General features: G+C 48.5%; 11 protein-coding genes across 20 annotated transcripts; 4 read left to right on the plus strand and 7 right to left on the minus strand.

The window, feature by feature from the left end:
* Window positions 1-3,827: 3,827 nt before the first annotated feature.
* On the minus strand, window positions 3,828-9,415 carry MRPL1 (mitochondrial ribosomal protein L1). Its single transcript, XM_083861690.1, has 9 exons — window positions 9,367-9,415; window positions 9,109-9,214; window positions 8,265-8,523; window positions 7,418-7,501; window positions 7,102-7,173; window positions 6,799-6,910; window positions 6,256-6,356; window positions 4,812-4,893; window positions 3,828-4,101 (listed from the first exon to the last, which is right to left on the minus strand). Exons 1-9 carry the CDS (start codon window positions 9,398-9,400, stop codon window positions 3,938-3,940), a joined length of 1,014 nt encoding a protein of 337 aa, XP_083717816.1. The 5' UTR covers window positions 9,401-9,415; the 3' UTR covers window positions 3,828-3,937.
* A 2,060-nt stretch (window positions 9,416-11,475) lies between these two features.
* CNOT6L (CCR4-NOT transcription complex subunit 6 like) lies at window positions 11,476-31,948 on the plus strand. The gene is made up of 12 exons (XM_083861300.1): window positions 11,476-11,575; window positions 24,624-24,745; window positions 24,858-25,044; window positions 25,438-25,523; window positions 25,862-25,951; window positions 26,721-26,789; window positions 27,058-27,215; window positions 27,585-27,739; window positions 27,995-28,146; window positions 28,871-29,095; window positions 29,557-29,759; window positions 29,898-31,948. The coding sequence occupies exons 2-12, from the start codon at window positions 24,634-24,636 to the stop codon at window positions 30,108-30,110; spliced, it is 1,650 nt and encodes a 549-aa protein (XP_083717426.1). The 5' UTR covers window positions 11,476-11,575; window positions 24,624-24,633; the 3' UTR covers window positions 30,111-31,948.
* A 2,359-nt stretch (window positions 31,949-34,307) lies between these two features.
* On the minus strand, window positions 34,308-35,992 carry LOC310910065 (C-X-C motif chemokine 2-like). Its single transcript, XM_083862511.1, has 4 exons — window positions 35,751-35,992; window positions 35,144-35,279; window positions 34,774-34,857; window positions 34,308-34,663 (listed from the first exon to the last, which is right to left on the minus strand). The coding sequence occupies exons 1-4, from the start codon at window positions 35,812-35,814 to the stop codon at window positions 34,504-34,506; spliced, it is 444 nt and encodes a 147-aa protein (XP_083718637.1). The 5' UTR covers window positions 35,815-35,992; the 3' UTR covers window positions 34,308-34,503.
* Window positions 35,993-36,153: 161 nt separating this feature from the next.
* LOC310909167 (C-X-C motif chemokine 13-like) lies at window positions 36,154-37,155 on the minus strand. The gene is made up of 4 exons (XM_083860728.1): window positions 37,073-37,155; window positions 36,782-36,911; window positions 36,541-36,624; window positions 36,154-36,456 (listed from the first exon to the last, which is right to left on the minus strand). Exons 1-4 carry the CDS (start codon window positions 37,134-37,136, stop codon window positions 36,432-36,434), a joined length of 303 nt encoding a protein of 100 aa, XP_083716854.1. The 5' UTR covers window positions 37,137-37,155; the 3' UTR covers window positions 36,154-36,431.
* Window positions 36,606-40,396, minus strand: LOC310909168 (interleukin-8-like). 3 transcript variants are annotated; one of them, XR_014590023.1, is made up of 5 exons: window positions 39,943-40,396; window positions 39,493-39,622; window positions 38,884-38,967; window positions 38,343-38,415; window positions 36,606-36,624 (listed from the first exon to the last, which is right to left on the minus strand). XR_014590023.1 is itself a non-coding variant. In XM_083860729.1 (4 exons), the coding sequence occupies exons 1-4, from the start codon at window positions 40,004-40,006 to the stop codon at window positions 38,403-38,405; spliced, it is 291 nt and encodes a 96-aa protein (XP_083716855.1). In that variant the 5' UTR covers window positions 40,007-40,395; the 3' UTR covers window positions 37,937-38,402. The 3 variants fall into 3 exon arrangements, 1 of the variants encoding a protein (XP_083716855.1); XR_014590024.1 differs by lacking the exon at window positions 36,606-36,624 and adding an exon at window positions 36,810-36,911 and having other exon boundaries at window positions 39,943-40,395; XM_083860729.1 differs by lacking the exon at window positions 36,606-36,624 and having other exon boundaries at window positions 37,937-38,415; window positions 39,943-40,395.
* A 14,483-nt stretch (window positions 40,397-54,879) lies between these two features.
* Window positions 54,880-61,449, minus strand: CCNG2 (cyclin G2). Its single transcript, XM_083861059.1, has 7 exons — window positions 61,095-61,449; window positions 60,027-60,164; window positions 58,962-59,212; window positions 58,736-58,814; window positions 58,556-58,654; window positions 57,271-57,476; window positions 54,880-56,769 (listed from the first exon to the last, which is right to left on the minus strand). Exons 1-7 carry the CDS (start codon window positions 61,203-61,205, stop codon window positions 56,637-56,639), a joined length of 1,017 nt encoding a protein of 338 aa, XP_083717185.1. The 5' UTR covers window positions 61,206-61,449; the 3' UTR covers window positions 54,880-56,636.
* Window positions 61,450-63,246: 1,797 nt separating this feature from the next.
* SEPTIN11 (septin 11) lies at window positions 63,247-143,988 on the minus strand. Of its 5 annotated transcripts, none has more exons than XM_083862123.1 (10): window positions 142,666-142,889; window positions 118,961-119,075; window positions 116,723-116,918; window positions 115,483-115,669; window positions 113,633-113,794; window positions 111,907-112,003; window positions 110,895-111,063; window positions 107,514-107,646; window positions 106,881-107,068; window positions 63,247-63,314 (listed from the first exon to the last, which is right to left on the minus strand). In XM_083862123.1, exons 1-10 carry the CDS (start codon window positions 142,852-142,854, stop codon window positions 63,311-63,313), a joined length of 1,440 nt encoding a protein of 479 aa, XP_083718249.1. In that variant the 5' UTR covers window positions 142,855-142,889; the 3' UTR covers window positions 63,247-63,310. The 5 variants fall into 5 exon arrangements, with proteins under 5 accessions (XP_083718249.1, XP_083718248.1, XP_083718251.1 ...); XM_083862122.1 differs by lacking the exon at window positions 63,247-63,314 and adding an exon at window positions 99,577-99,796 and having other exon boundaries at window positions 142,666-142,890; XM_083862125.1 differs by lacking the exons at window positions 63,247-63,314; window positions 142,666-142,889 and adding exons at window positions 100,258-103,689; window positions 143,971-143,988.
* Window positions 70,691-94,318, plus strand: CCNI (cyclin I). 2 transcript variants are annotated; one of them, XM_083862127.1, is made up of 7 exons: window positions 70,691-71,272; window positions 82,815-82,971; window positions 88,254-88,388; window positions 90,720-90,794; window positions 90,963-91,103; window positions 91,888-92,118; window positions 92,716-94,318. In XM_083862127.1, exons 2-7 carry the CDS (start codon window positions 82,858-82,860, stop codon window positions 93,175-93,177), a joined length of 1,158 nt encoding a protein of 385 aa, XP_083718253.1. In that variant the 5' UTR covers window positions 70,691-71,272; window positions 82,815-82,857; the 3' UTR covers window positions 93,178-94,318. The 2 variants fall into 2 exon arrangements, with proteins under 2 accessions (XP_083718253.1, XP_083718254.1); XM_083862128.1 differs by having other exon boundaries at window positions 70,693-71,272; window positions 92,008-92,118.
* A 2,515-nt stretch (window positions 143,989-146,503) lies between the features above and the next one.
* SOWAHB (sosondowah ankyrin repeat domain family member B) lies at window positions 146,504-148,688 on the plus strand (the record flags this gene model as incomplete). Its single annotated transcript, XM_083861098.1, has 1 exon — window positions 146,504-148,688. One exon carries the CDS (start codon window positions 146,504-146,506, stop codon window positions 148,649-148,651), a length of 2,148 nt encoding a protein of 715 aa, XP_083717224.1. The 3' UTR covers window positions 148,652-148,688.
* Window positions 148,689-162,024: 13,336 nt separating this feature from the next.
* Window positions 162,025-164,816, plus strand: LOC310910094 (16 kDa beta-galactoside-binding lectin). The gene is made up of 4 exons (XM_083862545.1): window positions 162,025-162,130; window positions 163,767-163,846; window positions 163,977-164,148; window positions 164,605-164,816. Exons 1-4 carry the CDS (start codon window positions 162,122-162,124, stop codon window positions 164,746-164,748), a joined length of 405 nt encoding a protein of 134 aa, XP_083718671.1. The 5' UTR covers window positions 162,025-162,121; the 3' UTR covers window positions 164,749-164,816.
* A 13,475-nt stretch (window positions 164,817-178,291) lies between these two features.
* SHROOM3 (shroom family member 3) lies at window positions 178,292-218,378 on the minus strand. 3 transcript variants are annotated; one of them, XM_083862492.1, is made up of 11 exons: window positions 218,375-218,378; window positions 209,428-209,482; window positions 204,510-204,638; window positions 196,802-196,933; window positions 191,470-194,683; window positions 189,230-189,306; window positions 185,512-186,405; window positions 184,015-184,509; window positions 183,097-183,247; window positions 179,753-180,025; window positions 178,292-179,238 (listed from the first exon to the last, which is right to left on the minus strand). In XM_083862492.1, exons 4-11 carry the CDS (start codon window positions 196,858-196,860, stop codon window positions 178,879-178,881), a joined length of 5,523 nt encoding a protein of 1,840 aa, XP_083718618.1. In that variant the 5' UTR covers window positions 196,861-196,933; window positions 204,510-204,638; window positions 209,428-209,482; window positions 218,375-218,378; the 3' UTR covers window positions 178,292-178,878. The 3 variants fall into 3 exon arrangements, with proteins under 3 accessions (XP_083718618.1, XP_083718617.1, XP_083718619.1); XM_083862491.1 differs by lacking the exons at window positions 209,428-209,482; window positions 218,375-218,378 and having other exon boundaries at window positions 184,015-184,506; window positions 204,510-204,611; XM_083862493.1 differs by lacking the exons at window positions 185,512-186,405; window positions 209,428-209,482; window positions 218,375-218,378 and having other exon boundaries at window positions 184,015-184,506; window positions 204,510-204,611.
* Between the last annotated feature and the right edge of the window lie 63,267 nt (window positions 218,379-281,645).

Here is a 281,645-nt window from a genome sequence, read left to right on the forward strand (position 1 = left end):
AATGAAATTAGTTTTTTTTTCCTGCTAATTTCAGCATTCCTGCTTCATAGCAGTATCCCAGTTCCCATATAGCAGTTGGTTGCACAGGGCTGGGCTGCTGCTGCCTTCATCTCCTGCTTGCTTGATTAAATGCAACACTGGCAGCTCAATTTGATAATAATTCCCTGTGGTAATTCCATCTGTTCACTTTTGATTCACTTCCTAATGAACACTACCATTTTGAACTCTGAGTTGGAGGTCAGATTTTTTTTTTCTTCTTCCCAGGACTGTATGCCTTTAATCACTGTGCTGGAATTCCCACAACAAACGTGAGAAGAGAAATGTACAGCCTGGCACTGCTCTAAGATCCAAACAATGATCTGCACAACGAGTTTCTCTGGGATCTACCCAGTTAATATTCACCAGCCATCAGCAGAGGGTCGTTTTTTATAAAAACAGGAGCAGGGAGACACAACAAACTCCCTCTGCACACACCAGCACTGAGCAAAGAGATATTTCATGTCTCTTTCAAATACGGTGGAAATGACAAAAGGAAGAAATACACAAGGCCCAGTTCCCTTCTAACTCCTCCAGGTGGAACTCTGGACAACTTGACCAAGCTCAAAGCAGCACCAGCAAGAAAAAACAGGTGGAAATAATAAAAGCCAAGCACACAGAGGCTTCACTAACTTCATATAAATGTGTCAAGTTCATCTTTTAATCGTTTGTGTTGTTCATCTTCCTGCTACTGTTCTTTAGGCTTTTACAACTTGTTTCCCCAGTCCAGCTACAGCCTCCTCCTCCTCCCTATTTCTCCTACCTTCCTTCCTGCTGTTCTGAGAACACTGCTCCAAAGACACTGTTAAAAGTCAAAAGAACTCAAGACCCATAGCTTTCATGATTTTCACCCATTCCACAAAACAAAGGGGGAGTTTTTCCCTCTAGAAAATACTCATTTCCATAATTTCTCAAGTTTTTGCACTTGGCCCAAAAGACTTCAAATTTTCTGAAATTCAAAGTGAGGTAAAATTTTGTCCTTCACATCCTATTTAACACAGAAGCAGCATTTCTGTTTTGAGTCTATTTACAGATTAGCAGTGAATAAAATCATAAAATAAGCTTCAGACTCTCTCAGGAGAAATATGAGATAGTTCTACATCTCAAAGCTCGAAGTTTGCAACTTGCCAAGCAATGACCCAGCTGTTAGCTGCTGCCACAGATCTCAGAAATACCAGCACAAGAAGTCACTGGGGTTGTAGAAATAAACCACTTTCAGCCTCCCTTTTATCAAACCTCTAGGCAGAGGTCAGTTTTCTGCAAGATGATGTGAAAGATCCATTTCTCCACTTGGCAAATCCCTGGCTGAAAGAGATGGGAGCCAGACATACCTTGTGTTCCCAGAGAGCTGGGCATGTGCTGGCACAGGCTGCCACAGAACAGCTGGAGAAACATGGCTCTGAGAAGGATCCATCTCTGGCAGTGAATGAGCCTTTATGCAAATTCCCCACTTCCAAAATGCCTGAGAGTTAAATATTTTCCCAGGTTTTAACTGGGCTTTTTACAATTTTTAAAATAAGTCTTTTTAAAATCAGTGAGATTAGTCCATGAAAACAATATGGCATTGCAGAGTCACCATATGTGAACTTAACCCAGTATCAGCACCTGGCAATTTGAGAAGACTGGCATTTTCCTCTTGTTTTCCAAGTAGTCTTGGAGGTGACACACTGACAATTCTCCCTTCATGTCCTTGTGGGATGAAGCCTCTAGTCACCTGCAAGCTGAAGTAGTGACAGAAATAACTGCTCGCAGAAGAATTATGTTTATCCCTGACAGTGTTTTTAGTCAGCCTCAAGAGCTTTTTTTCCCCACTCTGTCCTATTTCAGTCAATCCAAGTTTTCCCACATGGACAGATTTTTTAGCTAAGCCTGGTGAAATTAGCCTCTCCCAGAGACTGGAGGCTGCCAAGACCAGTGGTATGGCAGAACATGGGTAATATATTGAATCATTCACAACACCCATCTCTGCACTAAAAGCCTGTCACCCCTGGCAGCAGTTGTAACATCCCTTCCCTGCTTCCTGTAACCGTGGCAGAGCTCACAGCCTCAGCCTCGTGAACTCAGTTTGACCCACATGGATTCCAGGTTCTTTGGAGTGCCACAAGCTCCCCCACAAGCCCAGGTTGAGGCTGAGCGTCAGCCTAAACCCTGCATTCCCCACAAATGCACACAGCCTCCTAGGACAACTTCTTCCTTGTTTGGGCAAATGTTTCTGTGTGCACTAAGCTTGAATCCTGGCCCTTCTCCTTAGTTAAACAAACAGCAGGTTCAGATAAAACAAATCCAAAAGCCATCATACATCATCTGCATTGCTAAAGGTGCTGCAGCACTCCCTCTCTTCCACAGAGATTTCCTGAAGGTAGCAATGCCATTGCAGTCATGCTTAGTGTGACAATTAAAGTGATTACTAAGGCACATTGGCCCAAAAACCCCCTCCACACAAGTCCCATGCCGCACCTTTAGGGACTAAGCTTATTGAAGAGGAATCATCTCATGTTGTCTCACTCCCTTTCATCTCTCCCCCTCCCCATGCCAATCAAGCATCCCAGGATAAAAAGTAGTCACAATGCACTCAGCAGTTTGTACAGCACTGTTTCAGCACGGCACAAACCAGGGGCATTATTCCTTTAGCAACTCATAGCACAGTAAGGCAAGTTCAGAACCACACCTGGAAACCTGTTGAGCCCCTTCTCTTGCTCCCCTGACCCTCCAGAGGTCCAGATTTAATGTGTCCCCACAGTACTTGGATTTTCCAAGTACAGATTCTTGCAGGAAGGTTTATTTATTCTAAGCTTTTATTCCCCAAGAGCGCACTCAGCAGTCTGAGAGATTCTGATTTAAGCTCACCTGTACATTTATGCTTAAGCATCACTTTTTGTTTTTTTTTCAATCCACCCATCAAAGAGGGCAGGCCTATCTTTTTCCAAAATGGATAGTGAACTCTTGGAAATAAGCCAAGAGAACAGAGAGAAGGCAAAGAAATCTATGCAGATGATACCACAGGCTTTGCTTTTCTACACCAACAGGTAACTCACCTTTAAATTGCTCTTTTTGGGTCACAAATAACACACAACCATTAGAATGCCTCATAATATTCCTTATATGTGTAATGCCTTAGAAATAAATACATTCAAATGCACTGGAATTGCTTTTCCCACTCACAACATGGAAAATCTATATTGTGTGAAAGCTTGCTATACACACCTCAAGGGGATTTTTTGATCAAACTCTGAGCAAAGCAGCCCACACAACCAAAAATAATCAGTGTGGCCTGACAGGAATTGGTCACCCTGACTGACAGCAGCCAAATGCTTCAGATGGGAGCTAAAAGAATTTCCATGCAGACAGATCCCAGTAACCTCTTGGAAAAACGAAGCCTACCTCCAATAACAGGAATTATTTTAAGCCACAAACTTTTCCAGATTTGGACCAGCCCACCCCTGTTGTAAGCAGCCAATCCTTTCTGGGAGCATCTTACATTTCGGGGTGCAGCTTTATGTGAACACGTGTTTAGCAACAAACCCCGCCAAAATAAATCCACCCGAGGAGAAATTCCAACACCTACACGGGAGGGAAAGGCGGGAGCGCCACCGCCTGGAAAAAAAGCGGAAAACACCAGGAAATGGAGCCGGGTCTCCTGGTCCTATTGCAAAGAACCAGGTGAGGAAAAACACATCAGAGCAAAGTGCATGTTCACGTCCCCCCCAACAAAACACATCGAGTTCTTCCTTAGAAAAACCATCTGCTTGGTTCTAACAAGAGGCTCCCGTTTGTGATAAGGTTACACCGAATTTATACATGAAATCCACAAGTTCTGTTTATTTTCTGTTTTCACAGAGCATGATTTGAATGACACCATTTGCTTCCCGAGCTCAACCATCAGATCTACAAGGAAAAGACATCAGCTCCTAACAGATTCTTGGACAGCTTTCTGTTGATCCTCATCAGCTGCATTTTCTTCTTCTTTTTCTTCCACTTTCTCCAACTGAGGTAGGATTCCATCGAGGTTCAGCTGCAAACCTTCACTGGTGGAAGATCTGATAACCAACCTCTGCACAATGGGATCTAGGGAAACAAAGGGCAGCACCAAACTGGTCACTCCACCCCTTCCCACATCTCCAGCCTGACTGCTCTCAGCAAATATTTTTAATCTAGCCAGTAAAAGGAGATCACAAGAATCAAGCTTGAACACTCCAAATCAATAGAAAAGCTACTCAGACCAGAAAATATAATCCTTACTAAATTGATTTAAATTCATTAAAAACAAACAAACAAACAAACAACCAAAACACTCCCTTCTACATCTACTTGTTGTATTTCAAATCAGGCAACCTCTTATAGTTTTTACTTGGGCTTTTCAAGGCATGTCTACTTGGCTTTTTATGGTCTGCTTTCTGCAGCTACTATGAGCAGCATCACTGGGAGAGAGGTACGATCATTCTTCTGGCAGACATTAGGCAAGTATTAGCATAAAAGAATGAGGCTTCAGCTTACACAAAGCTCCTTCCCTAAAATTATTTCATGAATCACCATTTCCTCTCCAGCTAAGCAGATGCCCTTGGCTTAAAGCTGACTTCATTATTCCTTTTGCTAAGGAATTAAAAAAACAAAATAAAACAAAAAAACCCCCACAACTTTTCCCTTGGAGGAACAGGAATTTCAGAGATACCTTGAGAACAGAGAGGTAATTTAATGACAATCCAGTAAAGAACACCCACTTCCCACTTTTTGTTCGCTGCAACCTGAACAGCCACGTTAGAATGACGACTCCTTACCGAAATTTGATGGCTTGAAGGTGCAGATATCGTGAATAATTGTCTTTAGATTGGCAATTATGTGCTCAGTAGGCATATCCAGCTGCAAAAGGATAATGCCAAGTTAGTGGTGGAGCCCAGATGAGTAAATCTGAAAGCACTGGTGTTTATGTTTATCCTACATTTGGATAGATTTCCTTTGTCTGTGGTCCCTGTGAAGGAGTGACAAATCCCATTAACAGCCACATCCAAATGACTCAGGGAAAATAAGTATTTTATACATGTTGATATGCTCACTATTCTCCATACTTCTGCTCAGGACACAAAATTCCCAGGGCTCTGTAACATGTAGCCTTAAGGGGTGAAAAGACTTTAAAAAATCAATATATAGAGAGAAATGCTTTTGCAAAAACCTTATTAAAATGAAGGACTTGGGGGAAGAAGCTTCGAGAGCAGCTGCCAAAGACCACAAAACACATCAACTCCAAAACCATCAACACCTAAAACTGAAGGCATTAAGAGCCTCAACAGCATGAAATCAGTCAAAAGAATCAACTCATCAGCTCCATAATTAAGACAGGTAATGCTCAGAAGGCTCCAAGCACTTCAAAATAGTTCCCACATCCAAGTGAACATCCCAGCTTCCAAACCAGCTTCCCACAGTAAACCCTTGTGGATGCACACCCACCTTGCTCAAGTTTGGAGCACTTCTCCCCAGAGCAGCACAAGGTGCCGTAAAAAGGTTCAGCTAAGTAATTTGTTCCTGTTTTATTTCTTAAACAAGTTTGACTCCTTCAACAGCAAGATCCAGAATTCCAACTATACGCAAAAGCACAGACAAGGAAGCCCTTGGAATGCCTGTGCATAGCTCAGAGCAGCTAATTAGAATTTAATAAACTCATTAGTCCCCAACACTGCCAGGGGCAAAGCTTCAGGTATTTCCTACCCTTCCTTCCAGTCCTTCCTTCCCCTCAGTTGGGGGAAAACTAAACAAGAGGCAGGATTACAAAGACACAAACGAGAAGGAAAACAAAAAACCACAGCTTAGGGCAGAGAAAATAAATAAATAAGCCAAAATAAACGTTTTAACACAAACACTTAATGTTTGTGTACCACAAACACTTCTTACTTTCGACTCCACTCCACAACTATAGTTACCAAAATTAGAAGTCTTCAATTATTTGGTTAAGGCAAAGACTTTTTGACTCTCCTGTGCATATTGACCATGGACTTACAAACCCAGAGTTCATTTACTTACCAAAAAAAAAAAAAAAAAATCCAAAAAAGAAGTTTAAAACCAGCTGAAGATGCCACACAACAAACAATTCTATTTCTTCACAGGTTAGTTCAGGAAAATGGTCAAAAGTTTTGAGAAACAGATTGAAAACATGGTTTTTTCCCCCCCTCTTTGAATACTACATTTCTGCTCAGGAGAGAAAATTTAAGAACTCTCTACACAACTTACTCTGGCTATTCTTGTCTTGATTTTATTCTCGTCCTCTACCGTGTACTCGTGGCATTCTTTGAAGAACTCCACCATTTTGGGAATGTCACTGCCCAGGGAGTCTATTTAAAAAAAAAAAAAAAAAAAAAAAAAAAAAAAAAAAAAAAAGTTGTCTGAGTAACTTATTAGCACAGATAGCACAGATACGTGCGGCATCAGTAAAGAGATAATTCAATCTGTTAATTAAAAATGCAGGTTCACAGACAAGACAATGCTGTGCTCACTGAGATTATAAAAACAGTTTCCATGTTCCCTCTTCCCCATTCATCAGGATTAAAAAGCAGAAGGGCAGCCAGCAGGCAAATTTATCTGGATTCTAATCCCAAATTTGCCTGCTGTAGGAAAAAATGGATTCCTAAAGTTACCTAGGAGAAGTGGTGCAGTCACCTACAGCCTAACACTGGATGAACTGCACATCTTCATCAAAAACCATTCCAGGGGCACCCCTGGGACTCCATCCCCTTCAGGAACCTGTAACAGTTGTAACAAAGAACCGCTCCTTACTTCTCCGGGTGCTGGGGTACTTCCTCTTCAGCTTGTTCCTCAGGGGAATTAACTTGGGTATTATGGCAGGGACAGCCACATAGAAATCAGCCTGGATCTCATCCTCCAGGATCTGCAGCAAACACAATTCAACAGATCTGATTTCAGCTGGTCTATGAAAGTGTCCAAGCACAGAAACATCTCTCAGCTCTTCACACTGGCTGCTGCCTCCCTGCTAAGAGTTCAAAGAACATCAGGCTTCTCCCCCTCCCCAGTCCTGTTTAAATTAGGATATTTATGTAATTCTTTAAGAGAAATCTATACCCATTTCATTAATTCAACTCCTCCCACGATGGCAGCTCCGTGCTCCCGAGCCACTTCAGCTTCTTGTGTGTTCTGTTGAAAGGAAAAAAAGCCATGACAAACAGCTGGACAGCAAACCAGGCTGCTGGTTCTGCTGCCACCTGAGCTCAGAGACAGAATTCCAAGCAGTTATGTCCAAAGAGCAATGAAATAAACCCAGGGCAGCTCCCTGGGATTATCTCACACAGGTGAAATGATTGACTGGCCAAGGAGAACTGCAGGAGTGTGCTGGGCACATAAACCCCATGGAAAGAGAAAGGAATCCTGGCTCACCCACCTCTGTGAACACCAAAACCTTGTTCACTTCATCTGTAAAGCGATGGGGAAGAGTGACACTGCTGGAGAAAGGATCCACTCTTTTCTGGCAAAGAAATTAAAATAAACAGAATGAAATTATGGCTTGAGGGTAAATCACACTGTCACAGAGAGTTAGTCTCCTAAATACAAAGAAAAGAAACAGCAAATGAGGTGAGGGACTGCAGCCTGTCCCTTGTTCTGAACAGAGCCAAAAGCTTTCCTGTTATAAATGCACATTATAAAGTTTGCTTTCTGCAAATATTAGAATGAACACCACACATACAATTGTACTGTGTTGTGTTTTGTTAACAGAGTTTAGAAAGGTGATAAATGTGTATTTTCTGATTGTACCAGTGGGTTAACAGTAAAAAGAACAGGCTTATTTCTCTTTGTAACATCTAAACTCCTTGTAACCCTGCATAAAGGCTGCTGACTTTCTCATTTTTTATCCAAATAAAAACAACCAAAAACCTCAAGAGAAAGATTTACGAGACCCATGCTACCAGACAGAGTGGAGCCACCCACAAATAAATCCACCAGATAAGATGATTGGGGATGCTTGAAACAGGTGAAAACTTGAAAAGAATGTTTGAATCATGTATTAAGGTCTACTGAATATGTCACACAGCAATCCTTAGAAATAGAACTCTGAAAGGGTGAAGGAGTGCTGCTGGCTGACTTTATGCCAGGCATCCTCAGCCAAGAAACTTTTGCTTTTCAGTCTCCCAACTGTCTATTTTTATTTTTTATTAAACTCATAAGTTTTTCTAAGAGCATGAAACTCATTTTTCCCACTCCAGAATTACCACACACTCTCTCCAGCCCACCTTCTTCTGCAGGGCCATATCCAGGAACACGGTGATGTACACGAACTGCTTGGGGTGGGTGAAATCCAGCTCCTGGAATCTCTTGAGCATGCCCACGGCCTGCTCCAGCTGGTAGGAGGGTCTCCTGTAGAGCCACGTCAGGTACACGTCGTCCACGGGCCTGGTCATCAGCGCCCGCCTCCGAGGGGCAGGAGGAGGGGCTTTCTCCTTCTCCTTCCCCTTCTCCTGCCTGCTCCTCTTGGCATCTTTTTTGGCGGCTCTAAACACCAGAAAAACCCAGACATGGTGTGAGGTCGCCAGCTGAAGAGTTTTGGCAGATCTCGTTATTGCAAGTGGGGAAAGAAAAGTTTTCTCCTCCCTTCGCCGTGGCATTTTGCCTTCAGTTAAACACACGATTCTCATTCCCCTCCCTGTTTTCAGAGGGTCTCCAGCTGAGGAAAAGGATATTAAAATACTAACTGGACACACCGTTCCTCTATAAGCAGGGCAAAAGAGCCTGCAACACCTGAGAACACTTTGTTCTCCTGTACACAGAGGTGGCTTCTGTGTTATTACGGAGATGTCAAATTAAATAGCAAAAAGGCAGCTGAAGGATGGGAAGGGTTTGACACCGGTTCCACAACCTCACCAGGGGTTTCGTGCTGACATGTAACCCCGCTAATAGCTCTCAAAACCACAGCGTCAAGCTTTCCCCGTGCCATTATCACAGAAAACGCTCCCCGCCAGTCCAGGCTGTTCTCCCCAGAGTTAGAGGGCTGTTGGACCAGCGCTGTGGACACCAAACCCCGCACACACCCCCCCGCACGGCCAAGGCAGCCCTCTGGGCTGCCGGACTCGCACTCACTTGGCTGCCGCCGCGTAGGGCCGGGCGGCCGCGGGGCTCAGCACGGCGGGGACGGCGAGGCGCTGCTCCGGCCTGAGGAGGACCCACCCGCACCGCGGGGCCAGGGCTGCGGGGAGAGAGCAAACAAAACGCCTCAGACAAGCGTCGCGGCCTCCCCCACCCCCGACTCGCCCGGACGGACCCCTCCTCGTCTCTCAGGGGAGGCGGAGAGGCGGCGGCGGGCGCGGTACCCGCGGGTCCCCAGTGCGGCCCCCTCACCTCGCCACAGGCAGCGGGCACTGGGCGCCGCCATTTTGCCGAGCCGCCTCGGTGCACCGCCGGAAGCGCTCCCCGTGGCACTCGCTCCCCCAGAAGAAGCGTTCCGGCGGGCCCGGGAGCTTCGGCGGTGCGCCACCGACCGCCGTCCCCCCCGCCCGCCGCGCCCGGGCCCGCCGTTCCCGGGATGCGTGGGTTCCGGGGCCCGCTCGCTGCCCCGGGAGAGGTGACTCTTTGCCGGGGGCTGGTTAAAAGCCTCCAGCTCGCTCCTTCACCGCCCTGAAGACGGGCCTTAGGGCAAAGCTGGGGTGGTCTCGTAGCGCTGCAGCCCAAACTGGTCCCCCTTCCTCGAACCAACATGGCGGCAGCTCCTGAGGGCAGCCAAGGCCGAGGCCTCAGACATGGGGGCGTTTACACCTGTCCAGCCACGTCTGCTTGGCACAACATTGCCCCTCTAATGCTCAGTATTGTCTGCTGCAAGCCACGTGTAATTTCAAAAAGGGGTTTTCTGGCTGCCACCTCACCCCTATTCCCTTGCGGGTTGGGTGAGAAGAGATGCCTAAATCACTCTCCTGGAGCAGCATCTGCTTACAAAGACTTTTTAAAACTGTCTCCTGAACTCTTCAGATTCATACCACAAACTATAATGGTTAAAGGGGGCCTTTATTCCACACTGAGGTGCTTTTGACAAAAACCATTCTAATCCCACAGTCTTCTCCAACCAGCAAGTGTCCCAAGAATCTTTAAATTAAGGATATGTGGCCATGCAAACTTCCACAATCAAATCATGTCCAAGAGTTTTGAAATCACATATGGGTGGCTGTGCAAAACAGGTTGTAACAAAAGTGTGTCCATCCAATTCAACTCCTGGCTCAGTGTCCTGGGAAGGGATGGAGATGGGGAAGTGTAGGGGCGGTGGGAGGCAAAGGAACGCTCCTGGGTTAAAAAGCCTCATTCAAGGAGGGACAAACATTTGTTTCAAACTCAAGGGAGAGGATGAAATTATTTTGGATGGGCACTTGGCACTGTGGCTCCTGTGGGGAGGCGGTGGGTGTGAGAGGAGACCTGTGGCCAGGTGACCTTCACCCTGAGAGCCTCTGGCTTTTGACACTCGATGTCTCTGCTCGCGTGGAGCTCGGATTTTGGGACAAACACGGACTCACAGCTCATGTGCAGCCATCCCAAACACCTCACCCGCTGCAAGGCCTGTTTCCTTTCCCCCTGCTCCATCGCTGAGCCACTCTCTGCTCTCCGGCCATCAATGAACCTTTCGGGTCCAGCACGAGCTCAGGCAGCTGCAGTAGAAAGCGAATTCCAACTAAAAGCCCTAAAGCTTGATGTCTTGTCCCTCCCTGCGCCCCCCTGACCACTTGTTGTTTCCTCAGATACTTCCTACGTCTCCCTGGTGCTTTTTTTTTTTTTTTTTTTTTTTTTTTTTTAATATATATATATATATATATATATTTTTTTTTTTTTTTTTTTTTTCCCCTCCAGCACTGTTTTCCCTCTCGGGCACGGACGGAGCCGCCTCGCTCCCCGCTCCCGGCTGCTGCTGGTGTTTTATCTTTCAGTCCACCTTTCCCTGACGTCCGTTCCAGTGTGTCCGGGAGGCGATGGGCTTTAGCACCGGAGCCGCATTTACCTGCGCCTCCCCGCTCCGCCTGCCCACGAGATCCGTGCCACCGAAACCTCGCTGCCTGGAGGAGGAGGAGAAACAAAGGTGTCAGACCCCGAGGAGAAGCCCGCACGCAGCAATCCCCGCTGAGCGCGGCGCGCCCCGGATTCCCGGGTGGACTCTTCCTTCTCCCTCCGCAGCGCGATGACAGCCGGCTGTAAAACCGAGGCGGGGGAAAGGAAGGGGAAAGCCGCGGGGGTAAAACGGGGCGGGGAAGCTCTTCGGAGCCCCCGCCGGTGCTGCGGGCGCAGGTCCGTGAGCGCCGACACGGCCTCGGCGGGGCCCGCGCTCCCCCCGCCGCGGCCCCGGCACCGCCCGCCCGCCGCCGCCTCCCCGCACCCGCCCCCGGCTCTCCTCCGCCCTGCGCGCCCCGGCCGCCGCTCCTCCTCCTCTTCTTCTTCCTCCTCCTCCTCGCCGCCGCCGCCGCCCGGGCCCCGCGGCTCCGTCCCCGCCGCCCGCGGGCTGCCGCCCGCATGTCGTGTGCGTCCGCCCCGCCGCGCCGCCGCCGGCCCCGCCGCCCCGCCGCGCCGCATGCAGGTGAGAGCGGGCGGGAGCGGCCCCGCCGCCATGTCGGGCCCCGCCGGGCCGCGTGTGCGGGGGGTGCGGGACAGGGACAGCGGCACCGCGGGGCCGCGCCGGAGGCCGCGGAGGCGCCGCGGCCGCAGCCGGAGCTGCCCCAGGGGATGCCGCGCTCGCCTCGGGGCCGCGGGTGGCGGCCGTGGGGCGAGCCGGGCTCGGGGGCCGATGCCGGGCACGGGGGGAAGATCGGCCGCGGGACGAGTCCCGGCCGTGAACCGGGGTGAACCGTGGCCGTGGGGTGAAGCGGGGCCCCGGGGTGAACCCCGGCCGTGAGGTGAATCCCAGCCGTGAGACACATCCCAGCCGTGGGACGACCCCCGGTCGAGGGATAAATCCCTGTGGTGGGGCAGATCCCGGCCACGGGGTGAACCCCAGCTGTGAGGTGAGTGCTGGCCGTGGGGTAAATCCCGGCCATGGGGCAAAGCCCAGCCGTGAGGTGAACCCCAGCCGCGGGACTGATCCCAGCCGTGAGGTGAACCACAGCCGTGGGGTGACACTTGGCCGTGGGGCGAATCCTGGGCTCCAGTTCCCTTCATGTGCCGTGATGGGACCTTGACCTGGCGCTGTGGGTGATCCCTGGTGTGTTGGTGAGGGGGTGCTTGGGGCGAGGGTACTTTTGGGATCAGGATGTTTTGGTCTCACCACCTTTTCCCAGTGGTTTCTCAATGGTCCGCAGCAGTTCCGTAGGAGGAAGATGACAGGAGTGTCACCTGCAATAAAACCTGGACTGCCAGCCCAGGCGGTGCTACTTGCAGATGAAAGCACACGCTGAAACAGTTGAGTTTTGTTACAGTCTGGGGCTGGCTTGTTAAACTGAAGTGCCTCTGGTAAATGCGCCGCTGCTCGCAGCCACGCCACATTTTATCTGACCTTCTGGAAATCTTCCGACCAGTGGCCCTTTATTGGGCCCTCCTGGAAACTTTGAGTATTTGTTTTGGGGAGGTACAACTTCTCCTGAGCTGCTGTGCTGATAACGATTTTACACGGCCTTGGTTAAGCAGGGAATATTTTACAATTAAATCCGTATCGGTGCCCTCCCCCCTCTCTGTGATGCTCCCCCACGACTCAGAGTTAACCTCGAGGGGCAAACACCTACCCAGAAGTTGTTGTGTGTTGTGTGTAGACATGGCTGGTAATGAAAGCCATGGCAATGTGTTTATTTTTAAAAAGAAAAAAAAATAGCACATTATTCCTGACAACAACGTGACACAACCCAGGGAATTCCTAGAAGCTGTATCCTAGTCTGAAGGGCCAGAGAGCTCTCACGAAGGCGGAGCACGGCCTTTACAAAGACTGCCAGTGATTTTATTTCTGTGTTCTCCCTGTGGAAAGGAGGGAAAGCAGTCCTGCCACGTCCTGTCCTGGCAGGCAGCAGCATCCACAGGCACAGCCACGTGCTGGAGGTGCCTCCCAGGAGATCCAGGCTGGTGGGATGCGGAGCTTTGCTTTGCTTTGCTCCGCCTGACCTAATGTCCTGGATGGAGCACTTCTCCCTCCTCACATCCCTGCCCACCGAGGGAGGCATTTCCAGCCGGATTTTAGAGTGGACAGCGGGCACTGCTGACACCTCACTGCTCTGGAATAATGATCCACATCACCAGGCTGCAGGATGGTGTCGGTTCACCCTGACAGAACTTGTGTCTGAGCTCCAGCCTGGGCCCGGTTAAATCTCCTCCAGAGGTGACTGAGGATGCAAAAGCCCCATTGCAGTGTCCCTGTTGGGTTTTATGGAACAGTGGAAATTCTGCAGTGCTCTGCTGTCTGCTAAACAAATCCTGTTAAACACTTTCAGTTTTGTTCCCTTTTTACTACTAAAAGCGGGGGCTGCTCCAAGTGCTGAAGCATAGCACAATTTAATTTATTCCCTTTTATTTCTTCCTACAGGGGTTCTTTCTCATTTAGTGTGTGCATTTAATTGAAGGATAAAACTCAGTGTAAACGGCCCATAGGTGTGTTCCTGTGCAAAGTTTAGTTTTCTCCCATCCTTGGAAGGGCAGACCCTAATGTGTCAGGAATGAGACTCCCCATCTGCTGGACAGACGTCCCCCCCTCAGCTGCAGTGTGGAAAGGGCAGAACTTTGTGTGTGTGGAGTTTCCCAGCAGGTCTGCACGGGGATCTCGTGCTGGCACAGCCCTGTCTGTGCACGGTGACGGAGCGTGACCCGTGACTTCTGACAGAGCTGTGCCAGCAGAAGCCCCGGCTGCAGGAGCAGTTTATCTGCAGGAGTGCACTTTCACTGATAGAGCTTGTTTGCCTTCCCTAAAGGGTGTTTTCCCCTGTCCCTGGTAGCAGCACCAAGGATGCAGCCTGCTCAGGCAGTTGTCTGCCTGCCAGGGAAGGGAAGGGAAGGGAAGGGAAGGGAAGGGAAGGGAAGGGAAGGGAAGGGAAGGGAAGGGAAGGGAAGGGAAGGGAAGGGAAGGGAAGGGAAGGGAAGGGAAGGGAACGGACAGCTGCTCTGGGTGTATTGGCCATGTGTGGCTCTCCCCTTCCCATCTCCTCATCTGTAGGAGCTCCATGACATTTGCAGTGGGAATTCTCTTTGTGGAAGGAAGTGATGTTACGGCTCTTTTCTTTTCCATGGGAAGATGTTGGTAAAACTTCCATTTCATGGATTATTTTGTTGTTTTCCATGAACAGCCATGGTTTTGCAAAAAGCCAGGCAGGCTTTTGACCAAGTCTAGCTTTCACACCAGTCCTAGGAGAAATAAGCCAGGAAGTGATCGCAAGGTGTGCGTGTGGACTCTATTAGGAGAATGAAAAAGCACCAGTGGAGAAAAATTAATTAATTTCCACACTGGGTAAGTCTCTACTTAATTTAAATCTAAACCACCAAGAATTAAAACTTAGAGTTAGGTATATCCCAGCAGCCACTGGCCTTTTTTGTTTGAGTTAATGTGCACAAATGGAGGGATGTGTTTCTTTTTTCCTATTCAAACCTTCCCCAAGGTTTTAAGTGATAAAATTGTGCATCAGTGACATGCACAATTTCCAGGCAAACTTTCTTGAACCAACCCCAAGAAGTTCTGCTTCTGTCAGCTGTAATCTGCTGGACACTTTTGGGTTACTTGGGTTTAAAAGGGGAGATAAATCCAAAATAAGTGCTTACTTTTTACTTGCTTACAGTTTATTGGAAAGAGGTTTTGGGAGTGCCAAAAGGGCACTCGAGGCACGGGATGCAGCCTGATTTACAGACTACTGAGAAAGCAGAAATAACAGTGGAGCTCAGTTTTTTGGGAGCATAAGATGGCATTTGTGGAAATTAAAAAAAAAAAAAAAAGTTAAAATATGTCTTAGGCATATTTAGATTCAGGAGGATTTGCTGTGGATTTAGTGCTTTAGAGCATTAAATGCTAAGCCTCTTGTAATATATATATATATATTTTTGTCCAGATTCTGTGGTTCTCTTGATGTCAGGCCTGTAATCAAGGCTTGGGTGCTTGTTACAGTGACAGCGTGGTATAACTTCACCTTCTGATTAATTCTTTGGGTTCCAGTGATTTGTCTGTGCAGCTTCTCCATCTCACTTGTAATGATTTAAAAGGAAAAAAAAAAAAAAAATGAGGTTTCTTTATCAAGATCCCTGGGTGGTGACAATATTTAAATTTCCTGCTGCAAGACCACCCCAAAAAGATGAGCTTAGAGTAAACTGAAGTGTTTGGCAGAAAATGGCAAAAAGAACTGAACGTGCACAGGATTTGCTGGATCCATTTGTGCCTTGGGATCTTGGAGCTGGACACAGAGAGCATCATGGAAGGCCTTTAGCTGGACTTGCTAACTGGCTCTGTTGGCAGCTTAGTAAATTCACAAAAGGGAATTTATGTGATTCTTGCCTCCAGTGGCAAGGTACTGGGCCTGACTTGGGTCAGGCTATGTGGGAGAGAATTCCTCTCTCAGAGCTGAAAATGAGAAAATAAAATCCACACTCCCTCCAAAACAAAAACAAACACCAAACTGAAGTTACTCTAGACAAAAGACAGCACTGGAAGAAAATATTTCTGGAATCCTTTTTACAAGAACAACTTTTGCAGTCTCTTGGGCATCTCCCTCCAGAGATGTAACTTTAGGAGTGTTCAGCCACCACCAGGAAGTGATTTAACAGGTGGTCATGGTGGTGATGAAAAATAAAATTAAACTTAGGCAGAAATGCACTATGTGCTGTTCTACAAGAAACACATTTTATCCCTTTGAGGGGAAGAAGATAAAGCAGCACTTAGAAAAACGCTCTGGGATGAACAAAAAGCAGCTCCAAGCCATTGTAGCTACAAGTCACATGCAGTCAGCGAGCACAGGGATTTTGGGAGCTGCCCCCAGAGCAGGGAAGCGAAGAGAAGCCCAGTGAGCTGCTGGGTGTCTTGCCCAGGAGTAATTGTAACCTGCGTGTGCAGACACAGAGCTGTTAGGTGGCCTGTGCTCGCCCCTGCTCTAGCATTTCCTCATGGCAATCATTAGTGGTGTTTATGACTGCACAGCACCATTTATGCTCAGCATTCACCCACGTGTGCGGTATTGTCTCCCCACTCTGCCTGCCTGGGGAGGAGCTCGGTGTTTTTTCTGAGAAAGACAGAAAAAATAGGAATAAAAGGGTTGTGGGATTCCAAATGCAGATGTGCAGGATATGAAGGCTGGGGTGTAAGCGCATGTTCTAAATTAAAATTATCTCTTCAGCAGGAGTTCAGTTTTGGGTTCCCCACTTGCAGCTGGAAGGTTGGGAAATTTCAGACATGAAGAGACAAATCCTTTAGAACACCTTGCCACCATCCCTGTCGATGTGAATCTGGATTATTCCTCACCCTAAACAAAGCATAAAGGGAAACCTCTTGTGCCCTCAGCCAGGAGCAGCAGGAATTTTTATGGCTGGGAAACTACCAGAGGCAGCTCTTGTCCTGTGGGGCTTTCCCCTTCCCAAGTTATGCACCCACCTGTACTCTCCAGAGGCTGTGTTGGGAACAGGGATGCAAAGCAAAGCTGCCACTAAGTGTCCTTTATCCTGGCCACCAGTCCTTCCACAATTACCCCTGCAAGTCAACAGCTCCCCACAGTGCTGCTTCCAATGGCCTGGAAGGGGAGATACCAGTTAAACATCTTAGGTGCTTTTTTTTAAAGCCAAAAAAAGTTCCTAGGCTGAGGCAGCTCGGCAGGCTGCAGGAGAGGGAGGAATGTTTAGCCTTGTGTCACTGCAGAGGGACCCTCCCTCCTTGCTTTGGTGTCAAACACATCCTTTTAAGTTCATCAGATTCCAGGAGTACAAAGGAAAGTACAAAACCCATAAACTTCTGGTCAAGCTGTTAATAATAATCAGGATTTGTGGATGGTGTTCAAGTTTGCTGTTTACCCTTTAGGGCAGCTGAATGAATTGGTCAGGTAGTTTTCCCCTCGCTTTTCAGGAATGCTTCCATCTCAGTGAACATCTTTGTGCCTTCTAATCACAAATTAGTTTTGCTTTTTTTTTCCCCTTCCTAAGAAATCAATCTAAAGGCCCTTTCAAAAGGCTCTGGATTTGAGCACCATCTAAAGAGAGTGCTGAAGCCCTCCTTCTGCAGATTTGTAGCTTTTTTTTTTCCATAGATACTCCCAGGAAAACTGATAAAGGGGGAAAGCAGAAAACATACTTTGTATGCTTTGCTGGATATCACCATCCTGTGTGAGATCACAACGGGGGGTGTATGTCGCAAAAAAAAAAAAATGTCCTTTATCCTGAGTCAGCCTTGACATGTGAGGAATATCCTTTGCTCTTCCCTCTTCCCCTATAGCTTAAAATTCAATTTCTACTTACTGTATTCCATTACTCTTCACAGCTGGCTGTGGCAGTGGGAAAGAACTAGCACAGGATGAACGACTGCCCAGGCAAAATTTCCACTTGTGAACGCCTTTCCTTTCATCCCTTTTTGTTCTGGAAGGTTAAGAAAGCAAAAGGAAAGCAGGGCCAGATGATTTCTCACATACCAGAACAGTCCCAGGTGCCAGGAAGAGCTGGGCTCAGGCTTTTTTTCCTCCATCCAAGTCACATCTTGCCACTGGGAGCAGGTCAATCTCCAGGGACATGTTTGTACCTGTGCAGTGAGCCTCCCCCTCCTCCTCCTCCTTAGTCTGGAGCAAAAGACTGGGAAGGAGTGGAGGGCATCAGAGGAATTGGCAATGTTTGGGGTGGATGAGAGCCGCACATCTATTCAGTATTTTGAGACCTGTGGATAGAGCAGGAGGTTGGAGACTAGGCCTGTGCTGAGCTCCAAGGTGGTTTTCTGCCTGTTTCCTGTGCAGGTAAAGAGGAAATAATTTACTTTTAAGTCATTGGTCATTTGTTTCATGGCAGCTGCAGGTCTGAACAGAACAACCCTGGACGTGGGGAGATGAGTATAACTCACAAGTATTTTCTGCTTGGAAAATGACGTGGTTGAAAACCTCAGGCTGTCTCAACAAGGCTTCAGCATTCCTGAATCCATACCTGCCTCTTGCACCCTCCCACTGTGTCTCTGCTCTTCCTTTACTCTCAGTTTCTGCACAGCAGGGCAGGTACCACTGGGGCTTTGGACTGCATTTGTCTCCTTTAACTTTTTTTCTGAGAGTTCTATAATTAATCTCTCACCTGCCAGTATGTTAAGAAATACCAGAAAACCAGCCTGTTTGAAAAACCACAGCAAAACTTGCCAAAGGTATTCCCTGGCTGGAGGTGAAATCCCTTCACGTGGCTGAACAGAGGAACCCACGCGAGTTCAGCTTCTCTTCTGGCACAGGTTACCTAGAGCAGCTGGGGAACTTAAAGCAGCAGTGCCTGTCCCTGTATCCCTGGAAGTGTCCAAGACCAGGTGGACAAGGCTTGGAGCAGCCTGGGATAGTGGAAGGTGTCCCTGCCCATGGCAGGGAGGTGGATCTGGGTGGGCTTAAAGGTCCCTTCCAACCCAAACCAGTCTGGGGTTCTGTTTGGAAGCTTAAGTGTGGTGTAAATGCTCATGAGAAAGACTGGGATAATCAGATACAGGAGCAGCTGAACTATCTTCTAATATTCAAATAATATGCTTTGCTCAGGCTATTAGGCAAACTTTTCTTCTTCTGTGATTAAAATGCAAAGTACATTTAAACACACCCTCTGGAGGACAGGGTTTATTCCTATAAACTGCAGGGTTTTTAATAGATCCCTGCTCTCTTCTCCTGAGCATACAAGCTCAGTTGCACTACTTTGAGCACTAGTGCAGCATCCTGTGGCCTGTTCAAAATGAAAAGGCTCATTTATTGTGCCAGTGATTGCAAAACAGCTTCCACTATCAGTATGTGGCTTCCTTTGGCTTTATTTTTCTTTTTCTCCTCCTTTCTTATTTAAAATCTTGAGCTTTGACTCATCCAAACCTACCTGTGGTTGAACAAGGCAAGCCTTGTAACTCTAAAGCTACTTGGATTAAGTTTTACAGTGGCAGATTTCTTTGGATTGTAGAGGGAGAGTAACTGAAGTGCTATTGAGCTTTGCTTGCTTTGTGGAAGGGCTGGGAGTCTCCCACTGAAAAGAGAAGATGACACCGTGGCAATAATCCCATTTCTTTTGTCCTAGCACAAACTTTGCTTTGAAGGATGAAAGGGTATTGATGGTTCCAACTGTATCTCAAGGTTGGTTCATTGAGAAGACCTCTCCCGAGTTCCTGCAGTGTGCATGGATTCATAATTCCCCTGTAGTTTTGCTCCAAAAACGGGTCAATAGCTGACTTCTCTCCAGGTATTGATCCCAAGGAGCTGAATGAGGCACGGTGTTGGCTCAGAGCACAGCCTGAGCAGGGTCTTTATCATTTCTGAGGAGTGACTGAATGGGTGTCAGATCAGCCCTGTCAGTAGAGCAGCTCTTCCCCTCGTGACTTGGAGGGACACTGGCACACCACGGCACTGCCAGCTTGCTCTGCTCAGGCCGTTGGGAGTTTTATGTCTCCCCAGTCCTAGGAAAACCTCCTGCTTTAAGTTTCAGCCATACATGGCTGCTTCTTTTCCATGCCCACGGCCCAGGGGGGTGTTTTGTCTTGATCCAGCGCTGGCTTCTTCTTTCCCCAGACTCCCGGTGACTTCAGCTCCTAATCCTTTAAGCCACTCAGTCCTGGATCTCATTAGAAGCCCAGCACTCTTCAGGGGATGGAGCAGCATTGCAAATGGGTCATTTCTCTGAAACAGTGCAAGATACTTGTGTAAATGAATAAGTACACTGTTTAAACCAGCCCTTTGGGGGCTTCTGATGACATTTATTTACAGGCTGGCTTCTGGAAACACTCCCTGCCCTACAGTAGCCCCTTGCATGCATTTCTGGTAAGCAGAGGAGTATTTTGGGGAGCAGCCTGCCCTGTGTTTGCCTCTGAAGCAGCCTCAAGAGCTGCTCTGGAGGCATCAAGTGTAAAAGGCACCTCAGACAAAGGCAGGTGTCACTCAGTGACCTGATGTGGATGTTCAGCATGGTCATGCACACACTGAGAGACACCAGGCTGCTTCCAGCAGGGCAGGAACTGTTCCTTTGGAATGAGGACTGACTCTTAACCAAGCACAGCAATAAAAAGCAGCTGTGTAATGCTGTGTAGGATTTCCATGCAGTAAATAGTTTAGCTGGTCCTGTAAGTAGGGGTGTGACATGGAGGAAATGGAAGGGTGGAAACCTGGATGTTCTTGTGTTACCTGTGATTTAAGAAAAGACTGCTTCATTTAGAGGAGATGAGGGAATGAGGGGAATAACTAGTGGGTCTATGTCAGTGGGACAATTAGCATTTCCATCAAGTGAGTGCCAGTTGGCTCTGGAATTAATCAAACACAGCTCGTTCCCTCCCTTCCCACTCCTCCCCTTGGCTTTTGCTGTTTGCTTCTATGACTTGTCTGTGCTTCTCTGGGTTCAGAGAGATAGTGTGGAGCCCCCTGGGATCCCAGCACCACTGAATTTACTGCCAGCTGCAGGTTCATGGTTACCTCTTACCTTTCCCTATTCCCAGCTTGAATTTCCTTGTGCTCTATGTCCGACTTTCCTAGCAGGGATTCTTTCAAATCTCCTCAAACATTGCTTTTGAATTCTTTGGGGGTTTTTTAATTAAAAAAAAAAAAAAAAAAAAAAAAAAACCAACAAAAAAAAAAAACATGATGAGGCATTTATATATGATTCCCTGCTAATCTCTCTTCCCAGTCAGGGTACTGGGAATAAGAAGCTGGAAAGACACAGCACCTGGGCTGGCAGACTTGGGGTTCTCACTGAATTCTTGGGAAAGGCGGTGTACACAGGTGGTTGGACATATTCCTGCAGGAAAGCACCATGAAAAAATGCTTAGATCCGTACAAAAGACCATAATTGGAGAATTCCCCATTCTCCAGTATTTTCTTGCTGATTTATACACACTAAATCCTGTATGTAGGGATATAGCAAATAGTTTACCTTAAGATAACACATCTATACATACCCTAGTCTTGGCACGTTTCTTTAAATCCCCTTAACATACCCTTGAACAATCACCAGATTTTCCTCCCCCCCAGAGTAACTCCAAGCCAGTTTTTGTATTTGTGGGTGTTGGCTGTGCTTCTTTTCTCCTTGGGGAGGCCAAAATGCAGAGACTTTTGTCACACTCTCCTAAAAGCAGAGCAGTGCAGGGAGCAGCCTTCCCCTCTGCAGCCACTCAGGCCTGATTACAAAACACATAAATAGGCATTTAGATGAACAGATAAAAATGGTGCTGTTTTCCCAGCATCCAGCCCAACTTCCCAACGAGAGACAACGTGTGTGTACACACGTGCACGCCCCATCAGCCAACAGGATCAGTAATTCCTGGGAGGGATCACCATATGGAAGGGGATGGACAGTCAGCTGTGCTCAGAGGAAGGAGGAGCCACTCAGGGCTGGCTGCTGGATTGTTTCCAAAACACTTTGGCAGTTTGACTCATCCATATACAGAGGCTTTGGGAAAAAAAAATAAAAAAATAAAAAGAATCACAAAGAATGTCACTGGGCTGAAGGTGAGGGTTTGGAGCTGTGCCAAATATCCATGAACACGGGGCTGCAGCAGGATGCAGGCACAGCTCTTCTCATTTGACAACTCATTTATGCACTGAGGTGTGAAAGAACTTAAACAAAACATCTTATGGTCACTGTGATTTAAGAAATGCATCTTCTGCACTCTCTGGGGAAGGGACTGTGTGTTTGAAATCCAGGAGTTCCTGTTGTTTGTTGCCCAAAAAAACATTTCTTCATATTAAAAGCCTCTGCTGCAACCTAATAGCTCAACTTTTTCTCTCTGACACTCTTCACACCTTCAGTAGCATTTCATTATTCTTTTTTTTTTTTCTCCAGGTGTTAAATTATAGTGAGCATGCCTCATACACAAAAAGAGCCCCAGCAAATAAAACAGCAAATAAAACCCCAAAAGTCCAAGGAAAAGACAGGCCCAAACCTACTGGTGGAAACCCAGTACCTGCCCCTGGCCCTCTTTATATCCACCTCAGAGAGCTGCTTAGGAACCACTACCTGAGTAATCCTGCTCTGCCAGTCATCTCTGGGTTTTTGGAGATAGACTTGGACCTAAAGAGTTACTTTAGGAACCCGCAGAGCTTAAATATTGTTCTTATTAACACACTGATGTCCTCCTCTCCAGGTTTTCTTTAATTTACACAAAATCAGGGTCATGCTGTTTAAGTTTACAGGGTTGGATCTGTAGCAGAAAGCAAGTTTTATTAACTTCAGAAGTTTTCCAAGGGGAGCCTTGAGGAGAAAAGCCTGCCAGAATTTTCACTGATGCATGTCGGATTTTGGGGTTAATAGATTCAGGGAACTCGGTATAACTCCCTGAATCCTGAAGAAAACAGGTTGGGATTTCTGGATATTGTTTTAGTTCCAGGACAAGGAGAGTGGGAGGCAGGAATGGCACAAGTTGGGAACCCAGGCAAAATTCATTTTTTTGCCTGAGAAAAAAATTATACGTGGTGACTTTCAAGTCTTGTTCAATGTTGCTGTGATGCAGAAGGACGAAAAAAAGTGCATTTGATTTAGGTTTGTTTTCCCCTTTCTGGTAACTGTGGCAATGACACTGCTGCCTGTTTGACTCACCACTATTTCAAAGCAATATTGAAGTGACTAACAGCTGAGAAATGTGCGTGTCCTTCGCCTCCCAGCTCAGGGCTCCCTTCTCTGGAAGGCCCCTGATGGCCACACATCACTCTACACTCTGCTAATGAGCCATATTTCAACATCATTTAATTGGGTGCCCTGCTGAGGAGCAATCCTGGGGCTTTCAGATGGTGTCAGCAGGTCAGTGGTCATCCATCTGTGGGCTGGCATGGATGGGCAGGCAGTGGCTCAGGTGGTCTCAGCACCGTGGCTTTAAGGACTTCATCACAGAGCACTCACCCAAATCCTGGGTTCAGGACAGCAAAGTTTGCCGTGTCTTGGGTCCAGATGTGGCAGAGGTACAGATCAGTTTAAGATCTGACAGATTAAACAGCAAGGGCAGGTGGAATGGGGCTCTTATGGCCTGGCAGGGGCTGTGAGGAGTCTGGTCAAGAGCTCCCCACGTTCACACAGCCCATGTTCTTTCACTTGAAGAGCAAAGATAAATCCAGCAAAATCCAAGCACTGGAGATTAGGCACTCCCAAAGTGTGCTCGTGTGTAGGGAAAGGCCGTTCTGATTTTGGGGTTCTGGAAGGGAGGTGGAAGGCTTTCAGGTCTAATCCCTTGTCCTCAAGTAACTGGTTCCCTTCATGGCCCCATGCCAGGCAGTGTGAGCGCAAAATCCTCTTATCCCGTAGCTGTGCTCGCCATGTGACTTCACCTGGAAATAACAGGGGACTATAATTAGACCTGGGGCTGGCATTTGCCCCTGCAGTTTCCTTGGGTGGTGGTCAGGGAAGGAAGGAAGCAGCAGCCCTGTAACTGAGACCCTTGGCAGGGCACAGCCCTGTCAGCTCCTGCTCCTCCACCGTGCTGGAACGCTGGGCTGGCTGTCGGCATCAGCTGGAAAACACTGCAGGACTTGACCCTCATAAAGGGAGAGTGGGATCTTTGGTTAGTTGTACTCACTGAACACCCTCACCCTCAGCTTGTTACCTGGAATTCAAGTGAGGGCTGTTTGAAGAGCTGCACAGCTACTGCAGCTGGCTGTAGGAGAGATGTCTGTATCAGGGAAGAGCTGCATCCTCTGGAGCAGCTGCTCTGGATCTGTATGAAATCCAGGCTTGTGGAGTTTATGTGTCTGAGGAGGAAAAGACCAGTCAACAACAAACTTGGTTAACCTTGTGTTTTTAAGTCACACACAGTCCTGTTCAGCACAACAGCCTAGGGAGGCATGGAATAAAATCCCTCCCTATGTCCCCTGCCGAGTGGATGGCTTTTGAATGGGACTTCTGAGCTCCCTTCTGACAGTCAGGACAACTGGATGAAATTGGTGTGCACAGGCTCGTCCTGAGGTTTCTAATATTCACATTTTGCACTGGGCTGAAGCCCTTTGTGCCCCAGAACAGCTAAATAGGAACTTTACCGGATCTCTTTTTATGGCTGCTGGGCCATTAGGAATGCAAAGGTCTTGACTGATCTCGAGCATGAAAAAACACAAAACACAAAAGCTGGACAGTTTATAGGAAAACGGAGCTAGTTCCCCCTCAGACTGCAATTTCAAGCCTTGTAGAAATGCAGTGGGGAAGTGGGACTTAGCATGGTGAAATGAAGAGCCTTGCCTTCAATCCTTGGTTCTTTGTGCAAGCTGCAGCAGGAGGGAGCAGTCCGGGACCAGCAGAAAGCTATGGTCTTGTCTGCAGGTTTTGCACACAGCAAACAGCTCCATGGGTTATGGGGGATAAACTGGGAAGCACAGCAGGTGACTGCGGAAACCCCAACTTCCTAGGAAAAAATGCTCTTTTCCATGCCAGAATTCTGCCCAGGTGTGAGCACCCACTTGGCAGCCCAGTATTTACTGTGCATCATCTCTGGGGCGTGTTGTTTCCAGGTATCCCTAGGAAACGTCAGCTCATGGCGGGATAGAAACAAAAGTGGAGTAACAGTTATGATGGTCTTTCAGACTAACAGGGATGCCAAAGGAAAAATATGATCCTCCAGATCCTCGCAGAATTTACACCATCATGTCAGCGGAAGAGGTGGCCAATGGGAAGAAGTCGCATTGGGCTGAATTAGAGATCTCGGGTGAGTTGCTTGGGGTTTAAACTCCCATAGTTGGTGCCTCAGACCACTCCAGATCCAGTTTGTGTCCCGTGATTCCAGAGTGAAGAGGTGGTTCCTTGCTTTCTTCTTTCAGGGAGAGTGCGGACCTTAAGCACGTCGCTGTGGTCACTGACACACCTGACTGCTCTGCACCTCAATGACAACAACCTTACTCGCATTCCACCTGATATTGCCAAGCTTCACAATCTGGTTTACCTGGATCTATCATCCAACAAACTCAGAAGTTTACCAGCAGAACTAGGAAACATGGTGTCTCTCAGGTGAGGGGAGTTACTCTGGTTAACTTCCCAAAAAACCTCTGTCGTGGGATTGGGACTGAGAGTTTCAGTTTTTCTCCGGTGCTTGTATTTCAAATAATCCTGAAAAACTCCCAGTTGGTGCAGAGCTTTGGCTCTAATAATTACTTTTGTGTTCACTGGGCTTTTTTTCTGATTGTTGATATATCACTGTTTTCATCTCTGGTTTCATCTTGGGTTTGTGGCTTTTTTTCCCCCTAATGAATGTATTTCAGTCGTGCTTTGACATAGGAAGATTGGCATCTCTTTCTAAAATTCAGGGTGAAAAGTGTTCTCTTTGAGGATGAGCAGTGTACAGCACCTTAGGAGCTGCTTCTGCAGTAATACTCACCCAGAGTGTTTTTGCATTTGCTGCAGGGAATTGCTTTTAAATAACAATCTGTTACGGGTTTTGCCTTATGAACTTGGACGGCTCTTCCAGCTGCAAACCCTGGGTTTGAAAGGTGAGCTCTTTCCACTTCCATATTCCTACGAGTTCTCAGGAATCCTGAGGAGGGCTGTGCTCAAAACCTTCCTCTATTACCTCAAGGTTTTCTTACAGGTTATTTTAAGCATTAAGTTGGTAGCAAAATGGACCAGGCAGTTGGGAAAACAATGCTCATCTTTCTTAATGCTGCTAAACTTCCTTAGGAGCTCGTTTCAAATCGGCAGCCAGGGAAATAAACCATTTAACCTGCTGAGTTAATTTGTCTGTTCTCATTCTGGGCGATTTTCTTTGGGTGGAAAGCCTCAAGAAAGGCAAGGCAGCTGATCCCCTGCTGTTGTTTTGTGCTGTTGGCAGGCAATCCTTTATCCCAAGATATTCTCAGCCTCTACCAGGATCCAGATGGAACCCGAAAGCTACTGAACTACATGCTTGACAATCTAGCAGGTACACCCCTATGGATCTGGTGGGCAGAAAGGCTTTAAAAGTAGGATTTGCTGCCAAAACAGGACTCTGAACCACTGGAGGGATGGTATTTCCTCACTGCTTTAGTGTTTTTGTCAGGTGGCTACAGTCATATCCCAGAACACACCCTCAGACATAGTGGAAGAGGCTGATGTGTACTGTCTGAGGTTCTCCCGTGTTACAGCCAAATGTTCTCTCTGTTCTGTTTGAAACCCTTCAATTACCAACCAAGGGAAAAGTCTGCCTTGCTGAAGCCATCTTGGTTCTCCCCACCAGAAATAATCATTTGAACACAAGCAGAATGTCAAATTTAGCTCGAGAAACACCATTAAGAACATCAGTACCTGACTTCAGTCCTGCTTTGTGGTTCTGTAACTGAGCCTTCTGCTTTGCCACTTGCTGTCTCCTAAGTTAAGGCACTGCAGGAATAATGGATGCAGTGTGAGGTTCTTGGAGAAGGGATAGCTGAACCATGCCAGGATTTACCCCTCCTTCTTCAGAAGATTATTCAACATGCAGGAGTATTTTGGTGGTGCTTCTAAATTTGAAAACAAGAGAGAAGAATAGTCATGAATCTTACAAATGACAATTTTTCTCTTACTAGAGCTACTCATTTAAATGATTTTTGGCTCACCTGAAGACTCAGGGACTTTGGGATGCAAAACATTATTGTTCAGCCATCACTTTGACTTAGAAATTGCAATTTACAAATAGAAACTCTGAATTAATCACTGGTTTAATTTTTTTGTAGTCCATCCAGAGCAGCTGCCTCCAAGGCCATGGATTACTTTAAAAGAACGAGACCAAATTCTGCCCTCAGGTAAATCTGTGTTGACAAGGTGACACACTGGGAAACTTGTCTTGGGCTTCATTTTCCTGGATTAGAGTGAAAACAGCCATTTGTTCATTTGTACTAGAAAAATTAACCCATGGCTGTGCTGTAAGTACCATTTTTGTCATTTGAACGAGATGCTGGGCATTTCCTTTCCATGTTGGGCTTTGTCTCAGCTCTTCCAGCCACTCTTGTCCAAGCAAAAGAGACAATCTCCAGAGGCTGACAGCCTGTCCCTTTCTCTCTCTCCTTGCAGCTTCATTTACAGTTATGTGTTACAATGTGTTGTGTGATAAATACGCCACCCGGCAGCTCTATGGCTACTGCCCATCCTGGGCACTCAACTGGGAGTACAGGAAAAAGGGAATCATGGAAGAAATTGTCAACTGTGATGCAGATATCATTAGTCTTCAGGTAATAAAAAATAACTGCATTTTGCATCAGAAACAGAAAACATGAACCTCCACCATTAGGATTAAATGTTCCTTTGGGAACACCATAAGTCACCTGCTCGATAGCAAATTCAGGTCTTCCCAATGCAAGTTGTGTATCTGTATTACAGTGTCAAACATACCAGGTGTGGGCTACTGTTGTTCCAAATACACCTGTCCCTTTGCCTTTCGGGGGGATTCCAGGAAATCCAGGAATGCACATCAGTTCCCAGCAGGCCATTAGTGTAGGAAGGGACATGGATTGTGCAGCTTTTCTGACTGCAAGTCAGGGCAGGCACAAGGAAGGGCTTCCTTCACTTCTTCAGCCTGAGGTGTTTGTGTACAATTCCAGGAAGTGGAAACGGAGCAATACTTCACCCTTTTCCTGCCAGCCTTGAAAGAACGGGGATACGACGGATTCTTCTCTCCAAAGTCACGTGCCAAAATCATGTCGGAGCAGGAGAAGAAGCATGTGGACGGCTGCGCCATATTCTTCAAAATGGAAAAGTGAGGGGCAGCAGCAGCTTGGAAAACTCACACTAAAACCTCAGAACAGCTTCCAGTAATTAGGATGGAAGTTTCCCAAAGCCTGAGCTGCCTCACAAAATTTTCACTGTTTCCCAAAAAAAAAGAAAAATGCAGCTCTTGGGTCATGTCTAGAGCCGGCTGGAGTGGTTTGGAAGAGAGGGAGCGTGTGGGATGGGGACACTGCCGTGGGGCTGTGGTGACAGCTGCTCACCATGGTTCTCTCCCGTTGCCCAGGTTCACGCTGGTGCAGAAGCACACAGTGGAGTTCAACCAGGTGGCCATGGCCAACTCGGAGGGCTCAGAAGCCATGCTGAACAGAGTGATGACCAAGGACAACATCGGAGTTGCCGTGGTGTTGGAGGTGCACAAGGAGTTATTTGGAGCAAGTGAGTGTGGCTGTGGTGTCCTCACTGATACGCAGCTCTGTTGACAGGCAGGAGTTATTCCTAGGTAATCCACGCTGTTCCTGTGGGTGGTGCAGCCAAATGCAGCCCATCAATGGCTCAGGAGGCACAGATGACATGGTCTGGTTGCGCTCACAGCATGATGCCCAGCATCTGCTTTTCTCCTTTCAAGCTTTTATCCCTGCTTACTCACTCTGTTACATTCTGCTTGAGCAGCTCAGCTTTCCCAAGGTCACTGTGTTTACACACATTTACTCCTAACAGTAGTTGTCAACAATGTTCAACTTCTATTTTCAACTCTTTTCCACCCCTGGATTGACTCCTTCCACCCTCTTGCCCAGTGATTAGATGTCAGTGCTAATGTACTGATGTGGAAGAAAGGAGATTATCAGGTATCTTCTCCTGCCTCTTGATGGACTGATTGTCACATTTGCATTAAGTTTGGTCAGGTGCTGCAGACAATTCTGACAGGGGTGAAACTGCTACCCTGCTCTGTCTGCATGGCTGGGGTTTTCATGGCTTCAGAGGAGGAGACCTTCCAGGGCTGGAAGGAGCTTTCTGGGCTATTTGCAGGCATTTCAGCAGGTTTAAGCAATGAAAAGACACCCCATCTGCTGGTGTGTCTGACCCTGAGTCCTGAGGAGCTACACCCTGAGAGTGAACAAGCGGGAACCTGCTGCATTCACAGCTAAAATTCTTTATCCAGGTATGAAATCGCTTCACGTGGACAAGCAGCTGCTCATCGTGGCCAATGCCCACATGCACTGGGACCCGGAGTACTCAGATGTGAAACTCATCCAGACAATGATGTTCGTCTCAGAGCTGAAAAACATCCTGGAGAAAGCCTCGAGCAGGCCCAGTAGCCCGACAGCAGATCCTAACTCTATCCCTCTGGTGCTGTGTGCAGATCTCAACTCACTGCCTGATTCAGGTAAGGCTGGTTTTTTGGCCTGATTTTTAACTTACCTTCTTACCTTCGAGTCCATTTTTTCCTTGAAGCGATGGGGTTGTTTTGTACTCCCCAGGGAAGGTATGGATGAAAGCTTTCCTAGGAACAGCTGTCTTTGGAAATCTGGCTGAAGAGACTGCGAGTCCTCCGGCTGAGTCACCTGCTTTTCATGCTCAGCTGGACACTCCAGGAGAGTTGGCTGCACTTACAAAAGTGTGGAAAAGCACAGTTAGATCTTAAATAACTCATTAAATAAACACCCGTGCCTGAAGCAGCAATAAGAAGTAGGAAAGATGTAAGTTCCTGATTAAGACTTTCTAAGGAGAGGGGTTTGCTCTGCTAACTCTGATCTCACGGTGCCTTGGTGGCATTCTGGTTTTTAACATCCCCAGGCCAAAGCTGTCTTTCAAAGCAGCTCCCTAAACACTTCCCCTTGCCCACAGGTGTGGTGGAATACCTGAGCAATGGCATTGTAGCTGACAACCACAAGGACTTCAAGGAGCTGCGCTACAACGAGTGTCTCATGAACTTCAGTGGCAATGGGAAGAATGGAGCCTCGGAGGGCAGGATCACGCACGGCTTCCAGCTCAAGAGCGCCTACGAGAACAACCTGATGCCTTACACCAATTACACTTTTGACTTCAAAGTAAGCACCCATCTTCAGGAGCCCAATTCCCTGGCCTCGGGGAAACCCCAGGCTAATTAGTCCCTGGGTTAATGAGGATGGCTGCAGGGAGCACCCCAGCGCAGTGCCCTCACTGCACTCTCTCCCCTCTCTCTGCAGGGTGTGATTGACTACATTTTCTACTCCAACACTCACATGAATGTGCTGGGAGTCCTGGGGCCTTTGGACCCTCAGTGGCTGGTGGACAACAACATCACAGGGTGCCCGCACCCGCACATCCCCTCCGACCACTTCTCGCTGCTGACGCAGCTGGAGCTGCACCCGCCGCTGCTGCCGCTGGTGAACGGAGTGCACCTGCCCTCCCGCAGGTAGTGCTTCCCCGCCCGGACCTGCCCCACGGACCTGTACACTTGTAAATCCCACCGTATAGGAGTGAAGTATGGCCAACCTTCAGCTGCTTCTTCGAGCTCCTTTCCTTATGTGTTTGATATGAGATTTTTGCACATTTTGGTGCAGATTGGTATCATTTGGCACTAGGGCTGGAACCAAAGTATTATTCCCCTTTCCAGGTTTTTAATTTAATTTTTGTGGTTTTTTGGGTTTTTTTTTATTTTACTTTAAACTGGCTTTTTCTTTTCAGTAGGAAGCTGCACTTCTAAATGGACAAAAGAGATTTAAAAACTTGCATTTAACATATTTCAAAATAATGCTTTTTTCCAGAATGTGGCAAAGCGTTGAGCCAACCTTTTAGGAGAAAGAAAAACAAAACCAGAGATGCTTGTTTTGTAGGAAGAATATTAGAAATACTGTTGTTTGAATCCAAAATGGAGTCTCAACTCTGCATCCAACATAAATTTTGCACATTAGCAAAGCACTTAATACCTGACTATAAATGATTGGCAGCTTGACCCTGCCCCTCATCTCAATACTATCAGAAAACCAAAGATAGCCAAGGATCTGTGATCAAATTCGAGCTCTAAATCCTCTTGATTCCAATTTGTTTGGGAGCTGTTGTCAGTCAGGGCTGAAGTAAAAAGCTGCTGGTTCCTTCCCAAATGTTAATGCTCTTTGGATGTGTTGGAAATCCTTGTTTTCTTTCCTTTTAATGCTCTGGGTGGCCAGTTCAAAACCTTGTGCCTCGAGAGGCATTAAACATGATGCAATTTTCTAAAAAAAAAAAAAGAAAACAAAAAACCACCTGTTTGGCTGCTTAATGTTTAAAAAAAAAGGCACAGTGATAGGAAAAGGTCGTGTCTGTGTTTTTAAGTTTTTCTTTATTCTGCTTTTTTGCTGCTATAAGATTTTCTTGAATTTCTATTTGAAACTTTTCATGCACTTTACTGTTTCTAGTCTCCAAATGTGATATTTTTAATAAATGAAAAACATTTTCCATGATGTGAATGAAATTTTTAAGCAGATTGATAAGCCTATATTTATGTCTCATTCATATACTTCAAAAAAAGTCCAATTTGGATTGTGAAATTAGTTTTAAACACTAAAGAGCCATCTTATGTCTTGCAAAACTGCCTAGTCAGGCTGTTCCTCTTTAATTAAACATTTCCTTTGACATTTTATACACAGGAAATTTTCCATAGGGGAGAAAAAAAATCAATTGGACTTAGAGGAGAAACTATTCCCTGACTCTGACTGGGGGCCAGGGAGGGGGTGGAGTGGGCCAGAACACAAAAATGGGTTCAGCAAAGTGACAACTCCCTTGGAAAAGTGCCTAAAAAATGGGGGTGTCATCTATGGGATCAATTGGAAGCGATGGGAGCTGGGGAAATTCCTGCACAGCACTTGCTTTGTGCAAAAACAAAACAAAACAAACCATAAAAAGGGGGGAAAAAGAAAGCCCTTTCCCAGAGATGTATTTTCCTCTGGGTGCAGGCATCTCTGTTGGAATATACCTCAGCTTTCCCTACCTGGCCATGGCACACAGATTGGAGAGCACTGGAAAGTAGAATAGCATGAAAAACTTAATTTTGTGGACATTACCTTTCTGCTGTGTGTTTTTTGGGGAGGGGGGGATGCTCCACTCTGGGGGCATGCTCTGACCTGCTCCTCCTGTCCCTCCACGCATGGTGATCCCAGCGTGTGAGCAGTGTTTCCTTAACCATACTTCACTCCCAATATTTTTTGAGCTGTTTGTATAAAAATGGAATTTCCAATTCGCCCTTGATTGTCTATGAACTGCAGAGAAGCCCATTTAGTAATAAAAATCAAAACCCAGCACCAATGTTTTGTAATAATGAGGGTGAGAGAGGACAGGGATGGGAAAAGCCAAACCTTGGCAAACGTTGTAAGCTGCTCCAATTGGTTTTCCTTTGGTTTCTAGTGATGGAAGTGTTCTGTTGCGGGAAGGTGTTCCGTTGGATTTTCTCTGCTGCACTCCCAACGCTCATCACACCGTGTGGTTTTTAACACAAAACTGTTACTTTAACAGACCTTGTGTTACTCCAGCCTTTTAGAGGGGCAACACGTTGTGACGTGGGAGTGGACCTTGACAGAGGACAGCAGGCAGCAGCTTGGTGAATCATGGAAAGCTTTTTATTATCTGACTCCAATAGGCTTATATACATTTTGTACAGAGGGCCAAGATTGGCCCAAGGAGGTTACAACCTCCTGACTCCATTGGTCAATATGACCATCAGTCAAGTTCTCTTTCAGAGAACAAGAATGCAAAACATAGAGATAATTTCTAAGAATACATATTGTTTACATGAAGCAGCGTGAGAAGCTGCTGCAAAGACTCAAACACTTTGAAACCAAGAAATGCAGGGACGACAACCTTGCACAAAAGAAAACAAGTCTTGTTTATGTTTCAGGCAATGCACATGTTCACCTGCCTCTCCTGTGCGGCTCCCTCCTGTTTTCCTCCTGGTTTGCCCTCCCCAGCAGGAGCAGTGAAGGGATGGTGCTTTTTTCCCCCAGCCTCGGTTCCCAGCATGTCGCAGGCAATACCTGGAAAAAAGGCTCCAAGCCCTTCCCTGCTCCTCACTGCCTCCGTTTGCTTCCCAAAACACGGTGCCTGGTGTCCACTGCCTAAAGCCAGCAGAGAAAACAAAATCCAACACCCTTCTACAAGCAACTTTTTAAAACTCCATCTAGTGAATCTGTCCGATACGGGGTTTTGTGTGTGTGTATATATATACACACACACACACATATATATATATATAAAAGAGAATTTTGTACAATGTAGCTGAATATTTTTGGTTCCTTCTTTCACTGTAAGAAGACAGAACTTTAACACAAGTTTGGTCATGCATACTCCTTCCCCCCTCCCCCTTTGGTGTTCCAAGATGACACAGATCCCAAGAGAATCTGCTGGGAACTGCTCACACCTTAATCCTCTCTGCCAAGCATCAGCCAAGAACTCACTTTAATTAGAAATAATTTTAGGTGGAGATCATAAACCCCTAGATCCAGGTATGGCACAACCCCTCCCTGTGGGAATGGTGAAGGTGAGAGTGATCCTTGTGCTGGGAGGTTCATCTATCCCCATTGGACGCTCCCACACCACCTGGTAGTGGTTACTTTGAGAGTTCAGGATTTTTTTAAGTCAGATTTCTTTCCTGTGTGTTGCCTTTGCAGCCGGGAGGTCCCACCCCTGAAAAGATGGAAGTGCACGTGGAGCAGGGGCAGCTGCAGTGTCACTCCAGGCCATGCTTACACCTCAGTTTTAGGGGGATTTACGCCCTGCTTCATGGGAACAGCAGTTTTGCTTTAAATTTGAGACCGTGCCAGGCTCTGGCATGAGGAAACACTGCTTGCCCTGGACCTTTGAGAAGCTGGGGAAAGGGAGGTCATCAAACCCCTGAACTGCTACATTTTTCTTCCCTTGAAAAATTACTCTTTTTTTCCTCATTTGCTCAGTGTGGACATGGGATATTGCTCACCCACGATGGATAGGGCTAAACATCCTGTGTACTTCCATGTCCTTCTGGAGTCAACAAACAGCCCTTTTGCAACCATTCTTATCCTTGCTGTGGGTCCTGAGGAGCACAGGGCAGGAAGGAGGGGATTACGGAGACTGGGTGGGCATTTTCCAACTTGCTACTGCCCAGGGACACATTTTTGGCATCCAGTGGGGGTGGGTGGGCTACACAAATTTGATTCCTACAGAGCTTAAACACGTCCTCCCAGAATGGCCAAGCCAGGTTGCAAAAAGGGATAATCCTGCACAGGGTCACAAGTCACACCTGTGTTCACCTCAGTCTCTGTGGCCAAGGCACGTTCCTGTGCCAGGCTGGAGTCCTCATCCCAGGAAAATGGGACTCCACAGAAACCCTCAGCCAGTCACTAGGAAATTTCCCACTTGTGTGTTTCCACAGCCAGGAGCCAGCAGAAAACCCTCTCCAACTCCTGCAATTACCTGCTCCTGCCAGAAGCTGTCAGGAAAAGGCACCGAATCCTGCGGCAGATAAATGGCCCATTCGGAAGCGTCCTCGGCAAAGCAGCCAAAGGCTTCACAGTGCCACAGCCCAGCCTAACTTCCCACCCCCAAAATGCCAATTTTTACACAAACCCAGGCAGAAAGAACTGCCACAGCCGAGGGGGAAAGCACAATCATCCTTTTTATTGGTGGCACCGGGGATGGGCTGCGGTTGCATGCGGGAACAGCGCGGGCACCCGAGGCAGAGGGAAACTGCGGGTGCCTGAGGGGAAAGCTCTGGCTGAGGGGAAGCAGGGAAAGGCTCCTGCCCCTCCCAAAACCCAGGGAGCAAAGGAAGCTCCAGCGCTGAGCCACTGAACCCAGCGTGTCTCAGGGCAGGGGGGTTGTGCCACTGCTCTCCCACGAGGAACTCATAACCGTGGATTCCTCGGATCTGGACAGCGACAGGGACGGGGTGGAGGGTCTCCAAGGGGTCCGGCAGCACGGTGCCTCCCGCCGCGGCCGCAGCAACGCCTTTTTGGTGCCGTTCCTGCAGATTTGGTGGGAGGAAAGAAAGGAAGCCGGGGGATCGGGAGCAGGGATGGTCCTGCCAAGGCGCTGGGGATGCCCGGTGATTTCCAGTCGCTGGGCATCACATACCTCTGCATCAGCTTGTGGATGAGCAGCTGGATCCAGGGAGCCTCGGGGGTCACGCACACCCGCCTGTTCTTCTTCAGGGTAAGGCTGCAAGGCCATGAGGCCTCTCAGCCCCATGCGCGTCGCTCCCGCAAAGCTTTTCCAACCCACAGAGAAAACCCCTCTGCTCCCCTCAGCATGGATACATCCCCTGAGCAACAGAGACATGGAATTCTGGGGCCTTGACCTTAGCACCCTGAGCCACACAGGGAGGAATCCCCTTGAAATTGGGAAGCAAGTCACCCCAACATTCGTGGGCTTCCCCTCCATGTACTTTTGCACCGGTGCACAAAGGAACAGTTTGGAGAGATTGGTTTCCAGGCTTTGCACTTACATGACCTCCTTCCTCCTGCAGTGAATGCCTGGCGGGGTAACGTCGATGGTGAGGATCAGCCCCAGGTTGATGACGTGGGTGGTGGATTTGATGCACTTGCACCTCATGTTGGTCAGCAGGCTCTCCAGTGACAGACCTGTGCCCCAGGGCAGCCCACACCAGGTCTCGGCCCCCCATGGGGGAGGCACGTGGGGACACCCCCTCCCCACTATCCCATCCCTGACACCCACAGGCTGCTCTAATGGGGTTTGCAGCAGGGCTAATCCCTCCCAGCTCAGCCTTAAAGCTTCTGTATATGGAAGGGGTTGGAAAACTTAACCAACATTTTATGAATTAAACCCATTGCCCACTCACCAAGCACTTGAGTTTTGTGGGGGTCTGAAAGAGAAGCAGCTTCAACCCACGAGGCAAAGCCCCCCCCGCCCTCCACCCCCAGTGCCCCCCTCCAGGTTAGCCACAGGGTTTAAAAGACAAACTCAAAGATAGGCAAGAAACAAATGTGAAAGCTTAGTAGACAAAACCCACGCTCAGCCCCATGTGGGACACCCAATGCCACTGTCCAGGTTTTGGGGGGGACAGGGATGGACAGACACCCAAAGGCACTCACCCCCCCCCGGCACCGAGCTGCTCAGCAGCAGGAGCAGGGCGAGCACCGCCGGCAGCAGCTGCATCCTCGCCGCCCGCTCCGAGCCGGGCCGGGGCTGTTTTATAGCCGGCCCCTCGCCCGGGGGAGATTTCACAACCCCCCTCCGGGTCTGGGAAGCGCCAGAGGGGAGGGAAAAGGGGCAGCCCCTCGCCTCAACTTCCCCACCGTCGCTTCCCCCCGCTGCACGTGGCCCGTGCTGCCTCCCCGCCAAAAAAAAAAACCAACAAAACAACACGCACACACACACACCCCCCCCCAAAAAAAAAAAAAAAAAAAAGAAGAAGCGGAAAATGCCGTGGCCACCTCTTCAAACCTCCCGTGGTTTTGGCCAAAGGTTGGTGCCCGCCACGCCTCCCACCCCAAGGCCCTGCCATGCCATATGAAGGAAAGCAAGGAACAGTGACAGAGGGCTGCCACCTTTATTGGGCCTGCTGGGTCCTGCCCAAAAGGGACGCCCAGCGCATGGCTATGGGCCGGGAGAGGCTGCAAGCAGAGATGGGCATTTTTAAGGGTTTAAAGGCATAAAAAGGGGCTCAGGCAGCAGCACGCTCCCCTCTGGACTGGGGTAAGGCAACAGCAGGACGGAGAAGGGAGGCAGTTTTGGGCTCAGCACATCTGGCCGTGCCTCTGGTGGCAGCTTCCTCAGCGGGGAGCCTTTTTCTTCCTCCTGCCAAAAGCAGAAGGGGGAGGAACGTGTGAAGACAGGTTCCCACGGGATGCCGCTCGTGCTCAGGGGGAAAGGGGAGCTTACAGGTGACGGAGGTCCTGCAAGAGTTGCTTCACCCAAGTGGTGTCAGGATCCACGCAGACTTTCTTCAGGCTCTTTAGTTTAATCCTAGAAAACACGCAGCCTTTCAGCAACGTCACTTCCCCTCCTGCAGACAGCTCCGGCTGAACCTTCCACCCTTCCCACAAGCAAAACGAGCACAGAACTGCAGTAATTCAGGGCAGACGGGCGGAGCGGAGGGCGCGCAGCCCCGGGAGCCACTTACACCACCTCGAGGCGCCGGCAGCTGCTGCCCACGGGCCGCACCTCGACACTGCTGTACTTCTCCGGCGGGATGAAGGATCGGGTGCTCTTGAGGCAGCGGCAGCTCAGGTTGCTGTTGGCTTCCAGGATTGCTGGAGGGGCACACGGCCATGGCTCACGCAGCCCCCCAAAACCCGCTGCCATCCCCAAAACCCTCCCTGGGCAATGCGTCTCCCGCCACGTCCCGCCAGGATCACCCACCCCAAAGCCCCCACAACCCCCGAGCCCACCCGCGGGGGCAGGGCAGCCTCACCCGTGTCCCCAGGGTGATGGGACACCAGCAGCAGCCCCAGCAGCAGGGCCACCCGCACAGCCATGCCGGCCACAGCCCCGGCCCCCGCAGCATCCCTCTATTTGAGCAGGGAAATAGGAGAAGTTACATGGGAGGCCCCGGGGTCGCGGTGGTTTTGCCCGACCCCTCTCCCTGCTGACGGCGCTCTTTGAGTTTGCAAGACTGCCGATAAAATGCGGCTTGGGGCTTGGCGGGGGCCTGGCTTCTCGAAACCAGCTCTGCTTTCCCCTTCCTTTCTTTGTCATTTCCTCCAAGTTCATTCTTACTGTACACAGCCCCACGAGCACGGAGATTTTCTGGGGTGCTTTTCTGTCCTGCATGATCAGGTTTTATTCATTTCTCCTACAACCACGTAAGACACAGCCCAGCAGCGCCCTGGTGACATTTACTTTTGATTTTTTTTTTCCCCCAAAACTCTGCCAAGTGTCCTCATGCCCATTCTCGACGTATTTCCTTATTGGCCTGAACTGTTTTTTAAAGCCTTACAGCCACCTGTAAATCCCAGTTCCATCACTTGGATGTGGGGTACTTTGGCTGGATTGCCCCATCTCCTTTCCACCAATATTGTGCCCTCAAATCACCACCAGGGGAGATAACAGGTTATGATGGGAAGGACAAGAAGGAATGGCTTCATAATGCCAGAGGGCAGGGTTAGATGGGATAGTAGGGGAAAATCATTCCCTGTGAGGGTGGTGAGGCCCTGGCAGAGGTTGCCCAGAGGTGTGGCTGCCCCTGGCTCCCTGGAGGTGTCCAACACCATGTTAGATAGAGCTTGAAACAACCTGGGATAATGGAAGGTTGTCCCTGCATGTCATACATAGCTTCAAAGCTAGGAGATACAGGGAAAGTACAACAGAAAGAAAAATCCTGAATTTTATTGGACTTGAGCTTTCAGAACAGGACATGCCATGCTGTGCCACACAACCCTCAGATATACACTCTGTCGCTGAGCACTTCACATGGAAAAAGCACCAAGTCATTCCTAAAGTAACAGAAGCAGCCCCTGACAGGGAACAGCTTTGCAGTCCACAGGCAACTAAATAAATGAGGGATTCATATTCACAATGACCCAGAGACCAAGAGCAGGGGAGAACCCCCCCACAAACCTGCCATGGGGCTGGGGCCAGCAGTGATCCACCCTCCCCACAGCCACTGCCACCAGAGCCAGACATGGGGCTTTCAGGAAGGGAAGGAAGCGAGGGTAAAGTGAGGAGCAGTCAAGTCTGCACACCTGGGCATCATCCGCCAGCCTGCCTCGGGGCTCTGGGCACCAACTTCCTTAGCAGGAAACTTATTTTTTCTTCCTGCAAAAGCAGAAGAAGGAGAAACATGTGAACACAGAGAAAAGTGGGTCCAGGAGAGGAAGCTCCTGCCTCAGCCAAGGGAAGTCGTTGCTGTTTCCCCACGGCGAGCATCACTCGCTGGCATGGCCACAAACCCAGCACAAGGCACCACCCAGAAGGGCAGCTTTCCCAGCATCAACACCCTAGTGCACCTGCCATGAGCAAACCCTGCTCCCCTCATATTTTTTTCCCCAAACTGTTTTGGAAGTGCACCTCTCTGCATAAGCCGGGGGCAACGAGACCCACAGATGGCTTTTGTTGGGCTGAACACTGCTTTGCATAGCAAAGTGTTGCCCCTCGTTGCTTTGGAAGTGGGTCCTTTGGACAGCAGCAGGCTCTCTGAGAGCCCATGAGAGCTTTCCAGAACCATGGATGTGCTGGGATGTCCAGGGACACCCGAGCCAAATGAGTTTCCATCCAACAACTTACGTGCTGGCAATGCGCTTCAGCAGCTTCTTTACCCAGGGGGCTTCGGGATTCACACACACCTTCCCTGAGGTTTTTAATTTAATTCTGAAATGCAAAGAGAGTTCCTGAGCATTCCTGTCCCCTCCAAGGGCAAGGATTTAAGCAGCCAGAGCTGATGGGGAAGACTCAGCTTTTGCTCACAGCACCTGCAATTGTAGAAAGCTGCCAGAGACAGAGGAAGCCACAGTGTGGCTGGGAACAAGCAAGACTCAACACATTCCTAGGTGGGCAGAGACTTGAAGCCCAGCACATTGCTCAAAGACAAGTTTTTCTGGAGATTTACAAATGTATCATCACCAAGCAGCTACAAAAATCTGGGAAAATATGTTATGGCTTATGCTACCTCAGGGTCTGAGGAAGTGCTTCCTCCAGGCTGCAAACACCCCACACTCCAGCTCGAGGAAATCACACTTTCCCCTGCTGGAGAGATTTCTTTAGGCTCTGGGGACCCTCGTTTCTGCAGCTGATGTTTTCCAGCAAGTAAGCTGGTGGCATTTTTGGAAAGGTTTAGTTTCCAGCAAGGTGGCAGAGGAGCAGGATGGTGGCAGCAGCAGAGCCCACGGCACTTACATGATCTCCGTGCGCCTGCAGCTGCTGCCCACAGGCCTTATCTCAATGCTCTCGTATTTCTTGGGACTGATGTATTCCGAGGTTGTCTTGGCACACCTACAGCTCAGGTTCCCGTTCACCTCCAGGATGGCTGAGAGAGAGAGAAGGTGGCAACTTACAGGCACAGACAGCACTGATAGGGATGCAACAACTCCAGGAGCCCAAGGAAGTTCCCCTTCCCGTGTTTTCACTGACAGCACTGCAGGGACCACAGTGAGAAGCTGCCACCTGTGCCTCTACCTCGGTTCCTGCTCCCACACCACTCCTGAAAACTGAACCAGACCCCTGCAAAGGATGGTCATGCTTTTTCCTGGCAACAAGGCAAGCCTTCAGCTAAACAGGCAGGAGGATCCCAAGCTCCTCAGTCGCCCTGGGCACGGGATGATGCCAGCAAAGCCACCCGGAGCTCACCTGCCTGGGCAGAGTGGGACATCACCAGCAGCAGCAGCAGCCATGGGAGCAGGGAGGCTCCCATCCTCAGGGAAGGCTCAGCCCCGCAGATGCTCTGCGGGACCGGGCGCACAAACGCCCCTATTTATCGGGGAGGGTCACGCTCTGACACAGAGTTCACACCTCAGCAGTCACACCCAGCCGGCAGAGCACGGAGAGAGGTGATGTCATTTCTCAAATGCACCCTACAGCCAGCCCATGGTCAATATTATTAATCAAAACCAGCCACTGGGACGGAGTGCAAGGTTTGGATTCCCCACACATCTCCCCCACGCCTTGTTTCTGTTGGGTTTGTACCCACATCACCCTTCATTCCCTTGAGCATTTACCCCTCAGTCACAAAAAAAAGCCCAGAATGAAAGTGGAGCACAAGCTCCTGACCAAGCAGGGGGGTTTTTAGACATTTACATATTTCTTTCTTGAGGCTATATTTTCCCCACACTATTTTTGCTGCCTCACTCATCAGTGAAAATGCCTCACGCTGTGCCACGGAAAAACAATCATAATCTCCCTGCTCTGTGTTTCCACTCAGATCTTTCAAATTTCACACTTGGCTGGGCAAGTAACTCAGCCAAGATGGCCACAGGAGCAACCCGTGCCCTCATGTGTTGATGGAATGGGGGCTTTGCCCTGAATAAAGTTGGCAAAGTCACCAGTCGGGAAGCAAAAGCAGAAGGGGATATGTGGCGAGGCGAGGAGGAAGGAAGAGGGCAGAAGAAAAGAGATGTGGCTGTGTGATAATGTTGTAATTTGGAGCTTTCAAATCACATCAGCATTTTATTTAGCAGCAAAACAGTAAATTTTTTAAAAAAAGTCTTCCACTCAAATTCAAGCTATGCATCTCTCTTCGAAAATCTTGTCTTTTCCTCTGAGACAGGTCCAAAAGTCTTGTGAAGTGCTTGTCCAAGAGATGAATGGGGAGTTTAACTCCCTGTACACCAGAGAGGCCAGGGACAATTTCCATGAGCTATTCCCAAAGTCCTACGGAAAGAATGGGTGCCTTGCTGTCACAGCAGTGGAAGAGGAGATGGCCTTAAAACTGGGTTTTGTCTAATCCTTCCAGGGTTTTCAATTTCCTTGCAGAGAGTTATTAGAAGGAAAACAACCAAGGACTGGTTTTACTGGGTTGGGGCAGGAGTCTCTGGGAAAAAATGGTGGGAAAGGCAGCAATTTGTCTGAGAGATGACTGGTCAACTATGCAAACTGCTATGGAGGCATAAAAGACACCTGAAAAATCTTTCTGAAGTTTCTGACTACAAAATGATCCTGCTTTTTAGAGTTCGGAAAAAACAAGAGAAGCAAAAGCAATTTTCCCCAGGACTGCACAATGAAAAAGACGGAGCTGGAGCATTCAGCTGCTACTACTCCAGGACTGGAATAATCCAACAGCACTCCTGACAGCGCTTAATGAAATTGGTACAAGAATTATCCCTGGGCACATGCAATGGACAGACCAGGATGAGGCAGATCATGTCCCTGATTTGTGCCCAGAGGGCAGGTGTCCACCTCCTGCCTGCCCTGGAAAGAAAAGGGAGCTACAGAAGCATCAGCTGGATGGATTTTGAGAGGGTCTGTGAATGGGATTGGCAGCAGCCACAGTGCTGGGAGGGATGAGTAACATGCCATTGATGAACACTGGGGTGGTTCCTCAGAAGGAAAAGCCGCGGTCGTGGTGGTGGCTGATATTTCTGCACAATGAGGGGTAATTCTGCAAAGGGAGAAGCAGGGTGAGGATGTGACCTTTGACTGTATTTAAGCTGCTTCCTGGATGCCAGGAATTAGGAAGAGTGGCCCTCACGTAGGGAGGTGTGTCCTCATCCAGGCCAGCATCAACTGAAACACGTACAAAGCATCCTCACAGCTTCTCTGTTTCCTGCAGCAGCCGCCCCTGTGCAGGCAAGACTTTGATTTTATTAATTCTCAAATCTAATTTTTATTGGATTTTTGTAATATTTTTTACACCTGTAATATTTTTTAATCCTTCCCATGCTACCTAAATCAAAGACCTCCAAAAAAAGTGGTGCAAACAGCACCTAAAGGCCACATGGAAAACCTTTTCCATGTTTAATAGGATGGGCAGAAACCCAACCCTGTTGGGTTTGTCGATGCCAAGGAGATGCAGCTCTCCAGCCCTTCAGGAAGTATTCACAAGAGGCAGCATCACAAATATCTGCAGCAAGCAAACCTCTCAGATATGCTGAAAACATTAACTTTCCTTATGCTGAGAGAAAGTGATTTTTCAGCTTACTCCTCCTTTGCCCACAACTCACTCAGGGCTCTTTGCAGGAGAAGAAGAAAAAAAACAAAAACAACAAAAAAACAAACCCCAACTGTAGGGTGTTTTTTTTTTTATTATCCCCCAAAAACCCCAACTGCAGTGAATCTTCACCAGTGTGGTTTGTGGTCCATCACCTGCTTCAAAGATAAAGATACCTCCTGCTGAAACCCGAGAAACCTGAAACCCACACATATTTCAACATGAGATCACCAGAATTAGCCAAAGCCTAACGAAATCAGTCCAAAATTAGACTGGGTGAACAACACATCAAGCTCACTGTTACTTGCTGTCTTCAAGTGAAGATGCATGACTTGCTGGTGATGCAAGGGGACAAAATTGTGCGTTTGACCCATTTTTGGAGACAGCAGAGTGGTGTCATGACACCTCTGCAAGCAGATGAGAAACCTGCCCTGGCATCTTTAGAAGTATTTGGTGTGCTGAGGGTTCAAGAAGGGAATACGGTAAGAGGGAGCTTCAAAAGGGATTGGAAAAGGAAGATGGAGAAAGGCTGGGAGCAAGAACAGGAGAAATTAAAGAAGACTGTTAAGAAATGTAAATCCAACATTCCTGCCTCCTCAGTCCATCTTGAGCCGTAGGACCTCTGTGGAGCAGCTCTCTGCTGAAGGGACAGCAATGGCAGACGTTGCCTCCGCAAGGCCCCACAGGGGGGACAGTCTCTGGGAAGTCCTGGCCATCCGAGATGCAAATGGCACCGAGCAAGCGCAGGAGAAAACCCCCAGAGTGCTGTCCCAGCCTGTCCTTGCTGCTAGAAAAGTCCCGTGGAGAACACCCTGGCATCCCCTCGCTGCTCCAGAGCTCTCCACTCGTTTCCAGTCCGAGTTACTTCGGAATGAACCCAATGCCAAGTGGAGAAACAGCGTCATTCCTCAGCGGCATTTCTGCCTGGCCATGGAAGACGTGAAGCAGGAAAAGGAGCCAAGGACTTTCCCAGAAAGTGTCACCGGGGCCGTGTGTCCTGGCCCCCTCCCCACACATTTGCATGTGGGCACAGGAACCGGTCTAGACGCTGCAGGTGCCACCAAGCCTGTGGGCGCCGTTGGCCATTTGCATCAGGCCGCAGTGTGACAGTGACAGCTCGACCCTGGCCCTGGAGCAAGGGGATAAGGAGGGAAACCTTCATCCCGAGGCAGGAGGGAGCCAAGGAACAGTGGCTGGGGGTGCCATAAGTGAGCTATGCCGGGTGACTCGGCCTTGCTGCCCTCATTTCAACCTGATGCTCTACACATCCCTGCCGGCTGGGAGAAAGGTCTCTGGCTTTGAGCACTTCCTTCTGGGGCTAGTGAAGGAGCACTCCAGGTCTATTCACAAAACCAAAACATGCTCCTGGAAACTCCTCCAGCTACATCCAGTCCATGCTTCATGAGCTGGGAAGTTTCTGCTGAACTCAAAGGCTGTGACTGCTGGAGCTGAGTTATTCCGATTTGGGCAGCACATTCAGGCAAACACTTGGCAACAGTCCTGCCACCAACTTATCCAGGAGTGTTATGGCAAAGTCTCCTCCCCTTCCCCTTGAAGTCTGACATCTTGATAAATGCAGCCACAAGTTTGGTAAGAGTCTGGTTAAGCATTTTATATTTTTCCAATTATTCGTGGTTTCCATTTTAGTTGAGCCCATAATTTAGTTGTCTCCACATTACTTGCAGAATAACCCATAACTATTATTTCTGGTAGAGCTTAACATGGCCTTGACCTATTTTCTACTGGTTAAGTCAGAAGACAGTAAGTCATCCACGGAAAACAATGCTTCTCCTCAACCACACACAAGGGTAAAAACACAACAGGAATGGACTCAAACTCGACCATGCATCTTGGCCTTACACCCAGAGTCGTTATTTTCATTAATGTCCACTTAATGTTTTGAGGCCCCTCCTCTTCTTGCCAAGTGTCTCCCCACTTTTTTCCCTTAGGGAAGAAGCTTTCCCCACATTTCACCCACAAGCCACCATAAGAGCAGAGATTTTTATATTAGAAAAAAAAGCCAAACAAGCCAAGAGCAACTGTTCTCCAGCATCAAGTAGAAGTGCACATGGCAAGGAGGGGAAATCCAGGTCTTCACTGAGAAGGAAGCTGCAATACTAATGAAATGAGCAGCCCTCCCTTTGGAAAGCCCCTTGTCAACTTTTCTCTTGGAACCAGCACTTTTCTCTTGAATCAGCACTGACACTGGGATATGCTCCCAGAAGAGACAGAGAAACTCTAGCCCAACTTCTGCAAAGGATGTGAATCTCAGCAGCAGAAAGAATCGATACTGAAGGGAGTTTTCTTGGGCTAAAATAATCCAGCATTGCTCAGATTTGGGGGGAGCGGGGGTTGAAAGAAAGGTGGGCTGAGCACACAAGTCATGCCACAAGGCTGGGAGGTCACCAAGCTCCATCCTGCCAGGTGGAAACAAGAAGGGAGATGAAAGGCAGCACACAGGGAGAGAAGAAAGGCTCTGGGAGACACATGAAAGTGAAACCAAGAAGCACAAACCCATAAAACCCATGAAACCTGCTTTGATCTTTCCTCAGCTTTATTCTTGCCTGTCACTTACGACACACACCCTGAAAACCAGTAAGGCCTAAAGACTCAAATCTGTCACAGGGCACAGCCTTGGGTCAGATACAGAACATTGCTGAAGCTGAGGGTATCTCCTCTCCCTTCCATACCCCACATTCCCGTGGTGTTTGGGGCAGCCGGGAGTGAGCGTTTCACCTGGCAGTTCTGGCCATGTGGAGCACAAGGAAGGCACTTGGAAAGATGTTTTCCAACATAAGCTAAGCACAACAAAATGAAGGACTTTCCTCTTGCCTCCAGGTTGGGGCTGGGGAAACGTGGGCAGCTTAAATGTTGGCATCGTGGAGGTACAAGGTTTAGACTTGCCGTGGGAGGAGGATGCTGTGTAAAAGTAAATTTAAAACATGTATATATATAAAAAAGCACCACCTAGGTTCTCGTTTTGCAGTGCATGCAGGCTCAGAGCTGGGACCACTAGAGAGCAGCAGACACCACTGCCACGGAGAGCAGACGAGCAAGGAAAAACCGGATTTGCTCAAGCGTCCAGATCCCAGGCAGAGGATCACAATCCAAGCTAATTGACTGTACAGAAAAAAAAGAAATTAACATCTTTGTAGGTGCTACACGTGTCTGCTCTCATCACAGAGGGGCTTTTTTCCCCTGAAAGGCAGCTTTCAGAAGCATTTCTGAACCACCAGAACTCAAACCAGGGGAAGGACAGAGGAGGCAAGAGCTGAAATTAAAGAAGGGTTCCTCCTCTCTCAAAACACAGAGGTTGGTTCTCTTTGCTCAATTCCCAGGCAAGAGCAGTAGCAGAACTGGCTTGTCTTGAAGTTCTGCAGCAAAGTAGAGTTTAGGGAAGGTTTCTGCGTGGGGAGAGAGACATGGAGGCATCCTGGAAATCCAGAAATGCAGGTTGGACCCCTCAGACCCTGCAGCAATGTAAAGGGACGTTCAGGAAGATTGCTTCACAGATCACCCTCAACGTTCAGGAGGATAGAGAGCTGCTTTCTCTCTCTTGCATGGCTGGAGGACTGGATGAAATCGACATCACTCCCGGTTTCCCAATGCCAGAGACGTGTTGTTAGCATACCTAGAGTTTTGCCAGAGGCACCAAGATGCAGGCTAATGCACCATGCCTTTCCAGCATGTATGCCCTGGCCCTATTCCCAGCTGGAAAGCTGGGAGGTTAAGCAATCTTAGGCTGAGACAGGAGCCTGAGACTGTTCATCTGCGCACCTGGAAGCTGTTAAGTGTCCCACGAGTCCAGGGGCTTCCCACTGGGAGCAGCTGGACAAGCAGAGCACAGGCTGCCCTCTTCTATCACTCGAGTGTGGGATCCCACCCTGCTTGTGGTTAAATCCTGCCAGAGCACACAGTTGGGATCTCTTTACTGAATCTCAAAGACGAGCAACAGTGGGATTCCAAGTTTAGGGGAGCGCAGGGCAAACATCTTTGCTAATTTCTCCTGGGGGTTTGCTTGTAAGGGAGTTTTGGATCCCACAGACATGACCTCCAGAGAGAAAGGATGAAGAGCCTGTTGAAAGGGGTAGCATTACTCCCCAAGGTTCATGCAAGCTGCCTCCCAGGAAACATCCAGCCCTGGAAACTGGCAGATATGTCACCCTGTCTGACAGTTATGTCCGAGCCACCATGAGCCTGGCTTTTCCTGTCTGGTATGACTGGTTACCATTCCAGCTGGAGGGGAGTGATATGGGAAAGCCATCCCATGGGACTGGAGGGCATTCAGTTGCTCCCCAGAGAGCAAAGAGCTTTCCAGGGAGTGTGGATAAAATGCATTTCCAAGCCAAACATCTTCAAAAGCTGGGAATTTTAATATTTGGGAAATTACAGCCAATGTAAACCAATGCTTTACGTCTATCCCACTCCTTCAACACTCAGCCTTTGGAGGCAACTGCAACGGGCCCTCCCCAGTTGAACTCTGTCACGCTAAAGGAAATGATGTTTATCTGTCCCAAATTCACATGCCTGGGAGTGTGAGACCAACAGTAACACAAGAGTGTGATTCACAGCACATTTCCATCGAGCCCTGCCTCACCCAAAGTGTGGTCTGTGCCGTTGGATCAGCCTGTGGAAGCGTTTAAAGGTCACGGTGCTAAATGCCATCAAGATATTTTTGCTACTCCAGCTGTATCAGCCCCAGGACTGTGTCCTGCACTGCTCCAGGCAAGGAGAGGAAGGCTGCTGCATCCAGCCTTGATGCCACAGACACGCGATGATGTTCAGGAGGTCACACAGTGCCCATCCCAGCTGTCACAGCTCCAAGGTGACACACCTGTGCTCCGAGGGGAGGCACATGTCTTGCCCATCACTGCATTGCTTCCTCTATGCCAGGCTCCTCCTGACACATCCTCTCAGCCCTGCCCACCTCTTCTCCCTCCTCCTCCTCTCATTCAGACCAGGGCAATGCAGGTGAAGGTGCACGTCCAATCACACCTCTGTGTCAGCTCCTGAGCCATCACACTCCCGCCTCCTCACAGGTAGCGCCACAGCGATTTGCCCTGCCCAACTGCTGTTTCCTGGTGATATTTCCTCAGTTTCTATTCTCTTTTCTGAAGTGCTCGAGCTATCAGGATGTTTGCATAAATAGCAGCACACTCACACCTCCCCTCCCCAGCCTCTCCTAAGGTTAGTCACTCTCCTGCCCAGCCTCAACCCCACGTCTCTGCCACACCTACAGGAAAAAAACCTTCTTTTGAGGTGCATGTAACCAGAGTAAATTCTTGTGCTTCAGGTCACAAGAGAGGCTCACTACAGCTGCTTGCACATGGAATCACAGACTGGTTTGTGTTGGAAGGGGCTTAAACATCATCCAGTTCCACCCTCCTGCCATGGGCAGGGACACCTTCCACTAGACAGGTTGCACCAGGCCCCATCCAGACTGGCTTTGGACACTATCTAGGGATGAGGTAGCCATAGCAAGTTACAAGTACTTAAAATGGACATAAACACGCTGTCCTAACCCTAAACCTCAGTTCTGTAGATGCTGCTTCACTGAGAAAGACAGGCTGGTTCAAAAACACAATGGGAAAGTTTGCATGGAAAAAACCCAGAATCCTGGCTCTGCTCCTTCCTCCACTCATTCTCTCATTATCCTTCTACTTCCAGCATGACAAGACTGGTCAGGCACACAAAATCTTAAACCTCTCCCCAGAAAGAACAAACCAGAAGAAACAAGACACAAGAAACCCACGAGGCTGTTGTTGTAAGTTCACAACAGACTAACAACTGCTCTCCACATTGCAACTTCATTAGAGAAAACAAACTCTTCCCTTAAGACCATCTTTTCAACCAGTTAGAAAACTGTGGTTGGCACAGAACTCTAACAAGGAGTAAATTTCAACTCCACTGCTTCCATGACAAGTTTCACTAATACCAACAAGCCTATGTTCTTCAAAGTACTGCCTGACAACACCTGGCCACCAGAAACACTGTGCAGAGACTTCTCCTTACTCCTGAAACAAGGTGAGGCCAAGGCGTATTTCTGTGAATAAACAAGTTCCTGTTGCAATTCACTAAGAGCCACCAGGTAACCACAGCGAAACAATTAGAAAAACTGTGTGTATTTACACAGGGAAGTGTGACCACATCAGCAGCTGTGAGAGGAGCAGTGCAGCAGGAGGCCTGTCACCTCTGGAGCCAGACTGTGCTTCCCAGGCTGCTCTGCTGAGAAAGGTGGTCCTGCTCCCTGACTCTCCCACAAGCAGCAGGAAGCTCACTGCAACGGCAGCCTCTCTGCCCCTGGGCTCAGCCTGGAACAGCCATGCTGCCCAATTCCTTGCAAAGCATTCCCAGCTGAGCAGGTGAGCAAGAGGGGGAAGCTCCTTTCCCTGCCTTCCTCAGCTACCTAGTGATGGGAGGCAGGTGGAAATGAGTTGAGCTAATTAGAAGACAAGTTACTGACATTTTACCCTCAGAGTCCTTTCTGAGAGGCTTCTGCCATGCCTTCTCAAATGTTTTAGTAAAATCACTAAATCACAGCTGCTTTCAGAGGCACAGGAGTACCCTTTAATTTATGCCTTGCTGCTCTCTCCCCTCTTTGTAGCAAAGCTTTTAACACGTCCCAATCCCTGAAGTCAGAAAGTAGCTTAACATTAAATTTGTGCCCAAGGAGCCAAAAACCCCAGGATTAACAGGCTTTCCTTTCCTTTCATTCTGCTCACACACTTCCAGTGACCCATTTTACACAGCCTTGAGGGCTGAAGGGGCTCTGCAAACAGACTTTTCCAAGCTGTTCGTATTTCCACCCAGATGCAGCTCTGAGCTTGCTTTTCTCTATAACCATGATAAAGAGGATACACACTGCAAAAGAGGTGTTTTCTCACTATTCCAGCCACTTTGGGACAGGCTACCTGGGACAGATGCAGCCAGAAAGAGAGTTCAGAAAAGTCATTACAACCCTCAGTAGGCACTGAAAAATATTCAAAGTGCCCTTATTCAGACCTAAAGAAAGCTGTAGCAAGTTCTTGCTAGGAAAAGCCCTCCCACAGGATTAGTCCCATTCCCAGTCCCTCTCTCCATCAAGGGGCTGCCAGGCCTGAGTGACTTCAGGGTGACTGTCTCCTTTCCCCACAGTGCAATAAATAGCCCAGATAAACACAATGCCTTGGTTTAAAAGAAATCCCCTGACAGGCTGCATGTAGAGGCTTGTCAAGCCTCCAGTGCCCTGCAGGCTGCACTTGAAAACCTCTGTCCTGGATGAGTTATCTGTCAGGGAGGTTCCTTTTCCCCAGGAGGGCATGGAAATGCTATCACGAGGTTCAAATAAGCCATCACACTCAGGTACCTTTCCAAATGTGTTTAGAAGAGTTCATTTTCAGGCCTTTAGTGATAAAATCTTATACCCAGAGAATCTATCTTTCTCTGGCTTTGCTAAGGCATAGGAAATAGCTTTCCTAAACCCCATTCCCTGGAAATCATGCTCCAGCCTAGATCCTCTTCCCTGCACGTACAACCAGCACTGCCAGTCTGCTCTAAAAATGCCTGTGACTTGAGATAAAATGGTCGAACAGAGATTCTCCATCTCACACTTTGTGATCTTTCCTTCTATCTGTCTGCTCAAAACTTTCTGTTAAGACACAAGGTCTGGCCAATTACTCCTGGCTCAATCTACAGCAGGGTATTTCCACTTCTGAAATGGAAATCAAGACTCTGGCCCAAGTGCAGATTTGAATTTCAGACTTCCTGAAGTTTGGGAGCGTTCTGACTTAATTTTCATTTAGCCCACAGGGAGGCAGGACACCTTTGCTTGCTTGTTTCAAAAAACCTTTTACTAAAGAGAAGAACTTGCTCAAGCTAACATTTGCAAAACCCAGGTGCTGATTAGGTATTTTATATCCAAAGTCTTCCCTTTGGGATAACCCTAAGATGTACAAGACATGAATTTTGGAGCTCATAAATCTCTTCAGAAAGCAGAGCTAGATGAAGGCATGCAGTGACTGGAAAAATCACCCTCTCTGCACATAGGAGGAAAAATGCTGTTCTTGTCGGGCAATCCCAACAGCCTCCCTAAATCCCCTCTTCTGGGAACTTGATCAGTCCTACTTGAGCAGTACTTTCCAAGGAATTCCATACCTATATGCATCTTATTGAAGGAGCAATCCCTGCTCCAACAGCAAACTGTACAATTGGAGTCCAATCTGGATTACTGGTGGGGGTGACAGGTGACCTGCCAGCCTGGATGAGGTGCTTCCAGGATCCCATGAGGTGGACTGGCAGCTGGAGCACAGACTGGATGTGGTCCAGACTAAAGATTTATTGCACATGTGTTGAAAGATCTGTGGCAAAAGCCTGCCTCTGTAGCTCCCTACCTCAGCTTTTCCAGAAAAAGTGAATCCTGGTATCCCTGGGTGACACCACAACAGAAGGACTAATCCAGCCCTTTCACTGTTCTGTAGCCAAGAGTGACACCAGAAGACTCAGCCTGACAAATGACCACGCCCAGCCTGGCACACAGATGTCAGGGGCTTTCCAAGCTGGTGGGAAAGCAGCTTTACTGAGCTGGGTAAATTGTCATGGCACAGACACACTTCTCCAAACATAGCCTCTTGAGGTTGGGTTTGAGGCAGGGACAAGAGGAAGGACACAGAAGTCTGTGCTGATGTCAGCCACTTGAAAAAGGACTTTGCTCTCCAGGGTTGAGGACCCAACACCTCCGAGGAGCAAGACAAAGCATTTTATTTGCCTTTTATGTAACAAGGCACACAGGGCGTCAGTTGAGTGAAGGATGACAGAGCACTGTCACCTGCTACTGCTTATTAAAATAAGTTATTCCCTGCAGCCAGCTCGAGAAATTATACCAAAAGATATAAACTCTTCCCACAGCAGCAATGGCCAGTGCACACTGAAATGCCCCACACGCTGCAGCATCTGAAAGATGGGCCTGAAAGGATCTGAAGGAAGAGTAACATGAAAGCTTAGACCCCGGTGACGCAGAAAAATGATTTATGACCAGAGCCAGCAGGGCTTTCACCCTCTGAGGATGCAAAGCTATATAGGAAGAGTGCAGCCCTGTGACTCCAGGTGGACCTTTTGTTCAGGGATGAATCCCAAGGGCATGCCGAAGGCAAGGCTTCCATGGCAACTGTGGGCAAGGCCCGTTAAACAGAGAAGGACAGTCAGTGAATTCTCCACTGCACAAAGTCTCTCTCCAACAAGTGCGGCAGTACTGTGAATTTCCAGATAAACACCATTAAAATGTACATCAATACAGCCTAAATAGGATTTTATTTGACCGCCAAGCAAGCCTTCAGCTGCTTCCCACAGAAATCCAAAGCATCCCAATCTTTCATATTGAAAATCAAGCACAAGAGCACAAGTTACAGCTGCAACAGCTGTCCAGCACTCAGCTAACTATGGAGAAGCACTCGACATGTATGATTCTGCCTTCCCTACTGCCTGGCACAATAAATCCTGCACAGGATTTTCCCACTGGAGCATAGAAATCCATGTTTTCACAGGCACTAGGAGCCACACAGTGTCCCTGCACATGGATCAGAGGAGAAAACATCATCGCCTGCTCCGTGTTCAAGAAAACACCCTGAAAACTAACAGGGAATCAGAGTGACTCCCCAACCTCAGCCTGTAAGAATGTTCCAACAGCTGCTCCAGTGGCAGTTGGAGGCTGTGGAGGTAACCAATCCAAGTGCCCATTCTGAGACGAGAATAAACCCAAATTCCTTCAAGGGAGCCCTGTTTTATTTCTCAGCTGACACACACAGCTCACGCTGCATTTATAGCACTGGCTGTGGGCCTTTTCCCAAATGCCCATGCAGGATAAAGGTGGCAAGATAACACTGAATGGAACAATAAAAGCTGAGGAAGCACAAGGCACTACACAGATAACCTGTGGATACACTGTGCCAATATCTTGGGCCAAGAGCTGGCACAGACACCACACCCAGCCTCAGATCACCCGTGGCACAAACCCTCAGACCACTGGCCTTGGCTTCTGTCATCCTGCCAGGAGAAAGCCAGGGATCACCTCCAGTGCTTTTGTTCCCTACCAGAGTTAATAATTGAGCTCTGGGTACCAAAGGCTTCCTAAATCCCTGACTCAGGCGCTGTACATGACAAGACCGCTATTTGGACAGCAGACATGTTTTCCAAAGTTCCCTGGAGACTCTGGATTATAAACTGCACTCTGACCTTTGAAAGATTTGACCCTCAGCCACACAAAATCCTTGCAGAGCAAGCCCACAGGCCCTTGCAAAGCCAACAGTCTGCAAACCCTCCTTCCCTAGGGGCCCTCAAACATCCCACCTATCCACAACAGCTCTGCCCATTCCCTGGTTTGAGCTGATTTATCCTTGACAACCGAGCACTACAGCAAGGAGCTATTCCTGGCTTTGTTCTACAAGAGGAACAAAGGAAGCAAGAGGGTCAGGAATGTACAGAAGGTCACGAAGGAAGTGTGTAGCAGAGGAAGGATCTGCCTTTGCCTTCCTAGGCCCAGGACAAAATTACCCTAGACCACAGCCTACTCTTCTTCTCGACTTCACTGTGTGGAAATAAAGCCAGTGCCGAGCGCTCTGGAAATCCCATCACAAACATTTCCTCCATTTAGAAGTTTAACACTGTTCACGTCTCTGATGAGGAACCTACTTGCCACAGCCAAAAAAAACCCCACCAGCACTCTTTGAAGGAGAAATTAAATGCTTCATTAATTCAAAAATGGTTAAGATTGCAAATCAGAACCAGAACGTACAGGTCTAGAGGCAAGATCACAAAAAATTCATGAGCAAAATGCTATGTTTATGCAACACTGAGGATGAGATTTTAATTACTTATTACTCTAATTGATTTCATTCAGTTGTTATGGCAACTTTCTGCTTTCAGTAGATGTACTACACCAGCCACAGGCTTACACCACAAAGCACAGCCATGTGACACTCCACAGCTGCAACATGTATTTTAAGATAAATAATACTATATATGTGCCGAGTATTTACTAATTCCCATTTTGCTGAGCTTCAAAGCCCTGACAACCAAGTGGGATCACAAGAATAACTCATTCACCTGTTTGTCCAAGCAAAGAGATGGTCCAAGACCATTCAGTTTTCCTCTCTCCTTTAGTGTGTTTGCTCTAAGTGCACAGAGTGCTCTAAGCTCTGACTGACAGGAATATTCTTCTTATCACATCAGGAAAAAAAGGGGGAGCTGTTAAACACCGGGGCCTGAACACACTGATGTACTCTGGAACGCTTTATGCTTTATTGCTGCGCGTCACTTGTCATATGTAATTGAGTGGTGGGGAAGTCAAGTTTCCTGTTTAAAAGGCCATTATTATAATTATTTAATTATGGAATGACAACTCACCAGGAACAGAAGTGCTTCCACTACAGATCCCTTGTGGCCCAGTCCAGCCACAGGAGAGCAGTAGGATGACATCTCAAGATGCTCTCAGAAACCTGTGTGAACTTTCATGCTTCCAATAGGTTCAGCAGCACAGGAAATAACATCCCAGAAACTGGACACAGCTAGGAGTTGTTTCAGGGGATGGCCTCCCCACAAAAACATTGCCTTTCAGCCTCCTCAGCCCCCACCCAAGCCAGTCTTACTGACAGAGCAGTTATGAAAATGAGCACGCATTCAAACTCCTGTGACCGCAAGCCTTCCAAGCTCCACCACTGGGTACAGGCAAGCCCCAAACAGCACTTAAAAGCCATGCACACCTCTGCTATTGCAAACAAGCCAACCACCAAAATCCCCACTCTTTGGGGGAAGCCAGGCAAACTCCCTTGGGGGGATCCACATCTACCTGACCTGGCAAAATCAAAGTTGAGCCTACAACGTTCCAATCACAGAAGTGAAACCTACAGCCTTCTCCCAAGCCGACTTATTTCTGTGGAACCAACTTGAAAGGGGCTGAATGGCACACCTCAAGCCTCATTAAGTCTCCCAAGCTGTGCAATCCCAGGACACAGCCTGTGGCTTCACACCTTCCCCCGGAGCCCATCCACAGTGCAGGTGCCTCTGGCCGACTCCCCAGCCATGAGGGTGAGGCAACCCAAGCAGGCACCTTGGAAAGGGCAGCTGGAGGTGTGTCTTGTGCTCCAAGCACTGGCAGCAGACAGCAGCAGCCTCTGCTCCGCCAGCCCCAAGCCAAGCCCCGGCAGGAGCAGCCGCAGCCCCCCATGGGCTCTCAGAGGTAGGTGTGAGCTACCAGCCAGAAGGGATTTCCATGCAGGACACGAGCTTGATTGGGCCTCTGATGAGCTCCTGCAAGTGCTCTGGACTGAGAAGATGCAGACACAGCCCAAGACCAGGTTTCACTGTAAAGAACACCAGTAAGGACAATTCCTGCAGAACCAAGAAGAATCCAGCTGGAACAACCCTTAACCCTTAGTAGGAGCTCTGGATGTGCAAATGTGCCAAGCACAACACTCATGATAAGCACAGGCTACCTCATCCCAGCAGGAGCAAAGCTGAGGTGAGATTTCCATCTGGAACTGTGCAGTCTCCCCTTTTTCTTGCCACAACCCCTGGGAAAGCTGGAACTCAGCTGTGGGGTCGCACACCCTGCACAGCATAAAAAAAAGGAAGCCAAAAGCTTCAAGAAACTGACCGCCACTCACAGCAGGTAACAAATACAGCACTTGGTTTATTTTTGTTCTCAACTGAAACAAGACTCAGTAGGCTCCTTACCCAAGCACTCCTGAAGTGAGCAGAGACTTGCAGCAAGAAGTCTTCAGAGGTACAGTATTTGTATCATACAGAGTACACAATAAATTACTATCTACATGCCACAGACCTACAAAAAGTTACATACGATGTAAAAAAATACAGTATTTTCTGCCTTTTTTAAAATTTTTTCTGTACATTTTCTGTTTTTAATTTACATTTTCATATACACTTTTTGTAAACTCTTGTGTTTTTAGAAAACTGAAACCACATAACAGTTATGGACTTACAGCATCACTCTTACCTTTCTAAAGCAATGCTTGCACCTACGAAACAGCTTTTAGCTTGTTTGCTCCTTCATTTCTACTTTGGCACCACCACAACTCACACCGTTACTCTGAGCTACTTTAGTCTGCTTTAGCCATGTCCTCACCAGGGAGAAACACAATGAGACTGGAAATTGTGCTTTGATAACAAAGTTCAGAAGAAAAACCATTACATTAACTACTTCACCATCACATTTACCTGATTATTTTACTGCATAATTTCAACTTCTCCCACACTAACTGCTTTACATCAGCATGCAAACAAGTCTGATTATGACTCAATCAATAACATGAATATACTGAAAAACAACTACAAGGGTTAAATATTCAAAGGAATGTAGACTTAGCAAGGTTTACCAAGTTAAGAAGTCTAAGCTAATAGCATGGATTGATATGTTAAGATCTGAAACACACTGAAGTATACAATGTGAATTTCAGTGTAAAAATATCTGTACTAAAGAAAACATGGAATTACTCCTGGCCACACAATTTATACTACCTCAAAGTGAAAACTATATTGACTAGAAACCTCCTGCTTACCACACATACTCCTGGTGTGAAATACGGATCCCTGAAGTTTATAAAAGCCAAGCTTCAAAAATTGCTACTTGGAGTACACAAGTCAAGACCCTGCTGAAAAGGAAAAGCAGTTTCAGTGTTCAGCCTATTGGAGAGTGAATCATTCCAGCCTGGCACTATGTCCACACACTGTTCCGTGTAACCCACTCAGCCACTTGGATCTAATCCCAGAATACCAAGGGGTGGAGGTGACCTGGAGAGGGACTGCAGTCCAATCTCCTGCTCGATGCAGGGTCAACACTGAAATCAAGCCAAGCTTGGGATTCTATCATGTTGGCTCCTGAGAACATCCCAGCACAACTGCACAGCTCCTCTTGGGCCTCTCCCTTGATTGACTGACTCCATGGAGCAAATTTCTTCCATTAACCAAGAGCCTCCGGTTTAAATCTCACGAAAGCTTCTCACTCTTGCTCCATGCTTCTCAGGTAAGACCCTGAAATCAACTGAGGTGTTGAGCTGCTGAGGGTTTTGGACCACCAGGTACAGAACTACATTCATGGCTGTTGACAACAGAACTGTACAACTTTTTTTTGTTGTTGTTGTATGGTTTTTTTTTTGTTGTTTTTTTTTTTGCTGATCTGGGGACCTGAAAGAGTGGGGTTTTTTTGGGTTTTTTTTTTTTTTTTTTTTTTTTTTTTTTTTTAATTTCTTAAAATTACAACAACAGAAAAATCAAGGCAGGCATTCGAAGCATTGATATACCACAGCAAGTTTTGCCTTAATACAGTTTACAGATTACCACCTCATTTATTATTGCCAAAAGACTCTAGGGTGCATTCAGAACTTCAAGCTAATACAATCCATACTCAGTGCTAAGACCGACAGCTGAGAGTTTGCCACTTGGGTTTAGGTTTGAGTTCAAAGAAGAAGGTGCCTTCCAGATCACTCGGAGGAGAACTGCTAAGGCTTTCTTCCCCGCTGCTCATGTCTTCACAGGAGTCTTCACTAGAAGGAACAGGGGGAAAGGTAATTTTAACAAAGCACAACCCCTTCAAAGTGGCAAAGTACTCTTCAATCCTTGGGCTGCTCACACACTTTTGTTCCTAGTGGCAACATCCCACATTAAATGCTCCTCAGCCTAAAGCTCCTTAAGGCTCCTAAAGCTGAAATCCTAACAAGGCACAACTCTCCTGATGCCAACATCATCCTACCGATCAAGAAGCCAGTGTTCCAGACACCAAACATGAATTCCTTCAGCAGACTGAAAACTTTTGCAAGCCTTCCTACCTTAAAGCTAACAGTGCCTCCCCCCCACCCAACACCAAAAAGGCAGTTCACCCTTCTTTCCATCTGCTGAAGACATATTCCAAGCCCATCAATATTCTCGGAGCTAGCAGGTTTTCTTTCCCCAAGCAGCAGTGATTAAGCCATACTTATACAGAGTTGCCATGACCACTACAGGAAAAGGAGAATTCCCAACAAATGAAGCAGCCAAGTGTTACCAACCTCTCGCTTCCATTGAAACATCCACCCTCTGGGATCGTTGGCAACTCAGGAACACTGTAGTAACTGTTTTGCAGGTTTTGGGCTGTACGTCTGGAAACAATCCAAACTAATTTTTTGTGATCAGGCTTGCAGCATTCAGGAGAAGAATAATCTGCCAGGCATTTAGAGACCAGTTCCCTCCAGTAAAGTAAGTCACTATCACTTATCTGAAAAAACACCCAAGAAACAAAACACCAAAAAACCCTAGAAGTTAGTTAGTCCGTAACACACAGGCTCCAAGAATAACTCCTCCCTCCATTTTATCTTCTTGGAAAACACCTGGAAAAAACTTCAGTCAAGATAGAAATGAGTCATAATTGTGATACCTTTGTCAAAGTTGCTTTTGAAGGTGAACTACCAACTCCTACACACCTTCCAGACAAGTCCCTGTTCAAGGTGGAGTTAGGTTGACAGTTTGCCTGTCAGCCCTTGTTATCATTTTCATTATCACTTCCAAAGGAGGAATGAAACAAAGGTCATTCTATTTTAAAATGAAATGATTTTTTTTAAATTCCATTCTCAAATGGAAGCAAAATTTTTTTGAACTACTTTAAAATGAAAGAAAAAATTTAAGTCACCATTTTAAAATCAAGCAATATTGTATTTTAAGGAACTACTTCCGTCCCTTAAGAAACTGGGGTTGTTCAATCTGACTGCAAAAATCTGCTTCTAGACCATCAAGAGGCAGCATGCAGCTCAAGGCCATGAATCCTATTTTAGTTCATAGGATATCCTGAGCTGGAAGGGACCCACAAGCATCCAAAAATCATGGAGTTCAACTCCTGGCCCTGCACAGGACAACCTCACCAATTCCATCCTGTGCCCATTCCCTGGGAAGCCTGTTCAGTGCCTGACCTCCATCTGGGGGAAGAACCTTTTCCTGATCCCCAGCTTAACCCTCCCCTGACACAGCTCCAGCCATTTTCTCAGGTCTAACTATTCAGGCTAAAGGAATAACCAGCCCAGCAGTCACAGAACAGACTGGAAGTTTCTCCAGAACATACAGCCAGAGCTGTACGAGGTCAATCAGCTGCCTGTTAAAGTGTACATTGTATACACATTGGGTCAGCAGTTCCTCTGATTTTATACATTTAAGCTTGGTTTTTAACTGCTTCTTCCAGCCTAACAGAATTTGTCAGAACACATTTAGGGACCCATTTAAGGGGGTCCCCTAAATGTAACATCACCCATCATTTAACAGTGTCAGTCCAAACAACTGGGAAAACAATCCACTGAAAATACTCACCTTTGAATGCTTCTGGACACGCAGAAGGATCTCCAATAGCTCAACAGATTTCAGCGTCTGAACTTCCAGAGTGAGAAGGCACAAGGCCAGGACAGATGGCTAAAAGGACCAGAAAACAGCATTCAGCACCAGAGCCATCACAAACCTTCTCAGAAGCTACAAACAACTGCTCCTACTCACTTTTGCTTTAGAGAAGACTAGACGGCAGTTGCAAGCTTTTAGCTGTGCTTCCAACTTGTCCAGATTCAATACTTCTTTCCTGTGAGACATCCAAGAGAAGAAGGGGCTGGATCAACAAGCGTTCCCTTGCCAGGAAGCAAAAACTGAGGAGCTGCCTCCTCTACTGCCAAGGCTGCAATCATTTCAGAGGGAATTCAAAAGGGCTCAGCAAACACCACCAACTCACCTTTCTGAGGTATGACAGAGTACAATAGTATGGTACAAGTGCAAGAAGGTTAAGGCAGTAGTAGCTTTAAATTCAAAGTGCAATTTTTCTGAAATTATCTTTTCCATCCGTTTCAGGTCGGACACAGTGCATTTACATTGGCTGATCCGGATGATCTCGTGAGCAGATGGGATGTTGCATTCCTCCTCCACCACATGGGCGGCCAGCTGGATGCAGCAGACTCCAATGCAAGACAAATGCTTCGGTTTCACCTAAAAACCACAGCAAGCACCATGAATACATCATCCCCCCATCAACTGTGGTAAACAGCACCTGTGCTTGGAATACCCACAGTTCTACAGCCCCAGACTTGCTGATCTCCACTGAACCTGGTGTGGGCCAGCTCCTACACCCCTCCAGCCATAACCGGTTCCATCACTTCAGCTGGAGCAAGCACCGATCTGCTGGGGCTGAGGAAGTGAAGTCTGACAGCTGAGCAGCCTCTCCTCAGGTTGTTCCCCAGCACTACACAAATAAATCGCGGTGGGAAGTGCAGTTCCCTGCTCCTCCAAGCGGCAGTGCTCACCCACCCTCGGTCACAGCCCACACAAATCCAGTCTGAGCCTGTTCCGGGCAGCCCCAGCCCTCCACAGCTTGTTCCTGCCCCTGCTCTTCTCTCCCCTCCACCACTGTAACATTTTGTGCCACCTCAAGGACGGCCAGACCAGAGAACTGACGCAACTTCGCTTTTTCTGCTGATCTAATAATGAGGAACTGGTTGAGGTCCAAGCTTTGTGCCTTAAAGCAGCACAAACACGACAAAAACAACCAGGAAATGATCACTCGGTGTCTGTCCCAAGGCTAAGCTAAGCTTAGAAACAGCTTCTAACACTTACTGGTTTGTTTCCCTTAATTCTGCCTTTCTCAGATATCTACACGGTGATGGTTACAGATTTATTAGAGGAAGCAAATCAAGCTGCTGCTTGTCTTTAGAGGTAAAAGGAACTGCACTCAACTCCAGGCTGACAAAGGAGACCTCAGAGCTGCTGCTGAATGCACAGAATGAATCAACAGCCACACTTATACCTTCATAAGAGCCAAGAATCTGTCCAGAAAGTTGACAGCCAAAACAAACGTTTCAGTTGCAAATCCAAAGAAGTTGGTCAGGCTCCAAAGATCTTCCACCTTGGCATTCCTTTGTCTTGAACACAGAGTGTTTTCATTCTATGGCAAGAGAGGCAAAGTCAGAATTATTCTGTGGCAGCAGCAATCGCCGTGCCTCACTCCCAAAATCGTCTTTTATTTGGATCAAACACAAGTAATCTTTTTCCTTAAATACTTTATTTTACTTAACTTGAAAAGAAGATAAATTTAGACACTTAGGACTCAAACCACACCCACGGTTCAGAGATTACAGCCAGTCCTGAGTCTCACTGGTGCAACAGCCAGCACAACCACATTTCCTATTCTCCACTTGCTTATTTTAAGACACATTTAAAACTTATTTAAGTCACCCAGAGCAGGCATACACAGTGACTCCTGACCTTAGAAATAACCACACAGTTCTCTCTGCCTTGCACGTCAATATTTAAGCAACAGCTCTGCTTTCACAACAAACAAGCAGACTTAGGGATATTTTTTTTTTTTGGTTAAATATTAAGGTCGTTCCTAGACAACTCACAAGCACCCGAAGGCACATAATAAGCCTGCCCTGAACTCAGTAAGGAATTTTAGTCGTTAACGTGGAGACGCTTATGGTCTATTTACGTTCTGCTGCTCAGTACTGAGCGGTTTCTGGGTTCATTTCCCCAGACATCGCCTGTGAAAAGCCGGTGGTTCCCGTTTATTACATGCAGGAAGCTGCAATGACGGAAACAATACAGAGCCCCTCGCTCCTGTCCTCACTTTAAGTTTAAACAATAAATGCTAAACGCCTAAATATGTTGCTTGCCCTGCAGGTCGCAGCGCTTGGATAATGTAACGTTAATACCTACAAACAAAGATAGAACTAGAACAAAAGCCAAGCGGCGCACACAGAGAAAAGAATTAACTTTCCGCAGTTAACGCACTTTAAATTCTATTAGCCGGAATTTTCTCTGAAATTCCTGAAATTCGCCTTCTGCCCTGAGGAGCCCCCCCGACGCCCTCACCCACCTCGGCGGCGCCCTCGATGAGGCTCAGTCCCTTCTCTCGGGGCTGGAACCGCCCCTCCAGCTCCAGATGGAGGTTCAGCTGCTTGAAAAGCCACAGCGCCTCGCTGCTCATCTTCCCTTTCCCTTCGCCTCCTTCCCCTCCGCAGCAGGGAAACAAAGGGGTCCCGCAGGCCCGGGGCGAGGGGACACCGGGCCCCCCCCGCGGCCCTCACCGCTCGGGGAGGGGGAGGCGAGCCCGGCTCCCGTCACCGCGCCGACGGGGGTGGGCTCGGCCGCTGAGCCCGCATCCAGGCAGGGCGGCCTGGACCCCCGCGGGGAGTCACGGCACAGTCACGGCACCATCACCAGCCGCTCCGCCCCGGCCCCGCTCCAAGATGGCGGCGTCGCGTCTCCGCCCACGGCTTCTGTTGTCCCGCGCGGAGCGATCCCCGCCGGTGAGGCGGTGCACGGAAGTCAAAAAGTCCACCCCCACCCGCGGTGCCCCGACCGGTCCCCGAGGTCTGGGCAGGGCGCAGCCGGCCCACGGAACTCCAGCTCAGCCGGGAGGGGGGAGGGCACAGCGCTGCTGGGGTGGGGCGGGGCAGCGAGGCCGCGCGGAGGGACACGGTGAGGGACGCATCACGCGTTTAAAGGGACACCAGCAGCGTCTCATCCGTTTTGAAAAAACCGCCCAAATTCTCCCGCCCTCGGATTGGCCCGCGCTTCCCAGCCGCTGATTGGCCAGCGATACCGCTGGTCCCGCCCTCTTCCCCGCCTCGCGGGTGGGCGTGTTGTTTACCGGCGGCGATTGGCCGCCGACCTAGGCCGATTCTGTCCTGATTGGCCAGGTGAGTTCTGCCTCTGCCCCGCCCACTGCTCCGAGCCCCGGCAACGGTGACGAGCCCGCGCGCGCGCCCTGAGGCGACGGCGGGGGGGGCGGGGGGGAGTGGCGGCGGAGAGCCTCAATCCCACAGCGCTCCCGTGTCCCCGCACCGCCTGTCCCACAGCCCCCCAGTGTCGCGATACCCTCATTCCACACCGTTCCCGCGTCCAGAACCCGTCCCAGAGCCCTCCCGTGTCCCCGCACCGCCTGTCCCACAGCCCTCCAGTGTCGCGATACAGGATAAAGATGAACGCTGACCTGACTGGAGCAGCCTGAGGATGCTCAGTCCCCGCGGGTCAAACTCTTTGTACCTCTGTGGGAACTCTCCTTATGATGTTCCTTGAGGGTTCCGAACACCCGTCTGGATTTAAAACCCCTTCAGCCGGAGAGATTTCTGTGCAGCCCGGTGTTGCAGTGGTTTTGGGATGTGCACTTCCAAGCTTCCCTGCCTGTGGAATGAATCCAAGGCCCAGTGGGTCAGTAAGGAGGTGGTGGATCAACCCCCTGAGTCAAAGGCTGCACCAAAGGGCTTCTCAGCTTAATGGAGTCCTCAGGACCAGATAAAACAAAATAAATCACTGTGTGGAGGATTTGTGGGGCTGTTCCAACGTGCTCATGGACAAACACAAAGGGATATAAATGTCCCAGGACAAACCGAAACTGCAGCGATCGGATGTGTGTACACACTGGAGACAAAAGTCTGGGGAGGTGACTCCAGAAGATTAGTGCTGGGTTTGATCTGGTGAGGTTCTGCAGCTCCAACAAGCAGAGAATGTTTATGAAATGTCACAGGCTAGAAAAGTAAATCCGCCTTCTCCACTGAGCCATCACCAGTGCTGAGCTCTGCCAAGCTCTATTTTGAGGCACAGTCCCTGTGCAATGCCAGCAATGACGGCCAACACTTTCCTCAAGTTTATTTTGAGGCCAAGGACTCTGAGATTCTCATAAACACACACGACTTTTCCCCAGGGTATTCCTGATGTGGGCTGGAGTTCCTGTAGATACCAGCAGATATACCTGAGCATCCTTCCCATTCCACAGTGAACCAATTGGCACACGGACTGATTTCTGGGGAGGATAAAAGCTGTTTTTAGACATGGATCTGCTCCAGTTTGAGCAATTGCTGTTAATGGAACTAACTTCCAACCAGATCCATGCAGTGACATCATTCAGGTAATGGTTACAGGATGAATGTCTCAGCTCTAGTCCCTGGTATTCAAATCCCTCAGCAGTTGCTCCCTTCTTTTCTTCCCCACATTCCAAAGTGTATCTCACCATCACAGAGATGGAGAATGGATGTTCTTCCTCCTCCAGCTGCTGTAGGAAAGCACATAGTGGAACACACGTATTCCAGTTTACCTAAAAGGACAAAAAAGGTTCATTTTGTAAGCACAGAGCATGTGACAGCTCCAAGAGTATCAATTCAGATACCTGCTTGAACACATACATGCCTTTCCCTTTACTAATTTAAACCTAATAGAACACTCTAAAAATTATCCTGCATATCTCATGTAGCCTAAGGGGGGGGGAATCTCTTATCAGAGCATGGCTCATTTCCCAGGTAAGGAGAGAGGGATCCCTGCCCCATCTTTGTTCCTCAGTATTAACTCGCTTGTTGAAAACAGCTCAGTAGGATCAAGGAAAAAAACAAAACAAAACAAAACCAACAACAACAAAACCAACCCAACAAACCTTAAGGATCCTTAACATAAGTGATGGACTGCAGCTTTGGGATTAAAAACAGGGAAAATGAGTCTGCTCCCTGTACTGTCTGGACCTGGCAGAACAATGGAGTGTTGTGGGCAAAGGAGGAGTCATGGTGAGGTCAGCTAACAAAATCTGTTGCTGTTTTCTATTTTTTTCCCTTATGCAAGGACTAATTTTCTTTCAATGTGGCATTTATTTGGGATTTGGGGAAGTGTGAATGTGGGGGGAGGATGAGGAAACACAGTTTACCTCTTCTGTAATGTGCTGTGCTTTACAGAGCAGCAATTCCTTCCTGGCATTCTTTGGGAACCCAAAGAATGCCAGGAATTCTTGGGGTTGGAACCCAAAGTGCCCCAGGAATGGTCCTGGATGTCTGAGAACTGTGTATTGAACTGGCAGGGGATGATGATACAGAGGTGTTGACTGGGCCTTGTGGCATGTGGATTTCTACCCGGAAATAGGATTACAAATGGTGGTGATTAAGGGACACAGAGTAATTAGCACTCCAGACACAAGCATTGTCTGCCCACTCTGGACACCCACGGAAGAAAAACAGGGGTCACTTGGAACAACAGCTCCCTTGAACCACTTATCCAAAGAGCTCCACGCAATTTACAGCCACTAATTAATCCGAGTGCCCCACTGCTGGCCAATTATTCTGGTATGGAGGACAGCAGCAGTGCTGACACCTGGAAGGCAGAAGGCACGGGTAGAATACACATTAGAAAACACACCGAGAAACCATTTACAGATTCTGTTTCTTCAAGAGCAACGGGACCAGTGCCTCGGGGATAAAAGATATCAAAACCTTTGCATGGACTTCCCCTCACCAGGCCCTTCGGGAGGGAACAAGTCTGGGAGATGATTCATTAGTCTGTCAGAGTTTAAACCTTGTTCCCCAGACGGCAGCCCCTGAAGGGAAGTGCCATTTGATCCTCCAGTAGTCGTGGGAGCAATGTTCCCACTGGTCCAGCTCCTATCTACCCAGAGGAGTGTAATTCCACACCTCTCACCTGGTGCTCCTGGAAATCGAGCTCAGCATTCATAAATAAATGACTTTATTCAGGTTTATCGCTTGCTGCCCATGAGACCAAAGGGACAGCAAGGCATCCTGATAAGAGATTAAATGGAGGTTGGTAATAGGGAAGAGATTCAAAGGACAAGCCCAGAGAGGAGCAGTGACAGTGCATCTCCCAGAGACCACACCCCGAGTTCCAAACAGCTGCTGGAATAAGGAAGGGAGGGGGCAGAAAGGAGAAACCCAGCGTTGTTTGCTCAGGAAACTCAGAGCAGAAAGTATTTTGAGCTGACAACACCCAAACACAAATCAACAGAAACTTAGTAAGTTTAGGACAGAATCTCTGTTTCAATTTAAATAAATCTGCCAGGTACTGATAGCACACAGTATGCTTAGTGAAAATAAAAGCTGCCTTATTTATATAAGAACCCCTATAACAGCACAGCTGCACCACAGTCCTGGGACAAGACTCTCAAGATGAGTTTACTAAAAGAGAGAAGTCCAAAAATCTACTGGGAAACAGTTTCTTTCTTATTCCCAGGCATGAAACTTGTAAAGCACAGCTAAAAATTAAATTGCAGGCAGTGCTAAAACCTCGATTCTTGAAGGAAATTCCAAGTCTTCACTGAGAATTTTCACTGACACAAAAGGATTCTGTTCCAGAAATAACACCAGGGGCAGGCCCCTGCCTATTGTTTCATGGCTCTGAGCGAGCCCAAGTATACTGTGCTGGGAACCACAGAATTCCATGATCCCTGATATTGACAGAGCAGGAGGAAAAGGCTGCAGTGAGCTGGCTCTGTGCTGAACCCGATGCTCTGCCTGTGTTGTCATGGAGGCCTCTCTCCACACACAGAGCTGGAAATATCTAGAAAGCACTCAGGAGCAAACAGCAAGAGTCCAGTGCAACCTATTTGTTTAGTATCATCAAATCCCATTCTGGAGGGTTTGGAAATGGCTCTGGCATGAGAAGAGGAAGGAGATGCCTTGCCCCCAGTGCAAACTTCCATGTAAAGACAGCACAAAGGAAGGCACTCCTGGGGATGACTTCAGCAGGGCCAAGGCAGGGATATCTGCAGTTTTGTGGCTCATGGGTTGTAGCTGCCCCACCTTGTTCAAACTTCACTCTCTGGTCATGAGGAAAAGGAAGGAAGCAGGAAAGACTCCAAATCTGTGACACACTTCAGAACTTGCCCGGTGACTACGATTATTTGTGATTTCTGTGGGGAGTGGATACAGGTGTCCTTTGTCTTAGTCCTCACTGGTTCCTACTCCAGTCACTGTCAGAAATCTACACTGCATCTTCAGGTCTAATAAAATACAACTTCCTGACTCTTTTAGCTCGTCACTCCAGGTGCACGTCCACACTTTCTGCAGGCAGCCAGTGCAGGCAGCATTGGAACAGCAGCTGGAGGGGCAGCCCCAGTGCTGCTCCCACCGCGGCACAGGGAACCTTCCCGGAGCCAGGAGAACGACATCAAATGGCAGTAATTTGCCTTCAGTGCAAGTTAAATTGTCTGAAAAGCAGCTGTGTGTTTCAATAGCCTGCTGCTTGTCGAAGCATGACCACAGAACCAGCAGTTTGCTCAGAGGCCTCCTTTAATAATCATTTGTTACTGGAAGGTGCATTTAATTCACTGTATATTTTTGTCACTTACTTTAAGTGGGTTCTTTTATTTAATTGACAGGATAATTCTAGGCAGTGTTGTACTTGAGGCTTTGGAAAGTTTTGTTGATTTTTTTTCTTTTTAGAAAGGTGTTTGTGCATAATTTCAGGAGGTGTTTTCAAAATCGCAGGGATTCTGCACAAATGGAATTTAAATTAGTCATTAAAAGTTAAACCAAGAAAAAAAAAAAAAAAGGCAGTCACCGCCTGTAGAACTAGGCAACTGCTGAGTAAAATTATTTGCTAGGAAGCATTTAGCTACAAGGACTGGATATTGTAAATTTATTTTGTGATTTTACACTTATTTTCCAATTTAACATTCCATTTTCCATAAAAGATGAGAAGCCCTTTAATCATCTAACAAAATACTACTTTCTCTTCTTTCCTAGGCTGCCTTAAATTCTTGTATGCCTTTTGCTAAAATTGAGATCTTGGGACAACGTCTTCTATACTTTGCATAGGGATAATCACTGATTATGAAATCATATCAGCTGGTATATTCTTCTCTTTATCAGACTATACAAACACAGACTATCACAGATGGAAGGTTTTTTCCAACTGTAAATGTGAAAAATTTCAGTCTAGTGGATCAGTTATTCCTACTGAAATAACTGGCAGCTGGAATTCTGGAAATCTTGTGGAGTCTTGCTGACCTTATTCCTGTGCCAGTAAGGAATATTCCATCTCCCCCCTTGTTTTCCAAAGGACAACCTTTAGTCATTTCACGTCCACTGGTGCACAGTGACCTGCTCTTATTCCCCAATAATTTATACCTCTGTTTCACAGAGACAGATTGCTCTGTGAAGGGTAAACAGAGATGCTCAAATTTCCACGCCCAGCACCACAGATGTTTCCCAAGGAACAGCTGCAGGAACATTTCCAGCATAGTTCTGTCTTAAGATGCCACATCCAGGCACGTTTCACTCACACACTCTTGCTACTTTGCCAGAAGAAATAATTCAGACAGACTTTCTCAGATGCACCGGCAGCAAATGTGATCCTGATCCACATGGAAAAGTGCAAATTATCCATTAGAAAAGGCACATCTACAACCACGACAGCAAAACTCTTCATTTTGCAAGGTTATAAACTTGTACAGTTGATATCAACCCCCCAGGACACAAAATATCCAATTATAAATGTTGATGTCTACAGCAAAGCATAGTCACAGCCAGGTAATTAAACTGAGAAAGGAAAGGAACTTTTATGTTTTGGAAGGGAAAAATGGAAGAAAACCTGCATTCAATGACACCACTCTGCCAATACTAAAAAGTTAAAATGGGTAATGCTGCTAAGGAGGAGGTACATTCTTGTCTGCTCTTGGTGTTCTTGCATGTTGTGATATGTATTTCCAGCTAATAATCTATTTTCTGGGAAGAGTGATGGATTTACTGGTGGGATGCCCAGGGTGAAGGGGACAGTCTGAAGGCATGACTGTCACCAAGTTAAATGAAATAGAGCCAGAACAGAACACATTCAAAATAGCAAAACAAAATGGCAGAAAATAGCAGCTCTGGTTGAGAAAATTACATTATGGGGCTGTTTATTTAGTAAAACTAAATCAGGTAAAAAGATTAATTTAGTGTCTGCAGTTCCCCTCTCAGAATTAATCACTGATTGAGTTGAAAGAGGTGCTTCATTTGCTAGATGTGAGCAAGTATTTCAGTGTTCTGGATGAAAACAGAACTATGTCCTGGTGTTTTGAGAAGCTCCATGCTGGGAACAGATAGGAAGAGAATCTTGTGCAGCTCAAAGAGAAGGGTTTGTTTTCCTAGTAAATCATTTAAAGTCCTGCTGGTAGGAAGAGCAGGGTGGGAAAAGCTACACGAAGTCCTGAGAGGCCACAGAGATGTTCCACTCGAGCTGTCACTCCTGTCATTCCACTGATGGAGGTTTCTAAGGTGAACAGCCTTCTTTAACAGCTGCTCTGCAAAGCTACATTTAAGCTCAAAGAAATGAAGGAGCCTGCATCTAGTTTCCTTTCTTCCTTTGCCACATTCTTCAGGAATATTGGTTTGGATTTTTTTTTTTTCAAAGGGCAGCTAATTATTGCCTGTAGGAACAAGCACACATTATGTACTCATAAGGTGGAACTGCCTAATAATTTGTATATACTGATTTCCACACTACTTACTCGGAAAATCAGCATTCCATCAATTGATTCATTGCACAAAAAAAGGGTAAGCTTTTTCAAAAACTACTAGTGGTTTTGTATAGTTCAGTTTTCACAGAGATGAGACAGTTCAGTGCTCAAACCATTTCATTCCTTCAGGAGAGTTCCTTTGTGTTGATAATTTTTCCTTGACAAGCACTTACTCCTTTGAAGCTGAGCAAAGCCTTGTCAGGTAATTTCACCATAAACCATGTTTTTAGGGGTCTCCTTTCCTTCTGCTGCTTTCCCCAACATTGAACATTTGCAAACTGTCCCTCTCAACAAAGAAAATGGGAGTTAAACTTTTCAGCTTCTGGAAAATCAAGAAATCCTGAGTATGTTGGTGGGTTTTTTTTTTTTTGTTCTGTTTTTTAAACCAGCATCAATATTGTCTCCTCTGAGCTGATCAAAGCCTGCTTGCTAACTCGAAGGATAAGAGGTTAGCAATAAATATAGAGAACTTATGTAATGGCTGGAGTCAAAGCACAAACACAGAGATAACCATAGGGATAACTGGACTTGCTGTGTCACAGAGGGAACTTGACCAGCTGAACCCCAACAGCAGTTATTTTTATAAGCTTGCATGTTTCCAGCCCCTTGGGACATTCAAATGCTTTACAAACTATTTTAATGTAGCCTCACCACCTGCCTGACATGAAGGTGAATTTCCCCTTGCTCTGAGGCTGCTGTGTGTACGTAGATTTGAACTCCCCGAGCTTTTTGCATGTCTGTGCTGAACTTTGAGTGCACCTAAATGAAAATTACCATTAACCTTTGCATCCCTGGGTTTGACTGGGCAAAAGACACGCAGGGAGCAGCACCCCAGTCTCCACCACAGTGGAAAATTGCCACAGCTTTACAGACTTCTTAAACACTGACTCTTAGGCAAGGAGACCCAGAAGAATTAGAATGGAATTGTGAAAGCAAGAGAAAATTCCAGCAGGACTTGCCCTTCTCTACATACCTCCTCAGTTCCAAAAGTTGTATTCTGTTTCAAGATAAAAATTAATAAAAATGGAAGGGAGCAGCACATGGCAGGCTTGGATTTGAAGAACAGTTCACCCTGTGCCTTAGAGGAGCTGCTGCAGCAAAAATAAGCTTTCATTTCATGTTACTAGGGAAAGGGTTAAAAAAAGCTTGAGATGAATGAATTTTTAGCATACTGATTCAGAGTTAATTTGCTGGAAAATGAATAGAAAAAGAAATAAATCTATGTTCTCTTTCGATGATTTATGTCACCGTGCTTATTATCTCCAGAGGAAATCCTCCTTTGTGCGCTGTCTGAACAGCCAATAACTACAGATTCTGGAAGGAGTTTAAAGAAAACAATTTGCCTTTGCTCTGAACTTCTTGCTTTTATCTCTTCACTTCAACCTCTGGTGCTGCGGCAAGATTTTGACACTCATCACTGTGCCAGGATTTGCATACCAAGTATTTATTTATTCTTTTCCTGGTCTTTGCTGTGCAGTATTGTAACAGAGCCCCGGATACATTAAAAAAGAAAAACCAAACCAACAAAACACATAGAAAAAACCAAAAAGAAACTAAAAAAAAAAACCCAAACGAACATTCACACACACACTCTTGTGTTACAAAAGGATTTAAACACTTCAAAGCTCGTCCAGTTCTGAAGGAATAAATGGAGCCGTGAGACAACAGCGCAGCTTCCATGGCACTTCAGGCGTCTTGTGCTGCCAGTGGGAATGCCAGACACAGCATGGAAATGACAAGGAAAAGGACGGTGCTGCAGGCCTTTGTGCCGGGGAAAGGCCTAAGGAAGTAAATAAAGTCCAGGGCAAATCACTGTTTACGTTTTGCAGGGCAGTAAATAAGGGATCAGCAGGGATAACACAGGGAGAGCTGCTCCCCTCAGCACGCACAGCCTGGGAGGCACGGGACGCGCAAGGAACAGGCGAGACCATGACGCCTTTGCCAAGGATGGGCACAAATCGGCGTTTATTTACAATTAATTGACAAATAAACCCCTTTTCCCAGCGCTTCGCGAGGGCTCCAAACGTCACTTCAAGGACCGTCCCCAGCCCGGCCCCGATCCGCCGGCGCCCTCAGGGAGCCGCGCACGCGCCGCAGATCCCTCCGCCGCCTCGATGCCGCCGCGCGATGCTTCCGCCAGGGAAAAGAGTCCCGGTTCTCCCCCACCCCGTGCCCTCCCGCTCCGTCCCGCAGCCACCGGACCGGGGGGGAGAACGGGCAGGGCTGAACCGAGAGGGGAGAACGGGGAAGGGAGAGCCGCCTCCAGCCGCCGCCGGCCTCCCGCGGCTCTGACAAAGCGGGGCTTTGTCCGCTGCCGGCGGCGCTGAGGCGGAGGCGGTTCCGAGCTGAGGGGCGCTCGCGCCGCCTGGCCGGCGCTTCTTTCTCCCTCCCCCCTTCCCTTCCCCTCCCCGAACCCCCCGGGAAGCGGCTGGCTGCGGGCTGCCTCTCGCTCCCTTCCCCTCCCTTTTTCGTTTTTATTTTATTTTATTTTATTTTATTTTATTTTATTTTATTTTATTTTATTTTATTTTATTTTATTTTATCCCCCCCTTCCCGCGCGGCGGCGGCGGCCCACCTTCCCCCCCCTTCCCTCCACAGATTCTTCCCTCTCACCCTTCCCTCCCCCGTCATGGCGACATGAGCAGCCCGCCGGCCGCCGCCGCCGCCCCGGGCATGGGCCCCGCACGGTGCTGAAGCGCCGCGGAGGAGCCCCGGCGCCGCCGCCCCGCCATGGGGTGCTGATGGCCGGGCCCCGCCGGGCACCCCGCCGCCGCGCAGGGGAGGTGAGAGCCGGGAGGGGACGGGGGGGGATGGCGGGTGTGTGGGGCATCGCCGTGCAGCGCCGTGGTTATAAACGGTGTAAACACTAAAGGCGCGCAGAGCATCCCGCCGGCGGTGCTTTGTGTGCCCGTGCGGGTGCGGTGCCCGGCGGTGCCGGGTCCCTGTGCCGCCCCTCGCAGGGGCTCAGCAGCGCATCCCTGCCCCAGGTGTGACTCTGCTCACAGTGCCACGCACGGGATTTGCGTCCCGTGGAATTGGAATGCACCTTAAAAGATCACGTAGTCGCAACCCCGATGCCATGGGCAGGACACCTCCAGGTGACCAGGGTCTTCCAAGCCCTAGCGAACCTGGCTTGGAACACTTTCAGGGTTGGGGCATCCACAGTCTCCCTCGGGCAACCTGTTCTAGTGTCTCACCACCCTCACAGTGAAAAATTTCTTCCAAATATCCAACCTTAATTTCCCATCTTTCAATCTGTACCCATTACACCTTGTCCTGTCACTACAGTACCTAAAGAAGAGTCTCTCTACAGCTTCCCTATAGGCCTCCTGGTTTGGGGTTTTGTTCTCTTGTCTTCATGTACTTCATTTTCAGAGACAGGCTGCACTCTCTCCCCGCTTCCCTCTTAGCTCTCCTGACTGCCATGGAAGAAGTTGGCTTGAAGGAAGAGCAGCATTGTGTTCTCTAAATCCATCTCCAAAGAGGTGAACTGAAGGGACTGTGATTGCCATTGGGTTTTGTGTCTACAGTAAAAAGAGTGACAGAAAAAAACCTTCTGAAAAACTTAGCCACTGAGCACAGAAAAACCTGCTCGCCTATCCTCCCCTTTTGACCCTGTGAAGGGGGGAAAAGGAACAATCCCTCATTTTACCACTCTTAAAATTAAGAGTATTCAACAGCAGGCTGATTCAAGCCTGAATTTAAAAATTATTTCAGCATCAGTCTTTGTCTGCTCCTGTGGTGTGCTGCAACAGCCTGTACATGGCACAGCCCCTTTTAAAGACAGAAGGGTGGGTTTTTTAAAATAAAATGTTTAAACTGAACAAGATGCAAGTGGTGCACACTTGGGAAAAGGGGAACATCTCCCCTTTCGCTGCAGGGGTGGCAGCTGTGCCCCCCACCTCTGCAGCTGCACCTGGAGGCCAGGTCGGGCAAGGTGAGGGTGTCTCTCAGAAAGCAAATCATGGCATCTTTTCCTTGTCTTGAGGGTTGGATTTTGGATCCCTGCAAATGATTCAGATTTGGTTTTCAAGTAGTTTGGCTGGCTCGTGGGGCAGGGGGAGAGCTCGTTCCCATCAGTGCCTACACAGAGCTTGGCGTGGGATGTGGGAAGCTGATTTTTTGGCTTCTCCCCAGCAGGAACTGAACTTTCACATGGGGGGGTGTGTGTATATAGATGCACGCACACACACACAGAGTTTTAATTATCCTTCACTCCTGCGTAGAGCTTATGCACAGTTTGATGTGGCAGAACTGATCTGAGCTGCTGCTTTTACTGTGTCTGTTCTGTATTCCCAAGTCCTGCACTTTATTTGGTCTGGGACCCTGCTTAAGAATACTGGTAGTGGCTCTGGTGAGAGCCTTGCTCTGTGGAGCTGCTGCCCACAGAAGGTCCTTGCTGGATGCCAGCCGGGGCCAGGCTTTCCCAGTGTTCCATGTTTGGGGTATCACAGAGCCCGTGGTGAGCAGGAGCTGCATGGCATTTCCCTGGATGGATCCTGGGAGCTGCGTTTCCCTGTTTCCAGACCTGCTTTCCATCTTACAGTGACTCTTTGATGCAGTCAGCATTTGTGAGCAAATTAGTTGTTTCCCTGTTTTCTGGTGGTTCCAGTGATATGTACCTACATTTATCAGTTTAATCAGGGGTCAGTTCTGTTCAGTGCTGCTGGTTTTGCTCGTCTCACTGCCCTGAGAGAACCTTTTTTTGGTGGACCAAGTGTTTACAGCTTTGTAAAGTTTGAGCATCTCCCCTGTAATTACAGCCTCTTTCCTTTTCCATTCTCATCCTTTCTGTGCCTCTCAGCATGCCTCATGCCCAGACTGAAATGAGACCTCCAGCAGTGTCCCTGTGGTGGAAGGTGCCTTCCCTCAGGGCCTGCTGGAAGATGCTCTTCCTTGCACACCTGCAACCATCCAGTGGTTAAAGCAGTAATTAGTCTTGGCCTCATGCTGAACTGACTTTTGGGGAACATTTATATTCACTGGTCTAATAATTGTGTTTTTATGAGGCACTTTTTATATTTAGGAAATAAAGTTCAGCATCACACCAGTGTAAATGATCCATTTGAACTGGGTGTGGAAGGGATAGATAAAAACGCGTGCTGTTTATGCCACTGAGGGATTTTAAAAAGGTCAGGCAGGACCAGTGGCCTCAGGAAAACTAGACATCATATTTTGAGTGCCAAATGATAACCCTCAGGACATGATTGCCTGAGCATGGAGCAGACTGTGAGTGGAAAAGACCTGCATCTCTAGGTGGAGTGTGACATGGCTGTGGGATCTCAGTTCCTCCCCTGCAACATGTGGAATGAACTAACTTGCCCAGAACCTGCCTGTATTTGCCTTTTTTCCTTTGCTCCCATGACTTTGTGCAAAGACCTGAGCAAAGACCTTTTCACCAGCACACTCCAGTGAAGCAGCAGGAAAGCCAGGCTGGCCATCAGGGAGGTGGGTCTTAAGGGGGATTCTCCTTCATTGAGAACAGTTTCTTTGAGAATACAGCGCAATAATAGCTATTTTCAGAAGCCAAAAAAGCATAGTGAAGTCATTGAGATGGAAGGAAGTCTCAGGTGTCTCCAGTCTCTGTACAAAGCAGATGTGGGCTGACATTTTCCCTTCCTGTGTGTTTGCTGACTGCGAATATTACCAACACTCATTTATTAACCACAGTGGGTATTTGCTGTGCCATAAACTCCTCTAAAAGCTCACTCATAAGCAACATGTTACTACAGATATTCCATATTGCTCAGCAGCTCAGACACCAAACACCTTTCCCAGGATGCTGGGAGCTGCTGGATGAGCCCATCTGCCAGAGGCTTTTGGACCTTTTTGGTGGTTTTTCACTGCACACAGCGAGACCCTGTTTCTTGGCTTGACTACAGTGTCTGTTAGACAAGAACTTAGCTCCTAGAAACTTAAACCTTTACGCTTTTTAATAATTTTGACTTGGTAAATCTCGAAGTTGACGTGCTCCTGAGTGCAGCCACGCAGCTGAACCATGCAGCTCAACTGAGCTCTCAGTGGTGAGAGCCCTGTGAGTGTGCCCGTGCACACACTGACAGGAGCAAAGCGGGGCTCACACAACTCAGCTGTGGGAGCAGGAGCACTCCAGCTGCTCTAGCAGACTCCTCAGACACCCTGCTTCCTTCCCCTTCATCTGTACCTCCCCTTTCTGAGCTCCCATGTCTGGGTTTATCTTTTTTTTAGGCTCAGGAGTGGTTTTAGGTTGTGCAGAACTGTGGGTATATCAAGGCTCTTGCAGCACAGGAGAGCTCAATACACAGGGAAGAGCCAGGACTGTGCCTGTGCACAGTCCTATTTTTGTGGACAATTGGAATTACATCCTTTTCTGTATTGTCTCAACAAGAGGCTAATTAGTCAGCAAGCTCAAGCTCCTGGAGGATAATTAAGCTTTATAAGTGTGGGTTCTCTTTGGTTGATGAGAAAGAGGAGGCAGTACCCTCGGAGCACAAGAATGCTGCTCTGCAGCTACTGTGCTGTACCTCATAATTGATCTATTGTTTCAACAGCAGATAATTCCTCATTTCCTCATAATTATCTTTTTACTGCCTCACACTGTATCCTGATATTAGCTGTAATCACTAATTTATCCTGAAGCCAGTCAGAATCTACTAAGCAAAATATTGGCCTTGGTGAGCACTTAGGCTTTCAGACAAAATTCTCTTTTGTTGTTGTCAAGAGGAATCAAGCCACCGTAGTCAGACATTTTTTGGATGTGGGTGTTGAACTGGGTATAAAATTGTTTGGTTTTATCACTGTTCATTGGTGTTAATGACTGACTATTGCCGAAAGACAAAAAGAGGTACTGCTGAATCCTGTCTCTTGTGTTTTTGCCCACAGAGGCATTGTATTTATTTGGTTTTAGGGGATTACATTACTCAAAAGGTGGTGCATGATGCTTTAAATTCCGAATGCCTGTTGGCCCTTGCCTCTAGAGAGTTAGTTTTTATGGGCTTGAAAGCCTCTGGCCCTATTTTATGAAATTACTGCTCTCCCTCATACTTTGTGAGCCTCGTTTTCCTTGGAGTGACTTCCTTCAAGTTACTGTTGATTTATACAAAGTTACACTGGTGGTGGGAGAAGTGAATCATGCTCTGCGTGTGTTGCTTTGAGGAGACTACCAGTGAGACATTACATAATGCCAGGTTTGGTTTGCCCCTGGTTTTGGTTTTTTTAAAAAAAATTTTGAAGCCTTCCTGCTGCCTGAAGAACAGACAAGCTGCTCTGGGCCCTTTGGTCTGGGTTGCTTTGAGCCTTTAGCCCTTGAGATCCCCAAGTGCTGGAGGCTGGAAGGTGCCTCTGGAGGTCAACTTGCCCGAGGCCCCTCTTCAGGCAGGGCCACCTAAAACTAGTTACTCTGCACCATGTCCAAACACTTTTTCAATGCCTCCAAGGATGGAAACTCCACAGCCTCCCTGAGCAATCCAGCCAAAGTTCTGTCACCCTCACAATAAAGAAATGTCCCCACCCTCTGGACATGGTCATTCAGCCACTTTTCAATCCATCTCGCTGTCCACTTACCCAGACCTTACTTCCAGCCAGGAGTCTGCCCAGATTTTTGTTGGCCTTCCACTTGCTACCCAAGTACTCAAGCCCCTTTAATCTCTCCCATACTTACCAGACACAATTCCAGCTGGGCTTTGGCTTTTGTCTGACCTCATGGCCAGCTGCCTCCACTGTCCCATGGTCACTGCAGCCAAGGCAGCCTCTGGCCCTGACACATCCCAACAAGCCCCTCTTTGTAGGAGGGTGTAGGGTCCAGTGGAGCCCCTCTGTCCAGGGTGCTCCTGGGTTCCTTGTGCTCTGCCACACTGTTCTGCCTGCCCATGGCACAGGCCTTGGGATTCCCCAGGGGGACCAAGGCACCAGCATTTCCTCTTTGCACTGGGGCCTGTATCCCTCCACTGCGGCAGTCCCAGGTCATGGGAGCCATCCCCCCACACCTCTGTGATGCAGGACTGTATTCTTTCACCTGCAGACACCTCTCATGTCACCTCCCCACACCTCAGGGGAGCACCCCAATGTGCTCACCTCCCAGAGGGGAACCTCACAGATGTGTCCTTGCTTACATGCAAATGCTGAGAATGACCCCACTTAAGCATCATTTGTTGTTACGTTCTCGATGCCTTCCTGTTGTCTTACCTGACAAACTTTGAACCTTTTTTGTAGTTATGACCCTTGAGGTGGGCCAGAAGGTTTCCTTGTAGTGCCAGCAATCACCTGCTTCCACCCTTCCCCTTCTCCCCAGACACTTCCCTTACCTCGATGGTGGAGATGGGGCTGAGGCTCTCTAAGCTGACCAGTCCCAGAGAAAATCCTGCCCATCTCCCATAAAACTGATGCTGTGCTGCTCACTTCCTCCTAAAACTCTTCCACTCAGCACCGTGGCTCTTCCAAGGCAACCAAACCTTCTGCAGGCCCTGGGCACTCCCTGCAGAGGAAATGGTGGTGTGCCACCACCATGCCTGAGACTGCTCATACTGGAGCAAGGCTGCCAGAGTCCCCCTCACAGCAGCTCAGTTCCACATCAGCTCTGGCAAAAGGTGCTGCTGCCTTGAGCTGCCTCTTACACAGACTTTGCCACTCCTTGGAAGCTGCTGGGGTTCCCTCAGCCCGCTGGTTTGATGGCTCAGCAACAGCAGTGCCCTCAAGTTCCTCAGGGGTTCCAGGTGTTCCCCAGTAGTCCTGAGCCTTGCCCCCAAAAGATCCAGAGAGTCCCCCAGCAGGACCAGAGGCTGCCATGCAAACCTTGGTCAGTTGCCTGTGGGAGCTGCTCATTCCTCTGCCAGTGGTGTACAGGGAATTTGTACAAGGCTCAGCCATTGCCGTCTTGGATTGATCTGTCATTTATATTGGAAAAAGCATAAAAATAATTAGGGTCGTTTCAGCAAACCCTCGTTTCTCTTTGCTTTATTCTGTGTGGTGCTTCAGTTCTGGCACTGTCTTTTTGGCATGTGACCACTGTGATTGTCCCAGGCAGGGCTGACTGTCCTTGACGTGACACCCCAGTGCCACAATAAAGGCTCACATTCCTGACCTGTTCCTGAGCCTTGGGATCTGCTGCCAAACAATAGCAGGGCCCATTCCTACTGAAATCCATCCTTCGGTCGATTTTTATAAACATTGTGAGGAATTTACATGCTCCACTGATTTTTAGGTTCAAATACAAAATCTCGGAGCAGAACTCATGAAAATATATTGAGTTTCATCTCCTCTTTGTAGCAACACATACGTTCTGCAGCTGGAGCCATTTCCTAGGGCTGAATCCTGAGTTTCCCTTTTATCCACAGTTTGCTTGGTGTGTTGCTGCCCCAGCAGCAGGGAAAGGAGCTGTGATTAAAGCAGCCTGTTTGCACCACTCGGAAGCTGTGGCATGGAATATTTAAGCCATTACTGACCAAAGACTTTTCTGGCCAAAGGCTGCTTGAACGGTCTCATCTTGGCAGTTTCCAGACAAAAAAGAAACGCAAACCAGCACCACCTCTTCCCCCTCCTCCTCTGGCACTTGCAGCAGAGCCACTAACCTCCACTGGTTCTTCCTGGCAGAACAGGGAGTGGGGCAGGCATGAGTCTGGAAGCACTCCCATCTTGCCAGGAGGGAAGAATGGTGGCATTGTCTGCAAGTTCAGTTAGGAGTTCATCTTCTACCTTGTTTTTTAAAAGTCTCTACTTTGGAAAATACCATTTTAAGTTTCCTGTAAACAGCAGACCCCTGATGTCAGTCACAAGGCTGGGGGAATGAAGGGGAGCAGGGATCTCTTAGAACTGGTCCGGTTTATGGAGCAGCCCTTTTCCAGAGGGCTCCTCCTTCCTAGCTGCTAAATGGACCCTGGGATTTCTGTTTCAAAACAAGACATAAAAAACCCTCCCCTCCCACCCATCAAAACATTGCTCTGCATTCCCTTTTCAACCTCTGGTTTTAGCTGGCAGGTTCCTTTAAAATGTTTGGAAAAATTCATCTCTTTGGAAAATGAGGTCAGCTTTATTTGCACTCGCAGGAAAAATCTGGTTGGAGGAAAAGAAGTGGCGAGTGTGTGATGTACATGAGCCCGCCTGAATGATGCTGCCAAAATACCTCACAGCTTTGCCTTTGTACCAGGTTGTGGGAGGCAGCTCGGGCTGAATCACACATACAAGTGGCAAGGGCCCTCTTCCTCTCCCAGCCTCCAGAAAATTTGCCTCTTTCCGAATTTGAGCTTAGCCAGGGCTCAGACATGCTGCTGGTCAAAGGTGTGAGGTCACCTGCAGGCCTTTAGGTCTGACACTGGCACACTGCTCGTGGGGACATGGGAAAATTCTGTACTTTGTATGTGACCACAGGTCAGTTCGTTACTTCAAACAGACATGCTTAGGTGTTAACATTTGAAAATATATTCCCAAACATACTTTTCCCACACATTTAGCTTGAAAAAAAAATTATTGTCTTACAGCAGTGTCGAGCTATTTCCATTGGCTGTTTATTTTGTACATCCCAAACCAGTTGATTTGAGCCCACATTGGTCTTCTGCTCATTTACTGCTGTCACGTCAGGCTGTGCTTTGGCATTTCCCTCTGCCCAGCACGGAGTTCCAGCCTGCTTCACTGCCGGGGTGTGAGGAAAGAGTTAAACTGAGAGAAAGCCCCAGGTACTAAAATTAACATCCATCCCAGCCCCCAGCCAGAGCTTTAAAATTTCTAATCACAACTTGCAGTTAGACATTTCTGCTCACAGTAGGCTTGGATCCTTTGAAATCACAGATGGCTGGCTGGAGCTCCGAGGAATTCAGTCTCCTCCTCTCTTCCTTCTGCTTCACCTTCCCCCCACTGCCCAGAAAAATCTGTTTGCAGGTCATCTGTGAGATTTTATTATTGCTTGCTAAAGCTGAAGCAGATTTGGCTGCTGGTCCCTGAAAATACGAAGTCAGCAGAAATCAGTGTGGTGCTTCAGCTCTACTGGAATTACCCCCCTTGTTCACAATACCCACCTGGATGGATGTGCAAAACAAAGACGGTTGGGCCGTCTCTAGCCCTAGGAATCTTGCTGTTTACAAAACGAGCAAGATAGAAAAGCAAACAAACAAACCCACTACAGCAAACAGAAAACAAGTCACAATTAAAACCAAAGAGGTTTTTGTTCCTGCCTTGAATTATTTCAGTGATCCTGTTTGTAATTCCATTGTATGAGGACAGTTAAGTTGCAAGTGGGGTCAGGAAAATCAGGAGCAGCCTTAGGAGCCTGTCCTGCTAGTGGATAGTATATTCCTGGAGCAGCATCTTTTGTGTGCAGGAGGCACTTTTTATAGTCATTGCAAATGATTACAAAGCCTAAAAATAAAAAAAAAAACTGCTCTATTTTGCATTCCACGCGAATGCACCCCCAAACCATGAAATCTTACTTGGTCAGGGAGTCGTCTGCCCCAATTCCTGCAGAAACTGCTTTTGGAAACTGTAGCCCACAGCACTTGGCAGCCTAAAATCTCTCCAAGAGAAACTGAAAAGCATTTCTTTGAGTCAAGGTAGCTATAAACTTGGACCAAAGAGAGATCTTTATGAGATGAGAGATCTTTTATTTTATGGACCAGTTTGGAGGTGATTTTTGATGCCTCTCAAAAGTGAAAACCTCACACCAAGGTTTTGACTCTCTAATTTTGGAGCAAGATCCGACTTGCAACTCCTCACAGGAGGCATCAAAGCCAGTGCCTTGACTGGGCTCACTTCTCCTTTTTAACTCCCCAACTGTTCTTTAAGAGGTTTCAGCACAGCCTGTTGACCTTCCAGTTAATATTAGGAACTTTAGGAACTGTTTGAACAGTGGTTGAAAAACTCCCAGAGTAACCACAGGGGGAAAAAAACCCCAAGCCCAAAAAGGCAGCACCCTGGAGCTAAAGTTTAAATGAGGGAAAGAAGCAGAAAGCTGGGGTGAGTTATTTCATGGTGACTGTCCCAGCTCGGGCAGTCCCTCCAGCCGTGGGTGGCTCGGGCTGGGTTGCAGAAAAACACAGGGAGTTTTTGGCTGCAGCAGATATTTGATGTGAGGGCAGGCTCAGGCCTCCCGGTGGCCCTGCTGTTGTCTGAGAGGTGCTGCCACATGGACAGGGCTCTCTAGTGCTGCTGTCACCTTTCTGGGCTGCTCAGGGGTTACCGTCCTGAGCTGGGCAGAGAGGAGAGTCTATGGCCTCCCTGTGCTGGATTTTGGGAAGCTGTGCCAGCCCTCCCGTTCCTCATCCTCCCGGAGCCTGCTCTCCTCTGCTCCTTAGTGTTTTGGGAAGCCTGCACACAACCCTGCCGGCGTTTTTTCCAATGGCACGCATTTATCTGATGGAGAACTATGTAAATGGAGATGCAAACTGGATTCAGCCCCGGGGTGCTTGGCCAGTCTCCCGGCTGTGCTCTCTGTGCTGGAAAACTGCGCACCACTCTTGCTCCAAGGGAAACTTTCAACCGCGTCATTCCTCTCCTTTTTTCCCTTATAAAGGTTATTGTGCCCCAGCCCTCAGTCCCCAGTCCACAAAGGAAAGGTTATTTTCCCTTCTCCTTTGCCCTTGGCAGCTGGAGAGCAGTTGGCAGCAGCGCTCCCTAAAAATGCCCCTTGCAAGGCCCTGGGTATGTCGGGGCTGCAGGGACAGCCCGAGCTCTCTGCTGGGGCACTGCCCAGCCCAGGCAGCACTGGGACAGCCTCAGAGGGGATCAGGGTAACTTACAGCTCTTCTCTGGTTCCAGAGGCCTGTGAAACCCATTTGTGTTGTAAACATGGTGGGAATGTTTATCAGTCACAACAGAAGAAAATGGCCTGAGATTTTTTTTCCTGTGTTGTCTCCAGTGATTCGGGAGTTGGCTAATTACTCTCTTTCCCGCAAAACCAAGGAAGGACCATCAATATTTCATATTAGGAGACATGGTCGGGCTAAATATAGCTCCTGTTTTCTTCCTGATGGGTGTGGAGTGAGCTGCTCCCGGTCTCTGGGCTCTCAGCACTGGTCCCAGCTTCGGCCTCTGCCGTGGGTCTGCTCCTACCCTTGCCACGTTCCACATGGTGCAGTGCTCAGGCACAGCTTAGCCGTGAGATGGTGAGGTATCCAGCCTTTGGGAACCAGTCGGGCCACAGGGAAAACTGTGGCTCTGATGGGAGGATCATGAGATGCTAATGAAGCCCCCGAGGGAAGGAGCTGGGGGGGAGGCTGTGACTGCATCCCCATTTCCCCTTCAGCCCTATTTGCAGTGAGTGTCCTCAGGATCAGCCCCAGGTTTAAAAAAGAAATGCAAAATTGAGTGAAAATGCACGTAAATAAGCTGTAGTTGGAGGTTCTGGAGTTTCACTTCCCCAGACAGAGTCTCCCTCTGGGCAAGTGAGGAACTTTTAATAGGGATTTTTTAGCCCACAGTGGCTGTTTGGGGGTTGGTGGGAAGAGGCACTCCACAGAGCTTTAGGAGTCTTGTTCAGGACTCCTGGTTCCAAGGTGTTCTGTCTATTCAGTGACATCCGGACACCTTGTGTAGGGATATGCCAAGCCAGTACAGGCTGTTCATGGAGCAGGATTTGTTATGTAAAAATCTAATATAGAAGGGGTTCCTGTTCAGGACAGAGGGCCCTGATATTTATTTGCCTCTTAAAACCTGGACTCTTAAGTGTGACTGGAGTGTGGTTTTATACCTGGTGCAGGTAGTGTGACTAAAGAGTAATATTTGTTCTCCATCAGTCTTGATCTGTAAGCTCTTTCCTTTAGCTCTGGGAAAGCACCTTGAATCTTCATTTGCTCAGAGCTGCTTTTGTTGTTATTTATAATAATGGATTGTTTTTCCCTGTGAATTCTGTTTATTTTGTCAGAGTCAGCACCTTGATTATTTCCTGTAAATACAGCCTGGACTGTTGTATTCACATGAACATGCCTGGTTAGTGTTTGGCCAGTATCCACCTTGGGGGGATTGCACAAGGCCTCATGCAAAGAATCAGAAGTTTCAATAACTTTCCCATGGATTTACCCTTCATTTAGCATTTCACTGTTTTGCCGAAGTCATTTATCACTGTCAAAAATCTGCCACCATAGCCCTGGTAGGCAGCCTCACAACTACCCAAATAATCTTTTCCATCAGATCATCTTCTCCATTTGAGAGCAGGTGGTGGAATCTGTTGTCTTTAAATAAATAAAAGATAAAACCCTTTTCTCTGCTTTGTTTTCTATTTGTAATGGACAAATTTTTTGACAGGCTGTTACTGCTGGGTGAGGCTGTGCCAGGGCTGGGGGAACAGTTCTATTTCCTGCAGCTTTAGTCCCCTCTGTGCTGCCTTTTGCCCAGTGTTTCACCAAGCTGTCTTTGGTTTTGCAGGTAGCTGTATCCAGCTGGGTGGCAGGTGGATCCAAGGGTTACCATGAAGTTTTCAGGACCCCTGGAGAGCCAGAGGTTGTCTCTCCTTCTGGAGATGGCAATCTCTAGGGAAGCTCAAATGTGGAAAGCATATGTGCCGAAAATTCAGCCTAATCAGGTAATGTCTGTCCTTCACATCATCCATGCCAGCAGAGGCAGGAGACTGCCCGGGGCAGGGGGTTGGCTGGAGGTGTTCAGGAGCAGTTACCTGTCCTGACACCCAGGGAATCAGCCTCTGAAGGAAGTGATTCCCTCTTTATTTGATGGACACGCCTGCCCCAGGGGTGTGGAACACACTGCACAGCACACAAGGTTAGATCTCTGCTGGCCTTGTGAGAGCACATACATACATCATCCTCATTAAATTAATTTTATAAATGGTCTGTGGATTATTAGTGCCTCTTTCTGCTGGGCAGAAACTGTTCTCTAAAGCAGGTTTATTTTCTTGGAGTAATTCACTAATGACAGCATTGATCTGATGCCTGCTCCAGGAAGAACCCCCACTGACTCCAGTAGGTCTATTTATGGAGCAGGGTGCAAGCTCGTGTCAAGGGAAGCAGAGCCAGGCACTGGCCTGTTCGAGTGAGGAATGTTCTCACAGGACTGGAGGAGAATTCAGGGTGGAAGAGCCCACAGGGGCTCCATAGTCCAGGCCCCTCTTGTGCTGCAGGGAGGTTGGACCAGGCCACCCATGGCCTCACCCAGCCCAGAGTGGGTTTGTGCTCCTTTGGGAGGAGGCTCTGCCTCACCTGAGCACTCACAAACACCTGTGCACTCCACAAAGCTCTGTCTGAAACAGAATGTGGGACGTGAGGACATTGTCACAGAATTTCTGGCCCTTTGTTGGTGGGTTGGGCTGCAATAACCGCACTGAGGGCCTGGATCCAGGCTTGCTGTTGTTGCACCACATGAAACGTTCATACAGGTAAGTCAGCTGCTGTCAGGGCTAATCCCTGTCATGTTTGTCTTCTCTGTCTGACAAACAAGAAGCTGCTGCTGTTGAGCAGGAGCAAATACGTTTTTAAGGGCCTCAGTTTAGTTTTGTTAATCCACGTTTTGGTTTCCAAAGGAGTGATCTGGTTGTCAGAGGTGTGGAGTGTGTTGTAGCTGTGGCTGTCTTGAGGCACGTACAGCTTAAGACTCTGGCTTATGGTAAACCAGCCTGTCATTCCCTGCTGGCTGTACTCCTGGGGTGATTATAATGTAGGGAGATAAGATTACAGGATAACAAGATAGGGTAGCCAAACCAGATTCATGGGTGAAGATTTCACAGGGATGAGGCACTTGCCTTTCTGCTTTGGTAAAGTTGGTTCTGGTGGCTCAGAAAGCACCACCTGCCTCAGGCAGACTTCCCAGCAATCAGTCTCTCCTCTGTGCTTGTCCTTGCTCCTGGAATTTCCACCCCCAAAACTCTTTGTCTTGGTGTAACCTTTTTCTTTCTATTTTCCTACATGTCAGCTCAGACCTTGACGTTATCAGTGCTGTGCTACTAAATGTTTCCTAGCAGTAAGGAATCACTGACTGGGAGTGGAAGCTGCGTGTGTGTGAGTGTGAGATGGAGGAAGGTCAGAGGAAGAGGAGAGCATAAACACAGCTGCCTGCTCGGGGGAAACCCGGATTTGGGAGGCCACAGAGCAGCTGGAAACACTCCTGTGTGTAATCACACATTTCCCTCTGTTCCTGCGGTTCATGACACCCAACTTGTTCCCCCAGTGTTCACTTTGGCGATGGCGCAGGTACGGACATGCAGTGTGGATTATCCTATTTTTCTGCAATGTCTGGGAGAAGGTCAGATTCCCTAACATCCACTGCCTTCTTCTGAAAGCAGCTGCAGCAGCCTAAAACCTCCCTTGCACGACACTGTTGTTTATTTTCCGTGGCAATCGGGAAATCTGCATCCTTGTGTGGATCAGATCTGGCACCCCAAAGCATGTGGAACTTTCCGTTCCCTGCTCCAAGGGTGGAGCAGCTACACAGAGGTTTAATGAACTCACCTGCCTTGCCGGTGACAAAACATTGAGTGTGTCTGCAGAAAGCCAATGATCTGATTGGAGACACTAGGGAGGTATTTTTGGGGAGTAAACTTTCTGTTTTGACTCCTTAGGAGATGCTTTTGGTCCTGGTGTTTAAAACCGGAACAAATTCAGTTTCTAAATATGTGTCATTGAGGTCTTTGACAGGAAGAAAGAAACCCACAGTTACAGAAGCAGGAAGACTTTCCTTATTTAGGATGGGGTGCAGAATCTCTTGGGGACTTTGTTCCTGGTGATTTAATGTACCTGATTCTTCTGTTTAGTTTGTACTTCTTGTCTAAAAATTCCTATTCCCTCCTTTAAATGCAGACCAGTGTTCTGGGTATGTGCAACACACCAAAGCCAGACCTCACCAAGGCTTTTCAGCCTGAAGAAACTGTGGGCTGAGTCTGGAACCTCTTCCTGCTTCTGAATGGATTTGGATTTTTTTCCCTTCTGGTCCCCCCCCACCCAGTGGGTTATATGAGATGCAGGTGACATTCAGGAGTTTTCTTGGGATTAAGGTTTGAGAAATGGAGCCGTACAGACTGGTCAAAGGTTGATTTTAGTAACTTTGTGGCTGAGAGGAGTGTCAGTGAAGATTTTTGGATTTATTTTTATAGAATGAGTGTCAGTTGTGTCATGCCTCTTTTCTTTCCTGTTCTGGCTCACTCTGTCTCCCCACTTGTTCTCTGCACCGCCTGAGGAATCTGGAGAGCTCAGCTTATTTCCAGTCCTACTAAAGGTCACCTGCTCACTGCCCAGGAGCCCACAGGGACCAGGCAGCAACAGATATGGGGAAAGAGCAGAACACCTGTCTGGGACAGGAGACATTAAGGAAAAGATTACCAGCTGAGGTGTTTTCTCTCAATTAGACAGCTGTAAAACAGAGTCATGTTTGAGTTCACTGATAATAATTATTTTAGCCTACATATTCCACAAGTCTCAAGATCTGAGAGAGATCAGCATCCCTAGAGATGATTTGCTCTGTACTTGCTCTCCAGAGCACCCATGTCTTGGCCCCTGGTTCTCCTGCCTGGAGCAGGGGTGACACACAAAAAGTACCTCTGCCCCAAGGAGGAACCTTTGCTTTCCACCCAAAGGGACTTTCTCACTTTCAGCCCCCAGAGTGTCTCAGTTTTGCTTTTTGTTTCAATTAACTAAGGATCAGTGACCTCGCTGCTTAATTAATTTTACTGTGTTGCATTTTGTTATTTGTGTTCTGAGGGTGTCACAGGGACACCTCTGAGAGAGAAGGATAGAGCCTGGTATTTGTGTGGGAAGCTCCTTGCCCTGTGTGGAGCAGCAGCAGGGTTTGTGGGGGTGGGCAGTTCTCACTCCTGCTGCCTGACCCCTAAACCAGGCTGTAACAGCCTTTCCTGGTGTTTAAACTCAACTGTCTGTGTGAGGGGATTCTGCCCCCATTCTCCTGCTCCGTTATTTGCAGATGGGGTCTGGAGTAGACACCGTTTTTGTAGGGTGCCCAAAAAGAGCTAGAGACTCACCTCCTTTCCTTCCCCATGTAATTCTTAAGGAGCCAGTTTAATTTTGGAGCTTTCCTTGTGCTGGACATGCACCGAGCTGAGTGTGCTTTGCACTTGCTCCTTTCTCCCACAGGCACTGTGGGGCTGGGGTTGGCTTAATGTCACATCCCAGCTATGCTGTGGGTTTGGGTCAAACACTTTTCCCTTCACATGGCAAGGACAGGTCGTGCAGGCACTGCGTGTGCAGCTGCTGCTCCCTGCATTCAGCCCTGCTGGGAGTGCTCCCCTCGAGTCTGAAATGGTGCCTTTTGGCTGCCCACAAAGGGCAGGCCCAGGTCTCGTGAGGGCTGGGGAGGAGAGGCAGCAGAGGGAGAGAGAAAGAGAGAGTCTTACCCTTCCCAGCCATGCTTTTTTTAGGAGAAGACCTCACCTTTTGCCTGGGCAGGCACAGGGAAACAGCACCCAGGCAGGACAGACACCTCTGGGAGCTGTGAAAGGGCTGGGGGGGTGGTGGTGTTGAAATCCCCCCATGCTGCTGAGGGAGAGCTCTCCCTCGCCATCAGGAACACCACTGTGCCATATCCACCCCCTCCTCGAGCATTCCCCTTTCTTGCCCCCAGGTACAGCCCCAGGTCCCTTCCCACTCTCAGGAACACCTTGAGCAGGGCATTCAGTAACCTGTCTTGGTGTGTGGTGTGTTCATTGTGCTCCTGGGCCCTCCTGCCCCCAGGGAGGCTTACATTTCACCCTGGGACTGCACCGATAATTTTAGAAAGAACCAGTGTTTCTTGGAGAAAATAGCAGGTAGTTCTTATTCTGAGCAGCAGCTGAGAGCAGAGGCCCATCTGGAGCAGCAGACAGTGCTGGTGATACCGGGGCACTGCCGGGGCTCAGGGCAGAACACGGGCACTGTTACTGCCTGTGGAAGGTACACATAGGTGTTTCAGTGGTAGACAGAGCCTTAAGTATTTCTTTTGCATCAGTACTGGGGTGGTTTTACTCTAAATTCCTGCTGCTTTGCCCTCATGGCGTTACTGGGGGCAGTTACAGCCCAGCTTTTCATGCTTCTGGACACATCCATGCTGATCCTCCCCAATAATCCCCACTGGAGCAAGACTAGACAGTTCCTTGGTTGATGTGAAAGACTCTAGGAAAGCTGGAGATATTTCTGAACTTGATCATGGGGTAGGATTTTGTGTCAATGACTGAGCTGTGTGTGTGGTTAAAATTTAGCTGTTGTCCAAACAGATCGATGGGGGAGACAATGGCCAAACACCTGAACCAAACACCAAAACCAGACTGCAGGCAAAGCTGTAGCTGCTGCTTCCCCATTCCCAGTTCACTGAGCCACTGAGAGCCTTGTGTCAGTTGTTTGCTATTGTCTTTATTTTAGCAGGTACTGAGCTAAAAAAATCCCCATAATTTGAAGAAAAAATAAACCTTTCCCCACAAAATCCCAACAGAGTCCCTCCACTCTGCTGTTGGCAAGGGGGGGTTTTGTTCCAGCTGGGAGTTTCTGTGCATCCACATGGTTCTGAGGAGGTTAAAAAAATAATTTAAAAAATAACAACTATCTAAATAATAAATTTCTGGGAACTACTCTGGAGCTGAGCCTGCCAGTGCTTGACAAACCGCAAGTCACCCATCCTCTTTTCCCCACTGTACAGTGACACGAGTGACATTTGGGATTGCTGTAAGGAAAGCTGTCTTTTCCTTACAGGGCAGGTTTTTGGGATTGGTTAAGTAACTACAGGGACAAAGTGGTGACTGGGGCTGGCTCCAGGCTCCCTCTTTCCAAAGGAGGTTTTTTTCAGTGCTGAGTGACTCCTGCAGATGTAAAGCCTTTGGTCCCTTGGGGCTTTCTCAGCCCACATGTACGAACATTCTGTCTTTCTCTCCCCCAGGATGTAACCATTTCTCCAAGGCAGAGGGATGAGGTCATCCAGTGGCTGGCCAAGCTCAAGTACCAGTTCCACCTTTACCCAGAAACGCTCGCCCTGGCCATCAGCCTCTTGGACAGGTTTTTAGCAGCCGTAAAGGTAAATATTTGCAGCTCCACAGACGGGAGCAGATTCCTGCCCCGGTGCATGGTTGGTGTGTGCAGTCCGAGCGGTGTGGCCAGAGGGAAGCACTTCCTTCCCCTGGCCCCCACCCCTGCCCTGCTCACACGTAGGTGGGCAGCACCTGCTCTGCCCTGCAGCCAGAGCTGGAGTGGTTTGGGCACCTAGAGAGCAGTCCCACCTCAGCCTGGGCTGACTCAGGAAGGCAAAGGCAGTGCCTGTGAGCCCCAGGCCAGTCCTCACACAGCAGCACCAGGGACGGGCCCTGCTCACCTCCATGGCTGCATTCCTCCCATCTGTACCACCCTGCAATGCTGGGGCACCTGGTAACAGGAAAAAATGAGGAGAGGGTTGAGCCTGGCAAGGGGGCTGGTGCAGGGAAATGGGGAAAAACTGGGTGAAGAAGGTTGAAACACAGACAATGGGTTTTGGGGGAATAGTTCCCTACCAAGCTGCTCTGCACCCTGATGGACTCCACCTTGGACTGATGTCCAAGAGGTGAGAAGGAAAAAGGGAAGCAAACACAGCTGCAGGCTGTCTGTGTGACAGCCATGCCCTCCTGCTGTGCTGAACCCAACTGGAATGGATGAGTCCCTTTGGGTTTCAGGCTGTTTCCCCATAGAAACTGCTTTAAAAAAGGAAGGGAAAACATTTGGGCTCCCTGCAAGTGGGACCTGCTGCCCTTCTGGCCCCCTTAGCTGGGCTGTGCTTTGCACCTGCCAAGTGACCGAACACACAGTGCTCCAACCTGGAATCCCTGCTGGGGAGCTGTGAAGTCAGGCTTTGGAAGTTTATCTCCTACTACATTTGCTCAGTTACATTCCATGCTCAGCAGTCCATGGTCTCACCTGCATGTGTCTCAGCCCACACCACCACCATGTTGGGTAAGCAATATCCCTTAGGAGATGGCAGCTGGAGGATGCATTCTGAGCCTGTGCCCTTGCTTTCCCATGTGAGAGACTTTGGTAGAACACAAGTGACATCATTCATTAACTCACTCCTTAAATATTAATAAATATTGATCACATTTTCATGCAAGCCATGGAAGTTATTATTTTTAAGAATCCAAAGTAGCTGATTTACTGAAATGCTGAGATGGCAAAGAGTGAGATCTCTCAGGAGCCAGTGCCCTCAAGTGCAGGTTTTCTTTCAGCAAGTTAGAGCAGCCAAGGAGTCTGTATTGCAAGTGTGGGACTGCGAGTCCAGAGCCCACTGTGCTTTGGGCAGTGAGCAGGAAGGAAATGGGCTTTGCCTGGGTGAGCACTGGGGCTTTGTGCTCCCTCTCCACAAAGCTCATTCCTCTGATGCAGCTGAACTCCTGTATTTTCACCAGGGGCTTCTCTGTGGGATTTTATTATGAACACCACCAGTCCCTTCCCCAGGAACAGACATGGGGGTTGCTGGGACTGACTGTTACCCAGAACCAGCAGTGTTGGTGAATCTCACTGTGCAGCACCCACAGCAGGGCCCAATTCCACTCCTGCCCTAAGGGATTTCATTTCCTTGGACACTCACACAAGGCTGTGAGTGCAGGATTTGCACTTCCCTTTGCCTTCAGCATCTCTAACCACAGGCAGGAGAGCCCAGCTGCCAGGAGCTGCTCACGGCTCTGCAGCTGTGCCAGGGTTTAGGAACAGCCTCTGGCTTTCCAGCCCCAGCCACTCTGGAGGAGGTGGTTGTTCCACTGCCAGTGGGAGTGAAGCCCCTTGTCATGGTGGTCACATATACAAAGCTCACAAAAAACCCCCCTTTCCCCTCCAAATTCCTCTTACCTTGCCTAAAAACCATCTTCTTGTGGAAGGGACCAGCTCTCCTTCACTAATCCCTGGGCCACAGTTTTGGGAACTGTAGTGTGAAATTACAAGGGGTTTTTTAAAAGTTTTTCTGAGTTACACTTCCCCAGGCAAATACAGTGTTTTTCCAATTCCCATTTCCCCTCCCATTCTGTGTCTGACCTGCAGCAGCACTCAGAGCAGAGCCCTGCTGCAGCAGGTGAAGTAGCTTTTCTGTGAGGGGATGAGATCCCCTTAGGATTTTCTCTTTGCCAGTTCTGCTGCAGTGCCTAAACTCGAGCTCTTTCCAGTCCAGTGCTGCCCACTCCCATCACGGGGCTGGCAGATCCCTGCCCTGCCTGATGTCACGGAGCAAGGATTTGTGCTTGGCAGAGCTTGCCACTGCCAGGGCGTAGTCCGAGATCAGCCTGCACATCCAGAAGGAGATGCTGGGGCATGGGATGCCCCAGCAGAAGGATCAGGGCATCACTGCTGCCTCACACTGACACAGAGCCCTCTGTGCTGTCCTGTCCCACAGGCCCGTCCGAAGTACCTGAACTGTATTGCAATCAGCTGCTTCTTCCTTGCTGCAAAGACCATTGAGGAAGATGAGGTAACACTGTTCTTCCTCCCGTGGCATTGCCAGACTGTCTGCCTTCCCAGCCCTACCTTTGCTTGCTCGTGGTGGCTGCCACTTGCCAGGACAGGAATGAAGCATTTTATGTGATTTCTCTAACGGTTGGTTCTCTTGTTTCTTTTCTTTTTGCCTTGGCTTTTGCAGAGGATTCCAGTACTGAAAGTGTTGGCTCGGGATAGCTTTTGTGGTTGTTCTCCAGCTGAAATTCGCAGAATGGAGAAGATTATCCTGGATAAACTGAACTGGGATCTTCACATGGCAACACCACTGGATTTCCTTCATATTGTAAGTAAAGGGCTATTGATGTTCTTTCTGGTGAATGTCAGTGCAAATAACGTGTCAAGGAGCACCTAGACAAAAATTCTACCTGTAGGGGAGCAAAGACCTTGGAATACATTTGTAATTCCTCTGTACCTGTAGTTTCTGAAAAAAAAAAAAAAATCTTGCCAGAGAATTCCAGAGGAGACCTGTCACTCTTGAAGTGCAATATCCAAAACGTGGGCCTGCCATCTGACCCTTTGGTTTGGTCTGGTCTGGGGTGTGTTCAGCCACAGATTCACAGCTCCTGAAAATTGTGCCCCTAACTCTTCACTGCCAGTGGTTTTCCTCAAAGCTAGACACCAGGCAGCAGGGAAACAAGGAGTGCAGCCGTGGAGAAAGCCCGAGGGGTGGGCTGTGAGTGTGGATCCATGCCTGCTGCAGACCTGCACGGCCAAGAGCCAGATCCACACATGAGAGGAGATCAAGGGAGGTGTTCTGAGGTTCTCTGTGGAACTTTATCTTTGCTCCTTGCTTTAGGAGTTTGTCTTGGACCTCTGAATGCCACATGTGCAGTGGAGAGAGAAGGGTGGATGTGAAGGCCTTTTGCAGAGCCCTAGAGCCTGGTGCCCACGCAGGTCCCACCAGAAAGGCTGCACCAAGCTTTGGTGGGTCTAGACGTCCAGTTCTTCCCCACGGGGTGGGAATCACCTCCAGGGTTAGGCTGGAGGATCCCTGTGTGTGCAGCCATTGCCCAGGTGCGGCGTGGCCCGGCCGGCGCCCCAGCTGCCCCCTGTGCTCTGTCCCGCAGTTCCACGCCGTGGCCGTGTCCAGCAGGCCACAGCTCCTGGCTGTGCTGCCCACACCCAGCCCCTCGCAGCACGTGGCGGCGCTCACCAGGCAGCTGCTGCACTGCATGGCCTGTTTCCAGCTGCTGCAGTTCAAGGGCTCCATGCTGGCGCTGGCCATCGTCAGCCTGGAGCTGGAGAAGCTGCTCCCCGACTGGCTGGCTCTCATCATCGAGCTGCTCCAGAAGGCACAGGTGAGGAGGGCAGTGTGCACGGGGCGGGGAGGGTCCGGGGCCACATCCTGCTCGGTGCTCCAGCGCTCCGGCCAGCCGGGGCTTTGCCGTTCCTTGCTGCTGACGGGGGCCTGCTGTTCTGTTTGCGTGGGGATGGCTAGGCTTCAGCCTGGAGAGACAGCTATGGGGACAGTGCTGCCAGGTCTCACTCCTGACCACGTCCACTGAGTGACAGGGCTCCAGCCGTGTGCCCTGATGGACACAGGCTCATGCTGCACCAGGAGGAAGATACACACTGGGGAAAAATTCAACTTGTTGGTGGCCCTTCCATTCTTTCACTGCATACAGGGAACCTTGCAGGTAGTCTGGGAACATACTCCAACTGCTAACAATAGGCAGTGAAATCCTTTAATGTCTCAAAGTTCTGCCTCCTTCCCCCCATGATTCCCATGAGGTGCAGGAAGGGGGAGCAGATGCTGTTATCTTAGGAAGTCATCATGGTAGGGGCCCTGCGTGCAGCATGTTGTTGGCAAGTGAGGCGCACAGGTGGCCATGCCCTCTCCTCTCCCTGCCAGCGATCCCAAAACAACAGTACCTTTGCTTGTCTTCCCACTCCAGATGGACAGCTCGCAGCTGATCCACTGCCGGGAGCTCGTGGCGCATCATCTTTCCACTCTGCAGCCTTCTCTGCTGCCCAACTCTGTATATGTCTACAGTCCCCTCCAGCAGACCCTGGTGACCTGTAACAGAGGAGTGCTCCCCCGCCAGCCCTCCTCTGTCCCAGGGCCGGGTTTCTCCAAGGACAACGGCCGGCCAGAAGCGCCCATCACAGCTACAACCGCGCTCTACCCGCGCCTGCCTGCCCCTGCCGGCGGCTGCAAGCCAGGCTCCGCCAAGCGCAAGGTGGAGGAGATGGAAGTGGATGACTTCTACGACGGCATCAAACGCCTCTACAACGAAGACCTGGCTCCGGAGGCAGTGGCCCTGGAGAACGTGGGCTCTGTTTGCGGTGCCGATGTCTCGCGGCAGGAGGGCAGCGTGTCCCCCTGCCCGCCTCTGCAGCCAGTGTCTGTCATGTAGCTGCCGGTGCCACTGCGGGACCTGGCAGCTTGTGGCCTCAGTGGGGCGAGGAGGGGCCGTACCTTGTCAGGCTGAACTGAAGGGAGCCAAAAGAAAACCAGGAAAAAGAGATCCCAACCCTTTTTTGAATTTTATTTCTTGTGCGGCTAATTATAGTTCCACTATTTAAGCACTTAAAAACACAAAAAAGTATAAAAATCTAAAAAAAGACCCAAAAAAACAAACAAAAAAAGTAGCAAAACCCTGTTCCTTTCTAGTGTTGTCGGTTCCACTGTTTTTCTGCTCCTGTGTGTTGTAACCCATTCTTCACATCCAAGAGCTCACGTCAGCCCTGCAGAGCTGTTCCGGGTTTCCCAGCTAACGAATGCCTGTCTGATCCCATTCCCACCTGCTCCTTGCTCCCTTTCTGCCTGCTCCTCTTTTAGTTCTCAGCCAGTCTCATGCATGACATTCTGTCCTGCCCCACCTCCACCACAGCTTTCTTTTGCCCTTCTAAACAGAAAACCTCTTTTGTTAATAGTTGGGTGTTGAAATGTGATAATATTGAAAAACTGGATTTAAAAAAAAGATTAGGCAGGAAAAAAACCCAAACCAGTGCTTGCAAGCTGCTCCACACTTCAGTAATTCCCACAGGAGTGTGAAGGTGCTCTGTGCCTCGTGCAGAGACTTCTCCAAGTTACACCAGTTTGCCTTTCCCAACACAGAAAGCAGTTACTGGGTTTTGTATCACTAGAACTGAAACCATTTTTTTCTTGCTGTGTTGCACTCAGTGTGGATGCTCACCAAGGCTTGGTTCTCTCCATCAGATGTAACCCCTTAATTGTGCAGAGCACGGTTGTCCCTGCACATCTTCCAGCACTGCTGGGTGAGGTGCTGGGGCAGCTGCGGATGCCTGAGGTTTGGAACGTGTGTCATTATCAGCCACAGAACCAAAACAAAACACCCCGACCCTCGAGTTTTGTGTTCATGTAACTTCTAACCAAGAGTCAGACCTTTAACGCGTCCCCTCGGTGTGACACCCTGTTCTCAGAACACCCTGTCCCGACTGTAAGCTCTCTCCACAGCCCTGAGGAAGGTATCGTATCCAGAGCCATTGTACTGATGAAAGCCTTCTGGTAGCAATAAAGAAAGTTGTCCTGGATTCCTAGTCTGGTGTTGTGCTTTTCACCCAAGACCTGGCTTGGCTTTACCCAGAGGCTGCCAGGGAGCTGCTCTGTGCCAGGCCCCTGGAAAGGTGACATGAGAGGCGCTGGGCAGCCAGTGGCATCACCCAGCATGAACTCACTGCCTCTCCAGCAGTTCCAGCTTCAGCCCTGGCTCTGGTGCTCCTCACTCCAGGCTGAGTGCCTGGCTGGGACATTGCTCCATGCCCCCAATCCTGGAGCCCCTCCTGCTCCCTGCCTTCCAGGGTGGCATCTTACTGTGCAGTCCACTGTGCCAGCCTTCTCTTGGGTTCCAGCTTCTTCCTGCCATGGCTCAAAAAATCCCCATCAAGACCACATTTTTCGGCAGGGTGTGTGTCTTCCTTCCCTTCCTGCCATCCTTATTTCAGTCCCTGACCTTCTCATCCCATGGCTCAGTTTTCCAAAGCCAGGCTGCTGAGCAGGCTCAAGGTGTCACTAGCACACCCCCAAGCAAAACACCCTATCCCCAGTTCTGGGGCTCACCACTTCTTGCCCATGACACGTTACACATCTTTTCCAGTTAAATTACACTGGCTTCTCCCCCCCCACCCAGGCTTCCCCCTTCCCTACTCGCAGCACCAGCACACAGGCTCTCACAGATGCTCAAGGAGAGGAGTTGGCATGAGGACAGGAACAGGGAGCCTGTGCCAGCTGGCAGGGGCCTGGCTGGAACAGCAAGGAGGGGAGCTGGGCCTCAGGAGAGACCTGGGTGCCACTGGGGCAATTTGCTGTCCCAGGTGCGCTGCAGCCACAGGTGTGCATCACTCTGGGAAGGTAACTCTGTCTTTTCACTGTTTCCTGCTTCCCAAAGTCACAGGACAGGAGCAGGTCGTGCAGTGCCCTACACTGGGCAAAGCCCTGGCTTGTGCCAGCCTCGCAGGGAGAGCTCTGTACTCCAAAATGCACCCAATTAACAGCATAACCATGGCTCTCCCAAAACTGCTCAGAATCCTTCCTGGCCTCCTTGTGCCACCTGGAGCCAGCCAAGCCACAGTGTGCTGACTTGGTGAGCCCTGGGAAGCAAACACCTGTAGAGGAGGGACTCAGTCTCCTTGGCTGCCAACACAGGCATGTCCCAGCCTCGGGTGGGCTGCAGAAAGAGACAGACACATTTTATTTCCTTGGTGCTGTGCACAAACCCACCCGAATTTCCTCATACCAGGCAACTCCAAGACAAGAAGACTCAGGCACAAAGCCTGTCCCTAGTCTGGATGAGCCACCTCTGCAGTGTCCTGCTGCCCTGGCATAGACCCTGGACACTTGTGGGGTCCTCTCTGGCTGCAGCAGCCGACAGCATCCCATTGGTTTTGCTCTTCCCTGGAGCAAGCACAGCAGCTGCCCTCTCTGGCCCCATCACCTTCAGCAGCAGGCTGACTTCTATGCTGCTCCCACTGTTGGAACACAGGGCTGTACTGGAGCACTGCCAGGGCTCCTTGTTTCCCACAGGAAAGCATTCCCTGATGCTCTTGACTCCTCACATTCATGTGACCTTCCCACAAACTTCACAACACCCCAGTGCTTTGTGTCACCACCTGGCCAAGGTGCCCAGCACAGGGTTTCTGCTCCAGTGGGGCCCAGAGAACTGCAGGCCAGGAGCCCAGCATCTCCCTCAGGACATTGGGATAAATCTACTCTCAGTGCCTCAAGCCCAGGGACCTTGACAGGGCACAGCAGCCACATCCTAGCAGAGCACTGCTGCTTGTTTCCAATCATTCAGCTGCAATCCCAGCTCACCCTCACACACTGTGCTGCTCTCTGCAGCACCCAGCTTTCCTAAACACCTGAAGGATTTTTTTCTCCAGACATGAGAGTGTGGATCCTCTGCAGCAGCCACACAAGGGTTAACCCCAAAGCACAACTTCTCAACTGGGAGTGGATGGAGTGGCCTTCCCAGCTCTGCCGGGGGACACTTGGTGACAAAAAAAACCCTCCCCATGCTGACACCTCTTCCCCAAGAGCTGCAGCCATGCAGGAAGCTGCTGAAGGCCATCCCTTCTCCCAGCCCCGGGCTGTGGGAAAGCCCCACCGGCCTCTGGCAGCTCCACCCCTGGTTCCACAGACACTGCCGGCAGCGTCCCTGCCTTCTGCTCCCTTCCCTCCACCCTGTATCCACCACCAGCAGATTGTGACTGTTTTCCTTATGAACATGTTCTCCCTGAATATACATTAAAAAAAAAACCCAAACCAACGCCAAAAACTTTTGCTGACACCATCCACCTCTGTAGTGGTGTGGATTTGGTTTTATCAGTTTTATGTATGTATTTGTTCCTTGTATTAAGTTCATTTTTATAAGTTATAATGGTTTGCCCCATGCCACCCATGTTCCACCCTCATTGGTTTCATCCCAACCCCAGTTATATGTCAATCAGAAGTTATCCAGCCCCTGGGCCTTGTCTGTCACTTTGGGGTCTCTCCCAAAAGTCTGGAAAGTTCCAGGAAAAACTCCAACTGATTGGACAAGACTTCAGCTGTCTCCCCACCTGAGTTATTAATTTGTTACTGTGTATGTCATTTATCCAGAGAGCCATGCCCCTTTGGCCCCTGATTTGTCCCCAGTTAGACCCATCCCTGAGTTCCTCCCCCCAATAAACGGTGCTGCAGTCGGGGATTCAAGAGATTGTTTTCCCTCGCTTTTCTCCCCTGCTGCTTCTGCTGAGGGGTGTCTGCTGGGGCAGATACCCTGATGAATAAAGCCAGCAGTTAACCCAGAACAGCCTCCCTCTTTTTTCCTGCCGTCGTTGCTTCACTCCTTCAAGCAAGACAAGAACTCACGGGGTCAGTGAGGTTCATCCTGCTACCGAGCCGTACCCTCATACTGTCGAGGTGTCAGGGCTAGCTGAGGCAGAGAAAGACACCTCAGACACCTCAACAACCTGGGGCAACAAACCCCGGACGTTTAGTACCTGCTCTGTAAGAAATTGAGCCCACTTCCTTCCAGCTAAGCGCCCGCTGAATCCAGCTGTGAGGATTTGGCGACCGGCAGCTCGGCGCGCACCGCCACCGAGCTTTGTAAGAGTCACAGATAAATTTGGCCTGCAAGGGACCTCTAGAGGTCGTGTGCTGCCACCTCCTGCTCGCAGCGGGGCTGGATCCTCCCTCGTCTCTGCCTTTCCCTCTCTAAAGGGAGCCACCTCACCGGCACGCTGCTTGCCCCATCCCATTTACCATTAGTGCCCTTCTCTAACTCCGCTATGTCCTTCTGCAGACGCGAAGTCCAGAGCTGCAAGCACGACTCAAGGCACCAGCACAACAAAACTCTACAGAGCTGCAAAATAAAGGCAGTCTGAGTGAGTACTGGCATTTGGGTTGTGCCCATATGCTTCTTTTTATATTAAGCTTTTAAAATAATTCCATTTGGAGTTTAGAAGTAACAACAACAAAAAGGTGCAAGGACTGAGGAGCACATAAGGAGGGGATTCCCTCTGTAGGGGCTGGGGTGGCTGCTGGGCAGGTAGCCAGCCTGGGCAAGCTGCAGGCTACCATGGCTGCAAAGCCCACAGCCAAGGCCGTGGGGCCCCCAGCAGTGGTCACTGACACGGCAGACTGGCACAGGTGCCCCCACTGGAACAAAAGGCAGACCAAACTGGGCATTTAATGGGCAAGGCGTGTTCTCAGTCAACAGGGACCACCTTTGTGTGCAGAGAACCCTGGGCCAGGGGGACACTGGCCGGCATGAGGCAAAGGCTTGAGCACCAGCATTCCCTGCGCCCCAGCAGCCCTTGGCTGCATGGCTAGTCCCTATTTTCAGGCTGCATGGTTACTCAGTTTTTTTCTGAAAATGTGCAGCTTATTCTACTCCCATTCTACTGCAAGTGGTGGTTCCCAGTTAAGACAAACACCCACAGAGTTCTGCAGAGCAAGGGAGGGATAGACACAGCCAAGGTTTAATCCAGCAGCAATGGCCTCAACCCTGCTCTGTGCTCAGAAGGCTGACCTGAACAGGTTTCACACCTGGCCATCTGCTGGGAGGCACCTGAGGCCTCTGCAGCCTCGAGAGCAGGGCAGGCTCTGGTTTTGGTATCACTGCAAATGCTGTCCCAAGCTACACTTGTGCAAATATTCACAGCCCTTCAGGCTGGGCAACACCCAGCAAGTCCAGCTACATACCAGGCAAATGGGGACAGCACATGCGAGGCAAACACTCAATAACCTTTCTGAGTGTATCTATAAAGTCACTTCCTTGGTTGCAAAGGTTTCCAGGACAAGCAGTTTTCCTTCCACCTGGCTGTAGGGAGCTGACCCTTGTCACTGAAGAGTGCTGCAAAATACTGTGCTTCTGTGCAGCAGATTTCAGCAGAGCCCCTCAGCAGCTGCCATATCACACAGCAACTGCCAGAGGCCAAACCTAGACCAACTCAGGGTAGCTGTACCTTGGCAGGTTAAAGGAAGGGAATTCTTTGATTAAGGTTCACAGATGCAAAGAATAAATCACTAGTATTCGGTTAAAAATAAAAGTGTATCATTCTACACAAAACAACATCCCAAGAGGCTCAGGCTGCCTCCTTCCATCCATCCCAAACCAGCTGGAGGTCGTGACACACGTTTACAGGTTTTGTTTTTACCTTCAAGCAATCCTTTGGCACTTCTCAAGCTTTTCAATTGAGTTCACTTCCAAAGTAAACAAGGTAGAAATTTTAACAACTTGCCCACATTCAGGATTATTTAAAAAATAATCACTAATCAGGCTTCATGAAAACCAAATGAAGTCCTCGATCTAAGTACAGGCAATGCAGCTGAGCTGTAGAAAACCAGAATCCTGCTCTGCCCATAGTGAGGCACAGCCAGAAAATAAGGCCTTGACTGTCCAGGACACGCTCCATCAGTGCCACAGGATGCGACATCCAACTTCACACAGCGACACACTGAGAACATCACCAGGTCTATGGAGAGACTTTCAGCCATGCCAGAGGAGCACAGGATGCCCTTGAGATGAAGCTGTGGTGTCCAAAGCAGCCAGGCTTGAGGCAGAAAAAATAAATCCTCCAGCTACACACACTGAGTATGTTGTAGCTCACTGGGGGTCAGTCAGCCATTCTATGTGTCACCAGCAGTGTGTGCATGTTAATATGGCAAAAAAAAAAAAAAAAAAAAAAAGAAGGGAGGGAGGCAAAAAAGTCCAACTAACCCAGAGCAATGAGTCAGAGTGTGGCCGAGCTCCCTCTGGCAGCCGTTGCCTCTGGCAGTGCTGGAAGCCTGGATGGTGTCGGAGCCGCGCTGGGAACGGGCAGATCCCGCACAGACACACAGCACAGCACACCCTCAGACACATGGGTGGGAACAAAGGGGGAAGGAGAGGAGGGCAGACGTGATGGAGGAATGAGATGGCTCTTCTCCTGGCAGGGATGCCCGGATCCGCAGCTCTTCCAGTGCCCTATGGTCCACTGGGAGAGGGGGTGTGGGGGCTTTGGCAAGGTGACGGTTACATAAAGAAGAAGCTACAGAAAAAGAGAAAAACAGAAGAGAAAAGAAACAGAGGTTCAGAATTGAAATGAAAAAGTGATGGGGTGGGGGGGCAGGAAACAAAGGAGGAACAACATTTTAATATAAGTCATGGGGGAAGGAATGTACTGGGCAGGTGTCACACACACCAACTCTGGCCCGAGCTCCCCAGAACAAGGTGGGGAACAAACTCATGACCACCATAAGAAGTGACTGACAAACACCAGCACGGACCTACAGAGGCACCTCAAAGGCACAGAACAACCTGCTGGTAGGGCAGAGGCTGACAGGTGACCCTCCTGTTGCCCTGCCACGGAACGGCAACAGCAAACATCACAAAGGCCATGCAAAGACCAAAGCTTTGGGTAAAAATATATTTCCTCTCCCCACTTCAAGTGTTGGCACTATTTGGATCTGTAACCTGAAGCATATACAAGAAATAACTGAGCTTATGCTATAAGGTTATTATTCCATCTGTAATTCAAAAACTGAAATATTTTAACATCAAATAAAGTGACAATATCTAACATATGCATACATATCATTTGCATTAACACTGTATGTAGGTTACACAATTGTTTAGTTACAAACATGGGTTATTTTCCAATAGCAAGGTAATAAAGTCCTACATCTATGGTTTAAGGCAATCAGGATATTAAAAATACAAGATTTCTACCACTGTTCACAGCTTGGTTTCCTGTTAATTAAAAAAACCCTTCATGTTTGCAGAGCTCTGTGCTGGCACGTGCTGGTGAGAGCACCACAGATATCACACCCTGCACATGCAGCCCGGGCCCTTGGAGAAGGGACAGGGAAGGGGACTGGAGTCAAATGGACAGATCTGATGTGGTCACACACAAAATGACATTTCCATCTGCACTCGGACGGTTTGGAAGGAGCAGAATGAGAGCTGCCTGCAGAAACATCAGTCCTGTTTAACATGGATGTGCTTCCAGGGAGACACAAATCTCCCTGATGGGATTTCGAGCTGTCAGGAGTGGCAGCTCTCCAGATGGAGAGGAGCCTGGGGTGGGTGCCAGTGCCTGCTTTCCCCACTCCTGGAGCGCCACAGGTGATGCATTTCAGGATGATGCATTTCACAACCACGAGCTTCCAAGGGCACCTTCCTACTCACTGCCCTCCCTGAAAGGAACTGGGTGACCCCCAGGAGGTTCTGGGGGAGCAAACCTGTATCCATCTCCTGCTTTCCCACGTGTGTCCCCTCTCTAGAGAGCAGCCACAGCCCCTGGCAGAGACCTGGATTGTCTTTGCTTTTCCATTCTGGGGGTTTCCTTCATGCCCTGGCAACATCACCATCCCAGAACAAGCACATTTCAGCGTGCCCTCCTGCTCCTTTGTACCAGCCTAAGGACTGAAATCCACCTTGTCAGGAACATGCAGTTTTAGAGGAGTTTGAAGCACTTGCAAGTAAGTTAAAACTTGGAGAATCTCCCAGAAAAGCACAGCTGGACTCCTGTCAGGAGCAAGGCAGGAAGGGTCAGTGTCCTCCTGCTGTACTTACATGCAAAGGTGAAAGCACATCCAGCCAGACCTGAGGTTATCACTCACTCCATGCACATCAGGGGCTACTGAGAAAAAAGGCATGGGGAAAGAAAAGCAACAAGTGCAGCAAGAACAAGCTAAACATGGCCCAGGGGTTCAAGATGGGAAAAAAAAAAAGTTATTACCATCTCCTCTGGCAAAAAAGCCAAAACAGTACCTTTGACATCTTCAAGTTTGTGGTTTATTCCCAGTTTCTCCAACACAGCTTGTTTCCTGCTGGAGAAAAACTCAACCAAAAAGACACTAATGCACTTGGCCACAGCTTTCTGTCAAAAAGAAAAAGCTCAACTCAGCTGATCTCCCCTGCTAAACATCCCCTGAAGGGCTGTTAAATGAAGCAGGAAAAATAAATGTTAAAATTAAGTTTTCTACTTGGCACAAAACACTGGTAATTAAAAAGAGGACATGCACAGAGGCAGCTGAAGCAAAGCATATTGCCACGAGCACTCGGTGATGGGCATGTGATGTGACTGTAAAAAACTCATGCAAACAACTCAAACTTCTTCCTTCATAACTCAAGATTTTAAAGCTGGGTTGGCCAGAAGCCACAAGAACCAGAATTTCATTTTTCCGAACAACCCTGCAGCAAACCTATTTAACCTGATGAAAAGTGCATAGTTGGCAAGTCCAGGAGGGAAAAAAGCCAAACCCAAACAACAACAATAACAACAACAACAACAACAACAACAACAACAAAAAAAAAAAAAAAAAACACCACAAACCAAACAAACAAACAAACAAACAAACACCAACTATAAGAGAAAAAAATTAAAAATTTGCAATTATAAAAAGGTCAACTGTTTTATTTCCAGATTATTTATCCATTTTTGCTGTCTATCCAAGACATGGTACATGGATATCCTCTTCCTAAAGCCATGCTTAAGTGGTGAGGGTTAAAAAGCAAGACAACCCACAAGCTAACCTCCATGCACTTCCCAATCCAGCACTTGAGGAAAAAAGTGATTTTAAAAAGTGAGAATTCTGCCTTTTCCCCCCAGAGAAATTCCATCCGGAAGCAGGCAAACAGCTGTAGTGGAAGACTCAGGCAGGAAGAGTTTTGTGTAAGAGGGCTTTAAAGAAGGCAACAGGAGACTGCCTAGCTAGGGGCAGAGGAAGTAATCCAGGAGTCATAGGGTAAGCATTGCTCACCACTCCTTGGGAAGGAAGGGAAAGACTGTCTGAAAGCAATGGCATGGAAAAAACACTTCAAACAGACCCACTTCCACTGTGTGCTGGCCAGAGAGTGGAGCCTGGCTTATCCTGCATCTCCTTGGTGTGTTCTAGGGACACCTGAATGGGAGGGACATTATTCCTGCTGTAGGAGAGCCTGGGGGGCAGTGCAAGCAAAAGTGTCTCCAGGCACCTTCTCTCCCTTGACCTGGAATTCTGGATCCCACAGCCTTGCAAGTAGTCTGTATTTAAGTTTGTGCAGGAATGCTCCTGGAAGCTCCAAGAGGATGCTGAAGGCTCTATTTCCCCCCTGCCCAGGAATTTGATTCCATGAGGGCTGCCAAGCCTCGCTAGGATCCTGCCCATTGGAAACCAGGTAGGATTTTAAGGGAGGTTCCAAAGGTTTGAGGCAAGGAGTGCAGGGAGAGCAGTGCTGGGAATGGTTCTTCCCAGAGGCAGCCACAGTGCTGAGCCACGGCTGCTCCACTGAGCTGGAAGGGAGGCTGGAAAACCAGGCCAGCAAACCCAGCCAGGGCCGGGGCAGACAGCACAGAACAGGAACTAATACAAATTATCATGCAAATGTCACGGCATGCAAGGTCAGTTACACTTGGTTATCTACACACACCCCCCTCCCTCTCCCCGGCAGGAACTGGGGCTGCTGTGACACATCAGCTCCTGAAGGAATGCTGAACTCCAGCTTTAGCCATGCCATGGGCTGGGCTGGCTGGGATATTCCTACAGCACATTCCCTGGGGCTGGTGAATCCAGGGGCTCCCACAGCACAGGGCTCCTGCAGCCAGCAGCACTGAGGACACCTGAGCCAGTCAATACCTGAGCTGCTGACATCCAACTCTGACTCTTGGTTCAGGCTGGGGGCCAAAAATAATTTACTGCTGATGGTTTTGGTGAGAAAAATACATGGTATCATCATTATCTCGTCCCTCCACCCACCCCTGAACTTCCACTCGCATACAGTCCTGCACCCAGTCCTTCTTCCTTCTTGTTCCCATTATGTTATTAGATGAGTTAATAGTTATTCATGTTAAAAAATGGAAAAAAAATAAAAAGAAAACAGATGGCAGAGACACATTACTGCAAAAGCAGGTGAATGCAGGAACATCCTTGGCTCGACAGGCTTTATGTGAAGCTTGCACTGCAAGTTAAAAAAACAGAACAAAAAACAAAAAAGTTAGCACTAATTGAACTCAAAATGCAAAAAAAAAGTCAAGAAAGCCAGGAGAGCTGACACCAGCAACCCGCTCCAGTGGGTGGGCATGCAGATGGATTATGGAATTACAGAGACATTCACCCTCGAGGCTGGGCTCTACTCCAGGCTATGACAAGTGAAAGTAAAAAGAAAAGCTGTGGGGACAGAAGCACTGACCAACGAGCCCTGTGAGCTGGACCAGGTTACAGCCTTCCACTGCAGCACTCAGTGGCTTTAGGGCTCTTTTGTTCCCAGCTGGGACATGGCTATAGGTGGCCAGCTTGGGTTAATTCCCATGGGCACCCCTGCAGAAGGTAACTCAGATATCTCACACCTGAACACCAGGATGTCTCCAAGCACTTTGGCTTTTACAGCTAGGTCAGATCCTTTCAGGCACCACCATACCCTTTTTACAGGGTGTTGGGCCAAGCCCTGACATGGACACTGCAGCTCAGGGACTGCTTTGGGACAGGCATGGCCCCTGATGGCCAGACCAGGCACATTGGACTGGAAACTTAAGTGGAAAGGAAACTGAAAAAAAAAAAAGTTTTAGGCTTGGCTTTCAGAAGCAGCTTTAAATAAACCGAGACAGAACTCAAACAGATGGTCCCGGCTCCTGGGGGGCTGTGGATGAGCAGTGACAAAGCAGCGCATGTTGAGGCATGTGGCCATCTATCTACCCAGCAGCAGGCAGGCACCAGAAGGCTGCTTGCTGCTCCCACTGGGTCTGTTACAGCCTGAGAGCTCTCTCCACACTGGTCAGGTTGGAGGCACAGTCCCATACCAACACTACAGCAGGGGCTCGGTCAGTGTGCTCAGCCCCAGGTCCAGGCAAGTGCCCGAGTCTGCCCTGCAGCCACCCCTCCCTTCAGTGCCTGGGGGGACACAGGTGTGCTGTCCCCAAACACTGCTGCTGTCAGGACAGAGCCCCAAACATTTTAGATGAAAAAGAGTATAAGATAAAGAATTTCTGGAGGAATAGTCTGGAAATCAGGAAGGCCAAGCTCTCCCTCATGGAGTCAGGCCAGCAGAGGATTTCACCCTGAGCCTTCCCTCCAGCATGCACAGCGCAGTGGAAAGTCTCTGTTGTCCCAGCTGAAGAAATCTGATCCCACCTTGAGGGAAAAAAAGCATTCCCATGAATTATTTTGTGGGGAGGCTGTGAGGATCGGGCATGGCAAGGATTTCCTCCGGCAACTGCACAAGAAGCACCACAGGCCATGGCAGCAGAGAGAGAGGCTGGAAGCCTTAACTACACAAACTGCAGCTCCACATTAGGGTGCGAGGAGAAACTGAAAGCCTTTAGAAAACTAAGGTGAGCTACAAGGCAAGAGCATCAGCATTTCCCTTTAGAGCCTCTGTTAGTAACTCTGACACTAGAGAACACCTGCAGCAGGTACAGCACCTGGCGTGGAGCGACACAAAGGACACACTAGAACAGGGGCATGTTCCTCAAGGCTGGATTTCTGTGAATGCAGCAGCAAAGCAGAACCAGCATTTGTCACAGTCGCTGGGAACAGCCCTGTCTCATCCACAATGCTGGAACCAAACAGGAGCTCACACTGACCACCCAAAGGGACAGAACTGCCCACACCATTCTGTACTGCACTGGTCCTACAGCTAAGAGACAAAAAAATCTGACTTGCACAGTTCTTAAAAATGTTAGGCTACCAACTCTGAGAGAAAAGGACAAGGGTCTTCAAAACTTTCTATTCTTTTTAGGGAATGCATCACCATATCTGAGTTCTCAGGTGAGTGAAGATGAGTGTCCCAGCCTATCTGCAGAAGGGTGTTTCAGCGTGCCTGGGCCGCAGCTGCCGACACTTGCTGGTCCCAGCGCTCAGCCCGTGGGTGTGGTGAGTAAGGATCTCTCCCCGAGCAGAGCACAGCACACAGCACTCCAGGATCCCAGAAGGGGCCCAGGGCCACGTCCTCAGCCAGCATGGAGCAGCACGGCTCCATAGGAGCCACATCAATTTACATCAGCCAAGGAACCAGCCCCAGGCCCTTCCCACCCTCCCCGGGCAGCAGCCACCGCTGTGGGGCACTGGAGCAGTGGCAGGGATGAGGGCCAGCAGTGAGTGTAAAAGCTGTAAAACCCCAGTGCACTTGCAGCACAACTGCTGCCACACAGCTCAGGCCAGGCTGCAGCTCCCAGGCTGCCACGGGAGACACAAGTGTCTAAGCCACGTCCCTGCTGGCACTGGGCTCTTCAAGGGGTGACAGCTGGACGTTCATCACCCTTTAAGGAACCCTTCTCTCTCAAGCAGTGAAAGCAGCATGGAACTGTCATTTTTGTGTGTGGGTTAACCAAGTGTTTTCCAGTGAGATTTGCTGCATCCCCAGCTTTCCCAATGGCAGCTACCAACTAGGCACCCTTAGCACTGGTGATTCACAAAGGACTTGCATGAGCATCCTCTTACTAGGAATGGAAAAAGCCAGGGGAGGGTAAAGGATTACACTCCTAGGGTACAAATATAAAATAGTAAAAAACAGTGCCATGATCTCAACTAAAAGGTAAGGGTTTCTTAGCTTATTATGTCAACTTGATACAACCACAAATGCCATTTAACTGCAATTACAGTACCATAGTAGCTTGTTTTTCTAAAAAAATACAAAACCAAAGCTTCTTTTTCTTTAAAGCAAGCTTCCAAGTAATCACTTTTGGCACTAGCATTGCCCATGTAAAAATAACATGGTGGTTTTGGTTTCTAATTTACTTCTACTTACAACTATAACCTTAAGGGATGGGAACTGGAGACTACCAGTGAAAGAAAGGACGGGTAGCAACTCCCTTAATAATTCTGGCTCAGGCAGATAAATCCTGAGTCCAGAACATCCCATAGTTCCAGAAGATGCTGGACAGATCAGAAATCAAAACTCCACCATCCAATTGCTCTCCCACACCAGTCAGACTTGAACATAAAATTTGAAGGTACTCTTCTAGAGAAAAATTAAGATCATGTCCCTGGCCCACCCTTTAGAAAAAAAAAAAATTATTTGATCAGGCTGAGAAAAGGCCTGTTTCCAGTCTGGTAATGGGGAAAAGCAAATACAGACATGCAGCAAGAAAGAAAAAAACGACCTCCCAAAACTTGTAACAAACCCTACAAAGGGTGTGGGTGACATCCGCTTACTTTTTCTTGTCCTTGTCTTTCTTGGTTTGTTGAGAACCTGCCTGCTGAGCCTGTGACTGTAATAGCTGAGCTGCTGCCTTCTTCTTCTGGAAGTTGTTCAGCTCTTCCTCAAGTTCCTTCTTTTTGTCTTCCACCTTTTTCTTCTCCTCTTGGTGAGTCCTCTTTAGATGGTCAAACTTCTCGTGAAGCTGCCGGGACAGAGACAGAATGAGAACTGGCTGGGAAGGGAAGAACTTTTCACCCTGATTTACTGGTGGTGATGCCCCAAGTGTTCCTCCCTGCACTGACTGCATGCCTTCAGCCTGTCTCACTCAGTGAGAAAAGCCCTGCAGTTAACACTCCCCGGCACACAGAGAGCGGGAATTCCTGCTGCTGTGGGAATCCAACAGGCCTCTGGACACTCCCAAACCCCCCCATTCCATCCCTCAGTGCTTTGTACCTGGTGGACTCTGTCAGGCTTGAGCAAAGCAAGGGAACGTGGGCACTGAGGGCTGTACTCTTGTCTGCACCTCTGCAGCAGCACATGCTCCTCCAGGAGGCCTGAGGAGCAGCTCCCTGCCCCAAAAGGACATTTTCTGTAACAGCCCTGCCCCAAGCCCTCACAGAGAGCCCTCTGGGTTACAATATACTCACATCCTTCTCTGCTTCCTTCAACTCTGCTTCCTTCTCCTTCACTCGCATGACAAACATCTGCCTCATTTCGTCCTCCTTCTTCTGGAGTTCACCCAGGAATTCATTCCTCTTTGCTTCGTATGTCTCTTGGAGACTGTTAAAAACACACAAAGCCCAGTCAGAGCAGTGCTTCAAGCACGGCCATGAGCTTCTGAGCCTTTGGAGACCTTAGCACTACATTGTATTGTCAAAAACCAGGGTCAGAGGCCCCAGGCTACAGCAGAGGCACGATCACCTCCACCAAAACCCGTCCCAGCTTGCTAGGTGGCAGCAGTGGGATGGAATGGGAAGGAAGAGCCGAGCTCCCTGCTCAGGATCCCGTGCATCACTCAGCAGGCAGGATGACTGATCCCCAAGAGAAGCAGCAGCCTCTATGTAAGAGCCTGCAGCTATCTCCAATGCCCATAGGGCTTATGATCCCTCAGATCACACCACCTCCCTTCTCCCTCTGTTTGTCCCAAGTCTCTTCACTCCAGATGCAAGATTTCCCAGGGGTGAAATCTGCCCCCGTGTAGTTCATTAAGCACAATACTGACACAGAGCAGAACTCATTATCACTACTCATTGCTAATAGATTCAGATCAGAGGCTTGATTTGGATAAAGCCATCCTGGGAGACCTCCCTTCCTCCTTTGGCCTTCCCAAACTACCAGCAGCCTTCCTCCTCCAAATAGCCACATTACTGCATTCCTTAATTCCCCCTCTGCTCCTTGGCATTCCTTTATTTCCCCACCACTGAGATAGGCAATGAAGATTTGGGACATCAAATACATCGTCCATGTACTGCCGAGATTTTTAAAGCCTCTTAGGAACTCTGGACATCAAATTCCTCTTTTGTTTTATTCCTTAAATGGATTTGGATAGCCCAGACATAATGATAGTGTGGGAATGATAACTATTTCCCCCAAGCGACTTTTCTGAAAATGCATTTTTTAAGTGAAAACTCCACTGAAGTCACACAGACACACTGCATCCCTGTGCCTAAGGAACACATTAACCATTGGGCCAGTGGAACATCCTAATTCCACTAAAGTCAAGCTTTTGCTTTTCCTGGCAGTGTTGAGGGTTTTGATGGCTTTTTTTATTGGTTGGGGGTTTTTTAGGGGATGCAACCTTGAGCTAGAGAACACAACCTGTCAGATTATCCCAAGCCTTGTATTTAACTCTGCTAATTAACAGGCACTTCAGCTACTTCCTAAAATACTATCCAGACAGGATGCCCAGAGCTGTTCTGGCACAGCACTGGCCGCCCCAGAGAAATCACACCATTCCACATGACCACACCAGCTTCCTACACACGGGAGCAAAAATACTGATTCTAAAAATGACAAAAATCCTTTCTTGGGAGAGCAGGGCAAGAGCCATCTTTGGATTCTTAGCTTATTCTTAAATGCAGAACCAAGCCTCTCACAGATTTCAGGAGACTCAAAACAAAATCTCCCAAAAATTCAGTGTTGGATTTAATCCTCTGACTGTGGACACTGAAACTTAAATTCCTAAGCCCTTCTGAAGGATCTGGCAAAGCCTAAGGGCAGGTGAGCCTTTGCTGCTCAATGAGCACAAACTGAATCTGCAATTAGTGACACGTCCTAGGGAGCAGCGGAGCCTCACGGAGTGAAATGGAAAACTCTGCACACAACTCATCAGATCCTGGACTGCAAACCACTTCTTCCGAAGCTCAGTTCCAAAAACACGATGCTGGGTGATGGGCAAGCAGGAAAGGTCTGGCAGGAGTGAGAAGGGCAGGGGCTTCCTGTTAAATTGTCCCAGGTTCAAAGCTTAATTCTCTGCCGCCGTGACTCTGACTTCCAGAGGAGCCAAGTTCTCAGAGAAACTGGCCTGGCAACTCCCAGGCTGCATGTGAAAAAAACCAATTACAGCCCTAAGGAATAACAGTCCAAACCAACTGGGATCCCTGCAGCTTCTCACAGGCAAAGATGACAAGGGAATTGGCTTTTAAGTACACAAACATATGAAGCTAAATTACAAGAGTAACTTGATTTCCCAACACGCCCCCACACACTGAAGGATGCCCTGGCAAATAATATTATTTGAAAAAGGAGTATTTTGAAAAGCTTAACAGGAGTGGCAGAGAATCCAGCCCACAACAGACACAGAAGAGCAGAAGGATCTCTGTGCAGAGAGAACCCATTCCATGGAGTTGATGCCTGTTGGGACCCTGGTGCTCCCTCCTGACCTCCTGCAGCCTGGCCAAGCAAGGTGGGGGTCTCAGACATCACCAGTCCCCCTTTTCCACACCTCACACAAGCCCTTACACAGCACCAATCATTTACTGGGACCTCCTGCCCTGCTCCCCTTGAGATTTGCCAAAGGCTCCCTGCTCCTGGCTGATGCAAGCTGGCTGAAGAACTGCAGTTCCTGTGGCTCCCAGGGCCAAGATGCAGGGAAAAGTATCCTTTTGATCCCTGAGCTCAGAGAGAACATCTCCCTCGTTTCTGATATCCATCAGCCTCGGCCAAACAGCGTGGGATCATAGGTTTTGTTTGTTTATTGGAGGGAGAAGGCACCCAGAGTGAACTGCTCTGAACTAGCACGTACCAGATGGAGAAATTCTGTACGTTTTCATTTCCTTTCTACTTATAGCTTGGTCAAAAGAGGCCTCATGTACAGGAAGCAATGGAAATTCCTCAGATTCCTCCAAAGGAAGGGCTGAGCCCATCTTAAGCCATTGCTCTCCAGAAAGGAAATCCAATAAAGCTTCACACTTGGGCTTAGTAACAGAACTGGGCTTGACTGATTCCAGCAGAGTTTCTGCTGCAGAAGAAGAGCAGCTGCATCAACTCAGCAAGTCAGAAATAAGACCCCAAACCAATGCCAAGCCCTGACACAGGCTGTGTGTGTTACAGGGGCAACCTCCCACCAGTGCACTGGAATTCTGACTGCCTTCCCCAGGAGGCAGAGAGGAACGTGGGATGCTGTAAGGCAGGGGGTGCAATTATTGGGGAAAAGTTGGGGAGGAATAGGAAACAGGAAATGAAAGGAGAAAACAAACACTCCCTCCCAAATTCCCACACAGCTGTTGTCCCTGGCTAATGGCTTGGGCTTCAGACCAGTAAAGCTGCTTGACAGAATGAACTATGTGTCCAGCAATCAGCCAAACCTCAAGCATGAGGCTGTGGCACCCTCTTCACAGCACACCTTGGAGCAAAGCTTGTGAAGAGGCTCAAAAGATCACCTACCCCAGGATGTCCCCAAGGCATGGGCCACTTCCTGTCACATGGACACGGCTGAGCTTTTCCTGCCTGGAATTGCAGGCAGCCCCGAGCAGCAGCAGAGCAAGCTGGCTGCAAAGCAGGGCAGTGCCTGAGTTGTGTGTCCCTACCTGAAGGGTTTGCTGTCCGGATCCGTGTCCTTGAATCCCATCTCCTCCAGCTTGCAGCGCCTGTAGAGCTCGTAGTGCCGGGTGTGTGTCTGCTCCCGCAAGTCCTCCATGTTCACTCGGATCAGCATCTCCCGCAGCTTCACAAAGTCACAGTGGTTTTCATTTTCAACTGCAAAAACGACAGAGTATCCACAGAGAGAATGTTAAACCCAGGAGCTGGGCTCCCCCTTTCCCAGAGTAGCAAACCTCAGAGTTCTTCAGGCACACAAGCAGAACTCCAAGCCCACACCAAAATGCCTTGCTGAACTGGGCTGAAGCCAGCTCACACCAGCACGGGCCTGAGTTCCAGGCCTGCTCTGGATTTGCAAGATCTCTGTGCTGCCCATCTGTCACAGGGCTCTCATCTCCCCATCCATTTTTGCACCAGCAAGGTGATGATCCGTTTGCTCACAGGATTTCACTTCCCACTCAAACCCACTCAAAATCTTAGCATTCACAAGGGCTCACACAGGCAAAGTCTAAACTGAATCTCAAACTATCTGGTCCTAGTTTTCTGGGAACAGCAAGAACCCAGCAGGATGCAGGTCGAGTCCAAGACCTCTCAAACACATCAACTTCTTGCCTAACTGTTTTTCCCAGTATCATCCTCTGGTGAATGCAGCTGAAGTCTCAGAAGCTGCCTCAGGGTCAGCTGGTATCACTGAGAAGCCAGAGAGTTTTGCAGAATTGCACTGTGAATGCTTCCCTGCAGCTTCCTGGGCCATTCTCCAATGGGATACACAACTGAAGCTGCAAGGAGACCATCACCATCTCAATCCTTTACTTCTCAGTGCTGGTTGGAAAGCAAGGATCAGCTCTGTACTTTTGTCAGCTTCAGTAAAGCCTGGGCTGCAAGCAGATCTAAGCTGTGCTTTCTCAAGCCAGATTTCGGTCAGGGCCATCCAGAGATGAAAGTATCTTGGATCTGGAGGGGACAGGATGAGAAGGCCTTGTTTGTGCCTTGGGAACGTACCCTGCACGACACCCCATGGGTACTGCCTGGCCTTGGCCATCTTGTTGCCAATCTTCACTTCTTCAGTGCTGCCAACCACAGCAAAAGGAAGATGGACCTACAGAAAGGAAAGGGACAATGAGGCCGGAGATTTCCTTTGCTGCCTTGCCAGAGATTGTTTCTCGAGAAAGCTGTTTACTGGGGCAGCTCTGCTTGGTTTAAGTTGTTTAAACGCCTTTGCAATTCTTCTGGTGTTTTAGGAAGAGCAACAGGACAATCTGGATGAGAAACCTGATCAGATTTAAAGCCCAAAATTCTAAAGTCCTAAAAATACAAGATATGTACATATTTTCCAGTTAATTACAAAGCACTACACTGTCTTAAGCACAGAACAAGTCTTACAAACTGGAACTGAATCTGAACACCGAGAAAAAAAAACTGTGAAACAATAAAAAAGAAAACAAAGTACATCCTCTCAAGGAAGGTAGGCTCAAAATTCAGGGGGATTTTGCTGCTACAAAGAACTGCTAATGCTTCCTCTTAATCAGGGCAAAGCTGTGAGCAAGGGGAAGAGCAGAGCTGACCCAGCCCTGGGCTGACACATCTGAGTCACGGAGCTCTGCTCTGTCCAGGTCTCTCCTTGGGTGTGGTGGTGACAATCTGGGACCTACTCCCAGAAGTGTGGCTGCTGCCAGGAGGGAGCTCGCCTCAGCTGCCAGCCCAGCCCCATGGAACTCTCCCTGCCTTAAAAGCATCCAAAGGGGCTGGGTGCAAGCTCTGGGAGTGGGAGCTGTGTTAGCCAGGCCATGGTCAGAGGCTGGGTGGGAGGGGAAGATGTCGGGGCAGAGATGGGATTATCTGGCAAAGGGGTTTCCCAGCAGCCAGGCTGCACCTGAGGAAGGCAGAATACTGTACACAAGGCTCCCTGGTAGAGCCACATCCCCTCTTTGTGCCAGCTTCTCCCTGCTCAGAACAACACAGACAGGGAAGAGAGGCAATAGGGAGCTTTGGAGAGGGTCTAACATTCAGCTGGATGAGATAACTGCCCATCTACAAGCAGTTGAGAAGGAAAACTCACAACACTCTTCAAGTAGCAAGGAAATAGCTTAATCTGAGTGCACTTGCTTTAGGACTGGCACATCCTCCTGGGGTCAATCAACACCTCACTGCCAGCAACCCTGAGCTCAGGTTCTTCCCTTTGCACCCTGTTTGCACCGTCAGGCCCACGGCAAACAGCTGCTTCCCTTGGTAACCCCCACTAGGATGTTTGGTCTAGTCTAGCCCAGAGTGCCCTGTGGCCAGAGGCAGGGGAGGAGGTGAAAGCCAGAGCTACTGATGGCCACGGGCCCTGCGGAGAGCTGGAACAGCAGTGCCGGTGCCCTGCTCCCACCGGAAACCGAAACAAAGGCGGCAGGGGATGAATCACCCCTACTAAGCAGCAAGTGGTCGTTTGGGACAGGAAAAGCCAAACCTCAGCTCTCTGCCCTGACCACATTGGGGCCCTGCCTCCCATCCTCTTCCTTTCCCGAGACGGGAATGCTGCAACAGGGGAAGGGTGTGAAAACAGGGGAGAAGTGCTTGTCACACAATGAAAAGTATCAGACCAGGTATCTCCAGCCCCCCAAAAGCCTTCTGGCCAGGCTGATGTCTGTGCTCAAATGGCAGTTTTAAAGCCAAGTGAGACACAGCAGGGCCATCAAGGCCAGGCCCAAGCAAAGCAAGGGCAGCCAGCCCCCAGGTGACGTACACTCATGGTGGCATTGATCTCGGCCACTGTCTCCTCGTCTGTCGGGAACTGGTAGATCTGGACGCCATTGCTGACCAGCTCGCTCATGATTTTGCTCTTGAACTTGTGCAACTCGTTCTTTGCAATGGTGTCAGCCTTGGCAATGATGGGGATGATGTTCACCTGCAAGACAAGACAGCACCTCCGCATACAGGACTGCACAGGTTGTGTCACTGGAAGAGGACAGAGCAGGACGTGCAGCGACAGCCCTGAAGTGCCACCAGCCAGCACCCCCCCAGCAGATGAACTTCCCTGGGGCTGCTGCTGCCAGCAGCACCACCTCTGACAGGATTTCCAGGCAGCAGTGATGATGGCCTTAGAAAGAAGTCAAATGCAATTTGGCAACGTGCTATTTCCTGTCCTGTCGTACTCCCCTCCTCATCCAAATTGGCTGGACAGGAAATGTTGTCATAGATTATTATGAGCTGCTCCAAAAAAAAATAAGAGAGGAAATGACCATCTCTGCACATCCCCTGGTACTGCAACTGCATTACTGTGGGAGTCACACTCAGACAACACAGCCTGTCACAGGCCCTGGCTTGGAGAGCGTCACCAGGGACACCAGAGGGGCAGCAGAGCTACCGTCACCCCATGGGAAGCAGATGGTGCCTATCCAGCCCTGGGACACACAGGACAGGGACTGGCAGTAAAACAGGCACACTTCCCCCACCCGTGTGCCCTCATGTGCCCTTGGACACCACTGTACTGCAGGAGCAGGGTTCACTCCTCCCTGCAAAGCTCTGAGATGAAAGATGAGTTACTGACTCTCTTCCCTAGACAGGCTGTTGGCAAGGATAAAGATCCTGCCTTCCTTCCCTTTCTCGTCCCTCCAGAGGGACAGTTTCTGCTTTTGATCTTGCAGGTTTGCTTTTCCCTGCAACAGCAGACAGAAATTGTATAAATATCCTCAGATTACTGAGGATAACAGTAATCTCAACCTATATGGAGGGGTTTTAACTACAGTACTTGAAAATCCTCTTCTATTACATCACATAATTCTGTTTGGAGTTATTAAATCCCTCTTGGCCAAAAGATAGAACAGGAATGTCAATTAGCTCACTTGGTATAAATCTCCATAACCTTATTTTCAGTTGAAGAAGGCAAGGAACTTTCTCCATCATCACATACAACCCAATCAATTGGCGTCTCTAGGAAACAAAGAACCACTGTCCTGCAGAATCAGGATCCAGTGAGTCAAAGGTGCACAGTGGATTGATTTAAATTGCTTAATCATGGCAGAAAGGAGCACAGAGAAGGCTCAGTTTAGCTACTCAGGCTCTACATTTGTACCTCAGTTATTTTTCCTAGAAGGGGTGCAATCTCCTTTGAACCATGGTTTAAACCAAGCCCGTGAGGGTACCTGGAAGAGCAGATGCCAAGTAACATATTTATTCGGATTCTTGTTGATGACATTACAGCTAGAACACCACTGCATTTGCCACAGCAGATCAAATCACTGTTTTTGTCTAGCTGGATGTGGTCAGAGCGAGCAGACACAGCACTTCCATTTGTTTTTCAGTGATTAGAAAGACGACCTGAACTGTCTTTATTGACTTTAAAGATTAGCTGGGGAGCATATGGCCAAGTTCCCTACCTGAGGTAGAGCTGGAAAAGAGTAGGAGTCCAAACTCCCAATAAATCTCTGCAGCATGTGAAGGAGAACAATGACCCATTGTAGCAGTTTGCCCAAGGTACACTCCTCACACTTCTTGTCTGCAACTCTCCACTCCTAAACCCAGACATTATTTTCCTGAGCAGACGGCAAGACAATGAAAGCACCAGAGGGCCGTGGTGACACAGGCAGCAAGTACCTTACTGTCCAGCTTCTTCATGGTGACCAAGTCCAGGGACTTGAGCGAGTGTCCGGTGGGAGCGATGAAATAGAGGCAGGCATGGATCCGTGTGTCGTGGTAGTTGAACAGGGATCTCTTGATCTTCAGCTCTTCCTGCAGGTAGGCTTCGAACTGGGCATCGATGTATTCTACTATGGGCTTGTAACTGGAGAGAGAAGGCACAGAGAAAACCAGGGAGTAGTGCTGGGGCCACACAGCCCATGAATGGACACTCAGGAAGCTTCAGGGGAGGTCAGAATGGTACAGGACAAGCACTGCTTTTAGGGCCCTCCCCACCAACCTACAGTCCCTCCTTCACGAGGATGTGTTTCCACTTGGTGCACAGGCAAGACATAACAGACATGACAGCCCTTGATTTTAGATGCGTGGAAACCACACAAGACTGCTACCCCTGAAAAATAATGTTTGTGAGTCTCTTCAATTAAAGTCTGAGCTGCTGCTCTGCCAATCTCACTGAAAATCATCTAACATTAAAAAAAATTAAACATGAAATCATGACATACCCCCTAGCTTGTCCAAGATCTCATCATCTTAAAAGAGGGACAGGAGAGTCACAAGATAAGAGGGACTTTTCAGGAAACTGAAGCCTGTGAGCAAAGCTCAGAAGACAACTGTACTTTGGACTTTGATGGGACCATGTTGTTGGAGAAAAAGCAGCTCATGCAGTGTAACATGTCCTTATTCAAATTAACTGTTCGTGCTTCTCGAAGGAAAACTATTCCATGTGTTCCCTCTCCACCAAGGGCAGCTTCATGAATATCACTAGGTGGGTCTGTTGCTCTGGTTTCTTGGCTTATGGAAATTCTGTCTCTAACCATTCTGTCTGAAAACCTCAGAGACACGTGCAAAGAAAGCAGTAAGGCCTCATATCAGGAAAAATATTAGAGAAAGCTCCATAAAAAAAGCAGAGCAAAGGAGAATTGGGAAGCCTCAAACTGGAGGAGGACAAAGCAAATCACACCCACCACAGCCATATATGTGCCAGGACACAGCAGGAGAACAAAAGCTCTCCCTAAGCCCTGCTGCCCTGGGCCTGCCCTTCTCTCCACAGGGAGAGAGGAGCATCAGGATGCAGGAGCAGCATCACTTACGGGATTGGGAAACACCCCCAGAACAGCGAGGGACCTGCTGCCCACAGAGGGAGGCCCTGGAGAGCACAGCAGCACTGGGATTTCCATACCAGCAGAGCCCTGTTTACCTGTCATCCTTGTTGATCTGATCTCCAAAGCCCACAGTGTCCACGATGGTCAGCTTCAGGCGGACGTTGCTCTCCTGGAGCTCGTAACTCCGCGCTTTCAACCGCACGCCGGGCTCGTTGTGCGTGGCGGGCTCGCTCTCGAACTTGGTGTTGAACAGAGTGTCCATCAGCGTGGACTTGCCGATGCCAGTTTCACCTGAGAGGGCAGAGGGAGTGTCAGCATGGTGCCACTGCTGCCCCTTACCTCTTTCTCTGGCACCCTCCCCAGGGTAAGGAGTTATTCCACTTGGGGAGCAGTGAATTTAGGCTGCCTGCACATTGCTAAGCAAGATATTCCCTGCAGGAACAGATGTCTTCAGAGACAGTCCCCATCTTTAGCAGGACTGACCCAGGAACTTTCTTTATGGTAGCAAGTTGTAAGTTCTCTTAACTCCATGTCTGATTCCCTGATTTTGTTTCAGCCTTTCTAAGGCAGTTGTGTTGTCTCAAGATCATCCAAAACCCATGATGCAACTCAAGACAATAAAAATCTGAGACAGAGAAATATATAGAGTTCTTTTTTTTTAAAAAAAGGCACGCTGCTTAAATACCAACTTTTTAAACTATTACAGTTTCACTAATCCCCAGTGCAATCAGTAACATGGATGAAAGCACAGCCTAAATCCCATTTTTCAGTCGAAACTGTTTGTTTAGCAATTACACTCTCAAACAGCCATTGCTACCCATGCTGTGAGCAGGGGTGGGTTGAGGCAACTCACATGGAAAGCCAAGTCCTAAACTGATGTCACAGACTGGCCATGGCTGAAGCTGTGAATTTTAGGGAGCTCCTGATGGGAACTGCTGCAGTCTATGCCAGGTAGGCTCTGCAGCATTTCACATCCCAATCAGAAGTCTCACATTACAACACTGAAGTTAATTGTGTCCTCTCTCAAATCCCAATTTTAAACAATTTTTTTCAAGGGTGAGATTTCTGTTCCTTGGCCAACTGCAGCAGCCTGTGTGAAACTTTAACATGGGGTGAAAATCCGTGGATGGGCACATTTCACAAGAAAAAAAGAGGTGGATCAAATTGCTAATGGAGACATATTAAGTCACACTAAGAAAGGCATATTTACTGCAAGAGAGAAAGGCAATTAATTTATGCCATTTTGATCAAAGAGCTGCCTGCTAATCAGACTGTTCCCTGCTGGATTGAAATGGTTTTATGCTGCTCGGAAGAGTCACGTGTGGGTTGGGAGCTTGAGTGTGCAGAAGTGTAACTATTCTCTTATCTCCTCCTTTCACATGCAAAGCTACAGAGAGGAGTCAAGTTTGCCAGATTTCTTTTCAGGCAGCTCACAAAAATTCTCAAATTGCTGTAGAAAAATCACAAGCAGAGGGTTGTGGGGTTTTTCCAGCTAATTAATGTAACTAATTAGAAGGGACAATACTCCCCTCCTGGAGGCTTAAGTGAACAATGAGTGGAAAGATGATGTTTGCAGCCTCCACTGCCAAACTAAGAGAAAAACCCAGCAGTTTTGTCCATTTACAGAACCAGATTCTGGGTTCACTGGCAAGCCAAAGCTGGCTTGGCTCACAGCTCCCTGGGGCTGAGCAATGGATTTCCAACTGTGAGGTATCCACAGAGTACCAAGACAGCAGCTACCTCCCCACAGCCAAGAGAAGATGTTGCCTCCTCGTATTTCACCCTCTGAACAATTTGGGAAAAGTAACTCAGGCTATTAAACCAACTTGCAGATTAAATACAGCAGAGGACAGGTGACAGGCTTTGTTCTCCAGTAACATCATTTGGAGACTAAAAATGGCATTGTTTCTAAGTGGAGAAACTAAGAATGTAAGGAGACAGGGAAACCCTGGAAGGGAAGGAATGCAATTTGGTGAGAAACAGCCTCCACACCCAACCCAGAGAAAAGCAGATTTAAGTGAACATCCTTTTAAAAATACATTTAGTTCCCAAGTTCACTCAGTTTCCTTAGGGGCAGCCTTTGGGGAAGGAAAGCAGAACCACTGGATGATCAAAGGGATAGATTTCAACAGCTAGCAATTTCCATGGTTTGACTCAGAGGACAGGGCAGAGAAAGGGGAAAGAGGAACACTACATTTCACTGTGCAGCAGCTCTGGGAAGACAAGTGTCACTTCCCTGCCAGTATGGCCCGCAGTGGCTGAGCCCTGCCCTAGGCAGAGGGAGAAGGTGTGAATGTGGGGCCGTGCTCCGAGGGCCCATCAGGGTGACCTACCCACGCACAGGATGTTGAAGCAGAAGCCCTGCGATGTGGACTTGTTGACCAGCTGGTCTGGGAGGCTGTCGAAGCCCACGTGGCCAGACAGGGACAGGTTCCTGAGGTCATCGTTCTGTAAGACCCAGATGAAAAGCATTTAGCAGGGTTGCCACACCCCTGTCAAGGAAGAAATCCTGTCAGAATTGTGTTAAGGACACAGAGGATTTTGGGACACAGGATCTGTGTCTTAGGTTTCCGTCCCAAACTCACTCTCTTTTTCCTTCTATCCACCTCTGCTGTGGGGCTCAGGAGCTAAAACATCCCTGACGCCAAGGCAGGCAAACACCACCACATTGGTTCTCCATGCCCATCATCAATAAACCACAATTCTTTACCAATCTGCAACACCCAAAATGTTGTTTCTGAGGCCCCAGCACCTCTAGGGTTATTCTAAGATTATTTAGGCAGACCTCTGGAAGAGAGAATGGAACACCGTCAAAGCTGTGAGCTGAGCAGGTCCTGTTTAGTTGGTGAAGCAGCTGAGGCCGTGTCCTTCATATCCACTGCACAGCTACATAGCAGAAACCAGCCAACCTTCCACTTCAGAACTTCTCCAGCAGCACGGGAAACTCCCCAAACTTCCCAGTGAGGCTGCCTCTCTCAAGAAGCACACTGAGGAGTGACAACAGGCTGTGATAGGGCCCTGCCTGCAACTCCAAAAGCTCCTCCTGACAGACACCTGCGCAGGCGAGCAGAGAGCCAAGGCGATGCTTTCCTTGGCTCAGTGTGCCAAAGAGAAGGAGCAGCTCTCAGTCTTGCTCTGTCCTCCCAGGCCTAGAAGGAAAATGCCAATATTGTTGCCCTTTTCCTTCAACCCTTCAGCATGGTGACAACAGGATAGCACTCAGATAACTCAGATAGCAACTGTGCCACTAGACCCAGCTAAAAGCCTTTCCAGCTTTTCCAGGCTTTGACAGGGAGGGAATAAAGCGAGCATGCTGCTCTGCCATGCCTTGGTTTACAAATAACCTCATCTGACACAAGGTGAGGAAGCATGGCACCATTCCCAGTGTTTCCTGTGTGACCTACAAAGGCCCTGGTGCTGCCTCTGCATGTCCTCAGCAGGAAAAGAAGCCGGGCCAGGCAGCCTAGAGGTGCCAGTCACCCCCACTCTCCTCCTCAGCTGCTCGGGGGCTTGAGCTGACAACATCCAACACCCCAAAGCTGTTCCGTGAAGGGCAAGGGAACAGACCTGGCAGAAGGGAGGTTTGAAACACCCTGCAGATTGTACTGGGGACCTTCCCACAGCAGCTGTATGGCAACCCACAGAGAAGCTGGGAAGAACAAGCCAGCCCAGTTATCTCTTCCCTGGCAAGTCACAGTTATACCAAGGTCCTGAGCACAGTAAAACAAGCAAAAAAAAATCCCCACAAACTTGGTAGACCTGGAGCAGTTCTGCTGATACTTTGCAGCATTTTTCACCTAAAGTTTGTTGTCCTTAATTTAGAAAATACTAACCTTTCTCCAAACCCAAACCCTTCCAATGGAGTCACTCCACCAAGGTCAGAATAGATTACAGTTGTAGGCAGTCTCAGCCTGGTTTAAAGATGCTGGAAGCACCAGCTTCTTTCCAGAAAATCAATGGGCTTTGGACTAGACATGGAGAACTCTTTGGTTGTTAAGAATCAAAAGCAGAGGAGGACTTCCCACTCTGTGCACAATTGCTGAGCAGCTCCACTTCCCTCCTTAAAGCATAATGGACCAGCCACCAGTCTCAGGGAGAAATGAGTTACATCTGGGCTGAGTGTTGATGAAAATAAACTCAGACCTAAAGAAATACAAAAATTCCCTGAGAAATGAAACATCTCCAAGTGAAAATGTCTCAGGAGTGCCGTGAGTCTGGGCAAAGGGCTCTTTTCTGCCATGCTGACAACACAGAGCCTGGCCCCTGTGCTAGGTACCTGAGCCTTCTCTTAGCATCTAAACCAGGCTTGTCTGTAGGTCAGTGTCAATTTACCAGCCTGCTCACCTCCATCTCTCTGTGTGCTGGGAGCTACTCACCAGCACCACACCACAGAAGCTTAAGGTGATGAAGAGATGTCACCTCCTTCACTTAGGCTCAGTAAAGAAAAACCACCCAGAAAGACCATCACCTCATTCACCTCCAACAGGGATTGATTTCCCTGGAAAAGGCCCTGGGGTTGATGTACGATGTGAATGGGTTAAATTAAATATTTGTAACATTACTATTTCTGAAATAGTGGGCTTGGATTTATGATCAAGTGAAGGGAGCTCAGGGCAGATCCCAAAAAGCGGTAAGTGCCCATGATTCACAGGCTTCACACAAAGTGGTGGGTGTTGAACATCTCTCAGCACAGCACCAGTATCTCTTTCCCTGATATATTTTGGGAAAGTAAGTACTGCCTCGTCATCAGTTGCTCAGCAGGAACAGGAGTTAGACTCATCTCTTGCATCTGTGTCAGTTATTTTTGCTGCAGACCTTCTCTGGTTTATTTCCCTCCCCTTGATTTTGTTGTTGTTCTTGCAAGTGGCAAACACCAACAGAGGAATAAACAAAAACTATCTCTGCACTTCGCAATGCCAAGTATTTTTCACAGGCTGGGCTGCACAACAGGAGACAAGAGCAGCCTGATATCTGCTCAAAACATCAAAACACTCGTGAAAAGATCTGAGGCCTGAGGCACAAGGCAGAGATGAAACACAAACCCAAGCATCCACCTCTCCCAGTGTTCCCAGGATGCAGCACTACTCTCTGCCCGAGTAGAGCAGACACAGAAAATAGCTGCAGCTCTGCACAAGCCCCACAGATACACAGTTTGGAGGAGGCAGGAGAGCCAAAGGAACTAGATTTCTAAATCTCTCCTCCACACACAAACAAAGCCAGTTCTGCAGCATGCAGATGCCTTTGGAAAGCTGACACATTTTTGGGGAAGCTGCAGGCTGCTTCTTCCAGAGGAAAGAGGTGCACATCCTGCATAACCTCTTACTACTGCAGCCAGGCCTCTGCTCTTGCTTTCACCTCTTCAAGGGGACAGCTTCATCCACAAGGAAAGGAAGCCTCTGCTGGAGAGCAACGAGTCTGATTGCTCAGGGTATCAGCAGCAGAGCAGGCAAATGAATCACACTTTCCGTCTGGCAGAACAGAAGTGTTGTAACAACAAGGGGACGCTAAGTCAGATGGCCCTGCCTCTCCAGCTATGAACTGCCATGACAAGCTCCTGAGCACAGTCAGTGGGCTGGGCTTGAGCCCAGTTGAGTCATCCCACTGAGGACTGGGCATGAAGAGCCTTGGACTCAAGGCTGAGATGGCTCCTGCTCCACCCCACAGCCCTCTGGTACATCAACAGGAATAGTACAAGCATGGATTTATTCCTCCTGCCATGTGGCTCCTCTTCCAGAGGAAGCCAGCAGTGCTGCTCAGTGCCTCAGCCCAAGTGGAAAGGTATCTATCTCATCACCCTGCCTCAGTGCCTGCTTCCCAAGTGCATCCCTCATTTCCCCTCAGAGGAACAGAGCTCAGCACAACTCCTCCCTTTGCCCAGCACTGCCCCTAAACATCCTGCTGGACTAAACTTCTCAGGAGTCACTCACAGAAACAGAGTCCTGGGAGATGCTTTGGTAACCACAGACAAGTGGCAGTGTCTGAAGTACTGACCTCTTACAAGCACATTAAAGGAGTACCTACTTGGCAAGCATCTCCCCTTGCTCCCAGCTTCAGGATCCATGGGCAAGATGAGCATGGAGCTCCAAAACTGCAGCTCCACAGCTGATCCTGCAGAGATCAGCCACTTTGCACCAGATGTGCTGCTAGACTTGGGTGTCTGGATGTTCTCAAGTCAGAGAGCTTAAGACATCCCAAAAGCACTCTGTTTTTTAAACTCTTCCTTAAGGCAGTCACGTCTCCTTTACTGAGCCTCGCATTCAGGGCATCATTTCCCTCCCTCTTCCTATACCATCCATGAGCAGGAAGTGATTCTGAACATCCAGAGCTATGTGCTAACCCCTACAAAAACTACAGAGTAACATGAACAAATGAATGCTTGTTTCTTGGGAAAGATGCTGATCACTTGCCTTCTCTTTGCAGAGAGCCCTACAAGGCATCCCACAGTCAATATTTCTTGGATCAACAACAATCTTGGAGCTGCTGTTATCACAGCTGCTGGTTTTAACTGCAGCAGGGGAAGGGAAGGGGTAAGACAAGCAGAGACAGGCCTCCGGAGGCACAGCAAATACTACCCACCATCACTATAAAGAAATTGATTGTCAGGAACTCACATCCCACTGCTCTTAAAGGAGGTAAAAATGCCTTGCAAAAGAGAATAACAGGTTTGCAGTCTCAGAACCCTGTCAAGCCTCTTTTAGATCTATTTTCCTTCAGACACAGCTCCTGATGGCAACTGTTTCACAGGTCAGGCAATGCTGTAATGGATGCTCTGTGGCAAACAGTGGGTTTGGCTGGAGGGGAATCACTGAAGCTATATAAAACAATTCAGCTGATGAGGCACGTGCAAGGAGAGTCCGCTCATTCCTCCCAAGCCACAATGGCTTGGCAGAGCCAGCAGGAATAAAGAGAAAGTTATTCTCCTCACTGGAGTCAGGAACAGCGTGTCTGTGTGTGGATGGGGAGCTGGAGATAAAGGTGGGTCCTGTGTCCCTCCTCCACAGGCAACACAGAGTACAGATGAATCCTTACACTTCCCAAAGTGTCTGGCAGCTGACTGGAAACAAAGCAAAGTCGCTCCTCTCCTAGGCAGGAAAAAGCCCCACTCCCAAAAGGCCAAGGAAAGAGTTCCACAAGGACATTTATTGTCCCAGTCTCCAGTCTGCTCTCCTCACTCACAACTCAACCATGATGCTGCCTGTTCCCAAATCCAAGCAGGCTCCTGGCTGAGCCCCTTTTGCTTTAAGGCTGCTGGCAAAACATTCCCCTTGGGCCCCTCCCAGCCCACAGCTGCTGGCGGCTGGGGGTCAGTTTCACACGGCCTCCCAAGAGTTAAAGAAAACAAAAACCAGCCTCAAATTCAAGAGGGGAAAAAGGCTGGTATGCAAAATATTGAGCTCAACCCCAAATATGAAGCAAGTGTTTAGTTATTTGAGGCCACAAGACTTAGGAGGCACCTTTAAGAAATTCTAAGAGCTTCTATTGCTGTCAGCAGCTCAGACCAGCAACATTTTTGACTCATTACTAGGTCAAATCATCTTAGATGCTGCATCCAAAGCCAGGGACCTCAGGGATAGTTTGGTCTGCTCAGATAAAAAAAGCAGCTCAGGCAAGAGCAGGAGCACAGAAGCAAAGAGTAGTCAGCAAGAGACAGATCTATCCCTCTCCCAGAGTTAAACCAGAGAGCTGATGCCCCTGCCAGCAGGGCACCAAGTATTCCTAGTGTCTATGTTCCCTGTAACAGCACCCATAATTCCACTCCCCTTCCTTATACAGCATTAAGGGATGGCCAAACCCTTAACTGTTGAACTAATCAACTCATGGATAGTATAGGAGAATGTGGAAAGCAAGAACAACTTCCTTCCCCTCCTTGGCATGCAGGGATGCCAGAAGGAAAGGGCTGACAGCAATCAATCAGTTAATCAGTTCATCCACAGAGGAAGGACTTCTTGGCTGTTGTTTCAGGGTAAGATAACCATCAGTGTCACCAGCAGAGGAGGGGGAGTTGCTGGCTCCACACTGCTGCTGGCTGGCTGCAGGCTCAGGAAGATGTCTGCACAGGCTACTCCAGTCTGGGAGGTCCTTCATTGTTTTTCTTCCCCCTTGCTTTCTTTTTTCCCCCTTTTCTCTCAACAGGGAGAGCAGAGCAGACCCCTGTGGAAGGCATGCTCTGGCTCTGTACATTAATGTGTCCATCAAGCCATGAAGATTTGTGCCTCCCTGCCCGCCACTAACCCACCAGTGACTCACTGCTGCAGCTATTGTCCCTGAGGGATGGACTGCAGGAAACCATCTTGATCTTCCTGGATAAAAGCTGGCACCAGCTGCAGCTGCTTAGGGACACACAGCTCCTCACCAGTCCCCTGCCCCAGGCCTCCAGCAACTTCTACCACAATAGCAAGGAGCCAGGTCTCTATTCCCAGTAACAGGAACTCTGCTGTCAGCAGTTATGCCACAGTTGCCTCCCTTGCTCATTAAACAGGGAGGTCACAGGGAATACAAAAAGGCTCTCCCCGAATATACAGGATTTCCCTTTTAATCCCCAAGAATCAGGATGGCAGAAAAGGTTATTCTGTGGGAGGAAGGCTGGAAGCAACTTGACCGACAAAGCACTGGGCAGCAGCAGATCGGGAAGGGCAGGTGTGGGACCCATGCTGCCTTCCTTGCAGAAAATACTGCTCTACAGATAAAACCCCATGGGACTGGGCAATCACCAGCCAAAGGAGGCTGCCACTGAGCCCAAGCAAGGGGCTCCCCCAACCAGATGCCCCCAGAGACTTGGGTGACATGCTTCCATTGCACAGGCAATACTGCACAGGAGTGATGCTGTCTCCAGGGCTGCCCCCTCAGTGAAGGGCAGGATGATACAGGGAACACTGAGCAGGCACCACAAGCTGGCCCCTGCTCAGGTGCAGCCCACGCACACAGAGCCTGCCAGAGGAAAAGCCAGCATGCTCCAGTCCAAGTGTCCCCAAGCTCCCCCAGCAGGGATGCCACACGGGATGGGGAGCACAAGGCCCACTTCCCGGACGTGCAGCACCAAATATCCTGGTTCCCAGTGCTCGCAGCCGCGGGTGTTAGTCCTGCCACACGGCAAGGACACGATTCCTGCAGCCCATCGCTTCCTGCAGCCCATGGAGCCTCCTGCTCCCGCGCCTCTGGGGCATGCCGAGGGGAACTGCTTACATTGGAAAGCTGCAGGAACTCGGCAGGAGCGTGGAGGAAAAAGGATACAGTTGCATTCTTCTGGAAAAGAGGGAAGTCAGCAAAATCCGAGCATTCAGGAGGCGCTGCAGAGAGTGGGAACGAGCATTTGTCTTCAGGCAAAATGTTTGGCTAAAGGTCAGCACAAGCCCAAAGCACTCACGGTTCCAAGTATGCCAAGAACTGACATAAAAGACACTTCCCTCCATAGGTTTCCCAAAAACCACTGACCTTTCTATTTGGAGGAAAAGTGACTAATGCTTCTAACAGCCCCGATGTCACAAACTGCTAACCAGCAAAAGAAAAAAAAAAAAAAAAAAAAAAAAAAAAAAAAAAAAAAAAAAAAAAAAAAAAGCTGGACTTCGGGGATGATAAGGACCATATGTGCATTCCAGCAAGGCTTGTAAACTCACTGAAGGGGAAAAAAAAAAGAAAGAAAGAAAGAAAAAAATAAAAAAAAAAAAGGAGAGAGGAACGAAAGGGGAAAAAAAATAAAAAATGTGACAAACAAGAATGAAGACCATCCAAAGGCAGAGCCCAATGAGAACCAGATGCTCTCTGCTTCTCTGGCCAATCTCCCTCCTGACAGGAGGACGACGTGCAACCGCTTCTGACCGCCAGAGTGAGGCTGAGGGAATGAAATGGGAGCTGCTGCTCCTGCCAGCTCTCCACGCCGGCCCGCTCCACTCCTCCCGCTTCAGAAGGGAGCACACGGTTTTTATTGTGCTCCCCCTGCCCTTTGTCCTCTGCAGGGAAAGGCAAACCTGCCCCTTCCAGCCTCGCCAGGCACAGCGGAGAAAGCTGGAGCCCTGAACGCCGCACGGTGACACGATACCACAGCCCCACGGTGACTCCGGGCCACTGACACCAGCGAGGGGCAGAGAAGGTGCAGCCTCTGCTAGACGTGAGAATGTGTCACCTTCAGAGTTAAAAACAACCCCGATTGGAAGGACAGAAGCCAACTGGGAGACAGCAGGAAGGCATACTGCTACATGGCCATTAGAAATACTTTTCTCTCTTTTCAGTTCTTTGCCCTTTTCAAGCCCTTCTGGCTGCACAGTCCCACACCATCACAGATACAGATAATAGTCCAGCAAGGCAGCAGAGAGGAAATACCCAACAGCCATTTCCTTCTGTATTTCACTGTCATGCACTTAAAATAGCCTTGAAACAGCTGCAGCACGGGCCATGAAGTCATTGGATCTATACTTTGCTCAAAGCTGGAGGCACAGCCCAACACGGGACCTGACACAGAGGGAAGGGTGATACATGAACTCGGCCAGACTCCAGTTACACCCACAGAGAGGAGGGAGCTCTCTGGTACACTGCCACCCGGCACAAAAGGGTAGAATTAAACCTGGCAACAGAGCATCTGACCTCATTGCCAGGTTTTCCTCCAACCTTACCCAGGCTTCCACCAACTCCAGTCCAGTTAGGGGTGTGAACACAACCAGAGAAAGGAAAGCAGCCCAAAGGGTTTGCTTACAGAGCTGTAACAAGGCAGCACTGTTCCAATACCTGACTCAAATGAAGGGCTGTTGGGACACAAAAAGCAGCAGCTTTCCTTGAGTTGGTGAAGGCACAGCCCAGCAGGGCTGCCTGGCAGTTCCTTAACCCCAAGTGTCCCTTCCCGAAAAGCAGCAGCCATACATCAAGGGCCCGTTTTGTCACCTCCTATTCAACAAGCCCCAGGATTGGAAGGTACCCCAGATCATGTTGTGAGTAATTAATTATCCCTGGGACTCACAAGCAGGACCCACTTCAATCCTGTGCCCTGCTGGCTTGCTCAGGGGCAGGTGAGGGGCACCGTGGCTGCCCAGCAGATGGACACACTGCAGGAATCCATACAGATCCAGTTCCCAAGCAGGGCACCACAGCTGTGCCTGTCAGAGCACACACAGCTTCACATCATTTAATTACCACTTCTCTTGATTCTGGACTAAAGAGTGCAGATTTATCACAGCAGCTGTCTTTACACCTAAATCCTGAGGTAACACGGATGTACATACACACGTGGCTTATCCCATGCCCAGGTATCACAGCAGTGAGTTTAAACGGGTCCTAACGTCAAACTAATCATCACCCAGCTCCTTGAAAAATCCCTATAAGGGCTTTTAGAGTCCAAACAAGTGCTAGATACACACAGGAAATTCCCCAGGGAAAGTTTACTGGTCCAGCATTACCAAGGAAGTGTCCATCTGGTAGCAACTGGATTGAAAAGAGCTGGCTCAGACCAGCTCCTCTTAAATTCATATGCAATGTGTATATGCCTATATAGCACTAAGGTTTTTAAGCAAAAGGCCAGAGAAAACATCTTGGGTTTAGCCAAGCTGAGTGTTATAATTCTCACCAGCAACAGGTACACTTGAGTGTGATTCTGACCAAGTAACTAGAAAACAACAGCAAAACAAGAGGACCAGCTTTGAATGATTTCATGGCATGGTCTAATATGCTGAGTGTTGAGTCACATCTGCTTCAAAAAGGGAAACAGAATGCACAGAGCTCCTTGGCACACAGAACTCTTCCAGGGTGCCACAGAAATCCTTCAACATGACCAAGAAAAGTCAGCAATCAATAAATATTGAAAATTACAAATACTGTTTGCCTTAGCCCACAGTTTTTCATCATCAGCAAGAACAGAAGTGGACTTAAGTTGGACTGCATCTGCACTCAGAGGAAAAGGCAAAGGTTTACTCAATTATTTGGGTGACAGTTTTGGAAATACTAGTCCATAGACTTTGAACTCTCCACTGACTCAAAGCAATAAAATTCCCCACTTGCCTTCAGCGAGTCCTGGTTTTCCTGCCTTAAACAGGGAAAGCCAATACTAAAAATTTTATGACTAGGAGCAATTCCATATTTCAACTGAATTACTTCCTTCCCCCCCATCTCACTAATTCCAAATTTTTGTGGTTACTTTGAAAGACCATGTTTTGTCTTTTCAAAAAACTTTACTGTCCAGAGTTCCTCCAGAGAAAAGGACATCTGATCTAGGCCTGCAGCACAGCCATAACACTGGGACTGTCAGGAAATGGGACTAGAAGGCAATCCTACATCAGGTTTTTTATCCTCCTTGTGTTTTTCTGCACTGATAACTGCTACAGAAAAGTAACTCTGCATTTCTGGAGTCGATAGACAGTGCAAGACAAAACACTTCTCACACGCAGCCCACAGCCAGGAATGTTCCCACAGTCCTCTCCATATCCATCACTTGCTAAGGGGCAGTATCACAAAGATATGTGATGGCCACTACAATCCTGATGATGCACCAAGTCATAAAGTGTCCCTGCACAGGACACCAGCAGTTGCCCAACATACACTCCAAAACCTCTGAACTCCATAAATGAATGGCTAAATAAACATTTATGGCACCAGAAGAAAAGATTAACTCATTACTCACAAGGAATCCAAGGATTAGCTTGACAGCTACAGTTTTGAGTTGGAGCAGAGATAAACCTTTCATTCCAGAGATTTAAACTAACTCCCAGAAGTATCAAGAGTCCCACGCTGCCCCATGCCTATGTTCTGGAGTTTATCTTGTTCTTCCCCACCCCTGAAAAGGGATAAGGCTTTCCTCGCATTCCAGCTGCTGGTAACAAAGTATCACAGTGGAAATGAAGGAGGTGAGGGAACAAGTCCCCAGCACAGCACCGGGCCACCAAGGTCTCTCTCTGATGCAGCACAGCCCAACTCCCTCCAGCAGCTGACCATCTCTGTCCTTTCCAGAACACATCCTCAGATTCCCCTGCAAACACACAGCAAAGAAATCCAAAGCCCATGGTGGCCTCCAAAGGCGGCTCAGGCAGCACTATCACCCTACAAGAAAAGGGTTTTTCCACAGCAGATGAGCTTGGGAACTCCATGTGGCAGGAAGGACCTTCCCCTCAATTACAAGCAACAACACCCAACATCAGGCTTATCTGACAAGGTTCTTCTGCAGACTCCTCTTTTACAAACACCTCTATAACCAAGGCAGCAATTTCTGGGGAAGAAAACAAAAAAATCTTGTTGGTGGAAGTGTGATTTTATTGTAAAGGCAATGAGGCCACAGCTGGGCAGATGCAGCAGCCTCCTGAGCTGTGTGAGCACAGCTTCCACCCCAGGGCTGGATCCCAGCAAGGGGCACGGCGCTGGCAAACAGCAATGTCACAGCATCAGGGATTTCAGGCAGGTTTAGAGCAGATTTATTAGTGTAATCCTAATAATGCAAATAAAGTCAGATGCAAAACTGGCATAAGCCGCTGCATATTGAGAAACCTCCCCACGTCCCCCTTCATCAGTGGCTGTTACTAAAGCACAAGCCTGTTCAGTCACCCTTTTCCTCCTTCCTCACTGCAAGGGCTTTGAAGGCTCCAGTGACACCCCCAAGTCCCCCCATGTCAGCAGATTCAGATGCTTCCAGCCCCTGAACCTTCAGCCAACTGCTAGTTTCCATAAGCTTAGCTTTTGTTGGTGAACAATTTCGCTTTCTGCTCTAGAGAAAGGGACATACATAGTTCAAGAAAAAAAAAAAATCAAAAAAGAATGCAAACAGTGTCTAAACGCACAGCACAAGGAAATAAACAAGAAAAAAACATTTTCCTTTTGGCTGTTGCTAAGTTTTATTAACACTAACTATTATTTGAACATCTACATGTAGAAAACAACAATTCCTAAGGAAAAGTACCAACAGTCTTTCTATACACAAACCTGCATTAGTGGCTACGTTCCAGATACTAATTAAATGCCTCCTGTAAGAATAAAATTATCTTTGGACTTATAAATAATTCCAAGGACTTGATCCAAACCCTACTATCAATCCTGTGTTTGGTGTGTTACCCCCACATGAGTTCCAGAACCAGACTTCCCATAGCTGCTACTGCTTCCCAAGTTCTCCATCCCAACACAGTCTCTGGCAGAGCTGCTTGTTCACTGAGCTCGTGGTATGTGTCAAATCTCCAGAACATTTGAGGATTATGCTGCATTTCAACCTGTCCACTGGAACAATGAGCATTTGTAACAAGAGAGGCAGCAAACAATCATTTACACACATAGTAGAAGCAACACTTGGCCAGGAAGTGTGAGGGAAGATGTTTTCATGGTTGGCAAAGGGATAAAGCTCCATGAGGAGAACAAGTTATCCAGCAGGCAGACAGCTGCTCAGAGGCAAGCACTACTCTATTGTGTCACCAAGCCAACAGGTATAAAGTGCAAAGAAATGCCAGGTAACACTGATCAAGCACAGCAAATCTCCTTGGAGCCTTCTGTAATTATCTCAAATCCACACAGATCCTCACAGGTAAATGTTGCACATCAACTTCTGCAGAGTGAAGGTTTGCAAACCTAAGACCTAAGGTTTCCCTCAGCCATGAGGATACACTCTGTTATTAAAACCAGACCTCAGAGATGTTTTCAGTCCTGCCACAGAGTGGATGGATGAGCAGAAAGCAAATAAACCATGATTAGTGGGAGGCAGGCACCGATCCTGCCCTATGCACTGTCAAAGGCTTCCCACCCGCATTCCAAGGCTCCCATACACCTTGGTGAGCCAGACCTTTGGCTTCTGGTATCTCAGTCATCCTCCTGCTGCCCCAGTGTTGCGACAGTTTAATTAAAAGCAGGAGCCTGAAAAGCTGGAAAGAGGCCTGGAGTGCTGCTGGGTTCACATTCAGCTCTGGAGTCTGGTGCCAAGGAAAGGCGTCCATTCCTTTGGCTGCAGAAAAGGCACCTAGCACCAGCTCCCAAGCCAGGGGACAGCTCTGTAGTGGGACTGAGCTGCCCTGGAGCTTCAAGATCAAGTGACCTGGCATGTGCCCAGACAGTCCAATTACCTGGAACAAGGAAACTGTCTTCACAAACGACAAAGATGCTGCTAAGGCTGAGTGGGAAAAGCCCGTAGCTAAAAACATTTCCCTGTGCTGCTCCCCACCTCTTGTTTGGTGCATGCAGCAGACGCATATTTAATGCATTTCTGCTACTTTAGAGTGTCCTGCCAAGAGCCCAGCACAGCTCTGCACAAGGACCAGGCTTTAGGAGCTAAGTCGGACACTTCCAAACATTACCCTACCCAATGTTATTTTTCCCACAGCAGCCCACTACTCACAAGACTGCTGGCAGAGGTTTGCAAACTACTGGCATTCACCCATATTCTCTGGAATGGTGTTCTTCCAAATTCATAAATTATTCCATACACAAGCTGCTGCAACATCCATTAGCTGTTGGAGTAGTCCTGCTAGAAGGTTAAACTGGAGCCAGTATCCACCCTCACAGATTAATTAATGTTGGCCACCACATTCTGCTCCAACTGTCCACCTCAGTCATGTTTGTGCTTCGAAGGGAAAGCAGAAGCAGTTGGATTCAGATTTAATTTTAATTTCTGCCCTCCTGTCAAGACTTGTGCTGTAGCAACCCATGCCACTGCTTGTAACACAGCAGTGTTAAATTAAACCGACACTTCCAGTGTTATTCTCCCTTACACCCCAAAAGCAAATAGACTGAATTCTCTGGAGTGCTACGCTTCTGGACAGTCCAGCTGCCCAGATTTCTCCAGAACAGTCAAGCTAAACACAATCCAAACACTTGCAACCTTATGAGTGCAGATGATACATACTGCACTGCTCTTGGTTGAAATCCATAGCTCAAGGACAGCTTCTGGAACGGAACACTTTGCAAGGCTGTTTCTCTGAACAACAACACTAAGCAAGAGGATCTGCCATTAGCTCGCGCCTCCCGCAGTTTACACTGTAGCTTTTTGTCCTCCTTTTCCTCTCAACTCCTCTCTTTCCCTGGAAGCACCAGGACAGGCAGTAGGGCACATCAGGCATCCCTCCACTAGCACAGCCCTGGGCTGTTCAACCTGGCCCAGTGGCTGTGCCAGCTCACAGCAGCAGCCCGGCTGTGAGGACCTGACAGAGCAGGTAAATCCCGTCACAAATTCATGGAGCCAAACCCAAGGGTTTGGGAAGACAAACACACCCTAAGGCAAATTAAGGCTGCTCCAAGCAAGCGCTTCCTGCGGAGGTCTAGGGAAAATTCGTTCAAATGAAGGAGCTCCTTGCTCTGACATGCTCTGTATCTCCAAGTGCTGCAGACCCGCCCATCCCAAAACTGGGGCACAATTCCCATGTGCGATGCACGTTTTTGCCCTTGGCTCGAGTTATTTAATGAGATACCAAAGCGAGGGATCTGCTGCTGCATATTCTTTATTAAGATTGCAATCTCCACCTCCACGTTGCTCAGAGCAGGAGGTGATGCACGAAGCCAGAAGCAGCCCTGCCTGGGTTGCTTATATCCCAGAGCAGCTGGGGTCTGACAGATAAATACCTGCTGAGGAATTTGGGAAGCCTTCAAAGAGGAAGGCTAATGCCCAGCTCTTCCTCCCACGGCTGTCCAGGAGAAGGAGCTGAGTCTGTACATGCAGCATGAGAGCTCCCCACATCACACACCAGCACGGCCCAAGAGGCTGTGCCTGCACCTGGCCAGCAGTGCATGCCAACCCCAGGAGAGTCAAGCAGGCTGGAGTAGCCCTTCCTCGGGCGCCTGACGTCTTAATTCACATTTTCTCAGGTTACTCAGTAGCCCCCGAGGCTGCCAACTGGAGCATAAACCTCAAGAGTGGGTTTGCACAACCTTCCTACTTACACAGTACCCAGGAGGATGGCACACATCCAGCCATTTCCATCCTCCTTCCTCCCACTCACCACCACTGAACCCTAGACCAATATCCCCTCCTCTGCAAGGCATGGCACCAAATCGGGAATACCAGGCTCCAGCCCCCAGCAGCTTCCAATAGCCAAGATGTTTCAGCACACATAGCTCAGAAAAAGATACATTTACCACAGTGTGGATACTGACAACATTCACACGCCCTTCCCTTGGGACTCATCACCGTGTATTTTACATAGGGACCAACGACCTACTTCATGCCAGAAACATTTTCTAGCCCGTGTGAACTTTATAGTTCCCTTCAAACTGAAACCAGTACAGCACATAAACTGTATCACAGCTAGCCTGGATTTATACTTCTGGCTTTCTGGCTCAACCCACTGGAAGAAATCATCAAGTTACTTGGTTAGGCTATGAAAATCCTGCTTTCCTCAGGTTATATCAAAATCTTGTAAAGCACATCCCACTAAAAAAAAAAAAAAAAAAAGCTTTTCAGAGCTCTATTCCTGGCAAAGCCAAACCCAAAGGAAATGTAGCTGTGTTCAGTAACAGAGAGGAGTCACATGGCAACTCACAATTTCAAATAATGTTTTGTTTAAGCAACAAAACACCTTTGGCTTTGTGTTTAAATGGTTCTGGCCCACACCAGAGAAATTAAATATCTCTGAGGAATGCTCTATGTGAAAACTGCCCTCAACTGCACTCATGCAAATCCAGGGAAACAAGATCAGAGTTACTCACACTGCTCACCTTTAAACCTTTCCTCCTTATTGTTACATCTCCTTGAAAACACAACCTGCATATTACCCTATTTGAATAGTTATTTTCTCGAAGGTAGTTTTAATTAAAAGCATTAATTTGGTGATGCCTCTGTGCCACAAGAGTTCACTTGATTTGGTGCAACAGGGCGAGGTCTGCAGAGGTGACTATGGTGTGCCATTAATTCACTGATCACAGCTTGGCTTGATCACCTCACAAAACCAGGGAGGGAATTATCTCCTGCTTGACACACACAGAAAACAAAGGCAAACCAAGAGGACACACCAAATCAGAGGCCAAACGTGCTGCCACACAAACCCTAATCCCAAGTGGCTCCAGTAATTACTGCTCTAATAATTAATAATTGCTCAACCCCGAATGCTGAGTAGCAGGAGTGCTTTCAGACGGGTGAATATTCAGCTACCTGGAAGAACACATCCCGAAGTCCCCTGACAGTGCTGCTCAATCACACATCAGAGACTGACGTGAATCGTTCCAATTGTTCAGTGACCATCAACTGTGTGTCCCACAAGGAGAGGCATTGCTCTGAAAAGTTGGTTATTCTTTTATTTTCAGACGAGTTCTTTGTAGTTCAGAGCATCAAGAGAGCCCACTACAGCTTTGCTGAAGAGCTGCCCTACAGCCCAAGTCCACACTTCTTCCATGAAGGCTCTCCCCAGCATGGAACAGCCCCCGGATCTGGTGCCACTTTTTGCCTCCGCTGGACACCAGGGATTTGTGCTTCCATCACCAAACCCTTCCCTCTCCCAGAAGACTGAACCAGGCCTGCGAGAAAGGCACGAGGATGTAAGGGCTCACTCAAAGATGGGAAGATTTAAGGGAGCAGGGGAAGAAAAGAACTTACATAAATTAGGTCAAATGCTCCTGAAAATGCCAGTTACTTTATATATAGCGATAGCACTCTGATATCTTTTAATCTCAGCTTGCCATTGTCAGATATTAGCTGAAATTCCCTGCTTTTGCTCTGGCTGCCATATTAAAGTGCCATGTATTTAATATTAATGAGGCAGATGAAACAGAATGAGACTAGGCTGGCATTTTCTGTGATAAAAGACAGCTTTGTGGTAGAAAAGCATTCATTTAAAAACACCAGGGATTTCTCCTGGCTTGGAAATTACATGCAAGATACAGGAAATCAACAAAAGCCTTTTCAAATGTAATTAAAAATCTTGATCTTCTGATTCTATGGGCTAACAAAGGCATAATGGTTGATTGGTTGTTTCTTCTGCTAAGAAAACCACAGTAGCATGGAGTTGAGTTACCTGGATAGAATTGTGGGAAGCTTTAGATAAACTGCTGAAACGAGATTTGAAAAATTACTTTTCCCCCTGCCTCCAGTGTCCACACCCCTGTGCTTACACTCAGGCAAAAAAAATCTCAGAGCTCAGAACTCTGAGTGCCCAAAAAAGCAAAGGTATAATGAGGCCTGCCACAGGCCAACCAAGACATGAAACAGACTTGAAGGAGGAAAAAGCAGCAGCCAATGGATGTGGTGATGGAGTGGTGTGATTTGTCACCAGACTATATCACAAAATCCCTGCTCCTCTTGCGGCCTCGACATGAAGATTTGAGGACTGTGCATATGTTCAGTCCCAGATGGCTGTGTTAAGCCTTATAATCACTCCCAGCATTTACAGGGAGCAATACCTGCCCACAGTATGACAACCTAATCTTTTCACTGCAAAAGCTCAGAATAAATGAGTACTGCTTCCAGTTGTTTAATTCAACAGTTTCTGACAATACCAGCCTTGACACCTCAAACTAGGAACAAAACAACAACAGAGGCTATTGAAATAATATTAGCCATGCTGTTTCTGTGTTCATTCTGCAGATACCCAAGAAATGTAATCCTACCAATTAAACCTAAAGAAGGCAACAGAGAGAAGAAAAATCTTTAATCATAGATGAAGCAAGGAAAGGAGAATCCAACTACAATTATGCACAACCTCTTTACTGGCAACCCTGTACATCTCCCAGACACATCCAGGTGATGTGAGGAAATCCATGTTCCTGCAGGGAGATGCCAGGGATGAGTGTCAGTCATAACCTGGTACCTTCACCTTTCCAGATTGCAAGTTTCTCATTTCCAAGCTAGTCTATTGCCTGCCAAATTTTGTCCTAGAAAAATACAGCCAGGACCATCAGCCTGGCATTGTTCATTCATCTGAAAGCTGCCAAAAGCTTTCAGGCTGACCCAGATCAGAGGAGAAGGGTTTACACAGGGGCTGAAGGGAGATGATTTGTGTGTGTCAAAACACAAAGATGTGTCTGTGGCTACAGGAGGGAACTTCTAGAGGTGGGAGGTTAAAAGCAGCCCTGCAATTCCAGCTCCACTGCAGTTCACACTATTGTTCTCCCTCTGGACTCCTCTCGGCACTGCTCTGTGGAGCCACAAGCTCACGGGGTCACCAAACAAGGCACCTCCCAACTTGATCCTTTCACTTTCTCTATGGACAAAAACAGAGCTGCCACCACCAGACTGCCAGAAACTCAATTCAAGCCAAGTTCATGTGCTTACACAAAGCACTTCGCACACTTGGTGCATTCAACACATCTGGCAAATAGGGTCTGTTGAGCCTTTTGCTTACACAGGACGTTGTAGTTCCCTTTGCACCCAGTGAAGCCACCAATGAAACACCCAGACATGGCAGAACACCTTCAGATCCATAGACAGCCCCAAAGAGCCCAGCAAGGCATTTAAAAATATCCCGCTCAGGAGTCAAAACAGTTCCTCGCTTCCACACCCATCACACGAGAGAGGTTACTATAATTCCTGAATGAAAGACATGAGAAGCATGCAGATTTCCAGGAACAATTTATATTAGAGCTACTGCTGTGCACAGCAATCAGCTCTCAGGAGCTGCTGGCAAACCTGGGGCAACAACTGTGGCAAAACCAAAGTGTTTTAAACCAAGTCTTTTTCTATTAGCTTGTGCCAAGTATTCATGAGCAAATCTGGTGAAGAAATAACCCACAATTACAGTACTTCGATAACATATTTCCAGCAGCTAGATCCCATCTGAAAATAAACCCAGAAACAGAAAATCCAATTAGACAACAGAAAGATCTAAAGAAGCTGTAAGCTCAGAGGGAAGAAAGCACCAACTCCCCAGAACAGCAGCAGTCTGCTCTTTGACAGCACCTTACATGGGATGCTACTACAAAAAACAAAAACCTTAAGCCTGAAAGAAAAGATGCAGCTTCCTCCTGTTTTCAGACACTTCAAGATCTCTAATTGCAAATTCAGATCCTAAGCCTATGTTGCCAAAAACATGGGCACAGCCTGTATTTTTAAGTAAGGAGTCCCAAACATAGCTCAAGACTCATAAATCACAGAGCTCAGCAAAATAACTGTACTAGCAGGGATAGGCAGTAATGGCCTTTGGACTACTTTGGTGCCAGCAGAGCACTACTTAGATGGGATGAGCAGAGCACTCCAGAGAGGGAGAAAGCTTCCAGAAAGGCTGGATACTGCTAAAGGAAAACCACAGGGAGCTGTTCTTCCTTCTTGTGGCTCTTCCCTCAGCACCTTGTGCATGGCCAAGTGGACCTTGTCTACACCCACTTTCATCACACCTGCCCAAGCTGCAGACAAGAACAGTTCTGGTAACAAAGCCCTGGCCCACATGAGGCATGGGCCACTAAACCAGGCACCAAGGTGCAGAGCATGGGGAAAGGCATCCAGATTGGATGAAGCAGCCAAGAAGGAGCATCTCTTACTCCCACTGCATAGTGGACTCAAACAAGGACTTACACTCCACGGAGCAAGAACAACACTTCGGGTAACTCTCTGTTAACACTGCTGTTAGCTAAGAGAGTGAGACCCCAAAGCTGGTTCCGTGTCTCTGCTCTGGAACCTCCTCCTCCAGCAGCAGCAGCAGTGCTGAGCTCTCCCCATGCCGTGGTGCTTGTCTGAGCCATTATCATGCATCACTTACTCCAGTGGGCTGGAGAGCTGCTCACAGAGCTGGAAGTGAAGGCAGCTACACAGCGTACCTAAAAAAAGCTTTGAGTACTATTGGGAGGCTTTTTTTTTTTGTTTATTTTTACATCATCTGGTCGCATCCAACTGTTCTACGCTGAAGCTGCTTCAGTGTCTTTTCCTGCAAGAGCCCCTGCAGCTCACAGGACTGAAGCCTAGAGCCAAACCACGCCAAGGGCAAGGCTGGTTGGAGCTGCAGCATTTGCCAAGCCAACAGAAGACCTAGTGCCCTTGGCATCTCTCCTGCCAAGCAAGCACTGAGCAGCCCATGCTCCCAGAATCACCTCAAAGAGCCACCGAAGGGCCACAAGAGAAGCAACAACCCTCAGATGGCTTCAGAGTGGACAGCCAGCCAGGAAAGTTCTCTCTCTCAGGGGCTGCAGGGGTGGGAAGGGCACATATAAAACATGCCTCAGCTCTGAGTAAATATTTTATTTGTCAGATTCATGCTGCTTACTTAATCAATCCCCATCATTATTTTAGGGGTCTTACTCAGGCACTAAAATTGCTTCCCTATCATCTCACCTACACAAAGTAAGGACTTTCCAAGTACCTCCATCAGGTCCTGACTCCGGCTCAGCTCATTCACACTGCAAAGGCTAGAGGTCCTGAGCATGTGGTGGGTGGACACACAACCTGCCCTGTGACCAAGGCTGTGCTGAAATAAGAGCAAGGAGGAGGCAGGTTCCCACCATTGTTAACATCAACAGGAGCAGCAAGAATTGTCTGAAAGAATTTCCTACTGCAAACAAGGCACCAAGATGAATAAAGGAAACAAAGAGGTCACAAACTGAAATACAGTTTCTTCCTTGGTGCAGACAGCTGAGCCAGGTTAGGCCCAAAAGCCCCATCTGGCAGCAGCAGGCAAGGAAGCCCAACCCTGTGCCCTGGCCTCCTCAGCAGCCCAAGCAGTGGCACCCACACCCACAGCATCACCCAGTGCACTGTGAGGAGCCCTTCCTACTACCCTTCCCTGATGCTCATCTCTTGTCCCAAGCCAGAGGTGATGGGGGCCCTGTGGCACCCAGCAGAACACATGGATGTGGCTCTCCTAAGGCTCTGCCCCCAGCTCTTGTTGACCCCCAGAGGGTGTCAGCAAATCTGCTGCTCAAAGACAAAGCACAGAGGCTTCAGCCCCGCTCTAAGTTCCCACCTCCCTCTCCTTCCTCCCCTCCATGGAAACCAGCAGTCTCTCATTATCAAGTATTTTTAAAACAGATTGAAGAATAAGAATACACTGTGCTGTTTTAATCTCTCAGATAATGTTTTCTATGGTTCCCATGCAAGATCTGCATTCCAGCTTCATTTTTCCTCAGTTTTTGTTAGCCTTAGAGAGGGGGGGTACACCAATGTATACTCTTGAGTGAACACAAATCTCAGTCCTGCAACACAACCAAGCTCTGGTTCTGTAAACATTTAGGACAAACACATAACAGAAGGGTAGGTAGGCCAGAGCCCTCTTCCACACTCTCATCTACTAAGAAACCATCCAACACTGGCCAAGATGCTGGGAATTAATCCAAGAGGAAGAGAAGTGTCCCCTATCCAGCCCATCTCAACAGCTTCCAGACTGGAAGTGGTTTATCTCACGCTGAGCCCAGATGACCACAGCATCCTCTCAGCCTGGTGCACGCTTAAGCACAGGCATGGCTTTCATCAGCTGAGAGCTCCCACGACAGCTCCTGGCCAAACCTTTGCTTATGCATGCCTTTACATTTGTCCGCCGAGATCAGTCTCCATTAAGTCAAATGAAATTACAGGCAGCACTTTATACATGTGCCTTACATCTGTGGGATCAGGGCCTTAAAAAGAAAGCTGCCCCTCCTACCAAAACACACCCTGCTCGGCTACAATTAAACACAGACACTTCAGAGCAGTTTGCTGAAGTATTTTTTTTTTTATGCATACTTTTACAATTAGCATAATGTCATATCCTGCCAGGATGTAAAAGGTTGTGACTCAGGAATGTTATCAACATTTTAACTCCAATTGACTTGCCTTTGGTTTCATTCCTTTCCTTTTTCTTTCCCCCTTCCTTTAATTCTCCCTCCAACAAGATGCACACCACTCACAGCTCCACTTAATTATATTTTGTAAGAAAGTTGGAAAGGCAAACGTTCACCAGTCTTGCCTTGCTCTAACATATAATTAACTATCCCTTCCAACTCCCTGCCACCTTCCCAGCAACACAACAGCAGCATGCAAAGTGGAAGCAGAGATAGATAAGGAGGTACATAAGAGAGAACATCCCCAGCATGTCCTGAATGCCAGCCTCACTGTCCCTTCTTGTCTTATCAGCCCGAGATAAAACAGCTCCCTTATCCAAAAAAGCCTGGGTTCCGGAGGATGGAGGGTCTGCCCACCAGCTGCTTCCGAGGAAAGCTGAGTAGCATCCTCCTCCCCTCTCCCACACACACATGCTTCTCTCATGCAGAGGGATGCTTTATCCTGCAGTCAGTCCCACTGGACTGGACTCAGAGGTCCACAGACAAGAATTTGGTTCAACTGGTGCAAAACCCTCTGTGGATGTTGTTCTGGAATGGCTCGTGGACTTGGATGAGCAAAAAACAACCCAAGAGGCTCAGCAGCAGCACCAGTTTAACATAATGACAAAATAAAAGCACCAAACGCATCCACAAGAACAAACAGCAATCACGTCTTGCAATAAGCCACGTTCCTGAGCCTATTCATGCTGCAAAGTTACTGCTCCACACAAAGCCAAAAGGCTCTGCTTAGCAATACCCTTCAGCTTGCCCTAAAAAACCAACTGAAGCCATTATTTCTATGCATATTCTTACACTGAAACACTCCAATTTCCAAGCATGCTTTAGACCTTAAGATCAAGGAAACGTTTCAGAAGAAGCTTTACAAATGGCTGGTATAATTTATAGGTATTCTGTTAAGAAACACCAGCTCTTATTTTGCTCAGTAGCATAACTTCCCCACCTCCAGTAACACCATTAACCCCATCTCCATACATTTGCTTTGCCACATCAGAGGAACTACACAGCCTCGCAGACCCATAAGCACATAATAAAGGCTGAAAGAAACTTGTCGCATCCTGGTCACATCTTGAACACAAACCATTTTCCTATTTTGGGAGGGAGTCACAATTCAACTCCTCCACTCTCGGGTAACTTCTATGTCACTCTCAAGCACTGAAAAAGTTACCGGGAAGTCGGTCAAGTCTCTCCCTCCCCCGGCCGACAATGCACAAAAGTGCATTCAGTCCGGTCACGGTGGAGTTCCATTCACGTTTCTGCAAGCTGGACGCAAGAGGAACTTGCCTTTCTTTATCGGCATCTTTTAGTTCCTGCGGCTTTGGGGGTTTTCTTAACTTTCTCCCTGTGAGGGGTAAACCTTTTGTCTTTCTCAATACGAACATAAAAACCCTCTCGGCCACCACATCCTCAGAAAGAAACGGTCAGGCTGGAAAACGCGGGACACGCGTGTTCCCCGGAACATTTCCATGCCGGGACCGCTGCGCCTTGCCCGCCACAGCCTCCCGGGGACTGCGGGCGCGTCCCGCCCGCACGGGCACAGCCCTTCTTCCCGCGCTCAGCTTTTCCCATCCGCGGGCAGCGGAGGGCAGGAGCACCCGCGCCAAGGCACCGAGCCCTCAGCCGCGGCAGCCCGGGACCACTCCCGGGACCAATCCCGCCGTTTCCTCCGTGCCCGCGGGGCTCCGGGAGCGCTGCCCGCCGCTGCCACGGCCCCGCCGCAATCACCGGCCGCGGCCCCAAAACGCGGCCAAAAAAAAAAAGTTTTGCGCGGGCCCCCCCGGCCCCGGAAAGGGGCAGAGGCGGCGCGGCGCGGCCAGCCCGCCGTGCCCTCCGGCATCGCGGCCCCGCAGCCCCCCAAGCCCCCGCGGGCACCGCACCCCTACAGCCCGCGGCACGACATGCCCGGCACGGCAGCCCCCGGACGATCCGTGCTCCGGAGAGGCGGCCCCGGCCCCGCGCTGGCCCCGCCGCCCCCCGGCCCCGCGCACCGCCGGTCTGCCCACGGCCACGGCCATCGCGGTGCGGTCTCTGCGCTGCGCTGCCGCCGCCGCCTCTGCGCTGCCTGCTAGCGCTGCAACATGGCCACCCGGCGGGGAGGGCCCATGCGCAATGCAAAGGGGCCGGGCGGCGAGGCGGGACCCCCCCGGCCCTCCCCCGGGGCCGCCGGGCAGTGCGGGCGGGTGGGCGGCGCCGCCCCGCCGCTCGGGGAACCCCCAAAGTCAGCGGGAGCCCCGGGGGCTGCAGTCGGTGCCCGGCGGTAACGCCAGTAATCCCTGTCCTCCCCACGCCGGGCCGCGGGTACCCGTCTCCTTAGCCCCGGAGGGTCTCTCGCCCACGCTGGAAGCCCCGAAGATGAAGGCGCAGACACATCTGCCACAGAGACCCTCGCAAAGAGATGGCCAAGCAAGCGATCAGCAGGTCCTCCTACCAGCAGTGAAGGAGTGCAGGGATTCGGCAAAGAGGTATTTCTAACGCAGGAGCCCTTAACTCCCTTGTGTAATAGCTCAGAGGGCAAAACCTGCCACCTCACTCCTCTCGTTTCTCCGAGCACTTCTCTTCTGCCGAACACACACACAGACAGTTTTTTAACGAACTTGGTATACTGAGCAGCAGCCATGGTGGCCAGTTGTTCTCCCACTCCACCAAATGATTTCCAGGGATGGAGAGAAGCATAGCTGGCTCTGGCTGAGAAACACTTAACATCCTGGTGTTGAGCATGACATCTATCTCTTTACCTAAAAAGGGGGGAGTCTGAGGGCTAAGCTCAACATATCTCCTTGCAAATTTTTGATCAAGATAGTGATGAAGAAAAGGCCCTGCATTGCTTTGTGAGACATAAAACCCCAAAAGGGCTACGTAAGACAAGAAACCCCATTTGCTGCACATGTGAAGGATACACTGAATTATGGACTCACCAGAGCTACCCCCATGTGTGAATATCCACAGAATCAAAAGAGAAAAGCCAGCAAAATAAAAGCTGAGAGCACAAGTAAATGACCCGGGGTAGTGGTAACCAGAGCTCCACAGTACACCTACCATTTGTAGTCCCTCTGATGTCTTGTACCTTTTCCCTCCAAAAGCCATTTCTGTATGGCTACATAGTAACACATATGGCTGTTTGAAGAGGGCTCCAGAGTCCAGGTGTCTTCTTCCTGCAACTTTTATGATTGTATTTTGAAGAACCCAGGAGCTGATCTTGGAGAGTGGTCCCCCACACCAGCTCCTGCACCCTCAGCCTGAACTACAACCAAGGGAAGAGCACTACCTGAGCTGCTCCCCACCAGCAGCTGAGGATCTGTACCTGGGAAGTGCCCTCAGCTGGGCACAGGTGCAGCCCTCACCAGCAAAGCTGGTGCACCAACAGACATCCGAGGGTGTCTACCAGGAATATTTTGCACTGCTTTTATCATTCTAACGTGTCAGGCGTCAATGCCAATATCTGAGGGAGACTTCAGCATTAGAGTCATTATTGCTCTTGCAGCAAATTCCTCCTGCATGCACAGCTCCAGGTGAGGAGGTGCTGAGTGAGCCTGCGCCACAAAATGCACCTGGACCAGCGCAGCCTCTAGTGGAAACCAGGTGATCCTATCTAAAGAGGTGCCTTCGTGGCACCTGTGGGTGAGGCAGACAGAGCTTCCCCTTGTCTGCATTAGAGATGCATGATATTCCTGCATCAGCATAACTTAACCAACATGAAAATCTCCTGCGCTCACCAAACCTTGATGTGACTCACCATGTCCTTCCTTGGCCTGGAGCTGGGAGAGCTGTGGCTGAGTTTCCTCCACGATACTCATGCACCTTCCTGGGTATGGCTGTCCATGCTGAAAGAGCAGGAGGAGAAAACCACCAGCACAAAGAAATGTTCTGCAATCTTCCCAGATCTCAGCTAGTGCAGTACTTTGCAAGACCTTTTGTTCAGCGCTTATTCCTCAAAGTTTCATACCTGTTGCTAACAAATCAACACCTGACCAAAGGGAGTTGCCAGTCCCTCATTCTAGAGACCCCACAGGAACTGTTTCAGTGTCTCCAAAGCTGTTGGGCATCGTTTTGCAGACAGAGCACAAAAAGGGGCTTGAATGCCCTTCTGTGTCATTGCAGGGCAATTTGTCAGTTAAATGAGATGAGAAGACACACAAGCAGACACAGAAATTTTGTAACTTCCCTTCTGTTTAAAGACAAACATGGGTACAGAGCTCCCTAAAGGCAACATCTTCTGGGACAACAACAGAAACCTACAAGACTAAGTGGTGGGCTTTTTTTCTTTCCTTTAATGTTGAAGTAGTGCTTGATCCTGCCTCCATGTTGTGATTAGTTCTACTTAGCGCTCACTCAAATTTCACCCAAAGAATCAAAATACCTGCTGCAGCGAAAACCCCCAAAGAGGGTGAGACCAGGGTAAATTCATCCATTCTGAAGAGCCCTGCCCACAACCAAGAGTGACCAACTTGCAGACAGGGTAAATCACTGGACGATAAGGGGAAAAAAGAGTCTCTTTAAGCCTCTCAGCATGAAGTGGGTGACAAAGCAAGCCCAGGAAGCAGGGCTATACTTTTCCTTGCCTGTCTGCAGCATTACACCCCCTTAAACCCAAAATGTGTTTTTCAGCCCAGGCTGTAAGGGAGTCTGCCCCTAAATCAATGGGAGCTACCCTCTCTGCAGACTTTGGCATGTGCCCACAAAGGGCATCAACAGCTTGTCACAACCAAATAGGTCACAGCCAACGGGATATCATGGAAAACCTCCTGCTTAAGCCTTAGTTCATTAAGCCAAAGCAACACTTCCCACAGTAGTGTTTGCCACTGTTGTTTATTTGGATTTTTTATTTTCACAGTCTACTCTCCTTTCTTATTTGTGATCACAGTTGCAACCATTATGCTCCATTCATTTCCTCTCAGTCACTTCTGCTGAGAGCTCGCTGCTAACAAACGCTGTTGTGACTGCAATCCAGGGCTCGTCAGAAGAGGGAGGAGAAATGTATTCATGCCTTGGAGAGCAACACCAAAGTAATGTGCAAAGTGATAAAATACTATACCACGAGCCTTACTCTCTCCCCAGCACCCATGCCCTATCCAGATGAACACTGCTGATGGGATGTAGCTTGTACACAGCACCCACAGCAATCTCTGTATCCGTGGTTTGTGAGGGCTGCACACACTTCTGGGTCTGCAGTAGGTTGGAGGATATTCCAGCTGCTTACATGATAGGCAGCTAAAAATATTTATGGGTAGCCAGGAGCTTGCAGCAGAGATGGCTTCTGAAGTGTGACTTAGGGCCTGATCCAGACCTCTTTAAAGCCAGGGTGCCTACACTGAGGCTCAGTCCCTCCATTCTCTGAGTGCAAGACAGAAAATCCAGCACACCTTCTCTCCCGCACTTTCTACCCACTATTCAGTCCCCAAACTGCTCGGGGCAGGGGCTGCCATGTGTTTGGTGTGCACAGCACATACTGCCCACAGGGGAACTGATCTTACCCATCCCTCTCAGCTGTTATGTGTGCACTTGTGGTAGCAGCATGGGCAGTACAGAACAAAGAGATCACTTCTTGTGAGATCCCCACAACAGTGCAATGTGTGTCCAACCTCTCTCAGCCATGCAGCAAACACAGAGATGAGATGAGGTGAGATATGATTTGAGTGCAGACACTGGTGCTATTTGTGTGTGGTTGTTGTACAGGCGTAAGGTCCCACACACTTGTAATAACAGCTACCCCAAACCACAGCAGGTTTGTGAATCTTTATTGCCAGTTTTCCTAAGTCACCGAACCACAGGGCAGTTCAGGTGGGGAGGGACCTCTGATATTCAGGTGTCTCATGGAGCTTTGAATGTCCCTGAGGAGGGAGACCTACCCTCTCCAGCCAACCTGTTCTCATAGCTGATCACCCTCCCTGTAAAATAGTTTTTCCTAACACACAAATGGAATTTCCTGCATTTCAGTTTGTGCCTATCATCTCCTGTCCGTTCACTGGCACAGTGACTGAATAAGCAGCTCTTTGGTCTCACTGCCCGCCAGCGATGGACCCTCGCACTTCTCAGCTCCTCCCGCCCAGCCTGCTTCTCTCCTTCGGTGTCACCTCTCCTCAGCGCTGTCACCTCCACGGGCCGCCACCCCGGGCAAAGGCGACCGTGGGGTGGCGGCCGGGCCGCGGAGGAGGAGGAGGCGGAGAGGCCGGCGCGGCAGGGGGCGGGTTTCCCCGCCACACCTGGGTGCAGCGCCGAGCACCGGGGCACAGCACCGAGCACCGACAGCCGGCCGGCCGGCCCGGAGCATGGCGCGGGAGCTGAGCCAGGAGGCCGTGCTGGACTTCCTCTGGGCTGCCGGGGGGCGAGCCCCCAACACGGCGCTGCTCCGCCACTTCCAGCGGTTCCTCCGCGACCCGGCGCTGACGGAGCAGCAGCGGCGGGAGCGCCGCGAGTACTTCAAGAGCCTCGTCAACTCCCTGGCCACCGTCCACCCCGCCGCCGCCCCTGGCGCCTCCAAGGACATCGTCCTCCGCCGCAGGTACCGCGACCTCCTCGATGAGGAGCTGCCGCCGCCGGAGGAGCAGCGGGAGCACGAGCAGGAACAGAACGAGCCGGAGCCGCAGCCGCCGCCCCGACGCGACCCCGACGGGCGGCGCGGCCCCCGGGGGGAGGCTGCGGGGCAGGGGCGGCCCGGCGGGCCGGGGGGCTGCTCCGCCCGGGGCCGCGGCGGGCCGTGCTGCGAGTGCCGCCGGGCTCGCCGCGCCGCCGCCGCCGCCGCCGCCGCCGTGCCCGCGCCGGGCCCTGGGACGCCGCCCGCCCCCCGGCAGTCCCGCTGCCCGCCGCCCCCCCGGCAACCGCCCCCGTACCGGACCCAGCCGCTATCCTCGGGGCCCTGGGCGCTTCGCCCCGGCGGCACGGCGCTACCCCGGCCCCCGCCGCTACCGTCGGGTCTCGGGGCGCTGTCCCCCGCCGCGCCGCCCCGGTCCCTGTCACCGCCGCCGCCCGCCGCCGGGCTGCCCTCTGCCGCAGCATCCCGGGCCCGGACGCCGCCGCTGCCACCGGGCCCGCAGATGCCGCCTCCCTACAGGTTGCCTCAGCCCCGACCTCCGGCGCAGCCCGCCACCGAGATGTCCTTGCTGAAGGCCCCACGGCCCTCAGCGAGCCCGGGGAGGCGACCCCCCGCCGGAGCCATGCAGTCTCCGCTGCTGTCATCGGGCCCCAGGGCGCTGTCCCCCCCCGGCCTGCCCCCGTCCCGGTCTCTGCCGCTGTTGTCCCGCACCGACCTGCCCCCATCCCGATCCTTGCCGTTGCTGTCCGCCCCGGAGGTGCTGCCCCTGTCCCGCTCCCTGCAGGCACTCCCTGCCAGCCCCTCCTCATCGCCACTGCTTTTATCAGCCCCCGAGGGGCTCGCTTCCAGCAGGCTGCCCCCATCGCAGTCCAGGTCCCTGCAGCAGCTCTCCACCAGCCCATCCCCAGACTTGCCGAGGGGATCAAAGGGACCAACCCAGCCCCAAGTCCTGCGGCTGTACCCGTGTCAAAGCCTGACACTGCCGTCGGGTCCTGAGATCCTGCCCCCCGCCAGGTCCCCCCCGCCCCAATCCCGGCCGCAGTCCGCCACTCTCCCGTCCCCATCCCACTCCCTGCAGCCACCCCTTGCCAGGACACCCCCATCCCAGTCCTTGCTGCCAGCACAGGGCCCCGCAGCGCCCCGAGCCCCGGAGAGTGAGCCCCCAGCACCGCTGCCTGTTTTCCGGAGCATCAGGAGCCAGCTCGCTTTGTCGGAGGTGCAGGACACCCTCCCCTCACTGCACGATGACTGTGGGCGGCAGCCCCGCTCCCTGCTCTTCAAGAGCTCCCCTAGGAACGCCGCAAGCCGGGGGCCCTCGGTGCCGCTGGGCCAGCGGGAACACGCCTGGCTGGTGGCAATGTCAGCGGGCTGCTGGGCTCAGGTGCGGGGGCTCTTTCTGGAGGAGCCCGAGCTGGCCCTGCAGAGGGACTTCATATCCGGCTTCACGGTGCTGCACTGGCTGGCCAAGCACGGCGACGGGCCGGGCCTGCAGGAGCTGGCGGCGGCGGCGCGCCGGGTCGGGCTGGCCCTGGACGTGGACGCCCGCTCGGGCTGCGGGTACACGCCGCTGCACCTGGCTGCCATACACGGCCACCAGCTTGTCATCAAGGTGCTGGTGCTGCAGCTGGGCTGCCAGGTGCAGGTACGGGACGGTAGCGGGCGCCAGCCGTGGGAATATCTGGGCAGCTCCACCTCGGGGGAGATCTGGCAGCTCCTGGAGGCGCCCCGCGGCACGATCATGTTCCCCACGCAGCCCCTGGTCCGCAGCGTGTCCTCGGTCAGCAAGGTCTCGCCGTCCGCCGCCAGGGCAGCTCTGCCTGCCTGCCTCAGGGTGCCGCTGGGCCGTGGGGCAGCGTCCCACCAACCCGGTAGCGACAGTGACTGAGACAGTGACACCTCCCTGGCATCCCCTGCCACCGGGGATGGGACCTCGGTAGCCACCCTGAGAGAGGAAGCCACGCAGGAAGAACAAAAGCTGTGAAACGGACTGAACCTATTGAAGAATGTACTTTTAAATTATTCCAATGAACTGTTGTCTGAGCCTCTCTGGCCCCCCTCCCTCCCATCTCTTGCTTTTCTGCCAGTGAAAGGATGCAGTAACTCTGCTGGGAGCGGGAAGAACCCTCGGGAGGCAAGTCCTCTGCAGCCCACAGGGCCAGTACCAGCTGCTGGGTGCAGCCACCATCACCAGCAGTAGTAGGACCATGGCTTTGGGGTAAGGCTCAAGTAGAGCACTTGCTTTTGCTGACAGTGACAGATCGTTGTTGGTCCTGGGGTTTGCAAAACACTTGTTTACACCACCTAAATTCTGGGGAGCAGTAAAACTACATCCCTTTTTAATCCCAGCGGATTAAAGATGAGTCCCTCTTCTAAAAATGCAGCTGATCAAGATCCAGCCTTACAGCAATAGTCCCGAGAGAGCCGCTGGCTGTGGCAGAGGGCGGCAGCGGGAAAGCCCCAGTCGGGAAGGGCATTTCCCAGGCCACCTGGCCCACCAGCCCATGCCCAAAGGAATGCAGGGCAGCACCACAGCCCAGCGGTATCCCTGCTGCTCCCTAATTCCTGCACCTCCAGTTGCTCTCCTCACACCACAGGATTAGGAAGTGGTACCTGTGGTGTGGCTAGAGCCCTGTTCCCATGCCTTGGGACAGAAAGCATTGAAGCAGGATTCTGTGCTGCAGTATGGGTCCCAGCCTTGCAGAGGCTGCATTTTTCCAGAAACACCAGCCCTAAATTGTCTGTCAGGTGTTTATGTGACAGGGACAGGTAGGATTGGGGAGCCAAGTGCAGTCAGGAGATGTCCAGCGGAGTAATTCCTCAGAGTTCACAAAAACCAATCTGTCTTTAGGAATCTCACTGGATTGTGTAGGTCCTAGAATGTACTCTGCTCTCTGATTTAGCATAAATGAGCTTCTGAAGCATCAAAAGCTGCAAAAAGTTAATCTTGCACCTAATCTGTCTCTCCTATAGGTCCTCTATGGAGGCAGGAGGAGAGCTAAGATACATGAGACAGGGATCCAGGGCTGCCAGGCTGATGCTGCTGCTGCTGGGTGACCCCAGGTGTGGGACCAGTGAAACTGGGACTGCTGTCTCAGCCTCAGTGGGAGGCTTTGGGGCAGACCAGAGCAGTAGGTGGGACTGCTCATGCATGTGAGGCATGTGTGTGAGTGCCTGCAGTTTCAGGGAGGAACAGGAACGAGGGCAGCAGAACCTGACCCTTGCATAACACAAGTGCCAGGGAATGCCTCCAGTCCTTGCTCAAGCACTAATTGAGGTCTCCTCTTTGCTTGGGGTTTATTTGAGGGAGGAACTCTTTCCTGCAGAAGGGAAGCTACTCTGCCTGACTCTCAGGCCACAAAAAGTTGAGAGGTCTTTTCCCCGGCCTCTTTTTCACCTTTTACAGGGGAAAGAGTTCAGTAAACCAAAGCAGTGTCCTGTCAATGATCATTCCTCTCTGAGATGACAACAAACTTGAACTCATAAGAAATTGAACTGTGAAGTGGCCTCTGAGGCACCAGCCTGAGAATGTGGAAGGGCCTCCAGGACCCCTCCACAGCAGGAATCCTGTGCATCCCCTCTTCCTCTTCATTCCAGCTGGGGTTTATAGTCTAGGTCACACCAAGACACAAAGTGGCTGCTGCCTGGTAAAACAATGAAGCCTTTTCCTGTGGAGTCGAGATGGACACTGTACTCAGAGTGCTTCTTAAAAAACTTCTGAGGGCTCCAAGCATCAGGACCTTGTTATCCAGAAGTCTTTCACACCTTTTCTCTGTATCCTCCCATGAGCAGCTCCACACAGCTCCAGCTCCTTCTCTGTTGTCTTCTCTTTCTTCTGCAGTTCTGGTTCATTCCTTCCTGTCCCTAGCATGGCCACCTAACCCTCTCTGTCCTTTGTTCAGCATCTTACCCCTCCTGTCCCTTCCTCCTCAGAGCACAGCCAGCAGACTCCACCTAATTCCAAACAAACCCTCTCCCAGCTAACTCACTCTTTATCACACCCAGAGCTGGGAGGGCAAGGCTCTTCCTACTCTTGGATAATTAGCACAGCTGTAATATATCAAGGGTGGGATTTAGTACTATCTTTATCTGTCTCCCCACAATCTGTCTCCCCACATTTCCCACCACATTTAGAGCCACTGTTGTTACTCACATCATGGACCAGGCTCCCTTGGGAAAGGGCTCCCTAAAGCCTTCCACAAGCCTTGGCTACAAGCTCCTAAAAGCATTTCCTGTTGACAGGGGATGTCAGGGGTGCCACCAGAGCCTTCCTGTGCAGGGAGCTTCTCAGAAGGAACCCCAAATGAAAGAAGTCTGTGAGCTGACTAAAGCTGGGGGAGAAGCATATTTTTTCTCCACAGACAGCTTCCAAAGAACAAGGTTTTCCCCTTTGTACCTTCCCTGCTGCCAAGACAGTGCTACCTTGGGATTCTCACCTTACAGCCTTTCCCTGACCTTCCTCTGTGACGCAAACATAAGTGGCACCTTTTTTTTTTTCCCTGCACGCTGTTCCAGACCTCACCTGTCATCTTTTTCAGAGCCCTTTTCTCTCTCTAGCAGTGTTGTCAGACTGCTGAACTAAATAAGTTGTGACCTAATTTTGTGATCACTGTTTGCTTGCCTATTAAGATGACACAGATAAACTGGTTTCTCTCCAATTTTTAAATTACAGAGCAATTGTTAGGAAGCTCAAAACTTTCCATTCTGGATTCAGTGTGCATTCACTCTGGTTTATCACCTTAGTGGTATTAGGACTGCTTACACTGCTAATACTGCACAGCCCCTACATCACGTAGTTACTTGGAATATCCACTCTTTTAACTCCCAGAAAGCCATATCCTTCTTCCAAGACTTCTGCTGGTGATATAAGCAGTGGACAGGGTGAAACCCATCTCCAGCCCATGGTGGGAGGCAGGGCTCCCTCAGCCATGCCTGGAGGAATCACACTGCTGCCCTGGTGTGTCATACATCCTGTCAGCCAGGAGTAATCCACCACTGCATATACACACATGCAGCCTGAGCACCTCGGTTTCCAAGTCCTCCTGATCCCCTTGCCACTTACTTGTCAGCCTGCCTGGCCCCTTCCACACCTTTGCAGGCTGCTGTTTCCTCATTGCAGCTGGACGTGGCTCCTGGCCTCACACCCAGCCCAGGCATCTGACTTTGCACCGCCCTGAAACACAGGACTGGATTAATGCACAGCAGGACTCTGCCCTCTCCTCTCATTGCATTTAAAACACACCTCCCACTTGGCGGCTGCTGCTGATAAAGTCCACCCCTCTCCTCTGTCATGCTTATCTCTGATCAGCTGCTTTGTACTCCAAAGCCCAAGTCCTGCAGAGGGGGAGGGTGTTTCCCTGCGTTGGCCTTTGCCCAGCACAGGCTGCCAAACCTGAGAATTTGGGAGCTCTGGCGAAGGTAACCCCCATCCCCTGCTCCAGGGGCACACACCTTCACACCCACTCAGCTGATGGTTAAAAGCAGCCAGCACAGCACAGCTGGATGTTCATCTAGATTCACTCCTCTGGACAAGGACCGAAGGCTGGAGGAAGGGTGGGAGCCCAGCTCAAACAACCCAAGAGGCTTTTGTGCAATTAAAAAAATGTTCCTGGGCAAAGCAGGTGAGCAAGGGCACAGAACATTGCAAACCTGATCTAATGGCCAGGGGACCCTTTATATCACAGCATTTATCACAGCATTTTATGGAGCAGAGAGAAACAGAACTTGTAAAAAAAAAAAAAAAAAAAAAAAATTGAAGAGTCCACCACAAAAAATACACTTCTTTCCCCCCTACTGTAAAAAATGTAATTTGAATTAAATAGTTTGTATTCAACTCCACAGTGAGAAGAAAATCTTGCACACTTTTAGCAAGTAATGAAACAATCCCAATTGCTACTAAATCCTCCTAAAGCTAGAATTTCTCATGGCTACATTTACTACAAGTAGCACCAGATGGTAGGTTAGCAGAGTGGGGTTTAGAATAAGAACCCCCTTCCCCTGCCCCTAGTTAACAGTACAACCTAAATTTCCCCAGTAAATGAGAACTATTAGCCTTCCAGGGAAAAAAAAAAATATTGTCTTTGGAAACTCGGTCACACTGAAAAGCACTAAAAGGAGAATTCTTAGTTTAGTTAAATTAATACCCCTCATCCCCATCATGAGTCTATTTAAGCACAGAAAATGTGTTTTACCATGAATTAAAATAAATGTATTTTAGGATACCAAGAAAAGCTTGGTACAGAGGCACTATTGTGTTAAACACTTAACTGACTTGTCTGTGGAGACACAGATGGGTGATCTTGTGGAGGTTGGTTTTCTCCTTAGAGCGGTTAATTTGACCTGGTGGAGCAAACTACTTTTTGGTTAGTTTAAATAACTCTGAGGCTCATGATATTTTACGTCTGGATTGGATTTCAGCAAAGGCACTTAAGCTCCTCATACCCATCAGGACTTCCTTACTGTACAGCCTGTCATAAAATAAAAGCAATGAGCTATATCTTTACACTGCTCTTAAGATTTTTTAGCTCCCATGGTACTGGAGGAAAGCACAAAACTGCTCGTGGCAGATGGGTTTGATAAAGATTTTGGGTGCTTTCACTGCTCTGAGATAGTGTTTCATAGGCAGACACACTCTATGTGCTCAAAACCCACAAGCTATTTAAAATTATTTGTTTAAGAGGTCCTAGTCTCTGTTGTGAAAGAAACACCCATCAAAACTCCTGGCAAGGTCCTCCACACAAGCATGTCTGTCTGTGTGGACTGGCCTCAGTTTGCATTTCTAATGCTGCCATGGCAAGCAAGGGCCAAAATCCTTCAAGATGTGTCCCAGCAGCTTCCCCCTTGCTGCGGGGCCTCTGTAAAGAGAGCTCTTGGTTTAAATGTTTTCTTTTGGCCTTCCTGAGTCACAGCTCTGGAGTGAAGGAATGTTCTGACGAGTTTGATACCAGAAGAGGTATTTTATGGATTTTATTGAAGTTCAGAATATTTCAGTGGAAGTGGGAATTAGAAGAATTTGAATTGGTGCTCGTTGTAGACCTGGAGTCCCATAGTAATTCCACAGGGAGCAAATAGCTTTGCACAGCCAAGCACGGGGCAGGTGTTATTGCAGGTTGTCCAAAGTCCATGTGGGAGGTGCATGTCACTGGTAAATAGCAGAGAATGTGTAAGGGAAATGGGAAGGTCTTGAGTCTCACTTTGAGAGATGATAAGAAGTACTTCCCAGGGTTTAAAGAGGAGTGTTGCTGCTACAGGGATGCAGAGCTGTGCTCCCTCCATCCACAAACACTGCACTCTCCTTATCTCCCCAGTGGTTCTCACGCTGCCTGGTGATGGTATCTAAAGTGACCCTAGAACAAAACAGGGAGCTGATAAAGAGAGGAGCTGATAAAGATGAGGGCAGGGTTTGTCCTCAGAGCCAGGCTGTTCGCAAGCCCGTTGGTGGCCGGGGAAAACAGTGGGGCCAAGGGAGAAGCAGATGCTGCTGCTCACTTACAGACTGCAGGGCTTTGGTGTAGGCTCTGCCCAGCTTGGGGACAGCAGCAGTCCCTCTCCTGCACCACTGCTGGCTTCCACTCCTGCAGCTCTGGTCTCCCTGTGGCTTCACTCAAGGCAGAGCCTGCTTGTCACTGTGGATTGCTTCATGTCTCTGCCTGCCTGTGCCAGTGCCCTGGTTCACATACACAGGCTGGAGAGCCAAGGTGGGACTCTGTGCTGTGACCCTGGTTTGATCCCCAAAGTTGCACTGCCTGCTGTGCCTGAGCCAGGCTGGGTCCCTCACCAGCATCTGCGCTCGTGCCAAGTGGCATCAAGTCATCCTGAAGGCAGGAAGACCTCTGCTGGGCATGTGCTGAATATTACTGACGAGTGTAAAATGCAAACACTGCAAGGGGATTAACTCTTACATAAGAAAACATATGTAGAACAGTCCAGTGTGTTAAGAAATTATCTTGATCTCTTCCTTCCTTGTGTTAAAATACTTAACCTGAGTTTCCAGCTCTGCTTGAGTCATATCATCAGTGGCAAAGGATGTAAAGCCTGACTCTTGTTTTAACATACTTTCTGCTGGAGGTTTGTAAGCCACAAGGCTGTTAACTTGTACGGGTTTTCCCCATCCGTGGTCACCACAGTCCACAGGCAAAGGCAAGGAATGCACCACGGAGCACAAGAAGCTGACGTAACTCATCAGAAATTCCTACAGGTAAAGACTAGCTCCTGGAGAGGGGGTATGAGCAAGGCTGTTTCACAAACACAGGGTATGTATAGATCAAAACACATCTGTTTCCACGAAAAGATGAGCAATTGTGTGGCACCAGATGGAGCTGCACATCTCATTGACTAGATGTGGCGTGAGTGTTTTAGAGGGGAAAAAGGAGGAATGAAATGCTCTTGCCAAGGCAGGGAGGCTTCCAGGCAAGTGGCTTTAATAAACACCATCTCCAGGAGGTCACTAAGCCTGGCAGCCTTGCCTGCAGGTTAAGACTCACAGATGGGCATAGTCAAGGGAAGTTGCACATTTTTCTTTGCATAAAGACTAGAACTGGTTTAGTCATAGGCTGAGTGGCATGCTCAGGGGGAATGCAGATGCTTGAGCTCAGGAGATATTTGCATGTGATTTGGATTCTTTGTCTCTTTGCTTTTCAAGTACTGAGCAGATGATTTAAGCAAAGATCTTGCAGCTCTGCCCTCTCCATGGTTTCTCATTGCTGCCTCACAAGAAGACCAAGGTTCCTCATAGTGGTTGCCTGTAGATTTAACGTTGGGTGACCTTTTTAGCTGGAGATGAGCAACAGCCAGCCACGGATCTGTAATGTCCATGCAATCAGGCAGGGCACCTGGAAAGTCCTACTCCTGCCTGTGGCCAAAGGGGAGGGTGGGTACAGTGGTGCTTCCCTTGGATTTTGGTGTCCTGCAGACTCTGGCAGGCATGCTGTGCTCCTTGCCTGTCCCCAGGCTGAGATGTCCCCACGTGCTGTAGGATTCTGTGCCAGGCTCTTCCCTCTCTGGGGCTGAGCACACCCTGGGCAGACTCTCACTTGCCTCAGTGGAGCCTGCCACCTCCCCTGGCTGCTGCGGTGGTGATACCACAGCTGAGATTCTGCTCTCCCGTGGGATGAGGGTGTAACCCTGGGCCTGGGGTATGGCTGGGGCCTTTGCCATCACTCACACTCTCCCAATCCTTTCTGTCAGGGTGACAAATCCTATTTGCCTTCCCTTTTCCTCGCATGCTGCAGTGCTCAGGGCTCTGAACCACTGCCTCATTTCACCACACTGTGGCCAGAATCCTTTGAATCCAGCCAGGACCACCACAGCCTTCAGGGGGTTAGGAGGAGGGTTTCTGATCTGCCCATGGTGCTTGGAAATGATGCTCTTGCTTTCCAGCAGAACTGACTGATCTGCCACTTTTAAATATATTTCCAAATTTTTGTGTGCATGTATTTCTAACTGGGTCTTTCCTTTTTACCTATCAGACCAGATGCCACCCTGTGAAATGGCCCCTCGTGGATAACGGGAGACAATCAAATGATCTGCCTGCACTTGATACTTTCTTAGAGCTGCTGAACAAAAGCACTTCGGTCTTAAACCTGAGTGTCTCTTTATTTATTGCACCTCAACAGCCAGAGAAGTTCAGAGCTGTTTTGTGAACTAAGGGAGTCCTCGTGGCTCATGACTCATTTTGGGTAAGCCCTAAATCTGGCTGACAAATCACTGGGGGCGAAGGTGGCAGGAAGGGGAAGGAACTTCACCCCACGTATCATCATTCTGATGGCTCTTCAGTGTCTCCTGGCTCAGAAGGGACAGTGTTAATGTTCTTTCAAAAATGGTTACATTTTTAATCAGCCTGTTCTTTCCGAGGCATTTTCCAATTACTTGCCGACAATTTTCTCTTGCCTAAAATTGAATTCAAGAAACTTGAGCCAGCCTAAATACAATCCCTTCTCACTGTGGGTGGCTCAGAGGAGACCAATTCTGGCACACACATGTTTTTGAGGGAAAGAACTCCAGATGGCTTGAGTTTCTAAGTCATCCTGGCATGCTGCATGTGTTATGTCAGAGTAGAAGAGAGCTCTGCTAAACCAGTCTAACCTAAGGTTGCTGAAATGCTTTTGTGGACACTGGTCCCACCCTGTCCAAAGTCACTGTGAGGGGTTTTCCTCCATCAATCAGAGCAAAGCCCCAAAACAGCTTTGAAGAAACTGCTTCACAGTCTTTCAGCCCAAGGGAAACCTCTGCCTTGCAGGTTTTGCAGAATGAGAGTGGCATAAGGAAAACTCAGCCTTACAATTCTAAGGAGATAATACAAAAGGACCAACAGATGTATCTGCTGTGCCCTGGATATGTCTACTATGACAACACAGATCCAGTCCTGTGGCTTGGAATGGGGCAAGAGCATTCCAGGCTAGCTGGCAAAACCCCAGGAGCTTTAACTTTACGGGTGGCATGATGTGATAAAAGCTGATTTATGAAGAGGAAACAAAATAAAGGCTAGAACCCCAGCCTGGGCCTCCAGTGATGATCCCTTTTCCACTGACACCTTGTTTCACTCACATGGGGCTCAGATCCAGCTGACCAGCTCTAATGCTGGAGTTACCCTGTGGAGGCCAATGCACTCCCTTTCACCTTTCCTCACCTCCTGTCCACCATGTGGACACCTTCAAGGCCTGTGCAGGTTTTATTCAGCGGGTCAGGGATAGGAAAATCCATAGGCCCCCATCTTTAGCCCCCACCAAGCCTCCTTGCATCTGATCATGAGGTGCAAATCAAACCCAGATTATCTGGGGCTAGACCACAGGGATATATAAGGGTTGGGAAGTGCTGCTATTGTGCTGTGACAATCCAGTGAAAAGTGTTCCAGGGTCTCTTCCCTGCGGCAGAAGTTTGCAGTGTGGTCAGAGATGTAAAGTAAACAACTGTGCTGCTGAGAAAAACGAGCTCTTAGAGCTGCCTGAGTTGACAGACCTCGAGGAAACTGGAAGGGTCACTAACCCAGGGGTTCTGTTAGGAGTTCCCACTGCTTGACTAAGATCTCTGGTGACTTGCAAAGAGGAGGGAAAGATGGACCTGGATTCTTAATTTTAGAGTACAGGGACATCCAGTGAGGAACAAATGCAAACAAGCTCCTTTCAGACAAGGCAGTGAACTCTGAGGTGAGGTGTCTGCCACCTGCAAACTTAAAAGGTTAAGTTTGGGAGGTGCCAAAGTGAAGTGAGTCCAACAAAACAAAGGCCCAGTTCTCCTGGGTAGTTAACAAGTTGCTCTAGTTAAATCTAATCCACTGAGAGATGAGAGAAACACACAGATTATCAGCTTGGGTCAATGCTAATGAAGGAAATAAAACAAGGAGACATACTTTAAATTCCAGTGACACAATCAGCAAACTCCTTTCATCACTCTGTGACAGTGAAAGAAGTTCTTTATAATTAACTTAATTTATAATTAACCCGGAATAGAGGTGCTTCCCTCTTAATGCAGGGAAAGCTAAAATCAGGAAGCCCTCAGGGACAAAAACGCTGTAGTGACACTGGTGGCCAGGCAACCCCAGCTGGTGTCCAGCACAGACTGGTCCTTCCTGGCACAAACTTCTCTCTGGGGCAGTGCTCTGGGAGCCTGAGTGCCAGCAGGCTCTGGGAGGGCCTCTCACTTTCCTGCCACTCTGGACTGTGGCTCCTCCAGTCACTTTGTCTTTCAAGGGCAGCTTTCTAAAGCTCCTTCTTGGCAGTCTGGCTCTGCTCCTCCATGGTATCCAGCTGAACTATAGTTTCACTCCAGGGATAGCACAGGGCTGGAAGACACCATGGTGGTGAGAGCATTGTTTTAGCCAGCTCTGCAGAGGGGTCCAGGGAAATGGTCTGCAACTAAACTCTTCAGGGAGTCATGACTACCCAAGTAAAAAGGCAGAAACTTCTCAGACAAGACAAACTAATGTGTGGGGTAGGAACAGAGAGAACCAGACGTTTCAACAGTAGAAGCAGAGAATTGCTTAAGTTAAAGTCCCCAGATATTCCAAGAAAGAAAAAACAGCCTGTGAGTGTATCTAGAAATACAATGTATATATCTGTTATGCTGTAACAGAATAATATTTAGGTTGTAAGAGTAACCAGGGGCTATTGCTGAGAACAGAACTCCATCCAGACAGTATTGACATAAATATTCCCTAAAGAACAGTGTGAGAGGAAGATGCAGCCTTTGCCTGATGAACTGAGAATGAACTTACAGAGACAAGAAGAAATCTTCCCCAAAGAAAGCGAAAAAACAAACCCTAACTTAAAGCAAACTGTAAGCTTTCTCTCACACTAGGAAAGGGTAAGAGGTTTCTCTGGTCACTATTTTCCCAGTACAACCCTTGGGTTGGAGCAGTTCTCCCTGCCTGGTCTGTGCCAGTGACTGAGGGGCAGTGGTGCCCTCCCAGGGTGGTGCAGGCACAGACCTGCTGTGCTGACCCCAGGGCTGAATGCCTTCTCCAAAGGAGGACAAAGCTTCTGCTCACTCTTTCTGCAAGAGGTGGGGGCTCTTTCTCAGTTGCAGCCACGAGAGACTCGGGATGTGTGGCACCAACAACCACCAGGGTGTGTGGGCTCAGTGCATCACAAAGCAGGCACCGGGACGTGCATCCAGCCTCGGCATCCCAGGTCACACCCTGGTCCTTGAGCAGCAGAGTGTGTCCTCAGACCTTCCCGAACCAGGGGAAAGCCATTTCTAATGACAGCAGTGATTAGCCAGGGTTATGCCTTTGCCAATGGCTAGGATGTATTTTTTTTCTTACAGGAGATTAAAAAGAGTAACAGTCAGTGTGCTGCACCCTTTGCTTCTGAAGAAAATGTGGGATATTTCTAGGGAGTTACAAGAAAATCAGACTGGCCAGTTGTCTGCCTTCAGCCTGTGCAAACCAAGAGGTGAATGAAGAGTTTGGGCTGGAGACCTGGTGCTGGGCAGGACCCTGTACCCACATACAAGCTTGCAAGGCCAAGCACTGGGAGGCCAGCCTTAGTTTTCCCCAGAGCTGAAAATTCCATCACCTCTGGACAAGCAGGAGATGACCCTTCTCTCCCAGCTTTTGCCAGAGCTGCTGGGTGGGTGCAACACTCTTCTCCAAAAGCAGATCATGAGCTGGGACACCTGAAATGGGAACATTCGCACTGTGTGTGCCCTGCTACTCTCTCTCAGGGCCTGTACTGACTGCAGGCCTTGTAACCACCCAGGTAGGGCTCACTTGGGCTCTTCTCAGAAGGGTTTGTCCTCAGAACATCCCCTGCTGGACCTGGGGAGTGAGAGGGGCTTGCACAGGGCAGCACCTCTCCCTTTCTCCCCCAGGCCTTTGGAACACCCCCCAAGATGCAGGACAGTGGGGCAACTCAGCATTGTAGCCTCAGAACAAACAACACCTTGCTGATTTCACAGGGCTCACAACAAGAAGTGCTTTAAATCGAAAGACCAAAGGCTTTGTTGCTAAACTAACCAGGCTGCCAGTGCAGAGCACTCAAGGAAAACAAACAGTGCAGTCTCCATGTGTTATTAGAGAGGTAATTCACTGTCTGAAGGGTCAGAGGGGGAAACTTCAGCAGCTCACATGAAACACACATTTCAGGATTCAGAGGGCCCAGCACTGAGAGGAGAAGTCACCAGGGGTTTCACAGAGCTGAAAGGAAAACAAATACACAAACTCAACCAACCAAACAGAATTTGCTCAACCCCTCACACGTGCCAGTAGCCAGGGAGCAACTGCACAGTAACTCAGGCACCTAAAGCCTGGCTCTAATACGTGATCCCAGCTGGAGAATGGGGCTGACTTAAGGTGGAATCAGTTGGGATTTCTCCAAACTCTCCGTAGAGGGGGTTTGCTCTCAGTGGCATTTGCTACCTGCATGAACTCTGGTCCCACAGTTAACTCCTGACTTCTGTATGGCTCCTGTGTGTGCACAGGATGGCCAGGGAGTTAGCTGGAGGTGAGAGCATGGGCAGGATTTCCCCTACAGCACTTTCAGTCAGCATTTTGTCCTCTTTTATGCACCCCAGTCACAGGGCTGCAATCCGAGCTTGTGACTTTTTCGTTCAAACACAGCTCGGCTTTGCTGAAATGCCACGGGAATGTTCTGAAACGGGTGTGGGGGGTATCTGGGGCAAAGGACGGCATCAGGAGTCAGGACGCTGTCTCTGTAACAGCTCCAATGAAGTTCCAGCAGCCTCCTGCAGGGCAGCGCGTTTCCCACCACCACCCAGCCACAGGTTCCCGCACTGTGCTGCGAGGTGCCCTGCAGCCCTTCTAAGAGCGGGCAGGTATCTCGCAGCTGGTCACAGCCCAGCCACAAAGGAGCACACTGCGCTTACAGAGCAGCTCTCACTGCGGGTTTACAGGCAGGACTGGGGAGCTGCGTGTCATTAGCGTCGCTTCAGGCCTCGGGGAAACTGAGGCACCGAGGACTGAGGACCCTGCTGAAGCCCGTGCAAAGGTACGAGGCGATCCAGTGACAAAGCACCGCAGCCCTTCACCTCCCTGCCCTGGGAGCGGTCATGTTCGGTGCTTTCTGGGGGCACAGGAAAGGGGAATGCCAGTCGCTGGGCACTCTCTGGGATAGCAGCCTCCTCTCCCGTCCTGCCGGCTGCACACAGCCCTGCCCGGCCTCTTCCTCCCCTAACAAAGCATTTCTCTTTTCCCTCCGGAGCCTTTTGCAAGGCTGGAATGGAACCAAGCGAGATCGTGGTACTTCTCAAAAGCCGCAGCCTGAATTCTCACATCTCCTTAGAGCCCCACACCGCCAGCCTTAACCTTCTAGGCACTGCCGAAATGCTGACACGGGCTGTACCAAGCCCGCGGCTTTCACTGAACTGCAAGCAGCGGGGATTTGTTCCCAGGACCTCCCGCCAGCCCAGGCTCCTCTCCCAGCCTGGAAGAGCACATCCACCCGTATCCACAGAAGCAGCCACTTCGCAGCAGGAACACGAGGGCGCCCAACCCTGATTTTAGATACAGATCGCCGAACAAAAAGCGGCCACCTCGCTCCTAGCACGGAGCAGCACTCCGGCTCCCGGGATCGGAGCCAACAGACTCTGCATGGCAGCCAGGAGAGTTTACAGTAAGGATTTTTAGGATCCTGCAGAAGCAAGCGACCACTAGTAGTCCTTAAAATCATCCACAAAGCGCCTGCAAAAACCAGTATCAATAGAAGTCTCGCACTCCTGTGAATGGCTGGGAACAGCTGCGATGGATCAATCCCGTTCCTGACCAGCCCCCCCCCCCCCCCCCCCCCCCCCCGGATCATGTGATGACCCTGCCCGGCTGATTTCAGTGCCGGAGCTGCGTCACTCCGGGCTGGGAGAGAAGGGGCTCGGGGGTGCTCTGCCTGCTGGGGCTGGTGTCTGCAGCATGGAGAAAGTGAGTGAGCCAGAAGGCTGTGCCGAGCAGCTCCGGGCTGCCCGTGGGGTTTGGGCGGGGTGACAGACGTAGAGGATTAGCTGAGAGGAAATGCAAAGCTATTACAGGGATGTGGGAGGAAGAGTTAGGGCTGACCAGCCGTATTTCTTCTCCTCTTCTCTAGCATGTTATCTAAATGGGGGAAGCTGAGTAATGTTTATAGTCTCAAGTGCTCTAAAGGTCCATTTGCGGCTCTACAGCTTCCAGATTCTTCATACTTTTCCCCCCTTAATCTGTGTATTTTTCGTCTGGAAAAATGCCTTTTGGGTGCAGGAGTGGGTTAACTCTTAATGCAACAGGAGAGGGAAGCGGGCTGGCAGTGTATTCTAATCCACCCCTGCCCCCGCAGCTTGCCTTTCTTCGAAAGACCCCCCCGGGCGCAGCGGCTGCATTCCAGAGGCGGGAGGCAGAGTTAGCGCCGGGGGGAATGAGCGCTTTAGTGACTCGAGGAACCCTGAGCTCGGCAGGCTGTGTGTGGGCAGAGCAGGGAGCAGGCATGAGGGCCAGGACAGCGTCAGGGGGCTGGGGGGCAGTGCCCAAACAAACTAATTTGCGATTTGCCTCCCTACCTGAGCCGGCTCACGGTTAAGTAGCTCAGTGAGCTGCTCCTGTAGCAGCTGGTCAGTCGCCTCCTGCACTGGGTTTGTGTGGCCAGGTTTTGGTAACAGAGAGGACTACCTAGGTGGCTTCTGTGAGAAGCTGCCAGAAGCTTCCCCCACGTCGAGCAGGGCCAAGGCCAGTAGGCTCCAGGACAGACACGGTGCTGGTGGAGGCAGGAGTGGCTCTGTGATAACACCCAAGGCCAGCTGTCCCTCTGCAGCTCAGGGATGTCAACAGGCAGCAGAAATCCACTTATAGCCCAGGGAGGACTCTGTGCCGGAGCAGGGGGATGCCTGGAGAAGGCTGTGGCCCCGTGGAAAGGGACCCATGTTGGAACAGTTGTTGAAGAGCTGTAGCTCACATGGAGGACTCACACTGGAGGGGAGGACTGCGGGAGGGACCCACAGTGAGCAGGGGAAAATTCCTCTCCTCGAGGAGTGGCAGAAACACCCTGTGATGAACTGGCTGTAACCCCCCTTCCTTGCCTCCCTGTGCCACAGAAGGGTAAGAGGTAGAGCCCAGGAAGGAGGGAGGGAAGACATTTTTAATGTCTTTTAAAGGCCTATTTTACTTCTCATTATCCTGCTCTAATCTTACTTGGTAACAAATTCAATTAACTTCCTCGAGGTTGTTGGTGTTTTTTTTTTTTTTTTTTTTTTAACCTGTGACAGTAATCAATGAGTGACCTCTCCCTGTCTTTTTTTTCAATTCATGAGCTTTTTGTTGTATTTTCTTCCCCCATCCAGCTGTGACGCAGTGGCTTTGGTGGGTACCAAAGCCAGGCAGGGGACACCCACCACACCTCCTTGTCACTTTATGCTGCTTAGGGGAGTGGGACACCCCCGTGGCTGCTGGGACAGGCAGGGGGGCCTGACTCAGCCCTTCCTCTAGCACAAAACTCATGCTTGGATGTGCCAGAGCTGCTTTGTGCCCTGGCCAAAGCAGGATTGGAAGGCTTGTCTTGGGATAGACTAACTCCTGTGGTCTGGCCCTGCAGGGACTGGTTGTTACTCAGCTGGATGTTGAGCCTGGTGAGTGCATCAAGGTCAAAGGGAAGATCCAGTCTGATGCCAAAGGGTGAGTGGGATGGTGAATGGATTGATGGGGCACTGGGGGAAACCAGAGCTCCTGCTGTGTTTAGCTTGTCAGCACTGGCAGCTGGAGCTGCTGCCCTGGCACCCCCTCTGCACTGGCTCTGTTTCCCCAGGTTTGCTGTAAATGTTGGGAAGGACAGCAACACCCTCATGCTGCATTTCAACCCTCGCTTTGACTGTCATGGGGATGTCAACACCATTGTGTGCAATTCCAAGGAGGATGGCACGTGGGGGGAGGAGGACAGGAAGGCTGACTTTCCCTTCCAGCATGGTGACAAGATTGAGGTGAGGCCCCAGGGGTGTGTACAAGGCACCGAGGGGCTAAGGGCACAGGCTTTTAATGCTGCCCAGTGCCTTTGTGGTGCAGAAGGGAGTAAGCCTGGAAAGGGGAATGAGCCACAGGGGAAGAGTCTGGCAGCTAAAGCCAAGGACATGTCTTGAGCTGTGCTGCCCAAGTCAATGCCCAGCAGCTCACATGTGCTGAGTGCCCCACTCTGGGCTCCAGTAACAGCACTGAGGTGAGACTCAGACTGGGTCTGTCTCATCCCAGAGCTGCAGAAGCTTCCTCCCTTCTATGCCTGTGCTGGGCAGGGAGGAGGCTGACTGCTGAGCATGGCCTTGGCAGCAGCAGCCACCTTGCCTGTCCTGCATCCAGACTGGAGGTAGTGGGGAATGAGCAAAGCCTGGGAGCTGCGATGTGTCAGCCTTCATTCCTTCCTCCCCTCTCATGGCTCTCTACAGATATGCATCTCCTTCGATGAAACCGAGGCAACGGTGAAGCTGTCCGAGGCAGAGTTCAAGTTCCCAAATCGGCTGGGCATGGAGAAAATTGAATACCTGGCCGTGGAGGGTGATTTCAAAGTCAAAGCCATTAAGTTCAGCTAACAGCTATAGCTTGGTTTGCTTTGTTTTCTGCCCCCTATGTAGTGAAATAAACCAAAACTTGGAATGGCTGCTTCCTCTGCTGTTTCCTGCTCTAATCTGCTTGCTCCTGTGTGTGCTGGGGGGGGGTGGGCACGGAGGGGATGTGTATGCAGCCATTTTCCTCCACACACTGCAGCCTTGCAGCTGGTACTGAGCTAGACACGAGCCAGGCAAAGCCAGACTGACTGTGAGTGAAGCTGCCTTAGCAGTAGTTGCTCCATTCACCCTGCTGGCTGCACTGAGTGGCCCCTGTCTGGTTTCTCAAAGGTAGGGCTAATCCCAGCCAAGAAAAAGTGTGTGTTGGGTGTTCATTGTGCCATTTCTGACCATGAAATGCTGCTCCCTGCTGGGGATGGGGGACTGACAGGGAACACATGGCATGGCTTGTGCTCTTGCCTAGAGCTTTGCATTCCCAGAACGTGCTCAGCAGTTGCATGCACTGCAGGCTGGCACTGGTCTACCTGGGGAGCAGTGAAGAGTAGGTGAGCTGGGCTACCTGCACTCGCTGGGGAAAAGATGTGGAATGAAAGGTGAAGCCTAACAGAAAGTTTAGGACTGATTTGAGAGAATCCAGGCTGTCCCTGGTGCTCATGAGGTGTTGACAATGCCAGAGACAAGATCAGGTACCGTGGCAGGTCAGGTATGGGTGACAAACCCTGTGTTAGTGTCTGGAACACTTCCCTGCTACAGGACTGTACCCAACAGAGTTACTAGGGGCATTTAATCCTGAGTGCACTGAACACTAACTGCAGTTACGCAGACAGAGAAGGAAAAAGGCTTAGTAAAGACTTGCTTCTGCTTAGGACCTCTCTGCTCATGCAGTACCTTGGAGTATGTCTGCTACTGCTCTTTCCCCACAGCCTGCTGGTTGTGCTGACCCAAGACATGGCTGGAGCTGGGACTGCTGTGCTATTTGAGGACCTAATGGAAAGGAAGGAAGTCCTGGATGCTGTGTGGAACTGGGAGCCTGGACAGTTTGCCTCTGTGGCTGTGTGACTGTGCTGCCCAGTGTGGCTCAGTCAGTAACAGCCTGTGCAGGTGAGGCCTTCTTAGCCAAACGCTGCTCCAATGGTGGAATGTGATCCCCGTTGGCTAATCTAGGCACAACTGCTCCTTGAACAGCTGCTTGGGCAGGGCAATACCCCTCTCTGGAGTATTTCAGCCATCCCATGCTTTTTATGGGGAGGCTGACAGGCTGCCTTCCTGTCAGCAGCACTGTCCAGCCCTGAGCTGTAGCAGCTGCTGGAAGCTGGGCACCCCCAGAGGAGATGGCAGGAGCCTGGCTGCACTGCAGGGCAGGGCCACGGATAATGGAGGGATTCATCCCTGTCCTGCATCTACTGCATCATTTATGGGATAGGAAGCTCAGTGTTTAGAGCCTTGGGTGTGTCTATTAGGGAAAGCTAAAGACAAGTCTTGCTGATGGTTTGCCTTGTCAAGTAAGACTTGGGATTTTTGTGTTTTGCGGGGTATTTGGGGTGGGGAGTTGGGGGAAAAGAGAACACTTGTTGTCTTCTTTCTCCCTCTGTTGCATAAGCTGGCTGAAGGTAAGTTCAGTCAGGTGTGTGACACTGAAAAAGTACAAGGCCCTGATGTAGCAGGGGCACAGGAGAGCTTACAGCTCTCTCTGTGTCTCTGTTCCAGGCTGCCCTGGTCAGGTGAGGTCTGTGTGTCTCAGAACTGACAAGAATAAAGCTAATCCCATTTTTTGCCCTTAAGCTGGCAATCCTGATTGCCAAGTAGGTTAACCACAAGTGTTCCTGACTTGGTGGTGCTCAGGGTACAAACAGCACCTTCCCATGGGCCATCCCCCCTCCTGGACTCCCCACAAGAATTAATTAGCTTTATCCTGATTTTTAGCACAGCCAGTTACCACTCAGGAGACTATAAAACAGGAGAAAGGGTAGGAAGGAAGCATCCCTTTGCCAGCACTTCCTGCTGCTGGAGTCTTTTCTCCCATGCCCAGGAGCTATAAATAATCCTATTCCTCCAAGTGACACCAGTAAGTCCAGAGGGCCCTGGCTGGCTCCTGGAGTGGCGACAAGGCTTTGTCTCCTGCTAAAGCCATCGGGACAGCGAGAACTCTGTGGTCTGCTGCAGAGGAGAGGGTCACAGTGAATGGGAAAGTGACACTTGTCCCTGCCAAGTGTGTTTTCCTGAACATACGGAACTCATGTCAAGGTTTGGGAGAAGCCTGAGCCCTGCTTGCTGTTGGGAGGTGCAGAAAGCACCACAACACGGCCTAAGGGTACAGGTTTTCTTTCTTTTTTGAATTTAAATCCTGCACAGTGTGTGCAGTCACCATTTTATTTCTTTACACCATCAAGGCAAGAAAAAATGGGACCTCAAAACCCGCTAGAGAACAGCTGTGAGGCTCTGTTTTACAACATGGACACTTAGTTGGGTGCAAGGAGGAATTTCTTCAGAGGAGCAGGCTGCCCAGGGAAGTGGTGGAGTCACCATGCCTGCAGGTACTTAGAAAAGGTGGACATGGGGCACTTGGGGGCACAGTGGTGGATTTAGTGGTCAGCTCCACTTGACCTTAAGGGTCTTTTCTAGCCTAAATTATTTTATCAGCACAGATTAAGTGATAGGTACTCACACCTTGGAAGATGAGAACAAATAACCATTTGTAAAAAAATACGAGTTTGGAAGCAATAGGTTGGACAGGAGTTAAAATCTCATGCACAACTTAGAAGAGCAGTGAGGGCTAAGACAGACCAGCAGCTTTGTCTTCACAGGAAATAACCTCTCCCTGAGCAGTTCACATTAACTCCACTCGACAGAAATAGGCCATCCAAGTGACTGTGGCTACACGAGCCTGCGTGTGGCACTGACTGTGACAGCCTCAAAACACAGTCAGAGGACTCTGTGCACGCAGGAACTGGGTGCTGGGGAAGCTGAGGGGCAGGGCTAGGTGAGGCAAGAGAAGCCAGTGGGATCGTTTCCCATAGAATGTACAAGTAAAACGTTGCCCGACAATTTCTTCCAAACAATACACATTGTTAATTAACCAACAACCGGTGTACAAAATGAGGAGGCTGACACCAGCCAGCTCCGTGGGAGGTGACTGCTGTGTTCCTCCCTTGTGCCCTCACCTCCCACTCCCTCAGGACCAGCTCCAACATTCACGAACCAAAGGGCACTTTAGCGCTCACTTTAGAGTCAGCCTCAAGTTACCTCATCATTGTTCTGGAGCAGCACACAAGGAACCATGAACACACCATTCCCCATTCCCAGGGTGTGATGGAGGTCTGCACATCACTGGATGTTGCTGGGGTGGGATATCTTTGGGGTAAGATGGGTACACACCATGTACCTGTCCTGTCTGGGCTGTGGGCAGGAGCTGAGGGATGAGGGTGAGTCCTGCCATGCTGAGACCCCGTGGTGTGGGCACTCTCCCATCCCCACAGGCCAGCAAACTCCCTCCTTTCAGAAACCACACACCTGAGGCTCCTGCTTTCCAACAAACGGGAATATTTTGCCCCTTAAACTTCCAATGTGCCCCACGAAGAGGGGAAAAAAAAAACCAAAAACAACACCAGGCATTAAAAATATAGCTTTACTCCTCTTTTCTCAGCAGGCTTCAGGCTGAGATGTGCATCCTCCTGCATCTCCTCAAGTGTGGACTCCTGTCCGGCTGCCCCCAGCCCAGCTGTCTCTCGTTTTTCACACCTTTTTAGCCCTGTGTTGTGGTTTGAAAGCAAAATGAATGAGAGGCTCCAAGGCAGAGATATAATTTAATAAGAAGAAAGGTAAAAAAGGTAAAAATAAAATAAAATAAATGCAATAACACAAAGGATCACTGACAGGGTCAGAATACAACCTGAGCAGGATGGTGGAAGCAGTCCAGGTGAAGTGCTCTTCCTGAAGCAGTGATCCTGTAGAAAGGTCTGGGAGCTCTGGTCCTCTGGGAATCCAGTGGGTAAGTGCCCTTGCACTGTCCCACATACCAGCTTATATCCAGGTGAGAATGCTTGGCTCCTCCCCCTGGGCAGAGCATCTCACAATAGCATGAGAAGTGTGAAATGGGTCCTTGATGGCCCATTAACAGAGATAACCCCTGGAGGGAGTTACCTGTGACTCATGAGCCATTAGCAGAAGACACCCCAAAGGTGTTAATGGGCCATTGGCAGAAGACACCCCAAAGGCCATTAGCAGAAGAGGCAGGGGGCTTGGGAAAACAGTAGCCCACCTGGTTTCAAGAGTTCATGAAGATGGTGATAGAATAAATACTTTGTGTACATCCTACACTGCAACCCAGGACATAATTCACCCCTTATTCTATTACCATCTACATCATATCCAAATCAGTACATTCTTACAAAGATATGCATACACATAGAGAATAAAATGTTACACACTGTTCTCACTTAAAATTAAGTCTCCTTGTGGTACACAATGGGTTTCCCCATCTTTCTGCATTACCCACCAAGTGTGACCAGGTCCTTGAGCAAAGACAATCCCATGGATGGGTCTGCCTTTTCCTGAGGCGGGATTAATCCAAACAGTCTTCCCTAAAATGCCTTTCATATGTACTGCAGGGACTTTATCTCCATCCACTGTGTGCAAGGGTTCAGACTGGGCAGGACCACCTCGATTAATAGACCCTCGGGTGTTGACCATCCAGGTAACTTTGGCTAAGTTCATTTCCCAATTCTTGAAGGTCCCCTCGCCAAGTGCCTTCAGGGCAGTCTTTAGTAGTCCATTGCACTGTTCAACTTTTCCGGCAGCTGGTGCGTGATAAGGAATGCAATATATCCATTCAATACCATGTTCTCTGGCCCAGGTATTTATAAGGCTGTTTTTGAAATGGGTCTCATTGTCCGACTCAATTCTCTCAGGGGTGCTGTGTCTCCACAGGACTTGTTTTTCCAGGCCCAGGATGGTGTTCCGGGCAGTGGCATGAGGCACAGGGTAGGTTTCCAGCCATCCAGTAGTGGCTTCCACCATGGCCAGCATGTAGCGCTTTCCTTGGCGGGTTTGGGGAAGGGTGATGTAGTCAATTTGCCAGGCTTCCCCATACCTGTACTTCAGCCATCGTCCACCATACCACAGAGGCTTCACTCGCTTGGCCTGTTTGATTGCAGCACAGGTCTCACAGTTGTGGATGACCTGTGAGATGCTGTCCATAGTAAGGTCCACCCCTCGGTCACGGGCCCATCGATATGTTGCATCTCTTCCTTGATGACCAGAGGCATCATGGGCCCAACGAGCTAAGAACAGTTCTCCCTTGTGCTGCCAGTCCAGATCCACCTGTGATACTTTCACCTTGGCAGCTTTGTCCACCTACTCGTTGTTGTGATGCTCCTCATTAGCCCGGCTCTTGGGTACGTGCGCGTCCACGTGTCGAACCTTCACGGTCAGTCTCTCTACTCGGGCAGCGATGTCCTGCCAAGTGGCAGTGGCCCAGATGGGTTTTCCTCTGCGCTGCCAGTTGGCCTTTTTCCAGCGATTCAGCCATCCCCACAGAGCATTAGCTACCATCCATGAGTCAGTGTAGAGATAGAGCCTCGGCCATTTCTCTCGTTCAGCAATATCCAAAGCCAGCTGGACAGCTTTAAGCTCTGCAACCTGACTCGACCCACCTTGTCCCTCGGTAGCCTGTGCAACTTGTCGTGTGGGGCTCCAAACTGCAGCCTTCCATTTCCGGTTAGTGCCTACAATTCGGCAGGAGCCATCAGTGAAGAGAGTGTATCGTCTTTCAGTCTCTGGTAGCTCATTATATGGTGGGGCTTCCTTAGCACGTGTTACTTGCTTTTCTTCTTCTTCAGACGATAATCCAAAATTCTCACCTTCTGGCCAGTTTGTTATAACTTCCAGAATCCCAGGGCGATTTGGGTTTCCAACACGGGCGCGCTGTGTGATGAGAGCGATCCATTTGCTCCATGTGGTGTCAGTGGCGTGATGTGTGGAGGGAACCTTTCCTTTAAACATCCACCCCAGCACTGGTAATCGGGGTGCCAGAAGCAGCTGTGTTTCAGTACCAATCACTTCTGAGGCAGCTTGAACTCCTTCATAGGCGGCCAAGATCTCCTTCTCTGTGGGAGTGTAGTTGGCTTCGGAGCCTCTGTAACTTCGGCTCCAGAATCCCAATGGTCGGCCTCGAGTCTCCCCAGGCACCTTCTGCCACAGGCTCCAGGATAGACCGTTGTTCCCGGCTGCAGAGTAGAGCACATTCTTCACATCTGGTCCTGTCCTGACTGGGCCAAGGGCTACTGCGTGAGCAATCTCTTGTTTGATCTGAACAAAGGCTTGTTGCTGTTCAGGGCCCCAGTGGAAATTGTTCTTCTTGTGGGTAACCAGATACAGAGGACTCACGATCTGACTGTACTCAGGAATGTGCATCCTCCAGAAGCCTATGGCACCTAGGAAAGCTTGTGTTTCCTTCTTGTTGGTAGGTGGGGACATGGCAGTGATCTTGTTTATTATCTCTGTGGGGATTTGGCGACGTCTATCTTGCCACTTGACTCCCAGGAACTGGATTTCTTGAGCCGGTCCCTTAACCTTACTTCGTTTAATGGCAAAACCAGCTTTCAACACAATTTGGATAATCTTCTCTCCTTTCTCAAAGACCTCCCCTGGGGCGTTCCCCCATACGATGATGTTGTCGATGTACTGTAGATGTTCCGGAGCCTCACCCTTCTCCAGTGCAGCCTGGATCAGCCCATGGCAGATGGTGGGGCTGTGTTTCCACCCCTGGGGCAGTCGGTTCCAGGTGTACTGCACGCCCCTCCAGGTGAAAGCAAACTGGGGCCTGCACTGTGCTGCCAAAGGGATGGAGAAGAAGGCATTGGCAATATCAATGGTCGCATACCACTTTGCTGCCTTGGACTCCAGCTCATATTGAAGCTCTAACATGTCTGGCGCAGCAGCACTCAGTGGTGGCGTGACTTCATTCAGAGCGCGGTAATCCACCATCAGTCTCCATTCTCCACTGGACTTACGCACAGGCCATATTGGGCTGTTGAAAGGTGAATGAGTCTTACTGACCACCCCTTGGCTCTCCAGTTTACGGATCATCTCATGTATGGGAATCACAGAGTCTCTGTCAGTGCGGTATTGGCGGCGGTGTACTGTTGTTGTGGCAGTTGGTACCTGTTGTTCTTCGACTCTGAGCAGTCCCACAGCAGAGGGGTCATCTGAGAGACCAGGCAAAGTATTCAACTGTCTGATGTTTTCTTTCTCAACTGCGGCTATCCCAAAAGCCCAACGATATCCTTTTGGGTCTTTGAAATATCCATTTCTGAGATAGTCTATGCCGAGAATGCATGAGGCCTCTGGACCAGTTGCGATGGGGTGTTTTTGCCACTCGTTCCCAGTTAAACTCACTTCAGCCTCTAATACAGTCAGTTCCTGGGAGCCTCCTGTCACCCCAGAAATAGAGATGAATTCTGTTCCTACATACCTTGATGGCATCATGGTACATTGGGCCCCAGTGTCAACCAACGCTGTATATTCTTGTGGGTCAGATGTGCCAGGCCATCGGATCCACACAGTCCAGTAGATCTGATTGTCCCTTTCCTCTTCCTGGCTAGAGGCAGGGCACCCCTATTCCTGGTCATGGCATACATTGTTCTCCTCCTGTACGTATGTTTCTGAGGTCCCTTCCAGAGGATCAGTCATATCATCATTCCTCTACCGTATGGAGTTCTGAGAGACTGGGGCAACCTTGATTCTAGATGGGCTTCTTGTGGTAGGTGTTCCTCTTATCAGTTCACATACCCGGGCTGCTAAGGCGGAAGTGGGTTTTCCATTCCACTTCTTCATATCTTCTCCATGCTCTCTAAGAAAAGACCAGAGGTTACCCCGTGGTGTGTATCCTCTCTCCCTGGCTGGGGGACGCCTGCTCCTAATGGCAGAGACTCTCGTCGGCTCTGGTGAGATATGGTAAATTTCTTCCTTAAGTTCTTTTAATTTTTGATGGCCTTCTTCAATCAAGCTCCGGACTTGCTCAGCCAGTCTTGTTTCCACAGACGAGACATGGGTGCGAACTGGGGCGGTGACAGTGTCCTCGTAAATTCTTAATTTATTAGCCAAGACACCCATCTTGTCCTCACTTTCCCTCCATTGCAGTGTTGCCAAGTAACGTGAGTGCATCTCTGGTCCAAGCCGTGCAAGTCTCAGCCACATCCGTGATGTGCACTGGACATCATCTGGGTTTTTAGGAAATCTCTTGTCTTCTGAAAAAATGATCTCCAGCACAGCCAATTCCCTCAGGCGTTGGATACCTTGTTCTATTGTGCTCCATTTGCCTTGGTGCACTTGGAGGTCTTCTTTACAAAGGTATCTGTCTTTCACACTTGTTAGCAGTCGCTGCCAGAGGCTGAGAGGTTCTTGGGTTTTCCCAATCCCCTGGTCAATGACCACATCCTGGGACAGCGATCCCAGTTGCCTGGCTTCAATTTCATCCAGAATGGTGTCATTGGCTGCAGCGTCCCAGATGCAGAGCAGCCAGGTCAGGATGGACTCATTGGTCTGGCGGGTGAATTCCCTTCGTAGGTCACGCAACTCACCCAGGGATAGAGAGCGAGTAATAATCTCTATCTCTGTCTCTTCTGCTGGCTGTGAAGGTTCTGCTGCATTCTCGTCAGTCACTACGCGGACTGACTTGCTCTTTGACTTCTTTTTCTGAGTGGTGGCAACTGCTACTGGTTTAGGTGGTTCCAGTTCAGTGATGGTTTGTGTGGAGATGCTGACAGCACCTTTGGTTCCTTTCTCCTCTGTGACAGTCTGTGTAGATGTGGACACCGTTGCCTCACTTTTGGCTTCTTTCTCCTCTCCAGTGGTCTGTGTAGATGAGGACACTGTTGCCTTGCCTTTGGTTCCCTTCTCCTCTGTGTCAGTCTGTGTAGACACGGACACTGTTGATTCACTTTTGGCTTCTTTCTCCTCTGCAATAGTCTGTGTAGATGAGGACACTGTTGTCTTGCCTTTGGTTCTCTTCTTCTTTGTAATGGTCCGTGTAGATGCTGATGCTGTTGTTTTGCTTCTCTTTCTCTCTTCCTCTTCCTTAAGAACACGCTGTATCACACCAGGTAGTGTTTTGATCCTAAGTATGGTACGGGCTGTGCAGAGAAGAGAAAGCAGGACTAACAACAACATCATACTGTCCTTGGTATCAAAAGGGTACTCAATATTTTCAAAAACTGCTGTGTTATGCCTGAAAAACTGGAAAAAATCATTCTTTACTCCTCCCCACAGGGGCTGGGTAAGATTGTTGAGGCCCCAGATGTAGCATCCTAGACCAGAAAACGAATCCAAAACTGGATATATATTTTGAATGCTGTTCATTGCCTCGGAGTTTATCAAGCAATGGACATAATAGACCAATAAGGCAATTTTAGTACCATACCCTGGTCTACACAGGAGCATTAAGACTGGCAGATAGTGCCTCACGTGTGGAAAAATATAGAGAGATAGGTATAAGACACATGTAAGCATGTTGAGCATCATAGCAAACAGGTGTCTTCTTCAATACAAAACTGTAGTTCTGACTTTTCTCAGTGCCTCTGCCCCATGTTGGGTGCCAAAAAATGTTGGGGTTTGAAAGCAAAACGAATGAGAGGCTCCGAGTCAGAGATATAATTTAATAAGAAGAAAAGTAAAAAAGGTAAAAATAAAATAAAATAAATGCAATAGCACAAAGGATCACTGACAGGGTCAGAATACAACCTGAGCAGGATGGTGGAAGCAGTCCAGGTGAAGTGCTCTTCCTGAAGCAGTGATCCTGTAGAAAGGTCTGGGAGTTCTGGTCCTCTGGGAATCCAGTGGATAAGTGCCCTTGCACTGTCCCACATACCAGCTTATATCCAGGTGAGAATGCTTGGCTCCTCTCCCTGGGCAGAGCATCTCACAATAGCATGAGAAGTGTGAAATGGGTCCTTGATGGCCCATTAACAGAGATAACCCCTGGAGGGAGTTACCTGTGACTCATGGGCCATTAGCAGAAGACACTCCAAAGGCCATTAGCAGAAAAGGCAGGGGGCTTGGGAAAACAGTAGCCCACCTGGTTTCAAGAGTTCATGAAGATGGTGATAGAATAAATACTTTGTGTACATCCTACACTGCAACCCAGGACACCCTGACTGCCACACAGGTGTTGGCCACAAAAACACAACAGGAGGGGCAGGCAATGAGCCCTGATGTGCTTTTTGGAGGTGAGGGCTGGGTGTCCACAGCCCCCCACCAACAGGGCTCCCTTCAGCAGCCTCCTTAAGATCGTGGCAGGGGGGGCCTTTCTGAGGTAAAATGGTTCCTGGCCAAAAATTTGGCAGCAAGAGCCACGAGAAACTTCTGCTCAGGGTCCCCTTTCTTTCCAAAACCTCCCGTCACGGCTTCTCATATTCCAATTTCATCCTTTCTAAGCTGCTGGGGGTTGTTTGTTTGTCTGTTTAATCAGTTTTATTTTACCTCAATAAAAGCAGAAGCCCCTAATGAGGAGTTTCCCCCATATTCTGGCATGCTTTCACCAGCTCTTACCCTCCCCAGCTGAATTATGTCCTTGTGTTTTTTTTTCTTTTGCATTTCAGTTCTCTAAGTTCATCTAGTGCTAAAATGAAGAAGAATTTAAAAAGTATGGCTGGACTTTCTCATTTGAAGTCCCCCTGCTCCTCAGTGCAACCCCAGCAGGCGGCCATGGCCTCAGGCTGCAAACCACAGAGGAAAAAGCTGCCTGGCTCACGTGTACCCTTTTCCTATATAGTGTAGGAGAGAAACATTTCCTAATCCCAAAGCAGGCAGAACCACACTGACACCCCTCTCAAGCCTGTCTGAGGGTGCTGAGCCTGGCTGGCTCCATCTCCTCAGCATCTTGAAACGGGCAAGAAGAAAGCAGATTTCTGCAATGGTTTTTGGCACTGACACACACCACAAAGCTGCACAAAGGCTGGTCACAGACACACATCCAGTTTGCACAACACAAAGGCTGATTGTTCAGTAACACATGGATAGAAAAACCCCATAGCCCAGCAGAACTGCAGGACACTTGGCTCGTGTGCAAAGGCACCAGCAGCACTCCTGTGGAAACACAGCCAAGCCACAACACTGTGCCTCAGTCAGGACACATCCCCCGTGCAGGGGTAAAAAGGGATAAACAGCTCTTACACAAATACTGCCTTGGAGGGTGGTTGAATGAGGCATGGAGATAATGGGGATGGGGTCTCTAGGTGTGCCTCAGTTTGCTCACAATGATTTAAAGGCAGAGGCTCTTGGATGAAAAGCTCTCTCTGTTCCCTGTTTTGCAAAGGACAGGATTTATGTGGAGTGGCTATGGAGTGCTATCCAGTCTGCTTTACTTGTTTCTCTTAATTACCAGCCTAAACAATCACGACGGCAGCTGAGTTGTAAAGACGATGGATAAACTGACATATAAACGGTTGTGCTCTGGGTCTGACCAATTTTATAGGTTGCCTTCACAAAAGATCTCGTGTGCAAACTTACAACCCACAGACCCTGGTATGTAAACACTCTTTACTAGATTTAGCCTTGAGGAAAGCATCTGATGTGAATTCCTTGTGACTGTCAGTTGCCCAAGGGCTCTGATAAAAAAAGGCCAGTTTTGAGTTGGATGACTAGATTTTCCTGGCACTGGTATCACATGCATGTTGCTAAAAGCATGTGAGGCCTTACTGAGAGCTGGCCTGCTTTGACTGGAGATAATAATTTAAGGGATGCTGACCCAGGAAAAAGGCTGTTCCCTAGCTAACCTGCAAATGTGACATAATGGTATTGGGTTTGTGCAAGGAGATTTTACTTGGAACTGACACCATGTGTCAGAAGTGTAACTGTTTCATCCTTACCAGGGTTTTCCTGGAGTCACTGAAGAAAGATCCATGGTTTTCCACTGTGCCTGTGGCTAGCTGAAGGTGGCTGTCACACGATCCTTCAAGAGTCCATGACTTACCTGGAGACAGCTCTGGAGAAGGTGCTTGACCCAGGTACCACAAACTGACTTGGGAAGGAACCCCACCCATTGTTACCTAGAAGCAGAGGCCACCCAGGCTGGCAAACAGGCCATGCTGTCATCTCTGAGGCAGGGTGGGACAGAGGGCATTCCATACCAATACCCAAACCAGATGTTTCTATTATAAAAATAAGGCTAATTTTTAGCAGAAATTGCCAGGCTGCTCAAAACCCTTTCCCCAAGATGCTTTTTGGGTAGCACAGCAGACCATGCTCACTGTATTTGGCTTTCTCCACTGCAGCCACTGCAACACAGGTTCAGTTTTAAAAATCTCATGTAGCCAGACCCAAAAATGCAGATTTGTGTCAATAAGTTTACAAGGACTGGACAGTAAGTGTAAAATTCTATCCCTGGTATTCCTGTCCCTTGAAATCATATAATCAGCCTGGGAAATTCTGGGTTTCCATTTTCCTTTAGTTTCATAGCCACAAGAAAAAAGCAAGGTGGGATAAAGAGTAATGAATGCACTCCCCTTCTTGCCAGAGGTAAAAGAAGTAAATATTTTTGCCTGAGAAGTAAATCTTCAGGCTTGTCTGATGTTAAATTACCTTTAAGTATATATCAAGTACATATATAAAATACATATACTAGATGTACTTCTACCAAACTCAGTAAACTTTGCAGTTAGGAGGGTGATTTTTGAACAAAACTGTGCAAAGAGAGTTTTTCTGCACTTACCACAAAATTGTGGCTTTAACTAATTTCTCACTTGGAAATATAAGCTGTTATAAAAAATATCAGTGACTATCACTTCCCTCATTAACTGATGTTTCTGTGTACTGTGGGAACACACACAGGGCTTGCCTTACCCACCCCAAACTTGCTGGAGGTGCTCCCCCTGAAGCCATGTGGGTTCCTGGAGTAAACAGGCAGATCCTGTTTGGATGGAGCCTCTTCCTGACCTGGGGATAAAGGGCAAGACTTGTATGTTTCAGGAAAGGACTCACTAAATGGAAAATACACAAACACCTTGCAGATGTACCATGTCTTTGTGAATTGTTTTGGTAAGTGTAAGATGGAAGAGTGGCTGCAAAAAAAAAAAAAAAAAAAAAAAAAAAAAGAAAAAAAAAAGAAAAAAAAAGAAAAAAAAAATCTGAATTAAAAATGTTTTTTAATCTATTAAATTAAACTGCAGCAGTGGGTAGAATTTTTTTTAGGGCAAATTAAATGTGTTGATTGGATTGAAACAGCTCCCCCCACTGTTTCCCTGAAACTCTACTCAAAGCAGGGCCTATAAATCATGTCAGTAGAGATCTGTCACACCTCAGGGAAGTCTTCCAGGCTGCAACAGAAACACAGACCACAGCTATGAGTATTCAAAACAAAGACAGAATTTCCCCCACATTCCTGCAGTGAATTCCTTGCTTCATGCTAGCTTGGACTTCTGAGATGCAAGTTGCCAGAAAAGATGTTTGAACTCCAGACTCAGGATCCCAGGATCCAGAAGAGGAAAAAAATTGTTATTTTCGTGGCCAAGATCTCCTTTATAAGGCCACTTAATGGTATCTTTAGCATGTGTTGAAACAGGGTGAAGCTGCTTCTGGTAGCCCTTTATTATATTAAAAAACAACCACAACAACAGCAACAAAACCACAATGAGATGTTTCAAGCTACTGCATGACTATCTTTGGGGTTCCCTCTTTTTGTTAAGGTCTTCACAAAATACAAAATTAAATGTCTTTTCTACATACAGAACAAAGTAGAATCAAGTAACTGATTAGAGTATGTACAAAAACTTACACATTCTGTCTTGTTCTTTAAAAAATATAAATATCAATAATGTTCAGTAAAATGGGTTGGTTTATTTTTAAGGCTTCATTCTTAGATCCTTCATTATTTAATGAGGTGTCAGGTAGGCAGAAAAGGGAGAGAAGAGAGGAGGTCATGTTTTTTATTAAAGGTCATGTGTTTAATTCCTGTGAGATTCTTCTTCAACTCTGGCAGGAGATTTCCCTCCACATTGATTTAAGTTTCTAGGAAGCAGAATGGAAGGAAAGGCAAATAAAACCTTTATTATTGCTATTTTTTTTTCCTTCATTAGAATCTTGATTTAGACCTGTCTCTGGAAGAGGACCATCTGCCAAGATCAAAGGGCAGGGCTGTATCCCAGCTCCACCTGGGACAGGTTAGAGTGAGGAAGAGGCTGCTGGAGGTGTTTTAGCACCGACCCCGGAGGAGGTAGCAAGTGCTGCAGCCAGGGCAGCTGCTGCTGCTGCATCCCTGGGCGTGAAGTCCACGGGGAGACTTTCCATCAGGCACTTGAGCTGCTCCTGGCCCAGTTTGATTTTGTCGTCGAGCTCTCGCTGCTCTATGAGGAGCGCAGACTTCATCTTCACAAAGTGCTGGTAGTCCTGGAGCTGCTCCTCAGAGAGGTAGTTGCCCAGGATGTCCAAGACCACCCGTTCCCGACGGTCGAGGTTTTCCTTCAGCTCCCGGGCGTCTTCGTGCTGGCCAGCCAGCAGCTTCCTCTTCTCCTTCAGTGAACTCTGCACACCAGAGAGAGCCCTTCAGTACCCACAGCACCACACACCCTGATCCCCCTTCCTTCCTCCCAGCACCACGCCTGCTACCTCTGGAGATCGCTAACCTCCCAGACATGAAGTCAAAAGCCTGGGAGAGGAGGAAGAATTCCTCATTACGGAGTGAATGTGAACCCCACTGAACTGGACCCTGAATGTCCTTGGCAATGGGAGGCAGAAAATGCTCCAATAAAGTCAGGAAACCTTGCCTGAAAGCAACAACTACCAGGAAAACCTGGTTTCAAAGCCCCAAAATGTTAAAATGTGGCTGTCCCCAACACAGCTGCTCTGTGTCCAGACAAAAGCTGCAGGACCCCAGCAAGAAAAGAGGATTAAGATTCCCAGGGACAATGTCTGAGCTACTGCGGGTACACGAGCACAAAGAGCGCTGCTCTGCCCTCCTGGCAGCCCCTGGAGGTCGCTGTAATGCCGTGCTGGTGGTGGCTGCAGCCCCCACAGCCAGGGCTGTGCTGATACATACCCGCTCCTCGCTGTTGGCGTTGTCCCCCAGGCTGCTCAAGACGTTCTCCACGCGGGCCAGGCGTCCGGAGAGGGAGAGCAGGAGGTTCACCACCTTATCCAGATCGCCAATGAACATCTTGTACTTGTCAAACTCGTTGGGTTTGCACAGCGTGCTTATCAACAGCTCCACCTCTTCTCCGAGGGCATTATTCATCTTAATGTCTGCGAGCAGGCTCTCCTTGGCTTCCTTCAGGATTTCCAGTTTGTGGGTCAAGCTCCCGATGAGCTCAGCCTGTTGTAGGGGAAGCATTGCCACATTGGTTGTTACCAGCATCACCCTGCTCATGTGGGTGATGACAACAAGAGGATGTGGCTGCAGTTCCTGAGGCTCAAGGTCAGGTCAGCAACAGCTGACAAAGAAGGGAGGAAATGGAGAAAATACTGGAATTCTCCACCTCAGAGATAACCCAAGTAACCCCTCAGGTTGCATGAGGATATATTTGTCCAATGAATATTTACAAAAGGATCTGATTTGGTGCACCATATTGACACCCAGCTACCTACAGATGAATGTTCTTTTAAAAGCTGAGTCAAAAGAGCTACAGTCACGTCTCTGATGTGTTCCTCATGCCCAGCCTGAAACACCTTGAACTGCACCAAACAAGTGCCTTGCACACAGAGGCATCAAGGAAGTGTTTACACCCAAGATACTCTGGATTTACTCAGTGTCTGAACACAGAGCACACACCCTTTTTGCAAAAACACTGACACCTATTTCTCTGCCAAAGAAAAGGAGGCCCCGGGGTTCAGGAACAGCAGTGCTGCACACGTGATCCTAATTTCTGTTAGGATTTAGTGGAAAGACATATGCAAAAGCAAGTCTCTGGCCTAGGGCTTGCAATTCTTGCTTCCATTTACTCATAACTGAGAGCACAGCAAGCAGGAGAAGGTCTCTATACAATGGGCAGGGATTCTCACTGTCTCCAGTTTATGCACTGCTGAGGCACAAAACACCTGTGTGTTCATCTACTCTGCACACAAACACTGCAGGATGAAACAAGTCAGTCACAAGGTGGCCTGAAAACACTCTCTCAAAATCCTCTTTCCATCACAACTAAGTATCATTCCAGGCAGGAGGCAGTGCTGCTTCAGAGGAGGAAGGAGTTTCAAACAGCGGTGAGGCTGAGGTCACTGAGCTGGCCCTGGTGCCTGGGGTGGGCTGGCAGTGGGGTTCTCAGGCTGCTCTGGCAGCAGGAAGCACAGGGCACTATGTGGCCAGGCACCACTAGATGGAACACTTGGGCGTGCAGTGCTCTGTGGCTGCTCTACAGACTGCTCTCAGCTGCCGCAACAGACGCAAAGGCTGAGCAAAACGCCAGTAATAGTCCCTGAAAACAAACATCCACTCCCTGGAATGATCTCCACTGGCTGGCAGGGTAGCTCAGGGGAGAGGGAGCAAAGGTGGTATGAAATCCCACCTCCTAAGGGTCAACCACAACTCCTTTATGGGCATTCTTCCCTCAGAAGTACCCAGAGACAAAACCCAGCCCTTGCCCTCCCCTGGGGCTATGATTCCAATGCCCCCCTCCAAAGAAAGATCCTCAGCAGTTGATTGCTGGACCAAATCCCAAGGAGCATAAGGAAGGACCCATGTTCAATGATTATAGTTACATGGGGAAATCTCTATGGCAGGACTCCATGGGGTGGTCTCAAAGTCTGGCATTAACCTCAGCAAGTTTTTATGTGGATGGAGCTGCTGGGAACTGGCAGCTGTTCCTCCCTGCTCCAGGAGATTTCCTGTCCAACTGTAACAGGAGGCTATGGGGCTCCTGAGAGTGAGGTACCTTTGTTTTGAAGGCTGGGAGCTGGAGGGGCCTGTGACTTTGGTTTGTGCTCATTAATCAGTGACTCTTGGGCAATCCCAAATACCAGCCAACAGAGCTCCTTTCCATACTTACAGTGGAAACAAGCTTGGTTTATCCAAGTGATCTCCCAGAGGAGCTGCCTTCTCACGTAACCCTCAGGAGCCCCTTTCTCAAGTAAGCCTGTGTAAATAAATGTTCCTGCACACAGTGAGCAAAGAGGCCAGATTGTGCTGCCTAGGCCTAATCACTCCCATCTGTTTCTGGCTTTCCATGCAAATGTAACCTTTGAGGCCTGGGACCTGCCCTCCAGGGCAGGCTCATGGTGCAGCACCCTTGTCTTGTTGAGTCACTCTGCACCTTTCACCTTGGTATGAGCAAGCAGATTTTGAAAGACATCCAAGGAATGCTATGGACATGGCAGGGGCTGCCATTCCCTTTGAAGCTGGGAGCACTACAACCAGTGGCTTGGGCCAGATGATGAAAGCAGCAGGCAAAGGCCCTGGGCAAATGTTTTTGATTAGTGAGCCACTGGTGTATTTGTGACCCAGAATCTGTGTAAGGCCACAGAAAGAGGAGGTGGTGAAGAGAAAATGAAATCTGGGCTCTGCTACTCTGTCCATGGTAGTGTGGGATGGTTTAGACTTACAGGCAGGCTTGGCTGCTTTTGACAAGAAGGTAGGAGGTGTGTAAGAGAGGCTCAACAGGCCACAAACACCTGCCTGTGGCTCCCTGGGATGTGGGAGCTCAGCAGCAGGCCTGTAATTGCCAGGTAACTAATGTGAGACAACCATAGAGGCAAATCAGAAGGCCCTGCAGAAGTCCTGGAAGCAGAGCATGGAAGCCTCCAGCAAGAGCAGCTGGGGCCATTCCACAGTGAAAGGTAGCCTCAGTAAGAGAGCAAAATGTGTCCTCCCCTCCTGCCTGCTCCTGCCATTCCAAGCCATCACATGGAGACTGTGCTGACTTGCTGAGGTGCAAGTGGCTTTCAGGGGGTCACAGAAACAATAAAGTGAGGGGGAAAAAGAGTAACCAATGTTTCTTTGGATGCAGTGAGTGCAGACAACAGGTGAAATGGGTAAACTGACTTCACCGAAGAGGAAAGTCCAGGGAAAAAATCTCCTGCACTCTGTTCTTGTTGGACAGAGCTGGACTCCGTTCTTGTTTCCAACCAAAGCTGGCCTTGCACAACTTGCTTCACCTCTCCCTTTTCCTTCCTTGCTGTGGAACAGGGACTGCCCCGACAATCTGTACACTCAGCATTTGGTATGATCCAGGCCCGCCTCAGGGTGGTGCAAGATTGGTACTCAATTTGCAGTAAATAATTCAGATTAACTCTCTTATACAATTTGGGTCACTCTAACGAAGCTTCACAGGCAACCTAATAGCTTCCATGCAATTCTGGGTGCTGCCAAAAGCTGACAGAAAATGGACATGCACTTCAGGGCTTATTATTATTTCAGGTATGTGAGCAGCAAACAGTGCTGTATGCTGAATTTACCTTTTTCTCATTGATATCCAGCAGCTCTTCTTCCTCGTCTATTTCTTCTGGCAAGTCCTTGATTTTATTCAGCAGTTCTGCTTTGGGTGCTGAAACGCTGTAGTAAGCAGGGCAGGTGATCAGGGTGACAGGAGCTTCCTTTTCCTCTCTCCTACAGCACAATGAAGGAAAAGGAAAAACTCAGTCTGAGCCTGACTTTTCCCAGTGTTTAGATCCACGGCTTTCCAGGACTCCCTTTTGGGTACCTTCCCAGTGTGATTACCCACCAGCACAAGGCAGATTCTTGCCATCAGGGGGAGCGTGTCAGCTGCTGTCCCAGCACAGCACAACCGCTGGGTTTAAGCTCTGCACAGGATTTACCTTGCTGATGGTCAGCCAGCATGGCTCGGCTGTAGGTGGCCAGACTGACCTTACCTGGCATCATGGAGTACACCTGACTTCTGGACAGTTCTCCAGCTGCCACTTGGAAGTCTGTCTTAAAAACCCATACTGGGGGATCTGCGCTGATCTTGTAATAAGTATGTCCCCTCATCCCTCCTTCCAGAATTTGGCCTCTTGTTATCTCTGTGCCTGCCATTATTTTCATCCTGATTTTACTATCATATCTCTATTCCTTCTCTTTGGATTGAACTGTTTCAGATTATTAAGGTTCAGATAGCAGAATCCAATTATACCTCCAGGGATGTTTAATTTCCTGCTGTTTCCAAGCTCAACATTGTTCTCTAAGCAGCCCAGGGAGGTGAGCTCAGAGCTCAAACACAGAGCCCAGCTCATGGGAAAGGCTGTTTGGAAACGTCCTGCCAGGCCTCATACCTCTGAACTGCAAAACTCACTCTCACCTACAGACATGCAGAAAAACTTTGGCACAGGTTGTCCTTAGAAGGAAAGGAGCAGGGAGTTCTGCCCAGCAGTGCTTACGTGTCACCCGCCGCCACTGTCCTGCCAGCTTGTGTCTGTGATATCTTTCTCTTCATGTTGTTCTCCTTCAGCACACTGGTTCCACCAGGGAAAATCCCTTCCATCAAGTCCATGGTTGTCTTCATTTTGGAATCGGGATCCAGGATATCAGCCAGAGACTTGTCTTTATGGACAATTTCTTTTGCTAGAGCCTCTGACTTAATATCCTCTGGGGTCTTGTTCTTTGCCTTCACTGGGGGTGCTGTGCTGGTTATCCCAGAGTCTAGGCTGGCATTTTCCAATGCTGGATCTCTGGGGTTACCTTCAGGCTGAGTTATGGGCTGTCTGTCAGTGCTCTGAGGCCCTTCAGAAGAAGCAGGGGACTGGTGCTGCTGATCCACAGCAGATGGAGAGCCAGTCCTCTTTACTGGGGTTGGCCAGTTATTTTCACTGGTGGTGGTGCCCAATCCTGTTATCTCCCTCTCGGCCAGGGCCTTGGGAAAGCTTTTGAAGCTGCTATGGACAGAAACATTCTGTGAGATGAAGAGAAACTACCACCCAGGACCATTGTGAACACAAAGTAAAGGCCTACAGGAAGCAAGTTTTCCTTCTCTCTCACTTGTTTTTTTGTGTCTCGCTTCTCATTCCAATATGGAGGGTCCACAGTGTGAAGCCACCGGCACCACAATTGTTTTGTCCCTTCAACCTGGGCACTGCTGGATTGTCCTTCCAACACAGAAAGAACTAATAAACACAAAGTCACTTTGTTTTCTGCTGGCAGGCTGGGGACATTGTGCCTGCCCACCCAGAAGGGCCAATCTGAGCAGCCCCTCAGGTTGTCCATGATATGCTGGAAAAACCAATCACTACTACAGCCCCAGCCAGATTCTTCCCAGATGGATGTCACCGCAGCTCCCTGGGAGCGAGGGAAGCTGTGCTGAGTTAAACCACCTGGGCACCTCGCCCAAAGTCCTACCCTTCAGGAGAATTTCCCTGTACAGCTTGACTGTGACATACTTGCATTGTCATTTCTTGGCAGACGGTCACTGTTTCATAACAGCATTATTTTGTGCCAGGTCCAAAATATATTTTGGGAAAACCTAACTGTTTGGAGAAATCACAGATTTTCCCAGCTGTCTCTCAAAATCCAGTAACTGGAAGGAGCCAGCAGCCATTCCAGCTCTGTGCTGGAGAGAGTCAGAAGGAACTCACTGAGACCTGCAGGGACAACCAGCCCAGGAGTGTTCCTCCACAGTCCCCTGTCCTGGGGGTTTTGGGGAGCACCTGTCAGTGCACCTGCTGGCAAACCCTGATCTGACCACGTCCTCTGAGGCCACTCGTGGCAGACCAGCAGTGAGTTTGTCTGTCCCTGTCCCCTGACAGTGTGCAAGCTCCCTGCCTGGCCAGCAGCTGGGGGTCCCAGAGCACACGGGATGAGCCCTATCTGTCCCAGCCCCACATATCTTACTGTATATGGCCCTGCACCGCCTGAGCTGCCGCGCTCCAGCCTGCCCTTACCTCACGCTGGCCTCCTCCAGGAGCTGGGGGGATTTGTCTCCAGCTGCCCCATTCCCCTCAACGGGAGGGGGAGGAGGTGGGAATTCCTCCCTGCTGTTGGCAGAAGTGCAAGAGCTCGGCTCGGGATGAGGACGGGAGGGCAGTGGCAGGGAGAAGGGTGCTTGGGAAGGCACGACAAACACCTCATCGTCCTCATCCTGCAGTGACGGTGGGGGCGTGAGCTGCAGCCCCGACTCCGAGATGCGGAGCTGGGTCATGGCCTGGGGAGAAGGAGTCTCTGGGTCAGAAGAAGTGCTGCTCTGTGTGGGCAGGGACTGCCATCTCTGTGAGGGCTTCGGCCCGGCCGCCGGAGGAGACACCACGGCCCTCGTGTAGCCGCTGTCTTTGGCCGAATGAGCCCACCCCACTTTGGGCAGGAGGGACCTGTGCAGCAGCCCGGCTTTCATTCTCCACATCATCTCTTCCGTGGGAGTCTCAGGGGATCTGTCCTGGACACCATCCAAAGGCTGTGCCTGAGTGCTCCCGTTGCCCTCAGCGGGAACAGCCTCTCGTTTGGCATGGTGCTGTCTCAGAGTCTGGCTGTCACCTGTGCTCTGCAAGTCTGAGGGAGGCTGGGCAGGTGCATTAGGGGAAGAGTGGCCAGGACCAGAAGGAGTAAGGTTAAGGAATAAGGGTTTAAAGCCTTGCTTTTGCTCAGGATAGTGACTCCTCGCCTCTGTTGGGGCTGAGATCAATGCAGAAGTCCTGCTATCTGGCCTGGAGAGTTCTGAGAGTTTGTGACTCTCGACCAGCGTGGCAGGCGCAGTGACAACCTCTGTGCTGCGGAGGGGATGGGGATAGTAACTTGTGAACGCCATTTTCTCTGAGTAGCTTCTTTCTTGCTTGCTGAAAGACCTAAATACCAAGAGACAAACCATGGTAAGATAACTCACCAAGGAGCAGGAAAATTTATTGTGCACCTCCTTAATGGGCAAGTTATCAACACTGTCAGAGGCCAGTGTCACAGCTGTGCTTTGAAACTGGAAGTGAAATCCTGAGTGAGATCCACTCCCTCTCACCACCTCCCACAATTTTCAGTGTGTGCTACATCACACATGTAGGAAGTGCCACAGCAGTAACTCAGTGGAAAAAAATATTAGGAAAACCTAATGCCTGGCTTCCTTTCCCACTCTGCTTTCACTTTTGTTTGTTACAGATGGGGTGAGTAGCTATTGTTGTAAGATAGACTATTTGACATTATCTACCATCAAACTCCATTCTCATTTGCTTGTAATCTTCAGAATTTCAGCTCTATGGGCCAAATATTCCCATAATGTTACCTGCTCCTTCTGGAAAGGTGCCATTAAAATGATTCAACTGTCTCCAAGAAAAAGGCAAGGCCAAAAAATGCAGTGTTTTGACTATGGAGAAAACTGATAAAAGCTCTTGTAGCCTTAGAATCCTGTTAGAAGAAGGAGATCCCTCAGGCAGGTGTGACGAATACCAAACCCAACACATTCCAACTGCAAGTGGATGTTAATTAAGGCTGCAAAGCCAGCAGATTGAATTATTCCTTCCATGTCTTTTAGGGTGTTCACATGTGGGCCTGAGAAACAGCATCTGGCCTTTGGAGTGAGGATCCTCCTTGAAATCTAGAGCCAAACCTATTTGCCTGTCTGGCTGTTTAGCTGGAAAACAAACTGAGCAGTAATAAAGGACTGGCAGATGCAAGAGAAGGTGGCCTGGAACCACAAGGCCATACCATAAACCAGTACAACGCAATGAAGCTCTACTGCCAGTGCATTTTCTGTTCTTGAGATGCATTACCAAATAATCTCCACACAGACAATCTGTGGTGCTGGAGATTGGGCCCCAAATTTGTTCTCCAATGTTCTGGTACAAATTAAGAATAACTCTGTCAAAGACATGGGTTGTTCTGGCTTTATTCTGGTGTGACTGAGAATAGAATTTGGCAGCGTGTGCCTGGGGGTGGGGAAACTCTCCAGACAGACTGCTCTTGGTATTGTCTGTGGTTCCTGGACAGTAGCAGTGTGTATTCTTTTCAGATGCTCAATGTTTGTCATGAATGCCAGATGGTGATTCTCTAATTCAGAGATCTCTCCTACTGTGGAAGCAACTGTGGATTCTAAAACTGGTGGAGCAGTTCCCAGTGTAATGTGACACCTGGGGAGCAGAGGAAGAGCACGTGTGACTGGACCAAGTGACTGCTGACCAAGGTTTTTCTCACTTAACCATCTGACTGTTTTCCTCCTTGAGCATGAGATAGTAGGGATGGTCCTATCTCCTCTCTGGCACATGGGGCAGCTGTGTCCCAAGGAAACCTAGAAATGTAATTCCTACTGCCTGCCTTGCCTCCCTGAAGGGCCCATGCATGGAAAACACTTCTCCTATCATTTTGTTTTATCTTTTGAGAAATCCAATTCTGAGCAAGAAGGGAAAGCAACCACCCATCTCCCAGAAGAAATGTGCTTGCAAAGCATGAGCGATCCCTATGCTGCACAAACATCATAAAACTGTTAATAACCAATAATCTTTGTGCAGTGAAGCATGAAAATGAGAAACTTGCATTTCGTGCCCCAATACACTTGTTTTCGGTATGGGTGCTCAATCCCATTACTTGGAAAAATAGGTTGGGGAAAAAAAAATATAAAAGGAAGGCACAAGCAGTGATTGAGCAGCAGGATGAAATGCCATCTCTAGGAGAGAAGGGGAGGCAGGAGGAATTGAAACAGCTGCACTGTTCTCTTAGGAAAAAGTTATTCCAAATCAAAGTAAATGAGTGTGTTTTAAATAACAGGCAGATTGAGTCCCTTTAAAACAACATTTCTGCGTTCTTAGAGGCAAAAATGCCCAGAAGTACGATCAGTCAGAGTAGGAGCCTTCCTCTGCTTCCAGCTGTCACTGCCTGACGCAGAGCTGCATGGAGAAACCTTTGGAGACAGCAGTGTTAATTCCCACTGTGACCACAGAGAGGGCTGGCATTTACTGCAAGTTTGTGAGGAACAGAGCTCCCTTGTGAACAATGCTTTTAGTTGGTCTTGATGGCTTTTACTGTAATGGGAGTTAGCTGTTTGGGTACTCGGGGCTTAGGGCAAACATCTATTTATGATTTAAATGTAAATACGGCACGATCAACTTCAGTTCTCATTAACTTCAAAACAATCCGGGGCTAAGTGGAGACTTACGTAAGTCCTAAGACACTGAGTTTTGTGCTTACACTTTTCTATTTTTAAAAACATTTCTCTCTCCCCTGTTGCTGAGCAAAACATCTTGCATGGATGAAGGGAAGCAGCCCAAAGGCCATCTCCCAGTTGAGCATGATTAAGGAAATATCCTGGTTTTAGTCCCTTGCTTTTGGGGAGGCAGCATACTGGGTGGATAAAAACAGCCAGAGAGGGATATCGAGGTATTTTTTCCTTTAGGATCCTTCAGTGATAGTATCATCCAATTTGAGTTTCAACAGCAGATCAAACACATTCTAGAATTTACCTAAGTTGAAATCTGCTGCACAAACATGCTCCACGATGACATAAAGAGGACTTGATAGTAAATAAATGTCTGTAATGAAAGAAAAAGCTTGTAGCAACTCCTCCTAAGTCTCTAGGCACAGCATACCCAGAACTGTGTTTGTGCAGGTCTTGGCTTTAGACAACCCATGAGAACTGCTGCTGGCAGGGGATGGCCCTGCAGTGACACGGGGACATGGACACACACCCACCTGGCTCCTGCGCTGACCACGTAGAAGGGGTCCCTCACCATGGGGCCGAATTCACTGCTCTCCCTCCTCAGCAGCTCCTGGGGTACCCAGACAACATTAGCAGCCAGCAGAAAGCAAAACAAAATACCAAAACATGGATGAGAATGCCTTCCAAAGCTTGAGAGCAAATCATTCCCCATTGCTATCCACTCCTTCCCATCTTTAAACAAATTCCTGCAGTGACAGTGCAACGTGATTTGTACGCAGCCTGAAAGGAACATTAAGCACTGTACACAAGGCCTGAAAAACGAACAGCGAGTGAGGCAGGGAAGTCAGCTGCTAAACTGGAAACAAACATTTCCCAGGAAAAAATCTGAAAAGGCCAAAAGAAATCTAATAAATAAATAATAAAAAATTCACCCTGTTGATTTGGCTTTGATCCCCATGTTTATAGCTGTGGGTTTGCATTGGAGATGGATCAGAAACAAACCTAATGAAGAAAGCACTTCAACATATGCTTCTCTTTCAAACAGACCCTATGGATTGGTGTATATGCTGGAAGTCAAGTTAGGATTTAAGAACAGGGTTTTCACAAGTGCCTTGCTGCCCATGGGACTAATCCTTGTTCCACAGGTGGTTACAGCTAAATCCCTCTGGGAAACAGCCATAAGGGCTCTCCCCTCTCCAGTGCCTGAATTAAGATCCTGTGAACAGGTCTGCAGTGCTTTCACCCTCTTCCTCAACTTGGCTTCTGACAGGCAGAACTTCTGGTTTGGCTGCTGAGTGTATGAACAATTAAAAATGAGCCAGGAGGGGGAAATAAAGATCTCAAGAACTGCCCTGTACCTCCTGCGTGATAAGAGTTGGGCAAGGAAAAATGGACTGGGGCTGCCTGTCATCCAACCAGTCACTGAAAAGTACACTTTGGTGATTTTTGTCTCTCTGGATGTCTGGTTTTGTTGCTGCTTTGATCGACAAGTGTGACAAAATGGCACAGATGGACCTGGTGCCTGGCTGGGGTGGAAAAATACTGATGGTGGGATGAGACAGGGGTGGTTCTGGAAGTGCATTCCGGTTACTTGATATTCACAAGCTGCTTTTTTAATTCAAGCTGCTTTTTTAATTCACTCTATTTAAAGACGTGGTGTGGGAGCTGAGGGCTGCTGAGGGAGGATGGGTAGAATGAAGCACACAGTGGTTTTGGGAAGGCAGCTTCCTCCCCCCACCCCAGTTTGGCTCATTTGTGAGATGTTGCCCAGACCCTCCTCTCCTGTCACTTGACTCAGGACCACTTCGTTGCTCCTGGATAATCTGCTCCAGGCCAGGAGCGAGTGCAGGAGTAGAAAGAGATGTCCTGGATCTCAGCTGCCCTGTAAGTATGCAAGCCTCTCCAAACACTCAGCTTATTTGGGGCTATGAGCCTGTCCACACATTTTGGTTGTTTGCTCCCTCTCTCCATGATGAATGGTGCCTGGCATGGAAATAGGGATGGGGCAGCAAATCCAGCACTACTGTAAATCCATGTGGCTCGACCAGTTGCAGTTTCCTAAATAGGTCTGAAGAGATTTCAGCCAGCTGAAGGGCTGGCCTGGGCAGTTTTCTTTAAGAATTTAGCCTGGTTGTACTGTTTACCATCATCAGAGTCAGTTGAATTCCCCATTTGTGACATCAGTGTGATGTTCCCAACCACCAAGCAGGGGAACATGGAAGGGCCAGGGTCTCTGTTCTGTTTTCTCTCCCTGGATGATCCCCTCCAGGGCTGGAGGCTAAACATAATAGTTATTTGGCAGTGCCTCGGCCCAGCACTTCTCAGCACTGTCAGGCACAGTGGGAGCCAAGGCAATTCCAAGCAGGCTCTAATCCCCTCTATTTTGCACCAGCAAAATGGGCCAAGGCAAATCACCATCCTAGTGGGACAGTCCACCAGAAAAGTGCTTACTGCTTCTCCTGTGCTGCTGGCAGGTAAGGACAGGACACCCCAGATGGGATGTTCAGAGCAGCAAGAAAACACCAGCATATGCACAGAAATCCCAGCATCCCTGACACCCTTGACCCAGTCCAGCAGGGAGAGCTGAACCCCACCAGTGATCTTCTAATTAAGGTGCACTAAACTGCCTCAGCACGTGCTGAATCTGTCTCTAATCAATGGAGTCCTAGCCACTGATGCCTAGACTGGCTATCAGCTTGTTCTCTGACACCAGCCCCATTCCCCGATTCGGAGAGCCCGTCTTATGGATGCACATGATCCCGTTCCCACATACCTGGTGCTTCTTATCCGCCGTGGGAGACGACCTGGAACGTACGTGCACGGGGACTGGCTGATTGTCGTACCTATCGAGCAAGTCTTCCACAGACACCGACTTCCCAGATTTTCTGGCACTGGAGGGCGTTTCAAAGACCTGCTCCTGCTTCCTGTAGCGAGGCTGGCCCTGCATGCCCAGAGGGTCTGTCTGCGTGCCTTTGGTGAGATCCGATCTGGGCCTGTAATCCCTCCACCTCTCTGGTTTGGGCCGGCTGGTGACCAGGCTGTCCTGGCGCCCTGGCACCTTCTCATCTCCACTCGTGTCCAAGTAGTCCATCAGCCCAGGGGGAAGGGTGGAAGACATCCGTCCCGTCCTGGATATCTGCTCTACAGACTCTCTGCGGCGGTAAAGGTTCTGGTCCTGGAGGGAATTCATGCTGGAGGCGGAGGAAAGGCTCTGGCTGTCAGGGCCCCCCAGCTGCAGGTAGGAGCTGTGGGAGCGCTCCCGGAGCAGCCTGATGTCCTGTGAGGATGGCCGTCGCCCCGTTTTGCGCTCAATGTAGTCGGCCAGGGCGTTCTGCTGAAGCTGCTTGAGCTCCGGCTTGGACAGGCTGGCCGTGGATGAGGCTTTGCTGTCCCTCTCGAAGATCTTGCGCCGATCAGCCACCGTGTTCTCCGGGAAGATAAAATGGATGCTTTTCTTCTGGAAGGAGAAGGGCGATGGCTCCCCGTCTGAGATGCCCACCTCATTCATCTTTTCGGGCTCTGAGTAGGAGCGCTTCTTCTGCTCCGCCGTCAGCCGCTTCCGGCCTCCAATGCGCAGCACGTGCTGTGTCCTGGTGTAGTCCAGGCTGGAGAAGCCTCCCTCTGTGGGCGTGATGCTGTGCCTCTCCTTGGGGGTGTGTGGGGAGGCCGCCATGCTCCTCATGCCCACGTGGGCCGAGGCAGGCCTCTGGGGCACTCTCTTGGGCGTGTTCCCGAAGGGGGGGCTGATCCGCCGGAAGGAGGTGGCCCTCAGCACCCTGGACTGGGCATCTTTAATGCTGTTCCTGTAGGCCCTGTTAAACGACATGTCCAGCTGTGACCCGTGTGCATCCTGGATGTTATCCCTCCAGAGGATCTCCTTCTCAGGCTCGCCTCCCAGATGGAATGTGCTTCTACTCCGTGGAAGCTGAGCCGCCCTTATTTGCACCTCATTTTCAGGACACAGGCTGGAGTACTCACTGGGTCTTGCCTGCTTCAGTGAAGCCATCATCTGCAGCTCTACAGGGCACCAGTCAGCCCCTTCCAGCTTCCCGTTCCTGATGGACGGGCTGGAGCCCCTGCCTGGGTCACTGGGCAGCTTGCTCCTCATGTCCTCTGGGCTGTGCATGGAGCACCTTGTGCCAGTGGGCTGGCTCGTCCTGCTTGGCCCATAGTGCTGGCCAAAGCTGGGAACGCCAGCGCTCTGGGGCCGAGGAGTGCTCTGCTCCCGCTGCTCAAACTTATTGACCTTCTCCAGCACCGAGCAGCGGGGCTTGCCAGCCTCTGGTTTGCTGTAGGGGAAGCTTTGGGTGCTGCTAGAGCTGAGCCTGTTCCTCCCAAAATCCAAGGTCTTTGGGAGCTGAGGAGAAGGGAGCTCTTTGCACTTTGGCTCAGCAGCATGTAACAGAACCACGCCTGTGCCCTCCTCCTCCTGCTTTGTGAAGGCCTGTGGGTCTTCATCACTCCACTGTCTGTGCCCCTGTTCCCTGTGATCTTTCTCCTCTGTGCTGCTGCTGTTCAGGAAGGACAGTTTGGTGTTGCAATAACCCTCGCCTGGTTGCATCTCCCTTAGCTCAAAGCTGCTTTGCCTCCTGGAGCTCTCTGGGATGTTCTGCAAGGAAGAGAAGCTGTACTGCTTGGCCTTGCTGTGACCCCATGGGTGGGGAGCACCAGCATCTCTCTCATTTATCTGTGCATTGCCATTTTTGTCTTCCTGGGATCCAGTTGTCCAGTCCTCTTTGGGCTGGTAATGGGTTTTCTTCTCACTAGCATCCCTCAGCTGGGGTTGTGGACCCTGGAAAATGGACTTGGAAGCCTGTGTGGTACCCGTGGTCTCTCGGTGGCTGTGTGCTGCCTTGTAAAGGGATAACAGCTCCTCCTTTCGCGACGCAGCCAGGCAGAGCTCCGGGCCTGCTGCGCTGGGAGGTTTCTGCTGGACAAGTTTGGCTTCGTGCTTTCTCTCAGTGGCAGGGGGCTGGTAGAAGATGGTTGACCTGTTTGTAGTGCTTTGGTTTCCATTCTCATCCGAGCCCAGGGTGCCGCCGGCCATGGCCTTGTCATAAGAGACCGGGAGGGCTGGGGAGTACCCACTTTCTTTGGCCAGAGCTGGGTAAAGCGTCCCGGTGCTGCCGGCGGAGGGCCGGGGCACCTGGGCGTAGTGCGGCTCTGGGGAGGGAACGGCATAGACACCAGTGGGCAGCAGGGGCTGCCCTGGCTGGGCTGCCTGGGAATAGCTCTGCTTGGGCTTCATGGTGGGGCTACTCTCTGGGCTCTTCTCCACCACGGTGTGCAGGTGCCCTTCTCCGAAGGGCAGCTTCAGCAGCGGCCCCTGGGACAGGGAGCTGACGGGCTGTGCCCAGGCCCCCTTCAGCTGGGTCCGGCCGGGCTTGCTGGGCTCAAGGCCGGTGCCTGAGCCGGGTCTCTCGTGGTGCCTGATGGCTGCGTAGCTGTCGCTGCGAGCGGGAGGCGGGGGCGGTCCCTTCGGGGGCTGGCTCTTGCCGTCCGAGGGGCCCTGCGCCGGCTGCGCCCAGGAGGAGACAGCGCCGTGCCGGCTGAAGGCGTGGAGCCTGCCGCGGGCATCCCCACCGGGCAGCAGGGCCGAGGGCTTCACCTCGTACTCCTGGGAGACGCGCTGCTGGGCGTCGTAGACCGTGCGGACGTAGCGGATGTCCGCCTGCCTCATGCCCTCCGGACCCCTGCGGGACGCGGCGCCGTCCGGGGAGCACGAGTGCTCCTTGCCCAGCGGAGCCGCGGGGTACTCGGGGATGCTGGAGTTGGTGGAGAAGGAGCTGTAGGCAGAGTCTCTCTTGCTGTGGAGGTGGGAGAGCTGGTCGATGCTGTTGGTGGATTTGGCCGGGGACAGGTGGCAAGGGTGGTAGGCAGGGGAGGAGGAGTGGTCCAAGCTCTCCATGCTGCCACGGGAGCTGTACTGGTCAGGGCTCCTCCTCAGATAGCCATGCTCGTAGGCACAGAGATCGCTGGTGGAGGAGCTGGGGGACAGCGAGAGGAGAGTGAAAACCAGTAGAGGAGAGGCACAACAACTTATAAGTCAGCTCAGAAGCAAGATGTTTAGTTTTGAGATGAAAACCCATATTTGGGCCTTGCTCCATCCCCTGTTTGGAGTCATCCCAGTTCACAAGGAGGAACTGCTTGACATTGCAACACATGGCTCTTATTTACCACAGAAGGGTGGGAGGGAAATACAGACAGAAAGATGGTGCATCTCTGGAGCCAGGGAGGATCAACCCCGCCCAGCAAACCCATCCAAAGCCCTTGGAAAGCTGAATGAGCACCGACGCCAATGAGGAGGAGGAGGAGAGGAGCACGAGGGGCGTTCTGGGGGGAATCTAATCTCTTTATTTTTTTTCCTATTTCTTTTCTTTTTATGGAGATGAAGGCTTTGCCCTGGCAGGCTTCCTGGAAATTCAGCTGTCCCAAGGATAGTTTGTTTGCTGCGAGAAAACTAAGCTGACAAGAAGAGATGTATGTGCCTGTGCCTGGAGGGAAGTGGGGTGCAACCATAGAAACAGTCTGAGAATTCCCAGCAAGTCTGCACTGCCACCTCTTCTGGTAGCTTAGCAGGTGCAGGTACACCTTGTCACTTTCTCTGAGGTGTCCAAAGATGACTCATGGCCACCCGAAAAGTGATCAAAAGAGAAAGATATTCAGAGATCTTTCTACCCATGGGAAGGGACCTCTTTGTGCCAGTCACAGTCCCTTTTTTACAGCTCACAAGGGGATATTGCAAACTTCTGCAGAGGTTGCCCTGGCCAATCTCCCCTTCCAGATCCAAGCAAATACACTGAGGACTGGAAAATGTAGCCTGAGGATTTCACTTTTCTTCCCTCTCCTCCCAGCTTCCCTTCCTCAGATATCACTTTCTCTAGTTCCCTGTGCAACTACATGTGCTGTCCTGGCAGAGCCACAGGGAAGCAGCAGGAAGGGATGGGCTGCGGCAGGGCAAGGCACAGAGCTGGAAGCTGGCTCCAGGTCACATCCCAAACAAGGGACAGACCCAGGGGAGAAGGCTGCTAAGGATGAAGAAAGGCAGAAGGAAGCCTGCTCACAGCAGCTCTGCAGAGAGGTGCAGAGGAATACAGACAGGAAGAGATATGGCAAATCTCAGGACGAAGCTGGTTTACTCATTTAAATGCACCACTCTATTCTGGATTCAAATAATCATCTCCCTGGCAATGCCCAGCATGGCCCTAGCCAGCTGGCCACTAGATGTTCCCCGTGCTCTTCCTCAAGCACCCGGGAGACAGAGCCATGCTGCCAAAGGCTCTGCCAGGAGCTGCCTGGGAAGCAGAGCCCCTTGGTGGGAAAGGAGTACACTCCACCATGAGCTGTGCTGAGGCTACAGACCAGCACACTTTATTTTCTGCAACCATCTCCTCTCTTTCTTTAATGCTCTTTTTTCTCTTCCCTCTCCTCTGCCAAGGATCAGCCTTGCCAGTAAAAGTGATGTTTCAATCTCAGAGGCTATAATGGAGAGTTTCAAACCATTCTGCCTCTCCGGGGAAAATCTTCCAAGGGAAGAATTTAAACTTGTCCTTCCTCAAGCTGCCCTGCACATTCAGCTATGATAGAGCTGACTCCTGCAGAAAGCCACTGCCAAACCAGGAAATCCCTGCCTGAACTCCTCACCCTGGGAGCACTGTTGCTGATGCAGTGTTGGGCTGCTCCGTTACACTGACAGGCTCTGCTACCTACACTCTTTTCTTCCTTTTTTTTTTTTTTTTTTTTTTTAATAGGCCAATTTAAACTTTGGATTTCTTTCACTTTACTGGGGAAACAACCATGCTGTGTTTCTATATGGGAGTATCCACAGAAAGTTCTATCAGCATCCTGGCAGTGGGTTCCCATCTTTGCAGGAAGGGGATTTTTAAAGCAATTAAATTTCCTAGCTGCTAATCACCCCACAGAGCACCTACAGAACGAAAACAAAGCCACTTTATCTGGGAAACCAAACAGGAACTGAAGCCTTCCTAACTCTAACCTGAACCCTGACTGTTTATAAACCTGTCCAGCTGTATGGAAGTGACTGGTACCATTTTCCCACTGTACCTTTGCTCCCTCCCTTCCCTCCACAACTGTGTACTACTTACCTGGAGTGGTAGGACTGATGCCATGGGGTGCCAAGCGTACCCTGAGATATTTGCATCATGCTGGGATCGGGTTGGTTCTCCGCGAGTTTGGTTGAATGCCAGGAGTGAGGTCGGCCTGGAGTTTCACTCCGCCTAGGTGAAAGCACAAGGGGTTGCACATCAGCAACAGCCCAGCTCTCCCAAGGAAGATGGATACCAACATTTAAAACTGCTCATGCTCATTTGTGCTTCGCTGCCACGTTTTTGTCCGTTCCAAGCAAGTCCCACAGTAACTGTGTGTGAATGTCCCTGGCATTCCCTCTGGGATTTGCACAAGTGGGTATTTGCACAATGCCATGAGGGGGTGGAGGCCTGCAAAGGGATTTTTGATCTCTCCTCGGTGCTGCTAAAAATGCAGAAGGAGACGTGACAGCCAAGTGCCGGCAATGTGTGTCCCTTGCACCCCGCCCCGGCCAGACAGCTGTCCCCAGGGTGTGTCCCCAGGCGTGGCACGGCACGGCTGTCCTGGGTGCCTTCAGCCAAGGCCTGTGTCTGTCAGCCCCGAGGAAAAAAACCCCACTGACACCTTATTTAAAGCACAGAGTGGTGCAATGGAAAGTCAGAGCAGAGGATTAGTGATCGAGTCCCCTGAGGAGGCCACACAGACTCTCCTTTGCCCCAGCCTTTAGGCTTGTCTTTAATCCTCCTGCTGCTTTCCTTGAGGGATCTCTCCCCTGCTCTAGCATTTACACAGTTTGTCACTCTCTGGGAAAACGAGGAGCAGCACTGAACCTGTGTCCTACTGAAATGTGACAGCCTTCAGAACAATTCTGACTAACTAAATGCAAGAGAAGGATATGACATATCTTTAGTCTTCCTCTCACTGAAAAATCCACAGTACAGCATGTCCTAAACACATCAGTACAGGGATTAAAATGCCCTTGGCACACAGACACTGAGAGAGGATTCTACCAGTACTGCCTGAGACTGGGAGAAGAAATGGCACAGGAAAGTGTAAAAAGTTAAAAATGCTTTTTAGGGTCAGGTCCTTTCCTAGTACCAGCTAACATCAGCACCTGCTGATGTTCTACAGCATGGAAAAGCATAGGCAGAGAGTGAGAGGCAGAGCCATTTCTCCAGCATTTTTCCATACAGATTTCAGAAGTGCTGGTTATTTCATTATCATCTGCTAAAAGAAGGAAGAAAAAGGGACATACTTTTCCCTTTCCCTCTTGTAGCGGGATTGTGTTAAGGGAAATTGGACTGGAGGTCTGCAAAAGGGCAAGCTGAACCCAACACCTTTTTTACCTTTACATGTGCAGGTGTGTTCAAGACAGAGCTCTTCTGTTAAGCTCCTTGCCCAGAAAGCAAGGAAGCTGAGCACTGCCAGATAGGAAGTTGACAAAACTGTTTATTAAGAATAACCCACATTCTTGCCTTTTCCACTGCAGACATTTAAAGACTTAAAGTACTTTAGTGGAGTACAAACCATCAGCATCAGTTTTTCACTTTGGAAAATGAATGATCCCATGCAAGGCATGTTATCCTTTGGTTTGATCAGTAGAAACAGTGGGGGAGCTGTGTAGCCAATCATTTGAGCCACAAGTATTTTAAACTCTTTTGTAATATCTTTTGTATTATCCTTGTAATAATACAACATGTGCACAGCTGTGAATTTTAGTCACAAGACACTTGGTACCAGCTTACCAGCTCTGTGTGGGATAACCTCACACTGTTTCCACACCTACCCAGTCTTGGAAACGTGGCAGATCCTGACTGATCCCAGACAAACTGGCTGAGTGATAAAACCATCAAATGCAGCAGCTAATGCCTGACTTGAGTGGAAACAAATAAACTATCAGACCTTTAACTGGTGTTACTTGGTGCAGCTAAGTTGCCTGTGACAAAACCAGAAGCAACAGATGACACTTTGGTGCAGGAGGCTCTATGCAGGATTTTGAACTGCAGGACTGTAGTAACAACAATAATAAACCAACCTCATCACCTTATCTTTTATATATTCTGTACTCTACTTGTGAAAGTGTCTGGACAACCTTATTACTGAAAAATTCTCCACTTCAAATGATAGACAAAGTGATCCTTGTGTTGTAAAAGCCATGGCTGGAAGAAGAGACTCCTGGTTCCTCAAGGACACTCCCAGTGATCAGATAACCTGGGCATCCAGATCAGGCTGGCATCACGACAAACGCCTGGGAGAGAAGACACCTGGAGAAGTCAGTGGGACACAACGCAACACTGGCATCTGAATGACAGCTGTAACACAGACTACAGACCAGGTACTGCTAGTTCACACTGAAGACTGGGAAACCAAAGGGAAAGGGCTGGTCTTTAATCTGGTGCAGCTGCTGTTACTGGCTGCTCACCAGTGCTATTCTGGTCCCCGTGTTTGCAGAGGGAAACATGCCCAGCCCAGTGGAGGCTCCTTGGTGGCAGCCTGGCACACTCTGGGAACAGTCTGGGCTGCAGGGACCACGTTCACATCTCTGAGGCCCTTCACCAGGAGCTGCTCTGTAGCTCTCTCTTATTAGAAAGAACTGAGTGTGTTCTTCTCTGTAATCTCTGGAGATTATTTTTATATTGCATGCAAAACAGGAATGGGACTTTACAAAGACACTTTGGCACTAACTGTACAGATGAGTCAGCATCTGAGGCTTTCTTCGCAGTGTAACTGAAAGGTTATCTTCTTCTCAAGGTTACAAACTGAAAACATGAAAAGTGTAGTCAGTCTGATTCCTGTTTTTCACGTACTGCTCCTTGCCAGTCCTGGAGTACACATATAACCTGAGTACTCTGCAAGTTCCAAAGTACCTCAAGCCCAGCGTCCTTCAGGAGTGCAGTCCTTCAGTGTGAAAAGGCCCATCTTCAACCAGAGCAAACAACCCAGCTCCTTCAAATTGCCATTTGCATTTTTTCCACATCCTTAGAAATCTAATAAGTGAAAGCCAGACAGGGATGTTGTGGCTGATTACCAGCCACTCAGGGTCATCAGTGCCCCAATAAACTGATCTTTTTCTACTCCCACACAGCTTGTGCAGAGTTGTTTTCATCACTCTCACATCCATCAGAAACATCATCCAGGTGGCTGAGAAGAGAACTGTGAACAATGCTTCTTGTACCACTGACCTTGTGGTCATTTTTCTCTGTCTCCACAAGCTCCAAACCCTTCCTCAGCAGAGGCAAGGAATGCTGAAGATGAAGGCAGCAAAACCTTTCACGGAAAGCAGAATCCACCTGCAGATCCAGGCAGCAGCAGTGGTCACCAGGACACATCTCCATGAACTGGAGGGATGGCTCTGACTAGAGGCTGGTGTTAATGTGTCCAAGGAAGATGGGATAGGGCAGAGAAAAGAACTAAGGCCACAGGGTCACTCTGCCATCATTCACAACCACAATCCCTGTGGATGTGCTTTCCTCCAGCAGCCATGAAGCCAGGTGGCTGTGTGGGAGGTTGCTAGAGCTGGAAGGGATAGGCATGGCTGGAAGGGAATAGCCATGGCCTAGCCCATCATGTGGGGTGGTGGGAAGGGATGGGGGCCCTGCAGCACAGACCCTCCTCCTGGAGGAGAAATGAAAGATTTGGATGCAAATGCAAAGCTTGTGCCTCCTGGATCTGATCCCAGGCACTGAGTCACACGAGAGAAAGCCAAGAGGGCAATGCCCATCCTTACCACGTCATCCTCACAGCAGTCAAGATTTCAAGCTGGTGATAATTCTAACCCATGTGGCAGGGGCACTATGTCCTGAGCCATATCCTGAGCATGCAGCAGCAGGATCTTTGTACATGGAGAGATCCTGATGCCAGCAATTCATTCACCTGTACCCTCATTCCAGGGAGAGTGTGCACCTGCACCAACAGAAAGCAGAGCAACCACCTGAATTCTCACCAGGACAGACCTGTCTCCAAGATGGACACATCTAAAGGAGCGGAAGGATGACAAGGAGATGTTTTCCAGACATCCGAACGTGCAGCTGTAGCCTCTCTGCCCATCTATTAGGCAGGAGATAAAGGAAAAAGTAAAGCACTCAGAAGCCTATTAGGATTTCGACAGAGCGAGGCCACAATCTACTCAAAGCAACGTCGCTCTTAATTAAGGTTCAGTCATGGTTCTAAAAATAAGCTGAACAGACAAGGCCAATTAGAAAGGAGTCGGACCAGAATGGCATCAGCTTGGTGTGTCTTTCACTAAATCTCTCTTTTTAGGCTCACAGAGCCCTTCTGGTAAATTCTGGGGCAGGAAGGATCTGGAGTGAGCTCTGTCCCTTCACAATTTTGACTGAAAAGAACGAAGACTGATTAGAAAGACCTGAAGCCTATGAAATGATATTTCACATTCTGGATCTTGGCCAATAGTGTCTCCTCATCTGTAGGAAAAGAAGGAGAATCACACCCACACCCCCCACCCTTTAATGCTCAGATGAAAACTTTCCCTAAGTAACAAACACACTGAAAAAACCCTTCACTTGATAACACTTGAGTGAAATGTGCCAATATTCTCAACATTCTCATACCAGGACACAACATGCTTTTCCACAGTATGTTCATTTTGCAGCTCCTACAAGACAGCTCCCCACCCAGCAAATCTCTGTGGACTATCTCACATTTTTGGCAGTCTCAGACTTGAACCAAAAAAAAAAAAAAAAAGTAAGCAATACCATTCAGGCCAGTTCAGGGCTTTGTCCAAGACCAGTCCAGCCTCACTGGTCTCTCCAGCTCCTTTCCCAGAGGCAGGTGTTGTGCCTGTGTGGTGTTTCCAGTTGACATGTCAGACACCATGTTTTCCCCTTTTGGTAAGCATCACTGAGGATGTCTGGGTTGCATCAGACCATGCCCTGAGTGCCATCTGGGATCTCTCAGGGATCCGGAAGAAGAGAATCAGAAGATTCTGCTCAGAATTCCTACTATTACCATCATGACCTCTTTGGAAAAAACTCCCCACCACAGCACTGGGTAGAAAATCAAGCAGGGATGACAAACATGTATGTGGATCTAGAGACAGATTTTTTCTGCTGGCTCTTCCTTATAGAAGTGCCCTCAACCACAGGCTGCAGATGGAAGTGCTGAGATCGCTCAGAGGTGATGGCAGCTGTGAGCAATGGGCACTCCTTCGCTGAACTTAGGAACAGTCAAACATTGTAATTAATGATTATTGGTCCTGCAAGTCACACCTCTGTGTTATCACATATCTCTGGGAACCCCCATGCTGCCTTATCCAAGAAAGAGGCATTTATCCAGTGTCCAGCAAAGGAAACAAAGAGTGTGGGGCTCGGAGCCGGGCCATGCGCTGCGGCTCCATCTTCCCCTCACCCCAGTGCAGGGTTGACAGGCAATATTTAGATTGAGGACTTTTCCCTACACAAAGAAAGGGTCCCACTGGCATTCCCTGACACTAACCAGACACAGTCTTCAACAGGAACAGAGGTGATGTATACAAACTTCACTCTTCTTGATTACTGGGTTCAAGGACTTTGTCCTACTGAGATCTTCTGACAGCTTTCTATTTTGAAGACAGCATTATCAAGCAACTCACCAAGTTTGATTTAAATTGCAAAATGAGGAGTATTTCAGATCCCTAATTTAAGAAGTGCTTGCCACCAAGATAGTCCATCTGTGCTGTTCCCACAGGACTACAGCTTGGACATGGAGAAGCCAGGATTCCCTTCAGCCTGGCACCTAGACCATGCATAGGCTACAATGAGGAGCAGGGGAGCAGTGGGTTAAAGACATTCTGCAACTTCCTTCTTCTTTCTATAATTTTACTGTTTCCTTTGCTGGAAGAAGAGGAAGAAAGAACAGACATAGAAAAGACGCAGCTGACTGACTTACAATCTTTGAGAAGGACCCTATTATTGCCTGTCTTCTCCAGGGATTCACATCATCTCTCCCACAGCAGGGGTGGAAAATCCTAGCAGCCAGAGCCTGCAGTGGCCTCCCTGCCCACAGCTCTTCAGAGCTGCACTGATTTATCCAGACCAATGAACCGGCCCCATGGGCTCAATTCAAATAATTTTTTCTCATTCTTCTCCAGTCAGTAAATTAGTTAAAAAGACAGAAACCCAAGCATAGCTTAGATTCTTTCACAACCCGATATCTAACACACAGCAACTTGCAACAGGAGAGACTTGGAAACAATGGAAGGAATGTGTTTTCCTTGCCTCCATCAGTGCTCAGGGGGAACTGGGTGGCTGGCAGCAGGAGCACTGCCCCATGAGCCCGATTATCCAAACGGAACGTGGACAATGAGGCATGGCAGGTAACCAAGGGGATCCACAGGGCAAGGCTTCAGGCACAGTTGGGCTCTCCTCTGAACTACAGGGCTACAAATCACAGGCACTGCTCATGAGCTACACATCCAAGTACTCGTGGAGGAGTGATGAACAGGAGAGAAGCAGCAGGGCCTTTAGGGGGATGTGTGGAGGTACTTGCACACATCTGGGGGGTGAATCAGATGGGCTGGGGAGCTGCACCCACTGCCCGGGCCAAAGCAAAGGCTGCTGAGTCTGAAGCGTCCTCCCACAGGCACATTCTCATACATTAAAGCAGCTTCCTGTTCATAACTAAAGCTCCAGCCTGGGTCAAACTGAGATGTGCAAACACAGCCTCCAACACTGCCAGAAAAGTAAAGCAAAACATTGGCTCTGCATCCAAAGGCAATTATTTCCAAGTGAAATGCTAAACTTTAGAGCTTCTGTGAAGATCTGCTACTAAACTGATGGGCAAGAAGGATTTACAGGGGGCATATGGTGAATGACTCATTGTTATAGGGAGGTGGTGGATGTAGGGGAACTCCTCTCCCAAACTCCTGGTAGGTCACATACCTGGGGAAATGCAGAGTCCCACTCCTTAGTCAGAGACAAACTTCTTCTCAATAAAATCAGCTTGAGGAGATATTTCAGCCCCTAAAATCTGCCTTATCCGAGGCTGGGCAGGGTCAGCATCCATGACTGCTGAAAGCTGGAGCATCTCCACTAAGGTCAGGGAGGTTGCTCCAGAGGTGCATCCTTGCTAATAAGATCAGAATGTGAAATTCCCTTCTCAGCTGCTCACTCACAGGCACTGGGCCACATTTCCACCAGCTCCAGGAAACCAGCGTAGCTTTTTGACTTCAAATAAGTCAAGGTCTGGCCCAAATGCAATGTTGCAAATAAAAGCCACTGCTTCGACTTCATGGTACAAATATCAGAAGACTGAGACACAAAAATCTATGAAGTCACTCAGATTACATCTGACTGATGTAAGAGGCTCTTTTGATGCCAGCAAAAGCTCTGCCTGAGTGAATGCTGTAGGATTTGATCCTAAACTGCATGGCCAAAGGAGTGGAGTCAAGCTCAGCCACAATACCAGCCAATCCAGAACAGCCCAGGAAACTGATTTCTGAAGGCATTTAATTGTTCAAAAATGCAAACAAGTACTCAGAAGTCATGAATGCCAAACTCCCACCAGAGCTCCCAGACTCAGAAGAAGCCAGGTGATTTTGGAATGCCAGGCACCTCAAGCTGGGAAGTCAGAGAAGACTTAGACCACTTCTGTGGAGATATTTTGGTTCAGCATTTCTGATGACCTTTACCAGAACTGACAAAAGCTTCTGAGGAGAAGTTTCAGCACTCCTTCCCCGTGAGTGCCCCTCAGGCACACCGGCAGCCAAAGCAGTAACTGTTTTCCACCCCGTCTTTGCAGATGTTTCAGGGACACAGACAAACACATTCTTACCTGGTCTTCAGCCGTAACTTGACTCCTGCTGCCCACGAGGCTTTGCTGGGCTGGAGGTCAGTGGTCACGCAGTCGGGGCTGAGCGGGCTGGGAGACAGCTCTGTGCATCCCTGTGCTGCATGGGTGTCCCTGCCAAAGGAGAGCAAGGACATGTAAACACCACCACGCAAAACCTCAGCCCTCTTAGCCAATGCTTCATCAGGATTTTAGGAAAGAGAGCAATGCACAGACCCAGAGGGCAAGGCAGGGGCATCAGGCAGGAGCAAGGCGGGCCAGTGTGAAGTACATGTCACAGAAAGCCATGTGTATCCTTGTTTTCTCTAATCTGTGCAGGGTTTGGCTCTGTGAATGTCCCTCAGGACTGTTTTGGAGGAGCTGCCCAATCCCATGGCACACGGGAGTCAGATCAGCTCCAGCACTCGCGGCACAAAACTCATTATCCTGCAGCTGCATCTGGGGACACTAAATCCCCAAGCGTGGAGTTCAGGGGTTCCACTGTGGCATATGCTTTTTCCACATGTAACCACCTAGGAGAGCTCAGGGAACGCTCTGAACACACACGAGAAAAGCCAAGAGAAAGGTCCACACATTGAGAGGGAGAAAGAGAAGCCTGTCCTACCCCTCTCTACTGATATTTCCACAATATCGGCAAACACATATTTATCCCGCTCCAAGTCACGCAAACACAGTGTTACTGTGCTTACTTCAGCTTACTTCAGTGTTACTTCAGCTCCTTTCTTCCCCCTGGAACACTCCACTGTTCCCACTCCCTCCCATTTTTAGCCCTGAAGCGCAGAAGAAATTTGAAATTTCGGCTCGCCCAAGGAACCCTCACGCTGAATAAAAGCGGGGCTGAAAGACCCCCCTGCGCCTCTCCCTGCCCGCGGCAGGCCTGGCCCGGGATAAGCTGGAATTGCCTCTTGTGCGCTGAGCCCACATGCCGGCATCCGGGGCTTTGGATAGCTGAGATGGCTGGGATGCCATTCCGGTGAGAGCTCCACCGTCTTTGTGTCCGGCTGGGTCCTCCCCTGCGCTCCCTGCCCGCGCCCCCACGTGCCGGGCAGGAATGTTAAGCCTCACACTGCGGATGAGATACAGCGGGGAAGCGCAGCGGCACTTTCACCTAGATTAGGGGAAGCCATTGGTCGGGAACGGCCTTTTTTTGGCTCACCCTGCTTATCTTCATCCGATTTTTACCCCAAATCCTGCCTTGGATGCCTTTTCTTTCCATGTACCAAATCCCGTCCTGCTTTGTCTCTGCCGCTCCTCTCCTCTGAGATGTTGTCAAGTCTCTGATCAGACTTGAAAGTTTCCCTTCCCTGCTCCCATTCCAGCCTCGCTGTACACCAGGAACACAATCTCCTTTACTGCAGCCTTGGAAGAGCTAATATCCTTAAATGCTCCAATTCTCTTTGTTCACCAACCTAACCATGAAAAATTACCCATTTCCAGAGGAGATTTCACTGCAAGAGACAGAAAGATCAGAAGGCCTGTGACAGATGAGGATTTGAAAGATTGCATATAAATTTATCTATATAAACAGATCTACAGTTTTGTGAGCAAAATACATTCACAGCTTCAGTATTTGGAGGACAGACCCTGTGCTTCCCTGCTTGTTTCCTGAAGAGCAGTTTGGCTTTGCCAGGCCACATCACAGCTGTACTCCTTCTATCTGGCCAGCTGTCTCTGAGGGAGCTAGCGACAATATGTAGGGCTGGGAAATTGCCCCTGTGCCAAGAAAAGAGTCATCAACAGTCTGAGGAACTTATATAAAGGAGAAGTAAGTGCCTACAGCCCCGTGGGCACCACAGCCTAGCGATCTTTCAGCACTTAAGCATTTATCTATTTATCTTCTTGCTTTTTTAAGAAAAAACAGCTTTCTGAGGGATGCTAAGAAAGCAAGAGACATCACAGACACTAAACTGTGCTGTGAGCAGAGCTTTCTGAGTAAAGTTCCCATATGGACCCCACAGCCTGATGCTCCAGGGACAGCCCCAAGCAGAGGGAGGGAGGGAGGATAAGCAGCTTGGGTGTTCCCCCTCACAGGAGCAACCAGTGCTTTACCAGCGTGCATAACTTTGGGCTTTACCTCACAGAGACAAAGACACGTTAATTAGTGTGTCCACGGGCTCCGGAGGTGCTGTTGGGGGGAACAAGGAAATGCAAAGGAGTTTTTCCCGAGTCTCTTAAAAAACTGTAATTGCAGAGCTCTGTGGTGCACGGTGGGCTCAGTAAGACACTGAAAACTAATCAGCCACTCTGGAACAACACCATTAATCAGGCCCAGTGGGGAACAAAAGAGATGAAGACCGTTCCACCTGGTAAGGACACCCACCTCAGAGCCAGAGTACAGCCAGAGAGACAATCCCCGCCCAGGGGTGTCCCCTGTGAGAGCAGGGCTGGCAGGGCAGGGAGAAGAGCTGAGGCCAGCCAGGGTTGCAGGGCTGGACACCTCCCCAGACATGACCCCAAGCCAAGCATCTGTCCTCCCTTTGCAGCCTTCTGCCTTACCTGCTACTTATCCCAGAACATTTTCTACAGCATTTCTAACTCAGGCAGCTCAGTCTAATAACCAGCAGGGTGTTAATCCCTATAAAGACACTTCTTCCACCATAACATGGAGACAGCTACTCTCGTGCAAAGGTGTTGAGGGCCTACCTTTCCTCTTGGCTGTCCTCACACCTTCTCCTTAGAGTGGACCTTCTCTGAATGCTCCAGCTGCCCTGGGACAGCTCTCCAGCTCTCTGTGGCAGCACTCAGCCCAATGGGATGCTCTTAAGGCCCGGGGCTGCATTTTATTTTGGGATGCTGCAAAGGGCCTCACAATTCCATAGCTAAAAAGTATCCCGGGCAAGGAGGAGCCTGCAGTTGTTCCTTTTGTTATCGTGTTGTTTCTAAAGCTCTCAAGTGGGAGACAGGAAACCCAGCACACACAGTCTATTTAAAACTCCTCTACCTCCCACCTGAGGCTGACAGCTGCCTCTGAAATCTTTTCTTTTCTGCAAAGTTCGTGTTTAATAATGAATTGTTATTTATACTTGCTTGCTTCCATGGTGCCTTTGGTATTTAATACCACACATGTCCACGAGTACACTCTGCTCAGCTTTTCCCTCATCTAAAAATATGGCCTGTTGGATTTTTCCCTTGCTGCTTGCTTGAAAGTGAAAGACTACAGTGCTAGAGATTAAGAGCTTTTTTCAAGGAAAACCTCCCTCAGAAGTTTCATTGCCTCCTCCAGAAGAAAGGCAGCACCTCCTGACCCCACATCCATCTCTCCTCACACAGCCAGCACAGCCTTTCCACAGCAGACATCTGTGAAACTCTCCCTACTTTTCACCATCTTCCTCAGAGCTCTTTAAGAATGCATGGGTGGCCTTATTCTGTATTAATCAACTGGTCTGCCAGGTGCTGCCATCTGATGTCTCATGGCCTTCCTGAGCTGCCATAGTCCTTGCAGAACCTAGTTGCTGTTTTAGGGAGATCTTTTGCCTCTGAGCAAGGCCAACTCTGAGCTCCACTGGCCACCTTATCTGCCTCCCATGCTGACCTCCCGTTACCTGCATGCTTGGAACGTTTCACTGCACTTATCTTAACCTTTTGGGCTCCTGGCTCTTCCTCCTCACTTTCTTCAGTCTTCCTTATCCTTATTTACAACCTGCACATTCCAACACAGATTGGTTTCCTAAGGCCAGCCTGGACAGAAAGTGTGGGTGGGTGCCTCTGCCCAGCAGCTCTCCCGGCAATTATCTGAGTCTGCAGAGATCATATTCTTAATTAATTGAACTCCATGTTTCATAACAATAGCTCCCCGAGTAATAGCAACAGCATAAATCACTGCTCTCACTGAGGAAATGATGCAGTGCAAGCTCAGCTGCCTGGCTGTAATTCCCAAAGAGGAGACAGATTTTGCACAGGGAAGCGGCACAAACCCAACTTCGGAAGTTTTGTCTGCTCAAAGCATTTCTTTTTCAGGACAACAGCATTACAGTTCTTTTGGCTGCACTACCATCTTGGCTTAGCTGCCTGTAGTTCCAGGGATGAGTCTAGGATATGCCTGAGATGAGCCATAAACAGCATCTGTAACTACATCTAGAAATTATTAACTTAAAAAAAAAAAATAAATTCAGAATAGGTATTTTTTAATGGTCCCACCTCTTGAAGCCACAATTACTGAGTTTAAACCAGCACCTGGTTTGCTGCCACAGTAATAGATGACCTAAGTCCCAGAGGATCCAATCCCCAAATGTTAACAGGTTTTGTAGTATTTAATATCTTGTTACCTCTAAATCCAGTGTTGTTCTAGAAGAGAGGATGGAGATTACATTTTTATTTTTAAATTATTTGGAATCAACAGGAGTACTTGTAACCACTGACTGTTAAAAGCTATCCTAGCAACACAGGTGCTCACACAGTGATGCTTCTGAAACTGAGATTAAAGAAAGCAAGGAACTCTTCTTCCAACCTCTACAGCTATTTGTAGGCATTTTGCAATATTTTTCCCTTTTCCCTAAATCAGAACCTAAGAGGAAACCTCCCTCCACTACAGAAACAGCCAAGAGCACATAAAAATACAGAGAAGCAGCAACAAAGCCTAGCTGGGCTCCCACAGGCACAAAGGTGGCAGAGGAGTTAACACCGGTGGTTTATCCTCATTGCACCCCACATTACTCAATGTCACAGGGCAGCCTGAGATCCTCAGCTCAGCCCAATGACATAAGGAGAGCTGGGCAGCTTCACCTCTGGCTATCCTCATCCCACAGGCAAACTCTCAGCAGCTGATGAGCCGGAATTACGTCTCCTTGGGAATGCAAACTCCACCTCCACGGCAGTCCCCCATCCTCTGGCAAAGAGCAAGGCCTCCTGACTCCTCCACGATGTCAGGGAGAGGGATGCAGAGGGAGGGAGAGACCACACTCACCCCAGGCACCAACCTTGGCTGTGGCCATCCTGCTTGACAGATCCTCCCGCTCCGCCTGAAGTGAAAAGACTGGATTGATTACGTATTTCTTATTTTGTTACCTCCTGTGGCTGCTCCAGAAATAGCCTCTAATCCACATCTCTGTCACACTCCCAGAATCTCCTTTAGCTGCACTGGAAGTGCCCCGTGTTTCAGAGCAGAAAGGCACAGGTGCTCTCCTGGTGCACACATTTGTGACTCTGTGCTCACGGGACCCCCGAGCCACACTAAGAGCCAAGACCAGGTGGAAACATGTGGACAAAACAGCTTTTTATGAGAAAAAAAAAATAATTGCACTGAAAGCTCTCACACTAATAACCTGTAAAACTTTTGCCAGAAAAAGTCTCAGTCCTTGGGTAAAACCTCTAGCTTGTGACTTAGGATATTCACCTGAGAAGGGAAACTGCCAGGTTTAACTCTACAGTCTTAGTAAGGTACATGAGGAATTCAAGGCTGGTTTATGAATCCAAAACACAACAGGCTCCACCTGTGTAACTCCTGGAAGCACATATTTATCCTAAACAGACCAAGACTGAGTTTGAAATCTCAGTAAGGCCTGTTGAGCACATGAGTCTTGGGACTGAATTCTTCCCCAAGATCTGCAGCAAGATCCAAGTTCTCAAGCAGAAACAGTAATATCCATGTCTAGGATTCGGATGGGTCAGTAAACCTCAGGGAATAAAAAACTCCATGCAACCCAAACACATTCACAGTGCTGCTGGCTGCTGCTTCTAAGAAACAGGACTACTTAATGCACATTTTCTGTCCACATCACAGGCACATCCACCCTGATAACTGGTACGACAGGATTACTAGAGCTGATCTTTGTGCCATAAGCCAATCCTCAAAAGGGAAAAGAAGAATTTTCCCAGGAACAGTGCAGAGGAGCTTGTGCTTTTCTACCTGCACAGGCCATTGCTTGAAGGAAAATTAAAGAAATTACAGGATGGCAAATTTTAGATGGATACATCCCCCATTCAGGCACTCATCACTTTCAGTCTGATGCCTCCTGTGTTGAGATTCCGAGCACGCACAATTTCAGGGCAAAGCAATAGAGGCTGAGAAGTCACCTGGAATTAATCCAGACTCACAGCTTTCCTTCTCAGAGGGCTCTCCACTCAGGCAACTCCAACTTAAACAACTTCAATTGAGCGCTGACCTTCAGGTCCACTGAGAAAAAAAACTTGGAGAATGGAGACCACGTTTTCCCTGTGCAACACTCTAGTCCTACTTGTCCAGTGTTTTTCTGGCTTCCCCTTTTCTCTGGGACTGGATGGGTTTTAGTTGACCTGACCTCAATCCCACAATCTGGCCACGCTGTGTTTGCACAGCCCCACACAAACCAGCTGCTCCGGCGCTGTACCTGTTTGCAAGCAAAGAGCTGAAAGGAGCCCTGGCATTCATTTGGGTTCCTCACTTCATTGGCCAAGAGATCTTTGAGAAAATGAACTCCCTCTTTGTCTGGGAGAGAGCCCTAATCCCCGTTTTGCCCTGGAGGATTACTGGGTACTTAGAAAGGCACTCACATGCACATTTTTGGTTCGTGCCAGCTGCATTTGGGCCCACAATACATAGGGTTCCCTTTGGTCTTTAGCTTTGACAATAAGCATTCCACTGCACCCAGACCTCGACTCAGAGACTGCCACCCTTTTAAAGGCACCCTAAATCCATGCTTGCTGCTGAATTAGGGGCCTTCCCTGCTTTGCATGAGCAGTTGGCCCTCAGAGGCAGCTGGGCACGCATCCCCACAGCCCACAGTCCTTTCTTGTGCTGCCCAGCCAGCATTGGAGTGCAGAGCTCCCTGCACAGCCCTGCCAAAACGACCTGGATCCTGGCTGGATGGAAGAACCTGTAGGGCTCAGGATTTAGCTTTTATCCCTACTGAATTCCTGGCTTTTTGTAATAGGGGTTTACGGTTATACTCTGTCCCACTTGCTGCTTGTGCCCCAGTACCACCCAGTGAGCCTGTTCCCAAAGTGAGCCCCGTGCAGCTCTGGCCCAGATCTTCCCAGGACTGTGGCTTAGTTCTCTTAAGTTCTAATTTGGGATGAAGTTCAATAGAAGCAAAGGAGTCTAAAGCAGTACTGACTGGAGCAGCACTTTGCCAGCTCAAGGGAGATCTCACCTTCTCGGGAGGAGACAATTGAGAGGTGACAACTCTCCTGGTCTGTCAAAAAAGTGGTGTGCAATCCATCCTGCACCTCACCTCTACCTGCACCTTGTGCTCAAAGAGCTTTAACCCTCTCAAAACCAGATCTACCTACTTATTGTGTCAAGACGGGAGTAAAACCACTGAGAAATGACAGTTTCATTCTTTTCTACCCCACAATTAACAGGACTATCCTATAAAGTTGCTCCTGACCCTTACCGAGCATCTCTTGAGGTCTTTCAGAGATGCCTTTGAGGATACTGCAGATCAGCCTGGGGAATCAGAGCATCCCCTCTCCTCACAGGCTGTTCAGGACCAGGAGGCTGTGAGGAACAATCCTTCAGAGCTGGCCATAAAATATTTGGATCAGCTCTCTCTGTTGTGCCTCAGATACGTCAGGCAGAGGTGCCTGAGATAAAGATGATGCACGGCAGCGCTCAGGCAAGCAGGAGGGTCTTTAGCATGGTCCCTGTAAGGGCCACGGCCACCACACAGGTAAATCAGCATCCTGACAGCTTCTGGGGTGTCCCCACATTGAATTGTGTGGATCTAAGGTCCCTCTGATAAATGATAACATTTAACTTCTCTTACATTACACACACCAAAGCACAGGCTGGCTCTAAAGGACAAGTGTAAGTGAAACAAAAAAGGTAACTGCAGCTCCTACAGAGAAAAGCAGTGACAAAGAGGAAGGAAAAGTCATACTCATATAATATAAGGATTAGTTTCCATTTTAGGATTTGGGAAGTAAAATAATGCCATAGGAAAACTTCACAAGCCCTCCATGCTGAAAGAATAGTTATGTTCACAGCAAGAGATGGAATCAGTAGAAGGTATTTCCCCACAATTACTCTTTTTACACTCACCTTTCAGATGTTTTCCAGCTACAAAAAGGCCATCCTAGGGGGGGTCTGAATGTCAGGCAAGACATGTCCCACCTGGAACCTGGCCATAGGGTGCAGAGCTGAGACCTGAAAGGCAAGCCCAGCCTTCACTGGGAAACTTTTCTGCCCGCAGCTTGGAGCTGGGACCAGGCTGCATCTGATGGTGCAGCTCCTAATATGTTCCTTACAAACCAAACTAGGTCAGTTCAGACCAACAATTTAAATGGTTTAAAGTTAAAGATTAAGGGACTGCTTACAAGAATTGTTCCAGTGATAGATGGATGAGGTCTCTGGCACTATGAGGAAGTGGGGTGTTAATCTCTTCCGCCAGCACAGCTGGGTCTCTCTTCCTTGCCTGCACTGGCAACACCTTGCACTTTAAGGAACACACCCTGAAATTTTAGCCCAGCAACTCTCCTATAGAAATATGGATGTTACCGAAGTCCTGCAACAGTGGCTCAGCTGCTTTTTAAGAACTAGTCTTGGTGATTTGTGCTAATGGAATGACAATCTGAGCATCTCTTCAGAGGAGGCAGAAGAATGCCTCATACTCACATTTGTCAGTGGCACAGTGGACACTCAGCACCAAGAACGCAGGTCTGCAGCAGCTGAGCTGTCTCTCAGCTCTCTCTAACCTGATTATTTGCAGTGCTTCCTGGTATTCCAGATTTTAATTGCAGTTACTTGATGGGTGGAGTGTACAGGTCTAAATCACCTTTAAAAGTGTAGCAATGCCTAATCCCCAGAATATGAGCTACTCCTTTATGAGCTGCTTCTCCATCCCACACGCCAACCTCTTCCTGGACAAATTCCTGAGCACCTTACTCAACACAGCATTCCATTTACTTCCTGGGGATTTCAGCAGGAGATTAGCCCAAGTGAAAAGTGATGATAGATTGAATGAAGAGATGAGAACTTGGCCAGCTCAGTGAGAGAGCCCAAGGCAAGCGACAGAAATGACAGAATATTAGGGTAGCTGGCTGCTACACTAATAAATATCTGTTTATCACTCAAAATATATTTAGCATCTGGCAGTCCAGCAGAGATGAGCTTGGAGAAGAATGAGGGCTGCAGCCATGACAAGGAACATGAGATGAGAGGAATCCTTGGCCTCTCTCACCTGGTCCTATGCCTCAGTGCATTCCCTTTGTTCTCACACAAACCCCCCCCCCCTCAAAGGGGCAACTGGCCTTCCTAACTCCACATCCCCCAGCAGGGAGCCATTTTAGCAGCATTAGAAGTCATCTGCCATCCTTCTGCTGAAGAGATACCATGAGCATCTTTTCTGTACACAGCCCTGGGTGTGGGACCTCTTCGATCACCCTGTCTACTGCATTTTGGTCTGATGATCCTGAGTCTAGACCCAAATCATTCCTTGGGCTTGAAGCAAGATCTGAGGCTGAGTCCTGGGATGTTCTCTGCAAGTGCTGCAGGACTGGATTAGCACCTGCAGAGGCTGTGGGAATCTCACCTGGATGAGGTTGAGGCTTCCCCAGTGATGCTGCCCTCCAGTACCACTGAGGTGAAGCACTCCCAGGAAGAGTCAAGAGAAATTCCACTAGAACCTAGCAATCCTCCTGTGTTTCCAGGAACATGAAGGTGTTGCTCTGTAGATGCAAAACCTCTCACAGGTCTTGGGAAACCCAGAAAACCCCACTTAGTCTAAATGCCTATCAGCTTTTAATGGGACTTTCCTCACTTCAGCCACATCTTAAAAATCCACCCGAAACACTCCGAAACAGCTTGAGTTGCATTTCCTTGGAGTAGCTGGCCCCAAGCACATTAAGCCCTGAGGCATTCACAGCAGTTATAGGTTAACAAGACATCAAAAACTCCTCTTCCCCAGCGGAAACATCAGCACCCTTTCAAAGGAAGCCACACCTTTGCTAGGGACATGCAGTGATTTGGAGTCACAGCCTGGAAATCTCTGCACCTCAACAGGAAAAAGGGCAGCAATACATGTCCCCACTCCCAGCCTCTCCTCCTACACAGCACTGCTGTGACCACTGTCATTACCAACACCTCTCCCGAAATGGAACCCTGGCAGAGCCAGTCCCAAACACAAATTGAGTCACAAGTGACAAACTCCTTTGGAGAGAAAGTAGCAAACCCCTATCTTATTAAGCAGCCATCAGTGTAGATATTTATTCCTCATAAATCAGGGACAAGTGGCTTAATAAACAGTGTCAGGCTGAGCCTGGTGGGATGACAGAGGAAGGGAATAGACAGATTAGGGGAAAGGACATTAATCAGTATCACCCCTGCAAACCTTTGACAGAAACAAGGTAGTAAACTCAGTAGCCACTTAGAAACTAAGCTCCCTTTTTGCTTCAACAGTGATAGCCCCCAGTTTCTAGCCTGGACGTTTGGCATCCTTCACAACAGAGCCACTGGGCCCCATAAAACCTTTCCCTTTTAATCCACCTCTCAACACACACCTCCCTCTGACCTGGCTTAACCACTCCCTCCCCAACACAGACCAGATCCGTCCCAAGGTCTGGCCTGCAGGGAATTAAGCACTCTAGCCAGCAAGGAGTGAGTGGGCTCCCAGGCAAACAATGTCCGCACAGGAAGACAAACAAATCAAACCATGATTTCACAAGGCAAACTCCTTGGCTGCAAGAGTCACTTCAAATATCCCAGCTTCTCCTCCCTGAGGATCATTCCTGCCCCTGGGAGGTGGTATATGACATTTACTTCTCCCTAGCCTGGATGGGAAAACACAGTATTGGACAAACACACTCTGGGCTCGATATTTCCATCAGGGCTGTAGCTGCGTTTTTCCAGCTATGCCTTACTATAGCACATATTTGCTCCCATCTACCCTGGGAAATTTAAGCTGCCATAGCATGATGAGATTGCAGCCATCATGCATAGGGGCCCTGTCCCCACCATAACTGTATTGGCCACCAGTAATCATCATGTACTTTGCTTAAATTAGGCTGAAATGGAGTCTGTCTCCAGCCCGGAGCCCGTTTGTAACTGCAAAGGAATCTGTGCCCTCTGCAGCACACGAGATGGGATCAGGTCACTGCTGGAGAGCACTTGGCCTGCCTATTTTTATTGTGTCCCTGAATACTTTTCTTCAACACCGTTTTGAGTTGCTGAAAGAATAGTAAAGATGAGGTGGCTTTTTTTTTTTTTTTTTTTTTTTTTTTTTTTTTTTTTTTTTTAGTAACCAACACACTGATAATCCATAGGAACTGTGTCCTTTTAACTTTTGGATGTTTCTCAAATCTCTGCCCTTGTTGCCAGGCTGCTGAAGGCATTTTGAAGGCACAACATGATGAAATCTAATCAGGGTGAAGTGGGCTGGTTTCATTTCCATCAAATTCCTCTTTCAAAGGCATAAATTTACCCTTTTGATCCCAACCTCTAGAACTGAGCCAATACAGCAGTTACTGCTACATCAAAAACCCACCCAATCCTCTTCCCTGGCAAACAACTGATGACTGAAATTCCTCACGCTTCTTTAAACGCAAGGACGTTGCCACTAATTTGAGCCCTGGTGCAACTTGAATGTAAAGGATTAGGAAAATGGCTCTCATCTGAACAGAGGCAAGCATGCAGCAACGCAGCACATCACGGGTAGCCAAGCTTTTCATTCCACTTAAACTTGGGAACAACCTCCTAAATCATGGTTTCAAACACACAGGCTTTCTTCTCCACTGACTTGAACACCTTGTGTGCACCTTGAGATACTGAGTAGTGTGGCTACAGCCTGATCCTGCTGACCATGAGCCATTCTCTACTCCCACACCTATTAAAGTCCAGCATCCTGCCAGCACCAGCCACAGTCACTCTGGGCCTGAACAAATGTTAGCCAAGTGGGAATCACACAGGGCATTATAAAACACCCTGTTTGATGTCATATCCTCCTGTTTTATTTACTTACACTGCTGATGGGGTGAAGAAGCCCAGGGATGGGATGGACCAGGCCCCACCACGCCAGCTGTTCTGCAAACACCAAGTAAAGGATGGTTGCTCACCCAGAGGGCTGACCATTAAAGCAGAGTCCACTCTAACTAAACAAATGCAGGGAAGGATGTTTTCCCCATCACTGCTCTTCCCTCAGCAGCCTTCCTAAGTCCATCTGCTCACTGATGCCAGCTGCATCCTCCTGCTGGAGCTCAGCTTTTCTCCCACTGCTGCCAAGAGCTAGGATACTGTTTAGAGGGAGAAAGGCTCTACATCACTCTGCCTTTATCCTCATAAAAAATCTGTTCAGGCCTACTGAACACAGGGACATTTGTGGAGGCCCCTGGCTGCTGCAGGACCACAGCTTGCCCATCTCCCAGAAGCAGGGCTCCCATGTGCCATGGCAGCAGCCCTCTCTGCAGAGCACTGCCAAGCTGGCCTTGTGTGTCGTTATTGCCTTTTGAGCAATGTTTTATAGTTAAACTTCTGGCCTGCTGACCTCTAGAAGATAAGCCTCTGTGATTATTACATGAACTTTCCCTTAAAATTTACAGTGATCCTGATTTCAATTGAACTGAACTTCCCTCTTTGATTAAAGAAGGTGCCAAGCACCATTTAATGTGGGCCAACAAGCTCTCAATCCTCTAAATCCCCATATTATGGACGTGCAGAGCACCCCTCCCTCTCCCAGTAGTAGGCTGGCCTGGACTTCACCTCTCTTAGTCAAAGGAGTTTTAGGGCATTGATTTTTCCCTACTGTTGTTTCTGCTGGTATCAAGGAAAATCTGGACAAGCACCTTGCAGGACCAGAGTCAGGCCCCCATGGCTGAGCAAACACAGTGAGCTGCTGAGCCTCACCTCTCTGCTGACTGGGCTGAAGAGGGCTCGGGCTGGGATGAGAAATGAACGTGTTTCACTGGGTGCTGCTGGTGGCACCTAATGCCAACTAAGTTTAAGGTGGGTTTTTTAGGCAGAAGAACACACCAAGATCAGGGTTTAAAAGGCATCAGCAGGGAAAGCAGACCTTTGGACCTCGTGGGCAGAAGAAGTAGGGGGAGAAAGTTGGAGTGAAGGCAAACGAGGTCTGTGGCCAACGTTTGTCCCAAATTTACAAGGAAAAAGGCAGGCTAATAGTGTTACATTTGAATATAATTCTCTTCTTAGCCATTTTAAGGAGTCTGTGGGTCGTTCCAACCAGGTGATAAAACTTCTCAGCTTCTGTCCCAGTATCTCGTTGCAAGGTGCCTGCCAGCAGGACTTCCTGCACGAACACTACACTGCTTACTGAAACATGCAACACAGCGAGAGCACACACGGAACCGCCCGATGCTCTGATGCCCGACAACTGCCTCCAGAGAAAGAGCAGTAAAGGGACCCTCAAGCCCCGCAGCTCTTGCCCAGCTGCAGGCGGACAGTGGGTGATGATGCAGCCCTGGACGGGTCCGTGCAATCGCAGCACAACGCCGGCGTTTAACTCCCACCTGGGGAACCCCTCCGAGTAATGAGTGTCACACACTGACAGGGGGAAGCGCGGCACGGCGGCGTCTCCTCCTACACCACTTCCCTCCCCGACTGCTTCTTCCCAGCATCCAGAAGTCCCGAAAACACCGAACAAGAAACCAGCAGTTGGAAGGGGAGGGGGGCGGGGGCCCTTCGAGACACCGGCGGTGCCGGCCGGGCTGCGGGGCCGCCGCCTTTTGTTATCCCGCCCTGCCTGGGCTGTGGAGAAGGAGCCTGCCTGCCCCACACCCCGGGCAGCCCCCTCACGCCGGGTCTCGCCCACCCCTCCGCCTCCAGCACCGCGCTCCGCGCGCATCCCTCGCTCCCGCGCATCCCCGTTCTCCGCCCATCCCTCGCTCCCGCGCATCCCTCGCTCCCGCGCATTCCCGCTTCCCGCGCATCTCCCCGCTGCCCGCGCGTTCCCCGCTCCCGGCCCTCCGCAGCGCTCTGCACTCACCGTGCCCCGGGGCGCGGACGGTTCCGCGCTCACAGTCGCGCCGGGCGAGGGCGCCGAAGCCCGGCGGCGCCTCCGGCCGCCCTCGGCAGGTGCCGCGGCGGGCAGCCCGCCCCCAGCACCGCCCCGCACCGGGGGAGCCCCCCCGGCACGGCGGCTGCAGCCCGGAGAGCCCGGCCAGCTCCCGCATCCTGCCACAGCATCCCGCCGCATCTCCATCCCCGCACCACCAGCGCGAACCCCAGAGAACCGGGCTCCCTCCAAAGCCCTGCCGTTCTTCCCCCGTCCCTGTAAAAGTCCAGTTGCACCTTCCCATAAACCAGAGGCAGTTGCGGGTGCCTCCGACTGCCCGCTGATCCCGCTGAGGTCCTGTCCGGGACCGAATGTCACGGGCCACAGCAAAGCCACGTTACTGCTGTGGTGGCTTTAGCAGAGTCTGCTGTCACCTGCTAGGTTAGCTTCACACAGGACATTTAACCAGCAAATGAGCTATATTAAATTAATTTTAAAACTTGAAACTGAACTGTTGTGTCTCACAAAGGAAGATAACAGACAGAGACAAGATCAATAAACCCTTTCCACTTCTTGTATTGTTGTGAAAAACTAAAGAAAACCCTTCACGCTGCACAATGATTTGTGTTACACAAGGAAAGGAGTTCGTTTCAAGTAAGAATTTGTACTTCTAATGCCCTGCTTTCAGCTGGCATGAAACAAGCACAATGCTATGACCAAGCTGGTTTGTGCCTAGGAATTAAAGTGGCCAGACCTGGTGGTGTGGAAGTGTTCCTGGCCAAAGACTGCAGGATTTCATTTTCCCATTTCCAGTGGTGACAGATTTTGCAGGTGAAATGAAATCAATTTCTGCTTTCCCACCCTGCCACTTGCCATCCTCCTTCCTGCTCTTTTGATGCCAAACACCTGCCTCTCCCCTTCTGCTCTGTACCCCCCTTTAAGACTCCTGGTTTTTTATCTGGTAGCTGTTTCCTCTGAAAGGGTGGCTCCATGTTCACCCCTGTTTTTTGGATTTGCACATGGATGTGAATACAGCACCTGCTCCTTTAACAACCCCTGAAGTCAAACTCCTCTGCAAACTGCTGGCAGCACCAGAGAGCCATGCAGAACAAAGATGGCAAGTGTGGGAATGGGAAGGAAAGAAAATACCTTTTGAATCCATAGAGGTGACTGAAGGAGATGCTGGAAAAGTTGCTCTTTATGATGTGAGTATCTGGCCCATAATAGATTTTTTATCCAAACATTGCCCAAAAATACCCCTATTTTATACAGAGATAGACTGCTGTTTTATAGAGTGAGGGAAAGGGATGGGATCTTAATCTGAGCAGGAAAGAATCCCACTCCCAACATGCTCTTCACAAGAGGCACTGGTCTCCCTGAAACCATTTGTTCACCCACTGTTAAGCTATCTCGTTACATAGATAATTTTACTTCTGTTTATATGTAACTTAATTCTGACTTAGCTTAAAATGGTTCCTGTTGGTCTCATTTGAACTAAAATATTGAATGGGTGCATCTGTATCAGGTGAAATTATGGTTAGCCAGTGCTAGTTTTCATGTTGATGTCTCTCTCCCTCCTTACACACTCATAATCAAAAGCCTGAAATGTTTAATGCTTCATCAGCTCCAGGAGTCATAGTGATAAACCAGCATGGGAGATGCAGAAAAAACAAGAGAGGTGAGATTAGAAAGGCAGTGAATGTTACTTCTGAGTCCTAATGATTAAATCCATCATGAGGTGGCACCTCTCTCAGCAGATTAAGGGCCATTATCCGTACTTTTTTCACTTGTGCTTCCTAGGGAGAATATTTTGTCTTATAAAGTATTTTGTCACACACCTGTCCTGCCATGGCTTTGAGCTCTCTCAGCCAGATTTCCACCGGGGACAACAACAGACCCCTCCCGTGCACGTGCCCTAAGGGGACGCCGTCATCACCGTGGGTTAATAATTTCAACAGCTCTAGATCACTGTCTTGTGACACAAAAGGGCGGGTTTGGGAAGCAGGATTAAACAGCCTGGTAATAAGGATGACTCAGGTGGCGCCTGCCTTCCCGTCCCCTTTCACGGCAAGAGGCCCTTTCTGGTCCAAGCCGAGCACACCCATCAGCCAGCTCAAGGGCTGATGTCTGCAGCCACCAGCCAGGGTGGCCCTGCTGCCAGCAGAGCTCCTCTGTGCAGATGTCACCCACGGGAGGCATGGCTTTTGCTATCACCTCTCCCAAAGGCATGATTTCTCCCCTCTCTGACTGGAAAGCTACATGGAACACTGTATATTCCTACACCAGCACGTGCAGTGTATGTCACCCGCCCAGGATCATTCCATTAGGACCCAGAAGGACTCACAATAATTTGCTCCACGAAATTATTCTGGATGGTTTTATTGGTATTTTAAACACTTTAAGTGTACTTTGCATCTTGGCCAGCCATTTGGCAAGATACAGAGTGGCAAACAGGGTCAGAGACGTTACCAGGCAATGAAACAAAGTCCAGGTTTAGGACGTGATCATAAAAATCCATGAACGCTTGTCCTTCTGTGATAATAACAGCAACAAAAACATTACCACCCCGTAGCATAAACCTGAGGCTCTCCATAACCTTGGACTATTTACTGAAGCAAGACAGCACTTACCATAGCACAGGGACTCGCCCTGAGGCAGACGACGGGCAGCTAATCCAAGTGGGAATTCACTGGGAGGGATCACAACAAGCACATACCGCTGACAAAACGAAACCTCCCGCACAAGCACAACTTCCATGCGTGCTGCCCTGGAGCAGCGAGCATAGCCTCTTTTCCAGACTGATGGGGCATGGGTCCAAACACCCACAGCACGGACCTGAGGTACTGCAGGGAGCTCTGTCTGATGGCAGCCACATCCTGGAGGTGCTCAGTGTCCACAGCTCACCTCGTGCCAGTGTCCTGGCTGGAATGCCTCACTGGCCCTACACAGCTAAACCCATCCCAGTCACACCTTGGCCTTTGTGCAATTCCCTCCTGATCATGCTTCAACTGAAAAGTGTTTATTCCCTGTCCGGGTGGAGCAGCCCAGATGGCATATCCTGTATGGGACAGCACAGCTCAGCTCCCATGAGCCACCTCCAGAACTTTTTCCAGCAGGATCAGCCTACATGCCCCTCAGTGCTTATTCTGGAAAGAAAAGCCCTTCCATTACAAAAAAAAAAAAAAAAAAAAAAAAAAAAAAAAAAAAAAAAAAAAAAAAGACTGTAACTAAGCAGAATTTCTCCACCGGGTGACTCCTGTGACCTGTGACACCAGTATCAAATATCATAATATCATATCCTGCAAGGGGTAAGAACCAGGTGGAGGACTCAGAGGGCTGTTTTTAACGTTTTTTTGCAGGACTTTGGTTTCTTACTTGGTGTTTGCTTCTGATGGCAGTTTAATCCTATCTAAGCACAAGAGCAGAGGTCATACAATCTCCCTCAACAACCTCAACAATCATGGGTTTTTGTAAGTTTTCCTCTGTCCTGCTGGTGTTCTCACTGCTTTGAAAACGGCTGTCCTTGGATTCACAGAAAACCTGAAGAAATCAGAGCTGGACCCTTCAGTGCCCAGGTGGATTCCCAACCTGTGTCTCCCAGTTGCAGCAAGTTGCATTGGAAGTGGAGTGAATTATGGCAGAGACAGATATGAGTTGGTTTCTGGAAGGTCCAGTGAAGCCCTTGCCCATCTCCCTGCCCTTTCCCACCTGGATCAAAAGCATGCAGGTAGTTTCACTTCAGTTCCAATGTCCCAGTGAACAGGCAGTGTACACACTGCTGCCATCAGCTCCAGAGCCTGCCAGCTGGGCTGGAACAGGGACAGAGAGCCTAAAAACTCTGTGTATACATCACTGTGATAGGCACTGTCTTTCTTTGCTTTTGGGAGTAGATGAAGATGCCCTAGGGACTGTGCACATCCACATCCCATCCCTTCCCAGAGGTGACAGGAATATCTCTGCTGCAGGGAACCAAGGGACTCAGGCATTCATCTAGGAGTCCTTTCTCTTTGCTTTTTCCTAGTCACCACAAAAACCCGTCCAGTGTTTCTGTTCTCCACCTGCCTGGCTCCCTGGCAGCTGGATGCCCAGTACTGCCATGCCTGTGAACAGTATGCTCCTGGGGGCATGGGATAACCAAGGAAGCTTCTCTCTTCCTGTCTAAATAAAGCTATGAGTGGGGGCGGGGGGGGGGGGGGGGGGAGCCCTACATGCCCACAGTGATGGCTCTGGAAGACTGGTCCTGGGTTCCTGTGTGCCCCTCATCCCACAGTTCCCTGTTTTCCCAGCCTCTTGTTTCTGGCAACATGAGTTGCTGAGCACAGGGCTGGGATATGGCTGGTTCACAGAGATGGAGAAAAGCTCTTATTTGAAGGATGAAAAGGCAACATGAAACAGCCCCAAAGGAACTCTGTCCTGTGGCTGTACCTCGTGCCCCTGGTTTGCTGGGCACTGCAGATGCCAGGCTGCAGCACAGTAGGGCCCATCCTGCGTTTGCTCAGGCAGCTGGTGTGAAATGTGAGACCCTTGTCACGTCTGCTGAGGAAGGAAGGGAAGGCGTGGGCTGGACAGAGGAAATTGGGTTTTGAGATAAACCTCGGGCTGCATTGAAGAATGATGATTTCCTTTGAGGAGTGTTTGCAGTGCTGACCTACCCACAGACCATGAAGAGTGAGAGCACAGAGGAGTGGAGCCAAGGCCATCAATCAGGGGGGAACAGAACTCTCAGGGAGGCTCAGTTTTCCAAAACGTGCCCAGTCGCCTTTTGGTTTGGAAAACTTGAACCATGAGTTGCTTAGAGCCAGGGCTCTCTGAATCCAAGACTATAAAGCTGGGAGAAGTTCAGAGAAACTCCCTGTCTTGGCTCATCTCCAAGTCAAATTAACTCCTGGAAGGTGAGGAGGTGTTCAGATAAATATCAAATCGCTCTCTAATGGGTCAAGGCCATTTTTTCCAGTGAACAAAAAGGATTTTTATTGTATCTCTCTTACACTGCATATCTCAGACTGAACTTAAGATAGCTGTGAGAAAAATTAAGAAGTGAGGAGGTCTAAATCCTGCAGAAAGGAATAAAACCCATTATTAAATTTCCTCATGAAGACTTCACCCAAATAAACCCAATGAAAAATCTGTTTAAGATTGAACTGAGTCTGGATGCAAGAGGTTTCTATGGAAGTTCACTCTTATGAGGAAATTCTAAGGGCAGTTTGGAAAGAAATCACATATTCACATGTGCTGACTTAGAGAAGTTAATTCCTAATGTTTTTATTCAACTATCCTGTCCACTGCACTGAAAACTTTCTAGACTATGCCCCTAAGTTTTCCCTTGGTTCTTGGTACCACAGCCACTGTGAGCATCCCTCTGTGCATGGAGATATCCCTAAAAGAGAAATACATCATGATGATAGCGTAGAGAGGAAATAGTAGAAGGCTTCTTAAACATTCCAAGGAGAGGAGAAATGCAGAAAATAGATGTGAATGCACTTTTCCTCCAACATCCCAGAGAGGTGAAAGAAAGACAGGGAGAATGGCAGTTTTCTCTGACAGTGAATAAACCCTCTTCCCTTCTGAGCTACTGACAAAAAGACTTAGGGAAAAGAGAGGAAAAAAGGACATTTGTACAGCAAAGAAAAAAGGGAGAAAGATTTGAAGACCTAATTAACAGACTGTCCCAAGTCACTTCAGTTCAGCTGCATCACAAAAGTCTGACAGAAATCCATGGGACCACAACAACCTGCCCAAGAGAATAAGACACTGTAAACAAAGCCAGTGACTCCAAAAACCCACCCCTCTCCAAATCCAGGGGGTTGGGAAGGGGAGGAGGCTGCAGCTGAGGGCCTGTTTTCCTACTCTCTAATAAATTTAGTTTACAGAACCTTTTGTGAGTCCTTTTTAAGGTTGTTTGTTGATTAAAACAGCAAACAACAAACTTAGCCTTAATTTATGCTTCTTTAAACATTTCAAGCTTGGGGGGGTGCTTTTTATAGGAGTTAATGAGGCAGAATAGGTTCTTTAAGGGAAAGATATTTTCTCACCAAATTAAAATCTGTATTGAAAATAAAATAATGAGATGAAGGTGGCTTTTCTTTCAGAAGTAAATAAATCTTGGAGTAGGAAACTTCTCACGCACTTGGAACGGTCCTTATCGGAGAGATCTGAGAACAGCAGGTTCACAAGATGTTCTCACTCTTCTTTTGTTAAATTTATTTTGCCTTCCTCCTTTCATGTAAACAGTAATAAAGCATTACTTGCTCTAAATGTGCAAACAGTTCCAGTGTGTGAGAGCAAGGAAACACTGAGAGTCCTTCTCCTTTGCCACAGCAGAGCCACAAAAGCCCAAAGCAGGGACTTGGCCCCGCCATAACCCTGGCAGGGCAGAGAAATGGGCCGCATCGTGCCACCTCAGACATCTGGGCAAGTCTGAGAGTAGCTCACAGCAAGATCCCACATCAGGCTGAATTTTCCAAATTAAGCTTGCCTCAAATCTACTGCACTTTGGCAATCTGATGTAGCAGCACAAGGAAAATCAAGTACCCAAGTGGGCAGTGCTGGAAGCTACCGTGACACCAGTGATCAGCACTGGATGTCATTAACTGGGGACAAACAGGCACATGAAGGTCCAGATGTGACAGGAGAGCATCAACCCTGGTTCCTCTCAGAAATGGGCAAGAAAGCCTCCCTTTCATGGCAGCTCCAAGCACACTCGAGGAGATAACCCTGTTTGTCTTCACCGGAAAGGCCAACCCAGTGCCAGCCTCGTAGGGACAAACTGGTCGGTGCAGTCTCTGGACAGGCAACTGCGCTTTGGGGGGATTCTGGTTTTCAGTGAAATGTCAGTATTTTCTCTGGAAAGAAGCCCACCTTTTTTGGCTTATTCCTTACCAAAAGGAATTTAGATGTTTGTGATGTTTTGCTGAACTACCCTTACTGTATGGGTAAGAACAGGGCTAAGCCTGCTTCAGAGTGCAAATCCAGCGTTTTTCCTTCCATCTTTCGAAACCTGCAGAAAAGGCAGCCATGAGCAGTCTGTAACATCCCCCAGGATGCTGGGAGCTCTGCAGGAAGGCTGTGCTTACCCTCCTGCTGCTGCCAGGCTGACCAGGGGCAGGTAAGTCCAGTGCACCTGCGGGAAGCTGCAGCAAAGCTGGTGCCTCATGCAATCGAGCAACAGCCCACCTCAGATTTCAAAGCAGTTGTAAGACTCAGCACCATCACAGGAGGGTATGAATGGAGCTGTTTTCATATCTGCCATGCAAACGTCTGTTAGCACAGCCATGTTATCCGTTGTTATCCGCAAACAGTGGGATTTTATCCGCCGGCCTCCCTCTCTGATCATGGAAAAAGTATACACAGGATAGTCAAAGGAACTTGAGCCGACAGCCAGCCACTCCCCGTGAAACCACATACTGCAGGAATGAGAAAAGGAGCTCAACAGGCACCAAAAAGTCAACACCCAGGGGAATTCCAGTGTTTGGTAATGGCTTGGGAAGATCGAACCCTGCAAACCCAAACACTGTGTGGAGCTATCCTGCAAAGCAGCTGCAAGAGAGAGATCAGCCAGAGAATGACTAAAAGAGATTTAAAAAAAAAAAAAAAAAAAAAAAAAAAAAAAAAAAAAAAAAAAAGAAATTATGTGCTCTTCTCTCAGTCCATACAAGCACAGCAACAGTGCCCTGGCATTGGCTGCAGACATGCAGCCATGGAGAGGCATGGAAGCACTTCACAGGGAGGAGGGAAAGCAAGGAATGCATCAACAAATCTCCATAGAGGAGTCCCAGAGGCAGGCAGGGAGAAGAGAGGGTCTTCAAAGGGAGACTAGTGGCTGGATGAGGTGTCAGTGTCTGAAATATCAAGAAGAAACATTTTCAAGCTTTGAGGCAGCCAAAGGTAAGCAATGGGATGAAGATAAGGCAGAGACTCCAAGGGCTAAAATCACATAAACTGGATTGAAAGCCTTTCCAGCATATTGGAGTCTGAAGGGATAGGAGGCAAAGCTTCTTCATTAACTTCCCCGCTGCTCGGTTGTGCACATATACACAAAGGGCAGTCTGAAATTCCCCAGTACACTGAGCTTCAGCTGGGAATGTTTCATGGGCTCTCCCACTGGAAATAAAAATCTAAATAAAGGGAAAATCCCTCTTAGGTGCTGTGGAGATGATGCCTGCTCCAAAGGTGCTGAATGGAAAGGAAAACCTTTTGCTGAGCACCTGTAGCTCCCCGCAGTTTTGACTGCCCTGCATAGCACTCACAATTTCATTTCTAATTAAAAGCCATGAGCTAGACTCTGAACCAGACAGTGTCAATCACTGTAACTCCCTTTTTCCTTTATCTCTGGTGGTGCTGGAAGGGAAGATCCCTGTGCTGCCTGCACAAGTCCCAGGTGTCCCAGGCACAAGGACGAGGTGCACCTGGCTGCAAACACAACTACCAAGAGCTATGCTGGGCTGTGGAGTGACAAAATTGGGCCAATGAGCTCCCAAGTTCAATCCTCCTTCTCACAGAGACTCCCTGCCAGGTCAAGGCATTGGACCTTGGAATGGGATTGTAACTACAGTTGGCCAAAAATTTACTGCAGACATTGGTTCTGTTCAATGAAATACCTGCAGGAAACATCTACTGATTCACTCACGGGGTTAAAAATAAATTGAAGTGTTTTGGTGCTTTTTTGGAATGCAGTGAGAATCCTCCAGATCAGCCTTTCACATGAATGTTGTTTAGTTTTCTTTTTCTTTTTATTTTTTTCTTTTCTTCTTCCAAAAGACTTTTGGTCTTTCATTCACTGGGTTATTTTACAACCCTCTGGCTGTCAGTTCCTCCCCCACAACCTCTACTAATTTTCTTCTTTTTGTAAGCCCTCTTGTCTTCCAGAAAGGATGTAGTTTTAAAATAGAACAGAATTCTATTGTAGCAATTTACATTTTAGACATTATGATGAGTGAATAAGCTGAAGCAAATTTGCTCTAACTTCTCCCTACCTGGGTTGGCTCTGCAGTGCTAACAATTATTCAGAGAATTCAGCCTTTTATAATCTCTCAGACACACTCTGGTCCAGCCCTCCACCTTGAGTAAATACATGGTGTGAGTAAAGGACTTTGGATTCACCTAATAAGCCAATGGATGTCACTGTTGCTCTACACAAACCAAAATGGGAAAGCAAAGAAAGATAATTAGTCCAAAATAAAGTTACAGGAGAGAGCTCTCTGACCTGGTCTGTGTTGGTTACATTGGGCAATTCCTTCAGGGGCTTCCTAAGTGCATGGCCAAGGTATCTCATTGTAACTACAGAGATAAGGCCAGGCTAACAGCTGAGTGTAAAAAAGGAGGGCTTCAGGAAGGTTCCTGCTGTTTAACCCCTTCAGTTGCAGCCTCCCCTGAAACCTCAGCATTTGTTGATGGGTTTCCTGGGAAGGACTCGCCCTTCTGCAGCAGGATGCTCCAGGCTGGGACAAAGTAGGTCACCAAGAGGCTCTTCAGCCATGGCCAGAGCTGCAGCTGCTGCATTTCTAGGTCAGTGCTCACTCCTGCTTTAATGGGTTGATAAAGGTTTAAGAAACAAGTGGAGGCTTTGGTTGCATTCCTGTGTGCCAGGCAGCAGATCAACGTTTCATGAGAGCTGCTGCCACTTGAGAATCACTGTTGCAATGAGGGGTGGTTTACACTGAATTACTGACTGAGTTCAGGGAAACCAGGAGAGAAAAGCAGGGTCACCATAGCACAGAAACTATGGTGCAAAAGTAGAGATAAAAGTTTTGAATGCTGTGAGGGAAAATGAGGAAAAATACGTCAAAAGTATGGGAAGTTTCTGATCCTGGTCCAGTACTGTGAAACTTTCCTCAGTCAGAACTCTCTCATGTACATGGACTCTGCCTTTGTGACAAGAGCTCAAGGCAACTGGAATTTGTTTCCTGAAAGGAAGAATATTATTTGATCAATTGGGAAAGAAAATGCCTGGGGGTAGTCCAAATGTAATATATATGGATCTAAAATACCCTTAGGATAAGTGTAGTTATTCCCAAGTGGTAGTAAGAAGAAAAACTCCATTTCTTGCACATGCTGTTTAACAAGTAGGAACTATGCAAACCAATAAAGGCAAAAAAGGAACCTCAAATGTCAATCATTTAGCACTGGGAGCTCCAGAGAACCACTGGACCACACCACTCCTACCAAGTGATGAACTCAGTCTGAGACATCTCAGTCAAGATGCTGATGAAAGAAATTCATTTGTTATCCTATGAGCTCCCTTAGGAAGATCTCCAAGCCCTGTCTCAGAACAGGCTGAGCTCATTGAAGGCTCTCCCAAGACCCACAAGCCTGTGAGTTGCCTAATTGTGCCACCCAGGAAGGAGCCTCTGGTAAAGGTTGTGTCAGGCACAGCTGTAGTTACTGTTTGTGCCTGCTCTGAGGATGTGGGGCTGCTCCACACAACCACGACTCTCTGCTCTGCCCTGTCATTAGTCCTCAAAGGGACACCTCACCAACGCCTTCCTGCAACGAGAGCTGCACCTACCAGATGTGTAAAGGCACACTTAAACTAACCTTGATTTTTTAAACTTTCAAAACCTGCAGACTAAATGTTTAGGTGCCTGAATTCCCTTTTACAGCTGGATAAAGTTTTGCTTCTCCTGTAGGAATAAAGTAATCACCTGCAAGTCAATTGGTCTCAAAACCTTTCTGCCATTTCCATGTTTTCCAGAAGTTTTGCAATAGCACTTTTGGAACTGGCCATTTCCCACTGGTGGCAGAGGGAAAAGCCCAGGGAGTTGCTCCACATCATAACTCTGATGCTGTGATACCATGATGTTGCTCACCCTGTGCTGACGTCAATTAAACTCTTGTTAGCTTCCATCACTAAAACAAATTCTGGTTTATTTACACTGGAAGAGGCCAAGTCGAGGAATTTGCACTTAACACTTATCGAGTAAATAGCAAAGGAGAAACACTTGACTCTCCAAGTGGTAGAGAATGATATAACCTGGAGCTAGGTAAAACAGGTAAAAACTAAAATCTTGGACATATAAATAAAAATGCCTCAATATAAGCATGTCTAAACTGCACTTCATGATAATTTCCTTGGGATTGTCATGGATAGTAAGTACTTTTGAAAAGCCAAGCCGGGCATATCTTAATTCACAAATATTTGGTCTGCAAGGAAGGTAATCACTTGAACAGTGATATTTTCAGGAACTGCACAGTAATTCAAGACTACGTGACAACAGAGCTCTCAAAGAGGCATCATTGAATGGCTGAAAACAAGCCCGTGCCCTCAATCTGCTCTAAAGGAGAGAGGCCACACTGCCAAAACCCTGGAGCAGTTTGCACTAAGTATGGTGCCAGTGACAGGCACGGTGCCCTGGCAGAAAAGGAAGGTGTCCTGTAATTTTCATAAAGTCAAGATTAAATTATAAGATACTCTGTTGCTATAAAACAAGGCTGCTCCACACCTGGTATCATTAGGCCCTAACTCCTGTTGGGTGAAAATCCTCAGTGCCACCACAGTTACTTAGGCATCCATGCAAAGGCAAAGGAGTTGTTTTCTAGATTTGGATCAAAAGGACTGAAAACTCAGTGTTAGGTCTGGAGAACAGATCTCTCTGCAGTCTTTTGTACTTCAGCTAACTCCTGGATCTCCCCCTCACCCCTGGGGGGGAGCAGAAAAGGAGAAAACAGCATGTACTGGATAGGGATGGTGACCAAGCACACAAACTGAGCAAAGGCAGGACTTGTCAGAGTGACACACCTGTGATTAACCTCCCAGGTGATATGATGCTGTTCTGATCAGCCTGTCATCATCTACACATCAGAAAGACGGATTCTCACAATCTGAAGCCCACGCAGAGCACAACACAAAGCAGCCCAGCAGAGCAGCCAGACAGCAGCATGCCCAGGCTGGGGCAGGCTAAATGCCATCTCCTGTGCCCAGCTGGATGTGTCAGCACAACAGATCCAGCTATGCCCACCACAGAGGTTCATGTCTAAAAGAACAAGCAAACGCCACCAGAGAGAATGAGAAGTGACAGCAAAGTGCAGGGTCCCAGCTCACCGAGTCACCGAGCATCCCACCTCTCACCAAAGCAGGGAGACCAAACAAGCAGCAGCGAATTGCTCTTCACTGTCACCAACAGGTGAGGACGCAAAAGGCCCCGGTGCCCGGGTGGGGTGTGCGGTGCCACACCGACGCCCCCGATCCCGCGGAGCCGGGTACGCACCGTGGGGACGAGCTCCAGAGGACCAGGATCTTCTTCAGGGCGTGCAGGTGCGGCTGCATGGGGAGCGCTGCCGGGAGCCCGCTCCCAGCCGCCAGCTGGGCCGGACAAGGTGAGGCAGCGCATGGGGAGCCAACACAGGGGCAGGAAGGGAAGGAGCCAGCGCCGCTCACCCTTTTAACAGGCGGGCAGGATTAATGACAGAGCTGCGCTCGCCAGCAGCCAGCCAGCCATGGCTTTGCAGTAATTGCCCTTGCTGCAGGCACCGAGCTGACGAGACAAGAGCACAGCAGGGCCAGGTGACTAAACCGGGGCAGGAACAGCAGAAGGGGATGCAGGAGGGAGAAGATGACTTGTTGTTACCCCTGAGAAAAGCACTGCCATTGCTCTGAAGCTAAGGCAGGACCCTGTGTTTTACTGATCCTGAGTTGTCCAAGCTCAAACGCATCAGCGCTGCCCCAAAGGCTTGTACAAAGGAGTGATGGCTTAGCCCAGCCTCATCTGACACTTTTTTTCCAGAGCCTGTAACGATCTTAGAACTGTAAAAGCTCCTATTCCAGTGTCACAGTGGAGCCACAGCTCCTTGGGAAATGATAATAAAAAGAAGCCAAGGCAATGCCAGTGGTTCTCCCTTCATTCCTAGTTTCGATCAGTTCCCGGTGTGATCTCCAACACCCATGAAGAGAGCTCAGAAACAAATTTTATTGCCAGTTTCCCAACCACACCTAGGGGTGCTCTCAGCCCAGCCCTTGCGTCAGGACCGTGGTTGGGTAACATGCCTGATCTCTCCTGGCTCAGACACTGCCTCTTCAGACACTGCCTTTCCTCCTCCAGCAATAAGAACCAGTCCTGGGAAAGTCCTGTGCTTCCTGCTATGGAGTGATACTGCAGGGCTGACTGGGGAAAAGCTGGTGTCACATGTATCCCTCTCCTCCTCCTCTGCTTCTGCTTCTCCTCTGCCCCAGGGGGAAAGAGATGAAAAAGGAGCAGTAGGATGAAATTAATAAGGAAACGCCAGAATAAATGAGAGAAACCACAAAGAAACAGGGAGAAAGGCAGACAAGGGAATCCTTAGAGAAAAGGTCACCTAACAGAATCACACAGGATAACCTTCCTGGGCATATTTGGTGCCATCCTATCAAATTAACCACTAATTGTCTCATAGAAGATACATTAAAACATGTATTAAGAGGATTTCATACCTTATTATATTCTGAAAGATAATGCCTCACTTAGGCATATCTTGTGCCCATCCACATTAAGTTAAATAAAGGCACTTCCGATCCTGGAGGAAGCAGGAATTACTTGACCTGTCACATGGATAGTGAAGCTGAAGCACTGCTAAATTTATAGATAAGGATCTTTCAAAAGAGTTTCCAAAGCAGTTTGCAGCCTCCACTGACTTCAAAGAGTCCGTGTCTCAGCCATTCACACAGTTTTGGAAAAGCAGGAAAAAAGATAAGGATCCCTTTTGATGAAAAGCTCGTGAGTCAGGGTTGAGATGGGAAACAGGGTTAAGCAAAATGAAGGCACATCACAGGCTCAGCTCCACTGCCCTGGTCCAGTGTGTTTGCTAAATTTATGGCTATTTTCCCATCCCCGTGGAAGGAGGCTGTGTCTCCTCACAGTATCAGTTACAGGAGATCAGGGCACCTCCAGCTTCGCTAACCATGTGCTGAAATCCAGCATGCTTTCTTTACAGGGTACACATGCAGCAGGACAGTGCCCCCTCTTTGATCTTCAGCCTGCCCCCTCTGAGATCACTTTGGATGTCAAACTCCTCCACGTGTCCCAGAGAACACGTCGCCATAAAACAGGAGGACCAGAAACAAGGAAATAATACAAATAATCCCACTCCCAAACCAATATATTCACTCCACATCTCTAATTACAGACAGCCAGCACAGATCTATAAGCCTCGTGCTGGAGACAGGAATGCTTTTAATTACACATGGTTCCTAGACTGCCAGGTAGCCAGCTGCTCTCTCAAATTAGCCTAGTATAGTTTTCCCTCTTCCCCGGATACATCTCCAAAGCTGCTAATGCTGAAAGCAGCTACAGCCTGAATTAAAGATCCCCGTGGATGCCAACCAGGACCTCGTTAATACTTCACAAGATGCTTCCAACCAGGACCTCGTTAATACTTCACAAGATGCTTTGCTGGATGGCCTCTCCGTATTGCTAAAGAAAAATTAACATCCTTATAATACAACTTCTCACTCAGTCAACATACATGCAAAGTAGTTTACTCAGATGAAAACCCCTTTATGTTGTATTTTCCCTTCATGTTGTGAAAGGGCACAAAGGTTCCCATCTAACATTCCACCTCCTTCCACCAGCAGCAGTAAAATTCCCATTCTTTGAAGGCAATATGATTTCTGAAAAGAGGGCAACTTGGCATTCATCACTTCCAAGACACAACCCAAGGAAGCACTTGTACTTAGCTTAGCCTGAAATGCATGCCCAGGGGTCTTGCTTAAAGCAGGCCTGGGATTCCTTATGCAAGTATTCATCCATAACAGGTGTTGAATTAAAACCCTGTCTGTTAATTTGGCACAGTATTAGCTATGACCTCTCTGTTTCCTCGTGGCAGAGATGCTGCAGAATGACCTTCAGCCATGCTGGCACGAGTTGCCAGTGTGCTGGGAAGGTTCAGGAAAGGCCAAGTCAATGTGTATGATGGGTGTCTGGCTGCTAAATGATCCTGTTCCTAAGATTTCATCCTTTTAAGAGGAAATGAAATTTCAAGCCAAAAAGTAAATGCTTTGTTTTGGTGATTATCTTCATGAAGAAAGCCAGTGCCACCCAACCTCTGCCATGGATCTGGGAATTGACAGCACAGCATTCCTGTGCAAGGCTGCTCAGTTACCAGGTTTGGTCAGGCAACACCCCTCGGGACGGAAATGGTGTTGGCTTTTTTATTATATTTATATTATTTATTTATACAATATTTTTAAAAATTATATTTATAACCTGGACATGTGACTGAATATTGCCAAAGTTCAAACTTGAAGCTTTTTAATTTCTGCCAGAAGTCATTTTCTGGTCATATGAGCTGGGCTGGGAGCAGAGATGCAACATGTCATCACCAGGAGAAATGTAGTAAAAACTAAATAAATTGACTGAGACTATTTGGAGTGGCCTTGGTCTCTCTTTGGAAAGGCCAGACACTCAAGGTTTTATTATGCCCTGCATTTACTGTATCAAGGGAAACAATCATTTCCCATGTACTCGAGAGTAAATGAGAACAGAATCAGACTCCACAGTAATTGAGAACTGGTAGTGAACTCGCTCTGTAAGTCTCTCTAAGCCCCAAGCCACCCATCATGCAGACAGTATTAATTTTAAGGAGATAAATAATGCAGAGCAAAGAAAAAAATAATCCCACAGTCAACCCACAACATTCCAGAGCTATTTACTGTGTGGGGCTTTTTGTCATTTTATAGTTTTTTTTAACAGTTTTAAACACTGTCCTCTTGATTCATGAGTTTGGTCTCCAGTGAATAACAGGAGGTTTTTACAAGACCAGAAAACACTCTGCTATTATATTATTTTAACCCCAGCTGTAGCACTGGTGATCTGTGACAGTTTGATAGCTGCTGTATATAAAGAGCTGGGGCTTGAATTTTTTTTTCCTTTCCCCCCCCTTTTTTTTCCCTTTTGGTGAGAGCTGGGCCCAAGCCATGGCAGACAATCTTGTAACGTGCTGATTTGTTCTGCTGGCGTCTCTCACCCTCAGCTTGTCACATGTACTTTTCAGCATGCACTAAAAAACTAATCACAACAATCCTGCAGCCTGAAAGGTGCAGCCAGTGACTTTCTGACACTTGTCAGGAATTGCCATCACTGGGAATTCTCATGCCCCACCACCCACCCTGACTAACCTTCATAACAAAACAGGGCTCAATGCCTTCAGAAATTATTCCAGTCAGAGCAAATGTTGGTCGTGTTTTATCACCCGGGAAACTCAGAAACTTTCCAAGAATGAAGTTATGGGAGCAGGACAGGCCAGGGAGCTCTGATGGACTGTCTGCCATAGACAAGGAGGCCTCAGTGTCAAAGCAGCATGTCCAAGGGCAGGGAGAGTGGGGAGGAAAGCGCCCTGAGAACCTGTAGAACACTGCTCACAAACAGGTGGCTGAATGCTAAAGAAAGACACACAGAGAGAACAAGCAGCAAGACACAGGCATGAATGGAATATATTTTACAGCCTGGCATGAGGAATTTAAGGAATTAAGACAGTTCTTTTTTGTTTCCCAGCTTAGCAGAAATATTCAGATTTTAATTATCATTCGTCTTGCTGATGGAACATAAATCCCCAAGAATCCCCTTCTGGGGCACTCTGCAGTCTTTGACTTACCTGACACCCAGAAAGAATTTGATTTTGTGCCTGACATCACTGTCAGCAAAGAAGAGAAACCAGTGTTAAGAGGTTTTAGCCTCCTTTGTTGATCTTGGCTTACACAGTTTGAGGACTTCAGGCAGATTGGCATTAAACAAGAAAGTCCAATGTGCTTTTGCCCTAAATTCCAGGGTACTACTCTGTGACAGGACTGCTGGCAGTGACCCCTCTCCCGTCCTCCAGCACATGGTCTCTGGCCCTATATCCAAGGCCTTGATCCTGCAAGGCTGTGTCTGCTGTCCCCACACCAGCACTGGGGTAATCCAGAGCATTTCAGTCCAACTACTCACACTCTTAAAGCTGATTGTGACCTGAAAAGCTTTGCTGGATCAAACCAGAATATTTGGCATTGGGCAATTTGGGAAGCACTTCTTTTGGTGAATCATATTCTATGAGCCCTTTTGCTTGAGCAGCCCAACAAACATCTCCAGTAAGAGATAAATGCAGTGAAACCACGAGGGCAGAAATTGCCAGATTTTGAGATGGGTCAAAGCTAGACTGAAGCGTAAATCATCAATTTTTGGTTTGCCTTTGGCTACATCAATACTTGTGAGTAAAGGAAATCTCCCGACCTCCAGGCCTGGAGCAGCTCACTGAACTGCAGGGGACTCACCACAGGATGGTGCAGGTCTCAGCCCAAGGTGAGCATTGACATCTTCAAAACTCTGTAGCTCAGGTTTCAAGGGAAATCTCCCTCTAATTCACTTTTGTTTCTGTTAGAGTCCAAAAGGATTTAAAGATAATGTCAGGTGAAAGATCTGCAGGGAGTTAAAGCCCTACTGACAGCCTGACTTCAATCCCCAGAGGTGCAGGATATGTTTGGGTCTTTGCTCTGGAGCTCTGGCTATTCCAGCCACATCCCTGGAGCTATATTCCACTCCATTTGCTCAGGCTGTTTCCTCTACTGATGTCATAGGAATGTGACTGAGAATAAATCCATCAGCTAGAGAGAAACTTCTCTTTACATCTCTAAGGCTTGATGGAGTTTAAGCGCAGGATTTAAAGCAGCTCACTCTGTTGTTCATGTGCCCCCTGGCACTCCACACTGAACGAAAGAGCCAGGTTTTATACCATAAACAAAGCAGGTTGCTAAACAATTGAGCTGACAAACTGATTGGAAAGATTGTGCTTCCAGTCTGGCAAAGAGGCAAGCTGGTCCTTTGACCTCAGGAACAAATCCTGCCCCTTCTTTTAGGGCACGGGTGTCCCCACTGCCCTCTTGTCTTGTGCTTGTGTCAGGCGATAAAGGCAGGTGATCAGAACTGTTAAGAGATCAGCCCCTGATCAGGAATCCTGCTTGGCCTAACCCTGAAACATACAGGCTAGCAGTCAAGTCATGGCATTTTGTTGTTTTTTTTTTAATGCTGGGATGAAATGTGGGGACAGTTCCCAAGGATCCTCTTTCCAGTCTCTACCCCATTCCTCACTCTTACTCTAGAAGAAGGAACTAGCAAAATGTTGGGTATCTGCCTAAAGGAGAAGAACCAGGGGCAGAGCTCAGGAACTGGGAAGAGCAGCACAGCTGTGCATCATCACAGTGAAATCTTCCTAAAAACAACCAGTGTCTTCCTTTCCTGAAAAACTGTTGCAAACTTTACTCATTCCTGCCTTACAGAAGCATCACCACACACCAGTTCCCTTCAGCACAAACTGTGATTGCCAGCAAGCAATCCCAGCAGCAGCTATTACACTGCACTCTTCATTTCCTGGAGGGAAGCTGGAATGGCAGTGACACTGTAAAATAAAAGTCTTCTCAACAAGCAAATTTGATCTGTAGTGAATCCAGCTTGGAACCCTAGCCCCTAAGAGCAAAGGTTGGTAAGGAACCTGAAATGTGACAGCATGAACTCCAAGCTGACAGATTTAAGCCAGTCATTTTCATTAAAAAGATAAGATCCTTCAGAATTCTTAGGCAGCTTATGGTAACTAGGAACCCTTATTCATTCTTTTAAAAAGCCATTTGTTACAAACTCTCATTCACCTCCCCACACAGAGGGGTGAGTCAGATTAAAGATGTCTGCTTGTTAAGCTCTGCGACAGAAAATACGTTAATGACTTTGAAATTAAGGCAAGGCCCTCTTACATATCCTTTAACTATGAAAAAAACAACACTCAGCTTTTATGCCTTTTCTTTAGGCAAAGTGAAGCACAACTCTGGTTGTGCTGGAGGTGAGGGGCAGAGCTGGGAGTGCAATGGGATCTCCCATGTCTGGACTACTGCAGAGGAAGGCTGCAAGGGTCAGTGACACCACCTCTGACCAGCACAGAACTGGAGCTACTGGTGTTTGTCATCCACCAGCACACTTTGCAAAACGTCAGTCTTCAGAACTGGTCTCACACGAAATGCCACTAAAAAAATAAATGTTCACAGGCAATACACTCTGTCAGCAGTAAGCAGTGACTTGCTGAATCAGCCCTGAAGATTCCTGTAATGCCCTCCAGGCTGATGCTGACTGCCTGATGCCATACCTGGAGATTCCTGCTGCCTGAGGGCCTGGCTCGGATTTTGCTCTGTTTTTATGGCAGCAAGCACTGCTGGCTCCTAACCCACCTGTTTGTATAAGATACAACCACATAGATAACAATGAGCAATAATTCTAAGCCAGAGTCCTGATCCCTGCATCCAGCACACCTCTCTGCAGGGCATTGCTTGCTTACTTGTAAAATGTTTGGTCTTAACCCCCTCACTCCAGCACTGCAGGACTAGACTTGATCCAAAGCACCCACTGGACAGGAACCAGCTCACAAAGTCGACCAAGCCCTTTGTAAAAAAAGGATTTAGGACATTGAGAAGGAGTTGCTCCAGCCTGCCACCTGCTAAAACCAAAATGTGGGCTTGGTCATTAGCACCAAGTACAGCTGAGACTGCCAGACCAGTGTCCATTATCTGACTGCCTGTCCCTCAGAGGCTCTGACAAAACTGGGACAAGGAACAAAGCACCTTTCACCCCAGAGCATGTGGTGGGTCACAAGGTCATAAGACACAGCTCAAATTAACATTTTGTCTGCTGCGAAGAGGTTCAGGGCCCTGGAAAATAGTGCTCTGCTCATCTCCCAGATCAGTGCCGGGAAGAATAAACAGGAGTGTGGGCAGCACTCAGCAGGCAGCTCAGGCCTGCAGCTTTACTCACTCGAGCAACCCTTATTGTCTGATTAGTCCCACCACAGCCATGAGGGAGGGGGTGTCCATGTAATCCTGCAGGAGGAGGAGAAGAGCCCTTAGCCACAGAAACTGTGCTGAGACATGCATGGGGGCACTTTACCAGCCACTTCTCCTATTGGGACTTTGCTGCACTTCCCAGTCCATCCCTTTACTTTTCCTTTCTTTTCCTCTAGTGTTTGATCTTGTCAGTGAGGCAAAAGCCCTTGGAAAGTTTTCCTGAGGGCTCACACATCTCAGGCTGGATGTACTTTGTAACAATGTTGTTATAGAATCATTTAGGTTGGAAAAGAGCTCCAAGATCATCAAGTCCAATCTTCGCCTGATCACCCCCTTGTCAAGTAATCCACAGCATATCCATTGCCGGGTGTCACATCCAGTTGCTTCTTGAACACTTCAGGGATGGTGACCCATCCCTGGGTGGCCCATATCAATGCCTGACAATCCTTTCAGTGAAGAAATTCTTCCTGATGCCCAGGCTCTGGCTGTTCAGCTCTCTTTAAGCTGCACCACCAGACACATGGTCAGTCCAGCACTTCCTGCTGCCCTCCCAAACAGCACCGGGAGAGGAAGAGGCTCTTGCTTCTCTACTTCCATCAACAGACCTGTCTGAGCTGCAACTTACTTTCTGTGACTTGCTGGCCTTGTGCATGTAAATTACACAATGAACAAAATACCCCAAGAGACAAATGGGCGGTTTGCAGAGCAAAACCTGACTTCACACTGCTCCTCACTGGTTTTGTCCCAGCACAGCTCCCTTTTGGTTTACTCAAAGCAATGTGCCCACACTCACCCACACCCATTCCCACACACCAGGAGCTGTAAAAGAGCTTCCAGCCCCTTGGCTTATGATTTATCTTCAACTGCAAAGAAAGATATAAACGAAGGCACAAAGCTGAGTTTCTCTGGGTTCTTCTTTGCAGCAGAATTGCTTTATGGTACCTCCTTTATGGTTCTTTATAATGTGTTCTTTATTCCTGGGGAACCCTGTGAGCACTGCACTCAGAAGTGCTGCAGAATCCTCAGAACAGCAAAACGCTGGAATTAAAAGTGATTTCCAGCAGAGTTCTCAAGTTAAGCAGCAAAACTTTCAGCCAAGGGCCTATTGGGATGACAGGAGCAGACCAGTGTCCTTCGTATTCTCACACTTAGGGAGAGCTACAGGCATGTGGGGTCTCCATTATCCATACTTTCAGAGGCACTGGAATTATGAGCCACATTTGTAGTGCTCATAGTGGCAGCCCCATGGCAAAGAGAGAATGACCACTCAGTCACTGAGGCAGAGGTGAAGCAGGACGATGAAGGAATACTCTGGGCCTGTGAGCAGAGCCCCATCTTCCAAGCCTTGGATGGGAGGGAGAATGATGAAGAATCTGTTCCTCTTTTTAGCTACCAAAGGCTCATTCTTGGGTGACTGCAGCTGAGGAAAGTAATATTTTCTTTTCTAAGAAGCAGTTCTCACCATCTACTTAGCAGGAAAATGTGAGCTGTGGTTACAGCAACCAGAAGTACAAAGACATTCCTCTGAAAATTAGAGAGAAAGACCTTATATTTTTCTTTTAATTGCCTTTTCATACCTTCAGTGGTGCAGTGTATTTTGCAAAGTGCACCACACATGGCAATTAAGCCTCACAACATCCCTCCCCTTAGGAAGGGCTGTCACACGGACTGCTTGGACAGAAAGATGGAAATAAACAGCAGTAAACATCTTGCCTCTCATCCCACAGTGAACATGTGGCACAGGCAGAAATGAAACCCAGGCATCCTGGCCCTCTAATAGTTGCACACCAATAATCAGGCTTTACAAATGTAACTACAGGCCTTTAGTTTAATGCTGTCTATGAGGAAAGAAGTACAGTACTGATTTTTTAACAGCAGATATTAATTATCCTCTCCTTAATCTTCCATGGGGATTAAACAGTGAGGAATAATACTAGCTGCCTTACCTCCAAATTTAAATGTTGAGTGCTGACAGTTTGTATTTTTCTTTGCCCCTAAACATTTCCCTGAAGGGTTGTTGTGTCTCTGCAGAACACGAGGTACTCCCACGTACTAACACTGTACACACAGGGCTTATTGAAGGGCTCCATTTCAGACACACCAAAATGCCTCTTGTCCTCCACGGTGCAGAACTGGACTGGGAAAAGATGACAGCTTGGCTCTGGATAGATGGATCAGAATAGAAGCTTTCCCTCAGCCACTCAGGCTAGGCTTAACCATCACATCCTGCTATAAAAGGCAGCATAGACGTTAAAACAGTCCAGGGAATTCTACCCTTTCTGCACAGACATGACCACCTCCCCTGCCTGATAAACTGGCACCCCATGTCAGCTTCTGCTTATGTCTAATAAATACCCAGGGCTGAAGTCGCTGGGATTTATTTCTGGAGGAGTGAGGTCACTCAGTGCCATGATTCCAGGCCTGGAGCAACATCACTTGCTCATGTCCTTAATGACATCATGAAGCTTGTGCCTTTAAAAGACTTCTTAAGAGCAGCAGGAAAAAGAAATGCCTGAGAGGTTTAAAAAACTCTTGTCTGAAGGTTTAATATGTTGATTTATGGGTCTGGGTCTCTCCCACTGTGGCTCTAAGTAAATGTTCAGTTAGGATTTTGTGAAGGGCTGGTGATTGTTCCCTGCTTTGTCAGCTTTACTGAATGGAGCCACTGCTGTTCCCCTTCCAGAAACAAGGCCTCTCTGACAAGAATAACTTGCAAAACAAGAGCAGTTCAAATTCCAATAACACTAATTCATCTTTAAGCCCCAACTCCTTTTCATGACATCATTTTAAAAAGTCTATGCCAGACAAGGAAGGCAGAGCTAAAAAACATGGAATAAAAGCACTTGGATCCTGAATGAAACACAAATGTGCTATATTCACACTTGGTCAGGGAAAAGATCACTTTTTACCTGGCAAATGTCCAGGAAGAACAAGGCAGGGGGGTTTCTCAGGTGATGAACATAAGGCCCTTCTGAGGATTCAGCATGTGGAAGTGGCAAAATAACTTGTGCTCTCTACGAGTTCACAGCTCTATTTCCACAGTGTGGTTACAAGTGACCTGTGAATAAAAATTTTCCAGCCCTCAGCTGGGCACAATGTATGGCAGGCATATCCTGAGATGGGACACTCACAGTAAACCAAAGAACAAGTGGCCCCTGAGCATTATCCAGTTAAAGGGAGGGCTGGGAAGTCTCCCAGCTGAGCCTGTGTGGATTTTGCTCAAGATGTCCTAGGACTAAAGCTGTTTTTTGAAATGTCACAGGCAACCTCAAGCGTCCTGGAATTTACCAGCATCATCCAAGAGGCATTTAGATGTGTAAATAAAGTAGCTGTGCACTTAGTCCTGGCTCCCAGCATGTAAGCCCTGTGTAGGAACAAACGTTTTCAGCTCTGATAAGGACGTGAGCTGGTTACACAAAGGTCAGTGGCCCCACAGACTCATGCTATGAACCACAGGAACTTGACATGGTTTAAGGGCACTGCTCAGTTTTACTACTGTATAACCCAAGCCTAAAGCAATCCAAATCTACCATAATACAAGGAGGTTTGGTTTGGATACACTGGGTACATGCATGGGTCTTTGGAGGACACCTCATGTTGACTTTTAAGAACTCCTGCTCGGAATGTGTCACGTTCATGTGTCAGCTCATTATGTTGAGATGACCAGGCCAAGATGTGGCCTCTAAAACCCAGACATGAAATTAAGCAAGTGCTCCTCTATGAATGCCTGAAGAAGCTGCATATCCTAACCAATTCAGGAAAACCACAGCTGAAGCAATGCCAACAGAGCATTTGAAATACAAAGAGATAAATAACCTGAAGGACAAGTGACCACAGGTAAAAGAGGTGTGAAAAAGGCATGGGAAAAGGTACAAAGCAAGCTGGAAAGCTGTTGCTAACCTTTCCAAAGAGAAATTACTTTAACTAAATTAATTTTAAAAACCCCACATCTTTTTCTCTGATGCCCAAATATCCAAGAACAAAAAATGACACTTGGGCTTTCCTGGCTGCACTTGAAAGGCCCCATCACACAACTCTCCTCGAAGTGCTCCAGGGGAACTGGAAAAACAGCAAAGAAATGGCAACATGAAATCAAAAGCTGAGAATTATTCACACTAAATTGTCTCCCTGCAGTTGTCACTCCCAACCTCCTGCTCCAGCAAAGCCGAGTCAAAAACTGCCCTGGAAACAAACCCCTCCTTTTGTTCTCTAAAGACTAGAAGTCTTTTTATATTGAAATGAAAATCTGTCAAACTAATTATGTGAATATGTAATGGTCTCATTTTGTACTCATTAGAGAACATGGTAATGGCCATAAATTCCTCTGACAGAGCGTGTATGTGTGAACACGAATGTCTGGTAATGTCTCATAACCTTCAGGCTGGACCACGGCTTTTGTCTCTGGGTTAGACCTCACCAGACAAACAAAAGCCCCAGTACAGCTTAAATTAGATGCAAAGTGCTGTGTTACAGCAATATGATAAGCATGATTCTTGTGCACACAAACAGCCCAGGAGAGCACAGGGATGGTTCCCACCGTGGCAGAGACGTGCCCCCCGTGTCGGTGGGTGACATCGGGCATTGTCCAGGGCCATGTACAATTTTCTGCTTTGGGATAAATGGGCGGTACAGCTGTTACCGTGGAGTGCTCTGAATGTCCCCTCAGGAGAACTTCAATGGGATCTGGCATTCTTGGCATTTTTTGGTGCTTTTGGTATCCACAGATAAAGAGAAGAAATAAATATGGACAAGCAGCACCAAAATAAATGTGTATGTATTGTATCTCATTTACAATTCGCGTTCTTCTTTCACTCATTTCTGTTTATCCTCACATATTGAGGATGGATAACTTTTGAAATAAAATTGGGTTGGCATTAAAATGGATTCCAGTCGGAATTAAGCAGATGCAAGGGAAAAGATCAGCATCAAAGACCATTCAATGCACCATGTTGGAGCTGAAGCAGAAAATATTGAAGAACACTGATGATTCTGGAGATGTGTTGCAGTGCAGGAACAGCAACAACAGCAGCAACATTTTATAGGAAGAAGTGGGCTCCTGGGCAGGATGAGCCAGAAGACACAGACTGTCTCAGCAGACTCAAGCCTGCAGTCCTGGCTTTGTTTTAAAATGTTATTTTGAATAGTGCAAAGAACAAAACTTGTGATAAGAAGTGAAGAGAAAGAATGAGATTGAACCTTAAGAGCCCTCAGTTACCTACAAGCCTTCCTTTGCTGATCTCACTGTCCAAAATCAAAACAACCAACTTGGCTTCTTTCCCTTCCAGCTGGGAGATTGTGGGAGCATCCGTGCCTGGATCAGGATCTTACTCTGCATTACAACAGCTTTCAAATAGAGAATACAGCAAAGATACAATGTGATGCTGAGGTTCAGTTACATTGAGCCAGAGTTTGTGACTGCTCAGTGCAGCTCAGAACATCCCTCCACAGCTGGCTCTTGCTCTTTGCTTTTTCCAGCCAAAAAAACAACAGCCTTGTGCCTGTAGTTCAGGCTGGCATCTCACAGCCCCCTGTTCCCAGCAGCTTTGTAAGTGTTCCTGGGGAGGGAGAAGAGGCTGAAGAGGAAGGGAGCATTGCAGAACCTGTAAGAATACCCATACTGGCTCAGTGAAGAACTAAACATGACTAAAGACAGCAAGTGCTTGATTTTAATTGCTGTTTTCACCACCCCACTCCCCATGGTATTTTGGGGGTCATTTACTGGGAAGGACAGCTGCAAAGAGCATGTCTATGACTGGGTAAGTTCCTGATTAAAGCCCAAATCTCTGGTTGCAGCAGCACTGCCGTTTTCCCTGAATGAGATCAAAAGTAAGAGATAAAACATATGAAGAGGTGAAAGGCTAATGGCTCCTGAAAATAGTTCGGTGGTGATAGGACTGAGATTATTTCTTCGAACAACATTTCTCTCATTAAAAGCAGGTAGGTATCAGATTTTAATGACTTGTTTTTTCCCATCTGGGTAGGGCCAGAAAGACTTTACTCCCCTGTTCTCCACAGCCGTCTTTCAGAAGAAATGCTTTACCTGCCTTCTTATCATGGTTAAATGATACCTGTGCTTGAAAGCAGGATTTCTATCCTTCCCTACAACCTTAGGCAAATATACCTGGTTCTCAGAGAGCTGACAGGAAGGCAAATCCCCTACTGCAAACTGACAGCTGTCAAGTGATAATAAATACCTGTAATAGGGAGAGTTTTATCCCTCCTCCCTGTACATATCAGCTTTCACTGAAATTGTACCCTGCTCCCTGTGATCAAGCCACTGTAGCTGTGTGCCCAGCTTCAAACACAGCCCTGAGCACTGGGGGAAAAACTACTGAGCTTCCTCCCCTCTCCTCTCCATGACATCTCTTTGCAAAGGGCATGAAGCTTCCAGTTCTGTGATTCTCTCTTGTCCCTGGGGATTTCTCTGCAGATTTTGGTATTTATTGCATGCTGTTAGGCAGAGAAATAAAATACTAGAAGAATAGTGAAGAAACAAATATACTGTTTGGGAAAGTTAAATACCCCTAACTTCTGAATGTCTCACGTCAAAGCTCTTAAAATGCTCATGTAAATTTACAACCTACAAGCACTCATCTTAAGGGAATTAAAACACTTAAAAACAATCCTCTTTGCTGAGTCACAGTGAGAGGTTGAGCAATTTGCAGGAATGAGGCCTCAGTTGCTTGACAGCAGGAAAAAAAGTTTAAGGTGTGGAGAGAGGAGAAATCTGCATTTCAGAAGGGAATTTCCAGGGGAAAGGAAGGAGTAAAACCATCCAGACAGACTGACAGAATAAAGGCTCTTTCAGCACTTAACCCTTTCCCATGGCACGCTACCTCACACTGGTGAAGAGGAGACAGAGCTCCTATGTGGCAAAATCTTCCCTGGAATAAAAGCTGGCATCTCTCAGTACCACCAGTGATGCTAAACTACCTGTAACCTCAGAGAATCTGGTCCCATCACTTCACGATGCAGCAAAACCCTTGGGCCACAACAGAAGAGCTGCTGAGCCAGAAGAAAATGATGGGCACAACAAATCAGTAAAATGGGATTATTTACATCAGTTATAACGTTGATATTTGTAATAATAAGGCAGAAGTGATCTCTCTTTCATTGACGACAATCAAGTGGCTGCACATCCACTGGAGACTTCACTGACCTCATGGCAAATACAGGTTCACACTTGATTTGAATAGAACAAGATTTCGGCAAATAACAATAAATTACACACATGGGCTCATGTCCCAGCACAGAAAGGAAAATGCCTCCCCAAACCAAACACAAGCTGAGCTCTAAAAGGTCCTTTCTCCTTCAGCACGCATCACTCTGGAGCAGGAATCCCAGCCCACTTCCTGCTTATTCATGAGTGGGGAGCGGGGAAGACAGCCGGGAAGAATTTCTTTACAAAAAACAAACAACAACAACAACAACAACAACAACAACAACAACAACAAAGCAGCCCCATTCCTGAGCCGCTGTTGCTATGGGCCCGCGGGGCTCACAACAGATGGCAGGAGAGCCATCCCTGCGCCCGGCTCTGAAGCTGTCCACTCAAGCATGCCATTCGCATTCCCCGCATTCCGCCGGGACGTGGCCCTGGCGCGGGGCGGCGGGTCCGGGTCCCCTCCCCGGGACACCGCGCCGCCCTCTCCTCTCCTCTCCCTCTCCTCTCCCTCTCCTCTCCACTCCTCTCCTCGAGGTGCCGGGATGTGAGGAGCAGCGGGACGACAAATCTTGCCGGGATACAGGATTTCGGTACTTTCTCGTCTGAGAGTTTCACTGACTGGGAGAATGTGGTTTGTTAACCGGAGGCTCGGTCCTGGGCATTGTCTGTTTCTGCGTCCTTGTAGTGGTGTGATTGGGAGTGAGAAAACAGCACCGAAGGGCCCGATCCAGATAGTGGTGCTGGGCTGTGCATCCTCCTGCTCCCTAGCTGGAGGAGGGAGAAGCCTTCAGGATAAGGGCTTGAGGTGGGGAAGGCTGGACCAAAACAGAGACATCCTCTTTGCTGCAAAGACATCCTCGCATCCTAAACACTTGAGGGGAACACAGTCAGAGCCAAGGCCACGGCCAAAAAGGATTCACTATCCAACAGGTGTTACAAAAGCTGAAAAGAGTGAGAGAAAGTGAGCAGAGAGAAACCAATGTAAAGATGGACTAAGAGAAGTGGCAGGTGGGGAAAAGCATGATTTAAGCAGCAGAGATGTCCAGGTGTATAGAAAAGAGACACCAAATGCAGCAACCAAAGACTTCAGGTACGGGATTCTGCCTTGCTGCTCCATCTAGGCTGGTGTAGGGCGAGATTACCTGCAAGATCTCCAAAGTATCCAAAACTTAGTGGAGGGTTGAACCTCCCCACTACCGGGGAGTTCATGGTCCCAGACTTCCTCTTTTGTGCCCTGCAAATCCTGCCTGGGAACCAAAGCATGCTTCTGACTCCCAGCAAAGCTCTCCCAGCTCCCAGGGTACAGCCGGGCTAAGGAAAATCCACCCTCACTCCCGTTGGACACTTAATGGTAGCGTTCTGGTCTCCTACACCCAAACAACAGCCGGGCCGGCTCTGCAGTGAGGAATTTGAATGTGATTGGCCTGTCGCTTGCTGATCACACAGAACGGAGCTCTTCGGGGCTAATTTGCATTTGGCTGCTGGAGTCACCGGGTTTTCCTTTTTCTGGGAGGGTGTACCAGCAAGGATGATGGAGACAAAGGGGCAGATGCAGTGGGCTGGCCGTGTGCAGCTGGCCATCGCTTTGTGCTGAGCTGTAGGGCTGCTCCGAGGCAGCCTGGGAAATGTGCTCCCTGCTCCCAGGCAGGCTCAGCCCAAATCCAGCGTCACTCTCCTTCAGGAATGGGACTCTCCTGGCCCTCCTAAATGCTGTCCTCCCAAAGCACAGCGGGGATAATGTTATTTCCTAGTTTCTTTTATTTCCAGCACAGACATGGAACGAGCCTTAAGTTGGAGGAAAGAATCCGACTTTTGCTAAAAGTCATTTGGGTGGTTGCATGTGCAGTCTTTTCTGTGCAGGCATGCAGGAAATTTTCCCTCCCTCTCACACACACAATGGTTTAGATTTGGTATTTACAAGCTTAAGCTAGAAATAAAGGAGGAATATAGTTTCCAGGTGGCTCTTTCTTTCTTTAATCTTTCCTATGTTTCTCCCTCCCTGTCTTTTCTATCAGTCTTTAATCAAATTCCTGCTGTTACTTTTATTGAACAAAGGAGACGCTGGCACAGACCTGACGTGCCTCTGTACATGGCCAAGTTGCCAAGTTGCTACGATTTATTACTAAATGGTCCCTGCAGGCTGCAATTTATGAAAGGCAGAAAGAAACATCCAAGCTTTGGCAACTGAGGTAAACACTAATATCTGGTAATTCTTCAGCCACTTGGGTTTCTACGAGGTATTGCCCTTTGAAGGCATCCAAAAGACTTCTCTTTAACACAATATAAAGCACAGGAAAAACAGTAGCATCAGACCAAGATGATTTTTTTTCAATTTGTTTGAAGGGGTGACGACCAAATCTCTTTAATTCAGGCATCTCTTCAAATTTCAGATGGGAGGTTCCTCTCATTGCTCTCCCCTGCAGGCATCAGGCCAGGTGGCAGGGTGATGGGATCTGTGCTGTAAAACAACCTCTTCTTTCATGCTCTGGATCCTTCTCAGCTCTGCTGCCTCAGAAATCCTTAGGGATACTCCCATGCCCACTAGTCTTGCCCCAGCACTCCACTAGTAGCACTACAACTTACTTTGACCTGCACTGCCAACTTTCCCTAAGCACACTGGATCACCACAGTTTAGAAGAAAAACCATTCACAACTTCCCTTGAAGTGCACAGCTAAAGCTTTGGCCCATAGTCAAAGATAAAACAACCCCAAACAAACTTCAAATTAAAAATATCCAAATATCAATGAAGCAGCTAATGAATTTAAAGATTAGTTAATGGGTTTACTAAAGGAGTTCATGTGTCAGAAAATAATCAAAATCAATGAACTTAGCTTTATGATTCATGACCAATCTAGAAGGGCATATAGGTGTGTGCACGATATACATCAGGTCTTCGGGGAATGCAAATTTGTGCAGGCCCAACTGGAGCTACAGTGATTGCCAGCACTGGAGCTGTAATGATCACCATCTCTCACGAACCAACCTCTTTCACAATCTCTCTCTGCTCCCTGCCATGTTGCCATATTGATCAAACGAGAGCATATCCCACATTGTGGGGCTGGTGCATCTCTGTTGAACAGTGATGTAGAGCATTAGGCTGGTTTGACACTTTAAATGACTCCCAACTTACAAAAGGGGAAGGCCAAAGGGAGTGCCACGAACTTGAGCATGGATTCTTCCAGACTATAAAACTGCAGACTGCATCCCAGAAATCACGGTGTGGATATGAGTCAGGCCCCCTGCTCGCAAAGACTCAGCGACCCAAGTGCACGGCATTAATATTACCCTTGGACACCGAGGGTGGGGATGGCCCCAAACACGCTGCACAGCTCTGGAGGCTCTCCCAGGTTCACCTCTCCGGGGAGCTTCCGGCACTTTTCTAGCCTGAAGTCCGAGAGACTTCCTTAGACCGCCCAACAGCCTCCCAGTGACAGACCCCGAGCGGCGGCGCGGCACCGGGGCTCCGAAAAACAGCTGCCGAAAGATGCCCCCCGGCACCGCATGGACACTCATTAGCTCTGGAGCTGACGATGCTCGTGACGTTTAGGACAAGAGGGAGTCCTCACCCCTCCCGCCCTCCGCTCTCCCAGCCCCGCGGCGCGGTGCAGCTGCCGCCCCCGGCACTGCCCGGCTCGGCCAGAGGCCGCCTTACCTTTGGAGCCCCCGGAGCCGGGCTCAGGTATTCCCATCCTCACGGCTCGGGAGGAGCCCGCCCGAGGGGAGCGCGGTGCTGCGGGCGGGGAATGGCAGCGGAGCCGCGGCGCACAGCGATAAGGGGCAGACAGATACAGGTGCTGCGCACAGGCACCTCGGCGCTGAGCCCGCAGGAAAATGCAGGAGGCTCTTTCGGCGCAGGCAGCTCAGATTACTGCCCTCCTACCCAGCAGTCGTCAGCGGGACTGACAGACAGGCGCAGAGACCGTGAGGAAAGGGAGAATGTGCTGAGTGAAAGTGCCAGTCAGCTCTGTCCCGGCTCCCCGCAGGTTTGGGCTTGGCCCCTCTTATAATTAACACACTGGGCTTTGCGGGGAGGAGAAAAGAAACCATAGCCAAGAAAATAAGTGTTTTCAGCCAGCCAGGAATGATCTGTTGTTTCTCTCAAAGTTGACCCCTCAAATTGCAATTGAAAAATGTAATTGGGAGTAAGGATGGAGGATAAAAACGATGGAGGAGAGGTGTAGCAGGGATGTTGGTCCCTGTTGCTCACTGGCCCCTAAGTTGGGGCTCAGCAATCAACTGCAGGGCTGAAAAAGATGCCACAGGAGAAGGCTGTGGACACTGGATGAAGTCCATGGGTACAATCCCAGAGGAGCACATGGCCCTCAATCCAGTTGACCCGTCCTGCTACAGAGGAAGTCAGCCTAATGCAGCCAGGGAGGTTCAGGTGCTCCATACCCAGCCAGGCTGCCTTAACATCCAAGAGAAAGCTGAAAACATACATTAAATATACATTAAATACATTAAAATAACATGCTTTTCCTACTAGGAGCAAAATGGTTCGTTTCAGGCCAAACAGAACACGCAATTGAATTTTCATGTAACCCTAAATAGTTCTCTCTTCCAGCACGGCTGTAAAATCAAAACATTCACAATCTCACCCATAGTTTTCACCACATTTTCTCTACTCCAATATTCCCCTTACTTCAAGTGAAGGGAATACATCATCCTCTTCCATGTGGTTATCTTCTTGAATGCTTCCACTCACCCCCTGACATTTCACCTGACAATAGTAATAATTTTTAAAAGCCTGGTAAACACAAATGCCTAAGTGGTAACTCTGAGCTAACAGTCTCTTTTCGTCTCCTGAAACATGTATTTTTTAACCACTATTTCTGATTTTCATTTCCTTACGCATTCTCAATAGAAAAAAAAAAAAAGTTATGTTGGTTTATTATGCTGATATAACCTACCTAAAAATGTATTAACTGAAGATCAGCCCTGCCTCCTTTCTAATGCCAAAGTCAGGCAGGAAGCTGAAGAAAGGGGGATTGGAAAAAAAAGAGTTCTATATTCTTTGTCCATCTGTGTTTGGGTGAGTTAGTCAGGCTGCTCTGCATTACACACAGGAAGAGTTGTGCATATAAAAGACCATTTGATACTGTCTGTGCAGTGTCTGCTCCTCGTTGTTCTTTTGCCTGAGATATTCCATGTATCCAGCCATAAGGGAGAAACAATACCAAGGGATTTGGATGACCTGTACAAGCCCATTCATAAAAAACATAAAGGAGTTACAGTCATCACTACACCCTAACATCTGTTTTGCTGAAGTAAATCCAGGCAAACACAATTTATATCAGTAGGATTACATCAGTGTTCATTAACCTTCTCTGACCCCACCTCCCTTTTAGAGGAAACCTTGGACCAAGCAGGAAAAGATTTTGTGAAATGATTTTATATTAGTAGGTGAGCAACTAAATATTTAACCTGGCTGTGGCTGTGTACATGTATATATCTGTCCACATCAATGGCACCCAACCAAGGAACCCCTGACAAATCTGTATTTATAGTTAGCTCCTGGCATTAAAGCCACACAGCTCCTTACAGCAGGGATGATGAAATGCAGCTATTTCAGCTTCCCCTGAAGCTGCCCAGGGAAAGTGTCACCCTGCACCCCTCTACACCTGGACAGATAACCAGAACCCCTCTGCAGTCCAAGTATTTGCCCTGTGGACTAAAGGTCACCCCAGACTCCAGCACAGACAGTGAACGCTGGGAGAACACACACTTGTTTGTCAGAGTTTTCATACTATTGTGATCTGATCCAGCTCCAACTTAATCCTTGGGAAATTCCAAAAGAAGGAGGTTCACACTGTAAAAAGTACTTTGTATGGCACTGGCAGAGATTTCCGAGCTCTTCCAGAGTCATTTGCTGACAAATCCAACCCCAGGTTGATTATTGCCTGAAGAAGGCAAACTAATCCAAAGGCACTGGGTGAGAGGAGCAGCTAATTGGAATAGCAGTGGCTGGAAATTCCTGGGTTCCTAATGCAGCTTCAGGTGAGGGGTCAGTCTGTAACATCCCAGAGACAATAAGACATCATGGCAGCTGGCATTTATTTTTTCCCAAGGCATTTGCCTACTGTCCCTATCAGTGACCTAAAAGCTTCTTTTATTCAAAAATTGTATCTAGATCTTCCTCACATTTATTACTCCCTGTGGTAAATTTCCTAAAAGCTTGTCAGTCCTGAGCTGTAGCCAATTAAATCCTAGACAGTGAGGATTTGCCAGTGATTTAAAAATTGAATTTTGTTCAGCTCTCAGCTGTCTGTCCTTTCCTAATGAGACAGGAATTGCAAACATTGCAATGAATGCATGGAAAACATCCTCTATGAAAATACTGATGCTTGAGATATTAAAGACTGACCAGTTTGATCCAAGACAAAAGGAAATTTTAAGGCTGTTCCTTGCCTGGGCACAGAGTGTACAGGCCTTGGGAATCCCATCCAAACAGTGGGTGAGGCCCCTGGTGGGCTTTGGCTGGTCACACCCATTGGCATCATGTGAGAAGCTGCAGACTCTAACCAAAGGCTTCTTTTTTCAGTGTCTAAAAGATGTACTTTAAAAGAACTGAGACACAAGGAGACATGACCAGGGGCACGCTGGAAAGCTAAGGAGGAGTTCACAACAAACATAAAACAGTGCTAGACACAGACCACCCTGCCAGCCCTCAAATGCCAGCTCTGGCCTCTAAGCTGTCAGTCTTAAACATTCCATGTGCATGAAGCCTTCCTTTCTGCCGTTCCCCCAGTCATCACCACAGAACAAAAGCCAACCACACCACAGAGCAGCTCTTTGGGAGGGTGCTCCTGCACTGCTGAGGAGAGGGGTGTGGGCCAACGCCAGTACTAATTAATTTCATTCACAAAACTTGGATTTATTCGATGCAATTTTTTTGGCACCCTGTCAAATATGGTACAAAATTACATTAGTGGCATAAGAGGAAAGGATTAGTCGACAGACTCCTTTGAAGAATTGTGTTGGCACTTGTCTTTTTGTAAAAATGCCAGCAGCTTCCCCTCTCTCCAGGAATAGCCCATTTTCTCCTGGTCAATCAGGGAAATCACTGCTCAATGAGGGTCTGAGCCAAAGCCTTTTGGAGTCTGTGGGAATCTTTCCACCAATTTTCATGGGCTTGAATCAGCTCTAGCCACAGATGTCAGCTGTACTGACATCTTCCTCCCGCCCTTTGACACCTCCAGAGCATCATTTATCAGGTGGAGTGGAAGACTTTTCTCCTTTACTTTTTCCTATAGTAATTTGCTGCCAAACAAAGAACAACTCTATAGCTATGGCATAAATGCAAATATTCAGGAGGTCTGGGTTTAATTCCTGATCTTGCCCCTGATGAAAAAAATGAAAGTTAGAAAACCGAAACCTTTAATTGTCATATAATAAGTGTATTAATATCTTAAATGTTTATTTTGTAAAAAGCCACCTCCGTGCCCCCCCCTAGAGAGGGGAGGGGGGGCAGTGAAGGGGGAGTTGCCTGGTCGCTTGGAAACCGCCCGCAGGCCCCTCCCCCAGACCCCAAAAGTGGGCTGCCTGCCGCCCTGAAAGAGGGGGAGTCTGCACCCCCCAGACCTCGGACCACCTTAAAAACAAACCTCAAGAACTCCATTCAAAGAAGCCCAGCACTGCGAGCTCCCCGCCCCCCCACGCCGGAGCGGCCGGCGCTGCCGCCGCCAAAGTGAAAGAGAGAGAGGAGCCGGCCGTTCCCCCGTGCCACCGCGGAGCTAGCTCCCAGTGTCCCCGAGACTGCTGGGCCCAGCGCTGCCCACCGCAAAGACCCCGGCCGCCCGCAGCCGCCGCCGTCGAGACCGAGAGAGAGGGGCCGGCCGCTCCCCCCCAAGCCCGGCACAGGGAATTCCAGCCCACGCGGAGCCGCCTTCCCCCAGCGTGGCTCCAGCCGCCATGCTGCCCGCCCGGCCCGAGTCCAGTCGCAGAAAAACCCCAAAGCCCGCACGTGGCTCAGCCCACCCGCGGCCAGCCGCCGCTGCTGGATGGCACGTCCACAAGCCCGAAAGCCAACCCCCACATGTAAATCAAAGACCCCGAAGTGCATCTCGGGACCCCTTTTAACACCAGAAACCCCTTATAAAAATAAAACTAAGTAAAATTAAAACACACAAAAACCAATGTTAGGCCGTGTAGACCCTAAAGTATCGAGAGAACTGATTTCTCCAGTTTTTCTTACTAGCTGTAACTTAAAAGTGCCAAACCAGAAATGAGACCCCCGAAAAAAAAAAAACAAAAGAAACTCAGAACTTTGAGATTACTCCCAGCGAGAGGCGGGTTCTCCAGCTCTGTTGAACTGCCTGCAGCAGAGCTGATAAGGACTCTCCTCCTCCACGGCGCACGGGCGGCCAAAAACCCCTCGAGCAACCATCATAAGAGCTGATTAATAAAGGCATTTTAAAGAGATTAATATTATCTCTGCCCATTTTATTCATAACACCTGAGCTGTTTAAATAAGTTGATTAGAACCAGATCTGTCTGAAAATGCAGCACTGGCCCCGGGAGGCCCACTCAGCCCAGCACCTTCTCTCTCCCAGCATCTCTCCCAGGTCTCATCGTTCAGGCAAGGGGGCACAGGAACAGGGATGTACCAAGAGAATAACCCAAATAACCCAAGTGATGCAGGGAATCTATAGGGAAGCGTGAAAACAAACATGCAGATTATAGTCATAGCCAAGGATAAGCTTAATCCTTCCTTTTGTACAGTTTTTAGCACAACAGGAAAAGGAGGATGTTTTCTATCCCCACTCCTCCTTTATTTGACCTGTATTTTTAGTCTGAGGTTCTTTGAGAAGGAAAAGAATAGCAGGCACTGCTAAGCCTGAGGCAGACACAAACCACCGCCATTGAAAACAGAAAATCAACAACCTTGAATACTGATCTTCCCTAAAATATTTTGTATACCGCATAAATAATACTTGAATAGGCTTCTTGCAGTCATTGGTGTCAGAATGACTGGATACATGCTAAGGACACACATGTGCATCTTGGAATAAGCAGTTTTGCTGTAAGTCACAGCTAGTTTGAGATTCATGCTTTGTTCAGTCTCACTGGCTCTGCAAACACAAACACCATCAGAGGCCCTCACATCCCAGTCTGTGCTGGCCTGAGCCCTGAAAACAGCACCCTGGAAGAGATCTGCAGGGCCCTTGCACATTGGTATGGGCAGAGCAAAGGCCTAAACCCCTGGCAATTCTCTGCAGAACATTGCTGTTCCACCAGCAAATTTTAATAGAGCTTTGCATGACTTGCCCCAGCCTGAGGCCAGATCCCTGCACAGCACACTGTCCCCTCAACAAGAACGACTGCAATGCTAAGGAGCAGCCTGTGGGCAGCCTTGCCTGGGGCAGTGTTTGTGCTGGGAAGGGAAGGGTGTGTGGGACTTGTCCCCTGCAGCCCTGGGTCCCCTTGGTGGCACAGCTCCGAGTGCCATCACGCCTGGCTGCCCTAATTGCTGCTGTTAGGGACACGCTGCATGTCCAGCCATGTAAACAGCCTGATGCTCCCGCAGCCATTCCTGCCCACTGACCTGTGCAAAAGCCTATTTTTGGCAACTGCTCCGGGCCACTGTGGGGGCTGTAAAACACACAAGGCCATGCCCATGGTCTGAGCCTTATCTTCAGCTGATGAAGGCATGCACGACACAATTGGATCAGACTGATACCACTGAAAAGGGTCTTTCTTTAATTGCATCCAACTCTGCTTGGGTACTGCAGTTGGAGAGGAAGCAACAGAAAAAAAAAAAAAAAAAAAAAAAAGCAGGTTGGAAAAAATGTATTTCACAACACACCAGCTAAGTCTTATTCTTTTGTAGCTGTAGCTTTCAAACAGCTTTTCCTCCACCTGGTTAAAGATCAGCTGAGTATCAAAACCTCTGTAAGGCAGTGTACTGAGGACAGTAGGCCAGCTTCCCGCTACAAAATCCAACAAACTGGTCTCTCCAGTTTCCCATTGTGATTCACACCAACTGTTCCAAATGGGCAAACCCTGAGCAAAAAGACCTCCCCAGCATCAGCCTGTGAATTCCTCAGGCCTGATGAAACTGGCTGGGCTCATACCCAGGGTGTGAGACATTTGTCGCCAGCAGTGATTGAAACACACTGAGTCACCCCCTGGGCTGCAGAGCAGCTCCTTCTCCAGCTGGCTCTGGCCTCGGCACAATGCAGTGTGAGTGTCAGCAAGGATTCCTCAGAGCACACCAGTTGTAGGCCTGAGGTGCACAGGAATGAGCAAACACACTCATATCTGAGTGCATTGTCCTGGAAATGAACGGGCAAAACAAGTGAGGAATGGGCAGAGAGGCAGGACCTGGCTTAGGGAGCAGCCTTTGAAACAAGGGAGATGTGAGTAGCCCTGTAAAGAAACAGAGAAAAATGAACATTTGAAAATTCACTGAAGGCTTCTGAGCTGGGCTTGAGGCGAACAAAATGCAGCTAGAAAGCATCCATGAAAACTGTTCAACATTTATCTCCCAAAAAAAGGATCCTCTTAGGGAATAGGCACAGGATTTACTTAACACTGGGGCTCATTAGGTCATTCTCTGCCTCTGCCCTACTATAAGTCTGTGAGCAAGAAAGCATAAATTGTAAATTCACAGCTTCCTGTCTCTCCTCCTGCAAGTTCCTCCCTGAGGACAGAAGGACATTTGCACAGGAGTGAGAGGCAGACTATGGTCCTCATGTGCTAAATACTCTGGTGCTGGTAATTTAATTTAAACCGTTGGTATTTATTAATAATAAATATTCTTGTGAGACACATAATTTTTCTTATTGTTATTTATTTTACCCTTGTAGCCTTTCTTCTCGCCCTGAATTTTCCCTGATTTTGCCTCCACATTCCCTTCATTGAAACTATTCCCACTTTTCCCCTCCATTACACTGATCAATCAAACTCAAGTTGATTAAGACTGATGACACATCAGTTCTGACATTCCAAGGGAAGTACCACATCATTGCATCAGCCAGTCTGCAGACCTGCAAGGTGTTGTAACATCTACTTTTGCTTAGTAACACACAGAGAGGCTCATGCTTTAAGTACCTTTGTCCTGAAATAAAAACCAAGATTAAATAGCAACCTAAGTATGCTATATTGGCTATGACACAGTACATCTGATTAAAAAAATGTGTGCTTTCTGTCTGGTGTGATGGTTGATGTCACCAGCACACCGTTACATTGAACTTCTGAGGTTTTCATTTGAAAAACAAACAGCTAAACCTTCCAAAACATGCTGACCTGGAACATGCTCTGCAAAGACCCACAACCACAGGCACCAAGCAGACTTTGCTGTTGTTTGTATACGACTTTTAGGGAGTAAAGTCCATGTCTGTGGGAGTTTGTGTCACTCCGTAAGGAACAGTTTCTGTGAATACTGAGAGCACTGACAAAAAATTCAGGTCACAAACAGGTCAGGAAGTTTTTTAACTGCTGTACTTGCAGCAAGCAATCCTAATGCATTTCAATACAATCATTGTGGCAATTTTACAAAAATCAGCATCACAAGCATTTCAAAAGTATTTTATTATTACATGATGTAGTACTGCAAATATAATCTTTTCCAACCAAGCAAACTGGACCCCAGGTGGGAAGCAGGTTAGTGCTGCCTTTACCAGGCTTAATGGCTAAACTCATTCTGTCTGGGTTCAAGGTAATCTGCACCTCCTTCCTCTGGAATTCTTATGTCATCCCTTCTTACCCTGTAGAACTGGAGACAAAATCTCTTCTTCTGCCCTGGCCAGTGTACTGAGTCTGGCTGCTTCTGGTGATGGAGAGAATTCAGAGAAACTTGTGACCCACTGCCCACAGAGCAGCCAGGAGCTCACATTTTCTCATCTTTGCTGCCTTAATGCCAGCACTTCAGGGTCAGCTGGGACTGGGTCAAATTGCCTGAAGGCTGGGCTCTTAGCTCTTAATTGCAATTTTCCAGGTCTCAATTTATGGATTATCAATGAGCTCTAAATGTGCACAAAGGACTCAAAGGGCTTGGCAAGGAGATGGTATGTGAATGTAATACCTGTAAAAGTTAATGTGCTTGATCCTTCTAGTGGTGATGAATGAAGCCATGAAAGACTCCCCAACGAAGTTTTCTTCATGTTCACTATAGTAATCCAAACCAGAAAAACATCAAAACCCCTTGCATACTCTTTAAAGAGGGGGGAAAAAAAGGTGGAAAGGTCTTGGGAATAAAAAAATACAGAGAAACTATTGCATTACAAAACAAACAGGTTCTGTTTCACAGTTTGCCTAAGTTAGCTTGAATTAAACATTTTGTTCAGTCAGTACAGCTGGATTACAATCTATATGGGTTTAAAGTGAAAACCATGTATTTTTGGAAAAAAATTAAAATTGCAATTTACTCCTTTTGCACATCCTCTCCCAATGGGTGCACAAACCATGTAACAGTTCTGTATATAAATATTCAGAATTTGTTTTAAGGTTACCTAAAGATGTTTTAGTTAAACAGCCAAATAGAGTCAGCAAAAGCACAAAGTACAGCCTAGAGAGCAGGAGGGTGTCTGAGCTGGTCATACTTGCCCAGCTCAGGCACCACCAATCAGATGTTATTCAGTTATAGTTGTTCCAATTTAGTGACCCCGCTGTGCTGATCTTTACCCAGATTCCTTTTTGGCTAAGTGTGGAGATTGATGACAAAGCACTGCATAAAGTGACACCTAAAGCTATCACTTAACTGGCACAGAAAGAAACTGGACATGGCCACAGCAAAAGACACAGAGGTAGCATTTCTATTAAGGTTTTAAAAAAACCAAACAACACAAATTCCAGACCCAACCATCTTTGATTCAAAATCCTCAATCACTCACCTGCAGAACACCAAACAGCTCCAAATCTTGCTGAGGCCAGTGGAAATCTTTCTGCCACCCCAGCAACAGTGACAACATGCAGCAAATGAGGCAAGAGCAACATACAGAACTGTCACCCTTTGGCAGGGAGCCCCGAGCACTTGGGAGGAAGATGGGACTGCTTGTATACCACAGAACAGGGATCCTGGAGTGTCATGTGGCAGGGGAGCAGTGCAAGAGAATTGGTTGTTTCACATGCTTGGACATATCAATGACAAATGTGTGCTGGAAATATTGGCTGAAAAGAGCAACCATTTGCCCTTGGGCTCATGTCTATGTGCTCAAAACAAGGCTTGTGCTACAATTAGGCCAAGCCTTTGGCCTCCAGCTGGAGAAGTGAGGGGCATGGCTGGGTGGCCTGTGGGGCAGGAGGGAGGCAGGGGATGACTGTGGCTCTTGCCTACCTGCGGACGACAAGTTTCAGCTTCTTGTAGGAGCCTTTCACCAGGGAGATGGCCTCTCTCCTGGAGCTGCTCAGCTCCACCTCGTTGATGTTCACCACTTCATCACCAGCCTGCAGCTTGGAAGGCAGGGAATCTGCCTTCCCTCCCTCTTCGATCTGTGCAGGAGAGAGGGGAGAAGGTGAGACATGCCTGACATGGTTTGACTTTTACCTGCAGAGCTGACGGTGTGTTTCTGTTGAAAAAATTGATCTACCAGCCCCAAACTCTGCTCTTGGATTAAAAACACCTGGTCTCTCTTTGCCAGCCAGCTCACTCAAAGGTCTGTGCTTGCCACCCCTGTGTTTCATATAGATGGGAGCTTGGAACCAGCAGCCAGATGAGTTCTGCCAAGAAGCACTGTTTAGAATAAGCCTGAAAAGTCTTTGGTATTTGGAAGCAGTAAATGCCAGTAAAACAGCCATGGAAGCCTCTTGATAAGAAACCCAGGCACCAGCCCAAGGGCAAACCAGGATTAGAAGAGCTTGGATGTGATTTTTTTTGTTCAAGCTCCCCTTTGAGATCCAGATGCCTGATGAACAACAGCTTCTTTCTTACTAGCCAGCAGCAAAGCAGGAGCACTCAGGTATAGGTAGTTAATGAAGTGCAGCATCTCTGTAAGGTTTTTCAGCTAGGGATATAAAGAAAGTAGATGATTATTTGAATTTTATGAGAAAGTAAGCAGCCTGCTCCAGGCTATGTAGTGGCAAGTCTAGAAGCAGAGTCCTAGAGCACTTCCCTCTGCTTTGTATGGCCCATCATGTACAAGGCGTAGTGACTCCCCATCCGTGAGCCAGCAGAAATACAACAAGTCTGGAAAGAAGTCAGTGACAAGGCAGAGGACAAGGAGATCTGCCCCAGGATCTCTGAATTTCAGCCTTGTGCACTAATGCATTCTCTCTGCAAAGGCATACACCAGCATAGCAGACAGCCAGGTTAGGCAGTGCAAATCCTGAGTTCTCAGGAGTGCCACGGGCTCCAAGTGCAACTGATAATTACTTTGACTGCAAAACTTGCCACCACAAAATCTGCTATTCAAAGCACCCAGCAGTCCCTGCTCACCAGAGGCTGTGACCTGTGTTAGCAGATGTCATGGGACCCATATTCCTGTGTAACATCTCCTGGCACAGCAGAGGTATAACTGCTTCCTTCAGACACTCACCTTCCCAGACATCCTGCTGCCTCGAAGAAATATGTCTGGATTGGATTCTGCCTTGGATCCAGGCAGGAAAGGCAGTTATTTGCAGGGGTGGGATTTTCGGAGCAGTGAAATTGCATGCATACTTCTGGAAGGTGCTTTTATTTCAAGTCATGCCAAGCAGTGTGTAATTGAGCCATGCCCCAGACATGTAACTCAGCACATGCAGACACACTGCCCAGGTTTTTACCAGGGCATTTGTTTTGGTGTTAAATGGTGATTTCCCACAGGCAAAGCCGGTCCGTTTCTCTCAACCAAGGAATTCCAGCCCAGGTACTTTCTAAAATGTAAAATCTGACTTTCCCAAACATCAGCCAATAAATTCTCCAAACCCCCTATAAAGCTAGGTGAAAATCATTGTCATTCATCTTACCAGGAAGTTATTCCACTGGTGAATGAGTTTTTTCTTTTCTTCTTAAGAATGGATAAAACCACAGGAATGAGCTTTCCCATAAAGAGCCTGGTATCACAATTACCAGGAAGGGTGAGAGATGAAACATTAGCCCCTGCTGCCAGTATAAATAAATAACAAATGAAAAACGCAGTATTGCTGCACTTTATTGCTGCTGTAAAGCAGAACAGGTGAGTATCATTTCAATGAAATACAATAGTGGAGTACTAGGGGTTAGATTAACTTGTGATACAGTCAACAGAAGGGATTTTCTGTTTGGTTTTGTTTTATGTTACAGCACGTATACTGGAGAAAAGTCCTGCTTGGAAAAATACGTTTTGTAACAAATACCAGCTACTTCAAAAGCTGTGATAGTCATCAGGAGCATTTGTATTAACTTGTGCCTAGATGAACCCTGACCTTAAAAATATCAACAGAATCGTGATCTGTGCTTTATCATCTAACAATTCCAATTGTAATTATATATTTCAGGTTTTTCACTTCACAGGAACACTGTTTTAAGGTTCTCTTTGCAACTTCATGGGCTAGACCTTTCTTTTTCTCCTTTTTCAGTGAAAATGGACATTCCGATTCTTCCATATTCACCTTTATAAATAATGTGAAATCAAACACTTTCAGGGAAGACTAAACCCTGCAGTATTTCTGATAATGTTGATAACAGTTATTAACTTCTCTGAAAGAAATCTTTCCTCAAATTCTGATGCATTCCAGCTTATCCCTATGCCAAGGCCTCTTAAACTGCAGCCTGCAAGGCCAAGCAGCCAGCCACAATACCAGAGTAAAGGATGCCTTAAAGGAAAGTTTGTTAGCACGAGTAGAGTCATCTGCAAGTTACTCCAGAGGCTTAAAGTGAATTGCTTTGCTCCTGGGTACTTTAACTGTCCAAGACCTAAAACCAGACCCACATTCTGCCTTTGGAAGCTTTTGATGGCAGGATCAAACCTGTATTACTTACGGACTTAGAGAGAATATGAATGGAGATGTGGAGTTACATTTTATTGTTAGCACAGTTCTCTCATCTATTACTAACCTGCTAGCATTCTCATCTGTCATCTATCCAGCTGGGGTCACCTGGATACAAATTCCTGAAAGTTCCTGGAAGAAGACATTCACAACAGGCCTGTGACCTGGTACTATTGCTCAGAGAAGCAAAAAAGGCAAAAAGACTCAGAAGGTTCCATCAAAAGTCCAGAAACAAAACCCTGTCTCCCAAAGCAAAGCTCTAATGCTCCATGTCCATTCTCCCTCTTTGTATGCCTCAGAAAATATTTGTGTTTAAGGAGTGGTGCATAGGAAGGATTGAGTGATGCAAACAAAACAAGCTGCACTGTAAAGCTCTGCACAAAGCTGCACAAAGCTCTATCACAGTGTAACAATTATCAACAAAGCAAACAAAGCTCAGCATACAGGTAACCTGTTTAAAGGAACACCTGCTTCACTGCACGAGGGTGCACAGAATCCAGGATGGGATGTGCTGGAGGCATGGAGTCCAGGATGGGAGATGTGTGCAGACCATGCAGGCCATGGCAGCCAAATAACACCAGGTGTGGACCACTTCTGCCTGTGGTTCCCTGTTCTGAACAGCCTCACTCACTCTGTGCACCAGATCCCAAGTGAGCAGAAATGGGAAGGTGAGTTTTCCACTGTTCCCTAAATCCCCAGCGGATCTCAATGCTGTCACTCAGCCAGGGCAGAGCCAGCAATTCAGTCTGTTGGTTTTAGTGTCCAAGTGGAGCAGCCAATGCTTTGCCAAAATCACCCTCAATAATCACTTGTGGCAAAAATGTGATGGCCATAAGCTGCAGAACCTAATGCAAGGGACCAATCAATAGCCAGCAAGACCTCTTATGGTTTATTTAAGCTGAGAAAAACATGGTGAAATGCAGCCAGCAAACCTTGTGGGTGTTATGGTTGTCACTCATCCATCAGGAGCAGCAGGAGACAGCGGGAGCCAGCTAGGGACTGAAGTTTTTTCCTTTTGGCTGAATTAGGCCAACTGCTCTGCCAAGTCAGATTGTGAGAAGTGACTCCGGCAAGTTTGGGATGGAGGAATAACTGAAAATCAGTCTGGCTTTGGACCTTCGGGGCTGGATTCAATGGCTGGTCTTAGTACAGGTGTTGTGAACAGAGCCCAGGCAGTGCCAGGAGTGGAGAACAACTCCTTCTCCTTGAAATCAGCAGGAGCATCTGTACAGCTAAACATGACAATAGCATAAAGACTCTTGTTTTCCATGCCTCAATTTCCCACCTGGAAATAGACACAATTGTTCTACCTTGCTCTGTCCTGTCTAATTAACGTGTGAGCACTCTGCGGGTGGTGGTGATCCAGACCTTGGCTCTTATTCCAGATGTCTCTGCAAATCCCTAGCTCCCAGGCTCTGGGAAGAGTCCCTGCCAATTGGAAACATGCAACAGCAAAGTATCCCTTTCCATAGGGTGTTCCACCACCCATCCACAGGATGGTTCCTACTTCTTGCGAAATCCCATCAAACTTCTGTGATTCCAGCATGTCCCACATACCTTTCTTTCTCCTGCTTGCCACAAACCTGTCTGGCCAATTCTGTCAGGTTCTTTTGGGAGGAGAGGACAAGGAGCTCCCTGCCAAGCTGGCCTCTCCTAAAATACACCCACTTCAAAAGGCCTCCACAGTCTCCTGGGGCTGACACAAACTCCAGTCCTGCCATTGTCTTTTCTGCAGTAGAGCCTTCCATACCCACTGCCCTTTGCTGAAAATCCCAAAGGCCACCCCTGGTCTTGCTTTGCATGAACATTCCAGACCATTTTCTTGCATTAGAGGAGGCTTCTTGTCACTCAACAGATCCTGCAGGAGACTTCAAACCCATGTGTTCCCCCTTTTTTTGGCTTACTGTAAAAGCAAGAAGTTGCTTAAGCAGATCACCAAGGATACATAAGACTTAACTACTACTGCCTTTTGTTTGGCTCACTATGGTTACTGTAGGTTTGGAGAACACTGGCTAACTGAGAGCCTTTCTTGATTATTTTAAAGAAGTTTTCTTTATTTATCCCTCTCTTCCCTTTCTTCTAGGAGCTTTTGTAGCAACAAATTCTCTGCAGCTCTTAAGATGGATTATTCCATCTTTGTGTCTTTTCTACCATGAATGGTACGTGTTATTCCTAAGCTGCAAACTTACTAGCTCAAGTTTCTCAACAAAAAAGAGGAGCAATCAAACAAAGATGTTTGCACTCTGTATGCAGTTGCACAGGTGAGAGCAGAGCCACACAACAGGTTAGGACAATTCTTGGGGAACACCTGGAGATGCCCTGGGAAAAAAAAGCAAGCCAGCATAGCAGCGTGTTGACAGAAGCAGCAGCAGTTGCGAAGACAAACTACTGCCCTTTTCGTGTCAGGTATTACAATGATGGGAAGAGAAGCATCACATATGAAATGTTGGAGGTGGCTGCTCCAATAATTCCCAAGCTGCTGAAAAAGATTTTATAGAAACCAACAAGGTTGAAAGAGGATGAAATTTTGCCCCCTGAAGGAATAGAGAGAGGAGCAGCATTACAGAAAAATGTTCTCTGTTTTAGACCTCCTATTTTCCAATATTTTACTGGAGCCATTACCATTATTTCCAGTGGAAAGATGCATTTCCATTGACTCTGGGGTTCATCTTCACAAGATCATTAGCACCAGTGCAGTGCAAGGGAAAGGGTTAAACCAGAAAATCTGACTGTATTCATTGCAAATTCAATAGCCATGGTTTTAATCACTTTTCAGTGCCCAGACTGGAACTGCAAACTGGGAGGACTGGGAGGTTTCATTTAGCTGTCCACTACGAGGTGTAGCAGAGCCACACCAGACCAGTCATGTATTGCACCCAGCGCAGAGCAGGGCACGCATATTTTGGTTTGCTCAGAAAACTCCCTGAGTTGCTGAATTGATTTGGGCTTTGTGTTAGAGATTTTTAATCCCCTGTGGAGTTCAGAGATGGTTCTCAAACCTAAAAACAAAGTTGCAGAGCTGCTGAATGTTTTCAGAGGGTATGCTGCTCCCCTCGTTCAGCCTTAATGCCATGTCACAATTGGGGGGCAGTGACATGCAGCAGACAGAAATTCCTCCCCATTGTCCCCAGCCTCTGTTGTCAGCGTGACAGAGCAGTTAAGACAATTCAATCAAGCAATAGTCAAGTCAAAGGTCTCCCCCTGGAGCCATGTCTCTGCTGGATTTCCCCATCCCTGGTGCATGCATGCATCTTGAGAGAATTCAGCTATTGCTATTTACTCTGAGCTAAGGAAAGAGTTTCCAAATTAGTTATTGTTTTGTGCTGCAGCTAAGCAAGGAAGGCATTTTTTCTCATAGTGTTCTGCATTGTCCTACAATAACATTTCTGCTCCCAAGTACAAAGCATAGTAGTGTGCAGACTAATTTATTCCAGGTTCATATTGAATTACTTCACCTTGAGAGGCTGAAATTTATTCAGTGGAAGAACAAGTTAAACTCCATGGTTTTGATGGGTTAGCAGTGCTCTGAAACTTCTCTAATACTTTAAAGTAAATCTGTTCTTTCACACAGGCAAAAGAAGGCATTTTCTCCCGCACTCAGCCTGAACATGTTAATGAACACCCAGGATGTGAGTGCAGGTGGTACAGATGGTACAGTGACTGTGGGCACCAAAGCTGCAATCCAGCTGCAGATACCCCAGTGGGATCCCTGAGGGAGGGATACAAGTTACTAACAAGTGGTGAGGATTCAAGGTCATTCCTAGGACTGCCCCGCCGGCTCCAACACTTCCACACCTTTCCATTTCCTGCGTGATTGTTTCCTGGTCTGGGAGCAAGGTTAATCTCAGCAGGCGGCCCCTCAGCAAAAAGTGGCAAGAAGTGAATGGAAAACAGATTGCTGGCTTCGGCTCCAAGAGATAAGGAGACATGCCTGGGTGAGTCTGACTCCTCTTGGTGACTCTAAATTCCTAAGCCAGTGGAGGAAAGAAGGCTTAGCTCTTAAGATAATTTTCCACCTTCTTAAGCACAAAACTGTTGGGTTCCCACAGAGATTTCACATTTAAAAGAGGAAGGGGCAGTGAAAAATCAAGTCTTCTTTCAACTAATGCACAAAGGAAGATGTGCCTGTGATGCAGCTTTGACTCAGGCCTTCAAGAAGCGTCCAGGATCTTTTCTGTAACAAGAGGCAAAACTAACAATAAATTTTCTCCACACCTCTATATACAAGACAAGGAACTAATCTGTGTTTGCTGTGGGTAACACCTCGAGCTGTATCAGGTCCTGCTTTTAGAGGCTTGATACAAACACCTCATCATGGACAATTCCTGCCCTCCAGGCTCAACAGGCAGGTTTGACAAACAGAGGGATGGAAAACAGATGTGGAAAGGCTGTGATGAGCAAGCAGAGAGCAGCACTAAAATCGGCTCTCAGCTACACATTGGCAACATATGGCCTGAACCTCCAGGCAGGGAGAAGAGCAGCTGCAGGACAGAGCAAAGCCAGCTGGTTCTCAACCAGCATAATCTATCACCAATGCCTCTTCCTGCCTTTCAGGCAACCAGGCAAGGCAAGGAAGGACTGAGATGCACCCGGGTCAGCTGCAGAACATCGATGCCAGTGCAGGTGCAGAGCAGTGCTTGCCCTTTGAGGGACCATTTTGTCCTGTTCTTCCTCTGTTTCCTGCTTCCAGCCCTAATCCCAGCCGGCAAAACACACCCTGCCTGTGCTCCTGGGAATCAGAGAGTCTTACTTCTCTGGTCACTGTTTGGTTTTTGCAAACAATCCATTCCAAGCATGCCACAGAGGGTACAGCACCAGGTGACACAAATATTGGGGCCTGGAGCACATTAACTTGATCCTGTTTGGTCTGTGGTGATTATTGGCCGATATCAGCTCAAGAGGCTACAAGAACTCATTCCCTGTTCCTCTCTTGTAGCTGATACAGCTCGCCCCTCTCCAGAGCACACAAAGCCAGTGGCTGCACATGGCTGAGAGTTAATATTTGCTTTGCAAAGGGAGAGTTAAAAATATCTGTTTGCCAAAGAGTCTGCCCCAAACACACCCAAGGATTCCTTTTATTCCCCCTGATTTGCTATCCTGACCCCAACCTTAGAGTCCTTCTTCACATTTCTCACAAGGTTTCAGTAATTAAAAACCCTATTCCTACAACATTTTGACAGTGAGCCCATTACAGCCTAGGCAAGACGCTATCATACTTGTGGCCACCCAGCACAGGAGAGAGCACTGCCTCACATCTATGGAGTCCATGGCACTCAGTGTTCCTCGCTCAGTGCCACGCATCCCTCAAAAATGGACATGGGCCTGTGGAAGCAGCTATAATTACTAAAACTGAGATAAGTGCTGTTCAGGGACTGCCTGAACCCTATGAATCTTAGGATACACAGTCATTGGCATTAGTTGTTCCCTAATCCTTCCCACAGGAACACACACATCACCCCCAAACATCCCTTGCTGTTTGCAGTGTATCCCTCAAAGTGTGGGATGCTACGGACTACCATTCCCTCACAAAAAGGTTAAAGGTGCAAAAACTGGTCCACCTCAAAAATGCCCCCTTTGGCACCGAGTGCAAATGGATCAGCATAGGAACATGCCATTACTTTTTGCTGTTGGCAGATTCTTTTGCTGTGCACTGCACAACCCTCTGTACCTTCTGTCCCCTCCTCCTGGCTGCCCTTGCCATCTAGGAAAAGCAGGCCAGTTGGAGATGTGTCTGCAAAATTGTATTTGTTCCCTGCTCCAAGGACAACTTTTCAAGGTTTGGGAAAGCCAACCCTAGTGTCACAGGAACAGCCATAGAAGGAAATTCAGTCACTGCTTTAATCTCCTGGTTGTTCTAAAATCAAGGCGCAAATGACAATGTGTCCTTCTCTGCAGGATGTTTAACAAGTTTTCCCAGACTCTTGTATTACTTTTTTTATACTTGCTTTTATGACCTATATTGCTGTAACCCCCTGAGGTTTGACAGGGTGGCCAACTGCCAGGAGACTCTCTTGGCATTGTCTCATCTTGGGCTGACTCGAAAATATTCCCAGGTAAGAAAATATGGCTGAGACATACAAACCTCGGATCAGTTTGGAGGAGAAAGGAGACAATCAGCAGCTCTCAAAGTACAGTTGTCAGGGTTGTTTTTTTTTTTTTCATCACATGATTAGGCAGTGCACTTCCTGCCTTGGCATATTGCTCACATGAATTCAAAGCAGAAATGCCAAGAAAAGACACTCTGCAATCGGGTAATTCCATAAATTAGGTGAATCTAAAACTATGGGATTTTCTGGCTACTGGAACAGTAGTACTTACATTTCCTGGAGACAGATCCTTGGCCCCAGCATGGCCAGTTATTGCTTTTGATATTTGCCACTTCTCTTTCCCTTATTTCCCTTCCCCAATATTAACACTTCCATTATACCTATTATAAATAGCAATAATGACAGTAATGAAAACAGCAGTAATCATCCTCAAGAACTTTTCCTTCCATTAGCTAGTTTGACCTTTCAACACCATGGGGAGACAGTAGGAAGTATTGTTCCTAACTTAGAGAGGAATAAAAGCAGGAGCCATGTTTATATAATTTTTCCAGGGTCACAAAAAGCACCACACAGAAGTTCTGGAGCCACACTCTCTGCTGTGACTGAGGTCACACTGCACTGATGCCAAACCACACTCCTCATCTTTAATATTCCATCCATGTTCCAAGCACTGGGGCATTTTCTCTCACAGCAATGTTCCCTTTCCTACAACCATGAGGAAGTGCTCTTGAATGTCCTTCCATCATTATTTCTGGTTTTCCACTTGTGTCCACAGCTTTAATTCTCCTCTGTTTGCTGTGATTGTCCTCTCCCTCATGATGCTATCATTTCCTTTTTTATCTTTTGCCTTTCTTTATCATGCTCTTCTTCCTCCCTGAGCCCAGTAACACCAACCATTAACCACTAAACAGTCTATATCTGAGAGGAAATAAAAACAGATGATGCAGCAGAGCCATGCTTGATGAAGTGGCTAGAGCTCTTGCCAGGATTCAATAGCTGCTGAAGGGATTTAGATGCACTTAGATGCACTTCTCTCTCATTTTAATGAGAATCAGACATCAAAATTTTTAGTCACTCTTTGAAGATCAAAGCTTAGAGCAGCCAACAGCAAATAAAACTCAGTTCCACATTCAGAGAGGTGTCCTTCAGGGCAGGGGGCATCTCTAGGGATGAGAAGGAAAAGCTAACAGACTTTCCAGAAGGAGCTGGGCCGGCTTACCCCAGCATCCTGACTCAGTGCCAGGTCATACACCCTGCACAATGCCCCAGCCAGAGCTCCCCTGGGACCAGAGAATGGACAGCAACAGCGCACGGCTCAGAGCAACGGTGCCATGACAAAAGGGGAATTTCACGCTCCAAGCCATTGTCATCACATCACTCTTGGCAAACCCTTTCTTTACAGCCCTCTGTAATTATTAAAAAGTCTTCTCAAGTGAATTTAGTGCCCATGAAAGATGCCAGGCTCACAGCCCAGGAGATTCCTTTTCCTTGCCTACAGATCAGCTTCTCTCTGCCAACCTCTTCCCAGTTTCTTTTGTCTGCAAGGAAGACTCATCCTCTGAGATCTTCAGGGATGGTCAGCTCCACAAATCCAAGTGCAGCAGCTAGTTTTATAAAATAGGCATTTCTGTGTAGCAGGCTATGCAAATGGGAAAGAGCACGGGAACTGACGCGCCTGTTCTTGATCTGACCATGTGGATGTCTTGAAGCGCTTCCTGGTCTTCCTGAGAGCAGGGGAGAGATGGAGCAATAGGTAGGATCTCCCTATGAGGGAGATACCCAGCCCGGGCCGCTTCGTCCGTGCAGTCACTCTCCCTGTCCTCTGCTGCCGCCCCGCGGCTGCTCCACAGTCAGGGGACGACTGCTTTTCCATGGAACTCATTCTTTTCAGTGGAAGTAATTTTTCAATAATTACTGCTGTTGTGAACATAGAGCAGTGGTCCACTTAATCCATAGAAAATATCTGAAAGGTTCAAAAGCAGATGCTTAAATAAATTTTATTGTGTGAGAAAGCAAGAATAAACTGTTTAAGAAGTGGTATTTACCTTATTCCTCAATTTAAATTCTGAAAACTCAGGCAGACTCAGGAAATGCTGCAGTCCTCTGTCTACATACAAAATGAGAAGAAAGGGGCCCTGACCTTTTCAGTTTTTCTGGCTGATATCTTTCAATGCTTGCCACTCTGCCAGACATGATCTCTGAGGTCTCTTTTTCCTGATAATATCGTTCACCTTGTGGCTCAGAGCACATTCCCTATGAGTTTGCCCTGAAAGCACCTTATGCTGCTAAAAATTATTTAACATTCATGTTAATAAGGACTGAATTAATTTTGTTCATGCTCTGTGTCAATTCTTGAGCTACTGCCCAAAAGCCCCTGAAATTCCCTGTCCATATGTCAGCAAAAATTTCTTTAACCATCACGGGAGGGTTTTTCACCAGTTCAAGAGAATGCTGGAGCAATTTGGAAACTAAGATGATAAGAGCAGGCTTAGCCAGTGACTAGCAAAGCATTTAATAGTATTTTGGGAACTTTCTTATTAATTTTATACTGCAGATATGGACATAAACATGCAAAAACTGTCAGAGTGTGAGAAGAAAGACATTTGTTCTCTTCTGTCTTTAAAACAATCCCTTCATATGTGGGTGACAGGGACAGCTGCACCCTAAAGCCACTGTCACAGTCACACGCAGCACCTATCCCTCTCTTTGCCTGAATCCTCTGAAGTAGCCACATCCTGCTTGGAACTGTCTTATCTAGACATTTTAGGGAGGGGAATTTATACCTGCATTGCCAAGATTATTCATTTACCAAGCCAAACAATTTTTGGGGAAACTACTTTTAGCTGCAGTAGACACACAGATTAATTCAGCTGCAGCTCAGGGCGAGGCAGGTCCAAGTTTCCAGAGCTGTCAGGTGTCAAGGAGATGGATGAGGTAAACAGACCTGTAAAAACACCAGGCACATTGCCCACCGTCTTCCTCCTTCCTGCATGCTTTGGATTTACACCTTGCCCTGCATCTCCAGGATGACATGTAAATGCTTTTCAATGTTTCAAATTGTTGTTTTACCATATTGTGCCAGGGACAAGTACCACAAAAGCATTGCAAACACAAATTGAACATTCCCTTCCTTTCTCCTCCTTCACTTGTTGCCTTTTCCTGGTTTCTCACAGTTCTCTCCTTTTTTTTTTTTTTTTTTTTTTTTTTTTTCCCTGCTCTTCTGTTTCCAAAAATGTCATTGAAAATAAACTGTCAGGACAAATAGCTCTGAGATTCCCACTAACAAGGGTGGATGTGAAATGATGTGTTCAGCTCTCAGCAGTGAAAGGCCCTTGATGTCAGGAAAGAATTGGATTACAAAGATTCCACACTCCAGTTTTATATCTGAGACAAAATGAGTCCTAACTCCTGCATCGTGAGAAGGCCATTTGGCTCCTCTCTTTTTGCATGTAGTGCCAGGTTCTGAAGTTATTGTCACAGACATGTGGCGATGGTGAATCCAGGTACAAGGAGCCCTTCACATTCAAAAAGTGCACGGCCTTTTCCATTTGCTTAGCTTCAGCCTTAAGCATTGAAAAATCATATTACTGCTTCATGCTGTTTATATAATGCACTGGAAACTTTACCCTTGCATCCCAGGGTGGGAGGAGGAAGGAGAGGAGCAGGAATAACTAGAAAGGAAGGGAATGTGCCTGCTAAAGCCAGCCACTACACAGAGTCTAAACAGTGTTTCTTTAATTGCTGTAGCTCCAGGGGATAAGGCAGCAGGCACATGTTTTTATAAGCTGAATTATACATTAATGAAAATCCCAGGACATTCCTGTAAGAGCAGAGGCATTAGTGGTAGCTGGGATGCTGGCCAAATTCCAGTGAAGGTAACTACACTGTTTCCCTATGGTCTCCCTGCCACTTCTGTGAATGTGGTCAATTGTTTCAGCTCCAAGTCACTCTGCAGCATCCCTGGGATGTACAGTTCTCTGGGATAACATTCTCGCTTAAGGAATCTTGGCAGAGTTTAAAAATAGTTCCTGTGAATGATGACAATATCCTTTCTGGCAAACAATTTTGCAACAACAGCTTTGAGACAAACAAGCTGCAGAAAACTTGAACATTGCATAAAAATTCCAAGAGGAAAGAACAAAAAGTACACTGGAAACCTCAAAGCAGAAATACTGTGGCAGACACTGCTCTGTTTGGAATAAGTTTGATTAATATCCTTCCAGGGGCTTGAGCACACATTGGTAAATTCATTCTATGCCTTTTCCATTTCATGGGGTTTGGATGAAGACTGAAATGTTCCCAATAGGTAAGGCTGTTAAGGGGGAAGGTCTTGTAACCTGGCTCCAGGCTATTACCTACCCCAAGCAGAAGGGAACTATGGGAGGGTGACTTACCTGGAATAATGTCACTCATTATTGCAACACAGAAGGATTTTTCAGGGACAAAAAAATCCCTCTGTAAGAGGCCTTGGAAGGGATATTTCCTCTGCTATGGCTACAGATGGCCAGCAGCAACCTTTCCTCTAGGCTTCCAAATTTTTAAGGATACTGTTTCTCTCTGAGGAAGGGGTCTTTAGGTGAGTTGGTGAAAACCCAGCACTACCTTGTCTGTATCAAAACAGACTGTGCTGAACTTGTGAAAAGCTTGGATGAGCTTTGAAGATCAGTTCACATTCAAAGGGCCTGTCAGGAGAAGAACAAAACCGCAGGAAAATGGGACAACAAATCCTAAGGCTGCAAGTGTGAGTTTCCAGCTGTCCCAACAGAGACTTTGAGCAACACTAATATTGAACTGCTGCTGTTTGCTCTCACTCTTACCAAAATAATAATTTAAAATGAACAGAGCTGGCCCTTTGAAAAGCTGAAAAGAACACCAGTTCCAGTAGAATCCCAGCATCTGTTCCTCAAGCTGAATTAGAAGCAGAGCCAGCTGACTCCTTTAGTTAAATCTCCCTTTTGCTGACAGGACAGACCCCCAGATTTGAACAAAGCCTGAGCAGTTTGATTCTCTCCTGCATTCTGGCCCTTACTGAGTTCAGGATTAATGCCTTCATTGCACAGAGAGCCAAAATACTGAAAACAGCACAGCGATTGTGGTGGCCTCTTGACTGTTCCTGTTGGATCCTAGAGATCCTTATTGAATTGCAGATGTAACTCTGTGCTGCTGTTAGTCTTCAGAGCTGAACAGTGTGCAATGCAGGGATGGAGTCCCTCCTCTCTACTTGCCACTGGCACTGTCACCATTTGTCACAAGAACTGCTAAGGTTGTGTGATAAATCTGGTGTAAAAATTCATGGATAAAATAATAATCAAATGTATAATAGAATGATGTTAATAAACTGTAAAGTCTAGTAGGTAGAAATCTGTATCCCCAGTCTCCGCGGCTCCAGTTGCGAAACAGGACAAGGACCATCAGACCAAACAAAGACGCTAGCCAGCCCCGATAAGAATCGCATCCTTTCCAATGCAAGGAGAATTCCTTCTTGAACGGCGAAGCAGAATTCATCAACGCCCTGGCACGATATGCATACTGGAATCAACATAAGACTGGCTGGTACAATTGGCATAAGAAAAAGACCTTCCCGGAACGGATCCACGGGACTCGGCAAATCCGGGAAGGCCATTGAGAAGAAATTTGGACTATTTGGCCCATCCTGTACACCTGTACTGCCTCAGGGCAGAAAAATCCTATAAAACGGTGGACTGAGAATCGTTTGGGGTGGATTTGGGCGACCTGTACCCTGGTGTGCAGACCCCCTCATCCACCCGGCGCGGCGCTGCTCATTTCCTATTTTGTGGTTTTCTCTTTGATTGGTGATTGATATCGTGTTATTAAAAAATTGTTTCTTTGTTAATCCGATTTTTGCCATTGCATTTATAACAGATTTGGTGCTGTGACTCGGATTCGGAGGAAGCTGCGGGGACCTGCGATCCAGGAGGGTACCCCCGCTGATTTTGGCGGCCTGGTGAGTGGGGAGACCCCGCGGCTCCACCCGAACCTCCGAACCAAATTTAGGAACAAGAAAACCACAAAAAGGACAGGGGAAAGGACGGATCCGGGGGCAAAGAGAGCTTGGGAAGGCAGAGTGCCTTCAAAAAAGCCGCGGCTGACATTGCTCGTAAAACGTCTATGTGCATGCAGACATCCATGCAGGAAAAGGAGCTGTAAGTACTGCTGGTTGAGCGGGTGATTGGGTGAGTGTGTGAGACGTGATCTGATCACGAAGTGAGTGTGGACTTCAAGGTCGCATTTCCGTCTTCCCATGAGGGGAACGGTCGGCCGCGAAGGAAGCGATTTCGTGTGAGAACTCTCTCATATTGCTCGTCAAAACTGGGACTAGGAAAGTCACAGGGACCAATCACGGAATGGGCAAAAAGGGGAAGGGTATGTCCTGTCGATCTCGGGAATTGGTAAACCCTTTTTGCCAGCGGACCAAGGTAAGGGTCCAGATAGAATCCAGGAAAAGATTGAGTACCGATCAGGGACCCCTCGGCACAGCTCGCTGGAGGGGTGAGTATTCGGAAAAGCCCCAGTCCCCTGAGAAAAACCAGAGACACAACGCACAGGCAGAAAGCCGACTTGGAGAGAATTTGGAAACTTGGTAAGAAAGATTTGTAAAACATGGGACAGAGAAAGAGCAAACCCCAGAAAAAGACCGCAGAAAAACTCCCTTCCAGTAAGGGAAAGGGAACTATGAAAATCTCCCAAAATAGTCCCCTGGGTTGGATGTTAGAACATTGGGGAGATTGCCCCCAGAGGAAAGGGAAATCCAAAGAAAAGATGGTGTACTATTGCATGGATGTGTGGGGTGGTGAAGAGCTGAGGAGCCACCTTATGTGGAACATTTGAAAATTGGACATGTAATGAACTAAATCGCTATGTAGAAAACAAGAGCCCCTCAGACCCTGAGGAGAAGGAATATGCTCGGCTCTGGCTGAACACCCGAGCAGGATTGTTCCCGATAAAACAGAAAGGGCAGCCCGGAACTGGGACCAAGCCCTGGGACCCTCTAGACCATCTCCCACCTCCTTACAATGGGCCAAACTCACCACCCTCTCCGGATCAAGTGGTGCCTACGGCTCCCTTGGACCCCCAAAACCAACTTATGGGGGCACAAGTATCCCAAGTAGAAAGCCCTATGTCCATAACGACACAGGCTTCCCGTCCCTTGTCCCTGCTGGCGGTCCCTCTGCAGCCACCCCCTCTCCTTCCTCTTCCATCCGGTCTGGGTCCGTCGGCGGCACCCCCGTCGGTGGACGCCATGACCACCGGAATCCCCTCTGAGATCCCGTCTACGCAAAGATGGGAACAGCCTCACTCACCCTTTCCGCCGCAACCAGGGTTTGCCCGAGCGGTGGAGAGAATCCCCTCAGCCGCACAGACGGCAGTTCCACCCCTGCAGCCCGCCAAAGGGAGACAACCCACAGCCACCAGTTCTCCCCCCTGCTAGCAGAACCCGTTTGAAAGCTAGGATGATGGGTGATGAATGGGGAGAGAATGAAAATGAGGGACACAGTTTACTTCTGTTAAGGGAAGTTCTGACGGTCCCCGGGGTTATCGGGTTTGTGAATGTTCTCCTCAATACAGGAGATGTGAGAGCTTTTAAAAAGGAAATGGGACGATTGTTGGATGATCCTTTTGGTGTGGCAGAGAGGTTGGATGAGTTCTTAGGAAGTAGTATCTATACCTATGAAGATCTTATGGCAATCCTAAGGTCTTTGTTTAACAACAAGGAGAGAGAAATGATAAAGCAGGCAGGTATTAGAGACTGGGACAGGCACAATCCACAGGGGACACCTGGTGATCAAAAATGGCCCAGCACTAGTCCAAATTGGAATGCACAGACAGAGGACGGGAGAAGGAGCATGATAGACCTGAGGAATATCATAATCCAAGGTATTAGGGAAGCCATCCCAAGAGGCCAGAATATCAGTAAAGCATTTAATGAATGTCAAGGGAAAGAGGAATCCCCCACCGAATGGATTGAGCGATTGAGGCGAAGTCTGCAGATATATTCTGGGACGGATCCCAACTCCCCTGTAGGGGAAGTGTTGCTCAAGACACAATTTGTGGCTAAATCTTGGGAGGATATCCGGAGAAAATTAGAAATGATAGATGGCTGGCAAGATAAGAGCCTGCAAGAGTTGTTAAGGGAGGCACAAAAGGTGTACATGAGGAGGGAGGATGAAAACCAAAAAAGTACAGGCTAAGGTTCTGGTAGCAGCTGTGAAGGAGGTCCAGAGACAGGAGCAGGCATCGGGTAAGTATAAAACCTTACCCCGAAAGCCCCAGGGCCCCCGTAAGATGGCCTCAGTCACAAGGAAGGAACTGCCAGAATGTTACTACTGTAAGAAGGCAGGACACCTTCCCACCACAGGAGGGATTGCAAGAAAAGAATGAAAGATGAAAAAATCTTCCAAGAGGATTAGGGATGTCAGGGGCTCTTCACCTTGGGGACCAGAACATCTAACGAGCCCCTGATAAAATTGAAAGTAGGTCCCCAACGACAAGAGATAATTTTTCTGGTAGATACCGGGGCAGAAAGGAGCACTTTACAGCATTTACCAAAGGGCTGTATAGCCAGCGAGGAGAGAGTTATGGTGGTTGGTGCAAAAGGGGACCCTTTTAGAGTGCCAGTGATAAAGAATGTGGTCAATGTAATAAAACTGTTTGGGTGGGAGGAAAAAGGCAGTCTACTTTCCTCGCCTATTTCAAGGTAAATCCTCTGTGCTACGATAAGGCAAAATTAAGAATATGCAACATGGGTGGAAAGTTGTGTTGGGAGGGAAGGAACCTCAAACATGAGGAAGAAGGTTCTTTTAACAACGAACCCATTGTTTTTGACCTATTACAACGGGGTGATAATCGTGTATGTTTACAGTTTGACCAAACCTTTTGTTTTTCGAGGGACGAGGAGGGGATGGACCCTGAAAGTAAAATGAAACAGGTAACCTTAGAATTAAGGAAACAGGAAGCTGAGGCCAGAAAGAGGAGGATTGAACAGGAGAGATTGAAACCGCTCAGCGAACAATATGAACAACTAGAAAAACAATATGGTGATGGGGGATTTCCAGCTCCTAACCAAAATCTCTTTATAGAGTTGATGCAAGAAATAGCCACTGAATTGGAACTATCAAATTGTTGGATCTGTGGGGGATTGAAGTCAGATGAAAGGTGGCCCTGGAAAGGAGAAAGACTAGCCCCGGAACAACTCCTAAAATAGGAGGGTTCAAAAATATCCAAAACTATAAAAAGGCCGGAGGGATGGATTCTAGAGAAAAGAATAGTCGTCACTATATGTATTAGCCGGGAAGGGAAGGAGTTTACTGACTTAGTAGGTTATACACCATGTATAAACACACTAACGGTAAATTCCAATGATAAATCAAGAATCTGGCAACCTGAACCACCCTCCAGATATTGGAGCAAAATTCGAGAAAAGAATTGTGAGTGGTTCGAGACAATGGAACTATGCTGGCACAAGAGTCCCGGGGCTAATCCGTTCCAAGCCTTAGTGGGCCTGAAAGAATACTGGGATGAACCAGCTAGGACAAATGTTGGCTGGAAAGCGCCTGATGGAATATATTGGATATGTGGGAAGAAGGCGTACAGTGAACTTCCCAGGAAATGGAAGGGGTCCTGCACCCTAGGTATGATTAGACCCTTTTTCTTTACCTTACCCCAATCCAAAAGTAATTTGCTAGGGGCCCCTCTCTTTGAAACTTTGAGTCGGAAGAGAAGGGAAATAAGGCGAGAACTACCTGTAGCCGGAGGCAACCAAAAGTGGGGGGAGGAGGAGTGGCCCGCAGAAAGAATCATTAAGTATTATGGGCCGGCTACCTGGGCAAACGATGGTAGTTGGGGATATCGGACGCCCATTTACCTCCTAAACAGGCTGATACGGCTGCAGGCGGTAGTAGAGGTGGTTTCAAACCACACCTTAGATGCCTTAGAACTTCTTGCCAAGCAACATTCGCAAATGAGGGCTTTTGTATACACAAATCGGCTCGCCCTTGATTATCTACTGGCTGAGGAAGGAGTAGTATTCGGCAGATTCAATGAGTCAGAGTGCTGCATTGAGATTGATGACTACGGGGAAACAATCAAAGGACTAGCCGCAGAAATTAAAAAGGTGGCCCATGTACCGGTCCAAAAGTGGAATTCAATTCTTCAAGCCTCATGGTGGAACCAGCTCTTTGGGCAAGGAGAGTGGTGGAAGAAATTAGTGTTCTTCATAACCTGTTCAATTGCAGGCATTATTTTCCTCCCATGTTTGATCCCCTGTTTCATCCGACTGATTCATTCAGTCGTCCAAGGGATGCAGATAGCCTCCCTTCCCCTAGACCCAGAAGCCGCACAAGGAAAAACAGTGTCCAAGCTAATGAAGCTAGAGGAGGGTGAAGGGAATGGGAGAGCTGCAGCAGCTCTGAGGAGGTTTGAAGAGGGACAAAAACTCCAACAAGGTGATGAATCCTCACAAGAGGACTGGGAAGACTGTGACCTTAATTGGAGTTAAGGTCAAGATAAACAAAAAGTACGAATTTTTAATTTGATGAATTATTAGGTGGGGGACTGTGATAAATCTGGTGTAAAAATTCATGGATAAAATAATAATCAAATGTATAATAAGAATGATGTTAATAAACTGTAAAGTCTAGTAGGTAGAAATCTGTATCCCCAGTCTCCGCGGCTCCAGTTGCGAAACAGGACAAGGACCATCAGACCAAACAAAGACGCTAGCCAGCCCCGATAAGAATCGCATCCTTTCCAATGCAAGGAGAATTCCTTCTTGAACGGCGAAGCAGAATTCATCAACGCCCTGGCACGATATGCATACTGGAATCAACATAAGACTGGCTGGTACAATTGGCATAAGAAAAAGACCTTCCCGGAACGGATCCACGGGACTTGGCAAATCCGGGAAGGCCATCGAGAAGAAATTTGGACTATTTGGCCCATCCTGTACACCTGTACTGCCTCAGGGCAGAAAAATCCTATAAAACGGTGGACTGAGAATCGTTTGGGGTGGATTTGGGCGACCTGTACCCTGGTGTGCAGACCCCCTCATCCACCCGGCGCGGCGCTGCTCATTTCCTATTTTGTGGTTTTCTCTTTGATTGGTGATTGATATCGTGTTATTAAAAAATTGTTTCTTTGTTAATCCGATTTTTGCCATTGCATTTATAACAGTTGGATGTCCATCTGTGGGGAAGCTGGTTTCAATCATTGATAAAAATACACAAACCCCAGAAGCCAGTCATGGCTTTCAGAAGAGCCCAGGTGACTGCAGCCAGTGCATGATCTCAGCAGTGTTTTCCACCCAGCCATCCCTGTCCCGATTGATTAACTGAGAGGGGACTGAAGGAGCAGCATGCAGTACTTAGCTAATTACACTGGCCGAGGTCTTTTGTCCTGCTGCCTCTGGATCGCCTCAATTGATTCTTTCAGGCCCTAAACAGCTTTGTGGGCTGCATGCCTGGGCAGAATAAGGTCTTTTGTCATACTTTAATGAACGAAAATGTTTTAAATCCTCTCCTTCTCCCTTCTCTCCAAGTAGCAGCAAGGGTAACCCTGGTGCAAGGACAGCTGTGTGTGGCTGATGGGTGTCTGTAACCATGACCATTCTCCTCTTACAAGGCTGTGGGAGTTTACAAGCTTCCCAGCATCCCATCTATCCAAGGTATCTATTGCCACTTCCATCTCCATGGACTACAGGGGATGTAAGTGTTGGAAGACTTCTAGAATACAGCTAAAAAATGTGTTAAATGTGTGAACATTCAGGATGATAACACAGGTTCATGAGTAATTAATTCCTGCATAAACAATATGAAACGTTTCTTTTTTGGGGGAACAAATATTAAAAATAAAAATCCCACCTTCAGTTTAATCTTTTCCCTTCAGCATCCAGCTACTGGTGATGTATTTTTTCTAGTTAAACTGAAAACACTTAATGTTCCATTTAAAACACGGGATTGGCAGCATCCCAGCAAAGATCTCCACAAAATGTCTCCTAGTCAGTTAATCTAATAACCTCCCACATATAATGAACACTTTCTCAGCATTGTCCAGAGTCATTAATCCTGGCACAGCCTCCCAAAGTACAAGTAGTAAAACAGGGATATCATGACAGAGCTATGAGCTGACAATGTTACACTCTACGTGCCCAATTTCCAGAGCTGGTTAATTTTCAGCTGGCTGAGTTTTAGATGTGAAATAAAGTGATTAATAAATGAAAAGGCTCTTATCATCCATTCCTGTGCTCACAGTCCCTGAACCATTTTGCCCTGCCACTTGCCAACGAAGCTGTAATAGCTCACAGCATACGCTTCATCACTTCACAGTCAAAACCCTTAATCTCAGTAATAAGGGCAAACCCCGTTCCTTTTTCCAAAGGAATGGATGTGGGGAAGGAGAGAACACCTTGGGACTAACAAGCAGTTGTTAACTCACCGTGATCAGAAAATAAAGGCGTGCTGCTCTTTTGAGACTGCTGTTTACACTGAATGGGCTCCACATCAGATTTGTTCCCTTGGAGTTCAGGTAAGTTGGTTCCAGTGCCAGCTTGGCGTGTCTGAAACGCTAATTGTCTTGTTTCCATTTCACACATCATCACCAGTAACACTTCTGGAACTGGGAGACAAATGCCAGTTTGGCTGCAAGGCAGACTGAAACACAGCCAGAGAACTTGCAGGTTTAGTGCAACTCCCAGTATGGCTTCTCCCTAGCCCAATAAAAAGTAAAACACTGGCAAAACTGCAGCCCTATGCTTTGATTTAAAAACTACTGCTTCCAACAAGGCTTTCACTGAAATGCTCACAGTATGTTTAGATGTCTGCTTGTACCTCATAGGCTCATAAAAAGCTTATTTCATTCAGGAAGTACAGAGAAGAAATCAATGTATAAAAGTCCAGGCCCCTAAATGCACAAAGGTGAAATCTGTTTGCAGTCAAGTACCGAAGCCACACATCAATACAATTTTTTGCAGATTTTAAAATACTAATTTTGAAATCAGAATCTGACTATTTGATTGACAATTAATAAATAAATGCATACAAATAACAGTCCAAAAACACAGACCAAGTTTTAATATCTAGAGGTCTGGCATTGTCTAGCACCAGGACCTCAGCAGAAGACTTAAAAGTTGGGCACAGGATTCACTAAATGCAGATGGTTCACTGTGTGCAGGGAATGAAAGCCATAAAATACAGAGTCAAGGTCCCCAAAATATTCTTGTCTATTTCCCTTCATTATGCAGATTTTCCTATTGTGGAAACACATCTATTCCAAGATGCTGAACACTGTGTCTGAGCTTTATGCCTAACCCTGCCTACCTGAATTACTGAGTCTTTTCCTTGTGACAGAGCAATATGCCTAAGTATCTTGTTTTGTACTTTAGGGACACATTATTCACTCCAGTGAAAGAAGAACACAGGGCAATTTCTCATCTGAGATCCTGGAGTTTTTCCAGTATGACAAATGTTTTTATTTACGTCAGCTAAAGCACTGGCCTCTGGAAATCATTGCTCCATGCATTATATCTGGTGATTTTGATGAACCAGGGAGGTTTCTTGGGAATGATGGAGAAGGCAATATTGAAGCAGGATGTAAGAAAGAGGTCCTATGGCTCTTCAGCATCATACAAGTTTTTCTTCAGAACTCAAAGGAAAAAGGCCATCATAATTTATTTCCTAAGGCCTGGCCACTCTGTCCTATGAAAGATCCCCTCTCTGTAGCTCCGGCACAGCACTCACTTCTCTTTCTCCCATCAGCAGCTAATTCCAAGTCCAGTTGTGGCTTGGAAAAAGCAGGGGAGGTGTGAAGCAAAGGAGTATCAGGGCAGGAGAGAGGTTATTTCCCCTGCTGCTGGAAGAGAAGCAGCCCAGACAAAAAATGTTCTTTGGTGTCGTAACACAGATTTGGGATATTGGCCAACTCCCAAGGGCTGTCCTTGGATGACTTTGCCATCGTGTCTTCATTTCTCCAGGCAGATAATAATGCTCATCCATCACACTTAAATAGCCAGGACCAAATTCTGCTTCCGTTATGTCAGGGCGCAGCAGGAGAAACACTGCTGACACCTCACTCACTCTTTCCAGGTTTACCACAGGACAATTCCAAGAGCAGGTTCCCACCCTGATGGTTCATCACACTCCTCACAGAGGCACTCAAGGATATTTCTTTGTGGGGGTGCTGAAATTGTTTCATAGGTTTTTTAGTTGTAAGTTTGATGTGATTTGGACTTTAACCCTAGCCAGGTAAAGTTCTTGTCTTGGATTGTTCTTATCAGAAGTTGATAAGAGTTGCCAAGACAACCTAATCCTCTGCCCAGAGTTTCGGTCATCCCATTGTATTTTCCCCCATCACAATGTATATTCTCCCCCCAATGCCCATCATCCCCCAGG

Source organism: Zosterops lateralis (genome assembly GCF_965231275.1).
Source record: "Zosterops lateralis genome assembly, chromosome: 5".
NCBI classification, from domain to species: Eukaryota; Metazoa; Chordata; class Aves; order Passeriformes; family Zosteropidae; genus Zosterops; species Zosterops lateralis.

Excerpts from the sequence above, each read along its gene's own strand:
- MRPL1 (XM_083861690.1), bottom strand. The coding sequence starts at position 9,400 with ATGGCGGCGCCCAGTGCCCGCTGCCTGTGGCGAG. Across the intron at positions 9,215-9,366 it reads TGCCCGCTGCCTGTGGCGAG|CCCTGGCCCCGCGGTGCGGG; the intron begins GTGAGGGGGCCG and ends CTCTCCCCGCAG. Across the intron at positions 7,502-8,264 it reads ATATGGCCCTGCAGAAGAAG|AAAAGAGTGGATCCTTTCTC; the intron begins GTGGGCTGGAGA and ends TTTCTTTGCCAG.
- CNOT6L (XM_083861300.1), top strand. The coding sequence starts at position 24,634 with ATGCCAAAGGAAAAATATGATCCTCCAGATCCTCGCAGAATTTACACC. Across the intron at positions 27,216-27,584 it reads CAGATATCATTAGTCTTCAG|GAAGTGGAAACGGAGCAATA; the intron begins GTAATAAAAAAT and ends GTACAATTCCAG. Across the intron at positions 27,740-27,994 it reads ATATTCTTCAAAATGGAAAA|GTTCACGCTGGTGCAGAAGC; the intron begins GTGAGGGGCAGC and ends CCCGTTGCCCAG.
- LOC310910065 (XM_083862511.1), bottom strand. The coding sequence starts at position 35,814 with ATGCAGCTGCTGCCGGCGGTGCTCGCCCTGCTCCTGCTGCTGAGCAGC. Across the intron at positions 35,280-35,750 it reads CAGCTCGGTGCCGGGGGGGG|GTCTGTCACTGGAGAGCCTG; the intron begins GTGAGTGCCTTT and ends CCTGGGGCACAG. Across the intron at positions 34,664-34,773 it reads ATCCACAAGCTGATGCAGAG|GAACGGCACCAAAAAGGCGT; the intron begins GTATGTGATGCC and ends CCAAATCTGCAG.
- LOC310909167 (XM_083860728.1), bottom strand. The coding sequence starts at position 37,136 with ATGGCTGTGCGGGTGGCCCTGCTGCTGGGGCTGCTGCTGGTGTCCCAT. Across the intron at positions 36,625-36,781 it reads TGCCGGCGCCTCGAGGTGGT|GATTAAACTAAAGAGCCTGA; the intron begins GTAAGTGGCTCC and ends CGTGTTTTCTAG. Across the intron at positions 36,457-36,540 it reads TTGCAGGACCTCCGTCACCT|GAGGAAGAAAAAGGCTCCCC; the intron begins GTAAGCTCCCCT and ends TGCTTTTGGCAG.
- LOC310909168 (XM_083860729.1), bottom strand. The coding sequence starts at position 40,006 with ATGGGAGCCTCCCTGCTCCCATGGCTGCTGCTGCTGCTGGTGATGTCC. Across the intron at positions 39,623-39,942 it reads GTCCCACTCTGCCCAGGCAG|CCATCCTGGAGGTGAACGGG; the intron begins GTGAGCTCCGGG and ends TCTCTCTCTCAG. Across the intron at positions 38,968-39,492 it reads TGCAGGCGCACGGAGATCAT|AATTAAATTAAAAACCTCAG; the intron begins GTAAGTGCCGTG and ends TTTGCATTTCAG.
- CCNG2 (XM_083861059.1), bottom strand. The coding sequence starts at position 61,205 with ATGAGCAGCGAGGCGCTGTGGCTTTTCAAGCAGCTGAACCTCCATCTG. Across the intron at positions 58,655-58,735 it reads TAGTCTTCTCTAAAGCAAAA|CCATCTGTCCTGGCCTTGTG; the intron begins GTGAGTAGGAGC and ends TGGTCCTTTTAG. Across the intron at positions 56,770-57,270 it reads TGTTTCAATGGAAGCGAGAG|TGAAGACTCCTGTGAAGACA; the intron begins GTTGGTAACACT and ends TGTTCCTTCTAG.
- CCNI (XM_083862127.1), top strand. The coding sequence starts at position 82,858 with ATGAAGTTTTCAGGACCCCTGGAGAGCCAGAGGTTGTCTCTCCTTCTG. Across the intron at positions 82,972-88,253 it reads CGAAAATTCAGCCTAATCAG|GATGTAACCATTTCTCCAAG; the intron begins GTAATGTCTGTC and ends TCTCTCCCCCAG. Across the intron at positions 90,795-90,962 it reads AGACCATTGAGGAAGATGAG|AGGATTCCAGTACTGAAAGT; the intron begins GTAACACTGTTC and ends TGGCTTTTGCAG.
- SEPTIN11 (XM_083862122.1), bottom strand. The coding sequence starts at position 142,854 with ATGGCTGCTGCTCAGTATACCAAGTTCGTTAAAAAACTGTCTGTGTGT. Across the intron at positions 116,919-118,960 it reads CTTCAACATCCTGTGCGTGG|GTGAAACTGGCATCGGCAAG; the intron begins GTAGGTCACCCT and ends CTGCCCTCTCAG. Across the intron at positions 107,647-110,894 it reads CCGGACAGCAAACCCTTCAG|TCTCCAAGAGACATACGAAG; the intron begins GTAGGGACACAC and ends TGTTTTTAACAG.
- LOC310910094 (XM_083862545.1), top strand. Across the intron at positions 163,847-163,976 it reads ATCCAGTCTGATGCCAAAGG|GTTTGCTGTAAATGTTGGGA; the intron begins GTGAGTGGGATG and ends CTGTTTCCCCAG. Across the intron at positions 164,149-164,604 it reads AGCATGGTGACAAGATTGAG|ATATGCATCTCCTTCGATGA; the intron begins GTGAGGCCCCAG and ends GGCTCTCTACAG.
- SHROOM3 (XM_083862492.1), bottom strand. The coding sequence starts at position 196,860 with ATGATGCAAATATCTCAGGGTACGCTTGGCACCCCATGGCATCAGTCC. Across the intron at positions 189,307-191,469 it reads CGGCGGATAAGAAGCACCAG|GAGCTGCTGAGGAGGGAGAG; the intron begins GTATGTGGGAAC and ends TGGGTACCCCAG. Across the intron at positions 180,026-183,096 it reads TGGATATCAATGAGAAAAAG|GCTGAGCTCATCGGGAGCTT; the intron begins GTAAATTCAGCA and ends CCCCTACAACAG.